The sequence below is a fragment of the Pristiophorus japonicus genome, chromosome 13 (genome assembly GCF_044704955.1).
Source record: "Pristiophorus japonicus isolate sPriJap1 chromosome 13, sPriJap1.hap1, whole genome shotgun sequence".
Classification (NCBI taxonomy): Eukaryota; Metazoa; Chordata; class Chondrichthyes; family Pristiophoridae; genus Pristiophorus; species Pristiophorus japonicus.
This window is the reverse complement of record NC_091989.1, coordinates 173,662,506-173,943,961: the sequence shown is the minus strand read 5'-3', so window position 1 is coordinate 173,943,961 and position 281,456 is coordinate 173,662,506. Positions and strand designations below refer to the sequence as shown.

General features: G+C 45.6%; 5 protein-coding genes across 10 annotated transcripts; 3 read left to right on the top strand and 2 right to left on the bottom strand.

The window, feature by feature from the left end:
* Window positions 1-1,377: 1,377 nt before the first annotated feature.
* Window positions 1,378-15,854, bottom strand: c13h16orf46 (chromosome 13 C16orf46 homolog). 6 transcript variants are annotated; one of them, XM_070898270.1, is made up of 4 exons: window positions 15,560-15,854; window positions 15,272-15,355; window positions 9,618-9,875; window positions 1,378-2,706 (listed from the first exon to the last, which is right to left on the bottom strand). In XM_070898270.1, exons 2-4 carry the CDS (start codon window positions 15,308-15,310, stop codon window positions 1,789-1,791), a joined length of 1,215 nt encoding a protein of 404 aa, XP_070754371.1. In that variant the 5' UTR covers window positions 15,311-15,355; window positions 15,560-15,854; the 3' UTR covers window positions 1,378-1,788. The 6 variants fall into 6 exon arrangements, with proteins under 6 accessions (XP_070754371.1, XP_070754373.1, XP_070754375.1 ...); XM_070898272.1 differs by lacking the exon at window positions 15,560-15,854 and adding an exon at window positions 10,251-13,884 and having other exon boundaries at window positions 15,272-15,357; XM_070898274.1 differs by lacking the exon at window positions 15,560-15,854 and adding an exon at window positions 10,251-10,333 and having other exon boundaries at window positions 15,272-15,357.
* Window positions 15,855-15,961: 107 nt separating this feature from the next.
* On the top strand, window positions 15,962-19,993 carry mplkip (M-phase specific PLK1 interacting protein). The gene has a single exon (XM_070897028.1). The coding sequence runs from the start codon at window positions 16,171-16,173 to the stop codon at window positions 16,768-16,770; it is 600 nt and encodes a 199-aa protein (XP_070753129.1). The 5' UTR covers window positions 15,962-16,170; the 3' UTR covers window positions 16,771-19,993.
* Window positions 19,994-60,526: 40,533 nt separating this feature from the next.
* Window positions 60,527-69,841, top strand: LOC139278975 (protein phosphatase 1 regulatory subunit 3E). Its single transcript, XM_070898268.1, has 2 exons — window positions 60,527-61,561; window positions 64,923-69,841. Exons 1-2 carry the CDS (start codon window positions 60,683-60,685, stop codon window positions 65,007-65,009), a joined length of 966 nt encoding a protein of 321 aa, XP_070754369.1. The 5' UTR covers window positions 60,527-60,682; the 3' UTR covers window positions 65,010-69,841.
* A 14,284-nt stretch (window positions 69,842-84,125) lies between these two features.
* LOC139278356 (meckelin-like) lies at window positions 84,126-214,822 on the top strand. Its single transcript, XM_070897027.1, has 28 exons — window positions 84,126-84,304; window positions 104,355-104,437; window positions 106,502-106,580; window positions 107,131-107,206; window positions 107,983-108,049; window positions 109,707-109,742; window positions 111,559-111,630; window positions 114,709-114,824; window positions 118,522-118,621; window positions 122,679-122,756; window positions 125,037-125,102; window positions 127,212-127,356; window positions 127,526-127,634; window positions 133,591-133,684; window positions 135,194-135,250; window positions 159,019-159,117; window positions 161,239-161,337; window positions 166,209-166,304; window positions 175,523-175,622; window positions 177,409-177,539; window positions 183,632-183,772; window positions 189,166-189,246; window positions 189,338-189,454; window positions 191,294-191,410; window positions 195,097-195,201; window positions 206,418-206,520; window positions 209,487-209,629; window positions 213,335-214,822. Exons 1-28 carry the CDS (start codon window positions 84,133-84,135, stop codon window positions 213,413-213,415), a joined length of 2,763 nt encoding a protein of 920 aa, XP_070753128.1. The 5' UTR covers window positions 84,126-84,132; the 3' UTR covers window positions 213,416-214,822.
* A 6,605-nt stretch (window positions 214,823-221,427) lies between these two features.
* On the bottom strand, window positions 221,428-280,619 carry LOC139278355 (CBY1-interacting BAR domain-containing protein 2-like). The gene is made up of 9 exons (XM_070897025.1): window positions 280,496-280,619; window positions 268,560-268,794; window positions 261,226-261,294; window positions 259,131-259,232; window positions 253,452-253,457; window positions 237,065-237,169; window positions 232,008-232,121; window positions 223,871-223,969; window positions 221,428-221,989 (listed from the first exon to the last, which is right to left on the bottom strand). Exons 1-9 carry the CDS (start codon window positions 280,513-280,515, stop codon window positions 221,837-221,839), a joined length of 903 nt encoding a protein of 300 aa, XP_070753126.1. The 5' UTR covers window positions 280,516-280,619; the 3' UTR covers window positions 221,428-221,836.
* Window positions 280,620-281,456: the final 837 nt, after the last annotated feature.

The following is a 281,456-nucleotide window of genomic DNA, read 5'->3' as shown; positions in this document are numbered from 1 at the left end:
CGGTCATTCAACTGACGGTCTCGAGCAGTTTATGTTGAGCAATATTGGATTGTTGCCGTAAAAATGTCCTTTTTAAAAGTGTATCCTTTCCCAGTAACGCTGCAGATAAAATTCCAAGAATTTTGCAGTGATGGTATAATTTCTTTGTGAGGATACTTGCGCATGTTAACTTAAGGAAACGACTAATTGCAATAAAATAGACCAGTGACTGAGCTCAGTGAAATACCATCCAGAATTACTGCTCCTGATTGCTATCCAGTGAATTTGGAAACCGTGCATCTGGTGAGGAAAGGGTTATGCACAACTGTGATGGACACTCGCTATCTAGATTTGCACATGAACAGTGGCTGATTGGGTGAGGTACTGGGGTGCAACAATGCTTATGAAACTCTTCTGGCATGATTCTGCACCATCATAAGAACATAAGAAATAGGAGCAGGAGTAGTCCACTTGGCCCTTCGAGCCTGCTCTGCCATTCAATAATATCATGGCTGATCTCATCATGGCCTCAACTCCACTTCCCTACCCACTCCCCATAACCCTTGACTCCCTCATCACTCAAAAATCTGTCTATCTCCACCTTAAATATATTCAACGACCCAGCCTCCACAGCTCTCTGGGGGTAGAGAATTCCAAAGATTCATGACCCTCAGATAAGAACTTCCTCCTCATCTCCATTTTAAATGGGCAACCCCTAATTCTGAAACTATGCCCCTAGTTCTAGATTCCCCCACGAGGGGAAACATCCTCTCTGCATCTACCTTGTCAAGCCCCCTCAGAATCTTATACGTTTCAATAAGATCACCTCTCATTCTTCTAAACGCCAATGAGTATAGGCCCAATCTGCTTAACCTTTCTTCACAAGACAACCCCTTCATCTCAGGAATGAACTTTGTGAACCTTCTCTGAACTGCCTCTAATGCAAGTGTATATCCCTCCTTTAAATGAGACCAAAACTGTACAAAGTACTCCAGGTGCGGTCTCACCAACGCCCTGTACAGTTGTAGCAGGACTTCCCTACTTCTATACTCCACCCCCCCTTGCAATAAAGGCCAACATTCCATTTGCTTTCCTAATCATGGGGAGGGTAGCTTCATCTCTGGGTTCACATGAAATTTCCTGCCTTATCTCAGCAGAAACCTGGGAAAATCGGTGTAACTTGGCCATTCTGCATGGTTTCTGCCAATGTTGCAGTGCCGTGGAAATTCTACCCCAAATTGCCTGATTTTTTTTTCATGGAAGAGCAATAATTTGTTGTCGTTAATCTTGTATCTGGTTTATACTATGTGAAGTCGTGAATTTTCTGTTAATTTTTGTTTTTATTTTTGCTGCTCCCATCCGAGTTGAAATTAAATCATTGTGACATGAGACAAAATGTATAATCGATATCATGATTTAAGACGTGGAGGTGCATTGAAGTATAACATCACTTAGATCCTGCAATAAATATTATTAGATTCATTTCAATAAATTACAGGAACAGTGTGTGTGTGTGTGTGTGTGTGTGTGCGCGCGCGCGCGTATAGTTAACCCAAATACATCCTTGCTGTTCTCCAATAAACATCATACAATAGATTATTGTGCATCGTTATTTCTAGATTGCTAATTGCCCCCCCCCCCCCCCGAGTGACTCCACAATAAACCTTAGACTATCGGTGGCTCTTGCTGAGTTAGCTGCTCTCAGCCAGGGTGGCACAAGGGGCACCACAATGAGCCTTGGCAACCGTTGGGCCTGGGAGGGAGGGAGGGAGGGAGAGGGGAGGGCAAAGAGGAGAAAACTTGTCAAGACTATAGTGGCATATGTGGCAATATGGAGATTGCTATCCTGGCCCCTGATGCTGGTGGTGGGCCTGGCTGTGGGATCACTGGGAGAACATCTCTCCCCGTGACATTCTTTGGTCTTGCTCTATTGGAATATTTATCACCTGGGCCACTGTGACTGAAAGCATATTTACTGAAGTTGTCTTGCTTCAAGTTCTTTGTGGGGTGTTTTATTCTCAAGGGCTGTTGCCCTACGCTGTGGCACTCCATGAGTTTAGAAGCTGGGGCGCCAACGACAGCCATGTTGTGGCTGCCTTGCATAAAGGAATATTTCCAGCACCAATGATTCGTGGTGTGCAGGAGGGGAATCCTTGTAATTCCAACAGGATCAGAAGTCACAGTCTTTTGCATCCTGCTGACCTGTAACATGGCCATATTACAAGCATGGGCCCTAATGCACATGGTGGCAATGCCGTTATTGCTCTCCGACACTTCACTCACTCTTTTCAGAACTTGGTTGCCATTTTGTGTGCCCAAATAAAACATTCTCCCCGGTTTGAAACCTGAGGCAAACTTTTCGTCGCCATTGGCCATTTTTACAGGTGGCAGCACCGAAAAGTGTTTTTTTACTGGGGCCTGCTGATCAGGGCTGTGGGTCATTTCACACTCGGTTTCGTGAGACAGATTAACTTCGGTCTCTGCCTTTTCTTGGGTGTGGACTTCTTGAGCCACTTCTCTTGTGAAGTGATGCACCGCTCTGCTGTTGGACGATTTGGACGAAGGGTGGGATTGGTCAGCTTCTCTGATGGCTTTCTTTTCTGAGACGGGCAGCATTTCTGTGCAGAGCACGCAGTGGCTAGCATTCCTCTCCTCTTTACTTACTTTCTTTGGCTTCTTCAGCGTATGATTGGAGGAATAGGGGTTACCACTTCTCCAGCTGTGCACCTATTATAAGAAGAAAACCTTTTAGGATTGTGTTAGCTGGTTGAAAAGGCAGGCAGTGACTGCAGCCTAATGTGCTACAACAGAGAAGGAATGTTATTTCTTTGCTGCTTTTCTCAGATGAGTAGACAAGTAATCAAAAAGCTCAGACCTGGAGAGCATTGAAGTTCCACCAGCTCTGTATTCACCAGTGTCTAGTCCTGTGTAACCATTGCTCCAAGCTGGAATTTATTAAGTCAAATTACCAACTTCTTCCATCTAGAACTAATTTCTGTTAAGTAAGGGTATTCTATTCTTTCCATTTTAACAGCACCACACTGCAAGTCTTTAATAGCTTTGTCAATTATTTGGACAACATTAGTTGAATCACTGCAAAACTCATGCACACTGGCCAGGAGACTCGCTTGGCCTGAGTCAATCTCGTATGCGGCATTTTAGTGAGTTTCCCCAATGACTCGGCAGGTTAGTTTAATGAATAACTGAGATTTGTGGCCTGGGGAGATCCCACGTTGGATCTGCTGATTAACTAATCTCAAGGAATATACTAGAAGAGCAAGGAGGTTATGCTTAAACTGTATGAAACACTAGTTAGGCTACAGCTAGAGTACTGCCTACAGTTCTGGTGGTCACAGATGTGATTACACTAGAGAGGGTACAAAGGAGATTTATGAGGATGTTGCCAGTACTGGAGAATTTTAACTGAGGAAAGATTGGATAGGTTGTTTCTTTGGAACAGAGGAAGCTGAGGGGAGACTTAATTGAGGTTTATAAAATTATTAAGGGCCTAGATAAGAGTGGATAGGAAGGACCTGTTTCCATTAGTAGAGGGGTCAACAACCAGGGAGCATAGATTTAAAGTAGTTGGTAGAAGGATTAGAGGGGAGTTGAGAACTTTTTTCACCCAGAGGGTGGTGGGGGTCTGGAACTCGCTGCCTGAGAGGGTGGTAGAGGCAGAAACCCTCATTGTTTTTAAAAAGTACTTGGATATGCTCTTGAAGTGCTGTAACCTACAAGGCTACAGTCTAAGAGCTGAAAAGTGGACTCAGGCTGGATAGCTCTTTTTCAGCCAGCACACACTGGTCCAAATGGCGGCCTCCTGTGCCGTAAATTTCTATGATTCTATTCGGATGGCGAGAGGTGAACTAGAATTGGACTCCAGCAGGATTCTCACTCCTGATCACTATCCATTGGTTCTTGTTGGACGTGTGATACCTCCTCACAACTAAAGAGTCGACCAGCAGTCTCTGTTAAAGTTTCAAGATGAATAACGGCCACTTGGAAGAGGTGAGGTTCAAGGCTAGTTGTTTTTGGGAAGCTTTTACATTGCAATGCAGGTATTGGAACAGTGGTATTGTACTGGCTTCCTGGCCTCGTTCTTCCCTGGGCCCAATTTACATTTTCTTCCAGTACAGTTCTCTGTCTCCAGGCAGAAGTGGAGTCGGTGAATCGAGAGGCAGCTGACGACACCCATGAACAAGTAAGACGCGGCTGTAGCTGCAGTAAGGTAAGTTGGACCATTTTATATTTTTAACTGAAGCCAACAGTGGGGGAACCATGCGTTTATCAATGGTTGTGGGTTTTTAATGTGGAAGTTGAGTTTTTTTTTTAAAAGCTCTGATTTTTCAGCTTCATTCCCAGATGACCACAAACTTTCTCTGTGTTGGTTGCCATACAGAGGAAGACCAATTAGTCCCACTCCCCTGCTCTTTCCTCATTCCCCTTTGAAAGTTTACTATTGAATCTGCTTCCACCACCCTTTGTGGCAGATCATAACTCCGGTGAAAAAACTCTCCTCATCGCCCCTTTAGTTTTTTTGCCAATTACCTTACATGCAGAAGCAAAACGCAAGTTTTGGTGGAATAGGCGGTATAAAGCTTCAATTTAAAAAGTCCATTTGGAAAAATAGCCCCAACATTAAATGATTACATTCTTACTCAAACAGTTACTGACACCTCCCTATAAAAATAGGCACTTTTTAAAATTAATCCTAACTCAGCATGAAATGCATATATCTAAGCTCTTAATTTTCCTATAATTATTGGCTCTTAACTCCCCTGTAATAGTGAAAAATAATTTATCATACCCTTCTATTATATGAATATTATTCAACAATAACTATGCTATCACAGCCAAATATGTCAATGCACTCAAAATAAGTAACATATTGTGTAAAATAGAGATGTTTTGACATGATAGAAAGACTTGCATTTATATAGCGTCTTTCACGACCATCGGATGTCTCAAATCGCTTTACAGCCAATGAAGTACTTTTTGAAGTGTAGTCACTGTGGTAATGTGGGAAATGCGGCAGCCAATTTGCACATAGCCAGATCCCACAAACAGCAATGTGATAATGACTAAATAATCTGTTTTTAGATGTTGAATGAGGGATAAATATTGGCTAGAACACCAGGGATAACTTCTTTGCGCTTCTTCAAAATAGTGCCATGGGATCTTCTATGTCCACCTGAGTGAGCAGGTTTAACGTCTCATCCGAAAGACTGCACCCCCAACAGGGCAGCACTCATGTATTCTACATGGCTACTGTTGGTACTATCTCAAGGTGTGCCACCAGAGGGCACAGCAGTGGGAGACTCATAGGCTACCTGTACAGGTGTGCCTGGCCTAGTATAAAAGGCAGGCCACCAGGTGTGATCCGCACTCTGGAGTTAACTAATAAAGGACTAAGGTCACTTCAACTACAACACACTGCCTCGTGGAGTCATTGTTAGAGCATCTAAGGACACAACACACTCCCTCAGTACTGCCCCTAATATTGTTGATTCTATTTGTTATATTATCTAACATAAAACATTTCACAGAAAAATGTCAGTCATGTAGTTGATAGATTTTTGCTAGTCAAGGGTATAAGGATATGGAGTTAACATACAGATCAGCCATGATCCCATTGAATAGTGGAATAGGCTCGAGGGGCTAACTGGCCTGCTCCTGTTCCTATCTTCCTCTTTACTACCAGTTAAGAGACAACCAATTTGAGAAAATGAGTCACTGCATTACGATTTGAGATTTACGCTTCTCATCAGAGACTCTTAAGTGCTACAGTATCTTTTGTTTCCATTGCTGCAAACATAAAAGCAAAGGAGGAGTATATTTCAAGCAGGAGTTCTTAGCAGCCAAATAGCTGAAATTATGATTGTTCCTCAAAATCAGCACCAGTTTTAAAAATACATACCATATTCCCATATAGGCCACTCATAAACTTGAGCCCCTCCCCCGAAAATACCTAAGTGTTAAAATCAATGGCCCGGAATTTGCGAAGCAAAGTCGTTCAGTGGCAGCCCCGAAGAAAGCTTCCCACAGTGTGGCGAGAAGTTCGGCTTTTCCGACCTTCCAATGAGATCAGTGCATTGTAGTGGAAAATCGCACTGCAATTCTGTAATAACATGCTGAGTGAGCAGCCAATCACAATGCAGAATTCTCACAGACCGGGAACCAGGAAGTGAAGGAGCTGCTTTCATTTTGACTTTTTAAAAAAAAGTTATAAAGAGCAAAACAAAGATTGGGGCTCTCGCATGGGGAAACGGTAAACCCGAAATAAATATGAACAAATGATTGTAATTTTTTATTAAAATAGATAAATTTGATACCTCACAAAATTAAAATTAGTTTTTCAGGGCCTTAACGTTTGCTGAGCAGTCAATACACTGTTAAAACCCCAGTTACACCTAATCCAACAAGGTCTAACTTTTTAAATGGGGTATTTAACAACGATATTACACAGAAAAGCCGAAGTTTTTGTCAGTTTCGCTGCCAGCCTGTGTCGGAGCACTGAATGACTGACCACTACTTCAGGAATTCCACATTAGGAAGCACATGCACTACATCCTGAAGTTGCAGTCAGTTTCAAACAGCAAATACTCTTCCTTTGCTGTTATTACCCACTACAAATTGTGGGCCAATTACACTTGTGACAGGCCAGACCATTTTAAAATGCTTTGTTTCATTTGCTGCAGGTTGGAACTGACCAACATATTTGAATCTCCAAAGTTTTCTGAGCAAACAACTCTGAGTGACAAGAAAATCTGTTTACCTAAAATTCAATTTTGTAGTCTTAAAATGGCCTTGCCCTCCCTATCGCTGTAACCTCCTTCAGCCTCACAACCGCCCCACCCCCCTCGCTCCTCAAATTCTGCCCTCTTGAGCATCCCTGATAATCACTCCACCATTGGTGACTGTGCCTTCTGTTGCCTAGGCTCTAAGCTCTCTAACTCCCTCCCTAAACCCCTCTGCCTCTCTTTCCTCCTTTAAAACGCTCCTTAAAACCTACGCTCTTTGGCCAAGCTTTTGATCATCTGTCATAATTTCTTATGTGGCTTGATGACAAATTTATTTGTTTTGTTTTAAAACACTCCTGTGAAGCGCCTTGGGACATTTTACTACACTATATAAATACAGGTTGTAGTCGTTGTTGTTAGCAGCAAAATAATACATTCAGCATTAACACAGTATAATGCTCACCTCGCCTATCATAAGAACATAAGAAATAGGAACAGAAGTAGGCCATATGGCCCCTCGAGCCTGCTCCGCCATTCAATAAGATTATGGCTGATCTGATCATGGACTCAGCTCCACTTCCCCGTGCACTCCCCATAACCCCTAATCATCTTATCATCTGACTTACTGTGAGCAACACCACGGGAGATCTGCTAGTTATACACGAAAAATGGTATGTCTGTGTGTGCGTACAGACATCACTCTTTGTTACGAATGCAAAGTAAACTTAAAATGCTGTGTGTCCCTAAGCTGCATTTTGAGACCGATGACCCCATTCCAGTCTCCACAATTTCCTGATCAAACAACAATTTATCTCTGAGTGACCTCAGCCTCAGTTTACTTCAGCTATTACACTTTGTAACCTGTAACATTTGAAACTACCGACCCATCTCTTTCCCTTAATCTCTCTCAACCTGGCGTGGCAGCCATCCATTCTGGATTTGGGCATCCATGTTCACAGATCACCCAGAGAGCTCGTGCACATGTACAAAAAGGCTCACAGGGGTTGGACTGTAAAAGGGAGCAAGTTCTGCTGCAGTTATACAGGGCCTTGGTCAAAGCTGTTCAGTATTGGTCACAGAACCTCAAAGATATATTGGCCTTGGAAGAGGTGCAAAGCACAGCTTCACCAGAACGATGCCAGGGCTTAAAGAGTTAAATTATGAGGACAGGTTGCATAAACGTGGTTTATATTCCCTTGAGTTTAGAAGATTAAGGGGTGATTTAATTGAGGTGTTTAAATTGATCGGTTTTGATAGGATAAATACAGAGAAAGTGTTCCCGCTGGTGGGGGAATTGAGAACAGGGGACATAATAAAATTAGAGGTATGTCATTTAGGAGCAAAATCAGGAAGCATTTTTTCAAAGGGTAGTGGAAATGTGAAACTCTCTCTCCCCAAAAGGCTGTGGATGCTAGGTCAAAATAAATTTTAAAGGCTGAGATCAATAGTATTTTGTTAGGTAAGGGTATTAAGGGATATGGAGCAATGGGGAGTAAACAGAGTTGAGGTGCAGATCAGCCATGATCTAATCAAATGGCAGAACAGGATTGAGGAGCTGATTGGCCTACCCCTGCTCCTCTGTTACTTGATGGGTTTAGGGAGCTGGGTCACTTTACCCCAGAAAACTGTGGAAATCTGATTGAGGTATTTAAAACAATGCAGGGACTAGACTGTTCCCGTGTGAATAGACTATTTGATTCAGATAGTTTAGGGAGAATCCAGAGGCATGCGTGCAAGTTACATAAGCGAAGAATTAAGTTAGAAGTCATGAAGTTCTACTTTTTGCAAAGGGTCATCGGCCTTTGGAACAAGATTGCGAATTCGTTGCAAGTATTTAAAAGGGAGCTGGATGAGCTCCAGGTGATGGCTGATTATCACTGTGTAAAAACAGGATATTGTGTGATATGCTTCTTAGTCACTCTAGTCTCCTGGAACTCATTTTGATTGCCAGATAGGAATTGCAGATTTTTTTTTTACCATGAATTGACCTTGTTTATGTCTCTGCCTGGAGCTGATATGGCTGCTTGATGCATGGAGGAGCACTGTCTAGTTGCAATACAGGTGAATGGGACAGACTACATGGACCACCTGGTGTTTTCGTATGTTTTTATCTGAGTCCGTACAGATTGAGAAGTTCAGTCCTACTACAGTTTACTGCCACAGGCATCATGCCGCTCAGTGTAACATGATTGCATGGAATCAGGCTTGATGGACCAGCTTGTCTGGCATTCTCGTATGTTAGTAAGTATACTTGTATGTATGAAGGAGGTACCAAAGGCTGCCAGTGCCTGTGGAACTGCAGCCCAACACACATTTAAAAATATAAGAAATAGGAGCAGGAGTGGGCCACACGGCCCCTTGAGCCTGCTCCGCCATTCAATAAGATAATGGCTGATCTTCTACTTCAATTTCACTTTCCCACCCTATCCCTTGATTCCCTTAGTGCCCAAAATTCTATCCATCTCTGTCTTGAATATATTCATCAACCTGAGCATCCACAGTCCTTTGGAGTAGAGAATTCCAAAGATTCACAACCCTCTGAGTGAAGAAACTTCTCCTCATTTCGGTCCTAAATGGCCAATCCCTTATCCTGAGACTAAGGCCACTAGTTCTAGACTCCGCCAGGGGAAAACAGCCTTTCAACATCTACCCTCCCAAGCCTTCTAAGAATTTTATACATTTCAATAAGATCACCTCTCATTCAACTAAATCCCAGAAAATATAGGCCCATTCTACTCAATCTCTTAGCTCCATTTAAAGAATCCCGTAAACAAATTATAAGTAAGCCATATAAAGGAAGTCAGGAGGCATGTTAATATTTTCTTCACGATTAAAAATTTGTCTCATCAGATTACATTGCAACAGAAAATTCTAAAGTGAGCAGGTTAAACCACTTACTGCATCATCCCATCCACTGCAAACAATGAACTGATCCATCTGCCTTTGGTCTTCATAGGTGTCCTCACTAAGACTGATGAGAACATCTATGAGTTTTCTTTCAGATTCCCATGAATGTAGAAAATGGGTGGGACTGATCACCACATCGTCACCTCGGGGAGTATTGGAAAATGTTATTTTCTCACTGTCGAATGCTTCTTCCTCCTGGAAGTCCATTTTCCAACTAAGGTTTTCATCAAGCAAGTTCAAGTTATTTATCTGTCGAATGAAGTGAAGCATGCTGTTCACGCCTTTACTAAATTCAAGTTAAACACATCATTAAATATTAAATAACACATCCTATTTAATAGTTAATGACGTTGCCTCATGTACAGTTACTATTATTTGCTCCATGTTTGAAGGGGGATGCCTTCTCAAAAAGTGGCAAACTTTTTTGTTTTCAATCATACAAAATAGGATTACAAAGATGCATCATTGATGTATGTCACTTTTGTCCTTCCCTGAGCAAATAAAAAAGGTTCAAATGCTTTCAAAACCAAATATATACAGATACACTATCTTTGCCAAATAATACATTATGCATTACATAGTATATCATGCTGTCTGTATAAAACAATGTAACGTCTGACTTACCATTCACAATGCCACTGGATATCCACTAATTTATATGTATAGGAATTGCTAGACAAAAAAAGACCAAGGTCCATCGAGTTTGGCTTCCATATACACACAGACAGAGAGGAGAGAGATAGAAATTATAAATGTTTTTGGATCTTGTGACCAGTATCTACAAAAAGCCGTGAGACCCAAATTTCCCAGGAACCAATCAAGAATTAGGGTGAGTGGTTAGTTTTAGTCTTGGTGGAACCAGTGGTAGGGGTTCAGAGTTTGTGGTGGAGCCAAAGACGAAAGCTTTTCTTTTCTCAATGTTTAATTGGAGGAACTTTATGCTTGTTCAAGAATGATTATTGGACAAGACGTCCAACAACAGAGGTAGTAGAGGGGTTGAGAGAGGTGGAGAGGTGGAGCTGGCTGTCGGCATACATGTAACCCCAAGTCTTCGGACTTGTTGCCAAGGGGCAGCGTGTAAATGAGGAAGGGGCCATGGATTGATCCTTGGGGGACGCTGGAGGTAATGTGAATGCACAAAGAGAAGCCATTGCTGGAGATGCTCTGGCTACAATTGGGTAGCTAAGAGTGGAACTAAGAGGTAGTCCCACTGAGTTGTAAAATGGAGGAGAGGTATTGGAGGGGCTGGACCATGTCAAAGACAACAGAGAGAACCAACAGGACAAGGAAGGATGGTGCACCATGGGCAGAGACACAGTCGACATCATTTGTGAAATTGATTAGAGGTGGGGCAGAACTCTGATTGGAAAGATCAAATAGGGAGTTGCTGGAAAGATGCGCACAGAAGTGGGAGGCAACAATATATTCAAGGACTTTGGAGATGACAAAGGGCTTGGAGATGTGGGAGTAGTTTGCAAGGACAGAGAGGTTTGAGGGCAAGTTTATATGAGGCACAATGACTACTGATACCACAGCTGGTCCAGTATTGTATTATTGGCTCCGCACTATTTAGGGGTTAGTGTGAGTGGTTAGGGTTGGTGTTGGAGGTTGGGATTAGGGTTACAGTCAGTGGTTCGGATTTAGGTTAATGGTTAGAGATTAGGCGTTAGTGATTAGCATTAGGGTTACGGGTTGGTGCTAGGGTTAGAGACCGCTACTGATAATGCTGGTGACACTAAATGCATCCTATTGGGAATGGGATCAAGGGAGCAAGAGGTGGATCTCGTGGACAAATGAGCATCGGGAGCGCATGAAGGGAGATAGGCGAGAAATTATAGAAAGATGTAGATCCACTGTTAGGGCAGGGAGAGCTGGGGGGTAGGAGGGGAGAGAGTTTGGCATGATGGGCCAGGAGAAGGAGGGTGCAGCAGAATCGATGGTTTCAGTCTTGGTGACAAAGAAGTCCACAAGCTCATCGCACCGATTGTAGTAAATTTCTTCTGCACCCTCTCCAAGGCCTTGACATCCTTAAACTGTGGTGTCCAGCATTGGACCCAATACTCCAGCTGGGGCCTAACCAGTGTTTTATAAAGGTTTACCATAACTTCCTTATGCTGCTAGTGTCAGCTGTGGCTCATTGGGTAGCACTCTTGTCTCTGAGTCAGAAGGTTGTGGGTTTAAATCCCACTCCAGAGACTCGAGCACATAAATCTAGGCTGACACTCCAGTGTGGTACTGAGGGAGCGCTGAACTGTTGGAGGTACTGTATTTCGGATGAGACATTAAACCGAGGCCCCGTCTACTTTCTCAAGTGGACGTAAAAGATCCATCCCATGGCGCTATTTCTTAGAAGAGCTAGGGGAATTCTCCCCGGTGTCCTGGCCAATATTTATCCCTCAACCGACATTACTAAAAACAGATTATCTGGTCCTTTATCACATTGCTGTTTGTGGAAGCTTGCTGTGCGCAAATTACCTGCCACCTTTCCTACATTACAACAGTGATTACACTTCAGAAGTACTTCCCTGGGCTGTAATGTGCTTTTAGACGTCCGGTGGTCATGAAAGGTGCGACAAAAATGCAGTCTTTCCTGTGACCTAACTAGTGTTTTTTACAGTTCAAGCATAATCTCCCTGCTTTTACATTCTATGCCTCGGCTAATAAAGGAAAGTATCCCATTTCCCTTCCTGACCACCTTATCTACCTGAACTTCTACCTTCAGGGATCTGTGGACATGCACTCCAATATCCCTCTGTACCTCTACACATCTCGGTATCCTACCATGTATTGTTAAAGCCAAGCCAGAATGAAGTTCAAGAGAAGATTCTCCTTCTGATGTTCAGATCAGCTGTTATTTCAGATTTCCAATAATTGCAGTTTTTTATTGGAGTATCACAGAAATTTACGGCACAGACGGCGGCCTGATTCGGCTCATCGTGTCCGTGCCAGCCAAAAAAGAGCTATCCAGCCTAATCCCACTTTCTTGCTCTTGGTCCATAACCTTGTAGGTTACAGCACTTCAAGTGCATATCCAAGTACTTTTTAAATGCGATGATGGTTTCTGCCTCTACCCTCTCAGGCAGTGAGTTCCAGACTCCCACTATCCTCTGGCTGAAAAAGGTTCTCGTCAACTGCCCTCTAATCCTTCTACCAATTGTTTTAAATCTATGCCCACTGGTTACTGGAAACAGGTCCTTCCTATCCACTCTATCTAGGCCCCTCAGAATTTTATACACCTCAATAAGTCTCCCCTCAACCTCCTCTGTTCCAAAGAAAACAATGCCTGCCTATCCAATCTTTCCTCATATCTAAAATCATCAGTCCTGGAAACAGCCTCATAAATCTCCTCTGTACCTTCTCTACCCTCATATCTTTCCTGTAATGTGGTGACCAGAACTGTACGCAGTACTCCAGCTGTGGCCTAACTAGTGTTTTTTACAGTTCAAGCATAATCTCCCTGCTTTTATATTCTATGCCTCGTCTAATAAAGGAAAGTATCCCATTTGCCTTTTTAACCACCTTAACCAACTACCTGAACTTCTACCTCCAGGGATCTGTGGACACGCACTCCAATATCCCTCTGTACCTCTACACATCTCAGTATCCTACCATTTATTGTGTATTCCCTTGCGTTATTATACCTCTCCAAAGGCATAACCTCACACTTCTCTGGATTGAATTTTATTTGCCACTTTTATGGCCACCTGACCCGCAGTCCATTGATATCTTCCTGCAATCTACAGCTTTCTTCCTATCAACCACACCGCCAATTTTTGTATCATCTGCAAACATCTTAATCATGCCCCCTACATTGAAGTCTAAATCATTGAAATATACCACAAAAAGTAAGGGACCGAGTACTGAGCTCTGTGGAACCCCACTGGAAACAGCCTTCCAGTTACAAGACCATTGCTTCTCCTGCCACGGAGCCAATTTTGGATCCTACTTACCACTTTCCCTTGGAATCCATGGGCTTTTACTTTTCTGACCAGTCTGCCATGTGAGACCTTGTCAAACTCCTCGCTAAAATCCATGTAGACTACATCAGACACAATACCCTTGTTGTGGCCTCTTCAAAAAATTCAATCAAGTTCGTCGAGAATGACCTTACCTTATCAAATCCATGCTGACTGTCCTTGATTAATCCATGCCTCTCTATAAGACGATTAATACTGTCCCTCAGAATTTCTTCCAATAATTTGCCCACCAGCAAGTTTAGGCTGGCTGGCTTGTAATTACTTGGTCTGTCCCTTTCTCCCTTTTTAAACAATGGTACAATGTTAGCAATCCTCCAGCACCACATCTGTAACCAGAGTTTATTGGAAAATGATAGTCAGAACGTCTACTATTTCCTCCCTTGTTCTCGTAACAGCCTGGGATACATTTCATCCGGGCTTGGCGATTTATCTACTTTCAAAGATGTTAAATCCCTCTCTCACTATGTTTATCTCGTCTAATATTTCATACTTCTCAACTACAATGTCTGCATCATCCCTGTGTTTTGTGAATACAGATGCATCCACTAAGAACCATACCCATGTCTTCTGCCTCCACACACAAGCTCTAATAGGTCCTACTCTTTCTTTAGTTATCCTCTTGCTTTTCATGTATTTATAAAACTTATTTGGGTTTTCCTTGATTTTACTTGCCAATATTTTTTCATGCCCTCTCTTTGCTTTCCTTATTTCCTTTTAAATGTCTATACTCCTTTAGGCTTTCTACAGTATTTAGCTCTCGGTATCTGACATAAGCTTCCCTTTGTTATCTTATTCTACCCCGTATGCCCCATGACATTCAGGGGGTCTAGATTTGGGAGTCCCACCCTTTTTCTTTGTGGCAACATATTTGCTCTGACCCCTCACTATCTCCTCCTTGAATGCCTCCCACTGCTCTGACACTGATTTACCTTCAAGTAGCTGTCTCCGATCAACTTTTGCTAAATCACATTTCAACTTAGTAAAATTGGCCTTTTCCCCAATCGAACTTTTACTCTTGGTCTATCTTTGTCCTTTTCCATAACTACGCTAAATCTAACTGATTTAATTGCTCTCCCACTGATATCCCTTTCACCTGCCCCATTCCCTAAAACTAAGTCCAGAACTGCCCCATCTCTTGTTGGACTTGCTATGTACTGGCTAAAAAAGTTCTCGAGTGTATTTTAAGAATTATGTGCCCTCTATACCTTTTACACTGATTCTATCCCAGTTAGTGTTTGGGCAGTTGAAATCCCCTACTGTTGCTGCCCTATTGATTTTGCACTTCTCAGAAATTTGCTCTTCTGTCTCCCTCTGACTAATTTGGGGTCTATAGTACAGTCCCAGCAGTGTAGTTGCCTCTTTTTTGTTCTTCAGTTCAATCCATATTGTCTCATTTGATGATCCTTCTAACATATCATTCCTTCTCACAGCTGTAATTATTTCTTTAGCCAAAACTGTGATGCCCCCTCCTTTTTTATTCCCCTCTTTATCTCGTCATTTATCAGTCTTAAATTACCGCTGTTGTTTACCAATTACTGAAAATCCCACTGATAGTAAGTACGAATGTTAACAATTCACAGGTTTTGACTGGTATATATCACCTAACAGTAATTGCGATTATTTATAAATGATTTGCAGTTTCATTCACGTTTGTTTATAAATACCAACATTTGGTGGTGGAAAAACATCCAGGTCTAAAGAAATCATATTTCAGCGTGGCACGTGTTGTATATCCTCATTTACTTTTATGACCTTTAAAAAAAAACACATTTAAAAAGATTATACTCAAGATGTATAAAGCACGAATAGAAATGCAGGAGGCATTCCCATACAGAGTAACAATAAACCTTACGAAGGATCATCGACCTGAAACTCTGTCAACTTAGTTTCTCGCTCCACAGATGTTGCCTGACCTGCTGGGTAGTGCCATAATATTTGATATAAGCCATTACTTGCCTGTTCATTCATACACCTGTTTACACACGCACGCACACCAATGCCTCAATTGTGAATGATTATTCCTTCTGAACCTTGGGCATGGTGGTGAGGCAGAGCTGAGCTCATAGTATTTTAACCCCCATTTCACAACAACAGCAGCAGCAGCAGCAGCCCAGGGGTGGGAGGGGAGGTTGGCCCCCAAGCAGGAAAAGAGGACAACCTGAGCTGGAACCCCCGCCTTGGAAACCAATCAAAACGGTTGCCATGGAAACAACTGTGCCTGCCTGGCGTTGTGCGTAGGCGCGGGCCTGAGGACTTGGAGGGAGGGGGGGGAGAAGAGGGCAATTACCATGGAAACGGCAGTGTGCGCGCCACTGGAGCGGAAATGACGACGGGGGCGAGGAGCCGGAAACGGGGGAAGGATTAGCAGGTGGCGCACGATTCGAGAAGCTTCCAGGTGGATCATCCGTGTCGTCGTAGGCCGCGGATAGTTTTCTCTCTCTAAATATTAAGGACGATGATCTCCCGTCTGGCTCAGATTATTAAGTGAATAATCGGAAATTATTTCAAAACCCAGCAGGAGGAAACGCGGTGGCGGATTTGTTTTAAAGCGAGTTTAGAAGTGGGAAATGTTCCGGCCGAATTTCCGTCCGTCGCCGTTGGGCGGAGCGGGCCCGAGGCCGGGGTTCCGGAGCCCGCCGCCCGGCTCGGGCCCGTTCCCCGGCGCGGGTCCGGCCGGAGGCGGAGGCGGAGGCGGCTATCCGTGGGGTTCGCCCACCCCGCCTTACGGAGGCCGGCCGCGGGCTTACGCCAAGTCTCCGCAGCAGCTTCCGCCGCCCGGGCCGTTCCTCCATCAGCAGCACCGCTACAAGAGCCCGAGTCCCAGCCAGCAGCAACAGCAGAGCTTCACCCCCCGCCAGCACCACCGCCGCTACTCCTCCCCGCCTTACCAGCCGCTCTCCCCCGGCGTCGGGGCTGCTGGTGGCGGCGGCGGCGGCGGCTCGCCCAGCCCGGCTCACCACCGCAAATACTCGCCCAGGACCTCCACGCCCTTCGGCATAGGCAGCATGGAGAAGCGATCGCCGGCCCCCGTGGAGCACTACTACAAGCCGTCCATGCTGGTGGACCCGTGGGCCAACCTGGTGCCCGTCTGCGCCTCGGACATTGACCGGCAGTACAGCAGCCCGCAGACCGCCAGCACCGGCCAAAGAGGGAGGTATTTCACCTAACACCTTCTGCAAAAAAAAAACTCACACAGAAAGAGCAGAACTAACACTTGTCTTTCTACCCCGCAAAGGAAAAAAAAAAGAGATTTAACATCGTCCTTCTAACTGCAAGCATAAAATAAGAGAATTAACATCGTCCTTCCACCCTGCAAACCTAAAATAAGAAAATTCACATTGTCTTTCTACCTGCCAACACACAAGAGCGGAGCTCACATGGTCCTTCTATCTGCAAACCGAAAATAAAGAGAATTCACATTGTCTTTCTACCCGCAAACATAAAATAAGAGCAGAATTTTCTTTCTATCTGCGAACAGGTAGAACTGATTTTTTTTTTTGCATTTTATTCTCTCACACACACAACTGGTGAACATTTATCAAGAACTTATTGTGGTTCCTACGATAGAATTGCTTTCCAGAGACAAAGTTTTTTTTTTAACTACTTTTTTGCAGGATCGACTTTTTTAAAACGAGACCTATTTTTTTACCCACGCCACTTTTTTTGCAACACACGTTGGCTTGTTGGATAACACCCAGGAGAGTGCTAACTGCTTCAGAACTGGGAAGTGCCTGCTCAGAAGAACTGTTTAAAATGTTCTTTCAAATCACCAGCCAGTGAACAGAGACTGATTATTTTACAGGCGTCCACCACTCCTATGCATTAATGGACAGGTTTAGACGACATGCCATCTACTTTTTACTGTAAACCATTGAAATGGTCATTTTTTAAATTTTTTGTCAACTTTTTTAGATTCAAGATGATAAAAAAAACCTGCAATGTTTAATTTTGTATACCCATGTTTCTAGTCGTGCGTGTGTGTGTGTGTGTATAAATGAAGATATAAAGTGATTCATGTATGATTTAATGGTGAGATGGTATTTCTTGGGCTTGTGCAGTAAAGATATGAGGTGTGCTTCCTGTTTTCAGTATTATCGTTTTCAAATAACTTTTTTTGGAAAATATAGATAAGAACAATTTGAGCAAATCTGAATTCAATTTGAAAACTATTTGCGATCTGGGCGTGGCGGTGGGGAGTGTAATAATTTGTCCTGGTACTGTAATTACTGCACAAAGTGGCATTTGGTGGCATGAAAACCTACCAGTGTGTATGGAGGAAAATTTTATTATAGTCTAAGAGGAGAAATATTTCTCTTGGTGACAAATAGCTCTAATTGTCTCTTACTTTGGTATTTATCATCAATAAAGTTTGCTTGATTTGTTTTGTATCTCGGAGTATGGAGAAAGGCTGTCCTTTGTTTCCTTCAACTCTCAACTATGGATGGATGTGCAAACTTAATTCTGCTTGCAAACAGTCAGGGTTTATTCAGTTACCTTCATGGGTCAGGGAGAAATAGAGGGGGAAGTTACTATTGTCACTGTCACCATCCATGGTTGATGGTGTTTTTGTGACTGGAAGGCTGTATCCAGTGGGGTTCCACAGGGCTCAGAGCTGGGTCCCTTGCTTTTTGTGGTACAGTACATATCAATAACTTGGACTTAAATGTTGGAGGTATAATTAAGAAGTTTGCAGATGACACTAAAATAGGCTGTGTGGTTGATAATGGAAGAAAGCTGCGGACTGCAGGAAGATATCAATGCACTGGTCAGGTGGGCAGAACAGTGGCAAATGGAATTCAATCCGATTAAGTGTGAGGTGATGCATTTGGGGAGGTCTAACAAGGCAAGGGAATACACGTTAAATGGTATGACACTGAAAAGTGTAGAGGAACAAGGTTCCTGAAGGTAGCAGACCAGGTAGATAAGGTGGTTAAGAACACATATGGAATACTTTATTAGTCGAGGCATGGAATACAAGAGCAAGGTCATTATGCTTGAACTGTATAAAACACTGGTTAGGTCACAGCTAGAGTACTGTGTGCAGATCTGGTCACCACATTACAAGAAAGATGTGATTACACTGGAAAGGGTGCAGATGAGATTTACAAGAATGTTGCCTGGACTGAAGAATTTTGGCTATGAGGAAAGATTGGAGATGTAGATTTAAAGTAATTGGGGGGAGGTTTAGAGGAGATACGAGGGGAAATGTCTTCACCCAGAGGGGGTGGGGGTCTGGAACTCACTGCCTGAAAGGCTGGTAGAGGCAGGAACCCTCAACACTTTAAAAAAAAAAACTTGGATGTGCACTTGAAGTGCCGTAACCTACAGGGCTATGGACCAAGAGCTGGATAGGGTGGATAACTCTTGGTCGGCCGGTGTGGACATGATGGTCCGAAATGGCCTCCTTCCATGCTACAAATTTCTATGATTCTAGGTGCTAATGTTTGCTGTGCTTCCCCTTGCTGTGATACCATTTCATGGTTGCTCAAAGCCTTCTGTCACCTAGTCCAGGTAGTTATTCTTGTGTAAGCCCAGATGGCGAGTTTTGACAGACTTTTAGGTGATCCCTTCGCCTAACGTGTACATATACACTTTCTGACAGGGGCCATTGGCTGGTGACAGTGACAATAGTAAGTCCCTAAGTCCCACCAACCCCGACCCTCTCTGGACCGGGGGCAATTAGGTAGCAGCACAACTATTGCCCCATCTGAAATTACGTGAATGACCACTGACTTTAGATTGTGTGGGCTTCATGGCTCAGCACCACACCAAGCAGTACATACTCAGTTTATCATTGTAAATACTAGTCTGTAGATTTCCATCTCTTGAGGGTTTTAGTAAGCTTGAAAAATGCTGTTGTGATAATGCATATTATATGTGAACTGTTAGGAGAGACGATGAAATCGATATCTTTTAATAATGTGTTTATAAACATTAGAATAAGTGGACTTTTTGTCTTATCACACTTCAGATGTCGTACACTGTCTAAAGAATATTTGTCATGTTTTGGGAGAGGGGAGGAAATACAAAGAAATAAAAGTATATTTGGATAATGCTGGCACATTCTCCAGCAACAGAACATACGAGAGCCGCAGTGTCTGCAGCATTTTAATTGACATATGTATGAACTATGTTTCTTAACATTGTTTAGACCATAGCCATATAAGAACGAAAATTTATACATTAGCACTTTCTAAACTGTATAACATAATATTCATATCTTTATCAAACAAAACATCCTCTGATTTATTACTAGAGAATTCCTGTGGCAAATATTATATAAGCAATATTTTCATTGCATGGGGTTCCTGTTTTATCACACTCCTATGAAGGAACTCTCCAAAAACAACCTACCTTGAATGTTTGCAGTTCTTAATTGGTCTTTGAACATGCCCTGTTTGTAGTTTTGAGATTACTTATCTACACTTTAGCAGAATAATAATGTTTTAAATGGTATAACGTTCTTGTCCTAATTTTTTTTTTAAATGTCCTTTGGCATGCCTTAAGCGGTGCGGTGAGAGATTTGATTGTACTTAAGCAGAATGGTATGTGTAGTTTGCATTTCCTGTCACGCTTCTCCAGTTCCTCTCCATTGCTCTTCAAATGAAACAGGCTGCCACTTGGAATGTACGTGGCGGCCCCGACCTGCGAGAGATCACAGCGGCTGGTCAGGGCCATAAAAGGAGCTGGAGCCATGGGCAGCGTGGCGGTGTACCACTGCAAGGTACAGCGTGAGCTAGTGCAGGAGGGCAATGGCAGCGAAGAGGGACGTCATCAAGTTCCAGGTTGGTGATTGGAGCGTGGGCAGGTACAGTTGAAGAAGCAGCAAGAGATTGTGGAGGGACGTGATCGGGGCCCAGGAGAGGTACGAGTTTGGGGCCAGAAGAGGCATGGGTCCAAGGGCAGCCCAAACTGCGATATGTGTGCGTACTAGGCCCGTGTAGCAGAGCAGGTCTCCAGTCGTCTTGGTTAATGGGCTAAGGTTTGGCAGATGGAATACAATGTCGGAAAGTGTGAGGTCATCCACCTTGGGGGGGAAAAAATATATAAAAGGGAATATTATTTGAATGGGGAGAAATTACAACATGCTGCGGTGCAGAGGGACCTGGGGGTCCTTGTGCATGAACCCCAAAAAGTTAGTTTGCAGATGCAGCAGGTAATCAGGAAGGCGAATGGAATGTTGGCCTTCATTGTGAGAGGGATGGAGTACAAAAGCAGGGAGGCCCTGCTGCAACTGTATAGGGTATTGGTGAGGCCGCACCTGGAGTACTGCATGCAGTTTTGGTCACCTTACTTAAGGAAGGACATACTAGCTTTGGAGGGGGTACAGAGACGATTCACTAGGCTGATTCCGGAGATGAGGGGGTTACCTTATAATGATAGATTGAGTAGGCTGGGTCTTTACTCGGAGTTCAGAAGGATGAGGGGGGATCTTATAGAAACATTTAAAATAATGAAAGGGATAGACAAGATAGAGGCAGAGAGGTTGTTTCCACTGGTCGGGGAGACTAGAACTAGGGGCACAGCCTCAAAATACCGGGGAGCCAATTTAAAACCGAGTTGAGAAGGAATTTTTTCTCCCAGAGGGTTGTGAATCTGTGGAATTCTCTGCCCAAGAAAGCAGTTGAGGCTAGCTCATTGAATGTATTCAAATCACAGATAGATAAATTTTTAACCAATAAGGGAATTAAGGGTTATGAGGAGCGGAGCGGCTGAGTCCACGGCCAGATCAGCCATGATCTTGTTGAATGGCGGAGCAGGCTCGAGGGACTAGATAGCCTACTCCTGTTCCTAATTCTTATGTCCTTAATCCTTGCCACTGGACCAAGACCTAGCTCTGTCAAGCCCATGTGGTGGCTGGTGTGCAATGGCCACCACATGTTTAAAAAAAAATCCACGCACAGCACATACACAGACCTTTCGGCCTAACTGGTCTATCCTGGTGTTTATGCTCCACACGAGCTTCATCTATGTCATCGTATCTTTACTTTTATAAGCGCACACACTTTTCCGAGACTGTACATTCACATAGAGTTTGTTAAGGACGTGTTAACAGGGCACTTGGAAAACCACTGATTAGGTAGAGTCAACATGGCATTTTATGAAAGGGAAATTGTGTTTGACAAATTTATTGGAGTCTTTTGAGGGTGTAACTACCAGGTTAGATAAGGGGAAACCAGTGGATGTAGTATATTTTGGATTTCAGAAGGCATTCGATGAGGTGTCACACAATAGATTGTTACATAAGATTAGAACTGTTACATAGATTGGGAAAGATATATTGGCATAGATCGGTTAACTGACAGGAAATAGAGTAGGAATAAATGGTCATTTTCAGGATGGCAGTGTAAAACCAGTAAAGAGTGCTGCAAGCATCAGTATGTAGGCCTCAGTTATTTACAATCTATATCGATGTCTTAGATGAGTGTAATATATCCAAGTTTGCTGACAATACAAGGCTAGGTGGAAAAGTAAGCTGTGACGCGGACGTAAAGAGCTGCAAAGGGATAGAGACCAGTTAAGTGATTGGGCAAGAAGGTGACAGATGGCATATGATGTGGGGAAAATGGAAAAATAGAGGTAAGAGACAAGTAAATGTTGAGATTCAGAGTGATTTGGGTGCCCTTGTACGCATCGCAGAAAGTTAACATTCAAATACAGCAAGCAATTAGGAAGGAAAATGGCATGTTAGCCTTTATTGCAAGGGGGTTGCAGTGTAAGAGTACGGATGTCTTGCTGCAATTATATTGGGCTTTGGTGAGACCTCATCTGTAGTACTGTGTACAGTTTTGGTCTCCTTACCTAAGGAAGAATATACTTGCCCTTAGACAAGGTGCAACGAAGGTTCATTAGATTGATTCCTGGGATGAGAGGGTTGTCCAATGAGAACAGATTGCATAGAATGGGCCTATATTCTCTGGAGTTTAGAAGGCTAAGAGGTGATCTCACTGAAACGTATGACATTTTTAAGAAGGTTTGATAGGGTAGATGCTGAGAGGCTGTTTTCCCATTGCTTGGGAGTCCAGAACCAAGGGTCATAGTCTCAGGATAAGGGGTCAGCCATTTAGGACTGGGATGAGGAGAAATATCTTCACTTAAGAGGTTTGTGAATCTTTGGAATTCTTTACCACAGAGGCCTGTGGATGCTCAGTCATTGTCAGATCGATAGATGTTTGGGCACTAAGGGAATCCGGGGGTATGGGGAATGTGGAGTTTATGTAAAAGTTCAGCCATGATCTTGTTTGGCAGAGCAGGCTCAAGGGCCTGTATGGTTTACTGTTACTCCCAATTTCTTATGTTCTGAAGTCACAGCACATCATGATTGCATGGTGCCTGCGGGGGGAAATGCAACCTACGTTGGGGCTGCTTTACCTAAGAGAAATGTGGGACAGAGAGCCAAGGGTGCTGGACTTCGAGGTTAGTTCAGTTTGAGGACAATTTGGAGGGGTGTGGAATAGTGATTATGTTGGTTGAGATTAGTGGTTCTCTGTCGCAGGATGGGAGGGTGGAGAGCGCCAGTTCAGGCTGTCACAGGGCGGGAGAGTGGAGAGCACCAGTTCAAACTGTCACAGGAGCATCCAGTCGTGCCCTGGTAACTGCCCCCAAAGGAAGTGGAGTGGGAAATTGCACTCCACTTCCATTGAGGGGTGGTAAGGTCAATTCTGCGGCAGGAGCAGGATTTCCACGGTGGGGGCTAAAATTCCCGGCCCCAGAAGGTTACCGCCCCCAAGATGGGAGCCTGTGCGGGGAGGCAGATGGAAGTTGAGGGGAGGCAGGTGGGGGGGTGCGCGGAGAAACCCAGGGCGGGGGACAGGAGGGGCCACATTGCAGCGGAGGTCTGGGGGGGGGCGAAGTGTGTTGGAGGGGTGGGCCTGGGGGCTCTGTGCCTCGGTGTGGGGAGTGTTCAGAGTGGGGTGGACGGGTTGACTGCGCAGATGGCGGTTGGTGGATGTGGTGTGGTTGGCGTCGCGGGGGGCGTGGCTCCGGGGCTGGGGGCTCGACATCCGGGGGTGTTCGGCATTTGGGAAGGATTCTGATGGAGCGGGTTGCGTGCGGGGAGAGTGTTCCCGGTGTTGGGTGGGTCCGGAGCCGGGGTGGGGGGGGCTGTTTGGGGCTGGGATTGGGAGAGACTTCTTCACTCGGGGAGTTGTTGGCCTGTGGGGTTCCCTGCCGCCGAGAGTTGTTGATGCCAATTCATTGGATGTGTTCAGGAGGGAGTTGGATGTGGTCCTTGCGGCTGGCGTGGGGGGAAGGGCGGGGGAGGTGCTGGGGTGAGTGATCAGCCATGATCTTGTTGAATGGCGGTGCAGTCTCAAAGGGCCGAATGGCCTACTCCTGCACCTATTTTCTATGTTCTCGTATCCAATGGGTGAATTGCTCCAGAATGTAGAGTTGTCAACTCTGGATGTATTCCTGGAAGTTTCAGCGCATGACCCCTCTCCTCCAACTGCTCTAGGCAGTCAAACAGCCTTTTAACTACTAAACAGCAATGTTCCAAGAAAATGAAAAAGACACACTATTTTTCTTAATGGCCCTACAATTTTACTGGAGTTGTTCGCAGCAGTGTCGAGATTAATTTAAAATACCTGGAAACTGGAAACAATTCTGGGAGACCCACTCAGAAGCATAGAATAGTACAACATAGAAGGAAGTCATTCAGCCCATCGAGTCTCTGCCAGTTAGTCCCACTCGTTCCCCATATCCCTGAAATTTTTTTCTCCAAATATTCAATTCCCTTTTGAAAGTCACTATTAAATCTGTGTCGACCAACCTATCGGGTAGTGCATTCCAAATCGTGTGTAAAAGCATTTCCTCATGTCGCCTCTGGTTCTTTTGCCATACCTTAAATCTGTGCCCTCTTGTTATCGACCCTTTAACCATTGGAAAAAATTATTTTTATTTACTCTTATCTAAATCCTTCATGATTTTAGACACTGCTATCAAATCTCCTCTTAGCCTTCTCTGCTCCAAAGAGAACAACCCCAGCTTGCCTAGTCTATCCATGTTTATTCCTTGAACCATTCTAGCAAATCTCTTCTGTACCTTCTCCAAAGTCTTTGCATCCTTCCTAAAGTGTGGTGCCCAGAATTGGACACCATACTCCAGCTTGGGGCTGAACTAGTGTTTTTATATAGGACCGGTGGACTGCTTGGTATTTCCCAAATTCTAGGCGGAGGTCAAATATCATTCAATTGGCAGATGTCCAGCTATGTGTGTGTTGTGCATGGGATACATCACCTTGCACCTAATGGCAATTCTTTACTAAGAGAGTGGTGAGAACTTGGAACTCGCTACCACAGGGATTAGTTGAAGCAAATAGTATAGATGCATTTAAGGGGAAGCTTGATAAGCATATAAAACCATCCCAGGCAACATTCAGGTTTATGCCCTGTTTTTGGTCATGGAGATATGAATAGCACATAGAAAATAGGTGCAGTAGTAGGTCATTCGGCCCTTCGAGCCTACACCACCATTCAATAAGATCATGGCTGATCATTCACCTGGTCTTTGACTCCCATTTGTGACCTGTGAGAAATAATTCATTTGTGAGAAGCTGCAGTTTGAGATTGCGTAGTTTACGATATTTTTTCATACGTTTTTTTATTCATTGGATGTGGATGTCGCCGGCCATTTATTGCCCATCTCTAAATGCCCTTGTGAAGGTGGTGGTGAGCAGCTGCCTTGAATACAACGTAGTGGCTTGCTAGGCCATTTCAGAGGGCCGTTAGGAGTTAACCACATTGCTGTGGGTCTGGAATCACAGATAGGCCAGACTGGGTAAGGACGGCAGATTTTCTTCCCTGAACCAGACGGGTTTTTATCACAATCCAGTAGTTTCATGGTCACCATTACTGATACTCGCTTTTTATTCCAGATTTATTTCAATTGAATTTAATTCCCCAGCTGCCATGGTAGGATTTTAACTCTTGTCTCCGGATCATTAGTCCAGCCCACTGGATTGCTAGTCCAGTAACATAACCACTATGCTACCGTACCCATGCTCTATGCAATTTAATGTGATTTCCCCTTTGTTTTATCTTCATTTGCCTGACCCTACCTGCACAAGAAGGCTGCTTTCATTCATTAAATGAAGATCATGCTTGATGAGTTTGATGCATTGCCTATTTATTACATTAAGATATTGCCGGAGGCGACGAGATTCCCTACCCCCCGCCCAATTATTCAGTTTCCGAAGGCTGCTTTAATGAATTGCTTTGTCAGAAACCTGAATTCATATTGAATCGTGCGTCCAATTTCAATTGGGTTTAACCAAGAATTTAACAGATTCTCTCTCAAAGGCACATTTGCCAGAAGCCAGTGTATATACAGTACTTGTTTATTGCCATACTAGCCCTATCCTATTCTTGTCCTACGGCTGCTTTTATTTTAATTCAATTCCCAGGATTCTGACTTCATTTAATTGCTGACCGTATCCCTACTTCATGCTGCTTCATTATCTCTTTGTTTCTATATATTGACTAATTACTGCTGACAGAGGAATTGAATGTGTTTTTACAACTTAATGAATGTGTAGTTATTTCTTGCACATTCTTTTTAACCTAGTACTTCATGCACCCCTTATTAGGAAGCCAAGTGCCAGCATCAAGCACTCTTGGGTACAGCATAACCATGTTAAGTTCCCTCTCCGCAAAATCCAACGAATCCCCTGGGAGGACAGACGCACCAACATTAGTGTGCTCGTCCAGGCCAACATCCCCAGCATTGAAGCACTGACCACACTTGATCAGTTCCGCTGGGAAGGCCACATTGTCCGCATGCCTGACATGAGACTCCCAAAGCAAGCGCTCTACTCTGAATTCCTTCACGGCAAACGAGCCAAAGGTGGACAGAAGAAACGTTACAAGGAGACCCTCAAAGCCTCCCTGATAAAGTGCAATATCCCCACTGACACCTGGGAATCCCTGGCCAAACGCTGCCCTAAATGGAGGAAGTGCATCCGGGAGGGCGCTGAGCCCCTCGAGTCTCATCGCTGAGTGCAGGCAGCGGAAAGAACATGTGGCAAACCTGTCTTACCCTCAATGACTGCCGGTCCCACCTGTGGCACTCGTATTGGACTGTTCAGCCACCTAAGGACTCCTTCTAAGAGTGGAAGCAAGTCTTCCTTGAATCCAAGGGACTGCCTATGATGATGATAAGTTCTCTCTATTCTGCTCTATCGCCTCCCTCTGAAGACTTACTGGATCTGAGTATTAGTTTCTGTTATGCCTCAAACTGGTGTAGGCTGGGTGTCACAGAGCATTGAATTGGGCAGAGATTGGTCCCAGCTGAGCTCAGCCCATTTTGTCAGTTGGTGAGAGGGGAGCGACCGATCAAAAGCCCAGCGGGAGATCGAGAGCCAGCGGCAGTTGGTGAGAGGGGAGCGACCTATAAAAAGCCCAGCGGGAGATCGAGAGCCAGCGGCAGTTGGTGAGAGGGGAGCGACCTATAAAAAGCCCAGCGGGAGATCGAGAGCCAGCGGCAGTTGGTGAGAGGGGAGCGACCTATAAAAGGCCCAGTGGGAGATCGAGAGCCAGCGGCAGTTGGTGAGACGGGAGCGACCTATCAAAAGCCCAGCGGGAGATCGAGAGCCAGCGGCAGTTGGTGAGAGGGGAGCGGCCTATAAAAGGCCCAGCGGGAGATCGAGAGCCAGCGGCAGTTGGTGAGAGGGGAGCGACCTATCAAAAGCCCAGCGGGAGATCGAGAGCCAGCGTACCGGTGCAGCTACAGCGGGAGAGAAAGCAAAATAGAAGTAGAAAGTAATCAAAAAGTGACGTCACAGCCAATGGGGTAAGTGATTGGCTGGTGATTGGTGAGTAGCTTTTCTTTTCTTTTTTATATCAGTAAGTGAACTGTAACATTGTTATTACCAATTTAAGGGTATCTAAGGTTAAGACATGGCAGAAGAGCTCGGTCACGTGATATGCTCCTCCTGTACCATGTGGGAACTCGGGAACACTTCCGGTGTCCCTGGGCGCTACGTGTGTGGGAAGTGTATCCGCCTCGAGCTCTTGACGGTCCGCGTTGCGGAATTGGAGCTGAGGGTGGATTCACTCTGGAGCATCCACGATGCTGAGAATGACGTGAGTATCACGTGTAGTGAGTTGGTCTTACCGCAGGAGATGGGTCCACAGCCAGATAGGGAATGGAAGACCAGCAGGAAGAGCAGTGCAAGAAAGATAGTGCAGGGGTCCCCTGTGGTCATCCCCCTGCAAAACAGATACACTGCTTTGAGTACTGTTGGGGAGGATGACTCATCAGGGGAGGGCAGCAGCAGCCAAGTTCATGGCACCGTAGGTGGCTCTGCTGCAAAGGAGGGCAGGAAAAAGATTGGGAGCGCGATAGTGATAGGGGATTCGATGGTGAGGGGAATAGATAGGCGTTTCTGCGGACGCAACCGAGACTCCAGGATGGTATGTTGCCTCCCTGGTGCAAGGGTCAAGGATGTCTCGGAGCGGGTGCAGAACATTCTGAAATGGGAGGGAGAACAGCCAGTTGTCGTGGTGCACATTGGTACCAACGACATAGGTAAAAAAAGGGATGAGGTCCTACGAAAAGAATTTAAGGAGCTAGGAGCTAAATTAAAAAGTATGACCTCAAAAGTAGTAATCTCGGGATTGCTACCAGTGCCACGTGCTAGTCAGAGTAGGAATCGCAGGATAGCGCAGATGAATACATGGCTTGAGCAGTGGTGCAGCAGGGAGGGATTCAAATTCTTGGGGCATTGGAACCGGTTCTGGGGGAGGTGGGACCAGTACAAACCGGACGGTCTGCACCTGGGCAGGACCGGAACCAATGTCCTAGGGGGAGTGTTTGCTAGTGCTGTTGGGGAGGAGTTAAACTAATATTGCAGGGGGATGGGAACCTATGCAGGGAGACAGAGGGAGACAAAAATGAGGCAAAAGCAAAAGACAGAAAGGAGATGAGGAAAAGTGGAGGGCAGAGAAACCCAAGGCAAAGAACAAAAAGGGCCACTGTACAGCAAAATTCTAAAAGGACAAAGGGTGTTAAAAAAGCAAGCCTGAAGGCTTTGTGTCTTAATGCAAGGAGTATCCGCAATAAGGTGGATGAATTAACTGTGCAAATAGATGTTAACAAATATGATGTGATTGGGATTACGGAGACGTGGCTCCAGGATGATCAGGGCTGGGAACTCAACATCCAGGGGTATTCAACATTCAGGAAGGATAGAATAAAAGGAAAAGGAGGTGGGGTAGCATTGCTGGTTAAAGAGGAGATTAATGCAATAGTTAGGAAAGACATTAGCTTGGATGATGTGGAATCTATATGGGTAGAGCTGCAGAACACTAAAGGGCAAAAATCGTTAGTGGGAGTTGTGTACAGACCTCCAAACAGTAGTAGTGATGTTGGGGAGGGCATCAAACAGGAAATTAGGAGTGCATGCAATAAAGGTGCAGCAGTTATAATGGGTGACTTTAATATGCACATAGATTGGGCTAGCCAAACTGGAAGCAATACGGTGGAGGAGGATTTCCTGGAGTGCATAAGGGATGGTTTTCTCGACCAATATGTCGAGGAACCAACTAGGGGGGAGGCCATCTTAGACTGGGTGTTGTGTAATGAGAGAGGATTAATTAGCAATCTCGTTGTGCGAGGCCCCTTGGGGAAGAGTGACCATAATATGGTGGAATTCTGCATTAGGATGGAGAATGAAACAGTTAATTCAGAGACCATGGTCCAGAACTTAAAGAAGGGTAAATTTGAAGGTATGAGGCATGAATTGGCTAATGATACTTAAGGGGTTGACTGTGGATGGGCAATGGCAGACATTTAGAGACCGCATGGATGAATTACAACAATTGTACATTCCTGTCTGGCGTAAAAATAAAAAAGGGAAGGTGGCTCAACCGTGGCTATCTAGGGAAATCAGGGATAGTATTAAAGCCAAGGAAATGGCATACAAATTGGCCAGAAATAGCAGCGAACCTGGGGACTGGGAGAACTCAGTAGAGGAGGACAAAGGGTTTGATTAGGGCAGGGAAAATGGAGTACGAGAAGAAGCTTGCAGGGAACATTAAGGCGGATTGCAAAAGTTTCTACAGGTATGTAAAGAGAAAAAGGTTAGTAAAGACAAACGTAGGTCCCCTGCAGTCAGAATCAGGGGAAGTCATAACGGGGAACAAAGAAATGGCAGACCAATTGAACAAGTACTTTGGTTCGGTATTCACTAAGGAGGACACAAACAACCTTCCGGATATAAAAGGGGTCGGAGGGTCTAGTAAGGAGGAGGAACTGAGGGAAATCTTTATTAGTCGGGAAATTGTGTTGGGGAAATTGATGGGATTGAAGGCCGATAAATCCCCAGGGCCTGATGGACTGCATCCCAGAGTACTTAAGGAGGTGGCCTTGGAAATAGCGGATGCATTGACAGTCATTTTCCAACATTCCATTGACTCTGGATCAGTTCCTATCGAGTGGAGGGTAGCCAATGTAACCCCACTTTTTAAAAAAGGAGGGAGAGAGAAAGCAGGGAATTATAGACCGGTCAGCCTGACCTCAGTAGTGGGTAAAATGATGGAATCAATTATTAAGGATGTCATAGCAGCGCATTTGGAAAATGGTGACATGATAGGTCCAAGTCAGCATGGATTTGTGAAAGGGAGATCATGCTTGACAAATCTTCTGGAATTTTTTGAGGATGTTTCCAATAAAGTGGACAAAGGAGTACCAGTTGATGTGGTATATTTGGACTTTCAGAAGGCTTTCGACAAGGTCCCACACAGGAGATTAATGTGCAAAGTTAAAGCACATGGGATTGGGGGTAGTGTGCTGACGGGATTGAGAACTGGTTGTCAGACAGGAAGCAAAGAGTAGGAGTAAATGGGTACTTTTCGGAATGGCAGGCAGTGACTAGTGGGGTACCGCAGGGTTCTGTGCTGGGGCCCCAGTTGTTTACATTGTACATTAATGATTTAGACGAGGGGATTAAATGTAGTATCTCCAAATTTGCGGATGACACTAAGTTGGGTGGCAGTGTGAGCTGCGAGGAGGATGCTATGAGGCTGCAGAGTGACTTGGATAGGTTAGGTGAGTGGGCAAATGCATGGCAGATGAAGTATAATGTGGATAAATATGAGGTTATCCACTTTGGTGGTAAAAACAGAGAGACAGACTATTATCTGAATGGTGACAGATTAGGAAAAGGGAAGGTGCAACGAGACCTGGGTGTCATGGTACATCAGTCATTGAAGGTTGGCATGCAGGTACAGCAAGTGGTTAAGAAAGCAAATGGCATGTTGGCCTTCATAGCGAGGGGATTTGAATACAGGGGCAGGGAGGTGTTGCTACAGTTGTACAGGGCCTTGGTGAGGCCACACCTGGAGTATTGTGTACAGTTTTGGTCTCCTAACTTGAGGAAGGACATTCTTGCTATTGAGGGAGTGCAGCGAAGATTCACCAGACTGATTCCCAGGATGGTGGGACTGACCTATCAAGAAAGACTGGATCAACTGGGCTTGTATTCACTGGAGTTCAGAAGAGTGAGAGGGGACCTCATAGAAACGTTTAAAATTCTGACGGGTTTGGACAGGTTGGATGCAGGAAGAATGTTCCCAATGTTGGGGAAGTCCAGAACCAGGGGTCACAGTCTAAGGATAAGGGGTAAGCCATTTAGGACCGAGATAAGGAGAAACTTCTTCACCCAGAGAGTGGTGAACCTGTGGAATTCTCTACCACAGAAATTAGTTGAGGCCAATTCACTAAATATATTCAAAAGGGAGTTAGATGAAGTCCTTACTACTCGGGGGATCAAGGGGTATGGCGTGAAAGCAGGAATGGGGTACTGAAGTTGAATGTTCAGCCATGAACTCATTGAATGGCGGTGCAGGCTCCTGCACCTATTTTCTATGTTTCTATGTTTCTATGTCAGCTATTGAAGCGGGGTTGGAGTGGGCAACGGTTGTTCCTATCCCGAATAAGCAGGATCTTCATTTAAATATGGAAATCGATGTGGAGATATCAGAAAAGTATGCGCATGATATCCTGTATGAACTGAGCAGTTCATTTAAAGATCACAGTAATACGAAGAGAAGTGTTTTTAGACTATTTGGAATTTCTTTACATAAGAGCAGAAGAAATAGGAGCAGGAGTAGGCCACACGGCCCCTCGAGCCTGCTCCGCTATTTAATACGATCATGGCTGATCTGATCATGCACTCAGATGCACTTCCCTGCCCGCTCCCCATAACCCCTTATCATTTAAGAAACTGTCTATCTCTGTCTTAAATGTATTCAATGACCCAGCTTCCACAGCTCTCTGAGGCAGCGAATTTCACAGATTTACAACCCTCAAAAGAAATTCCTCCTCATCTCAGTTTTAAATGGGTGGCCCCTTATTCTATTATGCCCCCTAGTTCGAGTCTCCCCCATTAGTGGGAACATTCTCTCTGCATCCACCTTGTCAAGCCCCCTCATAATCTTATATGTTTCGATAAGATCACCTCTTGTTGATTTCTGGATTCTTTTCCTTCAATCTGGTTCAGTGAAATCACTGAGTCGAATACCGATTGTGCTTTAAACAAAGCAAGCTTTTATTTAAAAAGCAAATCCCGATCGGGGACCTTATCAGACAGAAGGAATGCAACTCTGATAGATCGCACTCACTTCCTACGGACAAAGTGATGTTACATTGTAAAGGGACGATGGTTATACATTTTTGGTAAAAGATAACAAGATAGGGCTAGAGTGACATCCTAGTTCAGCCTATCCCTTTTGATCCCTCTTTCCCTTTGTCCACCCATAAGCCGACCTAAGTATGGTCTGATTTTAAACAAAGACCTTCTGTTAATGTTTCAGGTTAATAACATGATTTAATAAGACCTTGAGGTTTTTCTGCAAGCTGTGGATTTTGTTTCAATATGTGTTAGTGTTGTAACATTTTGCAGTCTCGAGTCTGAGATGTCATGGCTATTCCTCCATGAATTCTTTGTTAGCTTATACTGTCCATATATAATTCCCACGTTCTCAACTTCTCGACTTTAATGTCTGTATACATTTAATATCCATGTTCAGTATGCATTCTCACTCTCATTCTTCTGAATTCCAATGAGTAGAGGCCCAAACTGATCAACTTTTCCTCATAAGTCAACACTCTCATAAGTCAACCCACTGGCTCTTGGGTTGTCATGAGCCAATTGTTCTAATAAAAAACTGTTACTGTTACTGACACCAATGCCTTTCCCAATGAGAAAATGGGCCTATACTCTCTGGAGCTTTGAAGAATGGGAGGTGATTTCATTGAAACATATAAATTTCTGAGTGGGATTGACAGGGTAGATGCTGAGAGGTTGTTTCCCCTGGCTGGAGAGTCTCTGACTAGGGGGCATAATCTCGGGATAAGAGCTTGGCCTTTTTAGACTGAGATGAGGGGGAATTTGGCAAATGGCATGTTGGCCTTCATAGCGAGTGAATTTGAGTAAAGGAGCAGGGAGGTCTTGCTGCATTTGGACAGGGCCTTGGTGAGTATTGTGTGCAGTTTTAGTCTCCTAATCTGAGGAAGGACATTCTTGCTATTAAGGGAGTGCAGTGATGGTTCACCAGACTGATTCCCGGGATGACAGGACTGACATATGAAAAAAGACTGGGTCGACTAGACTTATATTCACTGGAATTTAGAAGAATGAAAGGGGATCTCATAGAAGCATATAAAATTCTGACGGGATTGGACAGGTTAGATGCAGGAAGAATGTTCCCGATGTTGGGGAAGTCCAGAATCAGGGGGTCACAGTCTAAGGATAAGGGGTAAGCCATCTAGGACTGAGATGAGAAGAAACTTTTTCACCCAGAGAATTGTGAACCTATGGAATTTTCTACTACAGAAAGTTGTTGAGTCCAGTTCATTGGATATATTCAAAGGGCAGTTAGATGTGGCCCCTACGGCTAAAGGGATCAGGGGGTATGGAGAGAAGGCAGGAGTGGGGTACTGAAGTTGCATGATCAGCCATGATCATATTGAATGGTGGTGCAGGCTCGAAGGCCAAATGGCCTACTCCTGCACCTATTTTCTATGTTTCCTCACTCAGAGGATTGTGAATCTTTGGAATTCTCTACCCTAAAGGGCTGTGAATGCTGAGTATATTCAAGGCTGAGATAGTTAGATTTTTGGACTCTATGGGAATCAAAGTATACGGAGATCAAGCAGGAAACTGGAGTTGAGGTCAATGATCAGCCATGATCTTATTGAATGGCAAAGCAGGCTCAAGGGCTGCATGGCTCCACCTCCTCGCAGGCTAGCTGCGATATTAACTTATGGAGATGGTGTCATAAAGGGGTAGAAAGAATCACTAACTCCTTATAATCGTCTCATGTACTACCACCTTCATTTCAGTAGCCATGAAATGGGGTAGGATGCTGGGCTGCTCTGTCACTTGCCCAAAGACTCCTGCTGCACCTGTGGTTTCCTCTTCCTTCATGTTTTCCTGCTACTTCTTTGTCCCTTTAGCCTTGGCAAAGTCTGTTAATGGGCTGAAATGCCTTTCCAAAAAGTTTTAAATATTTTTGTCACTTTACTGTGAGATTCCCCAAGTCTGTACCTTGTGCTGTAATGTGCAACAGCCACTACACGTTAAAAAAATCCGTACACAGGCAACTTCCAGTCTTCAACATGTGGTTCGGGACCTGGAATATTAGGTCCTTTATTGTAACACCTGCGAACTTAGCCCTTTTTGGCGTGGAAGCAAGTCATCCTCGAAACGAGAGACCGCCTATGATGATGATGAAATAATTATGAGAATGAATTTACTTGGGAGAATGGAGTGCTATTAGCACGTTGTCATTCTGGTGAAATTTTCACAATTTCAACCATTTCGAGCTGACTGGCGCCAATACATCGAATTTGGCCCCTCTTACCTCACTTTCCCACAGGAGCCATATACGTGTGCTCTTTCCAAGTGAGAACAAAACAATTGGAACATTTGGTACTGTGAGCCCATGTCACCAGAAACTGGGTTGGAATTTGAAAAGTTGCTTCAACCAGCCAAGAGAGAAGACCTCCATTCTGTTCATCTGGGCAGGATTCAAACTCAAGCCCCAAAGATGTAAAGGGATGCTGCGGTAACTCACGGCACTTAGTTTATCTCCCTGCCTATGAAGTTTTGTGTTTATTAAGGTGAAGGATGTCGGTGCTAGAGGATGGAATACTTTTGCTTCAGCCATCCAGTGCCAATTTACGGACCAACTATAGTAGAGGTTGGATACAGAGCAAGACTCCAGCTGCTCTCTACTTTGCAGGAACATACGAGCAATGAAAGACAGAAAATGACTCTCTGGTCCAGCCAGCCTATCTCATACAACTGTGATGCTTTGTGCATTTCTACACTTTGCTGTGTCCCCCTGTGCGGTCATTTTCCCCACAGTGCCATGGATGTGCTCTATACTGTACTCTCCCAAGGTGTATCATCACCCTCACTGGCTCACTATTCAGCGCTGAAAACCGGTTTGAGAGTATCACACTCCTGGAGGATTCCTGCACTGCCTGCTCCTTCCTACCCTACCAGGTGCCCACCTACTTACTATTCTCCTGCGATATGTGCGTGCTCTCGGTCCGTGCAGCAGAGCTGGTCTCCAGTCGTCTTGGTTAATCCTTGCCACTGGAACAAGACCTAGCTCTGTCAAGCCCGAGTGGTGGCTGGTGTGCATCGGCCACCACACGTTAAAAAAATCCACGCACAGGCATCTTCCACCCTTCAATAAGTAGTTCGCGATCTGGAATATCAGGTCCTCATCGAAACACCTGTGAACTCCTCCCTTTTTGGGAAAGCAAGTCATCCTCGATACGATGGACCGCCAAAGAAGAAGATATGCACTCCACACAACGCCGAAAGCCATGTGATCTGCTGGGAGAGGCGAAAAAACAGATAAAAATCTAGGCCAATTTGGGTGGAAAAATCTGGGTATTTCTTCTCTGACTCCATTAGGCAATCAAAACTAGTCCAGGGGATCACACTGGCCTGCTAATTTCATGCATTACCTGCCTTTTGTACGAGGTGATCTCTGCTCCAATCAGATATGATTCCGGCTCTATTCTCTACTTTGCCAACCATTCCTATAGTTGAGAAGGATTAGCAGTGAATTGTGAGTGGTTTGTGCAGTGGACATAATGCCCTTTAGGAGCAGGGTTTAATTGGCTCAAAATCGATGAAGTAACACCCTTACAGTTAACTAAGGAGATACTTTTGTCACTCAGCTGATTTTGAAAAAGACCCTTGCGATGAAAGGACAGTGAAATGACAGTGAAACTTTATTGCACATATTTTACAAGTACATTAAAAGCCATATGGAAGTATGTACATTGTGAGGGAAAGCATTTTGTGGTAAATTATCACCCCAATCAAATTATGTATAGAATGGAAATGCATTGACATCACAGTTAATGTTCGAATGACCACCTAAACCATGTGAACAAAGCTATTCTTGTTACTTTTGAAAATCAAAATTTGGGACAGACTTTTAATATCTGGACATCTGTTGTACATAGTCCTACCAAATGTAGCATTTAAAAACCGGGTGCAATTCAGAATGACATTGACGGGAAAGATTTAATACTTGGTTTATTCCTAGTTTCTAATGCAGATTTTTTGCTATACATTACTTTGTCTCTGGAAAGTTGCTGTCTTAATATGGATGCAATCTCCGATATCATTTTTAGTGAGTCAGAGATGCATTTTTTCCCCCCAATTTTCTCCACTCCTCTGAAGGAGCTGACTCGTGCTGGAATAGTTTGTTTCCCCATCACTGATCATCTTCTGGTACCTCACACCGGCCTACACGGCCCTAGAAAGAGTTGTCAAAGTATTCAACCAGAGGGAATACCCTACGCTTATCCAGTGTCCAGCATTGTGCACTTACCAGCAGGAGTCACTGGACAGCAATCGGAACTGGGAATCGGTTTTCTCCCTCCCTCCCCACCCACCCGTCATCTCCCAAGCCAGGGGTACAGAATCCAACAGCATCACTCATAATGCTACCCTGGATCAGAATGGCTAACTCAGCACAATATGGGAATCAGAACTTTTTTGGTGCGTATTGTTCAGCAACACAGTGACACTATCAATTAAGCCATCAGGAAAACGTTGCTCTTTTTAATGAGTAAAAGACTAAATTGCATCACAGAATTATAACATGCAGCATTTGACATGTATAACTGTCCTAAGTATCTTTGAAATTGAATGTACAAAACTCAAGCAATGATGTAGTGCTCTTTTACTGTACGTTGTTGGCAATAAAGTTTTGCTTTTATATAGATGTCTCATTATTGAAATTATGTTTTCTTTGTTCATGGGATGTGGGTGTCGCTGGCAAGTCCAGCATTTATTGCCGCCTTCATGAACCACTGCTGTCCGTAAGGTGTAGGTACTCCCACACTCTATATTTCTCTGTAGCAGTTTGATAAAACAAACCATTGGTACAAATGGCTAGACCATTTCAGAGGGCAGTTAAAAGTCAACCACGTTGCTGTGGGTCTGGAGTCACATATAGGCCAGACCGGGTAAGGACGACGGATATTCTTCAAAGAACATTCGTGAACCAGATGGGTTTTTATGACAATCTGGTAGTTTCATGGTCACCATTACTGATTTATTTAATGAACTGAATTTAAATTCCGCAGCTGGAATTTGGACTTGTGTCTTTGGATCATTACTGCAGACCTCTGGATTACTAGTTCAGTAACAGAACCAGTATGTTACCGTACCCCGTAATCAACACATGACGAAGCTGTGACAGACTACCAAACCAGATTTGGCAATCACACCTCAGCTGCAAATTAGGAAGAAAAATTGGTATTTATTAACAAATGAATTGAATGTAGTCTCGAACTTTAAAAATGTTCATAAAATTGCAAAAGCGGCCAAGCTAATAGTTATTATTGTGCCATTAGTTTTTTTGATTCTTTTTCCACTTTCTCCCCATCTCTCCTGCCGAGACTCGAATATTCCAGAGCTCTTTCCCCATAGCCCTGTAATTTTTTCCCTTCAAGTATTTATCCAATTCTCTTTTGAAAGTTACTATTGAATCAGCTTCCACCACCAATACATTCCAGATCACAACAACTCGCTGTGTAAAAAAAAATATATATTTCCTCATGTCGCCTCTGGTTCTCTTGCAATCACCCTAAATCTGTGTTCTCTGGTTACCGACTCTTCTGCTTCTATATAAATGTTTTCTTTCTGAGTGCTGTGGCAACATCTTGGTGATTAACATACTCTGCCACAGTCTGTGCGCTGTGCACTATACTGTCTTTTTTCTTTGCTGAATTCCATTCTACCTATTTGATTGAAAACAACGAATAAAATTATTTAAATCTTGTTCATGGTATTGAAGATAAGATTGTTACACGATGACCAGTGCTCCTTTATAAAAGCCTTAAATACTGAGATCCATCGACTTTAGATTAGCAAATGCTGTACATTATATGCTGGCAGATGCTCTCCTGAGGGGGCTGCTTGACCGGTAGCAACACTGCCACATTAGTAACAGAAACCTTTGGCTTCTTGCCTTGTGCCTTTTGAGATGGTTTTCTTCAAGCATTCTGTGCGGCTTGAGAAATGCATGTTATACTGCAGTCTGTCTAACTTTAGATTGAAGTTTTACTTTCCAAATTCTTGGAGCAGAGACTCCATGGTATCATTTTATTTTTGAAGTAAGATAGTCCCAGTGCTGTCTGCCTTCATGCTATAACTGGGTACGATGCAGTCACTACTGTCGCGGAGATGCGACGAATGATTGTGGCGGAGGAGCGGGGAGAGATCGGGGCCCAGAAGAGGCGAGGGCCCAGGAGAAGCACGGGCCAACCCACACTGCGATCTATGGACAGTAGGAGTATGTGTGCACACTAGGTCCGTGCAGCAGAGCTTGGTCTCCAGTGGTCTTGGTTAACCCTTGCCACTGGATCAAGACCTAGCTCTGTCCGTGTGGTGGCTGGTGTACAATGGCCACCCCACATTAAAAGAATCCACGCACAGGCGTCTTCCACCCTTCAACATGTAGTTCGGGACCTGGAATATCTATCTGGTCCCTCATTGAAACAACTGTGAACTCATCCCTTTTTGGTGTGGAAGCTGGGTCATTGAATAAATTTAAGATAGACAGTTTCTTAACCGATAAAGGAATAAGGGGTTATGGGAAGCGGGCAGGGAAGTGGACCTGAGTCCATGATCGGATCAGCTATGATCATATTAAATGGCGGAGCAGGCTCGAGGGGCCGAATGTCCTACTCCTGCTTCTATTTCTTATGTTATGTTCTTATCCTTGATTCGGGGAACCGCCTAATACTAACACTATACTCCAGTTGTTGTAAGTGGGTTTAACTCCACCCTGGGTCTAACTTCTTAAAAACTAATAAAATACCATGTAGAAATGGTGTAATGAGTGTCATCAGTGAGATAAAATGGCCCTGAAATACTAACTTTGAATATTCTCTCTGTAATCTAATCACTTCAGGATAACCAGGGGTTCGGGTAGAATGTTGCTTTTACGGTAATAGAAAATTGGATGAATAGTTCATTCAAAGTTCAGTTACTCAAAATTTGCTTTCAATGTTGCAATGCTGGTGGTCGCTCGTACAGTAGGCACCTCAAAGCACTAAAGAAGTACCACCAACGCTGCCTCCGCAAAATCCTGAAAATTCATTGGCAGGATAGGCACCAACTTCAACATTCTTTCTCAGGCCAACATCCCCAGCATCGAGGCATTGACAACGCTTGATCAGCTTCGATGGAAGGGCCACATCGTCCACATGCCCGATACTAGACTCCTGAAATAGGCACTCTACTCTGACCTACATCACAGCAGGCGAGCCCCAGGAGGGCAAAGAAAATGCTTCAAGGACACCCTCAAAGCCGTCTTGAAAAAATGTAACATCCCCACCGACTCCTGGGAATCCTTGGCCCAAGACCACTCAAAGTGGAGGAGAAGCATCCGAGAAGGCATCAAACACGCCGAGTCTCTTCGCCGGGAGCACGCGGAAGCCAAGTACAAACAGCGGAAGGAGTGTACGACAAATCAAGCACCCCACCCACCCGTCCCTCCAACCACCATCTGCCCCACCTGTGACAGAGACTGTAGGTCCCGCATTGGGCTCATCAGCCACATTCAAACTCATTTTAGTGTGGAAGCAAGTCATCCTCGACTCCGGGGAATTACCTAAGAAGAAGAAGAAAATGGCCCTGAAATATGAACTTTGAATATTCTCTCTCTAATCTAATCACTTCAGGATAACCAGGGGGTTATTAGAAAATTGGATGAATGGTTCATTCGAAGTTCAATTACTCAAATTTGCTTTGAATGTTGCAATGTTGGTGATCGCTCGTGCCAAACTGTGCATTTTTAATTCCACTTTTAACACATTATGCCCTTGTGTTCCACTCAAGCACATGATGTCTAAATTTAGGTAATTAAATAAACAGATGCTTGTGCTATTTCTCACTAATTGGGAATATGTTGCGCGCTGTAACTTTAATATTAAAGAAGCAGCGAACTGAAGTAACTTGGCAAAATGCCACTCCTCTCTCGCCAGGCCAGTCAGTCCCTGCAGAGGCCTACTGCAGCCCAATTTAACGAGTTGAGGGGGGAAGGGAAATATGGGGGCCAAGTTTCGGCCTGAGTTGCTCCTGTTGTTTTGGAGCAACTGGTTTAGAATGGAGTATCTTAGAAATTTGAATTCTCGGCATTTAGTTTGCTCCAGTTCTAGTCAGTTAGAACAGTTTCACTTTAGAACAGAATTTTTTTTTCAAAAGGGGGCATGTCCGGCCACTTACGCCTGTTTTCAAAGTTTAGGCAGTGAAAACTTACTCCAAACTAACTTAGAATGGAGTAAGTGAAGATTTTTGTACGTTCGAAAAAACCTTGTCCACACTTTAGAAAATCAGGCGTAGGTTACAAATCAGGCGTATGGAATGGGGGGGGGGGGGTTTAAAGGGAAGTTTACAAACATTAAACACTTCAGTTTTACAAATAAAGAGCCATCATCAATAATAAATGATAAATACATCAATAAATCAACCAATAAATCAATCAAAAAAAATTAATAAAAAAGGGGGGTGAGAAGGGGGGGAGAAGGGGTGAGGAGGGGGGAGAAGGGGAGGGGGAGAGGGGGAGGGGAGGGAAGGGGGTGGAGAGGGGGAGGGGGAGAAGGGGGGAGGGAGGGAGAGAGGAGGGAAGGAGAGAGGAGAGAAGGAAGGAGAGAGGAGGGAGGGAGGGGAGGAGGGAGGGAAGGAGAGAGGAGGGAAGGAGAGAGGAGGGAGGGAGAGAGGAGGGAGGGAAGGAGAGAGGAGGCAGGGTGGGAAGGAGAGAGGAGGGAGGGAGGGAGGAGGGAGGGGAGGAGGGAGGGAAAGGAGAGAGGAGGGAGGGAAAGGAGAGAGTGGTGGGAGGGTAGGGAGAGAAGGAGGTTGAACAGCCAGGCCCAAGACCTCGGGCTGGATTTACAGGTAGGTGGCATCGGGTCTCGGGGGGTGGGGGGGGGTGAGAATCGCGGAGGTTCGGGTGGGGGGGGGGCAGAGGTCGGGTCGCTGGCGGGGGGTGGAGCGGGGGTCGGGTCGGGTGGAAGGAGCCTTATTCCTGCACTGCAAGTGAACCCTAGGTCGGCAGAGGAAACGTTTCAAGGACAGCTTCAAAGCCTCCCTGATAAAGAGCAACATCCCCATCGACACCTGGGAGTCCCTGGCCAAAGACCGCCTGAAGTGGAGGAAGAACATCCGGGAGGGTGCTGAGCACCTCGAATCTCGTCACCGGGGACATGCAGAAACCAAGCACAGGCAGCGGAAGGAGCGTGCGGCAAACCAGACTCCCCACCCACCCTTTCCTTCAATGACTGTCTGTTCCACAGTGACAGAGACTGTAATTCCCACATTGGACTGTTCAGTCACCTGAGAACTCACTTTTACAGTGGAAGCAAGTCTTCCTCGATTTCGAGGGACTGCCTATGATGCTGATATTTGATCTGTCCATTCACCATCCCTCTTCTGAGCTTTATTCCATGCCCCTTTGTTGTGGTTGTCCGGAGTAAATCATAGAATCATAGATTAGTGCAGCACAGAAGGAGACCATTCAGCCCCTCGAGTCTGCGCCGGATAGGTGAGGAAAACCAATTGGAAAATGGTCATGGACTTTTGGCTATTAGTACAACTCGGAATCTTGCTCCCAACTTAATGTGTGAAAGGAAATTATTGGGGGAGAAAAAATCTGCTTGTTGGACTTTTCTTATTAATGAAGAGGAAATGATGCATCATTGCGTGGAATAGTTCCTAAACTCACAAATCAAGTGACTTTAGGAACTAAAACTACCGGGATTGTGGTTCACTAATGGAAATCTGCTGTCCTTACCTGGTCTGGCCTATATGTGACTCCAGAGCCACAGCAATGTGCTCAGACTTGTAACTGCCCTCTGAAATGGCACAGCAAGTCACTCAATTGTCAAGCAGGCGACTCACCGCCACCTTCTCGATGGGCAATTGGGGATGGACAGTAAATGCTGGCTTTATCAGCAATGCCCACGTCATTTTTTTTTTTAGTTCCTGATAAGTGGGCGTAGCTGGCAAGACCAGCATTTATTGCCCATCCCTAATTGCCCTTGAGAAGGTGGTGGTAAGCCACAATCTTGAACCGCTGCAGTCTGTGTGGTGAAGGTGTTCCCACAGTGCTGTTAGGGAGGGAGTTCCAGGATTTTGACCCAGCAAAGATGAAGGAATGGTGATATATTTCCAAATCAGGATGGTGTGTAACTTGGAGGGGAACTTGCAGGTGATGGAGTTCCCGTGCACCTGCTGCCCTTGTCCTTTTAGATGGTAATGTGAATGAATAGAAAATAAAATGTGTTATATATGTGGACTTGTATTTACTCTGTACAGCCACGAGAGGGCTCATTCCGCGGAGTCCCAAGGGATCCCATAATCCCTTGGGAGCACAGGTATTTAAGAAGGCTTCACAGGTTGGAGAGGCACTCTGGAGACCTGCAATAAAAGACTACGGTCACACTTTACTTTGAGCTCACAGTGTTCAGTCTGATTCTTTCTCCATACACAACAACTGGCGACGAGATACAGATAGCAAACCCAAAGATGCAGAGACCAGTGGGCATCCTGGAGAAATTTTCGGAGGGAGATGATTGGGAAACTTTTGTGGAGTGACTCGACCAATACTTCGTGGCCAACGAGCTAGATGGGGAAGAGAGTGCTGCCAAATGTTCCTCATCGTCTGTGGGGCACCAACATATGGCCTCATGAAGAACCTGCTCACTCCAGCGAAACCCATGGAGAAATCATATGACGATTTGTGCACACTGGTCCGAGAGCATTTGAACCCGAAGGAAAGCATTCTGATGGCTAGGTACCGGTTCTACACCGACAAAAGGTCTAAAGGCCAGGAAGTGGTGAGTTATGTCGCCGAGCTGAGACGCCTTGCTGGACATTGCGAATTTGAAGGACATTTGGAGAACATGCTCAAAAGACTTTTTCATACTTGGCATTGGCCACGAAACCATACTTTGCAAGCTTTTGACTGTAGAGATCCCAACCTTGAGTAAGGCCATAGCGATAGCCCAGGCGTTCATTGTCACCAGTGACAATACGAAGCAAATCTCTCAGCACACAACTGCTGCTACAAGCACTGTGAACAAAGTGATGTTGTTTTCGAATCGTAACGTACAGGGCAGGTCACACATACCTGCAGCTACACGTCCGCAGATGTCTCAGAGGCCACCATCAAGGGTGATGAATGCAAGGCCATTAACACCTTGTTGGTGCTGTGGGAGTGATCATCGTTTCCATTCATGCCGATTCAAAGGATATGTTTGCAAGGACTGTGGAACAATGGGACACCTCCAACCAGTGTGCAGGCGAACTGCTAAGCCTGTTAAACCTGCAAACCACCATGTTGCAGAGGAGGACAGATCCACGGAGGATCACTACGAACCAGAGCCTCAGATAGAGAAGGGGTGCACACATTCACCACGAATTGTCCCCCGATAATGCTGAATGTTGAACTAAATGGACTCCCGGTGTCAATGAAGCTGGACACAGGCACGAGCCAGTCCATCATGGGCAAAAAGACTTTCGAAAGGTTGTGGTGCAACAAGGCCTCAAGGCCAGTCTTAACTCCATTTCGCACGAGACTAAGAACTTACACTAAAGAACTGATTCCTGTAATCGGCAGTGCTACCATAAAGGTCTCCTACGATGGAGCGGTGCACAAGCTACCACTCTGGGTGGTACTGGCCGCTGGTCCCACGCTGCTCGGCAGGAGCTGGCTGGGAAAGATACGCTGGAACTGGGATGACGTCCGAGCGCTATCGCCCACTGACGACCCAGTTCTTAAACAAATTTCTTTCGCTGTTTCAACCAGGCATTGGGAAATTCCAAGGAGTAAAAGTGCAGATCCACCTAATTCCAGGGGCGCGACCCATCCCATCACAAGGCGACAGCAGTACCGTACATGATGAGAGAAAGGGTAGAGATCGAGCTAGACCGGCTGCGATGAGAGGGCATCATTTTCCCGATCGAGTTCAGCGAGTGGGCCAGTCCTATTGTCCTAGTCCTGAAGGGAGACGGCACCATCAGAATCTGTGGCAATTACAAAGTAACTATCAATCGTTTCTCCCTGCCGGACCAATACCCACGACCAAAAGCCAACGACCTCTTTGCAACGCTGGCGGGAGGAAAGACGTTCACGAAGCTGGATCTGACTTCTGCCTACATGACGCAGGAACTGGCCGACCCCTTATTCTGAGACTGTGACTCCCAGTTCTAGACTCCCTGGCCAGGGGAAACAACCTCTCAGCATCTACCCTGTCAAGGCCCTTAAGAATTCAATCAGATCACCTCTCATTCCTCTAAACTCTAGGGAATTTAGGTCTCGTCTCCTCAATCGCTCCTCATAGGATAATTACCCCCCACCCCATAAACCCAGGAATGGTGTTGGGATGAAATAATGACGATGAGATGTAAAGTGAAATTGTTAGGGTGAATGGTTTAAATATGTAATGTTTTAAACTAAAATTGCACAGAATCTAATAGGAATAGGTGTGACTGTACTTGATATCACTACTTTTTGAATAAAAGTTGAAGTTGCTGTAACTTTATTTAGCCCACTGACCTTGACCAGTTTATGCACTTCTTAAAAAAAAAGTCAAATTGACCTCTCTTCATTTTTATCAACATCCATTGTTTTAATTCTACAAATTGGTAGTTTTTTATTAAATGTGTTGTATTGTGACCCGCACCAATGCGTTTGTACTTTTCAAGCTCCTAACTTTGGTCTATAAAGAGATATTTGGTTTATGTTCGCTCAGGTGGACGTAAAAGATCCCAGTGCACTATTTTGAAGAAGAGCAGGTGAATGATCCTCGGTGTCCTGGCCAATATTTATCCCTAAATCAACATCACAAAAACAGATTATGTGGTCATTTACCTCATTGCTGTTTGTGGGACCTTACTATGCACAAATTGGCTGCCATGTGTCTGCGTATCTTACAATAGTGACTACACTTCAAAAGCACTTCATTGAATGCGAAGCGCTTTGGGACGTCCTGAGGTTATGAAAGGCGGTATATAAATGCAAGTCTTTCTTTCGTTCATTCTATTTGGACATGCTCAAATAAATACCTGTATAATTTCTGCACAAATGTGTTCATTGTGATGGTTGGTAGAACATATTGAATTTCCAATGGCAAATAGCTTGCACACAATTTAAATATAAATCAACAGGCTCTAAGAGCAGTTCTTATCCATCCAGATCATGTCCAGATTGTGATTTAAATGCCAGAAGGGCTTGCATGCCAGGAGTAGAGTACAAGCATCATAAAGTACTTGAGCTGTTCCATTGTTTCTCCTACTGGGGGAAAGTCTTGGTGATGTCCTGTGTTAAAGGGCGTCGTCCCTTCACTCTGGTTTCTCAACATGGCCAGCTGACTCTCATTTGAAAAGAAGATGTCAAACTGAGTCCTTGCTATATGTAGTTAACTGCACTGCAGCAGCAAATGGCTTCAAGAATCAAAACTTGGTAGTGAACAATATGAACAGCAGATTTTAAGAACATAAGAAATAGGAGCAGGACTAGACCATTCGGCCCCTCGAGCCCGCTCCGCCATTTAATAAGATCATGGCTGATCCGATCATGGACTCAGCTCCACTTCCCTGCCCGCTCCCCATAACCCCTTATCCCCTTATTGTTTAAGAAACTGTCTATTTCTGTCTTAAATTTATTCAATGTCCCAGCTTCCACAGCTCTCTGAGGCAGAAAATTCTACAGATTTACAACCTTCTGAGAGAAGAAATTTCTCCTCATCTCAGTTTTAAATGGGTGGCCCCTTATTCTAAGATCATGCTCTCTAGTTCTAATCTCCCCCCATCAGTGAAAACATCCTCTCTGCATCCACCTTGTCAAGCCCCCTCATAATCTTATACGTTTCGATAAGATCACCTCTCATTCTTCTGAATTCCAATGAGTAGAAGCCCAACCTACTCAATATTTCCTCAGAAGTCAACCCCCTCATTCCCCGGAATCAACCTAATGAACCTTCTCTGAACTGCCTCCAAAGCAAGTATATCCTTTCGTAAATATGGAAACCAAAACTGCATGCAGTATTCCAGGTGTGGCCTCACCAATACCTTGTATAGCTGCAGCAAGACTTCCCTGCTTTTATACTCCATCCCCTTTGCAATAAAGGCCAAGATACCATTGGCCTTCCTGATACTTGCTGTACTTGCATACTATCCTTTTGCGTTTCATGCACAAGTACCATTTTGATGGTGGTGAAGATAACATGAACACTTGTGACAGGATGTCGGTGAAGATAACTTGCGTAAGCTACGTGAGCTCTGCTGTTGCAATTTACGACTTTATTTGAAGCCCTTAGTACCGTCAGTGCTTTAGAATCATAGAGTAGTGCAACACAGAAGGAGGCCGTTCGGCCCATTGAGTCTGCGCTGCTCTTTCGAAGACCAATCCAGTTGGATCCACTCCCACTCTTTCCTCATATCCTTGCAATTCTTTTTCCTTCACGTATTTCTTGTTATTCTACATTTATTTCTATGTATAGCCTTCCTAATCTAGACCTTGGTACGTCACTAACTTGCATATTAATCAGACAAGTAACAGTTCTGAATAATTGAATAAAAGAGATGCAAAGAATATATGATGGAAATTAGTGCCTTGCTGAAAATAAGGGAGAGATTTGAGGTTTGTGACAGCACAACTATTTTTCTTCTTGCCCATTTCTGATACCTAATTTATACTATATTTTATTCTGTGTGTGTTTAAAAGTATCATACAGTTTGTCAGTTTGAATTTATTTGCATATTATACTTATGCTCCTCTTTTGGAGTTCACATGACAGGAACTTCAAACTCAAAACATTTGAGGAAATAAGTTACCACAAGTTTGACTTCAACACTGGTCGCAAGATTAGGAACATTGCAATGTACAGGGCCTGAGAAAACCATTGTGTTCCATTGGGCTCTTTCAGGTCTCTTAGGGAACTATCAGATATCTAGAAACCTGTCATTTCACTCTCACATTTTCCCCCAGGTACTTGTAACATAGCCGAGAAGCACCTCTGACAGATACACAGTTTGATGTATTTTCTCCCAGAATCTCTGCAGTTATTTTCCAGCAGTGTTTTAGTGACAATACTAACTGGAAATGCCAGGACAGTGGGACTCTGAGAGCGAGATCAAGGTGAAAAGTGAAGCAGTAAAGAGCAAATGGCCAGCAAGGGGGAAAATAAAAACAAGAAACATTGCATTAGACAGAGACTCACAGAAAACAGTGGCGAGACAGAAACAGTGTTATAAATATGTATTACATGTAGTGTGCATGGATCAGGTGAAATACATTACAATGGTGATTACACTTCAAAGGTACTTCATTGGCTGTAAAGCACTATCGGATGTCCTAAGGTTGTGAAAGGTGCTATATAAATGCAAATCTTTCTTTTACTTTTTATGCCAGGACAGATGTGAATATGATTTCATCATTCATTGCTTTGCATAGAAATTTCAAAGGAAGAAAGACTTATATATAGTGCCTTTCACGATCACCGGATGTCTCAAAGCATTTTACAGCCAATGAAGTACTTTTGGAGTGTAGTCACTGTTGTAATGTAGGCACTGTTGTAATGTAGGAAATGCAGCTATCAATTTGCGCACCACAAGCTCCCACAAACAGCAATGTGAAAGTGACCAGATAATCTGTTTTGGTTATGTTAATTGAGGGATAAATATTGGCCCGAACATCAGGGATTACTGCCCTGCTCTTCGAAATAGTGGATGGGATCTTTTACATCACCTGAGAGAGCAGACGGGGACTTGGTTTAACGTCCCATCCGAAAGACGGCACCTCCAACAGTGCAGCGCTCCCTCAGCACTGCACTGGAGTGTCAGCCTAGATTTATGTGCTCAAGTCCCTGGAGTGGGGCTTGAACCCACAACCATCAATTTGAATGCCATTTTCCCCATAAGATTTTTTTTTCCTGTGCGTATTTATAGATGGACATGTAGGGAAACTTACTAGAAAATCACCCAGCAATTACATGGCAAATTGTCCAATTGCAAAAGGGAATACGGGTTACATCCTGTAATAGGTTAACAGCCAGGGTAGGGCACTGCTATTGGTGGTGGCTGGTGTACAACGGCCACCACACTTTAAAAAAATCCACGCACAGTATCTTCCACCCTTCAGCATGAAGTTCCTGGAATATCAGGTCCCTCATTGAAACACCTGTGAAATCATCCCTTTTTGGTGTGGAAGCGGATCATCCTCGATACGAGGGACTGCCTAAGAAGAAGAAGAAGGTGATGTATCTGAAAAATAAACCACATGAGCCACAAATTGCTTAACTGGCTTGCATTCATCTTGTGATGGTCTGAAAAGGTTAGTTATAATTTTGTTTTGAATATAAGAACACTACAATAGGAGCAGGAGTAGACCATACGGCCCCTCAAGCCTGCTCCGCCATTCAATAAAATCATGGCCGATCCAACTTCCCGCCAGATCCCCAAATCCCTTGATTCCCCTAGAGTCCAAAAATCTATCTATCTCAGCCTTGAATATACTCAACGACTCAACATCCACAGCTCTCTGGGGTAGAGCTTCCAAAGTTCACAACCCTCAGAGAAGAAATTCTTCCTCATCCCAGTCTTAAATGGCCATTTGCGGTCTGTGCCTCTTAATTATTTATAGCACGCCAATTAAAACATGTCATAGGCCACCCATTTAAAATACACAACAATTATGGACGTAATACAAAACTGAATATAGCTTTTCAATTGCAGTGATTGACAGCTGACAGTAATATGACAAAATGCATCAAAATGTATTTCAAATTTCAGGAGGCATAAATATTGGTTAAAAGATGCCGTGTGAACAAGGTTTGATCCATTCAGTGTGATGGTGTCTTTCGCAGATAGACAACATTGAGTACCTCTATACCACAAAATAGTTTGTAATAGCTGTTATTTTTCTCACCTCCAGACTTCACTGCCTCCATTGCAGTCTATCATGCCTGCGAGTGCTTGTGGTATACACGGTATATCTTCGTTAAATCATACCTACCTTTCAATGCTAGGAGCACTAGCACTGCTCATAATTCATTCCCAAGGGACTCCCTGACTTTGGTGCTTACACAAGACCATCCCTTGAACCATCCACTCTTCCCCCAGACCAAGAATGGCCATGTTCTCTCGAGTCCCAAGAATCTCTCTCGCCCCTCAGCCTTAGTCTGGCTCCGTTACAACCTCAGACCTGTACCGAGTTAGTTCGTGCTACCCGAACTGTCTGCTTACTCACACTAAATGAGTGATGCTACAAGCTCTTCCTCCTCCCAACACCATGACTGTGTTGAAATCAACCGATGACATCATTCGCACAATCTTTCACAAAACCTTAGAAAAAGCAGAACTGCTTACTTCCCTTCCCCTCTCCTTTCTCCCACAGGTCACAGGCTGTTAAACCTCACCATGAGTTCACGTAGACTGTCTTCTGTTCCTCACTCCCACTATATAAATGCAAATGTCTTTACAAAGAGCAACACGCTTGCGGTTGCACTCAGACACAAATGCTGACATTATTTCCATAATGCTGTCCAGTGCTTCTAAATTTGCAAACAGGAACTGAAATCCCGCATGAGGGGGAGGGGCGGGGAGGGCTAGGTTCCGAGAGGTGGGAAAAAAGGAGAGTGTGTGTTTGTATTTTTCTCAACTTGATTAATGACCTTCTACCGACATTGCAATTTCAACACTTTGGGACATTAGAACCGTTTCTGGGGGAGGCGGGACCAGTACAAACCAAACGGTCTGCACCTGGGCAGGACCGGAACCAATGTCCTAGGGGGAGTGTTTGCTAGTGCTGTTGGGGAGGGGTTAAACTAATATGGCAGGGGGATGGGAACCTATGCAGGTAGATAGAGGGAAGTAGAATGGGGGCAGAAGCAAAAGATAGAAAGAAGAAAAGTAAAATTGGAGAGTAGAGTAACTGTAGTGTATGTAGGCACATAAGAACATAAGAATTAGGGGCTCTAGCCCCTCGAGCCTGCTCCTCCATTCAACAAGATCATGGCTGATCTGGCCGTGGACTCAGCTCCACTTACCCGCCCGCTCCCCGTAACCCTTAATTCCCTTATTGGTTAAAAATCTATCTATCTGTGATTTGAATACATTCAATGAGCTAGCCTCAACTGCTTCCTTGGGCAGAGAATTCCACAGATTCACAACCCTCTGGGAGAAGAAATTCCTTCTCAACTCGGTTTTAAATTGGCTCCCCCGTATTTTGAGGCTGTGCCCCCTAGTTCTAGTCTCCCCGACCAGTGGAAACAACCTCTCTGCCTCTATCTTGTCGATCCCTTTCATTATTTTAAATGTTTCTATAAGATCACCCCTCATCCTTCTGAACTCCAACAAGTAAAGACCCAGTCTACTCAATCTATCATCATAAGGTAACCCCCTCATCTCCGGAATCAGCCTAGTGAATCATCTCTGTACCCCCTCCAAAGCTAGTATATCCTTCCTTAAGTAAGGTGACCAAAACTGCACGCAGTACTCCAGGTGCGGCCTCACCAATACCCTGTACAGTTGCAGCAAGACCTCCCTGCTTTTGTACTCCATCCCTCTCGCAATGAAGGCCAACATTCCATTCGCCTTCCTGATTACCTGCTGCACCTGCAAACTAACTTTTTGGGATTCATGCACAAGTACCCCCAGGTTCCTCTGCACTGCAGCATGTTGTAATTTCTCCCCATTCAAATAATATTCCCTTTTACTGTTTTTTTTCCAAGGTGGATGACCACACATTTTCCGACATTGTATTCCATCTGCCAAACCTTAGCCCATTCGCTTAACCTATCTAAATCTCTTTGCAGCCTCTCCGTGTCCTCTACACAACCCGCTTTCCCACTAATCTTTGTGTCATCTGAAAATGTTGTTACACTACACCCTGTCCTCTCTTCCAGGTCATCTATGTATATTGTAAACAGTTGTGGCCCCAGCACCGATCCCTGTGGCACACCACTAACCACCGATTTCCAACCCGAAAAGGACCCATTTATCCCGACTCTCTGCTTTCTGTTAGCCAGCCAATTCTCGATCCATGCTAATACATTTCCTCCGACTCCGCGTACCTTTATCTTCTGCAGTAACCTTTTGTGTGGCACCTTATCGAATGACTTTTGGAAATCTAAATACACCACATCCATCGGTACACCTCTATCCACCATGCTCGTTATATCCTCAAAGAATTCCAGTAAATTAGTTAAACATGATTTCCCCTTCATGAATCCATGTTGCGTCTGCTTGATTGCACTATACCTATCTAGATGTCCCGCTATTTCTTCCTTAATGATAGCTTCAAGCATTTTCCCCACTACAGATGTTAAACTAACTGGCCTATAGTTACCTGCCTTTTGTCTGTCCCCTTTTTTAAACAGAGGCGTTACATTAGCTGCTTTCCAATCCACTGGTACCTCCCCAGAGTCCATAGAATTTTGGTAGATTATAACGAATACATCTGCTATAACTTCCGCCATCTCTTTTAATACCCTGGGATGCATTTCATCAGGACCAGGGGACTTGTCTACCTTGAGTCCCATTAGCCTGTCCATCACTACCCACCTAGTGATAGTGATTATCTCAAGGTCCTCCTTTCCCACATTCCCGTGACCAGCAATTTTTGGCATGGTTTTTGTGTCTTCCACTGTGAAGACCGAAGCAAAATAATTGTTTACGGTCACAGCCATTTTCAGATTTCCCATTATTAAATCCCCCTTCTCATCTTCTAAGGGACCAATGTTTACTTTAGTCACTCTTTTCCGTTTTATATATCGGTAAAAGCTTTTACTATCCGTTTTTATGTTTTGCGCAAGTTTACTTTCGTAATCTATCTTTCCTTTCTTTATTGCTTTCTTAGTCATTCTTTGCTGTCGTTTAAAATTTTCCCAATCTTCTAGTTTCCCACTAACCTTGGCCACCTTATACGCATTGGTTTTTAATTTGATACTCTCCTTTATTTCCTTGGTTATCCACGGCTGGTTATCCCTTCTCTTACCGCCCTTCTTTTTCATTGGAATATATTTTTGTTGAGCACTATGAAAGAGCTCCTTAAAAGTCTTCCACTGTTCCTCAATTGTGCCACCGTTTAGTCTGTGTTTCTAGTCTACTTTAGCCAACTCTGCCCTCATCCCACTGTAGTCCCCTTTGTTTAAGCATAGTACGCTTGTTTGAGACACTACTTCCTCACCCTCAATCTGTATTACAAATTCAACCATACTGTGATCACTCATTCCGAGAGGACCTTTTACTAGGAGATCGTTTATTATTCCTGTCTCATTACACAGAACCACATCTAAGATAGCTTGCTCCCTTGTAGGTTCTGTAACATACCGTTCTAAGAAACAATCCCGTATGCATTCTATGAATTCCTCCTCCAGGCTACCCCGTGCGATTTGATTTGACCAATCGATATGTAGGTTAAAATCCCCCATGATTACTGCCGTTCCTTTTTCACATGCCTCCATTATTCTGTTGATTATTGTCCGCCCCACCGTGAAGTTATTATTTGGGGGCCTATAAACTACGCCCACTAGTGACTTTTTCCCCTTACTATCTCTAATCTCCACCCACAATGATTCAACATTTTGTTCATTAGAGCCAATATCACCTCTCACAACTGCCCTGATATCATCCTTTATTAACAGAGCTACCCCACCTCCTTTCCCTTCTTGTCTATCTTTCCGAATTGTCAGATACCCCTGTATGTTTAATTCCCAGTCTTGGCCACCCTGCAACCACGTTTCTGTAAAGGCCACCAAATCATACCCATTTGTAATGATTTGTGCCGTCAACTTATTTACTTTATTTCGAATGCTGCGTGCATTTTGGTAGAGTGTTTTAATACTAGTTTTTAAACCATAATTTAGTAATGGCACCTTTAGTAATGACTCCACGAGGCAGGGTATGATACTTAAACTATCGAGACCTGTAGTCCGTTATTTGCAGCTCCTGAGTGCTGACAACAAGCTGTGAGTTCCCTTTTATACTGGGTTACCTACGGTGTGCAGGCAACCCCTAGGTCTCCAGCAGTAGCACCCTCTGGTGTACTGGTAAGGTGTGTGCAGTATAAGGGTACATTCAATGTGGCATAACAGTGTTACAGACATCACACAGTAAACAGGCATGCATACACAACAAAACCCAAGGCAAAAAGCAAAAAGGGCCACATTACAGCAAAATCCTAAAGAGGCAAAGGGTGTTAAAAAGACAAGCGTGAAGGCTCTGTGCCTCAATGCGAGGCGTATTCGGAATAAGGTGGACGAATTAACTGCGCAGATAGCAGCTAACAGATATGATGTAAGTGGCACCACGGAGACATGGCTCCGGGGTGACCAAGGCTGGGAACTCAACATCCAGGGGTATCCAACATTTAGGAAGGATAGACAGAAAGGAAAAGAAGGTGGGATGGTGTTGCTGGTTAAAGAGGAAATTAATGCAATAGTAAGGAAGGACATTAGCTTGGATGATGTGGAATCTGTATGGGTGGAGCTGCGGAATACCAAAGCGCAGAAAACACTAGTGGGAGTTGTGTACAGACCACCAAACAGTAGTAAATTAAATAAGAAATTAGGGATGCATGCAATAAAGGTACAGCAGTTATCATGGGTGACTTTAATCTACATGTTGACTGGGCTAACCAAACTGGTAGCAATGCAGTGGAGGAGGATTTCCTGGAGTGTATTAGGGATGGTTTTCAAGACCAATATATCAAGGAACCAACTAGAGGGCTGGCCATCCTAGACTGGGTGATGTGTAATGAGAAAGGACTAATTAACAATCTTGTTGTGCGAGGCCCCTTGGGGAAGAGTGACTATAAAATGGTAGAATTCTTTATTAAGATGAAGAGTGACATAGTTAATTCAGAGACTAGGGTCCTGAACTTGGGGAAAGGTAACTTCGATGGTATGAGACGTGAATTGGCTAGAATAGACTGGCGAGTGATACTCAAAGGGTTGATGGTGGATAGGCAATGGCAAACATTTAAAGATCACATGGATGAACTTGAACAAATGTACAGCCTTGGCTGGAGTAAAAATAAAATGGGGAAAGTGGCTCAACCGTGGCTATCAAGGGAAATTAAGGATAGTGTTAAATCCAAGGAAGAGGCATATAAATTGGCCAGAAAAAGAGGAAAGGGAGAATTTTGTAATGCAGCAGAGGAGGACAAAGGATTTAATTCGGAGGGGGAAAATAGAGTATGAGAGGAAGCTTGCTGGGAACATAAAAACTGACTGCAAAAGCTTCTATAGATATGTGAAGAGAAAAAGATTAGTGAAAACAAACATAGGTCCCTTGCAGTCAGATTCAGGTGAATTTATAATGGGGAACAAAGAAATGGTGGACCAGTTAAACAAATACTTTGGTTCTGTTTTCACGAAGAAAAACACAAATAACCTTCCGGAAATACTAGGGGACCGAGGGCCTAGTGAGAAGGAGGAACTGAAGGTTATCCTTATAAAGTGTGAAATTGTGTTCGGGAAATTGATGGGATTGAAGGCCGATAAATCCCCGGGGCCCGATAGTCTGCATCTAAGCGTACTTAAAGAAGTGGCCATAGAAATAGTGGATGCATTGGTGATCATTTTCCAACAGTCTATCAACTCTGGATTAGTTTCTATGGACTGGAGGGTAGCTAATGTAACACCATTGTTTAAAAAAGGGGTCGGAGAGAAAACGGGTAATTATAGACTGGCTAGCCTGACATCTGTAGTGGGGATAAATGTTTGAATCAATTATTAAAGATGAAATAGCAGCGCATTTGAAAAGCAGTGACAGGATCGTTCCAAGTCAGCATGGATTTATGAAAGGGAAATCATGCTTGACAAATCTTCTGGAATTTTTTAAGGATGTAACTAGTAGAGTGGACAAGGGAGAACCAGTAGATGTGGTGTACTTGGACTTTCAAAAGGCTTTTGACAAGGTCCCCACACAAGAGATTTGTGTGCAAAATCAAAGCAGATGGTATTGGGGGTAATGTACTGACGTGGATAGAGAACTGGTTGGCAGATAGGAAGCAGAGAGTCGGGATAAACGGGTCCTTTTCAGAATGGCAGGCAGTGACTAGTGGAGTGCCGCAGGGCTCAGTGCTGGGACCCCAGCTCTTTACAATATACATTAATGATTTAGAAACATAGACATAGAAACATAGAAAATAGGTGCAGGAGTAGGCTATTTGGCCCTTCTAGCTTGCACCGCCATTCAATGAGTTCATGGCTGAACATGCAACTTCAGTACCCCATTCCTGCTTTCTCGCCATACCCCTTGATCCCCCTAGTAGTAAGGACTTCATCTAACTCCCTTTTGAATATATTTAGTGAATTGGCCTCAACTACTTTCTGTGGTAGAGAATTCCACAGGTTCACCACTCTCTGGGTGAAGAAGTTTCTCCTCATCTCGGTCCTAAATGGCTTACCCCTTATCCTTAGACTGTGACCCCTGGTTCTGGACTTCCCCAACATTGGGAACATTCTTCCTGCATCTAACCGGTCTAAACCCGTCAGAATTTTAAACGTTTCTATAAGGTCCCCTCTCATTCTTCTGAACTCCAGTGAATACAAGCCCAGTTGATCCAGTCTTTCTTGATAGGTCAGTCCCACCATCCCGGGAATCAGTCTGGTGAATCTTCACTGCGCTCCCTCAATAGCAAGAATGTCCTTCCTCAAGTTAGGAGACCAAAACTGTACACAATACTCCAGGTGTGGCCTCACCAAGTCCCTGTACAACTGTAGCAACACCTCCCTGCCCCTGTACTCAAATCCCCTCGCTATGAAGACCAACATGCCATTTGCTTTCTTAACTGCCTGCTGTACCTGCATGCCAACCTTCAATGACTGATGTACCATGACACCCAGGTCTCGTTGCACCTCCCCTTTTCCTAATCTGTCACCATTCAGATAATAGTCTGTCTCTCTGTTTTTACCACCAAAGTGGATAACCTCACATTTATCCACATTATACTTCATCTGCCATGCATTTGCCCACTCACCTAACCTATCCAAGTCACTCTGCAGCCTCATAGCATCCTCCTCGCAGCTCACACTGCCACTCAACTTAGTGTCATCAGCAAATTTGGAGATACTACATTTAATCCCCTCGTCTAAATCATTAATGTACAATGTAAACAGCTGGGGCCCCAGCACAGAACCTTGCGGTACCCCACTAGTCACTGCCTGCCATTCTGAAAAGTCCCCATTTACTCCTACTCTTTGCTTCCTGTCTGACAACCAGTTCTCAATCCACGTTAGCACACTACCCCCAATCCCATGTGCTTTAACTTTGCACATTAGATGAAGGAATTGAGTGTAATATCTCCAAGTTTGCAGATGACACTAAACTCGGTGGAGGTGTGAGCTGTGAGGAGGACGCTTAAAGGCTGCAGGGTGATTTGGACATGTTAGGTGAGTGGGCAAATGCATGGCAGATGCAGTATAATGTGGATAAATATGAGGTTATCCACTTTGGGGGCAAAACACGAAAGCAGAATATTACCTGAATGGCGGCAGATTAGGAAAGGGGAAGGTGCAACGAGACCTGGGTGTCATGGTTCATCAGTCATTGAAAGTTGGCATGCAGTATAGCAGGCAGTGAAGAAGGCAAATGGTATGTTGGCCATCACAGCTAGGGGTTGGAGTATAGGAGCAGGGAGGTATTTATGCAGTTGTACAGGGCCTTGGTGAGGTCTCACCTGGAATATTGTGTTCAGTTTTGGTCTCCTAATTTGAGGAAGGACCTTCTTGCTATTGTGGGTGTGCAGCGAAGGTTCACCGGACTGATTGTCGGGATGGCATATGAGGAGTGAATGGATCAACTGGGCCTTTATACACTGGAGTTTCGAAGGATGAGATGTGATCTCATAGAAACTTATAAGATTCTGACGGGAGTGGACAGGTTAGATGCAAGAAGAATGTTCCCGATGATGGGGAAGTCCAGAACCAGGGGACACAGTCTTCGGATAAGGGGTAGGCTATTTAGGACTGAGATGAGGAGAAACTTCTTCACTCAGAGAGTTGTTAACCTGTGGAATTCCCTACCGTGGAGAGTTGTTGATGCCAGTTCATTGGATATATTCAAGAGGGAGTTAGATATGGCCTTTACGGCTAAAGGGATCAAGGGATATGGAGAGAAAGGAAGAAAGGGGTACTGAGGGAATGATAGCCATGATCTTACTGAATGATGGTGCAGGCTCGAAGGGCCGAATGGCCTACTCCTGCACCTATTTTCTATGTTTCTATGTTTCTATGTAACACTCTGCAACCCACCATTAATTATTGAGAAAAATAGTACAGTTTATTTTGTAATAAAAACAGGCAATGCTGGAAATCTCAGCAGGTCAGGCAGCATCTGTGGAGAGGAAGCAGAGTTAACGTTTCAGGTCGATGACCCTTCGTCAGAACTGAAGAGTGTTCTGAAAGAACAGATTCTTAACAAGCACTGAAAGGGGGAGGGGAAGAAAGAACAAAGGAGTATTTGGGGCCCTGGATAATGGGAAGGGAGGAGGTAAAAGCGCAGGTGTTTCTGAACACTCTCCAGTTCTGACGAAGGGCCTTCCACCCGAAACATTAACTCTGCTTCCTCGCCACAGATGCTGCCTGACCTGCTGAGATTTCCAGCATTTTCTGTTTTTCTAACACCTGTCCTTTTACCTCCTCCCTTCCCACTATCCAGGGCCCCAAATACTCCTTCCAGGTGAAACAGCGATTTACTTGTACTTCTTTCAATTTAGTATGCTGTATTCGCTGCTCATGATGTGGTCTCCTCTACATTGGGGAGACCAAGCGTAGATTGGGTGACCGCTTTGCGGAGCACCTCCATTCAGTCTGCATGTGTGACCCTGCGCTTCCTGTCGCCTGTCACTTTAATTCTCCACTCCACCACCACTCTGAACTCTCCATCCTCAGTATCCTACACTGTTCCAATAAAGTTCAATGCAAGCTCGAGGAACAGCACCTCATCTTTCATTTAGGCACTTTACAGCCTTCTGGACTCAACATCAAGTTCAAAAATTTCAGAGCGTAACCGCTGCCAATCTTTGGCTCCCTCCCCCCCCCCCCCCCCCCCCCCCGCCTTGGAGTCTGTTTCTTTTTTCTCCTTGTCTCTAATGGCAGTTGGTCATAATCCCACCATTCATAACCTACGGTCCTAGTAATACCCGCCCTCCTGTATGGCTCAGAGACATGGACCATGTACAGTAGACACCTCAAGACCCTGGAGAAATACCACCAGTGATGTCTCTGCAAGATCCTGCAAATCCCCTGGAAGGACAGACACACAAACATCAGTGTCCTCATCTAGGCCAACATCCCCAGCATTGAAGCACTGACCACACTTGATCAGCTCCGCTGGGGAGGTGACATTGTCCGCTTGCCAGACACAAGACTCCCAAAGCAAGCGCTCTACTCCGAACTCCTCCACAGCAAATGAGCCAAAGGCGGGCAGCGGAAACGTTACAAGGACACCCTCAAAGCCTCCTGATAAAGTACGACATCCCCACTAACACCTGGGAATCCCTGGCCATAGACCGCCCTAAGTGGTGGAAGTGCATTTGGGAGGGCGCTGAGCTCCTTGAGTATCGTCGCTGAGAGCATGCAGAAATCAAGCGCAGGTAGTGGAAAGAGCCTGCGGCAAACCAGTCCCACCCACCCCTTCCCTCAACCACTATCTGTCTCACCTGTGACAGAGACTATGGCTCTCGTATTGGACTGTACAGCCACCTAAGAACTCATGTTAAGAGTGGAAGCAAGTCTTCCTCGATTCTGAGGGACTGCCTATGATGATGATTCACACCCTATCTTGACGAATGTTTTTCTAACTCCTGGCATTCCCATTTGAATTTGGACCTTCATCCCTTTTGTCTCTCTAATCTCTCCTGACTTCCAACCTATCACAGACCTGCCCGTTTGTTCTTCCTTCTCCTCCCCCTTTCAGTGCTTGTTAAGAATCTGTTCTTTTCGAACATTCTCCAGTTCTGAGGAAGGGTCATCGACCCGAAAGGTTAACTCTGCTTCCTCTCCACAGATGCTGCCTGACCCGCTGAGATTTCCAACATTTTCTGTTCTTACTATTGTATTCGGGGTTTTTTTTGTATCTGCTTGTGTAACTGACATGAAAATTGCTAGGCGTTTTATACCGTACTCTTAGTTTGTACACAAACCCAGCTTCTCCGCCGCCCCCGGGCTGGATGAAATGTCAAGGGAGCCGCACGTACAAGTCCTGAACTAGCCCGCAGTCTCACGCTCATTGGCTCCTCTTTGAAACGGACTACGCGATGAAACGTGTGCTGAGTGAGGTGAGCAAAGATTGAGACATCTACATGTATGTTGTGTGTATGGCTGTCTGTAGAGGTCGCTTCTCCTCTGTTGCCAACAGCGGAGTGCGAACGTGACTCGCCACACGATCCCATCGCTGGGCGCAATTCCAATGGGGTTAACACAGAAATTAAAAGTTGCCCAAGCGATTCAACGGATACATCCCAAAGCCCACGTTTTGAGAGCCAGTCCAAGGAGAGCAGATATTACATAAAAGCCACCGCCGCTGCTGCAAATGTGAAATAAACACAGAACATTAGTAGAAATGCACAGCAGTTCAGTAACTGAAAGAAAAAAAACGATGGTTAAACGTTTCTTCGGGACTTCCCACTCTGGGGAAATTATCTGAATTGTGTCCAAATTAGATGGTCAAATCTCAATTTTAAACTGTGCTGCTATAGATGCCCCAGTACTCGTGGATTATTTATTATTGTAAGTCCTACATTTTGGTTGGTGTGGAGCAGGCAAACCGAATGGCCTGTTTCTGTGCTGTAAATTCCATGTTTTATGGACACCCCCCCCCCCCCTTCTCTGGAATTTGATGTGCAATTTGTCTTCATCAAAAGGGGGGTTGATGAGATGAAGAGCAAAGATATGGGGTTTTGTGACGTGGGGTTATTAGCACACTGGCTTTGCAATGTTGATGTGACTGCATTAACCCGCATTACCCTGTGATCCTGCAATAATGAGCTGCCTCATGCACTTCGAACCTTTGAAGGCTGCTGCTGCTGATCTCGCTGATTCTCTCTACCCAAATCCAGCAAGGATTCATCCCACCATTCCCACATTGAAGTGTCATGTGTGGGTTCAAACATTTTTTTAGCTTTTAGCAATTCAGTATGCTGAAACCAATCTGGGGGGACCCTGTCTGTCACCTGGTCCTTTTTATAAATGTTGCTGACAATTTGTGGTTTGGGGGAGGGGTCAACCGGTTGTGTCTGATTTTTTCTGGTGCTTTGCTGGGCGCCCTGAGTTTGAGAGATAAACCCGCCCTCTTTTTCTCTCTCTCTCTTGCCAGAAGTCTGGGAGTCACCTTCCTGTGGGGTGATACGAAGGCTTGACTGTGAACGCGTCACTGGCACTTTGAGCCCAGTCCCTGAGATATTTGCCATTAAATATATATATATATATATATCAAGGTCCGCAGTGTTGCTGCGTGCTCTGTCAGAATGCGGTGTTAGCCTCCTCATCCGGCATTTAAGTCCAGGGCGACCTCACCGTCCCTTTCTCATGGAGGAAACAGCGGTGCATTCGAGTTTGTGCATCCCGCGGAACTTCAGCTGCATGGCCGCGCTGTACGGAAGCTTGGCGGACGATTGCTCCTTGGCCGAGGAGGCTGGTGGAGCAGCAGAAGGAGGAGGAGGAGGGGGGCTTGAGATCCAGGGCAGCGAAGGCTCTCAGCCCAAGAACCCACCGTCAGAGAGGCAGCGCAGCCGAAATGCCACCACCAGCACCAACAGCAGCAGCAACAGCCCGAGTCCCGGACAACGCCGGAGAGCCAAGTCTTTGCCAGCTCCCGGGCACCGCGACACCTCGGCTCTGGAACGTGTGGCCGCTTGCCCGGCCAGGAGGAAGAATGTCCGCTTCGCTGACTCCTTGGGGCTGGAGCTGACCACCATCCGGCACTTCTGCGACGCCGACATGCCCCAGATCCCGCACCGGGTGATGGCCAGGCTGCGAGAGGAGCGACCCGAGCGCTTGGTGAGCAGGGACATGTTGGACATGTTCCTGGGCCACCCCGCTCACGCATTGGAGCCTCAGTTCGTCAACCCCGGCAGCCGGCCAGATTTCCTGGAGCAGGTCAGGCTGGCACGAGTGTGCCTGGAGGGCATCTCCACCGACCAGTTTAGCATCCTGGGGACCGTCAGGGTCAGCAACCTGGCCTACGAGAAGCAGGTGGTGGTCAGGTACACCCTCAACCAGTGGACCTCCTCGGTGGACATCGCCGCCTCCTACACCGCCCAAGCCCCCGACGGCCAGACTGACTTCTTCTCCTTCAAGCTGGTCACTCCCGTCTTCCTGGACGTTGGCGGCACTCTCCAGTTCGCCATCCGCTACACGGTGGCAGGGCAGGAGTACTGGGACAATAACGGGGGCTCCAACTACCAGGTAAGAAGCCACAAGTTCAAGGTGTCCCCGCCCAAGGACTGGGAAAACGGCTGGATCCATTTCATTTGAACTAGGGAAAAAGGGTGGCAAAAAAAAATGCTACTATGTGCAAGAAAATTGGCGTTTGTGTGTGTGTGTATCACAGAGCCCTTCCTGTCTACATTACAACCTAACACAAAATGTGAGGTTTGCTTCTGTTTTGAAGCGATTAAACGGTGGTATCACTTTTAAAACCTTCTCGTTAATTGCTTCAATTCAGTTTTTTTTAAAAATCTATGTTTAGGTTAGGCAAAGTTGGTCACAGTTATATTAAATAAGAAATGCACTTGAATTTTAGTTTTGTGACGGGATGGTTAATATTTGTTCCTGTGACCAGGTTTGCATCAATACCAGTAAATTAAGGGAAACCTATGCAAGGAGATAAGGAGTAACATGAGAGCACATCGATACTCAGCCATAGAGAGAGACAGGGGTAGATTCTGTTTCAGGAGCCATCTTAGACTTGAGTAAATTTTTTAGTCTTTTTTAATGCACTTTGCGGTTCCAAAATGGCACTTTTCTATTGCATTATGCAGAGACCAACATTGCTCATTCCTAAGGCCGGATATAAGAGTCGTGCCATCTTTAGAAAAAATGTGTCTTAGCAAAGCTTTTCTTCATCTCTGCAAACACGCTGTAAATCACGTCAAAGTATGCCATGGTGCCACTTGTTCCTAATGTCATTGAAACACATAATGCAGACTTACTTTTACCCCCGCCCCCCCTTTCCAAACAAGATTACATTGCCTGGCAGTACTCAGAGGAGATGACCTGAATAACCTTTCAGAATTGAGAAGGTTGCTGACCATGGGCAAGTTGCTTATTATGGTCTTTAGGAAGTTATGAGAACAGAAAGCAGAGAGACACACTATTTTACACAAAACGTAAGCGACCAGGGGGGGCAGTTGAAGCGAAAAGTATAAACGGGTTGAAGCATCAACCTGAACTGTTTCTGGACAGAGAACTGCTTGAAATCTGGCAAGAGGGAAGTTGGGTGTTCCGATAAATCAAAAAGCTCTGGGCTTTTTTTTCTATTTCTAAAAAATTATATTGTAAAGGATAGAACAGACTATATTAAATGTTTCAGAACTAAAATAAACTAGAGTGAAGCTTTAGACTTATGTATTAGAGAGGAGAGAAACACTACACTGTGTACATTTTCGGACTGAAAGATAAATACTTTATAACTACATTTCATTCATTCTCTGTTATAATGCGTAAGCCTTCCTTGTGTGCCCTTAATTCATAAAGTAAGGGCAGACTTTTAAAGAGGGGGGGGGGGGGTTATCGTTGTTAGTTTAGCTCCAGAATGAACCTCTGCTCGTATTGCAGCAGACGCATAATCTGTTACAAGTTTGGTTTTGATACGGTTGTCCTGACTTTTAAAATTGTCTTTACATTGCAACTTGCACCTGACGCGAGGCCACTGTTACCCAGTACATGAACAGAAGGCACGCCAATTTTATTGCCTTGTGTTTGATGAATCTCAATGGAAAATGTCACACACATTTTATTTTCAATCCCTGTTTTGTGCTGGAATGTACTCAGTATTGTTGATACGTTTTCCACAACTTGATTCAGAAGATTGTGTGAGGGAGTGACATCACAGCAGAAATGACCGTTAAATAATACACAGGATTACTTAGGATATACGGCACAGAAACAGTCCATGCCGGCATTCATGCTCCACTCGAGCCTCCTCCCGTCTTTCCTCATCTAAATCTATCAGCATAACCCTCTATTCCTTTCTCCCTCATATGCTTTTCTATCCTCCCCTTAAATGCATCTATACTATTCACTTCAAATATTTCCTGTAGCGTGTTCCATATTCTCACCACTCTTTGGGTAAAGAAATGTCTTCTGAATTCTCTATTGGATTTCTTGGTAACTATCTTATATTAATGGCCTCACAAGTGAAAACATTCTCTCTCTACCAACTCTATCAAAACCTTTCATAATTTTAAAGACCTCTATGAGGTCACCCCTGAGCCTTACTTTTTAAAGAGAAAATAGACCCAGACTGTTCATCCTTTCCTGATATAAGTATATATATAAATGTGTGTAATTTAAAAAATAAATCTGCAGTAAGGCTGTCTGAATTTGGTCCACCTTGCTGAATAATCTCTGACCTGCCATATTCCAATGGTGAATATGGTGATTAACAAGATGAAAGTGTGATGACACAACCCCTTAAAATGCCCTCTATTTCTGTTGTAAATGCAATATACCTTTAAAAAGAAGCAGTATCCACGTGGTTGGGAGGCAAGGCCAAGTACGCTTTTTCCGTCAGTGCTGTTCTTAATTGGCTGCTAGGACTCGAGGCAAAGATACACAATGTAGACACCAAGTTGACTTGTCTTACCCCTATTCCCCCCCCCCGCCCTCCCCATCTCCTTACCCACATGGCAAAAGTTCCACTCGGTGCTTCTCGTTTGGCTACTTTAAGTTGAGCAACATGCAAATCACAAGGATTTAAATGTAAAATGTCAGGCTCATAACCCTGTTTATCATGGTGGTGCAAGCATTACCTGACTGAGAAAATGATTTTTAAAGCTGTAGTTATTTCTTTTAAAAGAAAATGAAATCAGTCAGTCCTCACTCCACACACAATTCCTTTTTATTAGATTGAACAATATTGCATTAGTTCTGATATTAATGCAACCAGGGAAGAGAGTCTTCAGTGATGTGGAGAGACTAGAGAAGCTGGGATTGTTCTCCTTAAAGCAGAGAAGATTGAGCAAAGAGACTTAACAGAAGTGTTCAAAATTATGAGGGGGTTTGATAGAATAAAATAGGAAGAGAGTGTTGGTAACCAGAGAACACAAATTTAAGGTATTTGGCAAAAGAACCAGAAAGCAGATGAGAATATTTTTACGCAGGGAGTTGTTATGATCTGGAATGCATTGCCTGAAAGGGTGGTGAAAGCAGCTTGAATAGTAACTTTCAAAAGGGAATTGGATAAATACTTGAAGGGGAAAAGTTTCATGGCTATGTGGAAAGAATATGGGAGTGGAACTAATTGGATAGCTCTTTCAAAGAGCCTGCACAGGCACGATGGGCCGAATGGCCTCTTTCTGTGCTGTATGATTCTATATTATAAATTCCTGTTTTTACAGTAACTGATTTCAAGAATGTGACACTCTTCAACAGAGTTGCTTCACTTAATCTGATTTCACAAAAAAATACTGGTTTTATTTTTTTTTCATCCTTTATTTCACGCAAAGATTTGCTCCCAACAAAAAAATGCAATTTGGTCTGGAAAATATTTGGTTAGACTAGAATACCCCTAACGCTGTGCCTGTACTCCCCTTTCTCTACACAGCTCCTGTTGCTGGCTTGTGAAGGTGGTCTGCAGATTAGTGTTAACTTGACTTTTGTACTTGGCTCGATTTGTGCTGTGAAAATGTAATTTCCTCAGATTGCTCGTCTGAAGACTGAACGTTTGAAGGTTGGACAAGACAATCAAACTTAGTTTACTGCCGTGCCACTTTATGCTATTTTGCTGCTGAGCAATGTTACCAGAAATGATTTTGAAACCAGCCAGAGTTTTGGGAACCCAGCTCATCTGTTTCACACTTTGCTGTTGAGTGAGGAAATGTACGAATGAATTGACAAACATGCAGACCGCACCTCAAACTCCAGCCCTCCTTTATCTTCCATTTCCAACTTCTCTAACCCACCCCCACTCCAACACCCGCAGAAACAAATCTCTATTATCGACAATGTCCAAACTTAAACTTTTTTTTTATTTGTTTAAATAGTGGCCTTTGTGCATGTTGATATAGTGCTGTTGGATGTCCTGTACTGTAGCAATCACTGACCTTTTAAAGCTTTGCATAGAAAAATAACCTTTCAAAAGCTCAGTAGCAATTGTTACTTTCTGCCCACTGTTTCAATCATAGAAATTTACAGCACAGAAGGAGGCCATTCGGCCCATTGAGTTTGTGCCAATCGAAAAAGAGCTATCCCACCTAATCCTACTTTCCAGCTCTTGATCCGCATTGCGGCCTTTCAAGTGCATATCCAAGTGCTTTTTAAATACTATTCGGGTTTCTGCCTCTACCACCCTTTCAGGCAGTGAGTTCCAGGCCCCCACCACCCTCTGGGTAAAAAATGTTCTCCTCAACTCCCATCTAATCCTTCTATCAATTACTTTAAATCGATTCCCTCTGGCTATTGACCTCTCTGCTAAGGCAAATAGGTCATTCCTATCAAGCCTACCTAGCCCCCTCATAAGAAGGGAGAGAAGGAGGCGAGACCGTAGTCCCTGCAGTATCTGGTACGTACTATATTCAAATAGACACAAAAAATGATCCACACAGGATTTTTAAATTTAACTTGACTTTAGCTACAGAACAGTGTAACAGTGATGGGATGGAAATCTTGGCCATTTCTGAAGCTGCTGTATTGCCCCATATCTTCAGTCGGTCTGGTTTCTTCCTGGATTAAAGGCAACTGTGGTACAAAATTCTTAACTGTCAAATTCCATTACCTTGCTCACCCCTTGTTGTTCTCCCCCCTTGACAACAGACTGTAGATGGATATCAATTTGCACAATGGAGAAATCTAGGTTGACCATCATAGTCTCTATGTAAGTAGAGTTAGTAGTTGGGACCGACCTACAAGGGGAGATGACACACTGTAGCTCCAAATTTTGAATCTATAAAAACTTGTATTTATATAGCGCCTTTCATGTGGGCATTGGGGGAGGCTATCAAAAAAAAAAGACTTGCATTTATACAGTCCCTTTCACAACCACTGGATGCCCCAAAGCGTTTTACACCCAATGAATTACTTTTTTAAGTGTAGTCACCGTGGTAATGTAGGAAGTTTGCGCACAGCAAGCTACCACAAACAGCAATGTGATAATGACCAGATGATCTATTTTTAGTGATGTTAACTGAGGGATTAATATTGGCCAGGACACCGGAGATAACTCCCCTGCTCTTTTTCGAAATAGTGCCATGGGATCATTTACAGCCACCTGAGACAGCAGACAGGGCTTCGGTTTAACGTCTCATCCGAAAGACAGCACCTCCCACAATGCAGCACTCCCTCGGTACTGCACTGGAGTGTCAGCCTAGATTTTTGTGTTCAATTCCCTGACTCGGAGGCGAGAGTGCTACCAACTTAGCCACAGCTGACACTGTATGTGATGCACTTTGTAATGTTTCTGTGAGATATGCTCAGGCGTTGTATAAATTCAAGTTCCTTATTCACAATTAAAACATTGTTGTGGTCTGGTTAGCTGAGAAACTCTTTCAATGGACAACTGATGCAGCATTCCATTACAAAAAAGTAAACTAGCAACCAGTGTAATAACCGTTTTAAGATCTTCCATTTCCTTTAGAGCTAACTGGGATTCCTTTGCTGTTGTGCCATTGAAGCCTATAACGCCGCTTCATTGCAATGCCCAGAAGTATTAGAGGCATCCCAATTGGGCTCTGCTCTGCTGGGTTAAGGAGCAAAGTAAAAAAAAAGTCAGGCTTTTCATTCCTGATCACCATTCACTTCTGATGTAAAGTATGCTTTTGCGGTACACAGTATGAGTTAGCACTTAGAATCATTGCAGCACAGAAGGAGGCCATTCGGCTACCTCAGCTAGTCCAACACCCTCTCCCTTTCCCTGTAGCCCTGCAAAAAAATGTTCTTCAGGTACTTATCCAATTCCCTTTTGAAAGCCACGATTGAGTCTGCCTCCACCACCCTTTCAGGCAATGCATTCCAGATCCTAACCACTCGCTGTGTAAAAAGATTTTTCCTCATGTCGCCTTTGGTTCTTTTGCCAGTCACCTTAAATCTGTGTCCTCTGGTTCTCAACCCTTCCGCTAATGGGAACAGTTTTTCTCTACTCTGTCCAGACCCCTCAGTGGTCCAGACCTTCAGGGGAGCTTGTAATATATTACCGTCTGTACTGATGTTCTTTATCGCATGCTGTTTCAGTACCTTGCTTGTTTGTGATAAGGAACTTATTATTAGTTTGACTAGTTTCCTCAGGAGGGTCATACTCAATAGGATTTCTACCCCACCACCTCCTCTCTCACATTTTAAAATTACATATTGCAGTGTGTTCACTTTTTGGTGCACTAGTGGTATAAAATAGAAATATACACACAAAAATAATGTGAAAAGAGAACACAGGTTGTATATAGTTATTATGTAGTGCTATTCACACTCTCATCATGCCCATTGATGATGCCACTGGAGAAAACCTTTCCCCAATGTCACCTCAAGGTTAGTTCCAGACAGGATGTCAGCTTCACGGTTCTTCTGAAGCAGAAAACGAGATAACTAAGAGACACCAGTAAATCTAGCGGTAGCTTCATTTTTGTAAGATTTCTTTTGGGGCCAGTGCAGTGCACTATACTTAAGGACCATACAGCTTCCTAAAATCTTGACACATTGCTCAGTTGTTGAGTAAATTGAAGACAGAGATCACTAGATTTTTGGACACTAAGGGAATCGAGGGATATGGGGATAGTGCGGGAAAGTGGAGTTGAGGTAGAAGATCAGCCATGATCTTACTGAATGGTGGAGCAGGTTTGGAGGGCTGAATGGCCTACTCCTGCTCCTATTTTTTATATTCTTAGATTGAGAGACAGCATGACTGTCCAAAGTAAAGGGAGACTGCAGATAAAGCAGCAGATGAAAGTTCAATTAGAAAATGTACATGATCTTGTCCACCCATTTATGAAATGTACTTCTCTCTTTGCTTTTAGGAATTTAAAATGTGACTTGTGTCGTAGTGTTTTACTGTAATAGATGTCTGTATTTTTACATGTATGTAAAGAATCACATCTATTTTTATAAATGAAATATCAGCATGTGCTTTTTGAAATGTAGCTGTATGTGCTGTATTGAATACAGAATATCTTTCTGCCTTGCCTTTTGACTTTCATTATTATGTCTGTTTCTTGCAATCCATTTTTTTCTGTCTGCATACTGTTTTAATTTCTGAATTGACTGTTTATCTGACTGCAGTCTTCAGTTTCCTCCTAATTTTGTCACCAGAATTGGCACTTGTGACTGACTAAAGAAAGTGTCTGATTTTTATTATTATTATTGATTGAAGTGAGGTGTCTTGCTGCAGTAGTAGAGCACTCTGTGTAACTCGTAATCCTTATCTAGACTTTTTGTCTGACAGGATGTCTATAATTAAGGTGGGGTATGGTGCTTGGTGAAATAATACTGGTGAATTATAAATGCCAAGGAAATAAAAGTGAGTCATCGGCATGGACTCGATTCTGTTTGACAGCAAGTGCTGGATCCTCAGGGAGAGTTATCAGATGACCAACCTCTATGACAGTTCCCAAGAAAGGACTCGGCCTGCACAGTTTATTTTTTCTTGACCCGTTTTCATAATTTATTTTAATTTAAATGTAACAAAATTACAAATGTTCGCCTTAGATGCTGCTTGTGAAATTTTACTCTCTCCAATTTGGTGAATTGAAGATCATTTTCCTGGAAGTTGTTCCCTGCGATCTGGCCTTCAGCTAGAAGATGATTTTAAAGAATTCTCAATTTTTGAGCTTCCAACTTGACCTTTACCTGTGCATAGTACATCTGTGAACTATGCAATATTCAATACTAATAGCTATCAGTTCAACCCGATCTGCCAAAACATTTTAAAGGAATATATAAAGCTGCTACAGTTTCCATAAAATCTCTTTTTAAGCTTCACGTAGCACGTGTTTGACCCGCGTCTCATCGAATCAGAAATTTACAGCACAAAAGGAAGCCATTCAGCCCATCGTGTCTGACCCAGGTGACAGTCATTTGTGTGTCCGTATGTTTCCATGTTATTCCATTTTATGGAATGAAAACTTACGACCTAAACGTACTTTAAAATGCTACAAAATAATTGTTTGTTAGCTTGCATCACTTTCAAGAGAATGGTTTCTATAATTGCAGTTTTTTTTTAAGTTTGTGCTACATTGTACTGCTGGGAACATTTCTAATCATGGAAATGTTACAATGTTAAAACAGTTTGTGGTCAAATGTTTGGTACTTTATGCAGTAAATCTTGGCTAACAATTAAATCTTATGTAATGGTTCAATGGGTTCGAGCGTTTTATTAGAAAAGGAGAGGGGAGATTGCAGGAGCCAAACTTGTCCAGTGACCAATCCAGGCCAAGTTGACTGTATACAGAATGGTACTAATGTATTTTCTATTTGTTAACCTTTCATTGTGAAAATATTGCTTTATATTTTTGTATTTTGTGATGTCAAATAAAATGTACTACCCTGCAATTCCAGCTGTGAGCATTTTCTTCAATAATGCATGTTACCTTTCAGAAATACTGATGAAGCAATCCTCTAACTTCATCATCATAGGCAGTCCCTCGAAACTAGGATGACTTTCTTCCACGCCAAAAAAAGATGAGTTCACAGGTGTTTCAATGAAGGACCTAATATTCCAGGTCCTGAATTACATAGTGTAGGGTGGAAGATGCTTGTGCGTGGATTTTTTTAACGTGTGGTGGCCATTGCACAACAGCCACCACATGGGCTTGACAGAGCTAGGTCTTGGTCCAGTGGCAAGGATTAACCAAGACGACTGGAGACCTGCTCTGCTGCACGGGCCTAGTGCGCACACATATAGCAGTGTGGGCTGACCCGTGCTGCCCCGGGCCCACGCCTCTTCTGGCCCTGAACTCACGTCTCTCCTGAGCCCGATCCCGTCCCTCTACAATCTCTCGCCGCTCCTTCCCCCCAACCTCGCCGCTCCTGCAGTACCTGCCCATGCTCCAATCACCGACCTGGACCTTAAGGAACTGCTGACTAACTACTATTGGCTTGAGGCCCTTGGAACTCATTCACTTCTCTTCCAGTTGATACACATCCAAAAAAAATGTAATCCCTCTTCTTGGAAGGCTTGAGAAATCCCTGGTCTGTGCCGAGTTAACGGATCTCAGCCAAGGTGACAGTGAGGGCAATACGATGGAAGGGAGCCATGAGCCAGAGTTCCTGTTGGCAGCAACTCCCGATGATGTGTTTGAATATCTTCGCAGAATAGGTCAATCTTTGCTTTGATGCAACCCCCACCCCCTCACCTCCACCCCTTCCGTGTCATGGCCCATTAACCTGTTGACACTCACTATCTGGTCTTCCCTATGGAGAATGGCCATTTGAGTGACTTACTGGTGGGCTCCTGGTGACCATAGATCTGGACCCCCAACAAGACTCCTCACATTCAGGACAGGAAGGGGGAAAATTAGGCTGGGAGAAATAAGATTGTTGCATTAGTTTAATGGGGAATTGTAATGTATTTGCTTCATGGGTTCTTTGCTTAAGAATTCATAGCAACACATTGCTAGAAAAAACTAGTTGGTTTATTAGCAAAAGGTTTAACAATCACACTACACATTACCAGTTCATCCACCAGGCTCACAACCATCTACATCATCGTAGATCCCCTGAACCCAATTGGCTGGGGTTTAATTGAGGCTTGGCTAAGCCACTCCCAACTCAACAGATCTACAAATCTGTGAGTATACGCTCAGGTGCATATATAACAAAAGTGTTGGGTGTTTATGAAATGTATCTTTCTATTCAGTACATTATATGAATCGTAGAGCAGATGAACATTAAGTCTCACATAATATGTAAGAAATATTGTATTAGAAATTTTAATATGTGATCTATATTAACTAGAGTATTCAACAAATTTCCCTCCCCCATCCTGCATTGGAACACATCATTCATCTGTAAGATATATAATGCTTCAAATGCTTTGGACTGTTCCACATAATCCAATCTGAAATATACTGATTACTGACCTAACCAGATCAGACAGGAGCAGGATCACAGTACAACACTAAGGGAAGTTCAACTTAATTATTTCCTGCATCAAAGATCGAAGTGGACTCGGAGATGTATTCTGAACACAATTCTATTTAACGATAGTTGCAATGTTACGGTCAATGCCGACAAAAGGGTGAATCTTGGTGATTACGGAAAAGGTAAGGTAACCTAACCATCCACAGAATCTAAATCACGAGCATAACCGTAATGTATTTATAAGTTTCACAATATTTCCACATGAGTTGGGTTTCACTTAGCATAACAGAGTTATGTTTGAGAGCCAAGCCTGTACCACAGTCTTTAGTGTGTTTAAGTGCTAAGTCTATATTCAGTGCATCATCGGCAGGCCTCCAGTAATCAGGCTGTCCCTTGATATCATGAGTATAAAAATCAAACAAGCTCTCTTTGAGTCCCAGCTGCCTGTGGTGATGGACAGTGCTCTTCCCTTTGATTCTGTCCAGTGTTTTATGGTGAGTCATCATTGTCTGGCTTCATCTTTCTTTCATCATTTATTCCGCTTGGCACGCACTGAAAATGTATCAACTATTGTGCTGTTTTTAGTCATTTCTGCGATTGACTTTCAAAGACACTTCAGCCTCCTTCAAAAAACCTGTTCCAAAGCTTCTGTTTTGGTGAACTGGGTCTGAATTTAAATACCTTAAACTACCATAAAGCTCACCTCAAGTGATCTAACCAATCAAAGGACAATTTGGATGCAGATATCCTTGTCTAAAGATATCATTTAAATGCAAAGACATATCTTAAAAAGCTGTAACTGTTAGCTTGTAGAAAATTCCACATGATAGCACACCGCACTGATAAGAGTTGAGATGTATGACACAATGCCCTCAGTCAAAGGACCCCCTGGTTCCTAGTTCTTCGAGGCTGTTTGACCTAAAGAAGATGAATTCTTCCATGTTTGGTTAATAGCTCCTGCTTCTATATGTAGTGAATTACCATTTCGCCTGGACATCGAAATCATGTAAGGGAATTAATTCCTTGGGCTGGGCTGCAACTCTCACAGTATATATATGTACCTTTGTATCATACCAGTGTATCTTGATCTTGGGTATGTTCCCTCAGGCCACAGTGTAGTGCTGCAGAGCACCATTCAGATTTCATATCTCCTCTCCTGTAGCATTTGATTTTTTTTTGGTAAATTATTTTTAAGATAATTTTGTTTCCACTTCTGTTAGTGGAGGAAGAGGGCATGGCTGAGGTATTAACTGAATACTTTGCATCTGTCTTTAACAAGGAAGAAGATGCTGCCAAAATCAAAGTGAAAGAGCAGGTAGTTGAGACACTGAATGGGATAAAAATTGATGATGAGGAGGAGATTGATAAGAAAGGCTGGCTGTATTTAAAGTAGATGAGTCACCAGGACCAGATGGGATGCAGCCTAGGATGCTGAGGGAAGTAACGGTGGAAATTGCGGAATTACTGGCCATAATCTTCCAATCCTCCTTGGATAAAGGGATGGTGCCAGAGGACTGGAGAATTGCAAATGTTACAGTCTTGTTCAAAAAAGAGTGGAAGGATAAACCCAGCAACTACAGGCCAGTCAGTTTATCCTCGGTAGTGGGAAAGCTTTTAGAAATGATAATCCAGGACAAAATTGAACAAGTATGGATTAATTAAGGAAAGCCAGCATGGATTTGTTAAAGGCAAATCGTGTTTAACTAACTTGATTGAGTTTTTTAATGAGATAACAGAGAGAGTTGATGAGGGCAATGTGGTTGATGTGGTGTACATGAACTTCCAAAAGGCATTTGTTAAATGCCATATAACAGACTTGGCAGAACAGTTGAAGCCCATGGAATAAAAGGGATAGGGGCAGCATGGATACAAAATTGGCTAATAGCAAACAGAGAGTAGTGATGAATGATTGTTTTGGACTGGAGGTAGGTGATGTTCATCCAAAGGGGCCAGTACTCGGACCACTGCTTTTCTTGATGTATATTCATGAGCTAGACTTGGGTGTGCTGGGCACAATTTCAAAATTTTCAGATGATGCGAAACTTGAAAATATAGTGAACAGTGAGCGGATAAGCCCAGGGTTGGGGGTAATATATTTGCATGGATAGAGGATTGGCTAACTAACAGAGAACAGAGAGTCAGGATAAATGGTTCATTCTCTGGTTGGCAACCAGTCACCAGTAGGGTGCCACAGGGATCGGTACTGGGACCCCATCTATTTCCAATCTATATTAACGCCTTGGAACAAGGGACTGAGTGTAACGTAGCCAGGTCTGCTGACGATACAAAGATGGGAGGAAAAGCAATGTGTGAGGAGGACACAAAACATCTGCAAAAGGATATAGACAGGTTAAGTGAGTGGGCAAAAATTTGGCAGATGGAGTATAATGTCGGAAACTGTGAGGTCATGCACTTTGGCAGAAAAAAATCAAAGAACAATTATTATTTAAATGGAGAAAGATTGCAAAGTGCCGCAGTACACCGGGACGTGGGGGTACTTGTGCATGAAACACAAAAGGATAGTATGCAGGTACAGCAAGTGATCAGGAAGGCCAAGGGTATCTTGGCCTTTATTGCAAAGGAGATGGAGTATAAAAGCAGGGAAGCCTTGTTATAGCTATATAAGGTATTGGTGAGGCAGTTTTAGTTTCCATATTTACGAAAGGATATACTTGCTTTGGAGGCAGTTCAGAGAAGGTTCACTAGGTTGATTCCGGGGATGAGGGGGTTGATTGATGAGGAAAGGTTGAGTAGGTTGAGCCTCTACTCATTGAAATTCAGAAGAAGGAGAGGTGATCTTATTGAAACGTTTAAAATTATGAGGGGGCTTGACAAGGTGGATGCAGAGAGGATGTTTCCACTGATGGGGGAGACTAGAACTAGAGGGCATAATCTTAGAATAAGGGGCCGCCCATTTAAAACCGAGATGAAGAGAAATTTCTTCTCTCGGAGGGTTGTTAATCTGTGGAATTTGCTGCCTCAGAGAGCTATGGAAGTTGGGATATTGAATACATTTAAGACAGAAATAGACAGCTTCTTAAACGATAAGGGGATATGGGGAGCGGGCGGAGAAGTGGAGCTGAGTCCATGATCAGATCAGCCATGATCTTCTTGAATGGCGGAGCAGGCTCGAGGGGCCATATGGTCCACTCCTGTTCCTATTTCTTATGTTCTTAAAGGATAGTGATAGATTTCAAGAAGATATAGATAGGCTGGTGGAATGGGCAAACGTGTGGCAGGTGAAATGTAATGCAGAAAAGTGCGAAGTGATATTTTTGGTGGGAAGAATGAGGAGAGGCAATATAAACTAAAGGATACAATTCTAAAAGGAGTGCAGGAACAGAGAGACCTGGGGGTATATGTGCACAAATCATTGAAGGTGGCAGGGCAGGTTGAGAAAGCGGTTAAAAAGCCGACAGCATCCTGAGCTTCATAAATAGAGCCATTGGGGCCGAAATTGATCAACTCACCGCCCACTGCCGCCGACATTCCTCTGCAAGATCCGCCCAGTGCCACTTTCGACGTGGCCTGGAACGGGCAGGAGCAGGGGACCTCCCTGCCGCCCGCCGAGCTCCCAGATCCATGTGGGCGGGAGTCGGCGCTAGAACGGGGATAGACCGCTGGCTGGGGGCTGGTCTGTCCCCCCCCAACGCTAAGTCTGAAGATCCTGAAAAAAAGGTTAGTGAACATTTTTTTTTTCCCACAGCGACTTACCTGGATGGGGTCCCCTGAAGATCTTTCGATAGTTTTTTTATTCTTTCCTGATGATTTTTATTTTCAGCTGTTTGACCCACCATGGGCCCGACTCCATCCTCGGCAGCACTTGGCCAAATTCGGCCCCTACGAGTACATAGAAACATAGAAACATAGAAAATAGGTGCAGGAGTAGGCCATTCGGCCCTTCGAGCCTGCACCGCCATTCAACAAGATCATGGCTGATCACCCACCCCAGCACCTCCCCCCCACGCCCCCTCCACACCCCCCGACCCCCCCCCAGCCACAAGGACCACATCCAACTCCCTCCCGAACACATCCAATGAACTTGGCATCAACAACTCACCGCGGCAGGGAACCCCACAGGCCAACAACTCCCCGAGTGAAGAAGTCTCTCCCAAACCCAGCCCCAAACAGCCCATCCCCCCATCCCAAAAGCGTGTGTGTGTGTCCCCCCCCCCACCCCGGCTCCGGACCCACCCAACACCGGGAACACTCCCCCCGCACCCAACCCGCCCCGTCCCATCAGAATCCTTCCCAAATGCCGAACACCCCCGGATGTCGAGCCCCCAGCCCCGGCCACCCCGGGGCCACGCCCCCGCGACGCCAACCACACCACATCCACCAACCGCCATCTGCGCAGTCAACCCGTCCACCCCACTCTGAATACTCCCCGCACTGAGGCACAGAGCCCCCAGGCCCGCACCTCCAACACACTTCACCCCCCCCCCCAGACCTTCGCTGCAATGTGGCCCCTCCTGTCCCCCGCCCTGGGTTTCTCCGCCCCCACCTCCACCATTCTCCCCTCCATCCCCCGCCCCCGTCTCCCCCCAACTTCCCTCTGTACGCAATCAATAAGGAAGGCAAATGGTATGTTGTCCTTTATTGCAAGGGGTTGGAGTACAAGAGTAAGGAAGTCCTGCTACAACTGTATAGGGCCCTGCTGAGACCACACCCGGAGAGCCCTGGAAGGAAACACTTGCCTCGGAGACGGTGCAACAAAGGTTCACAAGATTGATTCCTGGGATGAAGGGTGTCTTATGATGAGATAGCGTGTACAATGGGCCTATACGCTCCCGAGTCCAGAATAATGAGGTGTGATCTCACTGAAACATACAAGGTTCTGAAGGGGACCGCAGGTTAGATGCTGAGAGGCTGCCTCCCCTGGCGGGAGTGTTTAGAACCAGGGGGCACCGTCTCAAGATCAGGAGTCAGCCATCTAAGACAGAGATGAGGAGGAACCTCTTCACTCAGAGGGCTGCGAATCCCTAGAATTCTCCGCCCCAGAGGTCTGCGGATGCTCAGGTCTATTCAAGGCTGAGACAGACAGATTTTTGGACTCCAGGTGAACCAAGGTGAACAAAAGCAAGGAAGCTATGATGAACCTTTATAAAACACTGGTTCCCGACCTCAACTGGAGTATTGTGTCCAATTCTGGGCACCGCACTTTAGGAAGGATGTGAAGGCCTTGGAAAGGTGCAGAAAAGATTTACAAAATGATTCCAGGGATGAGGGACTTCAGTTACGTGGATAGACCGGAGAAGCTGGGGTTGGTCTCCTTAGAGCAGAGAAGGTTGAGAGGAGATTTGATAGAGGTGTTCAAAATCATGAGGGGTCTGGATAGAGTCGATAGAGAGAAACTGTTCCGATTAGCAGAAGAGTCAAGAACCAGAGGATACAGATTTAAGCTGATTGGCAGAAGAACCAAAGGCGACATGAGGAAAGATTTTTTTATGTAGTGAGTGGTTAGGGTCTGGAATTCACTGCCTGAAAGGGTGATGGAGGCAGATTCAATTGTGGCTTTCAAAAGAGAATTGGTTAAGTACCTGAAGGAAAAAACTGCAGGGCTATGAGGAAAGGGCGGGGGAGTGGGACTAGCTGAAGTGCTCTTGCAGAGAGCCGGCACGGCCTCAACGGGCTGAATGGTCTCCTTCTGTGCTGCAACCATTCTGTGATTCTAGTACTCTTAGGTTCACCGCATAATTTAAATATTGTTAATCATTATAAAGTGACCAAATATTGAATGGGGAAATGGTGGTAAAAGATGTTGCAGTTCAGATTTAAGGAAGGACTTTCTGGATGATTATTACATGGAATATACAGCACAGAAACAGGCCATTCAGTCCAATTGATCTGTGCCGGTGTTTATGCTCCACTCGAGCCTCCCCCCACCCCACTTCATCTCACACAGCATAACCTTCTATTCCTTTCTCTCTTGTGTGTTTATCCAGCTTCCCCCCTTAAATGCATCTTTGCTATTCGCCTCAACTACTCTCTGTGGTAGTGAGTTCCACATTCTAAACATTTTCTGATAAAGATGTTTCTCCTGAATTCCCCTATTGGATTTATTGATGACTATCTTATATTTATGGCCCCTATAATCTAATGGTATGATACCAATATGATTTTTAAATGGACACTGTAGAACGATACGACCTCTCCAGTTTGGTAAAGTAGAGATATGTGCATGCACAGAGCTTTGCTTACCAGCCTTCAAGTGTGGGTGAAATGTTCTGTTATCTTGTCAGCTCTTCCCTACCCTTCAAGCAAATTTTAGGAATGTGCCAAACAATCCTTATCTCCTTTTGTGGCTTGAGGTAAAAGTTTTGTTTGATAATGCTGCTGTGAGGAGGCCTGAGATGCTATATAAAAGCAAGTAATTTTGTTGTTGAGTTCAGTGTCGCCACTCTAAACTGGCCTCACAACCCCTATGAACCAGATTGTGCCATGACCTACCCAATATTTAGATGAATGCAGCAAGATCCAAGGTTTAAATACCTCTGTCAAGGAACTTCAACTTACTAGACGATATCGTGATCATCTCGTCTTTGGTAGGTGGAAGAACATACACTCAGAACATGGCTGTCGATCATTAACCATGTTTATTGAAGATAAACAGGTAAAAAAATGGTCTTCAGTACAATCTGCATATTTACAATAATTGCGAACTTTACTCATCCGCCTTTCGGATGAGACGTTAAACTGAGGCCCCGTCTGCTCTCTCAGGTGGACATAAAGTGGACTATTTCGAAGAAGAAAAGGGGAGTTACCCCCGGTGTCGTGGCCAATATTTATTGCTCAATCAACATAACAGAAACAGACTATCTGGTCATTATCACTTTGCTGTTTGTGGGAGCTTGCTGTGTGCAAATTGGCTGCCGCATTTCCTACATTATAACAGTGAATACACTTCAAAACTACTTAATTGGCTGTAAATCGCTTTGAGATGTCCGGTGGTCATGAAAGGCACTATATAAATGCAAGTCTTTTCTTTCTCCTGGGAAACCGGTCGATGAGTGCCAGGCACGTCAAACATAAACAGAATATGTTGGAAGCCCTCAGCAGGCCAGTCAGCATCTGTGGAAAGAACTGGCGAGTTAACATTTCAGATACAACCCTTCATCAGAACTGGAAAAACTAACAGAGGAATGGATTTTAAGAAGGAACAGAACAAAGGGAGTGACAGGGAAGGAAACCACACACACACACACAACACACACACAGCGAGAGAGGTTAGAACAACCTGTGAAGTGATTAAATGGAGAACACTGAATGGCTGAAGTGATATTTACATAGGGCAATAGAAGAAGCATAATAAAAGAAACTGAAGACAGAACATGTGAGTAGCTGAGATGGTGGAGGAGGGTTGGTGCTGGGGGTGTGGGGGGTGTGGTAGGGGGAGGGGTTGGTGGTGTGGGAGGGGGGGGTTGGTGGTGTGGGATGTTGGGGGGGGTCAGGGTTGATGGGGTGTTTGGTGGTGGATGGTCTTTGTGGTGTGGGAGTTTGTGGTGGGGTGTTTGGTGTGGGGGGTGTGGCCGGGGGCTATGGTGGTGGGGGGATTTGATGGGATGGTGGTGATTGGGGGGGGTGGTGATGGGAGTTGCCGGTGTGGAGGGTTTGTGGTGGGGTGTTTGGTGTGGGGTTTGGTGGAGAGGGTTGGTTGATGGGAGGGTGGTGAGGGGTAGGTGGCGAGGGTGCCTCATGTCGCCTCTGCTTCTTTTGTCAATCACCTTAAATCTATGCCCTCTGGTTATCGACCTTTCAGTCATTGGAAACTGTTTCTCTTTATTTACTATATGTAAAGCCTTCATGATTTTGAACACCTCTATCAAATCTCCTCTTGGCCTTCTCTTCTCTAAGGAGAACAATACCACCCTCTCCAGTCTAACTGTAATTCCCTCATCCCTGGAACCATTCTAGTAAATCTCTTCTATAGCCTTCACGTCCTAAAGTGTGGAGCACAGAATTGGACACAGTACTCCAGCTGGGACCGGACTAGTGTTTTATATTGATTGCATTGTGCATCTATGACTTTACGCGTAAGTGCCTCACAACAATTAAAAGCTTTTATTTAAGTTTTCAAATGGTAAATATATGTAAAAAATCTGATTCTATATATTAAATTAATATCGAGGAACAGCGGGTTGTACAAAATAAACATATTGTTTTTTTTTAACGTCTCATCTGAAAGACAGCACCTCCGACAGTGCAGCGCTCCTTCAGCACTGCACTGGAGTCAGCCTAAATATATGTGCTCAAGTTCCATGGAGTGGGACTTGAACCCACAACCTTCTGACTCAGAAGCGAGAATGCTACCCACTGAGCCACAGCTGACACATAAGTCACAATTCATTTGGGAATCAATGAATAGGTTGAAGATCTTGCGATGGGAATTGGAGAATTCAGTTGTTAAGTTAAAGAGCAGGACCTCAAAAGTAGTTATCTGAGGATTACTGGTGCCCCGTGCAAGGCCGATTAGAGGGGAGCAGATGAGTCAGATTGGTCAGTAAGTCCCTCAGATCGCCTCCTGCTCCACCACTGTAACTGCGCTGGAAGTGCTGCGGGGACCATCGTTTACGTGAGTAAATGGGCTTTCCACCGCACCTCTCGTGAAGTTACGGTGGTGGAAAGAGAGCAGCTTCAAGGAAATTCCAGGCCATTGTGAAATGGCATCAAAAGGAGGGTTTTGGAAGTTAGAACATTAGAGTGAGTTCTGGGGGAGGGGGCACAAAATAGGCTTCACCTAAACCAAACCAGTGTCAGTGTCCCCACAGAGATGGTAAAATGGAGCAGTGAGGGAGGATTTCAATTAGTAAGACATTCTATTGGGTATTGTGTGCTCTTTATGTAAACTTGATTAGCGTTAGTGTAATGTATTTGCTTCATGGGTTCTTTGCTTAAGAATTCATAGCTATTAAGAACTAGTTGGTTTATTAGCAAAGGTTTAACAATCACACGACACATTACCAGTTCATCCACTAGGCTCACAACCACCTGCCTCATCGTGGACCCCCTGAACCCAACTGGATGGGGTTTTATTGAGTCTTGTGAACATCACGTGACTGGCTAAGCCACTCCCAACTCAACAGCTCAACCAACCTGTGAGCATACTCACAGGAGCATACATTACAGTCATTGTGTACACATCTTGCATTAAATAGTTTTTCTGGTAATTATATTTTATATACTCTAAATTGTATGTTGTAGCCTTAAATTGATAAGATTCACAGCACTTTGCTTCCTTGGGAAATCTTGGTTACTGCACAACACAACTGCCCCCACGTTGGTTTGTCAGGATGATTTGCAAAAAGGCTGCTCAACACAAAGGGATTGTTTCTTCCCAGCATTCGCAGCGTTCGTTATTATTTTTCTCTCTCTCTCACCCACACACCATTCATTTCCTGTCAGCCATTATGTGACCAAGAAGATTTGTTCATCCATTCCGTCAGCTTCATTTAAGGGAATTGGTTTTAAAAATAAAAAACACAGCGTGGTTGTTTTATTCCCTGCAGTCAGTCAGCGAAGCAGAATACCAATGTTTTCTAAACTGATAAAAACAAACCAGACATTGAATATGATTCAGACATGGAACAGATGGAACGGGCTGATAGTCATTAAGGGCTGAGAGCACACTCGTCCTGATTGAACTTGTAGTATTGAACAGTGATCAGCACCAACTGAACGGTAAGGATGGGGATAATACTATCAGCATCTACATTACTATCGGGTGGATGTAAAAGATCCCATGGTACAATTCGAAGAGCAGGGGAGTTCTCCCCGGTGTCCTGGCCAATATTTCTCCCTCAACCAACAACACTAAAACAGATTACCTAATAATTTGTCTCATTCCTGTTTGTCATTTCCCTACTTTGCAACAGTGACTTTAGGACTCCTTCAGGACATGAAAGCTGCTGTTGTAAGGGATATAGAGTTGTAGCAGGCAAAGAGCAGACACAAGGTAGTCACAACACAATGCTGAAGGTAGTGAACTAATCAGTATTAGGAGGGTCTGAGGAATCGGTGATGGTATGGATTATAATTACCTATATTATGTAACACTTGCTTATGTAGATATAGCACACTTATAACGAATTAAAACGGTATGGTTAATTCATCCTTAACCTTAGTAACACATAACAAAACAGCAGAAGTCAGCAGTTACAATTTTGATTAGAAGTCTCTGAGGAAGAGATAAGAAAGACAGTATTTTGGAACAGTTACTTCAGGCGTCAGATAGACTATGGCAAAGTGCAAATCATAGAATAAACACAATTAACGTAGGATGGGAGATGGACAATTGCATGTACCACTCGGAGCCAGTCTGATAAGAGACGACAAACCAATGTAACTCCACTGATAGCAATAGACCTATTGGTGATTTTGTAGGAGGGTAGCTCCTCTCCAAAACCTGAAATAAATTATACTTGAAACCTCTTGTATTTTGAAGGTTCCACGATTGAACGTTCCCTTGCATTTGCTCGAATAAGGGAATTAAGGGTTACGGGGAGCGGGCAGGTAAGTGGAACTGAGACCACGGCCAGATCAGCCATGATCTTTTTGAATGGCGGAGCAAGCTCGAGGGGCTAGATGGCCTACTCCTGTTCCTAATTCTTATGTTCTTATGTTCTTATGAAATAAAGCTGGTTGAACCTAAGGTTTCATTTGTTTGATTCCATGGTCATTATACGGAGGGCGAGGTGTCGACTTCCTATATCAGTGAGTCTGCCTCGAGGGAGAGAAGTTTTCCTTTTACCCCAACACTGTCTATAAATGCAAATTATGTCTACACTGCAATAAAATAGGCAGCATCAAAAAGTAATCCGACATGATCTCTCTTTGCTGCTTTCACGTCTCTATTTCTTGAGATGAATTAACATAGGATCCCTGACCAGTGAGGAGGGGGAGTGGGGGCGGTTCAGTCCCTGACCACAGGCGGGGGGGGGGCGTGTTCAGTCCATTACCATGGGCGGGGGTGGATGCAGGGTTGGAAACCCGGCCGGCCGCAGAAAAACCTGTAAATCAAATTAAATGTGAGGCGTCCAGCCTCGTTAGCATATTTAAAATGACAACCCATCTCCTGGGAGTGGATTGGCTGCCTACCCATTGTCCCGTCTTGGTAAATCCAGAATTACAAATGAACATAAGAAATAGGAGCTGGAGTAGGCCATTTGCCCCCTTCAAGCCTGCTCCGCCATTCAACAAGATCATGGCTGATCTTCTAACCCAACTCCACCATCCTGCACTATCCCCATATCCCTTAATTCCCTTAGTTCCCAAAAATCTATCGATCTCTGTCTTGAATATACTCATCGACTCAGCATCCACAGCCCTCTGAGTTAGATAATTCCAAAGATTTACCACCCTCTGAGTGAAGAAATTTCTCCTCATCTCAGTCCTAAATGGCCGACCCCTTATTCTGAGACTGAGACCACATCTTCTAGATTCCCCAGCCAAGGGAAACATCTTCTCAGCATTAACCCTGTCAAGGATAATAGGTAAGCCATTTAGGACCGAGATGAGGAGAAACTTCTTCACCCAGAGAGTGGTGAACCTGTGGAATTCTCTACCACAGAGAGTTGTTGAGGCCAATTCACTAAATATATTCAAAAAGGAGTTAGATGTAGTCCTTACTACTCGGGGGATCAGGGGTATGGTGAGAAAGCAGGAATGGGGTTGCATGTTCAGCCATGAACTCATTGAATGGTGGTACAGGCTCGAAGGGCCGAATGGCCTACTCCTACACCTATTTTCTATGTTTCTATGTTTCAAGCCCCTTAAGATTTTAATATGTTTCAATGAGATCACCTCTCATTCTTCTAAACTCTAGGAAATATAGGCCTGGTCCCCTCATTCTCTCCTCAGAGGACAATCGCTGTGTCCCAGGAACCAGTCGAGTGAATTCGATGTGTTGGATCCGGCTTTGCCGGATTTTTTTTGTCAATTTAACTCCCCACCCGCATGCACTCTCACCCGCTGATCCATGATAAAATTCCCCCCAATGTGTCAGCGGTGGTTCAGTGGATAGCACTCTCACCCCAAGTCAGATTGTGGGTTCACGACCCACTCTAGAGACTGGAGCACAAAAATCTAAGTTGACACTCCAGTGCAGTGCTGCACTGTTGGAGGTGCCGTCTTTCAGATAAGACTTTAAACCGAGGCCTTGACTGCTCTCTCAGGTGGACATAAAATATCCCATGGCACTATTTTGAAGAAGATCGGGGGAGTTATCCCTGGTGTCCTGGCCAAACTTTAACCCTCAATCAATATAACAAAAACAGATTATCTGGTCATTGCTGTTTGTGGGAGCTTGCTGTGCGCAAATTGGCTGCCGCTCTTCCGACATTACAATAGTGACTGCACCCCAAAAGTAAAGCGCTTTGGGATGGCCTGAGGTCGTGAAAGGTGCTATATTAAGGCAAGTTCTTTCTACGCGTTACACAATTTCTATTAAAAAGTAGAATAGAGATTTTGTTTTAAATAGCACAACAGTTTTTACTCAATGAAGATATTACAAACTAATGTGAAAGGTGCAGGAGGAAAGGAGTGAGCTTGGGGAAACAAGACAGACGAGTGTGTGTGTGTGGATGGAGGAGACCGGTTCCCACAAGCCAATCGCAGTGGCTGGGGAAAGGGATTATTTTGAAAGAGTAATGTGACACCGACTCTGGAAACCATAGTCACGGCTTATACACACAGAACTCCGCCTCACTTGGCAGGGCGGGTTTTTTTTTGCTGTTTGGAGCCGGCTTTGTCGCAGCATGCTGGGTGCAGTGATCGTATCCCTGACCCTGGCCGAACTGTGCCTGGCTCAGGGCAGCGGCACCTCCCTGCCCTTTGTCCAGCCCCAGTCCTGCTCCAGCTCCCACTTCTACGATGTCTCCCGTCTGCAGTGCGCTCCGTGCGGCGCGGGTCTCAGGCGAGGCGCTGATGGTAAGACCCAGACTTTGTGCTCCTCTCTCTCTCTCTCTCTCTCCCCCCTGCACTGTTAGAGCCAGACTGGCTGCAAAACCCTTATGTGCTTTGTGTCTGGCTGCTCCATCGGGGCCGAGGCCAGTGATTTGGTTCCCTGTGATTCTCTATATCTGTGCAAGCCGTGATTTGTAGCCCCAGAAGAAGTGAAATGACTTTCCTCATCAAGGATAAATATATTCAGTTTAAAAGAGTTAAATTATGAGGACAGTTTTTTAAAAATAAACCAGACTTGCATCCCCTTAAGTATAGAAGATTGAGGGAATTGAAGCATTTAAGATGACTGCAGGATTTGATAGAGTGAATAGAGGGAAACCATTTCCTCAGGTGGGGGAGTCCAGGACAAAGGAGTACAACTATTTTTGTTGTAAGCTAATAATCGAGTGCCCCCTGATTAAAGGGGGACACTCCAAAAACTTTAAGTGCCCCCTTTTTTTTTGAGGGCAGTAAAAACACAAATTATACAAATGCCCCCTGGCTAAAAGCAGGGTGGGGGCACTAAAACCAGCAAAATAAACAAATTCAACTTCAGACAAACATCAAATTAAAATTTGGTTGCCGGGGGTGATGATGCACTCCAGTCCACCTCTCGTGGAAGGCCGCGAGCGTACCGGTGGACACCGTGTGCTCCATCTCCAGGGACACCCTGGCTCGGATGTAACCGCGGAAGAGAGGCAGGCAGTCAGGCTGAACGACCTCATAAAAGGGTACAACCTTAAAGTTAGAGCTAGGTCGTTTAGGGAAGCATTCCTTCACACAAAGGGTTGTGGAAATCTGGAACTCTCTCACTCAGTAAGAAGCTATAAGAACGTAAGAATTAGGAACAGGAGTAGGCCATCTAGCCCCTCGAGCCTGCTCTGCCATTCAACAAGATCATGGCTGATCTGGCCGTGGACTCAGCTCCACTTACCCGCCCGCTCCCTGTAACCCTTAATTCCCTTATTGGTTAAGATTGAGGCTGGGGCTCAATTTTTAAAAAATGACAAAACTGCGATTGATAGATTTTTGTTAGGCAAGGGCAATAAGGGTTATGGAACCAAGGCGGGTAGCTAGAGTTAATATACAGAGCAGCCACGATCTAATTGAATGGCGCAACGGGCTCGAGGGGCTGAATGGCCTACTCCTTTTCATATTGTACCATCCTGGGTTTAAATCACTAAAATAGAAGGCGAGGCAGTGGAATAGCAATGTCTTGGCCCCAGTATAACTGGAAACAGCATTACAGCACTCAGAAACCAAACCGTCCCCATCATAGTCAGCATCATGAAAGACCTCTCTGTACTAAATGACGTGAGCCCAAGCTCCCCTCACAGTGGGTCACATGTCACCTGCAAAAATACAAGTGAATGAATTCAGGCATAAAAGACTTGCATTTATATAGCACCTTTCACGACCGCCGTACATCCCAAAACGCTTTACAGCCAATGAAGTACTTTCAAAATGTAGTCATTGTTGTAATGTAGGAATCGCAGCAGCCAGTTTGCACCCAGCAAGCTCCCACAAAGAGCAATGCGATAATGAGCAGATAATCTGTTTTTAGTGATATTGATTGAGGGATAAATATTGGCTGGGACACCGGGGAAAACTCTCCTGCTCTTCTTCAAAATAGTGCCCTGGGGATCTTGTACATCCACCTGAAAGAGCAGACAGGGCCTCGGTTTAATGTCTCATTCAAAAGACGGCACCTCCGACAGTGTGGTACTCCCTCAGCATTGCACTGGAGCGTCAACCTGGATTTTTATGTTCAAGTCTCTGGAGTGGGGCTTGAACCCACAACCTTCTGACTCTGAGGTGAAGGTGGTACCCTCTGAGCCACAGCTGACATGGGTCTGAATTATTATTTTATGTTTTCAGAAGACGACAGACCTGCTGTGTATTTCCAACATTTCTTTGGTATTACCTTAGACTCCTGTTGTTAAGCAGACTGAATATGTCTTGTTGGGGGGCATGTACCGGACAGTCCATATCCCCCTGAAACTTGGAGCAATGATGTGCATGTACACACTATGTGCAACACATGACATACTTTGACCAGACTTTTGGTCACCGGTCCTAATATATCTTTAAGCGGTTCGGTGTTAAATTCTGTTTGCTAACCTCCTGTGAAGAACCTTGGCACGTCTTTACTACGTTCAAGGTGCTGTAAAAATGCAAATTGTTGCTATTGTTGTGCATGCACAATTAACACTTCTTATTCAAGAAGGAACTAGGCTGCCTCCATTTATAGTAGCAAAGCATCTGATGTTTCTAACCCAGTTCCTTTAGTCTCCTTTGAGAGAAACACAGTACGATGAACAGGTTTAGGCCTTTAGGATTTGGAAACTGTTTCTGTGAGGAAGCTTTTGTCAGTTGCACCGTGTAACTGAGAATAGATTTCTGAGAGAAACAATTGTAGGGCTGAAAAGACCTAGCTGGTCCTTTCACTTAATGTTTCTTGACTATTTAACTATTCTACTTTGATCTCGCCCCCTCCCATTCCTAGGAGTGGAAACCCTTAAATAAAACACTGGTACTTGGTAAAAGATGGATAAATTGTTCAACAGCACTGATGTACCAAGAAATGCTTGCACAGAGAGAGATAAGAGCATGAAGGCACTTCCCCACAGTGCTGTCACAAGCAGGTGCTGGGGTGGTGAGACTTGTGTAACCGTGACACGTGTTTGTACACAAAAAGAAAACTGACTGTCAAAACACTTTTTAATGAACACAGTGTCTCGTTCCAAGATGATCAATACTAAACCGCCTTATAAAAGTGTAAAAGGGATAGTGTACATGCTTGGTTTACATTGCAACTCAGCAAAGAGGCGATGGTTATCATTCTGTCTTAGGAGAAAGAGTTAAGTCTGCAGCTATTGTAACTCCACTGTGTTACAGTCATTGGCCTTCAAAGCGAGGGGATTTGAGTATAGGAGCAGGGAGGTCTTACTGCAGTTGTACAGGGCCTTGGTGAGACCACACCTTGAGTATTGTGTGCAGTTTTGGTCTCCTAATCTGAGGAATGACGTGCTTGCTATTGAGGGAGTGCAGCGAAGGTTTACCAGACTGATTCCTGGGATGACAGGACTGACATATGAGGAAAGACTGGATTGGCTAGGCTTATACTCACTGGAATTTAGAAGAATGAGAGGAGAAAGAAGTGGAAATTGAAGTGAAAGTCTCGGGTTAACATTGTAAAATGTCCCAAGTATTATAAGACTTCAAATTTGACACCCAGCCACATAAGGAAAAATTAGGGCAGGTGACCAAAAGCTTGGTCAAAGAGGTAGATTTTAAGGAGCATTTTTAAACGCGGAGAGATTTCGGGAGAGCTTAGGGCCCAGGCAACAGAATGCACGGCCACCAATGGTTGAGTGATTATAATCAGGAAAGCTCAAGTGGGGAGAATTAGAGGAGCGCAGACATCTCGGGGGGGTGGGGGGGTGGGGGGGGTGCTCTGGGGCTGGAAGAGATTGCAGAGATAGGGAAGGGCGAGGCCATGGAGGGATTTGAAAACAAGGATGAGAATTTTGAAATCGGATGATCGCACAATTGATGATCACCTGATAAATTACAATCATGACAGTTTTCTATATGATCCCTAACCATGTGACAATTTATTTAGATATTGGGAAAATGAAGCCACAATTTGAGGGGTTGCTTACAGCAGTGATCCAATAACCAGAACCTGAGAAAATTATGTAATGTTTAAAACCCCCCAAATTTAACAAGCATTAGGTTTTGTTGTAAAATTGGTTATGATATAATAGAAATGTAGCCCTCTAGTTAAGATATACCTTCTGTAACAAAACCATGAATTAAATACCAATGATTAAGGAGGCCTTTTTCCATTTTGAGGATGTGAGTGTTTGAAAACAGGAAAATCCATCAGATATTCTATAATTTGATAAAGTGCCTCACAGCTTGAAAGCTCGAGCAATTACGGGGAAAGTAGAATTAGATGATTCGGTGGTCTGGGCACAACAAGCTGGGCTCGGGGCTCCAGGGATAGGTAAAGACAATATCAGCTAGGATTCCCACTCCTGCCGGCAAGTGGGTATGTACAGATATTGGGTGAAAACCAGATTGAGCACTTGTGTTACTTCCCATAACAACAACACAAGACTGTTGTATAAATGAGATTGTTTGTGGGAGCTTGAGTATAAGAGTAAAGATGTCTTACTGCAATTATATAGGGCCCTGGTGAGACTGTACCTGGAATATTGCGTACAGTTTTGGTCTCCTTACCTCAGGAAGGATATACTTGCCATAGACAGAGTGCAACAAAGGTTCACCAGAATGATTCCTGGGATGGAGGGATTGTCCTATGAGGAGAGATTGAGTAGATCAGGCCTATATTCTCTAGAGTTTAGAAGAATGAGAGGTGATCTCATTGAAACATACAAAATTCTTACAGGGCTTGACAGCGTAGATGCAGGGAAGATGTTTCCTCTGGCTGGGGAGTCTAGAACCAGGGGTCACAGTCTCAGAATAAGGGGTTGGCCATTTAGGACTGAGATGAGGCAAAACTTTTTCACTCAGAGGGTGGTGAATCTTTGGAATTCTCTACCATAGAGGGCTGTGGAGGCTCAGTCTTTGAGTATATTCAAGACAGAGATCGATAGATTTTTGGATATTAAGGGATATGGGAATAGTGCAGGAAAGTGGAGTTAAGTAGGAAATCAGCCAGGATCTCATTGCATGGCGGAGCAGGCTCGAGGGGCCGAATGGTCTGCTCCAGCTCCTAAAGTGTTATATTATGAGCTTGCAGTGCACAAATTGCTGCATTTCCTGCATTTCAACAGTGACTCAAAAAGTACTTAATTAGCTGTAAAGTGCTTTGGGAGATCGTGAAAGGCGCTATATAAATACAAGTTCTCCCTTCATTGTGGTATCGATGCGATTGTTGTGTACCATTTTACAGGGCTGTTAATTGAGCTGGTGCATTATGGGGTGATCTGGATGTAGCATGGGAAGTTTAAATCCCACAGATTTAGGGAACAGGAGGAGGCCAGTCAGTTCCTCGAGTCTGTTCTGCCATTCAGTGAGATCGTGGCTGATCTGCGACCTAACCCCATATACTGGCCTTTTCCCCATAACCCTTAATACCTTTGGTTAACAAAAATTTGTCAGTCTGCAATTTAAAATTAACTATTGATCTAACATCAATTGCCGTTTGCATTTACGGGCTGCACCTCGGCAGGACCGGAACCAATGTCCTAGGGGGAGTGTTTGCTAGTGCTGTTGGGGAGGAGTTAAACTAATATGGCAGGGGGATGGGAACCAATGCAGGGAGACAGAGGGAAACAAAAAGGAGACAAAAGCAAAAGACAGAGAGGAGATGAGTAAAAGTGGAGGGCAGAGAAACCCAAGGCAAAAAACAAAAAGGGCCACTGTACAGCAAAATTCTAAAGGGTCAAAGTGTAACAAAAAGGCAAGCCTGAAAGCTCGGTGCCTCAATGCAAGGAGTGTTCGGAACACAGGAGAGGGCTCTGAGCTAGTTAGAATGGGTGAGAGCTCAGATGAACAGGATCCCAAGAAAGAATGCAAAAGGCAGGAGGCAACAGAGCAGAGTAGCACTGGGGTAAGTGTAAACCACAAGGTGATAGGAAGGGACAATATGTATGAATATAAAGGGGCTGCAGGAGGGGTCAAAACTAAAAATCATGGTTTAAAAACTAGTATTAAAACACTCTACCTAAATGCATGCAGCATTCGTAATAAAGTAAATGAGTTGACGGCACAAATCATTACAAATGGGTATGATTTGGTGGCTATTACAGAAACGTGGTTGCAGGGTGGCCAAGACTGGGAATTAAACATACAGGGGTATCTGACAATTTGGAAAGATAGACAAGAAGGGAAAGGTTGTGGGGTAGCTCTATTAATAAAGGATGATATCAGGGCAGTTGTGAGAGACGATATTGACTCTAATGAACAAAATGTTGAATCATTGTGGGTGGGGATTAGAGATAGTAAGGGGAAAAAGTCACTGGTGGGCGTAGTTTATAGGTCCCCAAATAATAACTTCACGGTGGGGCGGGAAATAATCAAGGGAATAATGGAGGTATGTGAAAAAGGAACGGCAGTAATCATGGGGGATTTTAACCTACATATCGATTTGGTCAAATCAAATCGCACGGGGTAGACTGGAGGAGGAATTCAAAGAATGCATACAGGATTGTTTCTTAGAACAGTATGTTACAGAACCTACAAGGGAGCAAGCTATCTTAGATGTGGTTCTGTGTAATGAGACAGTAATAATAAACGATCTCCTAGTAAAAGATCCTCTCGGAATGAGTGATCACAGTATGGTTGAATTTGTAGTACAGATTGAGGGTGAGGAAGTAGTGTCTCAAACGAGCATACTATGCTTAAACAAAGGGGACTACAGTGGGATGAGGGCAGAGTTGGCTAATGTAGACTAGAAACACAGACTATACAGTGGCACAATTGAGGAACAGTGGAGGACTTTTAAGGAGCTCTTTCATAGTGCTCAACAAAAATATATTCCAGTGAAAAAGAAGGACGGTAAGAGAAGGGATAACCAGCTGTAGATAACCAAGGAAATAAAGGAGAGTATCAAATTAAAAACCAATGCGTATAAGGTGGCCAAGGTTAGTGGGAAACTAGAAGATTGGGAGAATTTTAAACGACAGCAAAGAATGACTAAGAAAGGAAAGATAGATTACGAAAGTAAACTTGCGCAAAACATAAAAACAGATAGTAAAAGCTTTTACAGATATATAAAATGGAAAAGAGTGACTAAAGTAAATGTTGGTCCTTTAGAAGATGAGAAGGGAGATTTAATAATGGGAAATGTGGAAATGGCCGAGACCTTAAACAATTATTTTGCTTCGGTCTTCACAGTGGAAGACACAAAAACCATGCCAAAAATTGCTGGTCACGGGAATGTGGGAAGGGAGGACCTTGAGACAATCACTATCACTAGGGGGGTAGTGCTGGACAGGCTAATGGGACTCAAGGTAGACAAGTCCCCTGGTCCTGATGAAATGCATCCCAGGGTATTAAAAGAGATGGCGGAAGTTATAGTAGATGCATTCGTTATAATCTACCAAAATTCTCTGGACTATGGGGAGATACCAGCGGATTGGAAAGCAGCTAATGTAACGCCTCTGTTTAAAAAAGGGGACAGACAAAAGGCAGGTAACTATAGGCCGGTTAGTTTAACATCTGTAGTGGGGAAAATGCTTGAAACTATCATTAAGGAAGAAATAGCGGGACATCTAGATAGGAATAGTGCAATCAAGCAGACGCAACATGGATTCATGAAGGGGAAATCATGTTTAACTAATTTACTGGAATTCTTTGAGGATATAACGAGCATGGTGGATAGAGGTGTACCGATGGATGTGGTGTATTTAGATTTCCAAAAGGCATTCGATAAGGTGCCACACAAAAGGTTACTGCAGATGATAAAGGTATGCGGAGTCAGAGGAAATGTATTAGCATGGATAGAGAATTGGCTGGCTAACAGAAAGCAGAGAGTCTGGACAAATGGGTCCTTTTCGGGTTGGAAATCGGTGGTTAGTGGTGTGCCACAGGGATCAGTGCTAGGACCACAACTGTTTACAATATACATAGATGGCCTGGAAGAGGGGACAGAGTGTAGTGTAACAAAATTTGCAGATGACACAAAGATTAGTGGGAAAGCGGGTTGTGTAGAGGACACAGAGAGGCTGCAAAGAGATTTGGATAGGCTAAGCGAATGGGCTAAGGTTTGGCAGATGGAATACAATGTCGGAAGGTGTGAGGTCATCCACCTTGGGAGAAAAAAAACAGTAAAAGGGAATATTATTTGAATGGGGAGAAATTACAACATGCTGCGGTGCAGAGGGACCTGGGGGTCCTTGTGCATGAAACTCTTTTTGGAGTTCACCTGCAAAACATAAAACATTAAACGGTGCCACCCGACCTGGGTGACACTCCAGACATTTACAAGGCCCTTTTTTTTTTCCCCCCCTTTTTTTTTTGTGTTTTTTTTTTTTTTTTTGGGCACTAAAATCACAATTTTTCCCCAGTGCCCCCTATAAAAGGGAAGGGGACACTAAAAGCACCGGCAATTAAAACAAATTAACTTTAAAACGTAAAATCAAATTAAAATTTGGTTGCCGGGCGTGATTCCTTGTGCATGAATCCCAAAACGTTAGTTTGCAGGTGCAGCAGGTAATCAGGAAGGCGAATGGAATGTTGGCCTTCATTGCTAGAGGGATGGAGTACAAAAGCAGGGATGTCCTGCTGCAACTGTATAGGGTATTGGTGAGGCCGCACCTGGAGTACTGCATGCAGTTTTGGTCACCTTACTTAAGGAAGGATATACTAGCTTTGGAGGGGGTACAGAGACGATTCACTCGGCTGATTCCGGAGATGAGGAGGTTACCTTATGATGATAGATTGAGTAGACTGGGTCTTTACTCGTTGGAGTTCAGAAGGATGAGGGGGGATCTTATAGAAACATTTAAAATAATGAAAGCGATAGACAGGATAGAAACATAGAAACATAGAAAATAGGTGCAGGAGCAGGCCATTCAGCCCTTCTAGCCTGCACCGCCATTCAATGAGTTCATGGCTGATTGTTTCCACTGGTTGGGGAGACTAGAACTAGGGGGCACAGCCTCAAAATACGGGGGAGCCAATTTAAAACCGAGTTGAGAAGGAATTTCTTCTCCCAGAGGGTTGTGAATCTGTGGAATTCTCTGCCCTGGGAAGCAGTTGAGGCTAGCTCATTGAATGTATTCAAATCACAGATCGATAGATTTTTAACCAATAAGGGAATTAAGGGTTACGGGGAGCGGGCGGGTAAGTGGAGCTGAGTCCACGGCCAGATCAGCCATGATTTTGTTGAATGACGGAGCAGGCTCAAGGGGCTAGATGGCCTACTCCTGTTCCTAATTCTTATGAAGAGAGTTTCAAACTTCTACCACCCTTTGTGTATAGAAATGTTTCCTAATTTCACACCTGAAATGTCTGGCTCTAATTTTTAGACTACGCCCCCTAGTCCGAGAATCCCCAACCATCGGAAATAGTTTTTCTATCTACCCTATCTGTTCTCTTTAATATCTTGAAAACTTTGATCAAATCGCTCCTTACCCATCTAAATTCCAGGGAATACAACCCTGGTTTGTGTAATCTCGCCTCGTAATTTAACCCCTGGAGTCCGGGTATCATTCTGGTTAGCCTACGCTGCACAGCCTCCAAGGCCAATATATCCTTCCTACGGTGTGGTGCCTAGAATAGCTCACGTACTCCAGGTGTGGTCTAACCAGGGCTTTGTATAGCTGTAGCTTCTTCTGGCCCCGAACTCACGCCTCTCCTGAGCCCCGATCACGTCCCTCTACAATCTCTCGCCACTCCTTCGCCCCGACCTCGCGGCTCCTGCTGGACCTGCCCACGCTCCAATCACCGACCTGGACCTTGATGACGTCACTCTTCGCTGCCATCGCCCTCCTGCACCAGCTCGCGCTGTATCTTGCAGTGGTACGCTGCCCATGGTCGCCGCTCCTTTTATGGCCCCGACCTGCCGCTGATGGTCTTTCGCAGGTCGGGGCGATATGTGTGCGCACTAGGCCCGTACAGCAGAGCAGGTCTCAAGTCGTCTTGGTTAATCCTTGCCACTGGACCAAGACTTACCTCTGTCAAGCCCGTGTGGTGGCTGGTGTGCAGCGGCCACCACATGTTAAAAAATCCACGCACAGGCATCTTCCACCCTTCAAGATTTAGTTCAGGACCTGGAATATTAGGTCCTTCATTGAAACACCTGTGAACTCATCCTTTTTTGGCGTGGAAGCAAGTCATCCTCGTTTCGAGGGACCGCTTATGATGATGATGATGATAGCTATTAGCATACCTTCTATCCCCTTGTACTCTAGTCATCTAGATATAAAGGCCAGCATTCCATTAGCCTTTTTGATTATTTTTTGGTGAACAGTACGTCTGCAACTCACACTTTTAAAAATGTGTTCTTGGGATGTGGGCAGCACTGGAAGGGTAACACTTAATGCCCATCCCTTCACTGCCATGCGGATATCAGGAGTCAACCAGATAATGTGGGACTGGAGTCACATGTAGGCCGAACCAGCTAGGGGTGTCCGATCCCCTTCCTTGAAGGACGTTGGTGAACCAGTTGGGTTTTGATGACAATCCGGCAGCTTTCATTGGCCATTTTTCTGGTGAGAGCCCACAAATGATCAGACTCATTGATTTAAATTTCCCAACTTGTCACAGTCTCTGGTCCAGCACCATAACCACTCGGCTACCACATTATTCATACAAAACGTGTATGGTTGGTATATGTGTATTTGGAAGTGTGTTACCTTGTTAATACCTCCTTGGAATATAAAGAAATAATTTTGCCTTTCATGATCTCAGGATATCCCAAAGCTCTTTACGACCAATGAAATACTTTTGAAGTGTAGTCAGTGTTGAAAGTCCCACCTTTGAATTGATGCAGAAGTTAGAGCTGGGTGTCATTATATACATGTGGAAACTGGCCCCATACTTGTAGATTATATTGACAAGGACTAGCCTGAAAATGAAAAATGTTTGATTTCTTACTCAAGAAAGAAAGACTTGCATTTATTTCATGACCATCGGACTATACAGCTGATTAAATACTTTTTGAAGTGTAGCCACTGTTGTAATGTAGGAAATGCGGCAGCCAATTTGTGCACAAGCAAGCTCGCACAAACAGCAATGTGATAATGACCAGATAATCTGTTTTTTGTTTTGTTGATTGAGGGATAAATATTGGCCAGGACACTGGGGATAACTCCCCTGCTCTTTAAAATAGTGCCCTGGGATCTTTTACATCCACATGAGAGGGCAGATGGGGCCTCGGTTAACGTGTTGTTCGAAAGGCACTCCGACAGTGCAGCACTCCCTCAGCACTGCACTGGAGTGTCAGCCTAGATTATATGCTCAGTTATGGCAATGGGAGTTCTTGATAGAATTGGCCTCCTTATTAGAATGATCATTGATCCTCGGTGTAAAGTGCTTGTGTGCGAATGTCAGGCGAGAAAAGAATAGCGCCCAGCTGTGAAGGGCAAATAGGCCGCTGACAATTCTCAGAAAGACTGGAATCCAAAGAGTACTGGTGAGAGCAATTTAAATGTTTTGTGGGTCTAGATCACTGGGTCGTGAAGGGAGGCTGAGAGCTCTCTTAATCAAAATGAAGGGACAGAGGAAATGCAATTCAAGCTTTTAAATTGCTGATTGCAAGCTCGTAAATTCTTTGACTGGAATTGGGAAAGCGAGAAAGTGAGCAGAGAAAAAACTGCATTTGCAAAATGTTAGCTTTTGCTGCTTTCTGCCCTTCATTTTGCTTTGGTATTGAACCATTTACTACCTACCATGCAATATTACCTCGGTGAACCCAGGCTGCATCATAACAAAGCAATTTGGGTTAAAAGATAGAGTTTGGGGGAAAATTGCACTTGTTGTGAAAGGACATAAGAACATAAGAAATAGGAGCAGGGATAGGCCATTTGGCCCCTCGAGCCTGCTCCGCCATTCAAAAAGATCATGGCTGATCTGATCCCGGCCTCAACTCCACTTCCCTGCCCCCTCCTCATAACCCTTGACTGCCTTATCGTTCAAAAGTCTGTCTATCTCCACCTTAAATATATTCAAAGACACAGCCTCCACAGCTCTCTGGGGTAGAGAATTCCAAAGATTCACAACCCTCGGAGAAGAAATTCCTCCTCATTTCTGTTTTAAATGGGCGACCCCTTATTCTGAAACTGTGCCCCCTAGTTCTAGATTCCCCCACGAGGGGAAACATCCTCTTTGAATCTACCCTGTCAGGCCCTATCAGAATCTTGTATTCTTCTCAACTCCACTGAATATAGGCCCAACCTGCTCAACCTCTCTTCATATGACAAGCTCTTCATCTCCGGAATTAATTGGACATTTTTTCATTGTGGTTGTTAATCCGATTGTTTGTAAAAGGGAGTCGGTTTGTGATCAAGATGACAGAATCGTTCTGTAAAACTGCACAGTTGAGTAGTTTAGCTTATGGCAGATGGAGTATAATGTTGGAAAGTGTGAGGTCATGCACTTTGGCAGAAAAATCATAGAGCAAGTTATTATTTAAATGGAGAAAGATTGCAAAGTGCTGCAGTACAGCGGGACCTGGGGGTACTTGTGCATGAAACACAAAAGGTTAGTATACATTGAGTAAGTGATCAGGAAGGCCAATAGAATCTTGGCCTTTATTGCAAAGGGGATGGAGTGTAAAAGCAGGGAAGTCTTGCTACAGTTATACAGGGTATTGGTGAGGCCACACTTGGAATACTGCGTGCAGTTTTGGCTTCCATATTTACAAAAGGATATACTTGCTTTGGAGGCAGTTCAGTGAAGGTTCACAAAGTTGATTCCAGAGATGAGGGGATTGACTTATGAGGAAAGGTTGAGTAGGTTGGGCCTCTACTCATTGGAATTCAGAAGAATGAGAGGTGATCTTATCGAAACGTATAAGATTATGAGGGGGCTTGACAAGGTGGATGCAGAGAGGATGTTTCCGCTAATGGGGGAGACTAGAACTAGAGGGCATAATCTTAGAATAAGGGGCTGCCCATTTAAAATGAGATGAGGAGAAATTTCTTCTCTCAGGGTTGTGGATCTGTGGAATTCGCTGCCTCAGAGAGCTGTGGAAGCTGGGACATTGAATAAATTTAAGACACAAATAGACAGTTTCTTAAACAATAAAGGAATAAGGGGTTATGGGGAGCGGGCAGGGAAGTGGAGCTGAGTCCATGATCAGATCAGCCATGATTTTATTAAATGGCGGATCAGGCTCGAGGGGCTGTATGGCCTACTCCTGCTCCTATTTCTTATGTTTTTAAACCTGTTCCTGTCTGCATCCAACCTCCTCACGCACACGCTTCCAGCAGTGATTAAGAGCAGGAATGACAATTGATTTATTTTTTTCCCTCCCGATTTCAATTGTAGTGTCACCACAGGCCCTCTCCTCCCAGCTGAGGTCAATGGACTCAGCAAAGCACCAACCCTTTTATATTAAGTAAATTTAAGATTACAGGATGACCACAACAGGCCCATGGGGTTTAATCCACTCCATGCACTAAAGTCAGAAGGTTATGGGTTCAAGTCCCACTCCAGGGACTTGAGCCCATAAATCTAGGCTGACACTTTAGTGGAGTGCTGCACTGTCAGAGGTGCCGTCTTTTGGATGAGTCTGCCCTCTCAGGTGGATGTAAAAGATCCCGTGGCACTATTTTGAAGAAGTTATCCCCGGTGTCCTGGCCAATATTTATCCCTCAATCAACAGAACAACAACAGATTATCTGGTCATTATCACATTGCTGTTTGTGGGAGCTTGCTGTGCGCAAATTGGCTGCTGCATTTCCCACATTACAACAGTGACTACACTCCAAAAGTACCTCATTGGCTGTAAGGTGCTTTGTGACGTCTGGTGGTTGTGAAAGGCGCTATATAAATGCAAGTCTTTTTTTTCTTTCTTTCCTTTTTCTTTCTTTCCTTTTTCTTTCTTTCCTTTTTCTTTCTTTCCTTTCTCTTTCTTTCCTTTCTCTTTCTTTCCTTTCTCTTTCTTTCCTTTCTCTTTCTTTCCTTTCTCTTTCTTTCCTTTCTCTTTCTTTCCTTTCTCTTTCTTTCCTTTCTCTTTCTTTCCTTTCTCTTTCTTTCCTTTCTCTTTCTTTCCTTTCTCTTTCTTTCCTTTCTCTTTCTTTCCTTTCTCTTTCTTTCCTTTCTCTTTCTTTCCTTTCTCTTTCTTTCCTTTCTCTTTCTTTCCTTTCTCTTTCTTTCCTTTCTCTTTCTTTCCTTTCTCTTTCTTTCCTTTCTCTTTCTTTCCTTTCTCTTTCTTTCCTTTCTCTTTCTTTCCTTTCTCTTTCTTTCCTTTCTCTTTCTTTCCTTTCTCTTTCTTTCCTTTCTCTTTCTTTCCTTTCTCTTCTTTTTCTTTTTTCTTTTCTTCTTTTTCTTTCTCTCCTTTTTCTTTCTCTCCTTTTTCTTTCTCTCCTTTTTCTTTCTCTCCTTTTTCTTTCTCTCCTTTTTCTTTCTCTCCTTTTTCTTTCTCTCCTTTTTCTTTCTCTTCTTTTTCTTTCTCTTCTTTTTCTTTCCCTCACTCGAGGCGCTCATTCCCTGACGTGTGTGTCAAGCTCCTCAATTACTGTCACCATGCACAGAAGTAAAAAGTAAACTGCAACAATAACTTGCATTTATATAGCGACTTTGACGTGGTAAAATGTCCCAAGGTGCTTCACAGGAATGCAATCAGACAGCAATTGACATCGAGTCAAAGAAGGAGATATTGCGATGGGTGACAAAGCTTGGTCAAAGAGGTAGGTTTTAAGGAGCGCCTTAAAGGAGGAGAGAGCGGTAGAGAGGCGGCAAGATTTACGGGGGGAATTCTAGAGGTTAGTGCCTAGATGACAGAAAGCATGGCCACCAGTGGTGTGCCGAAGGGAGCGAGAGATGCAGAAGAGGGCAGAGCTCTTGGAGGAACGCAGAGTTATTGGAGGGTTGGAGAGATTACAAAGATGGGGAGGGGTGAGATCATGGAGGAATGTGAACACGAGGATGACAATTGAGGTGTTGGTGGACCAGCAGCAGTGTAGGTCAGTGAGCACTGGGGTGAACAGGGCTTCGTGTGGGTTTGGAAACGGGTCGCAAATGATCTCCCGTCTGGTGAGAGGTGGGAGGTCGGCCAGGAAACCATTGGAATAGATGGTTCTCGACTGGGAGGTAACTAAAACATGGATGAGAGTTTCAGCAGGTTAACAACTCCAGCATCATACTGCAGGGAGCGATGGGATGTGCCCTAGTAATTCCCCCATGTAGTGAGTTCCCAGTCTTAATGGGATTGGTGCGGGGAGGGCACTGGGTTATTCAGCAAAGGAGAATATTGCGTGGGGCAGTCATTGCTGTCATACCACATCAGATCACTGATCCTGAGGTATTGAGTTTACTTACAGAGTTGTCTACCTGTACTATGGCTTGGGAAAGGTGCACAGCTTGTGCGCAATTACTCACAAGTCTATGCTGACAGCATCTCGGCAGTGGTGGGAAAATGATTTGGGTTCCCTGGGCGAGATAGAAACATAGAAAATAGGTGCAGGAGCAGGCCATTCAGCCCTTCTAGCCTGCACCGTCATTCAATGAGTTCATGGCTGAACATGAAACTTCAGTACCCGCTTCCTGCTTTCACGCCATAGGAGGGGGCACGAGCCAGGGTTCTGGCTATTGATTGATATTGTTCTGGCAACAACGCAGTTTTAAAATTCTTAGTCATGTATCCAATCCCTCCATGGCCTCACCCCTCCCTATCTCTCTCATCTCCTCCAGCCCCACAACCCATCGAGATCACTGAGCTCCTCGTTGCTCTGATTCTAATCGCTCCACCATTGCTGGCTGTTCCTTCAGCTGCCTGGCCCCAAGCTCTGGAACTCCCTCCCTAAACCTCTCCTCCTCTCTTTCCTCCTTTTGGGACCTACCTTTTTGACCCAGCTTTTGGTCACCTGTCCTAATATCTCCTTATGTGGCTCGGTGACACATTTTTCTGATAACGCTCCTTTGAAGCACTTTTGGGATAGTTTACTACATTAAAGGCGCTATATAAATGCAAGTTGCTGTTGTTGTTATCAAGTAGCACCCATCTTATAAATACTCATCTGTGGATGTTGGGTGAGGACCAGATTGTGCTCGGCTCTAATGCCCAGCACAGTTGAATATTATGCCGGCACGCAGCACCCATCACCCCTGTACTCGCTGACCTACATTGGCTCCCGGTTAAGCAACACCTCGATTTCAAAATTCTCATTCTTGTTTTCGAATCCCTCTGTGGCCTCATCCCTCCCTATCTCTGTAATCTCCTCCCCACAATCTCCCGAGATATCTGCGCTACTCTAATTCTTCCCTCTTGAGCATCCCTGATTTATAATCGCTCAACCATTGGTGGTCGTGCCTTCTGTTGGCGAAGCCCCAAGCTCTGAACTCCCTACCTAAACCTCTCCGCATATTTCCTCTTTCCTCCTTTTAAGACGCTCGTTAAAAGCTACCTCTTTGACCAAGCTTTTGGCCACCTGCCCTAATTTCTCCTTGTCTGGCACTGTGTCAAATGTTTTGTCTTATAATACTCCTGTGATGCGCCTTGGGACGTTTTACTACATTAAAGGCGCTATATAAATACAAGTTGCTGTTCTTCATTCTCGAACACGAAGAACAGGTGAGGTCCATTTAAAACTGAGATGAGGAAGAATTTCTTCTCAGATGGTTGTAAATCTGTGGAATTCGCTGCCTTAGAGAGCTGTGGAAGCTGAGACATTGAATAAATTTAAGACATAGATAGACAGTTTCTTAACCGATAAGGGATTATGGGGAGCGGGCAGGGAAGTGGAGCTGAGTCCATGATCAGATCAGCCATGATCGTATTAAATGGCGGAGCAGGCTTGAGGGGCCGTATGGCCTACTCCTGCTATTTCTTTTGTTCTTATGTCTTTGGATACTGCTGGTTCCTGTGAATTCAACAATGGTGCCTGGAGAGGTTAGAAGATAATTAGAGGGGAAGAAAAGAGCTGTCTATTTCTGACATTCATTTTAACGTTCTCTCATTGGGTCTTCTTACTGCTCTGAAGGATACTAAGAATGGGCAGTGTTCATCTCATAGTGAAATCTAGCTTCATTGAACCATCAGCATTATAAAGGCCTGCAAAGCCATTATTGGTAGTGTGTTCGGTGGTGCCTGCAGATAGAAATAATGTTATTAAACTAAAACTGTGTGTGACTGACAGTGGCTCAAATAAATGGGCCTTGAGAGATCATCAATATGGGAGATGATGAGCAAATATAATGAGACTGTAAATAACCGCAGTTATTGCAGTTGATATACTCGAGTCGCTATTGTAAACAGGGGCCATTGGTTAAAAAAGGATAAAGTTAAATACTGAAAATATGAATTTAAAAATAGATCTGAGAAAGTAAGATAGGTTAACTATTCCTGCTGACAATGACTGTGGTATAAAAGTAGTTTGTTAAATTTGTTGAATGTTTTTATTTCTGTTTGATAGGGCAGAAGTGTTATGCATTAATTTTAATAGTCCAGTTTGTAGTGCTCTCTCCATTTTAATAACCTCGCCTGTTCGATCAGACCATCAGAGTAGAGGCAGGTTATTAGTCACCCTTCATTCTGATGGCCTTGTCTGCCCATCTGCCTCTATTTTGATTAGCGGGGAAGACTCGAGAATATATTTACCATTATAATATATGAAAGAATAATCTTACAAATTTATATGAAAGAAAGACTTGCATTTATAAAACGCCTTTCACGGCCTCATGACGTCTCAAAGCGCTTTTCAGCCAATTAAGTACTTTTGAAGAGTACTGTTGTAACGTAGGAAATGCAGAAGCCAATTTGTGCACAGTAAGCTCCCACAAACAGCGATGTGATAATGACCAGATAATCTGTTTCAGTGATGTTAGTTGAAGGATAAGTATTGGCCAGGTCACTAGAGAGAACTCTCCTGCTCTTCTTCAAAATAGTGTCACAGAATTTTTTACGTCCACCTGAGAGGTTTAACGTCTCAGCCAAATGATGACACCTCCGACAGTGCAGCACTCCCTCCATACCGGCACTGGAGTGTCAGCTTAGATTTTTGTCTCTGGAGTGGGACTTGAACCTGCAGCCTTCTGACTAAAGGCAAGAGTGCCACCCGCTGAGCCACAGCTGATATTTAAGTGCTGCACTGAGGGAGTGCTGCACTGTCTTGAGAATAATGTAAGCAGCACAAAAGGAAGCCATTGTATATGTGGAAGGAAAGAAAGCTTGCAATTGTACAGCACCCTTCATGACCTCTGATCGTCTCAAAGCGCTTTACAGCCAATGAAGTACTTGTTGAAGTAAAAACAGAAAATGCTGGAAATCTCAGCGGGTCCGGCAGCATCTGTGGAGAGAGAAACCGAGTTAACGTTTCAGGTCGATGACCCTTCGTCAGAACTGGCGAATGTTCGCAATTAACAGATTCTTAAGGAGCACTGAAAGGGGGAGGGGAGGAAGGAACAAAAGGGAAGGTCTGTGATAGGGTGGAAGGCAGGAGAGATTAGAGAGACAAAAGGGATGATGGGCCAAATTGAGATGGTAATGGCAGAAGTTAGAAAAAGATGAGTCTGGATAGGGTGTGAATGGTGGGATAATTACCAGCTGTCATGGCAAACAGAGAAAAAATACATAAGATCGGTAGGGGGAGGGGGTTGGAGAAAAGGGAGCAAAATATAGGCAGAGGTTATGGTCTGAAATTGTTGAACTCGATGTAGAGTCCAGAAAGCTGTAAAGTGCCTAATCGAAAGATGAGGTGCTGTTCCCCGAGCTTACGTTGAGCTTCGTTGAAACAGTGTGGGAGACAGAGGATGGAGAGGTCAGAGTGGGAATGGAGCGGGGAATTAAAGTGACAGACGACTGGAAGCTCGGTGTCATGCTTACGGACTGTATGGAGGTGTTCCGCAAAGTGATCACCCAATCTACATTTGGTCTCCCCAATGCAGAGGAGACCACATCATGAGCTGCGAATATAAATTGAAAGAAGTACAAGTAAATCGCTGTTTCACCTGGAAGGAGTATTTGAAGTGTAGTCACTGTTGTAGTGTGGGAAACAACACAGCTAATTTGCGCACAGCAAGCTCCCACAAACAGCAATGTGCCTGCTCTTTGCTAAAGCAGTTGAAAATGAATCCCACTGCCCTCTCCCCACAGCCTTGTATTTCCTGCTACATGTATTAAAGTCAGTCGGGTCAAATATCTGCAGCCCGCCCTTTGCACCCTGTCTGAACTCCAGGGGGAGTCTGGCAGAAGGCTCAGAAATTGGGCCGAGGCCTGGCTACACCGGGGCCCGTCTTCCTGGGCAATTTGCATGGGGCCTTGTTGGAAGTGAAACCTTTGCCTGCCCAAAACACGGCCAGTGGTAGAGGATGGGCTCGGGACTCACAGGCTGGGAGTGTTTACAGCCACAGACTGGCGGGACATCGGTGGGCAGCTACGCTGAGTGAAAGCAGACATTCTGGCTAGCCGTCCGGGGCCCGTCTGCGAGTCCAGGCCTGGGCCGTGGCTCGTACTCCTCAAATCAGGAAGGATAAGAGGAAAAATTTTCAACCTCCCCCACGCGCCCATCCCCCTAACTCCACCAAGTCCCATTCACCCATCTCTCCCCGCCCTCCCCCCCCCCCCCCGCACTGGCAATCCCCTGTGCTCGCTGACCTACACAGGCTTCCAGTTGGCTCAATTTCAAAATTCTCATCCTTATTTTCAAATCCCTCCATGGCCTTGCCCCTCCCTATCTCTGTAATTGCCTCCAGCCCCACAACCCCGTCCCCCCCACCCCCGTCCCCGTCCCCCCAGATGTCTGCGCTCCTCTAATTCTGCCCTCTTGAACATTCCTGATTATAATCGCTCAACCATTGGTGGCGGTGCCTTCTGTTGCGTAGGCCCCAAGCTCTGGAACTCCCTGCCTAAACCTCTCCGCCTCTCTACCTCTCTCTCCTCCTTCAAGATGGTCCTTAAAACCTACCTCTTTGACCAAGCTTTTGGTCACCTGCCCGAATTTCTACCTATGCGACTTGGTGTCAAACTTTTATCGCTTATTACTCCGGTGAAGCGCCTTGGGACATTTCACTACTTTAAAGGTGCTATATAAATACAATTTGTTGTTGTTATAAAGGGGGCTGTTGGGGCTTCGCGGTCCTCTTTTTTTCAGGGGGACCCCCACAATGCACCCTGAGTGTGCTAATAAGATGACCCTGACCCCACGAACTTTGGCGTGGTCAGCACAAGGGTTCACCGACGGGTGCGTCCCAGCTCCCGGGATGGAGGCCCTGTGGGTTTTTGGGCCTGGATTTACTCACTGGGGGAGAATTGGCACAAGAATTGCTGAAAACGAAAATAATCTGTGAATTCAACAACCACTGCTGGATCAGACCGCTTCCAATGAACGCGTGATCACACCTGGCTCAGCGATTGATTTAACTCATTGATACTGTGTTTGCTTTTCACTCCTAGGCCTCCGTTGTATCTGTAATGATACTTCTAGAATGGTTGATGCTGGATCCCCCATAGCACGGTGCACTTTGTGCAACCCAGATGTAAGTGACCAAAGCAAAATTGGTACATGAAAACTCTCCGCTCGTTGATTGAGGTTTAATGAATAGATTGACTGTTTAAAAAGATCAGCACGACATATTCCACACTGTAAACATTTATTGAAAGGGGCTAAGCGCCACCACTCCAGATTAAATACACGCACAAGTACAGGTCTGAGCCCAGCCAAGGTATTATGCCGTACTTCCAACCCCTGGGTAATGTGACATGTACCAAAATGGTTGTTTTCCCTGGCTGGAAAGTCTAGAACTAAAGGGCATAGTCTCAGGATAAGGGGTTGGCCATTTAAGACTGAGATGTGGAGGAATTTCTTCACTCAGAGGGTTGTGAATCTTTGGATTCCCACACTGATTTACCATCCCACACTGCGATACGTGCGCGCACTAGGTCCGTGCAACAAAGTTGGTCTTCCTTGCCACTGGACCAAGACCTAGCTCTGTCAAGCCCGTGTGGTGGCTGGTGTGCAATGGCAACCATACGTTTAAAAAAAAAAATCCACGCACAGGCATCTTTCACCCTTCGAGATGTAGTTCAGGTCCTGTGAACTCATCCTCTTTTTGGCGTTGAAACAAGTCATTCTCATTTCGAGGGACCGCCTATGACGATGATGTGAATTTTTGGAATTCTCTGCCCCAAAGGGCTGTGGATACTGAATCGTTGAGTATATTCAAGGCTGAGACAGATAGACTTTTGGACTCTAAAGGAATCAAGGGGTATGGAGATCGGGCGGGAAAATGGAGTTGAGGTCGAAGATCAGCCATGATATCGAATGGCGGAGCAGGATTGAAGGGCTGTATGGCCTACTCCTGCTCCTACTTGGTCCTTGTGTTCTCAGTGCAACAAAGGTTCACCTAGATTGATTCCTGGGATGAGAGGGTTGTCCTCTGAGGAGAGATTGAGTAGACTGGGCCTCTGGAGTTTGGAAGAATGAAATATTTGCCTGTTTTCTGGTTTTAGTCGCCTACTGCTGTTTTACCTTCTCCATGCCAGGCTCTTCAACCAGGAAGGTAGGGAGGTCTAGGGGCCTCCATGAACAGCATCCTCACCACTCCGTGGGCCGCTGACAGCAACTATGTTTCCGCGGAGCAGGACAAATCCTGCCAAATATATTTTCTGCCCAGTGAAGTGGTGCACTTGTAGTGTTCAACCCATTGTCGCTACTGTCAATCTTACCCAGTGAGGGAAGAGTTGAGCCACATCCAAGGCTTGAATTCAATAGTAAATAGTAAAGATAATGGGGGGTATTTTAACTTTAAAAAAAATGGCTGAGTTTGGAGTGTGGGGGTTAATTAAATTGTTAAAAATCGGATTCCCGACCTGAACCTACCTCCAACCCGCCCACGTCCGGTTTTAATGGAGGCAGGACTAGGGAGGTTGGGGGCAGGCAGCCAACCAGCTGCCAGGAGGCAGGACATCAATTTAAATATTATAATAAGGCTGGAGCCTCTTTTTTAACCTCCACTTTGTAACTCTTATCTGGTCGGGGTTTACACACATTTACAGCAAAGCGAGGACTGCTGTATCCAGGAGGTAAGTGCCTTTACATCTCCCTCCTGGATCCAGGGTCCCTGCCTAGCCCACCACCCCCGCGATCGGAGACCCCCTCATGAGGCCTCCGATCCTTGATCAGCATGAGACCGGCCACGATCCTCTTGTGGCCGTCCACGATCTCCCCTCCTGTCCCCGGTCCCTCGACTTCCTCTGTCTTCCTTCTCCCCACTTTCCCCACCCTCCGGTTCCTTTACGGCCCCGAACTCCCTTCTCCCGATCCCCCCCGCCCCCATCCACCAGTCCCTCCCTCCCTCCTTTGTGCAACCTCCATCTGACTGTCTGCGGTTGGGGAAACAAAGGCCTCAGATGCAAATCAGGCCCGCACACATCGGAGCTCCCACCCCCCCCCCCCCCCCCCCCCCCAACCCTTCCCCCTCCCCAGCTCCCAACCCACCTTCCCCATGAAAATCCAGCCCACTGGTTCAATAGGAAAGACACCTGACAATTACTGCATGATGTGCAAATAATTAACATTGTTTATTTTACTGACTGTTTAGAATGAAGTCGTGTCTGCGAACGGGAGGCTCTGCTTGGAGTGTACAAACTGCAAGCAATGTGGAGACAACCAAGTCCGAGGTATGTTGTCGTTGTCCTTGGAATTGTAACCTGTAGCGCCACGGACCAATAGCTGGAATATGGGATTAGGGTAGCTCTTTTTCAGCCGGCACAGCCACGATGGGCTGAATGGCCTCCTTCAGTGCCGTTGATTTCTTTGATGCTATGACTGGCTTTACGCTAGAGTATGTGGTGCACGCAATTTCTAACAAGCGGCAGCGATCAAGATTGGCGGTCGATTTTTCAAATCCCGAGCTGTAGCGTTTGAACTGATGCACGAGCTGAAATCAGCTCGCTCAGCACAGACCGAGAATGGAACCTGGGGCGTATAGCTCTTACCGGCTCCATTCTACACTGGGCAGAGGAATTACTAACTGTGCCACTGAGGGAGCCCATTCATCTACTTTTATGGGTAGCAGTATAATTGGAACTGGGCAAGTGAAAAACATCGATAAATTCAATTTACATTTGAGACTCTCATTCTGAAGGGGGGAAAGAAAACCCACTTTAAATCAGGAATTTCTGTAACATTTGGGATTCAGAGAGAATTCACAGACTTTTCTTTTTACAGACGAGGATTTGGCCCTGAGGACGGCAAGCTGTCAAAACTGTTCCGACAAAACCGTGCCAAACGCTTTGGGTAACATGTAAGTGTCTCACCTTCCATGAATAATATCTAGTTGTTCACATCTAATCTTGTGCCGAAACATGACCAAGCCGTTGAAAAAGTCCTTGTGGTTTTTAAAAAAGTTTATTCTCCTGTCATTTTTCTCCCCCCACCCCCACGCCGTAACCCAAAGCAGTGTGTACGAATGTTTTTTGATCATTGGGAGCGCTTTACTTCTTTGGTTACTGAATGGTGGTCGATATTTGTTAGGTCAGTGTACATAAATGAAATCTATTCCTGTATTTTGAGTTTATGCAAGGGGTTTTCTACTAAAATATTAGCGCATGAGCCCAAAACGGTGTCACCATAGCTACACCAGTGGTTAGTCAGCAATTTCTATTGAACAACACTGGTATAGTTGCCAGTTGAACCACTGGTGCAGTCAACTTAATGGAATTTGGTTATCCTAGGGAGTTTTCAGACAAGCAAACATGTTGGAACCACTGGGAAATAAATTTAGGAACATAGAATTTTTTTGGGAATAGAATAAGGCCATCCCTGTTGAGAGACACCTAAACTACCCCAAGCCTCCTTTATTGGGAGCAAATTGCGGTGTTGGGAAATTAAGGTATGGAAGTTTTTCCATCGCTGTAGCAACAGCACCGCACAATTATATTGCTGCTGTGAAAAGTCTTGTCACTTTGTATGTATTGAGACCATTGTATGCCTGTTTTGTTTATTTTGCTAATTGACATTTAATTGAAGTAAACTCTGGATCAGTTCCAGTTTTATGCTCATTATTTGTTTGTCTGCTAGATGTGTACCCTGCCAGGAAACTTTCATTTTGACTACCAACAGTTGCACGTGTCCTCCTAACAATTTGGTAAGTGACACAAGATGAATGTGAAGTTTGCCCAACTATAAGTTTGGACTTTACACTGCCGGTTCTGTCTGGTATGAGGAAATATAAAGACTTGAAAAATTGGATTATTTTTCCTTGAGAACACAGATTACGCAGCAACATCATAAGTGATTAAAATTATGAAAGGCTGGTACAGGGTAGATAGAAGCAGATGTTCTTGGGTCAAGAATGAGGGGCTAAAGATACAAGATTAAATGATTTAGAACAAAGAGGAAACTTTTTTAAAAAGAGTGTTATGGGGATGTGGAATTCACTTCCAGGGTTAGTGGCTGAGGTAGAAATTATGCTAATATTCAGGATTAGATAAAAGACTTGCAGTTATACAACACCACAGGACGTCCCAAAGCACTTTACAGTAAATGAAGTACTTTTGAAGTGTAGTCACTATTGTAATGTAGGAAGCGTGGCAGCCAATTTGCGCACAGCAAGCTCCCACAAACAGCAATGTGATAATGACCAGATAATCTGTTTTTTAGTGATGTTGATTGAGGGATAAATATTGGCCAGGACACGGGGGATGACTCCCCTGCTCTTTTTTGAAATAGTGCCATGGGATCTTTTATGTCCACCTGAGGGAGCAGAAAGGGTCTCGGTTTAACGTCACATCCAAAAGACGACCCCTCCGACAGTGCAGCACTCCCTCCTGGAATGTCAGCTTAGATTTTTATGCTCAAGTGTGCTACCTACTGAGAAGCCATGGCTGACACCTAGATTGGACAGGTGGATGATGGGTTATGGGAACAGGCTGGGTAAATGTGATTAGGCCTGTTTACTTGCATGCTGGGTAAATGCCGACGGACTGATTGGGCTGACTGGCCTGTTTCTGTGTCGTATATCCTATGTAATCTCCCATGCTCGTCCTTGAATAGTGCCGTAGGTTCTTTTACATCCACCTGAGAGAGCAATTGGTTTAACATCTCGTCCAAAAGATGGAATCTCCAACAGTGCAGCACTCCTTCAATACTTTTAGCCTAGCTTATGTGTCTGGAGTAGGGCTTGAACCCACAACCTTATGACTCTGAGGCGAGAGTGCTACCTACTGAGCCAAGGCTGGCACTCGCAATGCAATGGCCCCTCCATAGCATGGTCTATGGTCAGGCCTCTCACTGAGGCACTCAGCCAGATTCTAGCTGGACCATAAGTGAGATTTAGGTTGACAGCCCCTCTGATGTTTCTTCACTAATTCCTTGGGGTATATATCTTGCCTGCATTTAATAGATTTCTTTGGTGGTGTGGGGTGAGGTGTGGGGTGAGTTGTGGGGGGGGCGCGGGGGGAGGCTCGTGGAGGGGGGGTGATGGGAAAATTGGGGTATAATCTCTATTTCTGCACTCCATGGTAGGTGTTCCTATGATCTCACGCACTGATTGGTCAGGACTGCCTTTTATGAGGACTGTGGAGGCTCAGTCATTGAGCATATTCAGGACAGAGATCGATAGATTTTTGAATATTAAGGGAATCAAGGGATATGGGGAAGGTGGAGTTGAGGTCAAAGGTCAGCCATGATCTTATTGAATGGCGGAGCAGACTCGAGGGGCCAAGTGGGCTACTGCTGCTCCTAATTCTTATGCTCTTCTTATTTGGTGGTATTCTGTAATTAGGTTGTGATTCTCATTTCAGAAAGGAGGACTTTGTTTTGGAAACACTAAATTGCCGGTAAGTATTTATTTATCTTGATTATTTTTAAGCTTTAATTATAGAATCGTTTGGGCCAAAACAGCACTCAAATATTAGAGTTCAAATCTCTGTTTTAGAATACTTTTAGAAGTGAAATCTACCATAATATATGGCTGTGGATGCTCAGTCGTTGAGTATATTCAGGACTGAGATCAATAGATTTTTGGACACTAAAGGAATCAAGGGATACGGGAATAGGGCGGGAAAGTGGAGTTGAGGTTGAAGATAGGCCTTGATGCTGTTGAATGGCAGAGCAGGCTCGAAGAGCCATGTGGCCTACTCCTATTTCCTATGTTGTTATGTACGATTCGGCTGACACTTTGAGTGTCCTGCACTTCTATTATTTGAGGGCTGGTCACCCTCAGTCTGTGCCCTTCGTTCTGTGACTCCTCGGTTGTCACCATGACCGTATCGGCCTCCACTGTTAGCATAGGGAGATTGCCAGGGTGGTGTCACCCCAGCGGAGGTCACTATCCCAGCTCTCCAAATGAGAACAGGTGACCTCACCAACAAGGTTCAGTTTTAAAAGCTAGACTTGTGGCCTGGCCCGTCCCAAAGGCTTAGCTTGTAAATGCTCAGTGTGAAACTGAGCCAGGCAGATGAGGGGCTGGTCTCGGGTGTGGACTCCAGTCTGTGTTGAACTAACTGAACTCCGATAGGAGGGTGGTTATGGATAAAGCACGGAAGGCAGCAATTCGGCCCGTCGAGCCCGTGCCGACTCTCAGCTAGACCCTCTCTCCCACCCCTTCCCCGTCGCCCTACAATTTGTTTTCCTTCAGGTCCTTATCCAACTCTTGAAAGATAAAATTGAGTCTGCCTCCACCACCCTTTCAGATCTTAACCACTCGCTGTGTAAAAAAAGTTTTTCCTTAAGTCGCCTTTGGTTCTTCTGCCAATCACCTTAAATCTGTGTCCTCTGGTTCTTGACCCTTCTGCCAATGGGAAAAGTTTCTCTCTACTCTGTCCAGACCGCTCATGATTTTGAATACCTCTATCAAATCTTCTCTGCTGTAAGGAGAACAACCCCAGTTTGTCCAGTCTATCCACGTAACTGAAGTCCCTCATCCCTGGAACCATTCTTGTAGATCTTTTCTGCACCCTCTCTAAGGCCTTCACATCGTTCCTAAAGTGTGGTGCCCAGAATTGGACACCATTCTCCAGTTGGGGCCGAACCAGTGTTTTATACAGGTTCATCATTATTTCCACACTTTTGTACTCTATACCTCTATTTGTGAAGCCTAGGAGTAAGCCTTGTTAACTGCTTTCTCAACCTGCCCTGCCACCTTCCAAAGCTTCAGTGTCCCTGGGCTAGGTAAGGAAAGGGGGTAAAATTCAACTTTGGTGCAGGAGAGGGGGCAGCGCGGACGTCAGCAGATCAGCCGCCTGTTAGACATCCCGCCTGACTTTTCTTTCCATTGACTTGAAGGAAATCAGGCGGGGTGGATGACAGGCACCCACTCCACTACCCCCTGTGGTGCTCCCTGGTGAGGCTGAATCTCACCCCCAATGCCTGATCACTCTGCAGCGAGCCTTACTAGAAACAGCGAACGTATGGGCAGCAGGTGGGAATGGGAATCGGGTTTGTTGGGGAGACTCCCCCCTCCATGGTCGCATAGCCCCTAACGCACATGCTCTCTCTGGGCTCACACACAATGGACACTTAGGTGAGGTGTGCCACAGCAGGTGTGGAGCCAGAACACCAGCAGAGTTACAGGGAAACTGGGAAGAATGAAAACATAATACATCGTCTATTATTTATGATGTAAGATTGACTTTCAGTCATATTTTGTTTCAGTCCAGATCGGCACGGTTACCAGATTCCATTTGGTATGAAATGCATCTTCAAGCAAGTTACCTGGCGTGCTCAGTAAGTTCCAGCTTTCAAACCACAAATATTGAACAGCCCGGTGAGGATGGGTCTCGAGTGTAACTCGGTTCTAATTGGGTTTGTGCTACTTTAAGACCCATCTGAATCTCAAGTGCGGAAAGTACTCAATTGTCCATTCTGACCACATTTGCGTAATTATTCAAAACTACAGGTGCAGACTCAATGGTCTAGGGATGATACCAATATTAGGAGAGGAAACGTGTGTGTAAGTCACAATTAAAGGGATGGAGACAATTGAAGGGGACAAAAATGCGGAAAGCTTCTAGAGAGCGTTAAAGACATCTGAACCTGTCAACAAACTTTGCCAAGGCTGAAGGAACATGGGATTGTGATGTGGCAGTGCCAGGGTGAAGGGAAAGGGACAATTAGATCCAGGCATGAGTTGGCAAACAAGTCCCGCCCGCACTTCGAACTCCCAACTGCCTAGTTGGCTTTCCATTTACCATGATGCCTCTGCAGCCATTGATTTGCTCATCCACATCCTCATCTCCACTGGTGCACTTGACCCAAGGAAAACCTTCACTGTCTCCCATCCGGGACGTTTCCCCCAGTATGGTTGACATCTTAGCTCCCTCAGGTCCAGAAGGCATAGACGTGATGGCATCTGGCACACAACTGGGTTAGCCATCCGTCAGCAAATCTAGCTGGATGCATCAAACTCCATTGGGCCTCTCTGTCCTCTGCCAGAAATCCAACCACTGCTCTAGGATCACTCTGGAAAGTAAGGATAAGCCCAGGGTTCTTTTCTCCACCACCAACTGTGTCTCCTTCAGTCCTCCCTTCACCTCTAACAAAAAGTTCAAGGAGCTCATGGACTTCTTTGTGACCAAAATAGAGGCCATTCCTTCAGCTGAACCTCCCTCCTTTTCCTTGGCCATCAATCTACCCCCCCCCCCACCCCCCCGTCCCATCCCGTCCCCTTCCAACCCCCACCCCGGTCGACCTGCCCTCACCTGGAACGGTCCTCTCTTTAGTTTCTCTCCCATCACCCCACATGCTCTCTCTGAACGTGTCTCGGCCATGAGATCCTCCTCATGCTCCCTTGACCCCGTTCCCACTAAACTGCTGACCACCCAGCTCTCCTTCCTGGCCCTCATGTTGGCTCAAAGCAAATGGATCCTTCTCCTTGGGGACTATCCCATTATATAAGCTTCCTCAAAAGCCCCACCGTCGACCCTTTGCTCTTGCTCCTTTGACTCTAGTTTCTTGTGTACCACCCAGGTGTCAGTTATGACTCAACACTCTTGCCTCTTGAGTCAGAAGATTGTGGGCTCAAGTCCCACTCCAGAGACTTGAGCTAGGCTGACATTTCAGTGCAGTGCTGAGGGAGTGCTGCACTGTCAGAGGTGCCGTCTTTTGGATGAGCCGTTAAACCGAAACTTTGTCTCTCGGGTGGACCTAAAAGATTCCGTGGGATTATTTTGAAGAAGAACCGGGTCGTTATCCTCGGTGTCCTGGCCAATATTTATATCTCAATCAACATCACTAGAAACCGATTGTCTGGTCATTATCACATTGCTGTTTGTGGGATATTCTTGCGCACAATTTGGCTGCCTACATCACAACAGTGACTACAATTCAAAAGCGCTTTGGGATGTCCTGAGGTCGTGAAAGGCGCTGTATAAATGCAAGTTCTTTATTGGTATCCGTGCCTTCAGCCAGCTCTGCTCCAAGTTCTGGAATTCCCTCCCTAAACCCCTCTGTCTCTCTACCTCTCTCCTCCTTTAAGATCCTCTAAAACCCACCTCTTTCACCCCTTCTAACATCATCATGCACTTGTCCTGACTTCAGCTGTAACTATGCTCAATATTTCATCATATGGGGCAAAAGACTGAAATACACAAGAGTGTAATTCTTAGTGATGGATTTAGAAATTTTCAAAGGGAGAAATGATGATATAAAATGTATTTCTTGGGGGTATGTATGGTGATGTCTAGGGACATATATAACTAATATGTTTTAATTATAAATAAATAATTTCAACCGTTTTCCCCGAGTTCAATCAATATGATCCAGGCTCTGTAGACATCTGAAACAAATGGTAATGAAGAGAGGATAAGTTTACCACAGATCAATAAATGACTTAAGAGCTGAACACACGGCACATCTCTTGAATGATTAATGTTTATTCATGCTGTAACATTGAGCAACAGATGCGTTTGGATTGACTCGCAAAGGTCTGTTCAAAATATTTTTTTGAATCCCAAGTATTTCTCTTGGAAACAGTGACGTCTGATTAATACAAGATAACTTGAGCCATTCGCGGTTCTGTGTGTTCCTGAGATCTGCGCAGATATCCAATATTTCTTTTTCCAGCTCTGGTGTTGATCCTGGCATTCAAACTTGGCTCGAAAGGTCAATACCAGCTTGGGGCTCAGTTTGGTTTGAGTGGCCTCCTCAGTGCCCAAGATGGGCTGAGTGGCCTCCTTCTACACTGTAAGATTCTATGATGCAAAGTCTTTCTAACATAAGAACATAAGAATTAGGAGCAGCAGTAGGCCATACGGCCCCTCGAGCCTGCTCCGCCATTCAATAATTCCATGGCTGACCTTTGACCTCAACTCCACTTTCCTCGCCCTATCCCCATAATTCCTTGATTCCTCTAGAGTCCAACAATCAATCTATCTCTCAGCCTTGAATATACTCAACAACTGAGCATCCACAGCCCTCTGGGGTAGAGAATTCCAAATATTCACAAGCCTCTGAGTGAAGAAATTCCTCCTTCTCTCAATCTTAAAAGGCCAACCCCTTATCCTGAGACTATGTACCCGAATCCTAGACTCACCAGTCATGGGGAAACAGCCTCCGGGCATCCACCCTGTCAATCCCCCTCAGTATCTTGTATGTTTCAATGAGATCACCTCTCATTCTTCTATACTTCAGAGAGTATAGACCCAGTCTACTCAATCTTTGTAGGACAGCACTCTCATTCCAGGGATCAATAAACCTTCATTGCACCGCCTGCAAGGCAAGCATGTCCTTCCTCAGATTAGGAGAGCAAAACTCTGCGCAGTGCTCCAAGTATGGAAGCAACCTAACGAGAGTTTTATTTTTCAGAACCTGACCTACAGTAATCAGACAGCGTGCCAGCTCCTCACTAACCTGGTGGTGCTAGACGTGAACTCCTTGGTCAACGGCGAAGCCTACATTCTGTACAGCTCGATAACGCCCACGTGAGTGTAACATCCTTTGCCACGCTCCGCCAGCACAACAACAACTTGCATTTCTATAGTGCCTTTAACGTAGTAAAACGTCCCAAGGCATTTCATGGGAGCCTTATCAAACAAAATGTGACACCGAACCACATAAGGAGATATTAGGCTAGATGACCAAAAGCTTGGTCAAAGAGGTAGGTTATAATGGACTTCTTAAAGGAGGGAAGAGAGGTAGAGAGTTTTGGGGAGGGAATTCTAGAGCTTAGAACTTTGGCGGCGATTAAATTTGAGGTTGCTCAATTGACGATATCTGGTGGGGGGGGGTGGCGTTTGGGTGGTGTGCACGGTTGGGGGGGGGGGGCGGCAGGATGGGTGGGGGGTGGGGATGCGGGATGGGGGGCTGGTAGTACTGGAGGAGGTTACAGAGATAGGAAGGGATGAGGCCATTCAGGCCACACCACTTCTATGTTAGAAATCTGTCATTTTTTTTAAAGTTTGTGTCTCTGTGACACAAGAGATGATACCAATACTGTTGAATATTATTTCAGTACTTGACCCCTTCATTTCCAGAACACTTCTGCTCCTGGTATTTGGGAAGGAACATAGGAACAGAATTGTGCCATTCAGCCCCTCGAGTCCGCTCTGCCATTCAGTTAGATCATGGCTGATCAGTACCTCAACTCCAACTACCCGCCTTGGTTCTGTAACCCTTAATACCCTTGCCTAACAAAAATCTGTCAGTTTCAGTTTTGAAATTTTCAACTGACCCTCCGCCTCAACAGCTTTTTGGGGGGAGAGAGTTCCAGATTCCCATTGCACTTTGTGTGAAGAAGTGCTTCCTAACATCACCCCCACACAGCCTAGCTCTAAACACCTGGATTAGATCACCCCCTAATCCTCTACCCTCAAGGGTATACAAGCCTAGTCCATGTAACTTGTTCTCATAATTTAACCCTTTTAGCCCCGATATCATCTGGTGAATTTGTATAATTTTTATAAAGCCAGGGGTTGTATTGCCCAGAACTGAACTTGTCGTTTGCCCTGAAGTGTTCTCCTTCCAATTCTAATTGTTTCTTTTGCCAGCTTCCCGCTATCTTTCAGCACCAGCCACTGTTCCCCAGCCTCTGATGGTAGCCATCTTGAGCCAACCTGTTGTAGAGAGTTAATGGGGGATCAAATGAGGGTAATTTTAAATGTTAAATTGAGTTGCATGATAGCAGTAAATTACTGTGGTGTGTTTTGCTTATGGCTATGGTCTGCCAATCCGTCAGGACCAAAAGCCCCTTATTATTACTGTCATTTGGCCTGAGTCTTGCCCAACCCTGACTCTCCTCCCTTTTAAGAACATAAGAAATTGGAGCAGGAGCAAGCCGCTCGACCCTTCGCGCCTGCTCCACTGCACCTTCCCATACTATCCCCATATCCCTTGGTCCCCCTTGTATTGAAAAATTTATCGACCTCTCTCCTGAATATATTCAATGCCTGAGCATCCACAGCCCTCTGGGGTCGAGAATTACAAAGATTCACAATCCCTTGAGTGAAGAAATTTCTTCTCATCTCTGTCTTAAATGGCCGACCCCTTATTCTGAGACTGTGACCCCCTGGTTCTAGATTCCCCTGCCAGGGGAAACATCCTCCCAGCATCTACCATGTCAAGCCCCTTGAGAATTCTGTGTTTCAATGAGATCAGCTCGCATTTTTCTCAACTCTAGGGAATTATATGCCGAGTCAACTCATTCTCTCCTCATAGGACAATCCCCCCATCCCAGGGATCAGTCTGGGGTTAATGGGTTTTATGGGTGAAATACAGGAAACAAGCTATTGAATTGATTGTGTCTAGCCCAAAGATGATTACATCTGGCCAGCTGCTTCAGATGTAAATATTTAACTGATGACAATAATGCTGATGAGTAAATGATATGTCGGTGAAGGATGCCAATGTGGAACAATCATATAATCCCACAGCTCGGCACAGTGACGCATCCAGGAATGGTATCCTGTGAACCAGATCGCCTTGCAGATGAAGTGCTGAACCTGCTCTGTCGCACTATCCGAGTGCCTCAGCCTCTCACAAGGGCAAGGCAACTGGGAATGGTTTCTGCCGTTAAAAAAAAACGCACGTACATGAGGTAATGTTGACTTTCGCCGAGCGTAAAACAGGCGATGTCTGATCAACCGCCCGTTATACGTCTCTGCCGATTGCGGGCAGTGTGTAACAGGCGGGTGATCCTATGCCTGTTTTACACCATCACCCAACGTCAAAGTTACCCACGTTGTTGGTACTTCTAAACCAGTGGCTAACGAAAATTTACTGGCGAGAGAGCTTGCCACCAACAAATGTGTGCAGCCCCTAAAATAAAATGCTGCTTTCTTTTAATTATAGTGTGGAATGACTTTAGAAAAGGCAGGTATGCATGTTCTTGAGGAATGTATCTAAGCTGGTTAGACAATACAGTTTTTCATTTCCTTCCTTTTAAAGTGTGGGAATGATGATCTAGGCTGCAAAATCAGTGGCCCCATTGTAATACTTGGCAAGGCATTGTGCCACTGTGCTGCCAGACTCTTCATTTCATTTTACAGGGAGTGGCATGACAAAACCCTAAAGCTTGTACGGGTCACAGGATAGTGATCAGGAGCAGGAACCATGTCTGGTTTTTTTCCTTCGCCCTCGCCCCAAGCACTTCCACTGTTGCACCAGATAAGATCAGCTGACTCAACACTGGCTGAGATTCAAAACTGGGAGCTACTTGGTCTGTGCACGTGGTATTTACTAAAGCGCACTTCGCAACCGAGCCAGTGGGGGAGCCAATTTCATAATTGCTGAGAGCACAGAAAGATGGTGTTGTGGCAGCAATGGAAAATGGCAGATTTGTGCAGCGCCACAATCTGTGGCACACAGCATCTAGCTAATTGGGAATGGAGGGAGATATTGTAAACATGTCCTGCCTGCCCACCATCGCAAGGAATCTTCCTCTGTTTTCATGGAATGTGGACGCAGTGCTGCTCCTGAAGACTTTCGAAGGTATGATTTAATATTCTCACCCTCGCGTTCAAATCCCTCCGTGGCTTCGTCCCTCCCTATCTCTGTAACCTCCTCCAGCCCCACAATCCTCTGAGATCTCTGCATTCCTCCGACTATGGCCGCTTGCACATCCCCCACTCCCATGCCCCACAATTGGTGGCCGTACCTTCAGCTGCCTCGGCCCTCGGCTCGAGAATTCCTAAAACTCTCCGCCCCTCTCTCCTCCTTTAAGACTTCTTCAAACCTACCTCTTCAACCAAGCTTTCGGTCACCCGAACCAATATCTCTTTCTTTGACCTGGTCTCAAATCTTGTCCGATAATGTTTCTGTGATGAGCCTTGGGACGTTTTATTACGTTAAAGGCACAATATAAATGCAAGTTGTTGTTGTTGTTGTACTCATTTAAGAATGTGGAGTTCACGCATAGGTCCATTGCAATACAACAACCACCCTTGTGTAGAGTAAAGAGAATACCTGTTCCAGTCGTAGGTTATGAGGTACATCGGACAACTGATGGAATACTTTTCTAAATAATTGTTGGTGCCAGGACATTCGCAGATGGCTTAAGTTTGACAAATGTTTTCTGTGCTTGTGACACTTACCTGCTTTGCTTGACAAACAGTAGAATGGCCGCTTAACCTTGCTTCCTTTTTGAGGATGGTTAATCTGGTTTTTTTCCCCATTTTGCTGCAGCACCAGCTACCTCCCAAAACTCTTTTACGTGGACACGAATATCGCAGCATCACTAGGACAAACCGCCCCCAAGGGACTCTCTTTCCAAAAGGATTCACAGGCGAGTGCGTGCTGATGTGTGCGCGGTGACTGGACGGAAACAGCCCATTTTGATCCACAGGTTAATCTAGCCGACAAGTGGATGGCTTCTGGCCGGCGGCACTTTGTAACCGGATGACAGTAAGCGTATGATGTGCACAGCTTCTTGCCATCAAGGATTGTGTAATGAGCCAGGTAGTTACATGGTCGACATTTTGGCAGCTGCATTTTCCAACATATGCACGGTGATCCATGATAATCTTACACCTTTCTGTTTCAGTACTCCCATTCTGTTTAACTACTCCTCCTATTCCTTTTGCTAAAAATATGGTTTGAACTTTGCAAACAGCATTATTGGTCAGTGAGGAGAGTGATGTATACTTATTTTGTTAAGATACCTGGCACACAAGCTGTGCCATAAAAGACATTATTGGTAATAAACATATGATTCCTTCTCTTTAACATATTTTTTGTGCATTTCCCCAAAGACAGACCACTAGAGAGATGGTGCAGTACTTAAATCTCACTTGTAGAGATGTGGGAATTCTCATTTAAAGAATTCCAGATGCTCCCTGGCAAATCTGAGACATTTGGACATGAAAGGCAGTGCAGCCTTTGCTGTACCTTAGTATGTGTCGGCTGTGGCTCTAAGGTAGCACTCTTGCCTGGGAATCAAAAGGTTGTGAGTTCAAGTCCCTATCCAGAGACTTGAGCACATAATCCAGGCTGACACTTCAGTGCAGTACTGAGGGATGACGTTTTAAACTGCTCTCTCAGGTGGACATAATAGATCCCACGGCACTATTTCGAAGAAGAGCAGGAGTTTTCCCTGGTGTCCTGGCCAATATTTATCCCTCAACCAATGCCTAAAACATAGAATCTGGTCATTTATTTCATTGTCGTTTGTGGGAGCTTGCTGTGCACAAATTGCCTGCCGCGTTTCCCCACATTACAACAGTAACTACATTTCAAAAGTACTTCATTGGCTGGAAAGCGCTTTGGGACGTCCTGAGGTCGTGAAAGGCGCTATATAAATGCAAGTTCTTAATGATCATCAAAAGGAAGTCAAACGACTGGCTGGGATATGAGAGCAGAAATAACTCCCTGATCAGATTTACTGACTGTCCAATTCTCCAGTAGTTAGCTGCAACTTATTTTACAATAGTCCTGCAGTAACAATGTCACAGGTATTAGTCTTTCTGTTTGAATCAATGCCAGGAGGTCATGCTGACACTCCGTTTCTGTACCAACAGCTGCCATCAGCCTAAAAACAGATACCTAATTAGATTAAGCTATAAAATTAACTTGTGTAAAACAGCAGATGTCCTGGAGTGATTTCGAAAGTGTAATGTAACCACAGGATTTAGATAAACATTATGAAGCTCTCTCTTGCTCTTCAGTCTCATGGGTTGCGATGTTACCTGTCTTCTGAGGTTCGATTACTGCTTTGTAATCACCCGGTTGCCCAATCCATTTAACAGCTCACCGAGCCATACATCTGTGAAACGTATCGGCCTCCAGCTCCCTGGCGTTGGTCATAATGCGGTAGATGTTGACTTTGTGCCTCTGTGTGAAGCGGGTAATGGTGAATCAGCAGCCTGTTTTACATCTCTGCCCATTTTTATTGCTGTTGAAGTCGATGAAAGTAAAAATGGGGAGAAAGGTAAAACGGGTTGCCGACTCATTCACCAGACTGGTGAACGGGTTCACCAGATTGATTCCCGGGATGGCAGGACTGACATATGAAGAAAGACTGGATCGACTAGGCTTAAATTCACTGGAATTTAGAAGAATGACAGGGGATCTCATAGAAGCATGTAAAATTCTGACGGGATTGGACAGGTTAGATGCAGGAAGAATGTTCCCGATGTTGGGGACGTCCAGAACCAGGGGTCACAGTCTAAGGATAAGGAGGGTAAGCCATCTAGGACCGAGATGAGGAGAAACTTTTTCACCCAGCGAATTGTGAACCTGTGGAATTCTCTACCACAGAAAGTTGTTGAGTCCAGTTCGTTGGATATATTCAAAAGGGAGTTAGATGTGGCCCTTACTGCTAAAGGGATCAAGGGGTATGGAGAGAAGGCAGGAGTGGGGTACTGAAGTTGCTTAATCAGCCATGATCATGTTGAATGGTGGTGCAGGCTCGAAGGGCCGAATGGCGTACTCCTGCACCTACTTTCTATGTTTCTATGACTCTCTATCACCCGTTTCACACTGTCACACAAAATCAACATCTACCCCAATCAGTGTTCCCGTTAAGCTGCGCGGCTGCATAGCGCTCTGGAGGTCCCGGGCAGACTGCTCACCGGCTTTTAAATGGAAAAGCCGCACATGCACGGAATTTTGTATGGGCTGTGCACCCCCCACCCCCCAAAAAATGAGAAGGAACGTCAACCCCAATGCATCTAACATTTTCATGTCTTCTGCTTGCTCCAATCATTCAGAGTCATCGCTCCTGCAGCGTTGTTCACGAATTGTTTTTTTTTTATTGAGGGCCACAATCCCAGGGCGCATCCTGCTCAAGAATCACTCCGATGAATGTGTTGGGTTGTGCCTACAGCTCCTGGTTTATGCATGGCACTCTAGGCAGTTGCCGAGCAGAGTCCAGACAGGCACTTCACCATAGAAACGTCTCTCTCTTGCCCTGTGCTGGCCTGGATAGCTCCAACTCCTCAAAGCATGGCTTTCCGTCACTGGAGAGGGGAGAGTGCTGAATGCCTGCTTTGGCAGTGTTGCAAGCCATGAGTGAAGTCCCTATTGACTAGATTGATTCCTGGGATGAGAGGGCTGCCCTATGAGGAGCCATTGAGTAGATTGAGCCTATAGTCTCTGGAGTTTAGAAGAATGAGAGGCGATCACATTGAAACATAAGATTCGGAGACGGCTTGACAGGGTCAATGCTGAGAGGTTGGTACCCCTGGCTGGAGAGTGTAGAACTAGGGGTATAGTCTCAGGATAAGGGGTTGACCATTTGGGACAGAGATGAGGAGAAAGTTTTTCACTCAGAGGGTTGTGAATCTTTGGAATTCTCTACCCCAGAGGGCTGTGTAGGATCAGTCGTTGAGTATATTCAAGGCTGAGATCGATAGATTTTTGGACTTTAGGGGAATCAAGGGATAGGGAGATCAGCGGAAAATGGAGTTGTAATTGAAGAACAACCGTGATCTTACTGAATGGCGGAGCAGGTTCGAGGGGCTGTGTGGTCTACTCCTGCTCCTAATTCTTATGTTCTTACACATGAAGATATAGCTCAAGCCACAGCCGGGAGTCTGGTGAGCTGAAAATGGGCTGTTGACCATTTCATGCAAGGGTGCTCAGCACATAGTATCATAGACATTAACAGCATGGAAGGAGGTCATTTCAGCCCATCATGCCCATGCAGGCCAACAAAGAACTATTCAGCCTAATCCCACTTTCGAGCTCTTGGTCTATAGCCCTGTAGGTTACGGCACTTCCAAGTGCACAGCCAAGTACCTTTAAAATCTGGTGAGGGTGTCTGCCTCTACCACCTTTTCAGGCCATGAGTTCCAGACGCCCCCTCCACCCAACCTCCCCTAACCCTCTGGGTGAAGAAATTTCCCAAATCCTCTCTAAACCTCCGACTAATTACTTTGCTAATGCCACATGCTAACTCTTATGTATGTAACTATGTAATACTTGCGTCCAGAGGGCGTGACTGTTGGAGACCTAATGGTCACCTGCACACATGTGCAGGGCCAGTATAAAAGATTGGCTGCCATGCTGTTTAGGCACTCTGGAGTTGTAATGAAAAGACTACGGTCACACTAAGTTTAGCTCACAGTACTCAGCCTCGTGGAGTTCTTCTATACACAACACTAACACCTTTTTGGGGGTGATCTTAACCTGGCAAATTGAAGGATTGTCGTATTATTGAGCTGCTGTGCAAAGTTCACCTGCACCTTTTCACCCCTGGATTCACTGGACATGAACTCCGATGGGTCAGAATGGAAATTCTCAATGTGTCTGGGATTGAAAAGCCGATACAGCAACTTTGCTGAATTGCTTGTGCCACACTATTCATGCCCCGCCCCAACACTGTCCCTTTTGTTTGCCTACAGATCTCCTTAAAAATCGTGAAATATGACGCTGGTGGGAATTTTCTGGGCTGGGAAGATGTAAGCGGAGGTACTTTACAGGTGAGGCAATGCATGATGTCACTCTCTCGTTCTTCTGTTACGTAAACAGTTTAAAAGCGGTTAAAGCTGGAATACTGCAGGGTGTCAAAGGCCCCAGTGTGCCGATGATAGGGTGTGGGTTGCTCCGGGCGAACCTCCTAACTCAGCTCCTGATCCCAACTCTGCCATGTAGGGCACATAACGAGAGAAGGTGGGAGAAAATGAAAGGACAAGCCACTACGGAGAGGGGTGATGGGAATGACTTGAGGTGGGGTGGGTGCATCACCTGCAATGTCTTCACATGGCTCCGGTTGGGATGAAGTGTAGATGTTTTTAGTATAAGGGGTGTTGCAGTGGTGTGAGGCAGACTGGTTGGGCTGGGTGCTCTTTACCTTTCCACCATTGTTCATGGGTTTGTAACCTTTAGGGCTGCTGACAAAGGGCCATGTGGCTCTTTGTCGGCCGACGCAGAGACGATGGGCCGACATGGCCTCCTTCCGCGCTGTAAATTTCTATGTTTCCTGATCTTTTGACAGTGGCTGAGGGATGAAGGCAGCACTGCCCAGAGTTGGCTCGCCTTATTTCAGGAAGCGAGTGTAAATTCATAGGGCTGGATTTTCGGTTTGTCGATGCCTCTGTTGCGCCCCGGAGGGGCGGGAATGGCGACGGAACTCATTTCGGGGCAGGCGGCCAGCTCCCAGAGTCCCGCCAGGACATTCGGTGCCGGTTTTGCGGGGGCGCGGAGCAGTACCGCCTGGGAGAGGCGAGCCGGTGTGCAACATCGTTTCAGTCCGTAGCGCCCCCTAGTGGGACCGCCTGGGAAAGCGGGCGGTCCGAACTGTAGCGGCCGCAGTGAGGGAAGGAATGTCGACCTGAGGTAAGTATGACTTTATTTTTGATTTTTGTGATTTATGTTGATGAGGCATCAGTAAGGTATTGGGAATGTTTTTGGTGGTTTTTTTTTTTGCAGATTTTTTTTTCTCACGGATACCTCTGTTAGGATCTCCGAGCCTGGCTGTTTAGCTTGGGATTTTCAGTTGCTCAGCCGGCCTAGCGCCCTAAAAGAGGTTCGGAATGCCTCCCTTAGCGCCCAGTTGATGAATTTTGCAGCTGGAGACGCAAAACATTTCCCGGCGCAAAATTTACCGCTCCGCCCGGATTAACGCCGCAACAGAGGCATGACCAAATTTCCACCCCATAGTGTCCCCTCACACATCGAATGCTGGTTACAGCACGGAAAATGGCTACAAGTAGGTTTCTGGTGTCAGGAAAAGGGGAAGAGCAAAGATTAACCTTTGAACAGTTGGAACCTCCGCCCCAATTTCTCCAATCTTTCTGCAGTCCCCTCACCAATAGCTGATCTTTGAAACAGCTGACCTTGCAGCAGTTATCTGTGGCTGTACCGCGCTGTCGGGCCGAGCAAAAATCCCTCCTTCAATGGGAATCGCATATGTAAGATTGTGATCTACTGACCTGAAGGCATGTACTGGCTGATAATGGAGGACCCCATTTCCCATAATGCAAAGGGACAGAAGAAAGTGTCTCTAATATGCCAACCTGCCCAGTGAAGACTCATTGAAAACCAGAGCAACAGCTGCAACTTACATTTATATCATAGAAATTTACGGCACAGAATGAGGCCATTCGGCCCATCATGGCCATGCCGGCCAAAAGCTCTCCGGCCTAATCCCACTTTCCAGCTCTTGGTCCATAGTCTTGTAGGTTACGACGCTTCAAGTCTCCCTTTAAGACGCTCCTTAAGATCTACCTCTTTGACCAAGCTTTTGGTCCTAATATCTCCTTATGTGGCTCGGTATCAAATGTTGTATGATTTACACTCCTGTGAAGAGCCTTGGTGCATTTTACTATGCTATAGGCGCTATATAAATGCAAGTTGCTGTTGTTCATGTCCCATTGAAGCCAAGTGTTACTGTTCATTTCATTATTGATCCTGTGTAAAGAAATGACTCGAGACATTCCAAGGGGTTAATCTGGATAAACTGCTTTTGTTGAGAAATGATAAAATACAAAGATTTTCAATCAGCGCTGTAATTACTTCAACATACAGAGAATGCTGGAAATCTCAGCGGGTCAGGCAGCATCTGTCGAGAGAGAAACAGAGTTAATGTTTTGGGTTGACGACGACTCTTCAGAACGTTTCGTCGACCCGATGCCTGACCCGCTGAGATTTCCAGCATTCTCTGTTTTTATTTCACATTCCGGCATCCGCAGTATTTTGCTTTTGTATAAGTCTGCAATTACTTCAATCTATCTAATACATGTATTTGCATCATTTAACAGCTATGCCTCGACACCCAAACATTGCTGGATGCAGCGTACAGATTTGGCTCCTCCTATGACCAATCCGTGAGTATTGCTAAAGAGCAATGGGGGCTGACTTCCTTGGCCAACTGTTTGTACCAAATCTAAAAGCATTGGGGAAAATGTCCTCCCTTTAATGTTCGTGGTGAAATCATGACTGCAATATATAAAGAGCGGATTTTGCGGTTGAATGTTTCCCGCGAGCGGATGCCTCCGACCAGCAAAAAAATCTATGAGCTTAGCTGATGGTCCAGGAGGTTCGGACACATGCGCTCCTGGGTCTCTCTGTGTAGGCCTGCGTAGAGGCTCACGTATTCCCGAGGCGCAGGCCGTTCCCTGGGATCACATGGGCCGGCCCAACCAATGAAAGACGAGAGATCCCCATTCATACATATGGGATTCCGTATGCACAGACTCCCCATAAGTATGAATGGGAATATCCCCAAAATACATGTACACGTCAAATAAATTTTTAAAAAAACATCGAAAATAAATCAAAATGGCATTTAATTAAATATTTAAAACAAAAATGCAATTTTTTGAAAAATAAATTTACATATTTTAAAGGGGCTAAAATAAACATACCTTATTTTACAGGTTTTTCAATGTATAAATTATGGAAACAAATTATTTTTCTGTTCTTTAAAAGTCTTACGCTGGTAAAAGCAGGCTTCACGCTATGCGGAAGTTGGACAAATAGCCCAACTCTCTGCTCGCGGAGGCCCTTTTCCCGGGGATTCGGAGGATTGCTTGACCGATCGCAAGTTTCGTGTTTCAGCGCATGCGCTTCGCCTAAACCTGGAATTTGCGCGGACCCTACGGGCGTGTGCGCATCCTTGGGGGGGCCGCAAATTACGGCCTAACATGTTTACAATATCCCCTCACATGGTAAAGAAAGGGAACCGCCCAATATCTGAGCAGGCCAGCAACCACGCTCAGTGAATCAGAGATACAGCCGTTGGCTAGAATAGTAATTGGATGGAGGAAACACATTGGCTATATTTATTCAATGGATGTAACCGACCGAACAGCACACAAACCGGGGTAGGATTTCCTGGACCTGGGTAGATTGGATTGCCATGAGCGCTGTGAATGCATGGAAATAGGGAGGAGTCCCATGCGGGCGTGCCTCTGTCTTGTCTGAATTTCCCGTATTCGCTGCGCCCAGGGATTCAATGCATGGATACATTAATTTATGTCTTATCTGGTTGGAAAAATCTCAATCGGGGGCTTCTGCCTTAATGTGTCAGAGGCCAGGCACTAAAACATGATGGTGCTTTGCTTAGTTTGGGCTCCCTGCACTCCTCCTTCCTCCAACCGACAGTGGTGAACTCCAAGGGGTTGCTGGGAGCCAAAGGTAAGCGAAGGCAGATCAACCTCAGAAAGGCAGCGAGATCCTCCGACCAACTGGGAGGCCTGCCTTCACGTGGGGCATTGGTGCATTTCTTTTCTTCACAAGTTTAATCTATAAGCTATTTAAAATAAACAAATAACTACAGTTTCTTAACCAATAAGGGGTTATGGGGAGCGGGCATGGAAGTGGACCATGATCGGATCAGCCATGATCGTATTAAATGGCGGAGCAGGCTCGAGGGGCCGTATGGCCTACTCCTGCTCCTATTTCTTACGTTTTTATGTACGAGGCAGATTTCCTACGATGAGCGCCCTCCCCCCCCGGTACACCTTTACTGTGATCTGTCCTGGTGCCTGTTTCGGGAGGGAATTCCAGAGCTTGGGGCCTAAACAGCGGCAGGCACGACCGTCAATTTACATTCCAGTTCATGCACATGACATGGCCAATCTCAGAATATATCAGCAAATGCAGTATCAAACTTTTAGGCCTTTGAAATGATATTGATCTATTTTGGAGTTGAATTCACAAGTGTGTCTGAACTTTGAATGTCCCTCCGTGTGATCAAACCATCAGTCGTTGGTGCCAAGCCAAGCTTGGATAATTAAATATTTATTTGTTAGCGATCTGGCTGCATAGTGTTTGCAGCTGTTTAATCTAAGTGAATAAACAGCGGGAAAATGCCAGTTATTTTAGGACGAACTTAGCCTAACCGACAATCCGCTGAAACGATTTCTCGCACAATCGGAGCCGAATTTGGAGACTGCGCCCAGAGGCGAGTGAAACTTGTTGTTTTGTTTCAGTGCACGATGCGGATCTCGGACCTTCTCGGCCGGTTCCCAGAGCCTGTCCTCTACGAGCTCTTTCTCCAGTACGACGATGGTCAGGGTCAGGCCATGGTTTGGCCCATCCCCGTACGCAACCTAAACCTCGACAGGAATGGCTTGGGTAAGACGCTGCATTCAATAACTGTGTGCGAAGGTTGCTACCGCACGTGGGCTAAACTGGCTGACTGGTGTGGTGGTACCACGGAGGTCCCGGGTACAATCCCCGCTTGGTCCCGAGGTCGTGAAAGGCGCTGTGTGAACGCAACTCCTTCATTTCTGTTTGTTCGCAGGAGCTGGAGCATTACGCAGATTCTTTTTGGTTGACGGGTTGACAGGAAGGAGGGGAAGTCTCAGTAACCCACCAAGCTCCGTCACGTATGCTAAAGACCTCGTGCTACGGTGAGAAAATGGCTGCTAAAGATTCTAATGCAGGATTCCTCAGATATTACAGTGCATGCTTTACTTTTAACTCCGTGTATCTTATTGTGTCTGAGGCTTTAGTTTGTCCCAAAATGATGTTTTTTGCCAGGTGCTTTATATTTCACATAATTCGGGAATCAGTTCTCTGAATCCGCACCGTACTACCTGCCTCGGTCCAATCTCTGGACGTGTTGGTGTGACGAGCTGTGATCAGTGAACCGGTCCATGCCTATTGGTGCACACACTGTGCCTGGGAGATGAAGACCATGCACCAGCTGCTGCAGTGTGCTCAGCCGGGTCCCACGGAAACCGTTTTTGAGGTAGTGAAAGAGTACCGTCTTTTGGATGCAACCGTAAACCCAGGATCTGTCTGCTCTCGGGTGGACGCAAAAGATCCTGTGACACGATTTCAAAGAAGAGCAGGGGAGTTATCCTCGGTGTCCTGCCCAATATTAGCTCCTCAACCAACTCCCGACTCAGATGATCTGGTCATTTATTTAATTGCTGTTTAGGGGAGCTTGCTGTGCGCCAATTGGTTGCCATGTTTCCTACATTACAATGGTGACTGCACTTCAAAATTATTTCATTGGCTGTAAAGCGCTTTACGACATCCTGAGGTCGTGAAAAACTGCTATATAAATGTAAGTCTTTGTTTCTTTTTTCTTTTCTATTCTATTGGATCGAAAAGATATATCTAATTTTTAATTTGTTAAGAATATAGGAACAGGAGTAAGCCATTTAGCCTCTCGAACCTGTTCCGCCATTCAGTGAAATCGTGGCTGATCTGTGATCTACCTCCATGTACCCACCTTTGGACCATACCTTTGGTTAACAGAAAACTTTCCATCTACAAATTAAAATTAACAATTGACCCGGCATCAATTGTCGTTTGTGGAAGAGAGTTTCAAACTTCTACCACCCTTTGCGTGTAGAAGCCTTTCCTAACTTCAGTCCTGAAAGGGCAGGCTCTGATTTTTAGGCGATGTGCTCTAGCCATAGAACCCCCTACCAGGGGAATTAGTTTATCTCTGTCTACCTTATCAGTTCCCCATATATCTTTAAAACTTTGATCAAATCACCCCTTAACCGTCTAAATTCCAGGGAATACAACCCTAGTTTGTGTAATCTCTCCTCATTATTTAACCCTTGAAGCCCAGGTATCATTCTGGTAAATCTACACTCTACTCCCTCCAAGGCCAGTATATCCTTCCTAAGGTGTGGTGCCCGGAACTGCTCACAGTGCTCCAGGTGTGGTCTAACCAGGGTTTTGTATAACTACAGCCTAACTTCTACCCCCTTGTATTCTAGTCTTCTAGATATAAAGGCCAGCATTTCATTAGTCTTTAAAAATATATATTTTCTGTACCTTTGTGTGTAAAATGGTTCGGTGCAAGGGGTGTCGCAGTTGTTTGGGGCGGACTGGTTGGGCTGGGTGCTCTTTACCTTTCCTCCATTGTTCATTGTTCATAGGTTTATATGTAACCTTCATGGCTGCTGACCGAGGGCCGTGTGGCTCTTTGTTGGCCGGTGTGGACACGATGGGCCGAAATGGCCGCCTTGTGCGCTGTAAATTTCTATGTTTCTATGCCATTTTAATGATCTATGTACATGAACCTCCAAGTCTCTTTGGACCTCCACTGTTTGTAGCTTTTCATCATTTAGACATGTTCTATCCTTTTTAGGTCCAAAGTGGATGACAGGTGGCAGTAGAAATTGGCGGGAGAAATAGTGATATTTTGGGCTGTAAGGGATTTGCACCGGTGACTCCCCACAGGGTCCGTTCTTTGATCTCGATTGTGCTGGTATGGAGCAGCAATGAATGGAATAGCGTAGATTCCCTACAGGGAGAGAGGCAAAATCTAACCGATTGGACTCAGTAAATCTGACCATAAACTGTCACTCTGTGTGTTCACTCGACGTGAAGTAAAGAAGCTAAATGACTTGTATCAAGTCTTGCCTCACGAAGTGTTAACTCGGGTCCTTGGAGAGATTAAAGAAGTACACATGAGAAAGACATATGCAATGTATTTGCTTCATGGGTTCTTTGCTTAAGAATTCATAGCAACACATCGCTATTAAGAACTAGTTGGTTTATTAGCAAAAAGGTTTAACAATCACACTACACATTACCAATTTATCCACCAGGTTCACAACCACCTGCCTCATCGTGGCTCCCCTGAACCCAACTGGCTGGGGTTTTATTGAGTCTTGTGAACATCACATGACTGGCTAAGCCACTCACAACTCAACAGCTCTACAACTATTTTGTAAAACCTGTAAATCAAATGCAAATCAAATACCCCCTTATAAAGGGGAGGGAGGGGGGCACTAAAACCGACAAATAAACAAATTAAACTTTAGTCACTAACAGATAAAATTAAAATTTGGTTACCGGGGGTGATGATGCACTCCAGTCCCTCCGACGCCCACCTCTCGCGGAAGGCCGTGAGCGTACCGGTGGACACCACGTGCTCCATCTCCAAGGACACCCTGGCGCGGATGTAAGCGCGGAAGAGAGGCAGGCAGTCGGGCTGAACGGCCCCCTCGACCGCCCGCTGCCTGGACCGGCTGATGGCACCCTTGGCCGTGCCCAGGAGCAGTCCTAGGAGGAGGCCCTTGGACCTACCCACTCCCCTCCGCACAGGGTGCCCAAAGATCAGGAGTGTGGGACTGAAGTGCAGCCAGAAATTGAGGAGCAGCCCCTTTAAATAGTGGAAGAGGGGCTGCAACAGCTCTGCAAACCTGTGAGCATACTCACAGGTGCATACATTACAACATACATATCTAATGCAGAACATAAGCGACTGCTATTACTAAATCCCTGGATTATGCTATCCCACTGCCCTCTGTATACTTGTGCAACTCCCAACAAAGTAAACATTTTTACTTTTTATGCAATAGCGTACTACTAAAAGTTACAAGAAGTCAGCTCCACATATGATCAGGGTTCCACTGGAAATACATTTCCAGTGGAAACACAGTAGGTCCATTTGTTCCTTGGCCACTACTATTCAGCTCTGAACCACTGCTGAGACCAAGGGAATCATTTCCTGACACCTCACTGTGATATCTTCAAGAGCACACTTAACACACAGCCTGTACGATGGCTGCAGGTCCGGAACTTCCTGTGGAAGCCTCCTTCCTGTCAGGTGACCTGACTGTTTCTTAAACAGCACTAACTGTAGTAACACAGTACGTTCACAGTATGGAGCTACATACATTACACTCACGCCACTGACAGAACCCGGTAGCCCGTGATTTATCGGAAAATAATAGCTAGATATGAGCAGGAGTAGGCCATTCAGCCCCTCGGGCCTGCTCCGCCATTCAGTTAGATCATGGCTAACTTTCTATCTCAACTCCATTTACCTGCCCTTATCCCTCCATATCCCTTGGTACCCTGACCCAATAAAAATCCATCGATCTCAGTTTTGAAGGCCCCAATTGTCCCAGCATTCACAGCCTTTCGGGGAGAGAATTCTAGATTTCCTCTACTCTTTTTGTGTGGAAAAAGTGCTTCCTGATTTTCCTCCTAAATGGGCGAGCTCTAATAAGATTATGTCCCCTTGTTCTTGATTCCCCCACCAGAGGAAATAGTTTATCCGAATCTACCCTATCGAATGCTTTTAAACTCGGTGAGTAATGTACCCACAATTTTTCAAATAGCTGCCCTCTATGCGCGAGGGCATGCTGTGTGTGAGGGCCTTCTGTGGGAGTAAGGGAGGGCATGCTGTATGGAGGAGGGCCACACCGTCCACATGCACGACTGCTGAACAAAGAGGAAAGACTTGCATTTATATAGCGCCTTTCATGACCACCGGACGTCCTCAAAGCACTTTACCACCAATGAAGTACTTTTTGAAGTGTTGTAATGTAGGCAACGCGGCAGTGAATTTGCGCACAGCAAGCTTCCACAAACAGCAATGTGGTAATGATGTTGGTTGATGAATAACGCCCCCCCCCGCTCTTCTTCGAAATAGTGCCATGGGATCTTTTACGTCCACCCGAGAGAGCAGACGGGGCCTCGGTTTAACGCCTCATCCGAAAGACGGCACCTCCAACAGTGCAGCGCTCCCTCAGTACTGCACTGGAGGGTCCGTCTAGTTAGAGGCGAGTGTGCTACCCATTGAGCCACGGCTGAAGGTGCAGTAGAACGGCGCAGTTGGGAAGTCTGCCTGCTATAGCATCAGTTGGCACCGGATCGATTTGGAGGCACTCTCATGACACCATCAAAGACTCGCGTAATCTGGTCGCTGATGTGATGATGTATTTCCGGAGCATGTCATAGTACTCGGTAAATCAAAATAATACATCGACACAAGGATATTTAATGTAGCAAATCGCCAAGGGTTCTTCAATAGCACCTCCTAAACCCGCGACCTCTACCACCTAGAAGGACGAGGGCAGCAGACGCATGGGAGTAACATCATCTCCAAGTTCCCCTCCAAGTCACACACCATCCTGACTTGGAAATATATCGGCGTTCCTTCATCACCGCTGGGTCAAAATCCTGGAACTCCCTCCCTAACAGCACTGTGGGAGTACCTTCACCACACGGACTGCAGCGGTTCAAGGCGACGGCTCACCACCACCTTCTCAAGGGCAATTAGGGATGGGCAATAAATGCCAGCCTTGCCAGCGATCCCCATATCCCAAGAATGCATTAGAAAATTAAAATATATGTATAACGTTGACATTTGCTGCCTTTTCCTACAGGGGGCTCTGCCTGTCAGCTTTATTTATAATTCTGTAAATGACTGAAATAGGGGAAAGTCTTATCTGAAAACCTTAGTCTGTATCAACAAAAACGCAGTGCAAACCACTTAAAACAAAATAGCTTGCAACAGAAACCTTTCTGTATACTAACCTTTTTTCTGTTGTTTTAGCAGCACCAAACTTAAAAAAACAAAATTTGCTGCGCTGAAAGATTGCCAAAGACCAGCTGACATGATCCTTGGGCAATTTCACGTGCTGAGATAAAATCTAACCCGTTATCTTAATCAGTTGGACTGACCCGCACTTGAACGCATTAACGTATGAGAGCGTTTGCTAACTTTTGGGAAAAAAATGTTCCCATTTCTAAAGAGAGATAGCTTTGCTAGAAGTTGAACTTTATACATCTGATTACATAGGATATACGGCACAGAAACAGACCATTTGGCCCAACCAGTCCATTCTGGCGTTTATGCTCCACTTGAGCCTCCTCCCGTCTTTCCTCATCCAACTCTATCAGCGTAACCCTCTATTCTACCTTCTCCCTCATATGCTTGTCGAGCCTCCCCTTAAACATCTATACTATTCGCTTTAACCACTCCCTGCAGTAGCGAGTTCCACATTCTCACCACTCTGTGTAAAGAAGTTTTTTCTCCATTCCCTTTTGGATTTACATAAGAACATAAGAAATAGGGGCAGGAGTAGGCCATTCGGCCCCTCGAGCCTGCTCCGCCATTCAATGAGATCAAGGCTGATCTTCTTCTTCAACTCCACTTTCTTGGTGACTATCTTATATTGATGGCTTCTAGTTACGCCCTTCCCCACAAGTGGAAACACTCCCTGTGTCGACTCTGTCAAAACCTGTCATCATTTTAAAGACATCTATTAGGTCACCACTGGGCTTTCTCTTTTATGGAGCAAAGAGACCCAGCCTATCCATCCTTTCCTGATAGGTATAACCTTGCATTTCTGCTATCCTTGTAGATTATTTTTGCACCCTCTCCAGTGCTTCTATATCCTTTTTATAATATGGTGACCAGAACTTTGAAGGCAGGCAGGTTAATCTTTACTATTTTAGTCAGTGGTAAATGGTTGAGCGCTTTGTCGATGCACCTGTGGATGTTTCAGTTATCTTGTTGTGGTCGGAATCGTATTTTGACAAATCATGAGGCCCTGTGTGGTTCTGTCTGCTGCCTTTAATCCTTGATCTGTCTTTGCACAGGACCTACCTGCCAACCAGCAACCCAATCAGTGAGCCGCCTTTTCTACTGACTGTACAATATGCACAGGCAGAAGATCTCCGTGCACAAACACAGGTACATCCAGGTTTCGCTGTTCAATGGGAAGGTCATTACAATGCAGAGTGCCTCCAGCTTCAGCCCCATAATTAGTCCAACAGAATGGTCAAACACTAAATGTCTGACATTGCTCTGATTTGCCGTTTTAGCTGAAGCTTGGGTTTTATAAAGGCTGAGGAGTGTAAGAGGAAGGAAAGACTGAGGGATGGTGGTGGGGAGGAGATGAGGAGTTCCATGGTTCTGAGGTCTTGGGAAATATTGAGTTGGAGTAGTGGTCAGCGTGACCAGTCTTCTCGAGTGTCAGTGCTGAGGGAGTGCTGCACTGCTGGAGGGGCCATCTTTCAGATGAGGCGTCAAACCGAGGCCCCGTCTACTCTCTTGGGTAAAAGATGCCATTTTAAAGAAGAGCAAGGGACATTCTCTCTGGTGTCCTGGCCAATATTTATCCTTCAACCAACATCACTAAACCTGATTATCTGGTCATTATCACATTTTCTGTTTGTGGGAGCTTGCTGTGCACAAATTGGCTGCCGTGTTTCCTACATTCCTACAGTGACTACACTCCAAAATTACTTCATTGGCTGTAAAGTGCTTTGGGACACCTGAGGTTGTGAAAGACACTATATAAATACAAACCTTCCCTTCCAGCTCGTTCATAGAGCAATCTAGTTCGTCCCGCTTTTTCCCCACATCCCTGTAATTTTATTCTCCTTTAAGAATTTATCCAATTCCATTTTGAAGGCTTCTGTTGGTGCTATCCCTGCCCTGTCGGGTAGTGCATTCCAAAGGAAGGACATTTAAAAAATAAACTATAGCCACTTTCATTGTATCTCATTCTGTGAAAAAAAGTTAATTATGGTTCGCAATCTGGTTCAGTCATGTTGATCCTAAATTACGAAGTTCATATCTTCAATGTTCCTGGGAGAGATAAAGAACAACTGCTGAGAAACATGGACAGAAGCAGGGACTTTTACATCGAATTATATAGAATGTACAGCACAGAAACAGGCCATTCGGCCCATCTGATCCATGCCGGTGTTTATGCTCCACACAAGGCTCCTCCCATCCCTCTTTATCTCGCCCCATCAGCATATCCTTCTATTCCTTTCTCCCGCATGTGTTTATCTAGCTTCCCCTTAAATGCATCTATACTATTCGCCTCAACTACACCTTGTGGTAGCGAGTTCCACATTCTCACCACTCTCTGTGCACAGAATTTTGCCAAGAGAAATGGGAAGAGAGTTGAGCTGTATTTACGGTGGGAATCTGATTTGGCTCTGATCGCATCTTCGCCTCTTGGTCATAATAAACTGATGTGAAAAGGGCTGAATAAGCTTTTAATAAATCAGAAATGCTCGTGGAAAACACTCGAGGTAAAATATCTCTTCAGCTTGTTCTTGAGAATTGGCATTGAGAGAGAATTGCTTCTGTAATGTGCGTTGCCTTGGTTACCCAGTGTGCCTGTCGGAGCTGACCAGCACCCTGTGAAAGAGTCACTCACCGGTTATTTATCGCTTTCCCCTCTAGGTGACATTTGCTGTGCGCTATGAAATGAAGCACTCCGCACACAAGAGAGACACCGATGTAAGTAGTGAGGAAAAACCCACTCCGCAGCACATTTTTACTTAATCCATCCATTAACCTTATTGAAGAACGATTAGAACATGAAAGCTTTAGCACCTCTCGGCCTATATAATCATTTACTTTCCATTCCGTGGTATTATTTCTTCCTGTAACTTGTGTAAAACATTTGCTGGATATGTAATAACTTTTTCAGCTGAGAGTTGTAATTGGTTTCCAGTTTTTTTTCTTCAAACCAGCAGAACTCGGGTGACGTTGCTCATGGGGAGTTGGGGATTTAATAAGAACCAACATAGTGTTGTCAGGGACATTGATCTATCAGGACTGCGGATCGGAGAGCCCGAGGAAGGGGGGAACCTGGGGGTCTGATAGTACTGGGGTGCGGTCTCCGGGTCTAGATGTATTTTGAGGGATACCCAGGGTCTGGGAGCACTGCAGAAAGGGAATCAGTGAACAACAGGGCAGGTCCTGGGATCTGGGAGCGATGGACAGGGAGGTTTTGGGGTCTGGGATTTGAATCGCTCCACCATTGATGGCCGTGCTTTAAACTGCCTGGGCTCTAAACTTTGGAACTCCGCCTCTCTACCTCTCTTTCTTCCTTTACGACACTCTTTAAAGCCTCCCTCTTTGACCAAGCTTTTGGTCATCTGTCCTAATATCTCCTTATGTGGCTCGGTGTCAAATGTTGTTTGATAATCGCTCCTGTGATGCACCTCGGGACATTTTACTACGTTCAAGGCACTATAGAAATGCAGGTTCTTGTTGTTTGGGAGGATGGGTGCAGCCTGGACTCTGAGATTGCTGGGAGAGGGGAGTCTGGGGCCTGGGAGCATAGGGAGTGCAGTAATACCAACCCCACTGTCTCATAAATCATGCGACAAGTTCTTAATAATCATGAGATTTGGTAAGAAATCATGAATTGCTCTTTTTGTCAAACATAAATCACAAGCGATTAACAGTTTGTTTATAAACCTCATCTATTTAATCTCGAACAGGTCACAGCTCTTTACAAAAACTATATTGCTGCTTCTGAAAATGGTTTACAAAAAATATTTTAAAACCCCTTGTTAGATCTCTTAATTTCCAAAGAAATACGAACTCCGATGGTAGTTTTAACTTTTTAATCTTGGCAGAGAGTAACAAGCTGCTGGCTGATTGCCAGTTTCTCTGTCGCAGCTGTGCACAAACAGCTTGCAATTGATCCTTTGTACTGGTCAGTTCTTGATCATGTTGGGAACGCATTATAATTTCATTCTGGTTTCGAATCTGGCCCATAACCGCTAGGGACCATCTAGTTCGCTCTTTATTTTTCATACGGGTCGTTTTTCCCCAGACCCTTTTAATCTCGTCCAAGGACCATTGTCCTTTGGAGGTTCCGTACTTTTGTTCGATCTTAATACAGGTTTTAGATAAGTTGAATTGTTGCTTTATGTATTCTTTCAACTGTTCGAGAATTAAATCTAGCGAAACTTCAGGTGGTGCCTGCCCACCTTTAACAGTTGTAGGCAATTCTTTGTTCTTGTCTCCTGCTGCCATTTCTTTACTGGGGTCTCGAGTCGTAGGCCTGCTAGCCGATCAATAGGTCGGTGATTAATTAACTAACACACCGCCGAAGTTTAGACGTCTATGGGACCTCGAGCCGACTACCAACCGGAGGGTTCGCAAACCGGAGGCTTTCGGAATCGCGTAGAAGGAGAGGCGAATTTAGACTTTTGACCGAGGACTTTTTTTTAAAAAGAGGAGTCCTTACCTCAATATGTAGGTCCGATGTCCAAAATTCAGTTTCTTTCCTCAGCGACCCTGCTCGTAGCGCCAAAATTGTTAGATCTCTTAATTTCCAATGAAATACAAACTCCGATGGTAGTTTTAACTTTTTAATCTTGGCAGAGTAACAAGCTGCTGGCTAATTGCCAGTTTCTTTGTCTTACTGAGACACATGGTCAAAATGGCTGTATTTTATACCGGGTTCAATTTACAGAAAAGAACTCACCTTCTTTGACCTTATTGGCTCAATCAATATTCTTTTAACGTTTTAATTGGCTCGCTACCCAAGGTCCGAAAATGTCAAGTTGATTGATGAGTTAATGCAACATGCCGAACTGCATGTAGCAGCCTTGACTTGGGGGTCTGTGAATTTTCACAGTCTGTCTAAATGAGCCTGTTTGAATACTCTATCAATCCTACCTGTTGTTACTGCGCTGCCATTCACCTCAGTTTAAGGTTACGATGACTAGTATAAATTAGTTCTACAATGAAGCTTATATATTTATGGCTTGGTCCACCTGCCAGCAGGAAGAGGTGAGCATTCCGCTAACTGCCCATCTGTTTGACGCCTGATGTTAAAATCAAGCTTCAACTCTCCAGTGAACCAAAACCCAGGCTATTATACCTGCTGTGTCTGAGATAGTCCAGAAGTAACAGTGGGCCGTAAATTGCGGCCTCTCTGGGGGCGTACAATGGGTGCACGTGCCCGAAGAGGCCCCGCAAATTCTGGGTTTAGACGCGCAAAGCGCATGTGCCTAAACCCGGCTCTTGTGATCATTAAAATTTCTTTGGACAGATCGCACGCATCCCCGGGAGAAGGGTATTCGCAGGCAGAGATTTGGGCTATTTGCTCAACTCCTGCCCAGCGAATGGCCTTCAAATTCTTACGTCTGGTAAAAGAGTTTTAAAAGATAGAAAAATTAAATGTTATCACTAATTTTTATATCAAATACCTTGTTTATTTTTAACCTTATTAAAACACACTAAAAAAATGTCATTTTTTTTTTAATCATTTAATTCAATTAATTTTAAATGAGATTTTAAAAATTTGTATGTTGTGTTTTTGAGGGTATTCTCATTGATCGTAGTGGGAGCTCCATACAAACGGAACTCACCATTATTATCACGGAGAATACTCCATGGCCCCACTATCCAGGGCCCCAAATATTCCTTCCAGGTGAAACAGTGATTTACTTGTACTTCTTTCAATTTAGTATACAGCATTCACTGCTCACGTTGTGGTCTTCTCGACATTGGGGAGACCAAGCGTAGATTGGGTGACTGCTTTGCGGAGCACCTCCGTTCAGTCCACAAGTGTGACCCTGAGCTTCCGGTCGCCTGTCACTTTAATTCTCCACTCCACTCCCACTCTGACCTCTCTGTCCTCAGTATCCTACACTGTTCGAATGAAGCTCAATGCAAGCTCGAGGAACAGCATCTCATCTTTCATTTAGGCACTTTACAGCCTTCTGGACTCAACATCAAGTTCAAAAATTTCAGAGCCTAACCGCTGCCAATCTTTGGCTCCCTTCACCCCCCTCCCTCCCTTACCCCGCCCCTCTCAGCCTGTTTCTTTCTTTTTTTCTCCTTGTCTCGAATGGTTGGTCATTATCCCACCATTCACACCCTATCTTGACTAATGTTTTTCTAACTCCTGGCATTCCCTTTTGAATGTGGCCCCTCATCCCTTTTTGTCTCTCTAATCCCTCCTGTCTTCCAACCTATCACAGACCTTCCCTTTTGATCTTTCTTCCCCTCCCCCTTTCAGTGCCTGTTAAGAATCTGTTCTTTTCAAACACTCTCCAGTTTTAACGAAAGGCCATCGACCTGAAACGTTAACTTTGTTTCTCTCTCCACAGATGCTGCCTGACCTGCCGAGATTTCCAGCATTTTTTGTTTTTATTTCAAATTCCAGCATCCGCAGTATTTTTACTTTTGTACTCCATGTTCATTGGTGGTCCAGGCCCACGTGATCCCAGGATGTGCTTACGTTCTTGGGATGCGTGGACCTCTGCGCTGGGCTGCGCATCTAGGCCTCGGAGCGCAAGTGTTCGTTCCTCCGGAACCACCAGGTACTTTCGTAAAATAAATTCCGGCCGGAGGCACTCGCCCGCGGAAAACCTCCGACCGCAATTTCTGGCCCATTGCGTATTATCGTTGTTCTTGGCCACTACCATGAACTTTGCTCTGGGTCACATGACTCCATCCTGTTCCTCCCCAGCCACTCGTTCATTCTGAACCAGACAATGCGAGATCTTGACCTCTGTCTGACCCGGAGCTGAGCTCCAAACACCACATCCTACTCATCACCTCAACTTCTTGTTTCCATCTCCACAGCACTGCCTGTTCCTGTTCCTGTTCCTACCACAACTCCAATGGGCCAGAAATTGCGGTCGGAGGTTTTCCGCGGGCGAGTGCCTCCGGCCGTAATTTATTTTACGAAAGTACCTGGTGGTTCCGGAGGAACGAACACTTGCGCTCCGAGGCCTAGATGCGCAGTCCAGCGCAGAGGTCCACGCATCCCAAGAACGTAAGCACATCCTGGGATCACGTGGGCCTGGACCCTTTATCCATGCTTTTGTCACCAACAGAATATTTTTTTTCCCATGCCCTCTTTCTGGCTCTTGATTCTCAAACCTGCATAATTTCTGACTTGTCCAAAACTTAGTCACTCTTTTTTTTTTTCTTTTCGGCACTCTGACCTGTTCACCCATTATCTCCATTTTCACAAACTAACTTTGGCTGTGTGTCCTCCAACACTTTGAATCTTTGTTGGTGTCTTCAAATTCCTTCACGACTTCTGTCATGTATTTAACTGTCATTGTAACCCGTGTATAAACTGACCTAAGTTGTACACTGAGAACATTGACCACTAGGTGGTGAACTTGTGGGAGACACTCCTAACCGGGACTTTCAGGTATAAAAGGGGAAGCTCCACCCACCTTCATCACTTCAGTGCTGGCTAATAAAGGTAACTTGTCACAGAGTGACCTTCTCTCAAGTATGGGCCTCGTGTGCATTTATAGTAAGGAAATATTAACTTCAACTCAACTTTCTGCAACCTCCTCCAGTTTTAAACCCCCGCCTGCATCCTTTAGCCTTTGGGCTCTGGGCTTTAGTGCGTTCCCAGTCCCTTTGCCTCACTATTGGTGGCAGAACCTTTTAGCTGCCTTGTTTCTTTCTCTGGAACTGCCTCGCTAAACCTCTCCACCTCTTGTTTCTCTCCCCACCTTGACAAAACAGCTCGATACACTCTGTGCAATTTTAGCCAAAATAAAGACAATTTAAGAATAATAATCCAAAAGCAAGATACTGCGGATGCTGGAAATCTGAAATAAAGACAGAAAATGCTGCAAATACTCAGCAGGTCAGGCAGCATCTGTGGAGAGAAAACAGAGTTAACGATTCGGGTCGATGACTCTTCGTCAGAACTGGAAAAGTTCGAGATGTGACAGGTTTTAAGCAAGGGCAGAGGCAGAGAAAGGGGGAGGGGAGGAAAGAACAAAGGGGAAGGTCTGTGACAGGGCGGAAGGCAGGAGAGATTAAATGACAAAAGGGCCGATGGTGCGAGGCAAAAGGAGATGGAAATGGGACAAGTTAAGAAACAAAAGATGGGTCTAGATAGGGTGTAAATGGAGATGGCAGAATCATCAACAGTTGCCATGTGAAAGAATAGGGGCAGAGGTTATGGTCTGAAATTGTTGAACTCGATGTTGAGATCGGAAGTCTGTAAAGTGCCTAATTGAAAGATGAGGTGCTGTTTCTTGAGTTTACGTTGAGCTTCGTTGGAACAGTGTGAGAGGTCAGAGTGGGAGTGTAGTCTGATGCCTTTGAACTGAGAGATTCCACGTTAGTTTTCTGTACGATATTCCTTGTATTCTGTGGCCTTCATGCAGGATTTAGTGTTCATATTTCCCACAGCTACCTTCATTTCCCCTTTTTGCTACAAGTCCCCTCACAGCTCAGTTTCTGGATTTCACCCATGGATTAAAGGAAGCCTTCTGTTGCACACATCGTAGTTTTGAACCATGAAGGACTGTTTTGACTCCCATCTTGTATGTCACATACTTAACCCACATTGAAAATTTGCTATCACCTGAGAGAGATCAAAACTCCTTTTGCCCCCTTTTCAGTGCAGTCCCTGAATATCTCAATCTAAGCTAAAATCGGTATCCACCAGGTCCCACAAGTGCGGACCTTAATAAACAATTTACAGAGACGCCCCTTCTAGCTTTTTTGTTCCAAACTAACAAGATCCCCTGTTGAACTATGAAAAGCTACAAAACTGCACTTGTGGTCATTCATTCCCAAATCCCACAGGTTCGTTCATTGTTCATAACATAAGAATTAGGAGCAGGAGTAGGCCATACGGCCCCTTGAGCCTGCTCCGACATCAATAAGATCAGGGCTGATCATCAACCTCAGTTTTGCTTTCCCTCCCAATCTCCATATCCCTTGATTCCCCTAGACTCCAAAAATCTATCTATCTTGACCTTGAATATACTCAATGACTGAGCATCCACAGCCCTCTGGGGTAGAGAATTCCAAAGATTTATAACCCTCTGAGTTGAAGAAGTTCCTACTCATAAGAACATAAGAAATAGGAACAGTAGTAGGCTTATGGCCCCTTGAGCCTGCTCCGCCATTCAATATCATGGCTGATCTGATCATGGACTCAGCTCCACTTCCCCGTCCCCTCCCCATAACCCCTTATCTCCTTATCGTTTAAAAAACTGTCTATCTCTGTCTTAAATTTATTCAATGTCCCAGCTTCCACAGCTCTCTGAGGCAGCGAATTCCACAGATTGACAACCCTCAGAGAAGAAATTTCTCCTCATCTGTTTTAAATGGGCGGCCCCTTATTCTAAGATCATGCCCTCTAGTTCTAGTCTCCCCCCATCAGTAGAAACATCCTCTCTGCATCCACCTTGTCAAGCCCCTTCATAATCTTATATGTTTCGATAAGATCACCTCTCATTCTTCTGAATTCCAGTCTTAACTGGCCTACCCATTATCCTGAGATTATGCCCCCTAGTTTTAGACTCTCCAGCCAGTGGTAACAACATCTACCCTGACAATCCCCCTCATAATTTTATAAGTTTCAATGAAATCATTCTTCTAAACTCCAGAGAGTATAGGCCCAATCTACTATTTTCTCCTCCGGACAATTCTTTCATCCTAGGGATCAATCTGATGAACCTAAAGCATGTATGTCCTTTCTCAGATAACGATACCAAAAGTGTGCTCAGTACTCCAGATGTGGTCTTGCCAAAGCCCTGTACAATTGTAGTAAAACTTCCTTACTCTTGTACTCCAACCCCCTTGCAATAAAGGCCAACATACACTTTGCCTTCCTAATTTCTTGCGGTATCTGCATGCTAACTCTCTGTGTTTCTGGTACAAGGACACCTAAATCTCTCTGGACATCAATGTTTAATGGTTTCTCAACTTCTAAAAAAAATATTGTGTTTTTCTATTCTTCCTACCAATGTGAATAACCTCACATTTCCCCACATTATGCTCCATCTGCCACTTTATTGCCCACTCACTTAACTTCTCTTTATCCCTTTGCAGGCTCTTTGTGCCCTCCTTACAGCTTATTTTCCACCTAGCTTTGTATTATCAGCACTCGGTCCCTTCATCTAGGTCATTAATGTAGATTGTAATAGCTGAGGCTCAAGCACTAATCCTTGCGGCACCCCACTAGTTACAACCTGCCAACCAGAAAATGACCTGTTTATCCCGACCCTCTGTTTTCTGTCCATTAACCAATCCTCTATCCATGCTAATATATTACCCCCAACCCCATGAGCCCTTATCTTGCATAGCACCCTTTTATGTGGCACTTTATCGAATGCCTTTTGGAAATCCAAATATACTACATCCAGTGGTTCCCCTTTATTTACCCTGCTAGTTACATCCTCAAAAAACTGTACTAAATTTGTTGAACACGATTTCCCTTTCATAAAACCATGTTGACTCTGTCTAATCATATTTAAGTGTCCCGTTACCACTTCCTTAGTAATGGATTCCAGCATTTTCCTGACGATTGATATCAGGCTAACTGGCCTTTGGTTCCTGGTTTTCTATCTCCCTCCTTTCTTGAATAGCCGGGTTACATTTGCTGCCTTCCAATTCGCTGGGACCACTCTAGAATCTATGGAATTTTGGAAGATCACAACCAATGCATCCACTTTCTCTGCAGCCACCTCTTTCAAAACCCAAGGATGTAGGATTAGGTCCAGGGGATTTGTCAGCTTTTAGTCTCATTAGTTTCTCAAGTACTTTTTCTCTACTGATATTAATTACTTCAAGTTCCTAACTCTTATTAGCCCCTTGGTTCCCCACTATTTTTGGTCTGCTTTTTGTGTCTTCCACTGTGAAGACGGGTACAAAATATTGTTTACAGTCTCTGCCATTTCCTTATTCCCCATTATAATTTCACTTGTCTCAGCCTCGAAGGGACCAATACTTACTTTTGCTACTCTCTTCCTTTTTACATACTTGTAGGAGCTCTTACAATCTGCTTTTATATTTCTTGCTAGTTTATTCTCGGATTCTATTTTCTCCCTTTTTATCAATTTTTGGTCATCCTTTGCTGGTTTCTAAAACTCTCCCAATCCTCAGGCTTACTACTATTCTTTGCAGCATTATGTGTTCAAGTTGTGCATTTGGAACTTTAAAAAAGTAGGCAGCAAACAGATCTCGCTGGTGAGAGATAACTTTCATAACTCGCAGGTCATGTCATTACTCTCACTCCTGGCATAATTATAGCTCCCTGTGGTGTGTTCCGTGCATCTCTCCAGAGATACGTGTGTGTAAACTATGTTTCGTTGTTGATGCCTGCAGGCAAAGGCACGCTGGTGGCTCACAATTATCTGTGTAGTATCAGTGCAGATAATTATCAGTCTGTCAGCGAAATCCATCCTCCTGAGGCAGGGCAGGTATGGTCCTGTCCATCAATGAGTACAGTCCTATCAATCAACCTGCGGACAAGCAGTTAGCCCCACCGCCACCACCCCCCGGATCAGTCACTGCTTAGATAGAAAGGCCCCTACCCCGTCTCGCCTCTTGCTGACTGACTGACCCCGCAGAAATCTGTTGTGCGTTACTGGCACGGCCACGCCTCCTTTTGCTGTGTGAAGCTTCTATCGAAACATACCTGTCAATCAATCAATCAGTCAGTGTCCAAGTAATGAGAGCCTGTCCTCTTTGGGAACTGGAACATTATATATAGAGACATGGGGCCTGTAGAAATGTTGTGGTTTGGTATTAAATCAACCCGCCCAATGAACCACGCTGCAATGATGTTGTGCGTGTCCAGCATGAGTGCGCGTGCACAGTATCTGCACTATTCCAATGGGAGCAGGGAGGGGAGAAAAACCCATGGGAGACAGTGTAGTATTGGACAGACCAATTCATGGACACACACACCCCCCCCCCCCCCCCCCCCCCCCCCAAGTCGAAAACCCCTGCCCAGGTGTGCCCAGCAGCCAATCATGACGAAGTTTAATACTGAAATTTTAAAAATCATGAGTTTTCTGAGGTGAATCGTGAGTTGGAATCATAGCCAGGTTATGGCACAGAAGGAGGCCATTCAGCCTGTCGAGCCAGTACCGGCTCAAGAACACTTCAGCTAGTCCCACACCCTCCGCCCTTTCCCCATAGCCTTGCAAATTTTTTTGCTCAGGTACTTATCCAATTCCCTTTTGAAAGCCACGATTGAATCTGCCTCCACCACCCTTTCAGGCCGTGCATTCTAAATCCTAACCACTCGCTGCGTTAAAAAAAAGTTTCTCCTCATGTTGCTTTTGGTTCTTTTGCCAATCACCTTAAATCTGTGGCCTCTGGTTCTCGACCCTTCTGCCAATGGGAACAGTTTCTCTCTATCTGCTCTGTGTAGACCTCTCATGATTTTGAACACCTCTATCAGATCTCTTCTCAACCTTCTCTGCCCCAAGGAGAACAACCCCAGTTTCTCCACGTAACTGAAGTCCGTCATCCTTGGAATCATTCTCGCGAATCTTTTCTGCACCCTCTCTAAGGAAAAACAACCGTTCACCACTACTCTCTGTTTCCTGTCACTCAGCCAATTTTGTATCCAGGCTGTCACTGTCCCTTTTATTCCACGGGCTTCAACTTTGCTGGCAAGCCTATTATGTGGCACTTCATCAAACATCTTTTGGAAGTATATGTATTCCACATCAACCTCATTGCCCTCCTCAACCCTCTCTGTTACCTCATCACAAAACTGGGAGAAGGGCGATTTTATTAACAATCGCGTGTCATGTGATTACATCGCGAGAGTTGGCATTACTGCAGGGGTTTGGGAGCACTGGGAGTTTATCCTGAGTGATTCATAAGAACATAAGAATTAGGAACAGGAGTAGGCCATCTAGCCCCTCGAGCCTGCTCTGCCATTCAACAAGATCATGGCTGATCTGGCCGTGGATTCAGCTCCACTTACCCGCCCGCTCCCCATAACCCTTAATTCCCTTATTGGTTAAAAATCTATCTATCTGTGATTTGAATACATTCAATGAGCTAGCCTCAACTGCTTCCCTGGGCAGAGAATTCCACAGATTCACAACCCTCTGGGAGAAGAAATTCCTTCTGAACTCGGTGTTAAATTGGTTCCCCCGTATTTTGAGGCTGTGCCCCCTAGTTCTAGTCTCCCCGACCAGTGGAAACAACCTCTCTGCCTCTATCTTGTCTATCCCTTTCATTATTTTAAATGTTTCTATAAGATCCCCCCTCATCCTTCTGAACTCCAACGAGTAAAGACCCAGTCTACTCAATCTATCATCATAAGGTAACCCCCTCATCTCCAGAATCAGCCAAGTGAATCGTCTCTGTATCCCCTCCAAAGCCAGTATATCCTTCCTTAAGTGCTCAAAACAATTATTTTTAATTATTTAATTGGTTCACCTTTCTTTTTAAAAAAAAGAATCATTTATAATTGGTTGTTTCTTTTGATTGATGTTCCAGGAGCAGTTATTTTCATAAGTCCTTATTCATTTTTCACTGGCAGTTCTGCTCACTTTTGATCTGTTCACTACTGAATTGCTGTTGTTTTACTTTGAACCAACTGGAAAAATGTGATGATGAAATGTTACTGGTAAAAATGTTGACGGCGACATAAAAAAGGACTGAAAAATCATATGACAGCAAGAAATAAGGTGAATCTGAACAGTAAATGTGTATAATGCACAAGACCTTTAATCTGTTGATCAGGATGGTAAATTCTGCTTCTACGGCAGAGACAGAGAAACATAGAAAGTAGGTGCAGGAGTAGGCCATTCGGCCCTTCTAGCCTGCACCGCCATTCAATGAGTTCATGGCTGAACATGCAACCTCAGTACCCCATTCCTGCTTTCTCACCATACCCCTTGATCCCCCTAGTAGTAAGGACTTCATCTAACTCCTTTTTGAATATACTTAGTGAATTGGCCTCAACAACTTTCTGTGATAGAGAATTCCACAGGTTCACCACTCTCTGGGTGAAGAAATTGCTCCTCATCTCGGTCCTAAATGGCTTACCCCTTATCCTTAGACTGTGTCCCCTGGTTCTGGACTTTCCCAACATTGGGAACATTCTTCCTGCATCTAACCTGTCTAACCCCGTCAGAATTTTAAACGTTTCTATGAGGTCCCCTCTCATTCTTCTGAACTCCAGTGAATACAAGCCCAGTTGATCCAGTCTTTCTTGATAGGTCAGTCCCGCCATCCCGGGAATCAGTCTGGTGAACCTTCGCTGCACTCCCTCAATAGCAAGAATGTCCTTCCTCAGGTTAGGAGACCAAAACTGTACACAATACTCCAGGTGTGGCCTCACCAAGGCCCTGTACAACTGTAGCAACACCTCCCTGCCCCTGTACTCAAATCCCCTCGCTATGAAGGCCAACATGCCATTTGCTTTCTTAACCGCCTGCTGTACCTGCATGCCAACCTTCAATGACTGATGTACCATGACACCCAGGTCTCTTTGCACCTCCCCTTTTCCGAATCTGTCACCATTCAGATAATAGCCTGTCTCTCTGTTTTTATCACCAAAGTGGATAACCTCACATTTATCCACATTATACTTCATCTGCCATGCATTTGCCCACTCACCTAACCTATCCAAATCGCTCTGCAGCCTCATAGCATCCTCCTCGCAGCTCACACTGCCACCCAACTTAGTGTCATCCGCAAATTTGGAGATACTACATTTAATCCCCTCGTGTAAATCATTAATGTACAGTGTAAACAGCTGGGGCCCCAGCACAGAACCTTGCGGTACCCCACGAGTCACTGCCTGCCATTCTGAAAAGTCCCCATTTACTCCTACTCTTTGCTTCCTGTCTGACAACCAGTTAGTTCTCAATCCATGTCAGCACACTACCCCCAATCCCATGTGCTTTAACTTTGCACATTAATCTCTTGTGTGGGACCTTGTCGAAAGCCTTCTGAAAGTCCAAATATACCACATCAACTGGTTCTCCCTTGTCCACTCTACTGGAAACATCCTCAAAAAATTCCAGAAGATTTGTCAAGCATGATTTCCCTTTCACAAATCCATGCTGACTTGGACCTATCATGTCACCTCTTTCCAAATGCACTGCTATGACATCCTTAATAATTGATTCCATCATTTTACCCACTACCGATGTCAGGCTGATCGGTCTATAATTTCCTGTTATCTCTCTCCCTCCTTTTTTAAAAAGTGGGGTTACATTGGCTACCCTCCACTCCATAGGAACTGATCCAGAGTTAATGGAATGTTGGAAAATGACTGTCAATGCATCCACTATTTCCAAGGCCACCTCCTTAAGTACTCTGGGATGCAGTCCATCAGGCCCTGGGGATTTATCGGCCTTCAATCCCATCAATTTCCCCAACACAATTTCCCGATTAATAAGGATTTCCCTCATTTCCTCCTCCTTACTAGACCCTCTGACCCCTTTTATATCCGGAAGGTTGTTTGTGTCCTCCTTAGTGAATACCGAACCAAAGTACTTGTTCAATTGGTCCGCCATTTCTTTGTTCCCCGTTATGACTTCCCCTGATTCTGACTGCAGGGGACCTACGTTTGTCTTCACTAACCTTTTTCTCTTTACATATCTATAGAAAGTTTTGCAATCCGTCTTAATGTTCCCTGCAAGCTTCTTCTCGTACTCCATTTTCCCTGCCCTAATCAAACCCTTTGTCCTCCTCTGCTGAGTTCTAAATTTCTCCCAGTCCCCGGGTTCGCCGCTATTTCTGGCCAATTTGTATGCCACTTCCTTGGCTTTAATACTATCCCTGATTTCCCTTGATAGCCACGGTTGAGCCACCTTCCCTTTTTTATTTTTACGCCAGACAGGAATGTACAATTGTTGTAATTCATCCATGCGGTCTCTAAATGTCTGCCATTGCCCATCCACAATCAACCCCTTAAGTATCATTCGCCAATCTATCCTAGCCAATTCACGCCACATACCTTCAAAGTTAGCCTTCTTTAAGTTCTGGACCATGGTCTCTGAATTAACTGTTTCATTCTCCATCCTAATGCAGAATTCCACCATATTATGGTCACTCTTCCCCAAGGGGCCTCGCACAACGAGATTGCTAATTAATCCTCTCTCATTACACAACACCTAGTCTAAGATGGCCTCCCCCCTAGTTGGTTCCTCGACATATTGGTCTAAAAAACCATCCCTTATGCACTCCAGGAAATCCTCCTCCACCGTATTGCTTCCAGTTTGGTTAACCCAATCTATGTGCATATTAAAGTCACCCATTATAACTGCTGCACCTTTATTGCATGCACTCCTAATTTCATGTTTGATGCCCTCCCCAACATCACTACTACTGTTTGGAGGTCTGTACACAACTCCCACTAACGTTTTTTGCCCTTTGGTGTTCTGCAGCTCTACCCATATAGATTCCACATCATCCAAGCTAATGTCCTTCCGAACTATTGCCTTAATTTTCTCCTTAACCAGCAATGCTACCCCACCTCCTTTTCCTTTTATTCTATCTTTCCTGAATGTTGAATACCCCTGGATGTTGAGTTCCCAGCCCTGATCATCCTGGAGCCACGTCTCCGTAATCCCAATCACATCATATTTGTTAACATCTATTTGCACAGTTAATTCATCCACCTTATTGCGGATACTCCTTGCATTAAGACACAAAGCCTTCAGGCTTGTTTTTTTTAACACCCTTTGCCCTTTTAGAATTTTGCTATACAATGGCCCTTTTTGTTCTTTGCCTTAGGTTTCTCTGCCCTCCACTTTTCCTCATCTCCTTTCTGTCTTTTGCTTTTGCCTCCTTTTTGTTTCCCTCTGTCTCCCTGCATTGGTTCCCATCCCCCTGCCATATTAGTTTAACTCCTCCCCAACAGCACTAGCAAACACTCCCCCTAGGACATTGGTTCCAGTCCTGCCCAGGTGCAGACCATCCGGTTTGTACTGGTCCCACCTCCTCCAGAACCGGTTCCAATGCCCCAGGAATTTGAATCCCTCCCTGCTGCACCACTGCTCAAGCCACGTATTCATCTGCGCTATCCTGCGATTCCTACTCTGACTAGCACGTGGCACTGGTAGCAATCCCGAGATTACTACTTTTGAGGTCCTATTTTTTTAAATTTAGCTCCTAGCTCCTAGCTCCTTAAATTCGTTTCGTAGGACCTCATCCCTTTTTTTACCTATGTCGTTGGTACCAATGTGCACCACGACAACTGGCTGATCTCCTTCCCTTTTTAGAATGTGCTGCACCCGCTCTGAGACATCCTTGACCCTTGCACCAGGGAGGCAACATACCATCCTGGAGTCTCGGTTGCGGCCGCAGAAACGCCTATTTATTCCCCTTACAATTGAATCCCCTATCACTATTGCTCTCCCACTCTTTTTCCTGCCCTCCTGTGCAACAGAGCCAGCCACGGTGCCATGAACTTGGCTGCTGCTGCCCTCCCCTGATGAGTCATCCTCCTCAACAGTACCCAAAGCAGACACCCTTGATGGACAGGAATGTGGATCACAGAACCGACCCTGTGGTGTGACAGGGCTGTCTCTGACTTGCAGCCCTGGATAATGACGCACTGCTCTTGGCTCTTTACCTCACTGCATTTACCCAACTGTTCTGACCTTCCGTGCCCGCCTCTGGAATCCGAGTGTAACCTCAGGCAAAGAGCAGCATTTAGCAGCTTGGCCTGCTGTTCGCAACAGTCGTGGACGAACGCCTTAGTTCTGAACACTGTTTTAATGGAGGAGTTAACCTAGCCGGATAGGTCTGCATACAGCGACACCACAATTCCCGGCCGGAATGGAGATGATTGGGTAATTTTAAGGGAATTGCAGCATTATGGTTATGTTTCTGGACTAGTAATCCAGAGGCATGGACTAACAATCCGGAGACGTGAGTTCAAATCCCACCACGGCAGCTGGCGAACTTAAATTCAGTTAATTAAATTTTAAAATAGCTAGTATCAGTAATGGTGACCATGAAACTACTGAATTGTCATAAAACCCCGTCTGGTTCATTAATGTCCTTTTGAAGGAAATCTGCCGTCCTTACCCGGTCTGGCCTATATGTGACTCCAGACCCGAAGCAATGTGGTTGACCCTTAACTGCCTCTGAAATGGCCAAGCAAGCCACTCGGTTGTACCAAACCGCTACAAAGAAGTACACTAAGCCCTAACAGCACTGTGGGAGTACCTTCACCACACAGACTGCAGCGGTTCAAGGCGGCGGCTCACCACCACCTTCTCGAGGGCAATTAGGGATGGGCAATAAATGCCAGCCTTGCCAGCGACGCCCAAATCCCATTAACAAATTAAAATTAAAAAAAATTCCAGGGCTCCGACTCCCAGAAACTGCATTACTGTAAGTGGCTGGGATTGAGTTTACGCACATATATTGTGTAACTATCCTCTGCTCACTGCATTTTGCTGGAGAAATAATCTTCCTTTTATCGAGAGACCTTGCTGTAGTTTCATGAGTTCCATTTGCTGTAGTTCATTGAGACTCTTTTTTTAAATAGACTCTGTAGACCGTTTGCTGTCGCGTGCTGTTTAAATAGACTCTGTAGACCGTTTGCTGTCCTGTGCTGTTTAAATAGACTCTGCTGAGTAAGTAGACTCTGCTTGCTGTAAAATAGACTGTTTGTTTTACGTCTCTTCCTGCCTCAAACTCATTGGCTGACGCAGTGGTGTCAATAGAAACCCTGGCCAGATAGAGGAATGTCATAACTGCGTTAAGTGCAATATCACTAATGTATAAACACTGCTCTGGCATCTCAATGCCTTCTTTAACATGATCACCGTCTACATTGAACAGCATGAATCAAGTGATGGTCTCAGAAACCAGCAATTCTACTGATTCCAGGGCTTGTTATATATGTAAGAACATTATGGTACTTGGCTACAAATGTGTTGACGAGGACTGATTTTGTACATTTTGTAAAGAAAAGGTCACACATGCCATGTGTGGTCGCGGGCGAATAGCGAGTGAGTCCAGTGGACATATAATCTGTTCCTAGGTGCTACAGTTGTGTTCCAGTACACAATGTTCAATCTTATCTCTCTGATTTTGTGTACTTTGGTAAATTATTTAGTGGATTTTTTTCTGTGATTGTCTGCCCTGAAAACACCCCTTGTTAACATGTAACCCGTCCAAGGTCTGTCCTCCTTTACATAAAGCCCTTGGACACCAGGGGGAAGATTTCAACAACAACAACAGCTTTTATTTATATAGCGCCTTTAACGTAGTAAAACATCCCAAGGCGCTTCACAGGAATGTTATAAGACAAATCAAATAAATTTGACGCCGAGTCAGATAAGAAGAAATTACGGCAGAAGCTTGGTCAAAGAGGAGTGTCTTAAAGAAGGAAAGAGAGGTAGAGAAGCGGAGAGGTTTAGCTTGGGGCCTCGGCAACAGAAGGCACGGCCACCAATGTTTGAGCAGTTCTAATCAGGGATTCTCAAGAGGGCAGAATTTGAGGAATGTAGATAGTGGGGGGGGGGGGGTTGTGGGGTTGGAGGAGGTTACAGAGATAGGGAGGGGTGAGGCCATGGAGGGATTTGTAAACAAGGATGAGAATTTTGAAATTGAGGCGTTGCTTAACCGGGAGCCAATGTAGGTCAGTGAGCACAGGGAGCGTAACATGGTGTGAGCTAGCAGGACTTTGGATGACCTCAATGCAAAGATCTCATCAGAAAGAATGGATTAAAAACGATAATGTGCATGAGGAACTGATCGAGGTTGAAGATTAACCCGGAGAGCACGCAAGGTCTGAAAGTGTTACAAAGGCAGCCAGGGGTTTAGGTAATGTCAGTAAACAGACATATAAACAGGCAGATTATCTTCTGACCTTGAACAGGTGCCCAATGTCTGTTCAGAGTTATCTGTTTCAGAATCTGTCACTACTTTTGTAAACAAGCATCATTGTAACTCCAGTTTTATTCCTCTGATGCTCTACGCCAGATGACAGGAAGAAGGTGTTTTCATTCTGGGGTTGATCTTAACCCTATCCGCCCGGGCGGGGGGGGGGGGAATTTAGGTAGTTCAAAACGAGCAGGTCCTATCCTACACCATTTCCGATATTAACGTGCAGGGATTTCCAGGCAAAAATAGCCTAGAAATCCCAGTCGCAGGCTTCCCGTGGGCGATCGATAGAGAATGTTTAAAAAGATGCGCACCTACCTGTTCCTGCTGCGGCCACCAGTGATCCCAGTCCTGAGGCCTCCACTCCCTGCACGTCGGAGCGCGTGCATGTCTGGACATCCGTAAGCTGAAGCTGCAGTCACATGGCACTCGGAAGCCAATCCAGGTACAGTATTTTCTCATTCATCATAATGGGCACTCCGTAAGTTGGAGTTCTCATTATTTTGATTGAGAAACACCCCCAAAACACCCAAAACACTGAAAAAATACACCACATATTTAAGATTAATTTAAATTAAAGGTATTAATGTCTTGTATTTTAAAAAATTATATATTTTTCTGATATTTTACAAAGTTTTTTTAATTATGGTTTAAAATAAACTTAACTTAGTGGGCAGGGTTTTTGACATTAAAATGAGTTTTAAAAATGTGATTTTACTATGTTTTTGTATGTTTTAAAATTCTTACACCTGTAAAAGTAGGCTATGCGCTTGCATTGACCAGGCGCAAGAGTTTTCAGGACATCCGCTGGGCAAGAGATGGGTAAATACCGCAATCTTGCCCATGCAAATGTCCTGGCTGTGGGGATATGTATGATCTGTCAAGCCAGATCGGCAAAGCCGGTTTTCAGCGCATGCGTATTGTGCACTGAAAACCGGCTTTTGCCATGCCTTCCCGGGTCCGTACACACTCCGTACAGACCTGGGGAGGCCGGGATTTCTGGGCCAATCTCCATCAATCAGTAGACTACCCACCCAGACATGAAATATATATTCATCAAATATGCGAAAAACATTTACCTCAAATGTAGACGATATTCAGTGTGTCGATATCGGACTAAATGAGGATTATTTGCTAAATCCCCATAGGTGACAGAAAGACTTCATGTTCCTTTAGCTGGCTGCGGCAGGTAGAGCTAGATCAGGTGAGGTTGTTTGGCACATCAGGGGATCTGAGGATGTCCCAAAGCACTTCACAGCCAATGAATTACCCTTGACGTGTAGTTGCTGCGATTATATTGTCAAATGCAGCAGCCAATTTGCTCACTGCAAGGGCTCACGGACACCAGTGAGATAAATGACCAGTTAATCTGTATCTGGTGGTGTTGGTCAAGGGATAAGTGTTGGCCAGGACTTCTGATTCCTCTTCAGAGGAGTACCATGGGATCTTCGACATCCACCTGAGCCAACAGGTGGGACCTCCGTTAAATATCTCATCCGAAAGATGGCACCTCCTACAATGCAGCACTCCCTCCGTACTGCACTGAAGGCTGCTGCTTTTGGTCGTACAACAGCACCTACACTTCAAAAGTAATTAATTGGCTGCAAAATGCTTTGGGGCATCCTAAGATGTGACCATCTCAACTGATCTGCTCCAGCCCCCGCAGCCAGGTAAACAAAATGGCTGTGTTCTGGGAGTAGAGGAAAGACTTGAGCAATGTTCCCGCTAAGCTGCACGGCCTCACAGAGGTCTGGACGTCCCGCGCAGGCCGCTCACCAGCTTTTCAACGGGAATAACCACGCATGCGAGAAAACTTGAATAGGCCGTCCAGCCAGTTAAAGGGACCATGCGCAAAAAACAGGCAATATTGGACTTGCATAGAAACATAGAAAATAGGAGCAGTAATAGACTATTCGGCCCTTCGAGTCTGCACCGCCATTCAATATGATCATGGCTGATCCTCTATCTCAACACCATATTCCCACTTTCTCCCTATACCCCTTAATGTCTTTTGTTTCTAGAAATCTATCTATCTCCCTCTTAAATATATTCAGTGACTTGGCCTCCACAGCCTTTGGTGGTAGAGAATTCCACAGGTTCACCACCCTCTGAGTGAAAAAAGTTCTCCTCACCTCGGTCCTAAATTTCCTAACCTGTATCCTGAGACTGTGACCCCTTGATCTAGACTTCCCAGCCAGGGGAAACATCCTCCCCACATCCAGTCTATCCAACCCAGTCAGAATTTTATACGTTTCAATGAGATCCCCTCTCATTCTTCTAAACTCTAGTGAATACAGGCCTAGTCGACCCAATCTCTCCTCATACGACAGTCCTGCCATCCCAGGAATCAGTCTGGTGAACCTTCGCTGCATTCCCTCTATGACTTGAGACAGACTTCTGAGGGGAAAGGGGGCCCCCGTTCCTTTAAAGTCCACTCGACTAACCAGCCTTGCAGCCATGAGCTGCTGATTCTGACGATAAATGCGGCAGTCTGCTGCTCAGTTCATCGAGCCTTCTGAGTCCATTGAGACGAGAGGTTGGAAACGCTGTGTTGGCAGAAAAGATATCACGTACAGGTCACAGGCATTGGTCCAGGTTTTGTGTCCATGAGAGAATTAGCACCGTGTTCTATCTATTTTTTATTAGTATTGTACCCAGTGAGTCTGTAAACATCTGTATTGATTTTCTGCCACTGCGTACGTTTGGTAAGCGTCATTGCTAAATTACAGAATATGGTGTTCCCCGAATGTCACCGCTGGTCGTTACAGCGGGTTAGTGCTCAACAGTGCCCTCCATCCTGGGTCAGTGGGAGGTCACTTCTGTTGTATGAGGTAAATAGGAACAAATGCTTCATGGGTTCTTTGCTTAAGCATTCATGGCAACACATTGCTATTAAGAACTAGTTGGATTATTAACAAAGGTTTAACAATCACACTACACATTACCAGTTCATCCCTTTGTGGATCCAGGCCTCTTTCCTGAACAGGACCCCACTGGTGAGTCCCACATGCACTCTCTTGGAGGCCAGTACGCCCCGGTTTACGGAGCACACTGGCCGCTGCTAACATGTCGGGTCCTTGCTGTTGATCAGGAATGGGAACTCCAGGCTTAGAGACTCCACACCCCTGGCGTCTCCACCCCAGCCGGCCCACCACTCAACTGGTTATGTGCGGACACAAGTTCCACCCTTTACAAGGTGTAATGTATTTGCTTCATGGATTCTTTGCTTAAGCAGTCATAGCAACACATTGCTATTAAGAACTAGTTGGATTATTAACAAAGGTTTAATAATCACACTACACATTACCAGTTCATCCACTCAGCTCACAACTGCATACCTCATCGTGGATCCCCCGAACCCAACTGGCTGGGGTTTTATTGAGTCTTGGGAACATCATGTGACTGGCTAAGCCACTCACAGCTCTACAAACCTGTGAGCATACTCACAGGAGCATACATTACACAAGGCAACTTGGAAATTTCCGGAAACGGCAGAGTACTGGATTTCGGCTGTTTCCCTAAGGTTTCCACTGGTCTCCCACTGGGCCTATAGTTGGAGACCAGTGGGAACTCCTGAGGGATGTCAGGGATATTTATTAGGGCTATTTTAACCTAAATCACTGGGTGGGAAACACAGGATTGAGTGGAACGCCGGTTTTATCCCCCGTCCAATACTGACGCCACTGGAGAGTAAGTTTGGGCGGGGTGTAAAACTCAGCGGTGCACTCGATCCCATCGGTTTCCCGATAGGCGGGTTAGGTAAAATTGCCCCCAACACCAAGCATTTATTCTTCTAGATGAATACTGGGACAAAAGGGTTCATGGCCCAAGTCAGGAGTGTGATGGAATACTCTCCACTTGCCTGGGTGAGTGCAGCTCCAACAACACTCAAGAAGCTCGACACCATCCAAGACAAAGCAGCCCGCTTGATTGGCCCCCCCATCCACCACCTTCAACCTTCACTCCCTCCACCACCGGCGCACCGTGGCCGCAGTGTGTACCATCTACAAGATGCACCGCAGCAACTCCCAAACCCGCGACCTCTGCCACCTAGAAGGGCAAGGGCCGCAGGCGCATGGGGAGCACCACCACCTGCAATTTCCTCTCCAAGTCACACACCATCCTGACTTGGAAATATATTGGGGCCGAAATTCAGTGCAGCCAGAAAGCTGGTGGTGTTGAGGCCTTTTTCCCCGATTAGCGCCGCAAAGTTTGCGGTGGCCATTGGATCCAACTTCAGCTTTTCGACCACAAAAAAGTGTTCCAGTCTTATTAGCCCTTCAAACCTGAAAGTTTGCAGTCTTAATTGGGGCGTTATTCCCACGGGAAATTCACCCGAAGGGTGATGTGGCAGCTGCCATAGCAGCACAGGTACGAGGGAACTGCTTTGGAGATGATGGCCGCAGCTTTGCAAGAGTCGACGGAGCGTCTTAAGTGCGGTCATATGTGGTGGCTTTCAGACTGTGGCTGCCCTCATGCAGTCTCAGCTGGATGCCCCCGAGACCTCTGTTGCTTTCGGGGCTGGGTCCACCACAGGCCACGGGGGAACTTCCGGTGTGGGGCCACAGCACCGACCTGAGCTCCCTCGGATTGCTGGTGGTGGTATTGCGCCACCCCCGGTGAGTTACTCCGGCTCCTCGGGCCAGGATACGGATGATGCGCTCCCTCCGGCTCGCAGCATTCCTGGCCCCAGACCTGTCACTCCGCCAGTGCCTCCACGCATGGTCTCGCCCGAGCCAAGTCAGACTGAACCGTCCCTGGAGGGTGTTGACCAGTCTCCAGCCGGCCCTTCCAGGCCCAAAGCTGCTCGAGGGCGTCCCAGAAGGACATCTGCAGCTTCCACACAGGGAACACAGCAGCCTTCCCAGACCCATGAGGCAGCCACAGGGGAGACACTGAAACGAAGTCGCAGGTTAAGGGAACTTAAAACAATCCTTTTAAAAAGTACTCTGTAAAATAAGGGGACTAAAAGTGGACAAGTCACCTGGACCTGATGGCTTACATCCTAGGGTCTTAAAAGAAATGGCTGCAGCGATAGATGATGCATTGGTTGAATTCTACCAAAATTCCCTGAAGTCTGGAGAAGTCCCCAGCATATTGGAAAACTGCAAATTTAACGCCCCTATTTAAAAAAAAAAAGGAGGCAGACAGAAAGCAGGAAACTATAGACCAGTTAGCCTAACATCTGTCGTTGGGAACATGCTGGAGTCCATTTTTAAGGAAGCAGTAGCAGGACATTTGGAAAATCATAATGCAGACAAGCAGAGTCAGCATGGTTTTATGAAAGGGAAATCATGTTTGACAAATTTGCTGGAGTTCTTTGAGAATGTAAAGAGGCAGGGTGGATAAGGGGGAACCAGTGGAAGTGGTGTATTTGGATTTCCAGAAGGCATTCGATAAGGTACCACACAAAAGTTTACTGCACAAGATAAGAGCTCACAGGGTTGGGGGTAATATATTAGCATGGATAGAGAATTGGCTAACTAACAGAAAACAGAGAGTCGGGATAAATGGATCATTTTCTGGCTGGTAAACAGTAAATAATGGGGTGCCGCAGGGATCGGTGCTGGGGCCTCAACTATTTACAATCTATATTAATGACTTGGATGAACGGACCGAGTGTAATGTAACCAAGTTTGCTGATGATATAAAGATGGGTGGGAAAGCAAGTTGTGAGGAGGACACAAAGAATCTGCAAAACGATATAGACAGTCTGAGTAGTCAAACATTTGGCAGATGGAGTATAATGTGGAAAAGTGTGAGGTTATCCACTGTGGTAGGAAACATTAAAAAAAGCAAATTATTATTTAACTGGAGAGAGACTACAAAATGCTGCAGTACAGAGAGACTGGGGGTACTTGTGCATGAAACACAAAGTTAGTATGCAGGTGCATCAAGTAATGCTGTTCTTTATTGCAAGGGGGATGGAGTATAAAAACAGGGAAGTCCTGCTACAACTGTACAGGGTATTGGTGAGACCACACCTAGAGTACTGCGTACAGTTTTAGTCTCCTTATTTAGGGAGGGATATACTTGCATTGGAGGCAATTCAAAGAAGGTTCTCTCGGTTGATTCCTGAGATGAAGAGGTTGACTTATGAAGAAAGATTGAGTAGGTTGGGCCTATACTCATTGGAATTCAGAAGACTGAGAGGTGATCTTATTGAAACATATAAGATAGTGAGGGAACTCGACAAGGTAGATGCTGAGAGGATGTTTCCACTCATGGGGGGAATCTAGAGCTAGGGGGCATAGTTTAAGAATAATGGGTCATCCATTTAAAAGTGAGATGAGGAGGAATTTCTTCTCGGAGCGTCATGAATCTTTGGAATTCTCTACCCCAGAGAACTGTGGAGGCTGGGTCATTGAATATATTTAAGATGGAGATGAGCAAGTATATCCTTCATTAGATATGGAGACCAAAATGGTGCACAGTACTCCAGGTGTGGTCTCATCATATTATAGCAAGACTTCCTTACTCTTGTACTCCAACCCCCTTGCAATAAAGGACAATATGATGATATGAATTGTATTATGCAAGCTATGTGCAAGTTTACGATCAATGATATTCTATAAAACTCCTTGAGAAGCTGTTAGTCTGCGCTCTTTGAGCCCGCCCCTTGTCCCCTCTGACCAGCTGACTGTGATCTCACTGTGCAGATAGCCCTGGGTGTTCTGGGATCTTTGGCCGTGTTCATTGCCATGCTGGAAACGAGCAGCTGGAGGCGGAGGAGTGGACTGGAATTTATCGACGTGGTGGTAAGTACGGGCCAGTGACTGGGTGTTGGATAAAGAAGGGTGGAATGTGATAAAAGACAAAATTAAGAACTTCCACTTGTATTGCAACCTTCAACGACCTTGGCACGTCCCAAAGCGCTTTACACCCAATGAAGTAAAGTTTTGAAGTATAGTCACTGTTGTAATGTAACGCGGCAGCCAATTAACGCACAGCAAGCTCCCACACATGGCCTGTAGATGCCCTGTGCCCTGTATAGACACCGTTACCTGTAGATGCCACGTAACCCATATAAACACCCTGTACCCAATAGACACTGTGTCATCTCATAGGCGGTCCCTCAAACGAGGATGACTTGCTTCCACAAGAGTTCACAGATGTTTCAATGAAGGACCCCGATATTCCAGTCCTGAACTCCAATTGAGGCGGGGTGGGAGATGCCTGTGCGTGGATTTTTTTTTAAACGTGTGGTGACCATTGCACATCAGCCACCACACGGGCTCGACAGAGCTAGGTCTTGGTCCAGCGGCAAGGGTTGAACCAGGACGACTAGAGACCTGCTCTGCTGTATGGACCATGTGCACACACATCGCAGTGTGGACTGGCCCGTGCTGCCCTTGGGCCCTCGGCTCTTCTGGGCCCTGGTACCCTCATTTGCCACACCGTCGCTCACAATATTCCAGGGCCCGGCGCTCCAGCTCTATTTATAGCCCCGACCTGCGGTGGTGTTCTCACACAGGTCAGGGCCTGGAGCTCCAGCTCTATATGCTGTGTACATAAATGCTGATTACCATGGCTCATGGGGTTGGGGTGGGGGAAATCCCCAGCCTTGCAGACTCTGACTTTTTTTTAAACCATTAATTTAAATGAACAGAAAATCAGGAGGTGTGGGCCCAAGGATTTGCAACCAGTGCCCCCTGTGAGTGCTGCCCTCTGGTGCAGTCTGTGTGCACTGTACATCTTCTGTTCAATGAGTAGTTGATCATTCCTGGCCACACATCTATCCTTCAATCCCACTCGTAACTATTTTTAAAGAGGCTAATTGTCATAGCATTGACTATCTTATCACAGAATCGTACAAGCACAGAAAGAGGCCGTTCGGCCCATTGAGCCCAGGCTTGCATTTTCGAAGAGCAGTCCAGTTAGTCCCACTCTCGCGCTCTTTCCTCATATCCCTGCAAATTGTTTCTCCTTCAAGTATTTACGATGGAGTCAGAACTACGAGTGGGAAATGTATTCGCTGCCTTTCGGGCAAGGGAGTGGCAGACAGCGTGGGGATTGAACTGACGACCTTGGTATTATTGGCACCACGCTCGAGTCATCTGAGCTAACCGCCTCCTAAATCAATCATCATCATAAATGGTTGTGCTGTCAGTCCCACATCATTGCTAAATGTCTGCTGCTTGCATCCACGTGGAAAAAAATGATCTTTTAAACTGGCTTATAAATGTCAATCCTGTGCTGCCCTTTAGTCCTTTACTCAGGCTCCAAGTTAAACCGCTTGCTTACATCTCCAAGCATGGGTTTTTCTCTTTCTTGGGCCACTCCCTGGCATAGAATGGCACTAAAGTTCAGCACTAACTTGACAATCTGACTCAACCAGAGAGATCGGAAATGTCATCAGCATAGGCAGCCCCTCGAAACGAGGATGACTTGCTTCCACGCCAAAAAGGGATGAGTTTGCAGGTGTTTCAATGAAGGACCCAATATTCCAGGTCCCGAACTGGTGGAAGATGCCTGTGCGTGGTTGCCGTTGCACACCAGCCATCACACGGGCTTGACCGAGCTAGGTCTTGGTCCAGTCCAGTGGCAAGAATTAACCAGGACGACTTGTTAGTTGGGGGATTGTAGGGGAACGCGTGGAGAGGGAGAGAGATCATCACAGCACCTCACTGAACAGGTATCTTCTCGGGTCAGAGTTCAAGAACTTGGTGTTCTTGCTAAACTGCTCCATACTAACCCGGGCAGTGCCCAGTTACAATCCTTGCCATTGTGCGCCACCTTTTAACCTTTATACCGCTTTACAGACGCAGGCAAATTGATCCATTTTTGAAGCAGTTCTTCAGCCAGTCTATCCACTTCCCTGACAGCTGGTTTTGATGTAGCCTGTGTTTTGTTCCTCACTCACTCCTTTTATGTTACAGACAATTGTGAAATATTTCGCTTACTTTGCCGGCGCTCTGTCGAACACCTTTTTCCTCGTTACGTTTGGCACAGGTGTTTACTGGCTCATTGTGTACAAGGTAAGGGATGCTGCTTTGTTACGGCCCAGTCCCTAAACTCCCTCAAAGGGAGTACGTATTGATGAAAGACGTGCATTTATATAGTGCCTTTCACGGCCTCGGGACACCCCAAAGTGCTTTACAGCCAAAGAAATACTTTTGAAATGTGGTCGCTGTTGTGATGTAGGAAACCCCAGAGTCAATTTACGCACTGCAAGCTCCCACAAGCAGCAATCTGATCATTCTGTTTATCAGTGATGTTGGATGAGGGAAAAATATTGGCCAGGACACCGGCGATAACTCCCCTGCTCTTCTTCAAAATAGTGCCGCGGGATCGTTTGTGTCCAGCTGAGAGAACAGACGGGGCCTCGGTTTATCGTCTCATCCGAAAGATGGCACCTCCGACAGTGCAGCACTCCCTCAGCACTGCACTGGAGTGTCAGCCTGGAATTTGTGCTCGAGTCCCTGGAGTGAAACTGAACGCACAACCTTCTGACTCGGAGATGAGGGTGCTACCCACTGAGCCACAGCTGGCACAGAGTTGTGCATTGTCCTGGCCAAGATTCTGTAATCCATTAAAATGAATGGACGGAAGGTCTGAGAGTGCACAGTTTTGTAATATGTGTGGCAGAACCTTTACCAGTCCTTGGTAGCTGCAAGTGTACCTTCTCACGTGCTCTTTTTTCTCACACGATGTGATTGTGTGTTTTTCTCAAGACTCAAACACACAATCACATCGTCTACTACCAGTGAGATTGATGACAACTTGCATTTATAGAGTGCCTTTAAGAACCTAAGAAATAGGAGCAGGAGTAGGCCATTTGGCCCTTCAAGCCTGTAAAATGTGTCCAGGTGTTTCCCAGGAGTGTTATCCAACAAATTCTGACACCGAGCCTCATGAGGAGGTATTAAGACAGTTGGCCAAAAGCTTGGTTAAAGAGGTAGATTTTAAGGAGTGTCTTAAAGGAGGAAAGATGCAGAGGTTTCGGAAGGGAGTTCCAGAGCTTAGGGCCTCGGCAATGTAAGGCACGGCCAATGGTGGATCGATGAAAATCGGGGAAGTGCAAGAGGCTGGACTAGGAGGAACGCAGAGAATTCGGAGGGTAGTAGGGCAGGAGGAGGAGGTTAGCTATATCCAATTGCTGTTACACTCCCAAAGCAAGCGCTCTACTCGGAACTCCAACACAGCAAGCAAGCCCCAGGTGGGCAGAGGAAACTTTTCAAGGATACCCTCAAAGCTTCCTTGATAAAATGCAACATCTCCACCGACACCTGGGAATCCCTGGCCAAAGACCGCCCTAAGTGGAGGAAGAGCATCCAGGAGGGCTCTGAGCACTTCGAGTCTCGTCGCCGAGAGCGTGCAGAAATCAAGCGCAGGCAGCGGAAGCAGTGTGTGGGAAACCAGACTCCCCACCCACCCTTTCCCTCAACGACTGTCTATCCCACCTGTGACAGAGACTGCAATTCCCGTGTTGCACCGTTCAGTCACCTGGGAACTCCCTTTTAGAGTGGAAGCAAGTCTTCCTCGATTTCGAGGGACTGCCTATGACATAATTCTGTTCCTACAGAATTTCCAAAAAGAGCAGGGGAGACGTGGTTGCAAGGTGACCAGGACTGGGAATTAAATATTCACGGGTACTTGACAATCCGGAAGGACAGACAGAAAGGAAAAGGAGGTGGGGTAGCTCTATTGATAAAGGATGGAATTACTGCAATAGTGAGAAACAATATTGGTTCAAATGATAGGGTGTTGAAACCGTTTGGGTGGAGATAAGGAACAATAAGGGGAAAAAGTCACTGGTGGGTGTAGTCTATAGGCCCCCTAACAGTAGCAACTCTGTTGGTCGGAGCATAAACCAGGAAATAGTGGGGGCTTGTAAAAAGGGAACAGCAATAATCATGGGTGATTTTAACCTCCATATTGATTGGACAAATTAAATTGGTCAGGGTCGCCTTGAGGAGGAGTTCATAGAGTGCATAAGGGACGGGTTCCTTGAGCAGTATGTAACGGAACCAACCAGGGGGCAGGCTATCTTAGAACTGGTCCTGTGGAATGAGACAGGATTAATAAACAATCTCCTAGTAAAGGATCCCCTCGGAATGAGTGATCATAGCATGATTGAATTTCAAATTCAGATGGAGGGTGAGAAAGTTGGAACTCTAACCAGCGTACTAAGCTTAAGTAAAGCATGAAGGTATGAGGGCAGAGTTGGGTAAAGTGGACTGGGAAAATAGATTAAAGTGTCGGACGGTTGATGAACAGTGGTGTACATTTAAGGAGATATTTCAGAACTCTCAGGAAAAATATATTCCAGTGAGGAGGAAAGGGCGTAAGAGAAAAGAGAGCCATCCGTGGCTAACTAAAGAAATAAAGGATGGTATCCAATTAAAAACAAGGGCATACAAAGTGGTCAAAACTAGTGGGAGGACAGAAAACTGGGAAGCTTTTAAAAGCCAGCAAAGAACGACTAAAAAAATGATTAAGAAAGGGAAGATAGACTATGAAAATAAACTATTGCAAAATATAAAAACAGATAGCTAGAGTTTCTATAGCTATATAAAAAGGAAAAGGGTGGCTAAAGTAAATGTTGGTCCCTTAGAGGACGAGACCGGGGAATTAGTAATGGGGAACATGGAGATGGCAGAAACACTGAACAAATATTTTGGATCAGTCTTTACGGTAGAGGACACAAACAATATTCCAACAGTGGATAGTCTAGGGGTTGTAGAGGGGGGAGGAACTTAACACAATCACAATCACTAAGGAGCTGATACTCAGTAAGATAATGGGACTAAAGACAGATAAATCCCATGGACCTGATGGTTTGCATCCTAGGGTCTTAAGAGAAGTAGAGAAGTGGATGCATTGGTTGTAATTTACCAAAATTCCCTAGATTCTGGGGAGGTCCCAGCAGATTGGAAAACTGCAAATGTAACTTCCTTATTTAAAAAAAGGTGGCAGAAAAAAAGCAGGAAACTATAGACCAGTTAGCCTGACATCTGTGGTTGGGAAAATGTTGGAGTCCATTATTAAAGAAGCAGCAGCAGGACATTTGGAAAAGCAAAATTCGGTCAGGCAGAGTCAGCATGGATTTATGAAGGGGAAGTCATGTTTGACAAATATGCTGGAGTTCTTTGGGGATGTAATGAACAGGGTGGTTAAGGGGAACCAGTGGATGTGGTGTATTTGGACTTCCAGAAGGCATTTGACAAGGTGCCACATAAAAGGTTACTGCACAAGATAAAAGTTCACGGGGTTGGGGGTAATATATTAGCATGGATAGAGGATTGGCTAACTAACAGAAAACAGAGAGTTGGGATAAATGGTTCATTCTCTGGTTGGCAACCAATAACTAGTGGGGTGCCGCAGGGATCAGTGCTGGGACCCCAACTATTTACAATCTATATTAACGCCTTGGAAGAAGGGACTGAGTGTAATGTAGCCAAGTTTGCTGACAATACAAAGATGGGAGGAAAAGCAATGTGTGAGGAGGACATAAAAAATCTGCACAAGGACATAGATAGGCTAAGTGAGTGGGCAAAAGTTTGGCAGATGGAGTATAATGTTGGAAAGTATGAGGTCATACACTTTGGTAGAAAAAAATCAAAGAGCAAGTTATTGTTTAAATGAAGAAAGATTGCAAAGTGCCGCAGTACAGCGGGACCTGGTGATACTTGTGCATGAAACACAAACGGATAGTATGCAGGTACAGTAAGTGATCAAGAAGGACAATGGTATCTTGGCCTTTATTGCAAAGGGGATGGAGTATAAAAGCAGAGAAGTCTTGCTACAGTTATACAGAGTATTGGTGAGGCCACACCTGGAATACTGCGTGTAGTTTTGGTTTCCATATTTACGAAAGGATATACTTTGCTTTGGACGCAGTTCAGAGAAGATTCACTAGGTTGATTCCGGGAATGAGGGGGTTGACTTATGGATTGAGTAGGTTGGGCCTCTACTCATTGGAATTCAGAAGAATGAGAGGTGATCGTATCGAAACGTATACGATTATGAGGGGGCTTGACAAGGTAGATGTTTCCACTGATGGCGGCAACTAGAACTAGAGGGCACGATCTTAGAATAAGGGGCCACCCATTTAAAACAGAGATGAGGAGAAACTTCTTCTCTTCAGAGGGTTGTAAATCTTTGGAATTCACTGCCTTAGAGAGCTGTGGAAGCTGGGACATTGAATAAATTTAAGATAGAAATAGATAATTTCTTAAACAATAAGGGGTTATGGGGAGCGGGCGGGGAAGTGGAGCTGAGCCCATGATCTTATTGAATGGTGGAGCTGGCTCGATGGGCCGTATGGACTACACCTGTTCCAATTTCTTAGGTTCTTATCCCTGGTGTCCTGGCCAATATTGATCCTTCAATCAACATCATAAAAACAGATGATCTCATTATCACATTACTGTTTATGGGAATTTGCTGTGCGCAAGCTGGCTACCACGTTTCGCACATTACATCAGTGACTACACTCCAAAAGTACTTAATTGGTTTTAAAGCGCTTTGAAACTTCCAGTGGTCGTGAAAGGCGCTATATAAATCCAAGTCTTTCGTCTTTCATAATATTGGGTTCAATAAATTTAAGCAACTTTCCCGATTATGTCACAAATCCTCAAGCTTTGAATAAAAATAAATGTAATAAATTGATGGATGCTAATGGACAAGGATGTGGGATTGAATCAAACTGCTTGATGCTTAATAGGGCAATGGCTTTGTTAACATTATCTTTCTTTGGCCAACCTTATGGAATAGATCACACCTACCCTGCACAAGATTGTCAGGAAGGCTTAAACATTGTTCAAGACTCAGTTGTGCAGAGAATTGTGTGGGAACGTTGCATTTGGTGCAGATGCATTAATGTCTTTTGCATTTGTTTCCACAGGGTCAGCATTCCACAGTTGAGGTAATGCTGCCCCCTGCTGGCGGGGAGATTGAAACTGGCTTCATCATCTACGTGTCTTGTGCATTCGGACTGAAGGTAGTGTTCATGTGTTTTATCCTGTAGTGTAATTGCTGGCCCTATGTCCATGAGGAAGGAGTGAGAGTCTTTCAGTTAACCCTTTACTCTCTGTCTGTCTATCCCCAACGCCCTGGTTCAAGTGGCAGACTTATAATAATTGAAAACTACTTCTAATACTAGTCAGTGCCTCATATCCCTGCATCATCATCATCATTATCATAGGTAGTCCCTCGGACTCGAAGAAGACTTGCTTCCACTCTTAAAATAAGTCCTGAGGTGGCTGAACAGTCCAATACAAGAACCATAGTCCCTGTCACAGGTGGGACACACAGTCGTTGAGGGAAGGGGTGGGTGGGACAGGTTTGCCGCACGCTCTTTCCGCTGCCTGCGCTTGATTTCTGCACTCTCTCAGCGATGAGACTCGAGGTGCTCAGAGCCCTCCCGGATGCACTTCCTCCACTTAGGGTGGTCTATGGCCAGGGACTCCCAGGTGTTGGTGGGGATGTTGCACTTTCTATCAGAGGCTTTGAGGGTGTCCTTGTAACGTTTCCTCTGCCCACCTTTGGCTCGTTTGCCATGAAGGAGTTCCGAGTAGAGCGCTTGCTTTGGGAGTCTCGTGTCTGGCATGCGAACAATGTGGCCCACCCAGCGGAGCTGATCAAGTGTGGTCAGTGCTTCAATGCTGGAGATGTTGGCCTGGTCGAAGATGCTAATGTTGGTGCGTCTGTCCTCCCAGGGGATTTGTAGGATCTTGTGGAGGCATCGTTGGTGGTATTTCTCCAGCGACTTGAGATGTCTACTGTACATGGTCCGTGTCTCTGAGCCATCCAGGAGGGCGGGTATTACTACAGCCCTGTAGACCATGAGCTTGGTGGCAGTTTTGAGGGCCTGGTCTTCAAACACTTTTCCTCAGGCGGCCGAAGGCTGCATTGGAGGCAGTGTTGAGTCTTGTCGTCAATGTGTTGATGAGAGGCTCCCGAGGTATGGGAAATGGTCCACATTGTCCAGGGCCACGTGTGGATTTTGATGACTGGGGGGCAGTGCTGTGCGGCGAGGACAGGCTGGTGGAGGACCTTTGTCTTACGGATGTTTACCGTAAAGCCCATGCTTTCGTACGCCTCAGTAAATACGTCGACTATATCCTGGAGTTCAGCCTCTATATGTGCGCAGACGTAGGCGTTGTCTGCATACTGTAGCTCGACGACAGAGGTTGGGGTAGTCTTGGACCTTGCCTGAAGACGGCGAAGGTTGAACAGGTTCCAACCGAGAACCTGCACACTGTGTTTTGAGGGCTAGTGTCATCTTCAGGTGAACCTGGGTTAGAGGCGGGGAAATTGGACCAGGAAATCATCAGTCCCCATTTTAAAGTCAGACATTCTGGCCTTATTTTCATCTTTCCGTAATAAATTCTGATGTCCACATTTATAATGGGAGCTGTCTATGTCAACTTGACTTGTCTGCTCGAGCTTTCTTGTGGATGCGGCCTAGCATGTAGCTGCCACCAAACGCCGTGTAAGATTTAGTGGCCCCCCCCCCCCCCGGGCTCCACAGCACTGACCAACGACCAGCCCATCCCATCCCCCTCCCACTGTCCTTCCTTTTCCCCCACCCCTCCCCACCTTCACACCATCCCACCGACAGGGATCTACCTGAGGACTGCGGCCGTCGAGGGAGTCTGGCCCACTCGGAAGTGACCGAGAGGCCTTTGGAGGTCTGACAGGCGCCAACAGCTGACTCAAAGTATTCAAATAGGACGAGCCGCTGGCCTCGCTGTCTGTGCGCCGTTTCTCCTAAGGAGGAAATTCTTCCTAAAATGGAGATAAGGAGGAATTTCTTCTCTGAGGGTCGTGAATCTTTGGAATTCTCTACCCCCGAGAGCTGTGGAGGCTGAGTCATTGTATATATTTACGGTGGAGCTCGACAGATTTTTGAATGATAAGCGAGTCAAAGATTATGGGGAGCGGGCGGGGAAGTGGAGCTGAGGCCAAGATCAGATCAGCCATGATCTTATTAAATGGCGGAGCAGGCTCGAGGGGCCGAATAGCCTACTCCTGCTCCTATTTCTTATATTCTTATGTTTCTAATGCGCTTGAAAATGGGCCATAACCAATTGCTACCCCTCCGTGCCTTGATTGTACCAATGTCTCCTTTAACCCAGGGTTATTTGCTTGATGTGACTAAAGGAAGTAACAATTGTGTTCTGTTTCTTTGTAAGACATAATGAAGGAGAATAGTCTTCATTGTTAATGCATATGAAAATACATTTTGTAATGTCGTCTTTCAACTTTCATTTAAATGACCTGTAACGACGGGACATCAATATAGCTTAGATGGAGTAAATTCTGTCCCAACACTCCTTTGGGATTGACGTCATAGGGTGGTTATCTCCCAATACAGGTTCAGGTCAGGTTAATTGACAATTGGTTCTCTGTGTAGCTTGTCACTCAATATACAGGTGGTCTTTGAGACACGGTTTCACTGGGCAGTGTGGGGGGGAGGCGGGGGTGGTGCAGTTTGTTTGAACGCTGATGGTTATATAGAAATAAACCATCAAAACTCGTCATTCACTTGCAAGTCCGGTGATTTGCGGAAGTCTTACAAGAACTGTAATATCCTTACACAATACCACAAATCCACACTCTATGGACAAGGTCACTCCATGACCTGAACCTTTATTGACAGGACCAAGAAGTGATGACCCTGCGTGGGACCTCCCTTTATATAACTGGGTAACCAGGTGAGGAGTGTCTCCCACAAGTTCACCCCTTGTGGTCAAGGTGTGCATTTCTTACATATATACAGTATTGCAGTGTTGTTACGTAAACGTTACATACATGACATCACCTCCCCCTCAACACCTTATTGGGATCAAAGGTTAAATCTCTCGGGTGGTCTGCGCTCTCTCGTGGAGCGCCGCAGTTGAGGCTCTGGTTGTTGAGCCTTGGTATGCGTGTCTGTCACCTGTGGTGATTCCGGCCTGTTTGGGCTGACCGCAGGGACTGTGCATGCTGCTGAATGTTCTTGTTGCTCGTTCACTGGCGGTGGTGTGAATACCATCTCATGATCTTCCTCAGGTTCCTCAGTGTCCATGCTGAACCTTTTTTTTTTTTTGCTTGGTCCAGATGCTTGCGGCATATCTGCCCATTGTTAAGTTTAACCACTATGACCCTATTCCCCTCTTTGTCTATTACAGTACCCTCAAGCCATTTGGGCCCCAAAGCGTGATTGAGAACAAATACGGGGTCATCAATTTCTATACATCTCCCACTTGAATTTCGGTCATGGTACTCGTTTTGGGACTGGCGCTTGTCCTCAACAATGTCGGACAGGACTGGATGAATGAGGGACAGCCGAGTTTTGAGTGTTCGTTTCATGAGTAGCTCTGCGGGTGGGACCCCCGTGAGCGAGTGCGGTTGGGACCTATAGGCCAGCAGGAGGCGCGATAGGCGGCATTGAAGGTAGGGTCCTTGAATCCGGAGCATGCCTTGCTTTATGATTTGGACCGCATGTTCCGCCTGGCCATTGGAGGCTGGCTTGAACGGTGCTGTCCTGACATGGTTAATGCCATTACCCAACATGAACTCCCAGAATTCGTAGCTTGTGAAACATGGGCCATTATCGCTAACCATGTCCGGCAAGCCATGGGTCGCAAAGACCACGCGCAGACTCTCCACGGTGGTGGATGTCGTGCACGGATTCAAAATGAATGCACTCCATCCATTTCGAGTACGCATCAACCACAATGAGAAACATTTTTCCCATGAACGGGCCCGCGTAGTCTACGTGAATACGTGACCATGGCCTGGTGGGCCAGGGCCACGGGCTGAGCGGGGCCTCCCTGGGGGCATTACCTAGCTGGGCACATGTCGTGCACCTGCGAACGCTGTGTCCCAGGTATGAATCAATTCCTGGCCACCACACATGTGACTGGGCAATGGCCTTCATCAGCACGATGCCTGGGTGCTCGCTGTGGAGTTCCCTAATGAATGCTTCCCTGCCCCTCTGGGGCTTGACTATCCTGCTGCCCCATAGTAGGCAGTCGGCTTGGATGGAGAGCTCATCCATCCATCTGCGAAACGGTCTGATCTCCTCAGGGCATGCTCCGTGTGCGGGCGCCCAATCCCCAGTCAGGACACATTTCTTAATCAAGGATAGGAGGGGATCTCTGTTGGTCCAGATTTTGATCTGACGAGCTGTGATTGGGGAGCCTGCGCTGTCAAAGGCATCGACAGCCATCACCATCTCAGCGCTTTGCTCTGCTGCCCCCTCGGTGGTGGCCAGTGGAAGCCTGCTGAGCACGTCAGCGCAATTTTTGGTGCCGGGCCGGTGCCGGATGGTGTAGTCATGAGCAGCGAGCGTGAGAGCCCATCGCTGTTTGCGAGCTGACGCATTGGCATTGACGGCCTTGCTGTCTGACGGCAGGGATGTTAACGGCTTGTGGTCTGTTTCTAATTCGAACCTCTTGCCAAAAAGGTATTGATGCATCTTTTTCACCCCATAGACACATGCGAGTGATTCCTTCTCAACCATCCAATAACCCCGTTCAGCTTGAGAGAGCGACCTGGAGGCATAAGCCACAGGTTGTAGTTTGCCCTCAGTGTTAGTCAGAACCAATTTCTTACGGGGGTCAACAACTTATTTGAACAAAGTAGGTTCCGCGCCCGATTGAAAGCCCGTTCCTGACAGTCCCCCCAAAACCAATCACAACCGTTACGCAGGAGCACGAGTAGCGGCTCCAACAATGTGCTTAAGTTCAGCAGAAAGTTCCCGAAATAGTTCAAGAGTCCCAGAAATGAAAGCAACTCCGATGTGTTGCAGAGCCTGGGCGCTCGTTGAATCGCCTCTGTTTTGGATTCGGTAGGCCGAATCCCGTCTACAGCAACCCTCCTGCCCAGAAACTCAACCTCGTGAGCCAAAAACACACACTTACACTTCTTGAGTCGCAGGCCTACCCGGTCCAGTCGGCGTGGCACCTCCTCCAGGTTGTGGCGGTGTTCCTCGGTGTCACGACCGGTGATGAGGATGTCGTCCTGAAATACGATTGTTCCAGGAATGGATTTGAGCAAGCTTTCCATGTTTCTTTGAAAAATCGCGGCTGCTGATCGAATGCCAAATGGATACCTGTTGTAAACGAACAGTCCCTTGTGCGTGGTGATGGTGGTCAGTAGTTTAGATTCGTCGGACAGTTCTTGGGTCATGTAGGCTGAAGTGAGGTCCAACTTGGTGAACAGCTTGCCGCCTGCCAGCGTGGCAAAAAGGTCCTCTGCTCTCGGGAGCGGGTATTGGTCTTTTAGGGACACCCGGTTGATAGTGGCCTTGTAGTCGCCACAGATCCTGACCGAGCCATCCGCTTTTAAGAAGGGAACGATGGGGCTTGCCCAGTCACTGAATTCAATGGGCGAGATGATGCCCTCTCTCAGCAACCGGTCCAACTCGCTCTCAATTTTTTCCCGCATCACATACGGCACAGCTCTGGCTTTGTGGTGCACTGGTCTGGCGTCCGGGGTGATGCGTATCACTACTTTGGTACCTTTGAATGTCCCGACGCCAGGTTGAAATAGTGACTCAAATTGCTGTAGGACCTGTGAGCATGAACTTCGCTGCACAGATGACATGGCGTGCACATCCCCCCATTTCCAGTTCATCTCAGCTAACCAGCTCCTCCCCAACAGTGCGGGACTATTGCCCGGGACAATCCAGAGCAGCAGCCGGTTCACTGATCCATTGTGTGTGACCGCCATTGCACTGCCTAGCACTGGAATGATTTCTTTGGTGTACGTCCGTAATTGCGTCTCGATGCGTTCTAGTTTGGGTCTGCTGGTTTTGAGTGGCCACAGCTTTTCGAATTGTTGAACGCTCATGAGTGACTGGCTGGCCCCTGTGTCTAGCTCCATGCGTACAGGGATGCCGTTTAATAGGACCTTCATCATCATAGGTGGCGTTTTGGTATATGAGCTATGAATGTTTGCCACATGAACCCGCTGAACTTCAGCGTCCATTGATTTGCCCCAAGCGTCATCCTGCCTCGCAGACCCCTCATCTGGTTCATCCGCCTCATATATTAGCCTGGTTACAGGCTTCCTGCACATTCTGGCTAAATGGCCACTGAGGTTACAATTTCTGCAGACGAACTGTTGAAACCTACAAGTCCTGGCAACATGTCTGTCTGCCCCCACACCCCCAGCCTGAACTAAGATTCCCATTGTTGTGAACAAAAGAGCTGTTGCAAGGCATTCCTCGCTGACTGTCCCTTTGACTGCCCTTGATTACCCTGTTAGTGGGTGTCAATGGCCCCATCCCAGGCTGCATTGTCAACTGGGGGGGCATAAATGTCCGTTCAACCTGCCATTGTCTCTGTTGGAGACTTACTCTGGGGTCTATTGCTGCCTGGGGTATCTCGAACTGCCCTTGCCTGCCTGCGGGGCTCTGTGCCGCGTTTATGATACTGACTCCCTGATCCATCGCCATGTTGGAGGCAGAATTGCGCTGGTATATTATCTTGGTTTCCTCCTACCCCGCCATAAAAGTCTGAGCCATCAACGCCGCCGCTTCCATGTCAAGTCCTTGGTCTCAATTAGCTTTCTGAAAATCCCAGCATGACCAATGCCCTCAATAAAGAAATCCCTTAGCATTTCCCCCCTGCAGGCGTCTGTGAACTTAGAGGCTGGCCAAGCGCCGGAGGTCCACAACGAAATCCGGTATGCTCTGTCCTTCCCGACGTCAGTGGGTATAGAATCTGTGCCGGGCCATGTGTCGGTCTGCTCGCCGGTTTGAGATGCTCACCAATTAGTTTGCTGAGCTCTTCGAAGGTTTTGTTCGCCGGCTTCTCGGGTGCTAGCAGGTCTTTTATGAGCGCGTAAGTCTTGGGTCCACAGCTGGTCAGCAGATGGGCCCTTCGCTTGTCGGCCGCTGCATCTCCCAGCCAGTCCTTTGTGACAACTCTGCTGGAGCCTCTCAATGAAAACATCCCAGTCCTCACCAACACAGTACCGTTCATCTGTGCTGCCGGTGGCCATTCTCGTGGGTCGTTGATTCCCGTTTCTCGTCGCCAATGTAAAGTCCTTACACAATACCGCAAATCCACACGAGGCACATTCTATGGACAAGGTCACTCCATGACCTGCACCTTTATTCACAGGACCAAGAAGTGATGACCCTGCGTGGGACCTCCCTTTATATACCTGGGTAACCAGGTGAGGAGTGTCTCCCACAAGTTCACCCCCTGTGGTCAAGGTGTGCATTTCTTGCGTATATGCAGTATTGCAGTGTTGTTACATAAAGGTTACATACATGACAAGAACAATTCACGGAGGAACTTTAAATATGTTGGAAGTTGTTTTTATTTTACCCATGTGACCTCCGAGCATCTAACAAAAATCTTCTTCTGCAAGTGTTGGCAAATGCCGGAAGCTATATGTTCATGAAGAAGTGTTAGTTCTTGTTTGGGCAAGGACCGGTGTCCCAGAGCACTGCTGCGCAAGTGGTATGCTGGGGTTAGATGTGATTTACATCACTGTTGTTTATTTGTATGATGATGAAAGGTGTGCCAACATTTTTGTGAACTTGGTTCCCCATTAATTAACGACACGTCTTTTCCTTTAATATTTTATCTGTCTACACAGACTTTACAGGTTTGTGTATTAAAACACGAGGGGAGAAATTAGGGAGCGACCCATTTGGGGTGCAAGCTATTGAAAGCTGCAGAAATTAGTGGCAGGCGCTAATGATTCTCAACTTTCTGTAAATTCATTGTTCTCTCTCCAGGAAAGAAATGGAGCAGTAAATCAAGCATTCCACTTCCTTCCTGGAGCGCTAAAGGACGCAGGCGGGGCGGTTTTGGCGCAGGGGTGCACACTGGGCCGTGCAGCGCTGCCGGGATCCGAGGCTCCTCCCCTCGCCCAAAGCTCCCCGCCTCACGAACAACGCCTCCTGCAGCTGTTGGTATTGTCGCCGGGCGATGCTACAGGGGGCGGAACCGAAGTTCAGGTCCGAGGCGATGCGCAGGACAATGACGTCACGATCTCCGGGTGCCAGTGATCATGGCGCAACGTGTTGCCGCCGCCGCAAACCTCTCAGCCAATTTAGCGGGAGCCGTTCATCTCGCCACGCTGGGTCGTTAGGTCATTAGCGCCCCGTTATCGGCCCCTAGTGGCGGTAACGGGAGATACGAAGGAGGTCTGGGTCAGAATGTCGGGGGTATTGCAGGTGGGTCTTTGTCTTTGGTTCTGGGAGGGTCAGAGTAGATACTGATGGAGAGATTTTTGGATTCTACAGGAATCAAGGGATATAGAATTGGGGCGGGAAAGTGGAGTTGAAGTCAAAGATCAGCCAGGATCGTATTGAATGGCGGAGCAGGCTCGAGGGGTTGTATGGCTACTCCTGCTCCTAATTCTTATGTTCATATCTAAAGTCATTAGGTTTTTGATCCAAATGTTAGTTCTGAAGACACAAGCCAATTGAACAAACCCAAAGTTCAGCCGCGAAAGGCCTGAGTCTCAATCAAGGTAAAGATGAGATCTAAAAACTCGTCCTATAACATGGAACCACCATTTAATTTGTTTATGGAGCTAGCAATGTTTATCACTGGGCATTCTCTGACCACAGTGCCAGGACAGGGAGGTCTTTGGGGTAAATATTAGAGACAAAAGCAGCCCAGAGTACTGCGTACAGTTCTGGTCACCACCTTACAGGAAAGATGTGATTGCACTCGAGAGGATACGGAGGAAATTTACGAGGATGTTGCCTGGACTGGAGAATTGTAGCTGAGAGGAAAGATTGGCTAGGCTGGGTATGTTTTCTTTGGAACAGAGGAGGCTGAGGGGAGATTTAATTGAGGTGTATAAAATTCTGAGGGGCCCAGATAGAGTGGATAGGAAGGACCTATTTCCCTTCTCAGAGGGGTCAATAACCAGGGGACATAGATTTAAAGTAATTGGTAGAAGGATTAGAGGGGAGTTGAGGAGAAATAATTTCACCCTGGAACTCACTGCCTGAAAGGGTGGTAGAGGCAGAAACCCTCACCACGTTTAAAAAGTACTTGGATGTGCACTTGAAGTGCCGTAACCTACAGAGCCACGGACCTAGTGCTGGAAAGTGGGATTATGCTGGATAGCTCTTTTTCGGCCAACATGGACACGATGGGCCGAATGGCCTCCTGTGCTGTAAATTTCTATGATCGATAATATCACTATTGGCACTCACTCTCCCCTAACGTCTGGACATTCGGTTTCTTTCAGGCTCTGGAGCTAATTCACATCCTCATTGTCCAGATGACGGTATCAATCTTCCTGATAGACTGGGAAAAGCCAAAGGGAAGATCATTGCCGAAACCAGAAGGTAGGCGACTTCATCCGAAAACACGGCGTCCGTTTCCACATGTAGACTGCTGACACCCAGCTCTACCTCACCACCACCTCTCGCGACCCCTCCACGGTCTCTAAATTGTCAGACTCTTTGTCCGACATCCAGTACTGGCTTAGCAGAATATTCCACCACAAACTTCATTCCCAAGCCACCAACTCCATCCCTCTCCCTGACCACTGTCTGAGGCTGTACCTGACCCCGTCGTACTTGACCCCGAGACAAGCTGCCGACCACATATCCGCAGCATCACTAAGATCGCCTATTTCCACCTCCGTAACCTCGCCCGTCTCCACCTGTGCCACAGCTGATCCACTGCTGAAACCCTCATCCATGCCTTTGTTACCTCTCGACTTGACTATTCCAATGCACTCTTAGCTGACCTCCCACATTGTACCCTATGTAAACTAGAGATCATGCAAAACTCAGCTGCCTGTGTCCTAACTCGCACCAAGTCCTACTCGCCCATCACCCCTGTGCTCGCTGACCTACTCTGACTTCCATTTAAGCAACTTCTCGATTTCAAAATTCTCCAAAGCCTCGCCCCCTTCCTATATCTGTAATCTCTTCCAGTCCCACAACCCCCGAGATGTCTGCGCTCCTCCAATTCTGCCCTCCTGAGCAGCCCTTATTATAATCGCTCAACCATTGGTGGCCGTGCCTTCTGTTACCTAGGCCCCAAAGCTCTGGAACTCCCTGCCTAAACCTCTCCGCCTCTTTACCTCTCTTTCCTCCTTCAAGACGCTCCTTAAAACCTACCTCTTTGGCCAAGCTTTTGGTCACCTGCCCTAATTTCTACTTATGTGGTTCGGTGTCAAATTTTTATCTCGTGACACTCCTGTGAAGCGCCTTGGGACGTTTCACTACGTTAAAGGCGCTATATAAATACAAGTTGTGCTGTTGCACTCATCCCACCGGTCACTGGTACAATTATTGGGGCAATTGTAACCCAACCTGTGCATTGCGAGTCTGACAGGATCCAATGCAATGCAGGTTCAAACCTGGCCGATTATTCTCTCCGTGGGGAGTAACATCGGGTGGGCTGTAAAACCGGCGTTCCAACTGATCCCGTGGGTCTCCCGACGGGCGGGTTAGGATAACAATACCCCAAATCAGTCAGCTGCAATACTAAAGTAAAAACTGAAAACGCTGGAAATACTCAGTGTCTGTGAAGAGAGAAAAACAGAGTTAACGTTTCAGGTCGATGACCTTTCGTCAGAACTGGAAAAAGTTAGAGATGTAACAGGCTTTAAGCAAGTGCAGAGGCAGGGAAAGGGGGAGGGGAGGTAAGAACAAAAGGGAAGGTCTGTGATAGGATTGAAGGCAGGAGAGATTACATGTCGAAAGGGATGTTGGTGCGAGGCAAAAGGAGATGGTAATGGGACAGGTTAAGAAACAAAAGATGTGTCTGGAAGAGGAATATCAGAACCATCATCAGCTACTGTCTGGATAAAATGGGAGCGATGGTTATGATCTGAAATTGTTGAACTCGATGTTGAGTCTGGAAGGCTGTAAAGTGCCTAATCGAAAGATGAGGTGCTGTTCCTCGAGCGTGCTTTGAGCTTCATTGGAGGCTGAGGACAGAGAGTTGCAATGCTATAATGTCTCCATTTCACTGATTGAAGTTTGAAGGGGTGCTTTGCATTGGAACGCGTGCCCCCACTTTACCTTCTCCTTTGCTGCAATGTAACGTGGGCCTGTTTGCTGCGGCTTATCTTGCTGAGTGCAGCAGCCCATCGTACTGATGTTACCTTTCCCACAGCAAACAAGGCCAGTCCCTCGTCCGTCAGTATCTGGAGAACCTACTTCATCGCCAATGAGTGGAATGAGATTCAGACAAAGCGAAAGATAAATCCAATCCTGCAACTCTTTGTTGTTCTCTTGCTGCTGGAGGTAAGTGGCTTTTTCACATTTGACCTCCCAGTAAACATTACATGCAAAGTTCAGCTTTTGCCTTCTACTCTGCACAATATCAGTGGAGGACTTTCCCGTGCTCCAAGTCCCGCTCACTCATCACCCCTGTCCTCATTAGCTCCCAGTTAAGCAACTCCTCGATTTTAAAATTCTCATCCTTATTTTCAAATCCCTCCATGGCCTAGCCTCTCCCTATCTCTGTAATCTCCTCCAACCCTCCCTCCGAGATGTCTGCGCTCGTCCAATTCTGGCCTTGAGCGTCCTCGATGTTAATCGCTCGACCATTGGGGGCCGTGCCTTCAGCTGCCTGAGCTCGAAGCTCTGGAATTCCCTCTCCAAACCTCTCCGCCTCTCTACATCTCTTTCCTCCTTTAAGATGCTCCTTAAAACCTACATCTTTGACCAAGCTTTTGGTCATCTGCCCAAATATCTCCTCCTGTGGCTTGGTATCAAATTCTGTTTGAGATCGCTCCTGTGAAGCGCCTTGGGACATTTTATTATGTTAAAGGCGCTATATAAATGCACGGTTTTGTTGATTGAATCAGTAGTTTAACTATATATATCTATGTGTGTGGCACAACTAAAGAGCCAAAATTTAGACAAAAAAAAATTATCTTCCAAATCCTGGATTCCTGCTGGCTGGACTCATGAATGTTGTGCTCAGATCCTGTGGGGCTTTGTGATGGTTCTGTTGAAGGAGCAATGGAATTCCCCAGTGGCTTCATTGTGGGTTCCTGGTGGTTACAATGGTAGAGTGTTGGGGTCCTGGGGGGGCGGGGGGAGGGGAGGTGGGGAGGTGAGGGGGAGGGGAGAGGGGGTGGGTGGGTTGGTGAAGGGAGGGAGGGGGGAGGTGAGGGGGAGGGGGATGGGGAGGTGAGTGGGTGGAGGGGAGATGTGGGTGAGAGGGGGGAGGGGAGGTGGCCAGAGGAATTTAGCATGTGCAAGGTCAGTAATCCCTCTAACTACAAGTAGGAGGGGGAGGGGAAGTGTGGGTGTGGGGGTGAGGGGGGAGGTATGGGTGGGAGGCGAGGTATGGGTGGGAGGGCGAGTGGAAGTGGGGTGGAGGGGAGGGGGGAGGTGTAGGTGGGGGGGGGGGGTGTGAGGAGGGAGGTGGGGTGTGAAGGGAGGTATGGGTGGAGGGGCAGTGGGGTAGGAGGGGGGTGTGAGACGGGGGGGAAGTGTGGAGGGGAAGATGGGGGGAGGTGTGGAGAGGAAGATGGGGGGAACTGTGGGTGGGAGGGAGAGCGGAAGGGAAGTGGGGTGGGAGGGGGTTGTGAGGAGGGGGGTGTGGGATGGGAGGGGGGTGTGGAGGGGAAGGTGGGGGGGAGGGGAGGCGGGTGATGGGGGTGGGGAGATTGGAGATGGAGAAAGAACACAGGGCTATATCTGGTTCTGATAGTGTCCTCAGGGCTGCTTTTATTCAGGGAAAGAATCCCGCCATTCCCTCGGGCTGGTCAGAAATTAGTTTGCGGTCTGGCGTGGGTGGGATTCAAATACGAGAACACAAGATTCCCTCGAGTTAGCATTGTTAGGGGCATTAGTGACTTTGCACATGCTAAATTCCTCTGGCCACTTTTCAAAGAACAAAAACAAATTCCTTTGCATGTAGCCGAGCTGGAGGCTCTGTCTTCTATCAAGTGAGCAGGAAGGAACGCGTTATTTGTTCCAGATATCGAGTCGCCAGGACAGTGTACCAGAAAGTTCTGAGCAGCTTCCGAGACTCCCCATATTTCTTTCTTTTGTTTAAACGTTAATAGCTGTTGCTGCTGATTTTCACAACGTTCTGGGCATTTTAAAAGAAGCAGGAAGGTCCTGCTGCAACTGTACAGGGTATTGGTGAGGCCGCACCTGGAGTACTGCGTGCAGTTTTGGTCACCTTACTTAAGGAAGGATATACTAGCTTTGGAGCGGGTACAGAGACGATTCACTAGGCTGATTCCGGAGATGAGGGGGTTACCTTATGATGATAGATTGAGTAGACTGGGTCTTTACTCGTTGAAGTTCAGAAGGATGAGGGGTGATCTTATAGAAACATTTAAAATAATGAAAGGGATAGACAAGATAGAGACAGAGAGGTTGTTTCCACTGGTCGGGGAGACTAGAACTAGGGGGCACAGCCTCAAAATATGGGGGAGCCAATTTAAAACTGAGTTGAGAAGGAATTTCTTCTCCCAGAGGGTTGTGAATCTGTGGAATTCTCTGCCCAAGGAAGCAGTTGAGGCTAGCTCATTGAATGTATTCAAATCACAGATAGATAGATTTTTAACCAATAAGAGAATTAAGGGTTATGGGGAGCGGGCGGGTAAGTGGAGCTGAGTCCACGGCCAGATCAGCCATGATCTTGTTGAATGGCGAAGCAGGCTCGAGGGGCTAGATGGCCTACTCCTGTTCCTAATTCTTATGTTCTTATGTAGTGTACCTTAAAGACAAGCGCCCTGTCTTGAAACGGTGGGATATGTCTGTTCCCCTCATTATTCCACTGCGCACTTTGTTTAACAAATATAAAGTTTTTTTTGCCCTAACTTTTTTTGAAAAAATATCTGTGATTTTTGTAAGGAATGTCAGTTCTGGGTAATGGAAAAGAAAGTAAAGAAAGACTTGCATTTATATAGCGCCTTTCATGACCACCAGACATCTCAAAGCGCTTTACAACCAATGCAGTACTTTTTGAAGTGTAGTCACTGTTGTAATGTGGGAAATGTGGCAGTCAATTTGCGCACAGCAAGCTCCCACAAACAGCAATGTGCTGATGACCAGATAATCTGTTTTTTTTTGTTATGTTGATTGAGGGATAAATATTGGCCAGGACACCGGGGATAACTCCCCTGCTCTTCTTCGAAATAGTGCCATGGGATCTTTTACGTCCACTTGAGCGGGCAGACGGGGCCTCGGTTTAACACTTCATCCGAAAGATGGCACCTCCGACAGTGCAGTGCTCCCTCAGCACTGCACTGGAGTGTCAGCCTAGATTTTTTTTTTGTGCTCAAGTCCCTGGAGTGGGATTTGAACCCACAACCTTTTGATTCCGAGGCAAGAGAGTACTACCTACTGAGCCACAGCTGGCACTTTATCAAGCACTCTGAGGTCAGGAATAGGGTGTTCGATGCAAAGTAAAGCTCGTCCTATTCTGCCCCAACAATGTGGCTCAGCCCCAACTTCAGAAGGGCGGTCCTGGCTGAACGAGTGTGGCCTTTCTCACACCAGCCTCCTGACTGAGAGTGGCAGTCTAGTTCCAAATGCTGTGTGGATGGCCTGTGTCCATTAGGAGCTGGTCTGAGATTACCTGGACTTTTTAATATTGAGTCTGGCTGCATGGCAACCCAGCAATTCTTGGCCTCCACCCTCAGTTCACCTTGAACTGGGTCCATTGCATCCGCCGCTGCTTGTGAAGTAGGGTCAGACTGCAATCTGTGGCAATGCACATGACATCTGCTCAGTTTGCTCATGCACTATGTTAAATGGTGAACCTGACAGTGTAGCAACAGTATTTTTCAAGTAAAATTCACCCCCTTCTCTCCACACTCCCGAAGGCATTGACTACTGATTGCGGCATAGCTACACTCCCTTATCCATTGGCCGTTATTCATAGAATCATAGACATTTACAGCACGGAAGGAGGCCATTTTGGCGCATCATGTCCGCGCTGGCTGACAAAGAGCTATCCAGCCTAATCCCACTTTCCAGCTCTTGGTCCGTAGCCCTGTAGGTTACGGCTCTTCAAGCGCATATTCGATTCCTTTTTAAATGTGAGGGTTTCTGTCACCCTCATGCGTGAGCAATGTTGCCTTTGAATTTTTGGTGCGTGCAGCCCCTTTAAGGGGTGGAGTGGCCCATTCAAAATCCCGTGCACGTGCATTTTGTCCAATTTAAAAGCCGGTGAGACCACTGCGCAGGAGCTGCAGAGCGCCGCGCGGCTTAAAGGGAGCCTTGTGAGCCATGACAGCCGGATTGCTCGTGGAAATTGTAATTAGGGAAGCTATGAGTGCAACTTTTAATGTTTTTGGAGAGAGCCTGGTTTGTATCTCGGACATTGGGATGAATGCGTGTATGTATAATAATATATGTGGTTCTTTGAAACTTCTTCTCATAATCAACTTGTTTGCTGTAATGCCATTTATTCCAGTATGATTTATGATTGGAAAGTTGGAATGGATTCATCGCCCTCCAGAGGATCAGCCCGATTTGGTTCAACTTTTCAGTTTTACTGTGTCCATTTATTCAAAGCTGCCATTTCCGTTGATGTAGTGAACTCCCCACTTCACCTTACTAACTCTGGCTTCAGGCATTCCCACCAGGAGAGAATCACATCTGTGCTTAACTGTTCGAATAGATACTGTCTGGATAATGTAGATTACAGATGTTTAAGATAATTGGCAAGAGTCAAGAGGGGGAGGAGGAGAATTTTTTATTTTAACATAAGAAATAGTAGCAGGAGTAGGCCATTCGGCCCCTCGAGCCTGCTCCGCCATTCAATAAATCATGGCTGATCGTCTACATCAACTCCGCTTTCCTGCACTGTCTCCATATCCTTTGATTCCTTTAATATCCAAAAATCTGTCTTGAATATGCTCAACGGCTGAGCATTCACAGCCCTCTGGGGTAGAGAATTCCAAAGATTCACAACCCTGTGAGTGAAGACATTTCTCCTCATCTCGGTCCTAAATGGCCGACCCCTTATTCTGAGACTGTGACCCCTGGTTCTTGACTCCCCAGCTCGGGGAAACATTCTCCCTGCATCTACCCTGTCAAGCCCTGTAAGAATTTTGTGTTTCAATGAGATCACCTCTCATGGGACAATCCCCTCATCCCAGACAGAAAACAGAGACTAGGAATAAACGGGTCATTTTGAGATTGGCAGGATGTAACTAATGGGTTGCTGCAAGGATCGGTGCTTGAGCCTCAGCTATTTACAATCTATATCAATGATTTGGATGAGGAGACCAAATGTAATATATCCAAGTTTGCTGATGATACAAAGCTAGGTGGGAATGTAAGTTGTGAGGAGGATGCAAAGAGACTTCAGGGGGATACAGACAGGCTAAGTGAGTGGCCAAGAACATGGCAAATGGAATATAATGTGGAGAAATGTGAAGCTATCCACTTTGGTAGGAAAAATAGAAAAGCAGAGTATTTTCTAAATGGGGAAATGTTGGTGTTCGGAGGGACTTGGGTGTCCTTGTACACAAATCACTGAAAGTTAACATGCAGGTACAGCAAGAAATTAAGAAAGCAAATGGTACGTTGGCCTTTATTACAAGAGGATTTGAGTATAAGAGCAAAGACGTCTTACTGTAATTTATAGGGCCCTGGTGAGGCCATACCTGGAGTATTGCATACAGTTTTGGTCTCCTTACCTAAGGAAGGATATATTTTGCCATAGAGTGCAACGAAGGTTCACCAGACTGATTCCTGGGATGGGGGGGATTGTCCTATGAGGAGCGATTGAGTAGACTAGGTTATATTCTCTCTAGTTTAGTTTAGAAGAATGAGAGGCGATTTCATTGGAATGTATAACATTCCTACAGGGCTTGATAGAGTAGATGCTGGGGAGTCTAGAACCAGGGGTCACTGTCTCAGAATAAAGGGTCGGCCATTTAGGACTGAGATGGGGATAAATTTCTTCACTCAGAGGTTGGTGAATCTTTGGAATTCTCTACCCCAGAGAGTTGTGGACTATATTCTTTGAGTATATTCAAGACAGAGATCGATATATTTTTGGATATTAAGGGAATCAAGGGATATGGGGACAGTGCAGGAAAGTGGAGTTGAGGTAGAAGATCAGCCATGATCTTATTGAATGGCGGAGCAGCTCAAGGGGCTGAATGGCCTACTCCTGCTCCTAATTCTTATGTTCTTATTAGCCCTGTATCTTCCTCGCCTTCAAATATTTATCACCCTTTCCCTTAATCAGAGCAGCATCTCTCTCTCAGCCCCTCCCTGTGGCGAAACATTCCAGGCTCCAACAGCCATCTGTGTGAAGAAGTTTCCCTTAATCTTTCTCCTGGCTCTCTTGGTAGAAGACACAAACTTGGCAGACGTAATGAACCTGTCTTGTATATTTTTACTTTCAGGTTATTGGCTTAAAGAACATCGCTAGAAGAGATCTGAATTTGAATTTACATCCAGGATATGAAGTCAACCTGGCTCCCTGGAGCCCGATTCTCCGATTTGGAATTTCAGTATCCATGTGGTTGGCAGTCGGCTTAGTTCAAGTAAGACAGCGGCAGTTTCTGTAATTGACTTATCGGAGCCCTGACACCGATAAATGGGAAGCACAGCCCTAAGATTCAGGAGATAAAACTAGCAATGGACTTGGTTCCCTGTCCGACCACAAGCACATTCCCCCTTCTTAGGAGTGTCATGCTGCTGGAAGCTAAAGAGGAGCTTTCCATTCAAAGATGATTTGTATTAAGTATAAATTTATTTAGAAATTTGAACTGTGGAACACATGATGGAGGACATCTATTAAGTCGAAAGAAAGAAAAACAGAAAGAAAGAAAAATAATGCCGTGCATTTATATAGTGCCTTTCATCATCTCCAAATATCCCAAAGCACTTTACAGTCAATGAAGTCCTTTTGAAGTCTAGTCACTGTTGTAATGTAGGGAAGACAGCCAATTTGTGGCAGCTTCCACAAACAGCAATGTGACCATGATCAGATAATCTGTTTTTGTTATGTTGATTGAGGGATAAATATTGGCCAGGACACTGGGGACAACTCCCCTGCTGTTCTTCGAAATAGTGCCATGGGATCTTTTACCTCTACCTGAGAGGGCAGACAGGGCCTTGGTTTAACGTCTCATCTAAAACACTGCATCTGCGACAGTGCAGCACTCCCTCAGCACTGCCCGGAGTGTCAGCTTAGATTATGTGTTTAAGTCTCTGGAGTGGGACTTGAACCCATGAAGTTCAGACTCAGAGGCGAGAGTGCTACCCACTGAATCCAAAGTAACACGAGTTACTCACTGTGCTCCTGAACAGTAAACTTCTCATTTTAGAAGACAATCTGCACCATTCTTGCAATTCAGTTCCTACTCTAGTTATTGATTGTGTAATCTGGCAAAATATTTTTCTAATTGTCAACTGCAAAGAATTTCTCTGATAAACTGAGGAAAGCTGTCACACATTTAGGCACATCACACATACCCTAAAGTGACTTCAAATCTCAGGTTTCATTTGTCAATTATAAACCACTCAATACTGTTTATGATAATTATTGTCTTACTAGTGGGAGGGCAGAAGATTGGGAGGCGTTTAAAAGCCAGCAAAGAATGACTAAAAAAATGATTCAGAAAGGGAAGATAGACTATGAAAGTAAACTAGCACGAAATATAAAAACAGATGGCAAGAGTTTCTATAGGATTATAAAAAAGAAAAGAGTGGCTAAAGTAAATATTGGTCCCTTAGAGGACGAGACCGGGGTATAGTAATGGGGAACATGGAGATGGCAGAAACTCTGAACAAATATTTTGTATCAGTCTTTATGGTAGAGGAAACTAACAATATTCCAACGGTGGATAGTCAAGGGGCTATAGCGGGGGAGGAACTTAAAACAATCATAATCACTAAGGAGGTGGTATTCAGTAAAATAATGGGACTAAAGGCAAATAAATCCCCTGGACCTGATGGCTTGCATCCTAGGGTCTTAAGGGAAGTAGCGGCAGGGATTGTGGATGCATTGGTTGTAATTTACCAAAATTCCCTGGATTCTGGAGAGGTCCGAGCAGATTGGAAAACTGCAAATGTAATGCCCCTATTTAAAAATGGAGGCAGACAAAAAGCAGGAAACTATAGACCAGTTAGCCTAACATCTGTGGTTGGAAAAATGTTGGAGTCCATTATTAAAGAAGCAGTAGCAGGACATTTGGAAAAGCAAAATTCGGTCAGGCAGAATCAGCATGGATTTATGAAGGGGAAGTCATGTTTGACAAGTTTGCTGGAATTCTTTCGGGATATAACGAGCAGGGTGGATAAAGGGGAACCAATGGATGTAGCGTATTTGGACTTGCAGAAGGCATTTGACAAGGTACCACATAAAATGTTACTGCAAGATCAAAGTTCACGAGGTTGGAGGTAATATATTAGCATGGATAGAGGATTGGCTAACTAACAGAGTACAGAGAGTCGGGATAAATGGTTCATTCTCGGGTTGGCAATCAGTAACTAGTGGTGTGCCGCAAGGATCAGTGCTGGGACCCCAACTATTTACAATCTATATTAACGACTTGGAAGAAGGGACCGAGTGTAATGTAGCCAAGTGTGCTGACAATACAAAGATGGGAGGAAAAGCAATATGTGAGGAGGATACAAAAGATCTGCAAAAAGACATAGACAGGCTAAGTGAGTGGGCAAAAATTTGGCAAATGTTGGAAAGTGTGAGGTCATGCACTTTGGCAGAAAAAAATGAGTTAAATGGAGAGAGATTGCGAAATGCGACCTGGGGGTACTTGTGCAAGAAACACAAAAGGTTAGTATGCAGGTGCAGCAAGTGATCAGGAAGGCCAATGGAATCTTGGCCTTTATCACAAAGGGGATGGAGTATAAAAGCAGGGAAGTTTTGCTACAGTTGTACAGGGTATTGGTGAGGCCACACCTGGAATACTGTGTGCAGTTTTGGTTTCCATATTTACGAAAAGATATATTTGCTTTGGAGGCAGTTCAAAGAAGGTGCACTAGGTTGATTCCGGAGTTGAGGGGATTGACTTATGAGGAAAGGTTGAGTAGGTTGGGCCTCTACTCATTGGAATTCAGAAGAATGAGAGATGATCTTATTGAAACGTATAAGATTATGAGAGAGCTTGACAAGATGGATGCAGAGAGGATGTTTCCACTGATAGGGAAGACTAGAATAAGGGGCCGCCTATTTAAAACTGAGATGAGGAGAAATTTCTTCTGAGGGTTGTGGATCTGTGGAACTCACTGCCTCAGAGAGCTGTGGAAGCTGGGACATTGAATAATTTTAAGACAGAAATAGACAGTTTCTTAAACGATAAGGGGTTATGGAGAGTGGGCAGGGAAGTGGACCTGAGTTCATGATTGGATCAGCCATGATCGTATTAAATGGCGGAGCAGGCTCGAGGGGCTGTATGGCCTACTCCTGATCCTTTTTCTTATGATCTTATAATCACTCCTAAATATCAGTAAGAAAGAAAAATGTACTTACATAAGAATGTAACATAAGAACATAAGGTCCACTTCCCTGCCTGCTCCCCATAACCCTTATTCTCTTAAGAAACTGTCTATCTCTGTCTTAAATTTATTCAATGTCCCAGCTTCCGCAGCTCTCTGAGGCAGCAAATTCCAAAGATTTACAACTCTCTGAGAATAAATTCCCCCTCATCTCAGTTTTAAATGGGCGGCCCCTTATTCTAAGATTATGCCCCCTAGTTCTAGTCTCCCCCATCAGTGGACACATCCTCTCTGCATCCACCTTGTGAAGCCCTCTCATAATCTTATACGTTTCGATAAGATCACCTCTCATTCTTCTGAATTCCAATGAGTAGAGGCCCAACCTGCTCAACCTTTCCTCATATGTCAATCCCCTCATCTCCGGAATCAACCTAGTGAACCTTCACTGAACTGCCTCCAAAGCAAGTATATCCTTTCTTAAATATATATAGTACCTTATCGCATCATGCAAACTCCTTGAAGTACTTTGCATATTTTTGGGGGAATGTGATAATATATGTCTATTATCCTCTATACACTAACAATCTGAAACACTTGACTAGATCATGGCCTTTTCATCACTCCTGGGTATCTATTATTCCATATATCTGAACCACATTCCTGTATATTATTTACTTGTAATCACTCCCAAATATCCTTTACTCTAATCTAATGGAAAGAGTCATAAATTTAGTCTAGAGCTCACACGAGATATCCATTATTCTCGAGTGAAGGCAGAACTGTTCAGGTTTGTTCCAGCTGGTCTGATCCTATGTCGTAATAAATTGATACCGAACTTTAGGTAGGCACGTGGCTACCAAAACAAACTACTTAGTGTACCACCCATCATATCCAACCTCTGGTTATTGATATTGATTATGGGGCAATTTTAATCCTACTCATTCAGCAGAAACCTGGCAGGTGGGCGGTTAAATTCGCCCTTGCTCTTACCTGTCCAAAAGCCGCCATGATCGCAGCATCTGCAATTTTAACCTGCTCTCCTGAGCAGGCAGCAAGGACAGACGTCCGGAGCCAACAGGGTCCTTCTTTACATTTGCATGTTGCGGCCCAATAACATCATTGAGACCCGACTGTAATTTTAACTCGGGCCTGAGCGAGGATCCACTTGATATGGCAGCATAGTGGCTATGTTACTGGACTGAGGCTTGGGCTAACCATCCAGAGACACGAGTTTAAACCCCACCACTGCAGCTGGGGAATTTAAATTCAGTTAATTAAATAAATGTGGAATAAAAATAGCTAGTATTGGTAATGGTGACCATGAAACTACCGCATTGTCGTCAAAACCCATCTGGCTCACTAATGTCCTTTAGGGAAGAAATCTGCTGTCCTTACCTGGTCTGGACAGATTCCAGCCCCAGAGCAATGTGGTTGACTCTTAAATGCGCTCTGAAATGGCCAAGCAAGCCTCTCAGTTGGCAAAGTAGCAATAAATACTGGCCTTGCCAGCGATGTACACATCACGTGAATTAATTTTTTTTTAAATCGGGGCCAATGTTTCACTCTGGACAATTTGGGCTACTTTATAAATAACTGGCTCTTTCTAGACCAGTTGTGTCAGCTGTGGCTCAGTGGGTAGCACTCGCGCCTCTGAGTCGGAGGTGGTGGGTTCAAATCCGTTCACTGGATTCCTTTCGACTGTGCTGTATAATTGAAAGGCTGTCATAAAATTTCCTTTATTTTGTCAGGAAGATTCAATCAATTGGAATTAACCAGTAAATATGATCTGTGTCTGTTATATAATTTAAAAACCCATACACCGTTGGCATTATTTTAAATGCAACAATGGCATTTGCATAATATGCATATTGTAGTATTTTCCAGAAGGTTTTGGAAGTGACAAATGTTTTAAAGTCCAGAGCTAAAGACCGAGCTTTGTTGCACACTTGAAGTCACTTTTGTATCCTAGGGGAGCAATGTTTTCTGTAAATTGCACTTACTATTACTTCAAGTAGACACTTCACCAGTTCGAATACTCTTTCGCATCTGCCTTACAGTGACAAGTAACGAGTAATCTTGATTTTCCTGTTTATTGGTATTCATTCCTGAAAACAGTTGCCTGGTGACGTCACTTGCTAAAGACTGTCGCTGCAGACACCAGTTATTTATTTCACCCATACCGTGCACCATTCCACCCGCTCTCGGGCAATGCAGGTGCAACAGTACACCTAGTCAGTGGAAGGTTCCGGAGAGCAATCGCTGGTAACCTTCCTTTTCATTTCTCCCTCTGTCCCAGAGGAGTAGAGCATTGCATCTCCCTGTTGACCCTCTATGTGAGGAGGTGCAGATGGGGTGACCATGCATGGAGCGTGAACACACTGTGCCAGTTTACTTGATGGAAAATGACCGCGTGTTGCTATTTGGAACTGAGCGAGCTTTATTCGGCGGTAACCAGAGCTGTCCCAATCATTTACAGGTACTCTTCTTCATTGGATTCTGTGAACGATTCATCGAAGACAAGATACAACAGTTTGTAGACTTGTGCTCCGTGAGCAATGTGAGTATCCAGTGTCTCGCTTTCAACACCAGTTTCTTTTATGTCTGTCTCTGAAGTACGAATAATATTTTTCTTATACAATTCCATACAGGTATCAGTCTTAGTCTTGCTGCACAGGTGCTATGGCTACTACATCCATGGACGCTCGGTACATGGACAAGCTGATATTGGTATGGAGTCGATGTATCTCAACCTCAAGAAAGAAGAGGTAATCAGATGATGCATTTTGTCATGCTGGGGGAGATTAATCTTAAAATTGTGCAATTTGCACTCAAATAAGAACATAAGAAATAGGAGCAGGAGTAGGCCATTCAATAAGATCATGACTGATCTGATCTTGGCCGCTGTACTATAGCTCCACCTAGTAGACTATTGTGGTAATGCAACTGCTGCTTTTAGTACAATAAAAGTCACAAGATGTACTGGAGCCATCTTGTAGAGTCTGTGCGGCCGAAATTCAGGCCTGCCAGAAAGCTGGCGCTTACGATTTTTAAAATGTTTATACCGCCGTCTCGGAAGAGGTCGACTCTTGATCGATATTCAGCTCTTTGTCTTTTTTTTCCCGAGCGGACCGGAAGTCGGTCATAATGGGGGTGGAAGTGCGGCGGTAAGTGCTGGCAAGGGGCGGAAGTGGAGGTGGGACGGATTCTCCGCCGCTGTCACTCAGCAGCGGAGCGGTGGTGATGTCATCACGCGTCTGCGTCACCACGTATCTCGCCTCCGTCAAAGGGGAGAGAATCGACCATCAGTCGCGATCGGACACTGGGCCACCAGGGAGGGTTTCGGCCGGGCCAGCGGCCTGGCACCCAAGAGGCCGAACCCAGGGGCACAATAGTCCGGCCAACATGGAAGTTGGCCGGCAAAAAAAATAAAATGGGGCCGTGGCATTGAGCCCTTGCCTTTAATGGCCGCCACGCAGCCAGGGCTGACGGAGGGAATCAAAGGTGCACTGAGAGTAAAAGCTGTCGGGGGCACCGCTCGGCAGCAATAAGTTTTTTATGGCTAAATTTCGTGGGAGGCAGCGGGGGTGTCGACGGAGCGAGCACTGATGACGCGTGGCTGCCGCAAACAGGTGGTAACGGGCCTTATTCACGAGCTGCATTTCAACCCCTGTGTGTTTGTGATGTAAAGAAGATATCACAGCCGCAACTCCACTTTCCTGCCTGTTCCCCATAACCCTTGACTCCCCTATAGTTCAAGAACCTCTCTATCTCAGCCTTGAATATATTCAATGACCCAGCCTCCACAGTTCTCTGGGGTAGAGAATTCCAAATATTCACGACCCTCTGAGAAAAGAAATTCCTTCTCATCTCCGTTTAAATGGGTGACCCCTTATTCTAGATTCCCCCACGAGGGGAAACATCCTCTCTGCATCTACCCTGTCAAGCCCCCTCAGAATCTTATATGTTTCAATAAGATCACCTCTTATTCTTCTAGACTCCAGGGAGTACCGGCCCAACCTGCTCAACCTTTCCTCATAAGACAACCCCTATACGAATATATTCATCGACTGAAAATTCACAGCCCTCTGGGGGGTAAAAAAAAATTCCAAAGTATCACAATTCTCTGAGTGAAGAAATTTCTCCTTGTCTCGGTCCTAAATGGCCGACCCCTTCTGCTGAGACTACGCCCCCAGTTCTGGACTCTCCCTTGATGAGATGGGGCTGATTTTCCTTGCTCCTGCCTCTGGGGCTATTGGAATTCCTGGGTACAGTTCAGGCAGGAAAATCAGATCGGTAAGAACAAAGACTCGAACTTCCCTTTGAAAGTAACGAACAATTTGGACGGGCTTCCTTCTGGGCATCTGCTCTTTCCAGCCAGAATTTCCTTATTCGCTACACTCGGGAGAACCAACAGCCCCCGGCTCTGGAACAGGAAAATCTTCACCAGTCGGAGCTGGCGATGGGTACACCTTTGGAGAAAAATGATGAAGTCGATGAGATTAGGGAGGGAAGATGGGTGGGGGGGGAAAGAGAGGTTAGTGTTGGGGGAAGGGGCAGAAACAATTTGACTGCAGCGTTTTCTAATATTTCACATTTCACAACAGGATAATCTTTGTGCGATGAGAGGCCTAGAGCCCAACATGGACGTCCAGACCTTTGAAGTCTTAATTTCTAACAAGGTCAGACAACAATATGACAGGATACTATCACCGTTGAATGAGGTACTTTACGTTTTTTTAGTGACCTATTATTGGACTTTACTATTTGACAGGAATGATGCACTTTCTTTTTTGTCCGTACCCCTGTTGAGGAAGTTGTTTTTATTTTGTTAATGTTTGAGGCTGAATGTTGTTTCTTCTGCGCATTGGTAGCCATGTCTTCAGCAGTCTCAGCCCCAAGCTCCGGAATTCTCTCCGTCATCCCCTGCACCTTCCCATCTTCCTCTCCTCCATTAGGGCACTCCTTCATAAGAACATAGGAACAGGAATAGGCCATCGAGCCCCTCGAGCCTGCTCCGCCATTTAACAAGATCATGGCTGATCTGGCCGTGGACTCAGCTCCACTTACCCGCCCGCTCCCCGTAACCCTTAATTCCCTTATTGGTTAAAAATCTATCTATCTGTGACTTGAATACATTCAATGAGCTAGCCTCAACTGCTTCCTTGGGCAGAGAATCCAGCTCAAGCCTTCAGACACGCTTCCTACTATCTGCTTCTTTGGCTCGGCCTCTGTAATGTATGCATCCGAGAGTATGCTCACAGGTTTGCACAACTAACAGAGTTAACATAGAAACATAGAAAATAGGTGCAGGAGTAGGCCATTCGGCCCTTCGAGCTTGCACCGCCATTCAATGAGTTCATGGCTGAACATGCAACCTCAGTACCCCATTCCTGCTTTCTCGCCATACCCCTTGATCCCCCTAGTAGTAAGGACAACATCTAACTCCTTTTTGAATATATTTAGTGAATTGGCCTCAACAACTTTCTGTGGTAGAGAATTCCACAGGTTCACCACTCTCTGGGTGAAGAAGTTTCTCCTCATCTCGGTCCTAAATGGCTTACTCCTTATCCTTAGACTGTGACCCCTGGTTCTGGACTTCCCTAACATTGGGAACATTCTTCCTGCATCTAACCTGTCCAAACCCGTCAGAATTTTAAATGTTTCTATGAGATCCCCACTCATTCTTCTGAACTCCAGTGAATACAAGCCCAGTTGATCCAGTCTTTCTTGATATGTCAGTCCCACCATCCCGGGAATCAGTCTGGTGAACCTTCGCTGCACTCCCTCAATAGCAAGAATGTCCTTCCTCAAGTTAGGAGACCAAAACTGTACACAATACTCCAGGTGTGGCCTCACCAAGGCCCTGTACAACTGTAGCAACACCTCCCTGCCCCTGTACTCAAATCCCCTCGCTATGAAGGCCAACATGCCATTTACTTTCTTAACCACCTGCTGTACCTGCATGCCAACCTTCAGTGACTGATGTACCATGACACCCAGGTCTCGTTGCACCTCACCTTTTCCTAATCTATCACCATTCAGATAATAGTCTGTCTCTGTTTTTACCACCAAAGTGGATAATCTCACATTTATCCACATTATACTTCATCTGCCATGCATTTACTCACTATCCAAGTCACTCTGCAGCCTCATAGCATCCTCCTCGCAGCTCGCACTGCCACCCAACTTAGTGCCATCCGCAAATTTGGAGATACTACATTTAATCCCCTCGTCTAAATCATTAATGTACAATGTAAACAGCTGGGGCCCCAGCACAGAACCTTGCAGTACCCCACTAGTCACTGCCTGCCATTCTGAAAAGTACCCATTTACTCCTACTCTTTGCTTCCTGTCTGACAACCAGTTCTCAATCCATGTCAGCACACTACCCCCAATCCCATGTGCTTTAACTTTGCACATTAATCTCTTGTGTGGGACCTTGTCGAAAGCCTTCTGAAAGTCCAAATATTCCACATCAACTGGTTCTCCCTTGTCCACTCTACTGGAAACATCCTCAAAAAATTGCAGAAGATTTGTCAAGCATGATTTCCCTTTCACAAATCCATGCTGACTTGGACCTATCATATCACCTCTTTCCAAATGCGCTGCTATGACATCCTTAATAATTGATTCCATCATTTTACCCACTACTGATGTCAGGCTGACCGGTCTATAATTCCCTGTTTTCTCTCTCCCTCCTTTTTTAAAAAGTGGGGTTACATTGGCTACCCTCCCTCGATAGGAACTGATCCAGAGTCTATGGAATGTTGGAAAATGACTGTCAATGCATCCGCTATTTCCAAGGCGACCTCCTTAAGTACTCTGGGATGCAGTCCATCAGGCCCTGGGGATTTATTGGCCTTCAATCCCATCAATTTCCCCAACACAATTTCCCGACTAATAAGGATTTCCCTCAGTTCCTCCTTCTTACTAGACCCTCTGACCCCTTTTATATCCGGAAGGCTGTTTGTGTCCTCCTTAGTGAATACCGAACCAAAGTACTTGTTCAATTGGTCTGCCATTTCTTTGTTCCCCATTATGACTTCCCCTGATTCTGACTGTAGAGCTGTTGCATTGTGAGTGGCTTAGCCAGTCACGTGATGTTCACAAGACTGAATAAAACCCCAGTCAGTTGGGTCTTGGTCATCCACGATGAGGTATGCAGTTGTGAGCCTAGTGGATGACCTAGTGTGATTGCTAAACCTTTGTTAATAAACCAACTAGTTCTTAATAGCAATGTGTTGCTATGAATTCTTAAGCAAAGAAACCATGAAGCAAATACATTGCAATGACCATTTTTGTCTGATTACATTCCTGTGAAGCGCCTTGGAACATTTTTCCATGTCAAAGTTGCGATATAAATGCAAGTTGTTGTTGCTGCTTGTGTACTTCTCAAGAGATGAAGTGCTGCTCATGTTCCAGTGACAGCAACAGCGTGAATTTATGTAGTGTTGGATGATGGTTCAGAGGACTTTGCAATAAGGATTAAAGGGATACAGTAGACACCAGGCATGGGGTGAGGGGAGAGGAATTGAAAGGCATGGTGGAAGAAGAGGGTTTTTGAAAGCCGGGGAAGAGATGGAGAGAAATTCAAGCTATGCAAGGGTAATTGAATTTGAATACTGGTGACGGCTGAGATTTGAACTTTGACCCTGTCTCCATTTTATAAAAAGGACATAGAGGGTGCCAAAAGGATTTACCAGAACTGAGCGGTTATACCCCTCAGGAGAGATTGAACCGTCTGGGGCTCCTTTCTGCAGAAAAGAGAAGACTGAGGGGTAACCTGATAGAGGTCTTTAAGTTTATGAAAGGATTTGATAGGACGGATGTAGAGATGATGTTTACACTTGCGGACAAGACCACAACTAGGGGCCATAACTATAAGATAGTCACTGGTAAATCCAATGGGGAATTCAGGAGAAACTTCTTTAACTAGAGAGTGGTTAGAATGTGGAACTCCCTACCACAGAGAGTAGTTGAGATAAATAGTATAGATGCATTTAAGGGGAAGCTCGATAAGCACATGATGGACAAAGGAATAGAAGGATATGCTGATAGGGTGAGATGAGGTAGGGTGGGAGGGGCTCGTGTGGAGCATAAACACCGACATGGAGCAGTTGGGCCGAATGGTCTGTTTCTGTGCTGGAAATACTTTGTATACCTTATGGGTTGGTCGGCAAGTAATCGCTGACATAACTGAGCGTGGAATTCTGTATTATCTTGTGTTTAATGACCGTGCAGCAACCACGATTTATTTTTAAGCTTAGGCAATTTGTGTATTCAAAGATGATTTTGACACCATTTGGCAGCTAGCATCTTTAACAATGACCCCACATCTAATGCAGAATGTGACCTTGAAATTCAACCCTCAGGTTATTATTTTCATTCATTTTATTTATCCTTAAAGGCGGCAAGAGGAAATCGAACTGGCCGCGAGGATTCAGCCACTCTGCAGCAAAACCTGAAGGCCTACTTCACAATGAATAAGTTCCTTTCATCCTTTCTTGAACATGTGAGTGGGTGCCTTTCATTTTGTTTCTTGGTTGAGTGCGTGTGGGATATTGTCAATTAGTGTGCGGCATGTTGTGCTCAAACGGATGGAAGTGAATCGATATTTCTGACTTGTTTGGTGTAAAACCCAAGGAGAATACTCATCTTCTGGGCAGCATATGAGATGTAGTGAGTTAGCACCCCGACCTTTCACCTGTGGATCCAGGGTTACATAAGAACATAAGAAATAGGAAGAGGAGTAGGCCATACGGCCCCTCGAGCCTGCTCCGCCATTCAATAAGGTCATGGCTGATCCGATCATGGACTCAGCTCCACTTCCCCGCCCGCTCCCCATAACCCCTTATCCCCTTATCGTTTAAGAAACTATCTATTTCTGTCTTAAATTTATTCAATGCCCCAACTTCCACAACTCTCTGAGGCAGCAAATTCCACAGATTTACAACCCTCAGAGAAGAAATTTCTCCTCATCTCTGTTTTAAATGGGCGGCCCCTTATTCTACAATCATGCCTCTAGTTCTAGTCTCCCCTGTCAGTTGAAACCTCCTCTCTGCATCCACCTTGTCAAGCCCCCTCATAATCTTATACATTTCAATAAGATCACCTCTCATTCTTCTGAATTTCAATGAGTAGAGGCCCAACCTACTCAACCTTTCCTCATAAGTCAACCCCCTCATCTCTGGAATCAACCTAGTTGAACCTTCTCTGAACTGCCTCTAAAGCAAGTATATCCTTTCGTAAATAGGGAAACCAAAACTGCACGCAGTATTCCAGGTGTGGCCTCACCAATATTTTATATAGCTGTAGCAGGACTTCCCTGCTTTTAAACTCCATCCCCTTTGCAATAAAGGCCAAGATACCATTAACCTTCCTGATCACTTGCTGTACCTGCATACTATCCTTTTGTGTTTCATGCGCAGGTACCCCCAGGCCTTTTATTGCACAGATGGGAATATTGGAATGATTTAAAATTCAACTATTTAGGAGTTCTTTGCAGTTGCATTAATTGCTAATAAGCTAAATTATTAAGGTTCCATGCCATTCAATAATAACAATAACTTTTATTTATTAAACGCCTTTAACGTAGTAAAATGTCCCAAGGCGCTGAACAACAGTGTTGCAGACAAACAGATAAATTTGACACTGAACCACAGAAGAAATTAAGGCAGATGATCAAAAGCTTGTTTAAAGAGGTAGGTTTTAACGAATGTCTTAAAGGAGGAAAGAGAGGTAGAGACACATAGAGGTTCAGGGAGGGAGTTCCAGAGTTTAGGGCCCAGGCAGCTGAAGGCATGGCCACTGATGGTTGAGCGATTACAATGAGGGATGTTCAAGAGGCCAGAATTTGAGGAGCGCAGGCGTCTCGTGGGGTTGTGAGGCTGAAAAAGATTGCAGACATAGGGAGGGGCAAGTGATTTGTAAACAAGGATGAGAATTTTGAAATTCAACACTCGACACTGTTCGAAGGCCTCATTTCCTTTTGGGTGCTTCCACTTAATCATTATGCTCAGAGGCAATCGTATTATAATTTAGCTCATTAGCAATTAATGCAACTGCAAAGAACTCCTAAATAGCTGAATTTTAAATCATTCCAATATTCCCAGCTGTGCTTGGGGTAGAAATTCAGGTCCTCCCAAATCGGGTCGCTGCTGATGTGTTTTCACCGCTACGTGGCATGAGGTGGCTTCTTGCGCGAAATTCAGCTCTTTGTCATTTTTTATCCAAGCGGTCCGGAAGTCGGTCATAATGGGGGCAGTAATGCGGCGGTGAGCACTCGAGGGCAGAAGCCTCCGCCACTGTCAGTCACCACCACGTCTCTCCCCTCCACTTAAAGGGGAGAGCCGCTCCGAGCTCTATGATTATTTCAGTGAAGTCCATTGGGCCACCAGGGAGGGTTTCGGCCGGGCCAAGAGCCTGGCACCCAAGAGGGGGTTGGTGGCCCGGCAGAATCCGAGGTCATAATTGTCAGGGCAACCTGGCAGTTGTCTGACCAAAAAAAAAAATGGCGGCCACGGCAGTGCGCCCTCCCCTTGAATGGCCGTCGCACCGCCATGTCGCGCACACTGCTCGGTGACCTGAAGATTTTTGTAGCTGAATTGGGATTGAGGTGTGGGAGATCGGTGGTGCGCGCTTTGATGACACACTTAGGAGGGGTCGGCAGCAGCGGGGAGAAAGTGGGGACCGCCTGAAAAATCAACGAGGAGAATTTCGCGAGCGGCGGCCATTAGGCTCCCATTGCATGGCCGCCGCTTTCCAGCGTTAAGAGGCATTTTCGGGAGGCTGAATTTTGGCCCCCTTGGGCCTAACCAGACCAATCCCATAGTTTAACCAACAAGGCCAGCAGTTAATATAATACTTTTACTGATATACTTTCACTGCTGAAGTGCCTTATTGCATTTGTCTCTCAAAGTGCAATGAGTTACTTTTGGAGTGCGGGAAGACAATCTGTTTAGAAAAGCAAAATACCGCGGATGCTGGAATCTGGAATAAAAACAGAAAATGCTGGATATCTCAGCAGGTCAGGCAACATCTGTGGAGAGAGAGCATTTCGGGTCAACGACCCTTCGTCAGGACTGGAGAATGTTCGGAAATACAGCAACCAGTCTATACCAGAAATGTCCCACAACCAGTGAAATTGAATAACTGATCAACCTGCATTTGGTGGCATTGGTTGAGGGAGGATTGTTGGCCAAGGCACCAGGCACGCACTTTTCTTCCAGTACTGCCATGGGACCTTTTCATGCCCAGAGCGGGACCTTAGTTTAACATCTCATTAGAAGGATGGCACACCCTTTGAAGTAAGCACTGAAGGATCAGCCCAGATTATAAACTCAAACCCTGATACAAGGCTTGAACCCACAATCTTTTGACCAATGGTTCAGCAGGTTTAGCTAAGCCTTGCGTCCCAGGTTCAATCCCCTGTGGCGCTTGGAAGGGGCTCTAGAATTGGGGGCCGAAATTCAGGGCCGCCAGAAAGCTGACGTACCTACCTTTCTTTTTGAAGTTTTTTCCACCGGGAGGGTTGAGGCGGCCTTTCCATCGATTTTCGGGACTTTGTACTAAACTGGGTGGCGGTGTGAGCTGTGAGGAGGACGCTAAGAGGCTGCAGGGTGACTTGGACAGGTTAGGTGAGTGGGCAAACGCATGGCAGATGCAGTATAATGTGGATAAATGTGAGGTTATCCACTTTGGGGGCAAAAACACGAAAGCAGAATATTATCTGAATGGCGGCAGATTAGGAAAAGGGGAGGTGCAACGAGACCTGGGTGTCATGGTTCATCAGTCACTGAAAGTGGGCATGCAGGTATAGCAGGCGGTGAAGAAGATAAATAGTATGTTGGCCTTCATAGCTATGGGATTTGAGTATAGGAGCAGGAAGGTCTTACTGCAGTTGTACAGGGCCTTAGTGAGGCCTCATCTGGAATATTTGTGTTCAGTTTTGGCCTCCTAATCTGAGGAAGGACGTTCTTGCTATCGAGGGAGTGCAGCGAAGGGTCACCAGACTGATTACAGGGATGGCTGGACTGTCATGAGGAGAGACTGGATCAACTGGGCCTTTATTCACTGGCGTTTAGAAGGATGAGAGGGGATCTCATAGAAAAGCGTATAAGATTCTGATGGGACCGGACAGGTTAGATGCGGGAAGAATGTTCCCAATGTTGGGGAAGTCCAGAACCAGAGGACATAGTCTAAGGATAAGGGGTAGGTCATTTAGGACTGAGATGAAGAGAAACTTCTTCACTCAGAGAGTTGTTAACCTGTGGAATTCCCTGCCACAGAGATTTGTTGATGCCAGTTCATTGGATATATTCAAGAGGGAGTTAGATATGGCCCTTACGGCTAAAGGGATCAAGGGATATGGAGAGAAAGCAGGAAAGGGCTACTGAGGGAATAATCAGCCATGATCTTTTTTAATGGCGATGCAGGCTCGAAGGGCCAAATGGCCTACTCCTGCACCTATTTTCTATGTTTCTATGTACTTTTTTTGCCGTTGGACCAGAAGTCGGTCATAGTGGGGGGGCGGAGGTATGACGGCAAGGAATGCTGAGGGGCGGAAGTTGGGGCGGGATCGAGTCTACGCCGCTGTCACTCAGCGGCAGAGCGGTGGTGATGTCACAGCGTGAATGCGTCACTACGCTCTCTCCCCTCCGTTAAAGGGGAGAGATTCGGGCATTTTTTTTTTTACTTTGGCCACTGGGCCACCAGGGAGGGTTTCGGCCAGGCCAGCGACCTGGCATCCAAGAGGGGTTGTCAGGCTGCCTGTTGGCGGCCCGGCCGAACCCGGGGCACAATAGTCCAGCCGACATGGAAGTCAGCCGGCGAAAAGAAAAAATGCCGGCCGCGGCATTCGGCCATCGCTTTTAATGTCTGCCGCAACACCAGGGCAGAGGGAGAGGAGACAAGGTGTACTGACTGAAAAGGCTGTTGGGAGCACCGTCTAGCGGCTCATGGATTTTTTTAGCTGAATTTCGGTCGGAATAAAAATGGAGGTGAGGGGTAGCAGCGGCGTGCGCTTTTAGGAGGGGTCGACAACAGCAGGGCGGAAGTGGGGACTGGCCAAAAAGTCCCCGACCTGAATTTGGGTCGGGGCGGCCAGTTGACCGCAAAGGGGCGGCCCCGGGATTCTGCCACAAATGGGCGTTAACGGGTCTTACCGAGACCCTGAATTTCGGTCCCTTGGTTTCGGCACCCTTCACATAAATGGAGGGAAAATCAGCTTGAGTCTTGTTTATTTTTATTCCTTCCTGGGATGTGGGTGTCGCTGGGAAGGCCAGCATTTATTGCCCTTGAGAAGGTAGTGGTGAGCCGTCGCCTTGAACCGCTGCATTCCGTGTGGTGAAGGTGCTCCCACAGTGATGTTAGGGAAGGAGTTCCAGGATTCTCACCCAGCGACGATGAAGGAACGGCGATATATTTCCAAGTCAGGATGGTGTGTGATTGGGATCTAGTCTTGCCTGTAATGTAGAGGTATGATAGTGTAGTGTTTAAGTAACTGTGGACTAAGAATCCAGTGAATGTGAGTTCAGATCCTACCGTGGCAGTCTGAGAATTTGAATCCCGTTTTCTTTTTAAAAAGCTGGTATCAGTAAAAGTGACCGCGAAACTGTCAGATTGTCATAAAAACACAACTGGTTCACTAATTTTCTTCAGGGACGGAAACTTGCCGTCTTTACCCTGTCTGGCTTGTCATCAGCATCATCATAGGCAGTCCCTCGGAATCAAGGAAGACTTGCTTCCAATCTTAGCATGAGTTCTTAGGTGGCTGTACAGTCCAATACGAGAACCATAGTCTGTCACAGGTGGGACAGACAGTGGTTGAAGGGAAGGGTGAGCATGGAGTCTGGTTTGCCGCACGCTCCTTCCGCTGCCTGCGCTTGATTTCTGCATGCTCTCAGTGATGATACTCAAGGAGCTCAGCGCCCTCCCGGATGTACTTCCTCCACTTGGGGCGGTCCTTGGCAAGGGACTCCCAGGTGTCAGTGGGGATGTCGCACTTTATCAGGGAAGTTTTGAGGGTGTCCTTGTAACGTTTCCACTGCCCGCCTTTGGTCCGTTTACCGTGGACGAGTTCTAAGTCGAGTGCTTGCTTTGGGAGTCTCGTGTCTGGCATGCGAACTATGTGGCCTGCCCAGCGGATCTGATCAAGTGTGGTCAGTGCTTCAATGCTGGGGATGTTGGCCTGGACGAGGACGCTAATGTTGGTGCGTCTGTCCTCCCAGGGGATTTGTAGGATCTTGCGGAGACATCGTTGGTGGTATTTCTCCAGCGACTTGAGGGGTCTACTGTACATGGTCCACGTCTCTGAGCCATACAGGAGGGCAGGTATAATGACGGCCCTGTAGACCATGAGCTTGGTGACAGTTTTGAGGGTCTGGTCTTCAAACACTCTTTTCCTCAGGCGGCCGAAGGCTGCACTGGCGCACTGGAGGCGGTGTTGGATCTCGTCGTCCATGCTGATAGGAGGCTTCCAAGATAAGGGAAGTGGTCCACATTGTCCAGGGCTGTGCCGTGAATCTTGATGTCTGGGGGGCAGTGCTGTGTGGCGAGGACAGGCTGGTGGAGGACCTTTGTCTTACTGATGTTTCGTGTAAGGCCCATGCTTTCGTACGTCTCGGTAAATGTGTCGACTATGTCCTGGAGTGCAGCCTCTCTGTGTGCACAGACGCAGGCGTCGTCCGCGTACTGTAGCTCGACGACAGAGGTTGGGGTGGTCTTGGACCTGGCCTGGAGACGGCGATGGTTGAACATCTTCCCACTGGTTCTGTAGTTTAGTTCCACTCCAGCAGGGAGCTTATCAACTGTGAGTTGGAGCATGGCAGCGAGGAAGATTGAGAAGAGGGTTGGGGCGATGACGCAGCCCTGCTTGACCCCGGTCCGGACATGGATTGGGTCTGTGATGGATCTGTTGGTCAGGATCACGGCCTGCATGTCGTCGTGGAGCAGGCGGAGGATGGTGACGTACTTTTGAGGGCATCCGAAACGGAGGAGGACGCTCCATAGACCCTCGCGGTTGACAGTATCAAAGGCTTTTGTAAGGTCGAAGAAGGCCATGTATAAGGGCTGGCACGGTTCCCTGCAGTTTTCCTGTAGCTGTGCGCTGCAAAAATCATGTCCGTTGTGCCCCGGAGGGGATGAAATCCGCAATGCAGGAGGAGCTCCTTGGCCACGGGAAGAAGTCGGTTGAGGAGGACTCTAGCGATGACTTTCCCAGCTGCTGATAGCAGGGAGATTCCTCTGTAGTTGCCGCAGTCGGACTTGTCTCCTTTTTTCAAGATGGTCACGATCACTGCATCTCTGAGATCTCCCGGCATGCTCTCCTCCCTCCAGATGAGAGAGATGAGGTTGTGTATTCGCACCAGCAATGCCTCTCCATCATACTTCAGTGCCTCAGCAGGGATTCCATCCACTCCTGTGCCTTGTTTTTTTAGCTGTCTTATGGCTTTTCTACCTCGTGCAGTGTTGGGGTTTCACTGAGGTGGTGGCAGGTCGCATGCTGCGGGATGGAGTCGAGAACACTCGAGTCAAAGGCAGAGTCTCGATTGAGGAAATCTTCAAAGTGCTCCTTCCAGCAGGCCCTGACTGCCTCGGTGTCCTAGATGAGTGTTTCCCCGTTCTTGGCCAGCAGTGGGGTGGGGCCTTGGGTGTTTGGCCCGTAGGTGGCCTTGACTGCGATGAAGACTCCTCGCACATCATGGCTGTCGGCCAGCTGCTGTATCTCCTGTGCTTTCTCCATCCACCACCTGTTCTTTAGGTCCCGGGTTTTTTGTTGGACCTTGGCCTCTTAGCCGTCTGTAATGCTGCTTTGCTGCTCCCGAGTTGGGTTGTTGTTTGAGGCTCAGAAATGCCCTGCGCTTGCAATCTATTAGCTCTTGAATCTCCTGACTTGTATGTGACTCCAGACCCACACTGACATGGTTCTCTTAACTGCCCTCTGAAGTGGCCGAACAAGTCACTCGGCTGTGTGAAGGCCTTCTCAGGGCAACAAAGGCTGGGCAATATATGCACGGTCTTCCCTACATGTGTTGCCAGTGATGGCCACATCCCAAGAATTAAATTTTTTTTTAAATGTCCCTTGACGGAATAATCTGTCAACACTCACAGGCGAGCTCGCATCGACCTCCGAGGCATTCACCTGGAAGATGCGGTTCCAGGAGAGAAGGGGGGAGGTCGGGAATCAATTTACGAGAGAAAGTACAGACAACCGTTTGAGCCTTTATGCTTGCCAAGCAAAAACTCAAAAAGTCAGAAGGTTTGTTTGTGAAGAAGAAAATCATACCGTAAGGGCCAAAAATGTTTTGGCCCCCAAAAAAAACCGACATGTTTTAGTAAATCTGTGCAAAATGAATGCAAACATTTTATCACACATTGCTCCCTCCCGTCCAAAACGGCAAGAGTGCATTCACAAAGCTTCATACAGACCAGTCAATCCAGTGTTCACAACAGCAGTGAGACCCCTGCTCTTTGCAGTGGGAGAGAGACACTTCTGAAGGGGAGTAACCACAGGTCAGGCAAAGGGCTTGATAAAAAATGTGTTTTCAATATTTTACATGACAGCAGCCGTGACCCTGGGTGGGGTTTGCTGTTGAACCCTGTCAGCAAAAATAGAAGTTTGTTTTCAAAACAGCAAAATATGTCCAAGTAGAATCGTGGGATTTGTCTCTTAAAGGAGCAGGTCAGGTCTGAACCCGTTTAGCCACCCTTTTTACATACCGTTTTGTAACATAATGGCCTGGCTTTCCCGGGGGCTGATGACCACATACGTGCGGTAAGTGCCCCGCGAGTTCAGGCTTTCCACGTGCGCTGCGCACGCACGAAAACCCGGAACTTGCGATCTGTCAAGTTTCAGCTTGAACGGTCATCTGCATTCCCGGGAAATGGACATTTGCTGGCGGAGAGTTGGGCTATTTACCCAAATACTGCCAACGAATGCCCATGAAACTCGTAGCAATGTAATTTTTAAAAAAAAATTATTTAAACATAAAAAAACTTTAAAATTAGTTATAGGTCATTTTTAGCCCTTCTACAATGTTTAAATTTATGTTTCAAAAAATTACATCGTTGTTTTAAATGTTTAATTGAATTGTATTTTAATTAATTTTGAACATGTAACAATTTTACTTATTTAACTGGTCGGTAATTGTATTTTTTAGGGGCTTGCTATTTATGCTTATGGGAATTCCGTACGTAAATGGAATCCTCGTATGCATAATGGGGATCCCCTTTCTGATTGGTTGGCCTGACCCACGTGATTCCAGGGGCGCTTACAAACCGCGTGCGCCCCTGTGATACGTGGGCCTCAACGCAAAGAGGCCCAGGAGCAATGAGTCTCCGAGCCTCCGACCGCAAATTCAGGCCCTATATTTCTGTTCTCCTCCGCTGACACTTAAGTTATTTCTTTCTTCTAACTCTTCGGGCTCACTATTTCCCAGTGTTGCTTGAAACCATTGCTGAGAGTTATGTGAGAGCAGTGTTCTCTAATCTTCCCCTTCCTCGCAAAGGAATGCATCTTATCTGTCTGTTGTGACCTCCCCTCCCCATCCATTGAGAGGAGGAAGCTCTCGGGAAGGTGAAGATGTGGTGTTCAAAGTTGGGCGACGAGGAGTAACAATATAAGGTGCTGAATTCTGAGCCACACCTAGCAATGACGTGGGGGGGTGGGGGGGCGCAGGGGGACCTGTGATTTCCTGACCATTCATTTTGAATGGTTGGCCAAATTCCCAACATGTACTCTGGATGGTGCCGCTCTCCATCAGCCATGCTGTCAGAAAACGACCCCTAAACTCTCAAATTATTTATGGAACTCTTTGTGTAGCCGTCCCAAATGGATTTGTGCTGTTGACTTTACACAGTGCTGCACTGATCCACTTTCCTGTTCGGTCACCTATGTGACGTGCGGAGCAGAGAGCTATTTATCGTCGAAATAAAGCGAATGATATACAATATCTGGAAACAGATGGGGCTTTCAACATGTGGACGAAGGCTTGTGACTGGCTGGCTCACTGAGCTCAAAGCCATGATTTGTTAAGTGTCAGCTTGGCTTAGCTGGTAATGCTCTCACCCCTTTAGTCAGCAGTTTCTGGGTTCAAACCTCTCTCCCGGACATTGAGCGCATAATCTTATTAATCTAGGCCAATACTCCAGTGCCGTAGTGAGGGAGCGCTGTATTGTTGGGTGAGATGTTGAATTGACTCTTTGTCTGCCGAAGTGGATGTAAAAGATCCCTTTTCTCTATTTGAAGAGTTTTCCCGATGTTCTGGTCGACATTCTTCCCTCTACTACCAAAAACCGATTAACTGGTCATTTATCTCATCGCTGTTTGTGGGATCTTGCTATACGCATATTTCGCTGCTGTGTTTGCCTACAGAACAACATGATGAGGTATAATATAAAAAAGAAAGACTTGCATTTCTATAGCGCTTTTCATGACCTTTACAGCCAATGAAGGAAGGACTTTTGAGGTGTAGTCACTGTTGTATTATGGGAAACGCAGCCGAACATTTGCACACAGCAAGCTCCCACAAACAGCAATGGTCGGAATGTTGTTCGGGGAGACGAGCAGGGGGGGGGTCGGGGTCTGAGGTGGGCGGGAAACCCGGGAGGCCGGGATTCCCGCAGGTCCTGCTGACTTTAGCCGCACGGCCTAATTTGCATGTGAGGCCTCGGATTCCTGCCGCAGACAGGCAACTCGAGAGGCTGGCTAGCTGCGGGCGGGTAGGCCTCGGTTGTGAGGGGTTGGTCCAATGGATGGATTGGCGAGGGGGGTCGGGATTGGCCGGGCCGGGTGCGGGGGCGGGGGCGGAGATGGTTGTTGGGATTGGTAGGAGTGGGGTTTGGTGATCGGGAGCGGGGAAAGAGGATTGGTGGGGCAGTGGTGGGGGGGGGGGGGTAGGGGGGGGGAGAGAGAAAAGATTGGGCGGGAAGTTGCAGAATCGGCAGGCGATGGGTGGGTGGTTGGAGATCATGGAGATCGCGGTTTGGCAGGCAAGTGGAGATCATGGAGTGGCGGGATTGGGGATCGCGGGGAACGGGGGAATGGGAGGATCGGCAGGGGGGACGAAGGATCGTGACGAGCCTCAGCATTGTTGGGGTGGGGGAGACCTGGTTGGGGGTGGAGGCCGAGGTGGCTGATTGGAGGCCTCCTAGGGGATCTCAGATCATGGGGAATGGGTTAGGTAGGGACTGTGGATCCAACAGGTCGGTATAAGGACACTTACCTTCAGGATTCAGCAGTCCCCGCTTCTGATAAACTGCTGGGTTTCACGAATTATGTGAAACCTGTCCACAAGCAGTTAAATTCAAAATGGAGGTGGAAAAAGAGGCTTCTAGCCTCATTACAGTATTTAAATTAAGGTAACAGATAATCTATGTTGATTGAGGGATAAATATTGTCCACGACAACGGGGGGGGGGGGAGCTCCCCTGCCCTTCTTCGAAATAGTGCCATGGGATCTTTTACGTCCACCTGAGAGAGCAGACGGGGGCCTCAGTTTTAACGTCTCATCGGAAAACCGGCACCTCCGACAGTGCAGCACTCCCTCAGTACTACACTGGAGTTTTGTGCTCAAGTCCCTGGAGTGGGACTTGAGCCCACAACCTTCTGACTCAGAGGCTAATGTGCTACCCACTGAGCCACGACTGACACTAAACGCGAGCGCCTACAATCAATTGTATGTATGCAGACCATCCTCCTGTGTAACATTACCAAGTGTTCTCCGTGCAGGCGTACAAAGACATGGACTACGTGGTGAGGGAAAAACTCTTCCTGGAGAGAATCCTGGACTTTGAGTTTCAGCGATCGGAAGACCGAAGTTTCTTCTACAATGGTAAGAGCTGCCAGTATTTCAACGGCTGATGCTATGCAGTGTGGCCACAGCTTTCCATCATTCGCATTTAACACATAACTGGAAGCGCGCAACATTACTATATTATTGTTGGCCATTTTTGAGTTTGGCCAAGGAGTTTCCCTGAAGCAGTCAGACAAGTTTAATGTGACCGGGAGGCTGTCGAATATAATCACGACACTGGCTACCCTGTCAAAATCTAAATGCAGTTCACTGCCTGAACTAACCCAGCTGTAATGAGCTGTGTGACATATTAATGGCTCTTTTGGTGAAATCTGTGCAGAGTTTTATGTCTATTATCTCATGTTTCATAACAAAACGGCCTGTTTCCATGTTGTAACTTTTATAGACCTATGTTAGAACTTTGTAGAACGTTCCGATGGGAAGAAAATGGAAATTTGAGCGTAAAATTGAGAAGATTCCAGTTGATTGCTGGAGCCGAGTTCCACTATTTCAGGTTTCAGTGTAGTTGTTCCACGTGATACAAGACGTTCGATACCAGTAACCTCTCTTTTGGAGCTCCGGAACAATGTTCCCCCTAAATTTTCTTTTTCCGTGTACGGTCCCTTTAGCTGGCTGCGTGGCCCATTCACATTTTCGCGCATGCGCGGTTTCTTCAGTGTGAATGCGGTGAGCGGCCTGGGCGGGACCTCCAGACCGCCCCGCGGCCAGGCAGCTTAGCGGGAACGTCGCTCCCGAGCCTCAAGTTATAACAAGCAAAATGTTCTTTTCCCTACGTCCCCAATCCTCATTGTACCCTTTTCCTGGTTTTATTGTTTGTCAGGAGTTCAATGAAACTCCTTTTCTTGAACAACTTTTTAAAAACCAGGCTTGGTGTCCCCTCGCTGTTGCTTCCGGATTCGCCTCGTCTGCTCTCCGACCTTTTTCAACCTTTGTGACGTCCTCCATCATCTGACCTTCCCAGTTGTGACTAAAAGGTTAGCCGTATGAACATCCAAAACTGATGGACAGGAAAAGACTAGCTGGTCTGTCAAGCCTGCCCCACACCATCATGGGGGGTCCATCATGACTAAACACTTCCTCCTCCCCCCACCTCCCCAGGAGAGGCCAATTTCCTACGAGAGGCCAAACAGCAGAAAAGAAAAAACAAGACCGATAAGGGGGAAAAAATACTCTGGAAAATTCTTCTCCGACCCCCTCAGGTGATCAAAACCAGTCCAGGAGATCTCACCAAGTGTTATCTAGAAAGGCACTTGCCTTCTATATACAGGTTGACCCTCCCTTATCCGAAACCCTCGGGACCTGACCTGTTCCGGATAAGGAATTTTTCCAGACGAAGGGAGGTCACGTTAAATTGGATGGTACAGGTACTGAGCAAGGGGATATCGGGTCTGGCTGGGAGTGCAGCAGAGAGATCATGGGGCGGGGGTGGGGGGGTGGATCGCGGGGTCAGGCCAGCGATTGCGGGAGTCGGCAGCGAGGAAGGACTTCAATTTGTTCATGTCGGAATTCTGCGCATGCGCCACCCGGTGGCTGGGAATGGTTCTGGATGAGGGGTGGTTCCGGATAAGGGAGGTTCAACCTGTAATGTGATCTCTGCCCCAGTTGGGAACGGGTCCAGCTCCCTCTTGAAGGCAATACAGGAAGTCAGCACCCAGCACACTAGCCGGCAATGTATTTCAGAGGCTTACTACTCTCTGGGGAAAATGAGCCGTGTGATTCGAATGCAATTGGATCACGTGATGTGGGATTTTCCCTACCGATCGACAAATTGACAAGGATATGGGGCAGGTGGCTGAAAGCTGGGGAGTTCCATCTCCGAACTGATATGAAGCCTCACCTCCTTTAATGCCCTTGCATCCTGCGGGCCGGTCACTCTCATGGCGTCTTTATGATGTCGAGAATTTTTATTTTCATTTTCCAAGATCCATGTATGTGTTCCATCAGATTATTTTCTAAAATATTATTTTGCAAGAAAAATATGAATTCAGTTGTGCAATGCACATGAACCAAATGTGTTTTACATTTAGAGAAAAATGGAAGTATTACTGTATCTTGGAACATCGGGGAGGGAGGGGGGTGTGGGGGTGCGAGCATGACCAGGGGGCAGAGAGAGGCCATGATCGAAGGCTTGCTTTAAGGGTTGGGGGGGGGCGCGCGGGGCGCACTGCTGCTCCTTCTGGCCCACCAGGGGGTGCAGGACAAGGCACTTATCATGTGGAGCCAACCGCTCCAGCCCCCCTTTCACTGCCAGGTTTCCCAAGCCCTGGGAAACTCACGCGGCAACTGTCCAATTGGAACCAGGCTCCCAATTGCATTATGTTAATGAAGTGTCCCGCCTCTCGACGGCAGGACTCTCCGGACCCGTTTTTACATTTTTTAATTCCCCCCCCCCCAGCCCATTGTGGGCTGATACAGAACTGGAAGACCACACAGTCCCAAAATTTAAAAAAACATCATACTTAACTTTATTTTGTATTCCCTTCAATTTCCCTCCCTAAACATCTCCGCCTCTCTCTCCTCCTTTAAGATGCTCCTTAAAACCTACCTCATCTGTCTTAATATCTCCTTATGTGGCTTGGTGTCAAATTTTTTCTGATAGCGCTCCTGTGAAGCGCCTTGGGGGACGTCTTACTGTGTTGAAGGCGCTATGTAAATGTTGTTGTTTCCCTGCCCAATATCTATCCAGCTTCCCCCAGTGATATGTGCTGATGCTATCTGCCTCAAGTGCCTCCTCAGGCACTCTGTTGCAGGGACCCACCGCCCTATCTGTGAAGTAGTTAAGCTGAAGCTGTTCACCTCGCCCCACTCTTGAGCTGGAGTGCGTGCCTTGTGCAGCTCGCGATCATGTCAGTCTATTTATGCAGCTTTTGGGTTCTGTTTGCTCAGCTGTGAGGGTCGCAGGGGCAGCCAACAAAACGCTCAATGTGAAAAGTTTTCCACTCGCTGCGTCGGGTTGAATTATTTTTCACTCTCGATGTTTTCAGATGACCGGACCCTCTTCAGCAACGCTCTTTACTACGGGCACGAGTTGGTCCTGCTGCTCTTTGACACTCTCCTGTTCTCCGTCGTGGATCTGGGCACGCAGGACTTTGTCCTGGCAGCAATCATCACCTACCTGGTGCAAAAGGTCAGTGGCAGCCGGCATACGTCCGCCACATTTATTTCAGGATCGTGGGTTTCTGCTGGCAATTACCAACGCACGAGCAATGGCGGACAGGGAAAGACCTTATGGTCCACTCAGCCTGTCCCACACCTTATACAATATATACACTCCCCCGCCCCACCCAAGACTCTGTGATCTTCTGGGAAACCAGATTTTAAAAACCCAGGCCAATTTGAGGAAGAAAATTTGTGAAAGTCCTCTCGGATCCCCCCCACTCCCCCCCACCTTAGGTGCTCAAAACTAGTCCAGGAGACGACTCTGGCCCTGATAACTCTAAGCAGCCACCTACCTTTTGTACAAGGTGATCTCCGCCCCAGCCAGAAACAAGTCCAGCTCTCGCTTCAAGGAAGTATGTTGGAGAAATAGGAAGTTAGAAACAGGAGTAGGCCCTTCGGCCCCTCGGGCCTGCCCCGCCATTCAATTAGATCATGGCTGATCTGCACCTCATCTCCATTTGCCCGCCTTTGCTCCCTTGATACCCTTGCCCAGCAAAAATCTATCTCCGTCTTAAAGCTCCAATTGTCCCAGCATCCACAGCATTTTTGGGGAGAAAGTTCCAAATTTTTCCCCACCCCTTTGTACTTCCTGATTTCCCTCCTAAATGGCTGAGCTCTAAATTTATAATTATGTCCACCAGCGGAGATTATTTCTCCATATCTACCCTATCGAATCCTTTAAACATTTTAAACACCTCAATCAGATTACACCTCAATCTTCTATATTCTAGGGACTAAATTTATGCAACCTGTCCTAATTTAACCCTCTAAGCCCTGGTATCATTCCGGTGAATCTGTGCTGCTTCCACTCCAAGGCCATTATATCTTTCCTGAGGTGTGCGCACAAAGCTGAACACAGTACTCCAGGGTGGGGTCTGACCGAGGCTCGGTACAATTGAAGCCTCACTTCCTCCCTTTTCCATTCCACCCTCCTTGAGATAAAGGCCAACATTCCATTAGCCTTTTTGTTTTCTTTTTGTACCTGCTAGCTTATGATGATTTATGTACTTGGACTCCCAGTTACAAATAGTGCTGGGATTGCAGTCAGCAGACTTGAACCAGAGGCCAGACTGATGACAAGCCGAGGACCGCAATCATCCTCTGCCGTTCACCGCAGTGCATTACTTCTCCTTGACCCCTCCGCAGCACTTGACAAGGTTGTCCATGCCTGCCTCCTCCAGGGCCTCTCCTCTGTCGACCAGACTCCCCTTGCATGATTCCATTACTGTCTATCCAGAGGTAGCGACCAGCGCCCTTGCAACAGTGGCTTGCCGTCCCTGCCCCAGACGGTTGCCAGCAGAGTCCTCCAAGGATCTAATCTTCGTTCTCTTCCTCATCTACACGTTGCCCCTCCGCAACATCATCCACAGGCGTGGGGGTCAATGTCCGCATGTAAACCGAGATGATGCCCAGCTTTACCTCTCCAGTCCCTTCTCTCACACCCAACTGCCTCTGAGCTGCCAGACTGCCTGGCCAACATGTGAGTCATATCGGCCTCCAACTCAACGCTGGGCAGACTGAAGCCATTGTCTTCACCTCTCGCCACAAACTCTGATGCCTTGTTACCGATGCTATCCCCATCGCGGGAGTTATCTCAGGATGAACCATTATGATCACAACCTTTGTGACCTGCTTGATCCTGAGCTAAGTTGCAAACTCCATATCATCTCCATCACAAAGGCAACTTACTTCCACCACCTTAACATCACCAGCCTCCACCCCCCACCTCAGCCCCTCAATGCCTTCACCACCTCCACACTCCACTATGCCAATGCTCTCTCTGCTGGCCTTCCATCCGTCAACCTCTATAAGTTGTCCAAAACTCTGCAGCACCTTCTTCGACAGCACTTCTCAAACCTGCGACCTCTACCACCGAGAAGGACAAAGGCAGCAGGCGCATGGGAACACCACCACCTCCAAGTCACATACCATCCCGACTTGGAAATATATCATTGTTCCTTCAGTGTCACTGGGTCAAAATCCAGGAACTCCCTCCCTAACAGCACTGTGGGAGTACCTTCACCACTGTAGCAATTCAAGAAGGGGGCTCACCGCCACCTTCCCAAGGGCAATAAATGCCAGCCTTGCCAGCGCTGCCCACAGCCCAGGAATAAATGTTTAAAATAGTCTGTATCCTGCTCCACACGATTTCCCACTGCTCATCTCCTGTCCTCGCTGAACTACATTGGTCCCCGGGCGCCCCCATGCATTAAATTTACAATTCTCATCGTTAAATCCCACCATGACCTCGCAACACTGCAACTTCCTCCAACTCTAAATCCCTTCTCCCCACGGGAACTCCGTTACCTGACATGGTTTTTCCGCCCCCCCCCCCCCCCACCACCCTCCTTTCACCCCTCCCATGCATGGCAGAGCCTTCAAACATTTGGGACCCACCCCCTGGAATTTGGTCCCTGAACCCCTCCACCTCTCTCTCTCTCTCTCTCTCTCTCTCATTTAAGATCCTTCTCATACTCATCTCTTCGACCAAGCGCTCCTAATGGCTTCCTTTCTGTCTTGTCTTACACCTATCTGTCAAGCACCTTGGAATTTATTAAAGGCGCTATATAAATGCAAGTTATTGTTGTTAGCAGACAAGTAAGTCTCTGACTCACACCCCATTCCTTGGCAATGGGTGAAGTCAGGAAATCTGTAGTTGGGTTGGTGCCAACACTGCTCTTGAACCAGCCACCAGAGGGTGTGCCCGAGCAGATTGGCTGTGCCATTGTTCCCACCCATGCCTCGCCTTGACATGGATCTCCCTCAAATGACAATGGCAAAGACTGGCTCGCGCTGTACATGGAATCATTGAGGTAAGCCCACATCCAAGCTTTCACGGAGAAGTTTCAGATCTCTCGTGTCTGTTCAAGAATCCACATTCTTCTACTGCACACACTTGCTGTCACTAATACTCAAGAATGTGGTCTGACACCTACTTGCAGTCCAGCTGCCCTCTCACCTGCAGCCTCCACATACCTGCTTCTCTGTGTTATTGTGGGCTTGGGCTCGGGCTTCAGTTCAGAGTGGATCAGTTCGCTGGTCCAGCAGAGCGATTTAAAAAAAAAAATAAGAACTTTATAGCAAGAATCTTTCCAACTACAAACAAGCTCCAATTACAAGGTGTCAGCCTTGGCTCAGTGGGTAGCACTCTCACCTCTGAGTCAGAAGGTTGTGGGGTCAAGTCCCACTCCAGGGACTTGGAGCACAAAATCTTCAACCGAGCGCTCCTAATGGCTCCCTTACTGGCTCGCTCTTTGCGAGGTACTGAGAGAGTGCTGCATTGTTGGAGGTGCTATCTTTTGGGTGAGATGTTAAACTCAACCTGCTCTCTCAGGTGGACCTAAAAGATCCCGCTGCACTATTTTGAAGAAGAGCAGGGGAGTTATCCCTGGTGTCCTGGGCCAATATTTATCCCTCAACTAAAATCACTAAAACAGATTATCTGGTCATTATCACATTGCTGTTTGTAAATTGGTTGCCGCGTTTCCTATATTACAACAGTGACTACATTTCAAAAAGTACTTCATTGGCTGTAAAGCGCTTTGGGATGTCCTGAGGTCGGGCAAGGTGCTATATAAATGCAAGACTTTTACTTGTTCCATTAGGAGATTGAGAACAAGATTACAAATCTTTTTTTTTTAACCCATAAATGTGCTTTTTCCCCTATAATCAGATTCTGGAATTAGTAAGAGAGGCGATTTCAAGGAGGAACCTGGCCACGAAGACACTGGTAGATGAAAGATTCCTTATCTAGAATTTATTTTCTGTCGAGGACTGGAACATGTTAATCCTGACCACGCTCACGCAAGTGTGACTTTTATTTGAGGACAATGAGCTGATGTATCTGGCGCATTACCAAAGGGACAATTGAACAAGAAGGTATAAGGCCACAGACGGTAAATGAAACACCGCTGGCACAGTTGAATAGAGTGGCTGAAAGAAAACTCAGTAATGCAGCCAGAAAGATGATGATGAAAGCGGGCAGTTTGCTGTCTGAACTGGTGAATCGAGCATCCCAATATCTTCTGACTGGACTGTCTTGCTCTGAAGACAGTATTTGCAATAGGATTGCTTAGAACAACGCGCTAGGGGACATAGTCTTAGAATAAGGGGCCGCCCATTTAAAACTGAGATGAGGAGAAATTTCTTCTCGCAGAAGGTTGTAAATCTATGGAATTCTCTGCCCCAGAGGGCTGTGGAGGCTGGGTCATTGAATATATTTAAGGTGGAGATAGACAGATTTTTGAGCGATAAGGGAGTGAAGGGTTATGGGGAGCGGGCAGGGAAGTGGAGCTGAGTCCATGATCAGATCAGCCATGATCTTATTAAATGGCGAAGTAGGCTCGAGGGGCCAAATGGCCTACTCCTGCTCCTATTTCTTATGTTCTTCGGTGGCGCGTCAGAAGATACTGAAAATGATTGATCCCTTTGTGAAGGTCTCTCGTCACGTCAACGAGTCTGAATGCTCTCCCGACCCGTCTGACAACGCAGACTGATGCTGGGCTGCATGGGTTGCCATCAGCTTCACCACACAGCCAGTGTTCAAGGCATCCAGTCGCAGGGATAAAATTGAGAGGAAACAGGCTGGGTGGGGGTGGGGGGGGGGGTAGGGTCGCCAACTCTGGTTGGGTGTATTCCTGGAGGTTTCATCACATGACCTCCCACCTCGGTCCGCCCCGCCCCCCCCTCAGCTCCCGTCATTGGTTCCTCCTCCAGGCGCCACTGCCTTCCCACAGCCAATTGCAAAGGGGATCAGACTCTTTGTTACCCAGTTTGGATTAATCTTGACTTGTTAGTCAAACAGCCTTTTTCTCTCCCTTCGCCAATATTTTTAGAACGAATAAATGAAAGTGTTCCAAGAAAATGAAAAAAATAAACACCATTTTGTTTAATACCCCTATATTTTTCTCCCAGGTTACTTGTAGCAGTGTGCCAGAGACTAATCTTCAATTCTTGGAGACTCCAGGACAATCCTGGAGGGTTGGCAACCAATGCACCCCCTAATTTTTTGGGGGGGTCATGGCCCCTTTAACAGGCTGCGCGGCCCATTAAAATTTCCGTGCATATACGGTTTTTCCATTCAAAAGCCGTTGACCGGCCTGCGAGGGACCTCCAGAACGCTGTGTGGACGCTCAATTTAACATTAATATTGTTAGCAACCCTAGGGGGGAGGAGTAATGAGGGGTGGGGGGGAAGGTGCGGGGGGGGGTAACGGAGAGAAAGATTTTGCTATGGTGACTCGTGAGATGCGAATACTGGTCGGAGGTAGAAGAAAAAAAGACTTGCATTTATATAGCGCCTTTCATGATCACCAGACGTCTCAAAGTGCTTTTGGAGTGTAGTCACTGTTGTAATGTGGGAAATGCAACAGTCAAATTAACCACAGCAAGCTCCCACAAACAGCAATGTGATAATGACCAGGTAATCTGTTTTTGTTATGTTGATTGAGGGATAATTATTGGCCAGGACACTGGGGATAACTCCCCTGCTCTTTATCGAAATAGTGCCCTGGGATCTTTTACGTCCACCTGAGAGCAGGCAGGGCCTTGGTTTAACGTCTCATCTGAAAGACGGCATCTCCGACAGTGCAGAGCTCCCGCAGCACTGCACTGGAGTGTCAGCTTAGATAAATGTGCCCGAGTCCCTGGAGTGGGATGGTAAAGCTGCAGCTGCCCAGCCGCTCCAAACAGCTCGGGGGGAAAGTGGCGTTGAGGCCTATATTACAAATAAATCATTTTCTCACCAAGATTGTCTCTGTGGCATGACAGAAAACTCCTTCCAGTTCAGGCTGAATTGGGAGGGAGCTATGAGGGATATATAACTCGCTAAACCTTCCTTGTGTTGATAATTGTGGTGGTTTTTCCTGATTATATTTTAATGAAAACAATGAACGTAAAATGAGAGTTGTCCAGTGCCAATGGACCTTGGGCCTGTCGGTGACCTTATTGTATTACAGAAAACATATGGCAAAGTTGTTGATGCTTTTAGTCAGAGTCTCCACTCTTGGATTCATGTGTTATTGAGTATGCTACAATCGTGCCCACCGCTTTAATCAGTTACTAGATATGAACCAAAGTATTTTACTAGTGATATATTTTGAGATATTGTTTTTAAATTTTGTTTATGTATTTTTGCTGTACATTTTACAATTTTTTAATTTATTGTTGAATAAACGTCTTTTTGTAACTTGCCTTCAATGGTGTCTCGATCTTGCTGCTGATTGGCGCAGTGCCCTTGTACTTGGGTTTCAGACCAGTGTGAGGAAATGTGTTCCGATAGCCTGAAGATGCTTTTAGATTTGAGACCTGCAACCTCTTGGTGACAGAGTGTTCGCGATATAATCTCGTCGACTTCCCAGATAGCAGTGGAGTGTGAATCTTACGAGGTGCCTCTGGATATTTCAGCCCCGCTTCTGCCTGACATCTAAGATTCAACAGTCCCCAATAAAAGTTAAGTGTGGCTTAGTGGGTAGCACTTCTGGCCTCTGAATCAGACGTCTGTGGGTTCATAGTCCCTCTTTAGAGACTTGAGCACAAAATCTAGGCTGAACACTCCAGTGTCAGTACTGAGGGAGTGTCGCACTGTTTTTCGGATGGGACGTTAAACCGAGGTCCCCTCTGTCCTCTCGGGTGGATATAAATGATCCCATGGCACTATTTTGAAGAGAAAATGTTCTCGCTCCAGTGTCCTGGCCAACATCTATCCCTCAACCAACATCACAAACAGATTATCTGGTCATTATCATATTGCTGTTTGTGGGAACTTGCTATGCACAAATTGACTGCCGCATTTGACTACATTACAACAGTGTCTACACTTCAAAAGTACTTTAGGCGTAAAGTGCTTTGGGATGTACTGAGGTTGTGAAAGACACTCAATAAATGCAAATTCTTTTTCTCTAGTGATGTAATGTGTCATTGTGCAATAAGAGCAGAATCAGATTGGATTCCACACAATTAGAAATCATCTATCTCATTGGTACTCAACAGAAAATTACTAATTATCACAGAAAGACACAGGTCATTGTTGTTTTATTCAGAGACTGATTGATGGTTCTTGAATAGGGCACAAATTGATGTCAATGCACCACACAAAACACTGTAAAACCCGCACATGATCTGGATTTGTACATGTAAAGACCGAGAATAATGCCTGTTACTAATTTTGCCAACATATGTCAGTGATTAGGTTGAAACAAATCGCACATTTCTCATTAAATAGTTTTCAAATGATATCACGGTCCCTTTTTTGTGTGTACTGAGAAAGTTGCTCTCGAGAAAGGTTCTGTGTGAGATTAACTCACTCTGGTTCAATTTGACGACATTTGGGTAGATGCTGAGAGGTTGTTTCCCCTGGCTGGGCAGTCTCGAACTAAGGGGGCACAGTCTCAGGATAAGGGGTCGGCCAATTAAGACGGAGATGAGGAGGAATTTCTTCACTCGGAATCTTTGGAATTCTCTACCCCAGAGGGCTGTGGATGCTCAGTCGTTGAGTATATTCAAGACAGAGATCGATAGACTTTTGGACTCTCGGGGAATCAAAGGAAAGGGGGATCGGGCGGGAAAGTGAAGTTGAGGTCGAAGATCAGCCATGATCTTATTGAATGGCGGAGCAGGCTCGAGGGGCCGAATGACCTACTCCTGCTCCTATTTCTTATGTTCTTATAATAACATTTGCTGAGCAGCTCTGCTTCCTCGAGATTAGAAATAGTGTCTGCGTTCAAATTCATGAACCATACAAGATCGCATCTGAAACTCTTCTCATTGAATGAAAAGTTTCCAATCGTATAACTGCACTAATACGCACTGTACTTTTTTTCGATTAGATCTTCCCAAGTTGAGTATAATCTTTCTGTTTCTCTGCCTGGATTATTTTGAGGAGCCTGGAGAGAGATTGCTGGCGAGGTGAGCAGTTAACACTTGCTGAGGCTTCTGTCAGAGAGCAGCTCCTGTCAGCAGATATTGGGATCCATTTCCTCCCAGCAGGCCGCTCCGGAGCCATCGGTCAATTTAAATTTCAATATTGGCCAAGTACTGCTGTGTACTGGGTAACATTTCCTTCAACAGAAACAGACTATACTGCTGCTGACTCTGATCCCCTTTTATCGGGTCTTGGTTGTATAGTTACATACCTCTAATATCTTTAACTGGAATAGACTGTAGTGCTGCAGAAGGTGCAGTGTTCCCTCTCTCAGGAATGTCTGCTGTTGTACTCTCACGCACTGAGTGATGCTCCACTGAACAGCTGCTCCCTTTGCACTAAATGACTGCGCTGCTGTCAGTAAAGCGCAACAGCTATACAAAGCACTCGTAGGCAGTCCCTCGAAATCGAGGAAGACTTGCTTCCACTCTAAAAGTGAGTTCTCAGGTGATTGCACAGTCCAATACAGGGAATTACAGTCTCTGTCACAGGTGGATCAGACAGTGGTTGGAGGAAAGGGTGGGCGGGGAGTCTGGTTTGCCGCACGCTCCTTCCGCTGCCTGCGCTTGTTTTCTGCATGCTCTCGGCAACAAGACTCGAGGTGCTCAGCGCCCTCCCGGATGCTCTTCCTCCACTTAGGCCAGGGACTCCCAGGTGTCGGTGGGTACGTTGCACTTTATCAAGGAGGCTTTGAGGGTGTCCTTGAAACGTTTCCTCTGCCCACCTGGGGATCGCCTGCTGTGTAGGAGTTCCGAGTAGAGCGCTTGCTTTGGGAGTCTTGTGTCGGGCATGCGGACAATGTGGCCCGCCCAACGGAGGATGAGCGAGGGTACAGAGGAGATTTACCAGGATGTTGTCTGGACTGGAGAATTTTAGCTATGAGGAAAGATTGGATAGGCTGTGGTTGTTTTCTTTGGAACAGAGGAGGCTGAGGGGAGACCTGACTGAGGTGTATAAAATTGAGGGGCCGAGATAGAGTGGATAGGAAGGACCTATTTCCCTTAGCAGAGGGATTAACAACCAATGGGCATCGATATAAACTAATTGGTAGGTGGTTTAAAGGGGATTTGAGAGGAAATTTTTTCAGCTGGAGCGTGGTGGGGGTCTGGAACTCACTGCCTGAAAAGGTGGTAGAGGCAGAAACTCTCAATGCTTTTAACAGGAACTTGGATGTCCACTTGAAGTGCTGTAACCTACAGGGCTACGGACCAAGAGCTGGAAAGTGGGATTAGGCTGGATAGCTCTTGATTGCCCGGCATGGACACGATGGACCGAATGGTCTCCTCCCGAGCTGTAAGTTTCTCTGATTCTATGATTCTAACGGTAGTCCAGAATCAACATGGTCACACCTGATTTGTTCAAATCTTATCTTCATAAAACAGCAACATAAAATCACAATCGTTTATATAGATATAAAAATTTTAAAAAGTAATTTCCTAGTGGCTTTTCTGATCTTGACTACTTGGCCTCTCCCCGAGAGCAGGAGCCACGGATTTACGAGCAGCCGCCAATCTATGGAGCAAAAGGCAACAAGCTTTTAATTGACTTCAGATGTGCCTATTTCGAGCACTTCCTCACAGGGCTTGCTCATTGTGTCTTTAAAGGGACAGGCTACATTAAATGCAGCTCCATCTGAGCAACGACACATCACAGACCATGCTCCAAACCCTAGGTTACACTACAGGAAATCAGCTAGTTTGTAAAAATGAGTCAAGCCCTATTTGAATCGAAACATTCATTTGCAATATCTAGTGAAGGAATTGTTCATTTTAATGTATTGCCCCTAGACCTACCTTCCCATTTTAATCAAAAAGAACACACAGTGACGTTTAGCACTGGAACACCATCGAGCATCTGCTGGGCTTCCGGGTGACCTTTTGAAGCGACTTTTATTCCTCTCTACTGCAGCAAACCAGCCTGCCTGAAGGTCCCCCAAAGCCCCTCTAAAGTGATACCGCCTCACGAAAAATATTTGGTAAACTTTTTTATTTTTAACTCCATTAATTTTTTTTACAAGTAGACAATACAATGTTGTTGAACCACATGACTGTGCATGACATTATTTGGGCAGAAATGAGGCCGGGGCGCACCTGACTTTTTCCTTGCTCAAACAATCCAAGAAAAAACTAAGGCCCTGAATTTCCGCAGGGTTCTCTCAAACCTGTCATAAATCATTGGGGAAATCGCCAGAACCGCCAGAAAGGTTGTGAATCTTTGGAATTCTCTGCCCTAGAGGGCTGTGGATGTAGAGTCTCTGAATATATTCAAGGCTGAGATCAATAGACTTTTGGCGCCTAGGGGAATCAAGACGTATGGAGATCGGGCGGGAAAGTGGAGTTGAGGTCGATGATCAGCCATGATCTTATTGAACGGTGGAGCTGGCCCGAGGGACCGAATGGCCTACTCGCTCCTATTTCTTATGTTCTTGTGTAACCCCTGGAGAAATGGTGTGAACGGGCCCAACGCCATCTCTCTTTGGCTCTGAGCATCTCTGGTCTGAGAATCCTGCGAGAATTCCAGGTGTAAATGTTTGCCAGCAAGCATTGTCGCTCTGTTGTGGCTGCTGAATGAGTTGACGCTCGCTTCTCCAACTCCCCCCTTCGCTCTTAGTGTAAACGTGGATGTCAGGCTCTTTGTATCCAGTTGGGAGGGTCTCTGAGGAGGGTCACAGGAGCAGCCTGCAGGGTCCGTGCAGTTAACCACCAGCAACTCCCCTCTTGTGCGTCCGAGGAAAGGCCGTTCCAGGGTGGACGTGGCCCGTGAGGGTGGTTGCTCTGGCTGCCTGCCTCTCTCCCGTGGTTTTGTCCGCCACTGGGTAGCCCTGGAGAAGGAGCACGCGGTGCCCGCCGGAACGCTCAAGGCTTTCTGCAACCAGTGGGCACCATGGGGACAGAAGGGCATAGTCGACACAGGTGGCAACATCATTATTGAACTTGTTAAGTTTCCTTTGTTTTTTTTTTACGATTTGGGTTTCTGTTAGTTGTGGCCCTCTAAAATGAGGCACTTTGGTTAGGTAGTTTTGGTCTGATGACACTGGGGCACACACCGGGGTCAACCCAATGTCTCCTTGTCGTTTAATTAAAAGAGGCATCTGATGAAGGGTGAGGGAGCGTTCCATCAGGAGGGAAGGAGCATACGGACAAATGCCAAGAGACCTGCAACGATTGCAGAGCAGGTGCTAGATCTTATTCTGTTTCAGGGACTGCACTATCATCATCATAGGCAGTCCCTCGGAATCGAGGAAGACTTGCTTCCACTCTTAAAATGAGTCCTTAGGTGGCTGAACAGTCCAATATGAGAACCACAGTCCCTGTCACAGGAGGGACAGACAGTCGTTGAAGGTTAGGGTGGGTGGGACAGGTTTGCTGCACGCTCTTTCCGCTGCCTGCACTTGTTTTCTGCATGCTCTCAGCGATGAGACTCGAGGTGCTCAGCGCCCTCCCAGATGCACTTCCTCCACTTAGGGCGGTCTTTGGCCAGGGACTCCCAGGTGTCAGTGGGGATGTTGCACTTTATCAGGGCGGCTTTGAGGGTGCCCTTGTAGCGTTTCTTCCGCCCACCTTTGGCTCGCCTGCCTGTAACACCGGGTTTAGTAATGGACGGGTGAATGAACCAATATTTGGACCAACCTAAACCATCATTAAACATGATTCAGCTTCCCAGAGGAGGGAAAGTAACCCTTTTTTTTTAATGATTGCTTTAGCGATTTGGCTGCTGTGTATATTATCCCCCCCCCCCCCACCCCCCACTGAGGAGAAGAACATGTTTCGCCTTAGTGAGTAATTTTTAAATACTGCAAATTTGTATTTCCCCTTTGTATCCTCCCCCCTTCCTCAATCAGTCTTCTGTGCCCAAGGTGCTCGGCTCATTGTGTTTGGCAGGACTGTTGAACTCACAGATCTGTCTGTCGGTGATTCCCGCACTCCTAGCTGAACGCAGGTCAGTGTCAGGAAGGTTTGCCCAATTCTCTGTTTGATCAAGTTTATTTCCTTTCTGTCCCAGGTCACTCAGAACAGCAAACCTGGTCCTTTAACCCGACGAAACATGAATGTTACGGACGACATTTGATTTTAAAACTCAGTTCTCTGATGGCCATCCCCTTTGAGAGATTCCAACCAATTGTTGTCGGTCAGACAGTTTTCCAGAGCTGCAAGTGGGTATCAGTTACATTTACAAATGGTTTGGTTTGGCCTCGATACTAATTCACTCACCTCATTTCCAGAAGCAGTCATTTGGAAAATTTCATAATGATAACTCATTTTCTAATTTTTGCATATTGATCGTACTCATTATCACGGACATCCTGTAACTCTTCAACTTCATCTTCCTCTTCCTCTTCTTCCTCTTCCTCTTCCTCTGACTCTTCTTCCTGAAAACGGGAATGAAGAACCTTTGGTGGAGTCCGGAGCTGCAATGACATTGAGTTTAATTATGGAAGTGAATCGCAGAGAGAATCACAATGAAGAAATGCAGATTAGGAGTGTGCAGTTTAAGCACAAAGACCTTAAAATTTCATTGCACAAATGTCGATGCACAACATCTGAAAACGTTGCTTTAAAATGACATCATTTGGTATTTTAAACATTTTATATGAACGCTTTGAGCTTTTGTATTCTAATAGCCTCACAGCGTAATTTCAAGGCCAACGATTCTCAACCTGATCCTTTATACCACTGAGGTATTGGCATCACACGCAATGAGGTCAGTATAGAGGAAGGTGTATCTAAATGGGCTTGTAATGATGCTGCCTTGTTTCTGCATTATCAAAGCCTTTTGTATTCTATTTGAAATCTTAGTGTCAGCTGTGGCTCATCTGAGTCAGAAGGTTGTGGGTTCAAGTCCCACCCCAGAGACTAGAGCACGTAAATCTAGGCTGACTGCTCCAGTGCAATGCTGAAGGAGCGCTGCACTGTCGGACATGCCGTCTTTCAGTTGAGATGTTAAACCGAGGTCCCGTCTGCCCCCTCAAGTGGATGTAAAAGATCCCATGGCACTATTGCGAAGAAGAACAAGTGAGTTATCCACTGTGTCCTGGCCAATATCCTCAAACAGATGATCTGGTCATTATCACATTGCTGTTTGTGGGAGCTTGCTGTGCACAAACTGGCTGCCGTGTTTCCCATATTACAACAGTGAAGACACTCCAAAGCGCTTTGAGACGTTTGGTGGTTGTGAAAGGCGTTATATGAATGCAGTGTTTCTTTCTTTGAATCGCCAATCAAACTGCATTCATTTGAAACAAGATAAAAGTTCACGGGGTTGGGGGGTAATATATTAGCATGGATAGAGGATTGGCTAATGAACAGAAATAAGAGAGTCAGGATAAATGGTTCATTCTCGGGCTGGCTATCAGTAATCAATGGGGTGCCGCAGGGATCAGTGCTGGGACCCCAACTATTTACAATTTATATTAACGACTTGGAGGAAGGGACCGAGTGTAACGTAACCAAGTTTGCTGACGATACAATAAGGGGTTATGGGGAACGGGCAGGGTAGTGGACCTGAGTCCATGATCGGATCAGCCATGATCGTATTAAATGGCAGAGCAGGCTCGAGGGGCTGTATGGGTTACTCCTGCTCCTATTTCTTATGTTCTTATGTTCTTATGTATCTGAGAAACAAATGCTGAGATGTTGTGCAGAAAATGCTGATAGATCGGGTATATGTATATTCAAAGGGACCCCCGACCTGCCAGTTCTCCCTCATTTAGAGTGGGGAATCACTCACTGTGGCTTTAATACCTGAGCTGTTTTGAAACATCTTGCTCTTAAAAGTAAATGCAGCTCCTTTGGAGTAGAGTTTTAATGTGAAATTTTAGGCGTAGCAACATTGTGAACTAGTCCTTTAGTCAGAAGGTTGTGGGTTCAAGTCCCACAGAGCTGGCACACATTCGATGGGTCAAATGGCCTCCTTCTGTGCTGTACTGTACTATGATTCCATGATTAGCATTTGGTCCATGAGATCTCCTCGATTGGTTTCAATCCCCTGAAGAGGGACAGAGAGTAATTTTCCAGAGTACTTTTTCCCTTGTTGGCCCTGGGATTTTTCTCTGTTTTTATTTGCCTCTCCCAGGAGATTACATGGCTGTGCTGGGGAGAAAGGGGAGGAATTGTTTAGTCTTGATGCTCCGGCCATCACAGTGTGGGGCAGGCTTGATGGTCTTTTCCTGTATGTTCCTATGGTTTTCCTTAATCTCATGCTGCACTAACTCACATGCCTGACTCATGATATTCCGCTGCCAGTTGATTAACTAGGAAGCAAAGGTTGAAATATTCCAACGACATGTTACCTGACTGCCTAGGGAATGCTGTAAGGTTGAGATGCCGTGGGCCTGAGATGGACGTGCGTCATTCTCAAATTCACTGATGCAGACCTTTGACCGAAATGCCTGCGAAAAAATAATTCACATACAACAGGTTAAAAAAATTGAAAGTGACCAACTTAGAGGGGCGTTGAAGAAGACTGTAGAACAGGTTCGAGGGGCTGAATGGCCAACTTGCTCCTGTTTTGACTGGTGGGCCGCTCGCCTATTTACTCTCAGCTGCAGGACACAAGTGTCTTTGGAAATGCAGAGGGGAAGAAAAACTTTACTTACCCGACCCACATAATGGGTACAAAATGGGTCATCGGCCTGAAACGTTAACTCTGCTTCCTCTCCACAGATGCCACATAATGGATACTTCCCCTTGGGCAACTAGAGGGCAGCTGACCATACTTACAGGAAGGTTGAATGGAATCGCCGAAAGAAGACATGCAGAGGTGAATGTTGGGATGGGGGAAGAGGAAACGAGAGGGTGGAGATTTCCCAACTGCAAGTGTGCATTCCTGGGGTTCGAAGGGCTGGATTTTCCGGTCCTATGCGCCCCGGGTTTTGGCCCAGAGCGGCTTGAAAGGTGGCTTTCAGGTCTCCTGTGCCCCGCGCGATCCTTCGGTCCGGTTTTGCGGCGGCGCTGAGCAGCACAGCTGGGAAGAGCTGCGCCCAGTGTGCAACGCCTTTCGATTCGACACCGGCAGGAGTTAGGCCTTTTCCCCAATCCGTCCGCCCGGAAGTCATCATCATCATAGGCAGTCCCTCGGAATTGAGGAAGACTTGCTTCCACTCCTAAAGTGAGTCCTTTGGTGGCTGAACAGTCCAATGCGAGAGCCTCAGATTCTTTCACAGGTGGGACAGACATTCGTCGGGGGAAGAGTGGGTGGGGCTGGTTTACTGCACGCTCCTTCCGCTACCTGCGCCTGACCTCTTCATGCTCGTGGCGTTGAGATTTGAAGAGCTCAACGCCCTCCTGGATGCACTTTCTCCACCTCGGGCGGTCTTCGGCCAGGGACTCTTAGGTGTCCGTGGTGATGTCGCACTTTACCAGGGAGGTTTTGAGGGTGTTCTTTTGTAACGTTTCCACTGCCCACCTTTAGCTCGTTTGCTGTGAAGGAGCTCCGTATAGAGCAATTGTTTAGGGAGCCTCGTGTCTGGCATGCAAACTATGTGGCCTGCCCAGCAAAACTGATCGAGTATGGTCAGTGCTTCAATGTTGGAGATGTTAGCCTGGGCAAGGTCAGTGATGTTGGTGCTCCTGTCCTCCCAGGGGATTTGCAGGATCTTGCGGAGACGTCGTTGGTGATATATCTCCAGTGACTTGAGGTGTCTTCTGTACATCGTCCATGCCTCTGATCCATACAGGAGGGCAGGTATTACTACAGCCCTGTAGACCATGAGCTTGGTGGTAGGTTTGAGGGCCTGGTCTTCGAACACTCTTTTCCTCAAGCGGCCAAAGGCTGCACTGGCGCACTGGAGGCGATGTTGAATCTCCGCATCAATGTTTGTCTTTGTTGATAAAAGACTCCCGAGGTATGAGAAATGGTCCACGTTGTCGAGGGCCGCGCCGTGAATCTTGATGACTGGGGGTCAGTGCTGTGCGGCGAGGACAGGCTGGTGGAAGACCTTTGTCTTATGGATGTTAAGCCCATGCTTTCATATGCCTCGGTGAATACATCGACTATATCCTGGAGTTCAGCCTCAGAATGTGTGCAGACGCAGGCGTCGTCCGCGTACTGTAGCTCAACGACAGAGGTTGGGTTGATCTTGGACCTGGCCTGGAGATGGCGTAGGTTAAACAGCTTCCCACTGGTTCTGTAGTTCAGTTCCACTTCAGTGGGGAGCTTGTTGACTATGAGGTGGAGCATGGCAGCGAGGAAGATTGGGAAGAGGGTTGGAGTGATGACGCAGCCCTGTTTGACCCCGGTCCGGACGTGGATTGGGTCTGTAATGGAACCGCTGGTAAGGATCATGGAGCAGGCAAAGGATGTAGACAAACTTTTGGGGGCATCAAAAATGGAGGAAGACGCTCAATAAGCCCTCACAGTTGACAGCGTCAAAGGCCTATTTAAGATCGAAAAAGGCCATGTATAAGGCTGGTGCTGCTCCCTGCATTTTTCCTGTAGCTGTCGCACTGCAAAGATCATGTCCATTGTGTCCCGTAGGGGTAAAATCCGCATTGTGATTCCGGGAAGAGCTCTTCGGCCACAGGGAGATGACGGTTGAGGAGAACTCTAGCGATAACCTTCCCAGTGGCTGATAGCAGGGAGATTCCCCTGTAGTTGCCACAATCGGACTTGTCCCCCTTTTTAAAGATGGCCACGATCACTGCATCTCTGAGATCTCCCGGCATGCTCTCCTCCCTCCAAATGAGAGAGATGAGGTCATGTATCCGTGCCAACAACGCCTCTCCGCCATTCTTTAGCGCCTCAGCAGGAATTCCATCCGCACCCGTAGCCTTGTTATTCTTGAGCTGGTTTATGGCTTTGCCTACCTCATGCAGCGTTGGGGTTTCACTGAGGTGGTAGCGGGTCACATGCTGCAGGATGGAGTTGTGAACACTCGAGTCAAAGGCAGAGTCTCGATTGAGGAGATCTTCAAAGTGCTTCGTCCAGCGGGCCCTGACAGCCTCAGTGTCCTTGGTAAGTGTTTCCCTGTTCTTGGCCAGGAGTGGGGTGGGGCCTTGGGAGTTTGGACCGTAGGTGGCCTTGACTGCAGTGAAGAATACTCGCATATCGTGGCTGTCAGCCAGTTGTTGTATCTCCTATGCTTTCTCCAACACCTGTTCTTTGGGTCCCAGGTTTTTTGTTGGACCTCAGCCTTGAGCCGTCTGTAACGTTGCTTTGCGGCTCCAGAGTTGGGTTGTTGCTTGAGGCTTAAAAATGCTCTGCGCTTACGATCTATTAGTTCTTGGATCTCCTGATCATTTTCATCAAACCAGTCCTGGTCTTTTCTGGTTGAGTAACCAAGTGTCTCTTCACAAACACTGGCTATGGAGGCCTGGAGGGCAGACCAAGTGCTGTGGGCATTGAGCATCTCAGAGTCATCAAGGCACGCCAGATTGGCTGTGAGGCGCTGGCTGTATAGGGCTCTCTTAGCTGGGTCTTTAAGTGCCCCGGCATTAACTTTTTTGCGGATCTGCTTCTGCTGTCCCCTCTGCTTTGGGGCTATGTTTATATTGATAATGGATCAGATTAAGCGATGATCCGTCCAGCAGTTGTTAGCTCCTGTCATGGCGCGGGTGATGCGCACATCCTTGCGATCCCTGGCTCGAACGATGACCTAGTCGAGCAGGTGCTAGTGTTTGGAGCGAGGGTGTTGCCATGGTGCCTTGTATTTGTCCCTCTGGCAGAACAGGGCGTTGGTGATGAGGAATTCGTGTTCTAGAGATTTTGTCAGGAGTAGGATACCGCTGGAGTTGGCTTTCCCTACCCCCTCTCTGCCAATCACGCCTCCCCAGAGGGCTGTGTCTTTGTCGACTCTGGCATTAAAGTCACCCACGAGGATCAATTTGTCGTCCATGGGGACGCGGGACAGGGATGTCTCGAGGTTGGAATAAAAACCCTCTTTAGCCTCATCCATTGCATCGAGTGTTGGGGCGTACGCACTGATGACTGTGGCGCATTGGTTCCGGGATAAGGTAATACGAACAATCATGAGGCATTCGTTAACCCCGCAGGGGGGAGTCTTTGAGGCGGTCGACCAGTTCATTTTTGACGGCGAAGCCGACTCCATGAAGGTGGCATTCTTCCTCTGGTTTTCCTTTCCAGAGAAAGGTGCAACCGCCACCATGTTCCTTGAGCTGGCCTTCCCCTTTCCGCCGGGTCTCGCTTAGGGCGGCGATGTAAATGTCAAAGGTCAGCTGTCTGCTGGGGTTCCGAGGGCTGTTTTGGAAAGTTTCTCCCAAGGTTAAAAATTTCATCAAAGGTTTCCAAGTTGTTTTAAAAGTTTAAGAGTTTAAAAGTATTTCCAAATTCTTTTTAAAAAAGTTACACAGGTTGATTGAAGGTTTAATAAATAGATTAAGAGTTGATTAAAAGTTAGAGAAAAAAAGTTCTCCAAGTTGATTAAAAATTTGAAAGTTTTCCCAAATTGTTTAGGAGTTTAAAAGTTGATTAAAGTTTGAAAATTGAGTCCCTTCGGCCGGTTCAGCGCAGGCCCCGGAGTCCGTTCGGCAGCCCTGGGCAGAATGTTTCACAGTACTGCTGGAACACTCCACCCGAGCGTCTTCTTTGTGGCCGGCGGGCCAGCAGTTCCCAGAAGAGCCGCTGGACCCTAGAATAGCCAGCAGGCCCCAGGGTCCTTTCGGCCTGGGATAGAAGTGGGCCGGTGCGGGGGTCCCTTTGGCCCGGGATAGAAGCGTGCCGGTGCGGGGGTCCATTTGGCCCGGGATAGAAGTGGGCCGGTGCGGGGGTCCCTTCGGCCCGGGATAGAAGCGTGCCGGTGCGGGGGTCCCTTCGGCCCGGGATAGAAGCGGGCCGGTGTGGGGTCGAACAGCTCTGCTGCCTGTGGTCACGTGCCCGCAATGACCCCGGGAAATCAGTCCGGTCCAGTGTAGCCAGCGGCGCAGAGGAAGATAAAGTACTCCAAAGGTAAGTACGAGTGTTTGTTCTTTCAATTTTTTCAGCGACTTGTGTTGTGGTGGCGTGGGCAATGTTTTGGGAATGTTTTTGTGGCTTTTTCCCCCATCCCAGTCCTCTCTCGGAGTGCACATGTCCCGGCACTTTAGTTCGCGAGTTTCCCATTCTTGTGCCTTGAAAAGTGTACAACGCCTCCCTTCGCGCTGTGCCCCCTCGACGCAGGGCCCAGATGCCAAAACTTCCTTACCAAAGCGCAGATTATTCCCGGCCGGTAACTTTCCCGCCCCGCCTCCGTTTCCGCCCCAAAAACAGAAAAGCCTAAAATCCAGCCCCAAGGCTCTTAAGTCGCCTGAAATCCTTTCCTCTGATGTTTACTATGGAGCTGCTCCAGGGACCACTGTCATCAGTGATGTTACCAGAGTGACCTAGCAGGGAGAGAGGTATTATTAATGATCTAGATCTAGGTGTAGGGGTCATGATCTGCAAATTTGCAGATGATACCAAGGTCTGTATGAGCGTTCGGACTGTAGGCGATGCTAGACGGCTTCAGGCGGATCTCGATGTATTGGGGGATTGGACTCAGGATTGGCAAATGGTGTTTAACTTGAAAAAGTGCAGTGTAATGCACATGGGCAGGGCGAATATTCAACATTTTGGGAAAAGTTTTAAAAAAGGTGAAGAAAAATTGAGATCTAGGTGTTCTAGCGCATAGATCGCTAAAGGTTCATGAGCAATGGCGTGAAGCGATAGCTCGAGCAATTAGGGTAATGGGGTACATTCATAAGAAAATTGATTATAAGACGAGACTATTTTGTCCTTGTACAAGACCTTGGTCAGGCCTCACTGAGAATACTGCGACCAGTTTTGGTCTCCTCACATGGTGGGTGATGTTGAGGCTTTGGAAAGGGTGCAGAGGAGGACCACTAGATTAATTCCAAGTATAAAGCATCTTAGTTATCAAGATAGGCTAAAAGAGTTGAGACTCGACACTTCAGAAAATCGTAGGGGTGATCTGATCGAGGTTTATAAGAGGATGAAGGGAATAGATTGTGTTCCAGTTGACAGTTTGTTCCAAATAAATAGGTTAGGGAGGACTAAGTTCACAATTTTAAGTTGTATAAGGCCAGATCTAGGTTAGATATCAGGAGGTGGTTCTATACCCAGAGAATAGTGGACCTCTGGAACAGGCTGCGGCCTTGTGAGGTGGACGCTGATTTGCTGAATTCCGGCAAACGAGAGCTGAACCTGTTTCTGGCTGGGGTGGAGATCACTTCATACTAAAGGAAGGTAGTGCAAGGAATTCAGGACTGGAGTGATCTTCTCTACGAGTTGTGATCGCCTAGGGGGTCCAAGAGGTATTTCGCAGATTATTTTCCCAAATTTGGCATGGGTTTTTATCTGTTTTTTTTGGTCTTTGGATGGAGTGTATTTATTGCAATACACAAGGTATCACAATGGTGTGGGACAGGTTGGGTGGACTACAGAGGCATTTCCTGTCCATCATTGCTCGTATGTCCGTATGAGACCCAACTTGCAGGTCCCTATGCTGTTTCATTCAATGTTTTTATAAATATGTCAAATTTCTGCAGAAATTGTCTCTCTTAAAGTGGGAAAAAACTTTGAATGAGAAACATCCCTGCCTAGATGTTTCTTCCTGTTAAACCCTATGCAATGTGGCGTTTCAAGCTTCGCAAGCATAGCCTAGTGGTAGGACACCAATTCACACACACACGTGAAAGTGCCTGTCGTCACCAAGCCTCGAGGACAGGTGAAGAGCTTGCGGTGGGAGAACATAAGAACATAGGAAATAGGACATTTGGCCCCTCGAACCTGCTCCGCCATTCAATAAGATCATGGCTGATCTGATCCTGACCTCAACTCCACTTCCCCACCCGCTCCCCATAACCCTTGACTCTCATCATTCAAAAATGTGTCTACCTCCACCTTAAATACATTCAATGACCCAGCCGCCACAGCTCCCTGGGTTAGAGAATGACAAAGATTCACGACCCTCTGAGAGAAGAAATTCCTCCTCATTTCTATCTTAAATGGGCAACCCCTTATTCTGGAACTATGCCCCCAAGTTCTAGATTCCCTCATGAGGGGAAACATCCTCTCTGCATCTATCTTGTCAAGACCTCTCAGAATCTTACATGTTTCAATAAGATCACCTCTCATTCTTCTAAACTCCAATGAGTATAGGCCCAACCTATTCAACCTTTCTTCATATGACAACCCCTTCATCTCAGGAATCAACCTCGTGAACCTTCTCTGAACAGCCTCCAATGCAAGTATATCCTTCCTCAAATAAGGAGACCAAAACTGGATGCAGTACTCCAGGTGCGGTCTCACCAATGCCCTGTATGGTTGGAGCAGGACTTCCCTGCTTTTATACTCTATCCCCCTTGCAATAAAGGCCATAATTCCGTTTGCCTTCCTGACTACTTGCTGTATCTGCATGCTTACTTTTTGTGTTTCATGTACAAGAACCCTCAGATCCCTCTGTACTACAGCATTTTGCAATTTCTCCCCTTTTAAATAATAATTTGCTTTTTTATTTTTCCTACCAAAGGGGATAACCTCACATTTTCCCACATTATACTCCATCTGACAAATATTTGCCCAATCACTGAACCTATCTATATCTCTTTGTAGATTCTTTGCGTCCTCCTCACAATTTGCTTTCCCACCTATCTTTGTATCATCAGCAAAGTTGGCTACATTACAGTTGGTCCCTTCATCCAAGTCATTAATATAAATTGTAAATAGTGGAGGCCCCAGCACTGATCCCTGTGACACCCCACTAGTTACAGTTTGCCAAGCTGAAAATGACCCATTTATCCTGACTCTCTATTTTCTGTTAGTTAGCCAATCCTCTATCCACGCCAATATATTAACCCCAACCCCTTGAGATCCTATCTTGTGCAGTAATCTTATTGAATGCTTTCCGAAAATCCAAATACATGACATCTACCGGTTCCCTTTTATCCACCCTGATCGTTACATCCTCAAAGAACTCCAGCAAATTTGTCAAACATGATTTCCTTTTCATAAAACCATGTTGACTCTGCTTGACTGCAGTATGATTTTCTAAATGTCCTGCTACTATTTCCTTAATGATAGACTCCAACATTTTCCCAATGACAGATGTTAGGCTAACTGGTCTATAGTTTTCTGCTTTCTGTCTCCCTCCTTTCTTAAATGGGGGCGTTACACTGGCGGTTTTCCAGTCTGCTCGGACCTCTCCAGAGGGAATTTTGGTAGATTTCGGTAAATTTGGTGAGAAAGTAAGACAAGGTGGTGAGCTGTGCCACAATTTTCTTGGTAGATTCTTAGCCGCAGGGCCACCTAACCACTCCTTGTCTCGTTTTTGTCTCCTGCTCGTTTCAGCCTTGGCCATGCCGTTTTCTAAGAGCTTTGGTCTTTCGTCTAGATGGTTAATTTCTTATAAAAAGGCATTTTTTTATCCCACTCTAGACTTCTTGTAAGTCTGGCCACTGCATATTTTTTTTTTACGAGGGCTGAACTCAAGTTACCTCCAGGTCTTTCTCTTCGTCAAAGTTGTCCAGGTGTTGGAAGGCATTCGTGTACACCTCAAGGGCTTTGGCATGGAATATCATCTCGACTGTCACAAAATTTGAGAAAATAGCCTGTGAATAAAATGAAACAAAACGACTTGAGTTTTTGCGAAGGGATTCCCTTTGCAGTGACCAAGCCATAGACTTGGATAATTTCTTCAGCTGTGCTCTGGTGCAATCTCTAGACCCCTGTTTTGACAATGCATTGAAAGATAGAAAGACTTAGAAACATAGAAACATAGAAAATAGGTGCAGGAGTAGGCCATTCGGCCCTTCTAGCTTGCACCGCCATTCAATGAGTTCATGGCTGAACATGCAACTTCAGTACCCCATTCCTGCTTTCTCACCATACCGCTTGATTCCCCTAGTAGTGAGGACTTCATCTAACTCCTTTTTGAATATATTTAGTGAATTAGCCTCAACAACTTTCTGTGGTAGAGAATTCCACAGGTTCACCACTCTCTGGGTGAAGAAATTCCTCCTCATCTCGGTCCTAAATGGCTTCCCCCTTATCCTTAGACTGTGTCCCCTGGTTCTGGACTTCCCCAACATTGGGAACATTCTTCCTGCATCTAACCTGTCTAACCCCGTCAGAATTTTAAACGTTTCTATGAGGTCCCCTCTCATTCTTCTGAATTTATGTAGCGTCTTTCACAACCACCAGATGCCCCAAAGCGTTTTACAGCCAATTAAGTCTTTTTTGAAGTGTAATCACTGTTGTAATGTAGGAAACGCGGCAGCCAATTTGCGCACAGCAAGCTCTCACAAACAGCAATGTGATAATGACCAAAGAATCTTTTTTAGTGATGTTGATTGAGGGATACCAGGGATAACTCCCCTGCTTTTCTTCGAAATTGTGCCATAGGATCTTATACGTCTACCTGAGAGGGCAGACGGGGCCTAGGTTTAATGTCTCATCCGAAAGACAGTGCAGTTTTGCCTCAGCACTGCACTGGACTGTCAGCCTAGATTTGGTGCTTAAGTCTCAGGACTCCCTTTGAAAATTGCTACTGTTGACAATGTTGTTACAGAGAAACCTACATGCAGAGTCAAGGCCAATAAGACACGACAGCACGAAGATTAAACAGAAGAGTGTGAGCTGTGAGGAGGATGCTAAGAGGCTGCAGCGTGGGTTGAACAGGTTAGGTGAGTGGGCAAATGCATGGCAGATGCAGTATAATGTAGATAAATGTGAGGTTATCCACTATGGTGGCAAAAACAAGAAGGCAGAATATTATCTGAATGGTGACAGATTAGGAAAAGGGGATGTGCAATGAGACCTGGGTGTCATGGTACATCAGTCATTGAAAGTTGGCATGCAGGTACAGCAGGCGGTGAAGAAGGCAAATGGCATGTTGGCCTTCATAGCGAGAAGATTTGAGTATAGGAGCAGGGAGGTCTTACTGCAGTTGTACAGGGCCTTGGTGAGGCCATACCTTGAATATTCTGTTCAGTTTTGGTCTCCTAATCTGAGGAAGAACATTCTTGCTATTGAGGGAGTGCAGCGAAGGTTCACCAGACTGATTCCTGGGATGGCAGGACTGACATATGAAGAAAGACTGGAGAGACTAGGCTTATTTTCACTGGAATTTAGAAGAATGAGAGGGGATCTCATAGAAACATAAAATTCTGATGGGATTGGACATGTTAGATGGAGGAAAAATGTTCCCGATGTTGGGCAAGTCCAGAACCAGGGGTCACAGTCTAAGGATAAGGGGTAAGCCATTTAGGACCGATATGAGAAGAAACTTCTTCACTCAGAGAATTGTGAACCTGTGGAATTTTCTACCACAGAAAGTTGTTGAGGCCAGTTCATTAGATATATTCAAAAGGGAGTTAGATGTGGCCCTTACTGCTAAAGGGATCAAGGGGTATGGAGAGAAAGCAGGAGTGGGGTACTGAAGTTGCATGATCAGCCATGATCATATTGAATGGTGATGCAGGTTCGAAGGGCTGAATGGTCTACTCCTGCATCTATTTTCTATGTTTCTATGTCTATGAGAGGAGGTAATTTAGGAAGTGGTGCTCTGGTACATCTGTAGTGGGTAAAATGCTTGAAACTATCATTAAGGAAGAAATAGCGGGACATCTAGATAGGAATAGTGCAATCAAGCAGACGCAACATGGATTCATGAAGGGGAAATCATGTTTAACTAATTTACTGGAATTCTTTGAGGATATAACAAGCATGGTGGATAGAGATGTACCGATGGATGTGGTGTATTTAGATTTCCAAAAGGCATTTGATAAGGTGCCACACAAAAGGTTACTGCAGAAGATAAAGGTACGCAGAGTCAGAGGAAATGTATTAGCATGGATCGAGAATTGGCTGGCTAGCAGAAAGCAGAGAGTCGGGATAAATGGGTCCTTTTCGGGTTGGAAATCGGTGGTTAGTGGTGTGCCACAGGGATCGGTGCTGGGACCACAACTGTTTACAATATACATAGATGACCTGGAAGAGGGGACAGAGTGTAGTGTAACAAAATTTGCAGATGACACAAAGATTAGTGGGAAAGCGGGTTGTGTAGAGGACACAGAGAGGCTGCAAAGAGATTTAGATAGGTTAAGCGAATGGGCTAAGGTTTGGCAGATGGAATACAATGTCGGAAAATGTGAGGTCATCCACCTTGGGGGGAAAAAAACAGTAAAAGGGAATATTATCTGAATGGGGAGAAATTACAACATGCTGCAGTGCAGAGGGACCTGGGGGTCCTTGTGCATGAATCCCAAAAAGTTAGTTTGCAGGTGCAGCAGGTAATCAGGAAGGCGAATGGAATGTTGGCCTTCATTGCGAGAGGGATGGAGTACAAAAGCAGGGAGGTCCTGCTGCAACTGTACAGGGTATTGGTGAGGCCGCACCTGGAGTACTGCGTGCAGTTTTGGTCACCTTACTTAAGGAAGGATATACTAGCCTTGGAGGGGGTACAGAGACGATTCACTAGGCTGATTCCGGAGATGAGGGGGTTACCTTATGATGATAGATTGAGTAGACTGGGTCTTTACTCGTTGAAGGATGAGGGGTGATCTTATAGAAACATTTAAAATAATGAAAGGGATAGACAAGATGGAGGCAGAGAGGTTGTTTCCACTGGTCGGGGAGACTAGAACTAGGGGACACAGCCACAAAATACGGGGGAGCCAATTTAAAACCGAATTGAGAAGGAATTTCTTTTCCCAGAGGGTTGTGAATCTGTGGAATTCTCTGCCCAAGGAAGCAGTTGAGGCTAGCTCATTGAATGTATTCAAATCACAGATAGATAGATTTCTAACCAATAAGGGAATTGAGGGTTATGGGGAGCGGGCGGGTAAGTGGAGCTGAGTCCACGGCCAGATCAGCCATGATCTTGTTGAATGGCGGAGCAGGCTCGAGGGGCTAGATGGCCTACTCCTGTTCCTAATTCTTAGGTTCTTATATGTTCTATGCTACTGAGCTTTAGCTATAAATATCATAGAAGGAAGGGAGGCTGAGGGAGACAAGTTTTTCAGTTTAAGGTCCTCAGAAAGATTGAGTTCAAGCAGCAACCTGAACACGCCTTTGAACCTGAGAATAGAGTGAGGTAAGAAATGGCCTGATAGAAAGGTAGAAAATTGAGACACAGTGGGTGAAATTTGGTGTCGCCCTGTTTGAAAGTGGTAACTTTCGGGAGGCATGAAACTTAGCGGCAGTTGCAGAAGTACCGCTTCTCTCTCTCTCTCTCTCTCTCTCTCTCTCTCGAGTTACCGCCCCCAGAAGGAAGTCGGGCGCAAAATCAAGCTTCCTTCCAGGGGCGTTATCGGGACGGATGACCCAGCAGCGCTACACACTGGGCCATACAACGCTGCCGCGTTCGAGGGGCTTGTCCCTCACTGCAAAAGGAAACGGCACCTACCTGGAGCACCAGGGAGCGGGAGGGTGCTGTGCGATCAGCTCAGTATTCCCGCAGAGTGTTGGGCTGAACGATCGCAGCCATGATCCCGCAAAGAAACCGCATCAGGAGCGGCAATGAAAAGGTGAGGGTTTTTTTTTCCTGCACTAGGCCACCTCCCCTTTAATTTCCGCCTCGGTAGCGCCCGGCCACCCGCTACGCGTCCCCTGAAACCGTCGTTGTTATCGCTGCTTCAGGGGATGAAAGCAAATTGCGGGGCCGGGGCGATGCATACGGCGATGACATCACGATCTCCGGACGCAGGAGTTTGAGGTGCAACACCATGGCGGGAGTCGTTGCCAATGTCGCGCTCGAGCGGTAAGGCATTTGCTCCTGTTAGTGGCCTCCGTGGCACTAACAGAAGGCGCAAATGCCCCAAATTTCTAGCCCATAATTTATGAACAAATCATCCGTAACATCAGCCGACTCCGCCCCTGCCTTAGCTCATCTGCTGCTGAAGCCCTCATCCATGCCTTTGTTACCTCTAGACTTGACTATTTCAATTCACTCCTGGCTAATATCCCACATTCTATCCTGCTGGGATCATCCAAACTATGCTGCCCTGTCCTAACTCACACCAAGTCCCGTTCACCCATCACCTCTGTACTCGCTGACCTACATTAGCTCCTGGGCAATTAACGGCTCTATTTTAAAAATTCTCATCCCTGCTTTTAAATCCCTTCATGGTCTCGCCCTTCCCTATCTCTGTCATATCCTCCAGCCACACAAACCTTCCTCCCCGCCCCGAGGTATCTGCGCACCTTTAATTCTGCCCTCTTGAGCATCCCTTATTTTAATCGCTCAACCATTGGCGGCTGTGCCTTCAGCACTGGAAATCCCTCCCGAAATATCCCTGTCTCTCCATTTCTCTTTCCTCTTTTAAAACCTACCTCTTTGACCAAGCTTTTGGTCACCTGCCCTAACATCTCCTTATGCGGCTTGGTGTCAAATTTTGTTTGATTTTTTTTTTTATAACACTCCTGTGAAGCACCTTGGGATGGTTTACTATGTTAAAGGCGCTATATAAATGCAAGTTGTTGTTATTGAAAGAATGATAGGAAATTGAGACATCATTTATGAAAAAAAAAAAATCATTTCAAATCGTCATACCTTAATGTCCTTCAGTTTTTGTTGCTGAAATTTGAAAATGATCTCCTCCAGTTGATGTGTGGTGTGATTAACATCGACTGAAGCCTTCTGCACATTAGATTCAGCCTAGGGAGGGAAACCAATGCTCACTTCTTTCAGACATCATAATATGGAGGCAACAAATAACCTTTGTACAGATCCATTTTTGTATGAAAGGCACACTGCAAACGAAGGCAGATGAAGATGCAAAAATAATCATACATTTCACTGGGTTAGCCTTGAAATGTCTAAAAAGCACACAAAACATGCATTCTTGTTGCATTTGTACAAAAGGTAAATCAGGTTTTTGGAGTACAGTAACAGTATCTCTTTTCCATTTGAGTATGGTTTAAACTGGATCATGTACAGTTTTTGAAACTATTTCCAACAAAAAGCAGCATGAAACAGAAAGGTATCTGCCTGAGGACAATGTTACTCACTCCTTGTTGATGGTTGCAAGCACGACCTATATCAGCAGTGACTCAGTGGGTAGCACACTCGCCTCAGAGTCAGAAGGTTGTGGGTTCAGGTCCTACTCCATGGATTGGAGCACATAAATCTAGGCTGACACTCCAGTGCAGTGCTGAGGGAACGTTGCACTTTCGGAGGTGTCTTCTTTTGAAAGAGATGCTAAACCGAGGCCCTGTCTGCTCTCTCAGGTGGACGTAAACGATTCCATTGCAGTATTTCGAAGAAGAGCAGGGGAGTTATCCCCGGTGTCCTGGCCAATATTTATCTCTCAATCAACATTCAGAAAAACAGATTTATCGGGTCATTATCACGTTGCTGTTTGTGGGAGCTTGCTGTGCGCAAATTGGCTGCCGTGTTTCCCACATTACAACAGTGACTACACTCCAAAAGTACTTCACTGGCTGTAAAGTGTTTTTTTTCTTGTTCAAGAGTGATAGGACAAAGCAGGAACGCTCTTACTTTCCAACACACTGAGTTCCTGATTTCAAGCGTATCATTGTGTCAGATCAGCCATGATCTAATTGAATGGTGGAACAGGCATGAGGGGCTGAATGGCCTCCTCCTGTTCCTATGTACCTAAATCATTATAATGCCAGTCTTGTGTTGTGCCTGCTGAAAGATCTGTCACAATGCATGCAACATGCTGTGCTTGAATAGAGTGTTGAAGAAAAGGAAATACCAAATAAGGTAAGAGAGAGGCAGCTGGAGCATTGCGTTAAACACTAGACATCAGACCTGTATCTGAATCCAACTGGGACGAATGAAAAAAGAAACACTTTCACTTATATAGCGCCTTTCACAACCTCAGGACATCCCAAAGTGCTTTACACCCAATGATGTACTTTTTGAAGTGTAGTCACTGTTGTAAAGTAGGAAACGCAGCAGCAAGCTCCCACAGACAGCAATGTCGTTATGTTGATTGAAGGATAAATATTGGCCAGTACACTGGTGAGAACTCCTCCTGCTATTCTTCAAAACAGTACCATAGGATCTTTTACGTCCACCTGAGAGAGCAGGCGGGGCCTTGGTTTAACCTCTCATCCGAAAGACGGCACCTCCGACAGAGCTGCACTCCTACAGCACTGCACTGGAGTGTCAGCATAGATTTTTGTGCTCAAGTCTCTGGAGTGGGGCTTGAATCCACGACCTTCGATGAGATGAACTTTCCCCTGTTTATTGGCTGCAAGACACCACTGGGTCAAAATGCTGGCACTCGCTGCCTAACAGCACTGTGGGAGTACCTTCACCATACGGAGTGCAGCGGTTCAAGAAGGCGACTCACCACTGCCTTCTCAAGGGCAACGAGGGATAGCCAATAACTGCCGGCCTAGCTAGTGACGCCCATTGCCCCAGAATATATTTTTTAAAGAGCCCCATGGGCTTAATCAATTTCTGTCCAGTTCTGAGTGAGCACAGGGCCACAACACAAAACTGTTCCCAATTCAGTATTAACTGCCATTAGTCTAAGCACTAATCCATCCTATTTAGAGAAGCTCGCAGGATGGCTGTTGTGAGGAATGGATAAACTGTATGTTACTGATGCACACGCCCAGACTGTATAATCCAAATTCAGCTCACAGAGTCACAGCTCTCCGCTGAAATATAGAGTCAATCCAGTGGATAAATGTAATCAAGATATTATGTAATGGGCTGGATTTTCGGTTTTGTCATTTTCGGGGCGAAAACAGAGGCGGAGCGGGAAAATTACCGCCCGGGTAACATCTGGGCCGTGTGGAGAATTTATTGCCAGGGGCACAGCACAAAGGGAGGTGTTGTACAACTTTCGGGGCACAAAAAATGAGAACCTTGACAACTAAAGTGTGGGGCCAAGAGCGCTCCGAGAGAGTCTTTGGGAGCAGGGGAAAACCCTCCCACCCAAAAAAAATCACAAAAAATTCCAAAAACATTGCCCACACCACCACATTACAAAAAAAAAAGAAAAGAATAAACATTGGAACTTACCTTTTTTTGTAGTTTACCTACCTTACTGCCGCTGGCAGGGCTGGACCGCTGTGTTTTCCCTGGGGGTCATCGCGGGGCGTGCTTCGGGGCGTACGGCTCGGGTGCGAGTCCAAACTACTGCCAGTGTCGCAAAATGAGGGGTTGCACACCCGGTGCAGCTCGCCCCTGCACCGCTGCAAAACCCGACTGGAGGATCGCGACAGGACGCAGAACTTGTCACCCCATTTCTAGCCGCTCCGGGGCGAAACCTGGAGCGCAAAGATGCCGTAAATCCTGCCCAATATTAATATGTTAAATTTTGAGTCTTTGGAGTTTGGACATTAAGAAAGTTGGTTTAAGTGATTTGCGGGAACCCGATGGCCAGATTGTGCAGTCACAGGATGATATACTCCCACTATAAAATAACAGCTACTGTGTATTATACAGAATGACACTTTCAACGCTGAAAAAGCCTGTCACTGCACCACTTACAGAAACAACAGGTATTTGTAATGGACTTTGGATGAAATGCACGCCCCACGATCAAAGTTTAATATACATATAGTGTTCTGGCCAATACTTATCCCTCAACCGACACCTAAAAACAGATTATTTGGTCATTATCTCGTTGCTGTATGTGGGAGCTTGCTGTGCACAAATTAGCTGTTACATTTCCTACCATCATCATCATAGGCAGTCCCTCGAAATGAGGATAACTTGCTTCCACACCAAAAAAGGATGAATTCACAGGTATTTCAATGAAGGACCTAATATTCCAGGTCCTGAACTACATCCTGAAAGGTGGAAGATGCCTGTGCGTGGATTTTTTTTAGCATGTGGTGGCCGTTGCACACCAGCCACCACATGGGCTTGACAGAGCCCGGCCTTTATCCAGTGGCAAGGATTAACTAAGACGACTGGAGCCCTACTCTGCTGCACGGGCCTAGTGCACACACATATTGCAGTGTGGGCTGGCCCATGCTGCCCCTGGGCCCTCGGCTCTTCTGGGCCACGATCTCACGCCTCTCCGAGGTCCCAATCATGCCCCTCTACAATCTCTCGCTGCTCCTTCGCCCCGACCTCGCCACTCCTGCTGTACCTGCCCACGCTCCAATCAGCGGCCTGGACCTTGATGACGTCACTCTTCGGTGCCGTCGCCCTCCTGCACCAGCTCGCGCTGTACCTTGAAGTGGTAGGCCTATGGTCGCCGCTCGCCGCTCCTTTTATGGCCCCGACCTGTCGACTTGCGAGAGACCATACATTTACATAAGAACATAAGAATTAGGAACAGGAGTAGGCCATCTAGCCCCTCGAGCCTGCTCCGCCATTCAACAAGATCATGGCTGATCTGGTCGTGGACTCAGCTCCACTTACCCGCCCACTCCCCGTAACCCTTAATTCCCTTATTGGTTAAAAATCTATCTATCTGTGATTTGAATACATTCAATGAGCTAGCCTCAACTGCTTCCCAGGGCAGAGAATTCCACAGATTCACAACCCTCTGGGAGAAGAAATTCCTTCTCAACTCGGTTTTAAATTGGCTCCCCCATATTTTGAGGCTGTGCCCCCTAGTTCTAGTCTCCCCGACCAGTGGAAACAACCTCTCTGCCTCCATCTTGTCTATCCCTTTCATTATTTTAAATGTTTCTATAAGATCACCCCTCATCCTTCTGAACTCCAATGAGTAAAGACCCAGTCTACTCAATCTATCATCATAAGGTAACCTCCTCATCTCCGGTATCAGCCTCGTGAATCGTCTCTGTACCCCCTCCAAAGCTAGTATATCCTTCCTTAAGTAAGGTGACCAAAACTGCACGCAGTACTCCAGGTGCGGCCTCACCATACCCTATACAGTTGCAGCAGGACCTCCCTACTTTTGTACTCCATCCCTCTCGCAATGAAGGCCAACATTCCATTCACCTTCCTGATTACCTGCTGCACCTGCAAACTAACTTTTTGGGATTCATGCACAAGGACCTCCAGGTCCCTCTGCACCGCAGCATGTTGTAATTTCTCCCCATTCAATTAATATTCCCTTTTACTGTTTTTTTTTCCCAAGGTGCATGACCTCACATTTTCCGACATTGTATTCAAAACCTTAGCCCATTCGCTTAACCTATCTAAATCTCTTTGCAGCCTCTCTGTGTCCTCTACACAACCCGCTTTCCCACTAATCTTTGTGTCATCTGCAAATTTTGTTACACTACACTCTGTCCCCTCTTCCAGGTCATCTATGTTTTGTAAACAGTTGTGGTCCCAGCACCGATCCCTGTGGCACACCACTAACCACTGATTTCCAACCCGAAAAGGACCCATTTATCCCGACTCTCTGCTTTTTGTTAGCCAGCCAATTCTCGATCCATGCTAATACATTTCCTCTGACTCCGCGTACCTTTATCTTCTGCAGTAACCTTTTGTGTGGCACCTTATCGAATGCCTTTTGGAAATCTAAATACACCACATCCATCGGTACATCTCTATCCATCATGCTCGTTATATCCTCAAAGAATTCCAGTAAATTAGTTAAACATGATTTCCCCTTCATGAATCGTTGTTGTGTCTGCTTGATTGCACTATTCCTATCTAGATGTCCCGCTATTTCTTCCTTAATGATAGCTTCAAGCATTTTCCCCACTACAGATGTTAAACTGACCGGCCTATAGTTACCTGCCTTTTGTCTGCCCCCTTTTTTAAACAGAGGCATTACATTAGCTGCTTTCCAATCCGCTGGTACCTCCCCAGAGTCCAGAGAATTTTGGTAGATTATAACGAATGCATCTACTATAATTTCCGCCATCTCTTTTAATACCCTGGGATGCATTTCATCAGGACCAGGGGACTTGTCTACCTTGAGTCCCATTAGCCTGTCCAGCACTACCCCCCCTAGTGATAGTGATTTTCTCAAGGTCCTCCCTTCCCACATTCCCGTGACCAGCAGTTTTTGGCATGGTTTTTGTGTCTTCCACTGCGAAGACCGAAGCAAAATAATTGTTTAAGGTCTCAGCCATTTCCACATTTCCCATTATTAAATCCCCCTTCTCATCTTCTAAGGGACCAACATTTACTTTAGTCACTCTTTTCCGTTTTATATATCGGTTAAAGCTTTTACTATCCGTTTTTATGTTTTGCGCAAGTTTACTTTTGTAATCTATCTTTCCTTTCTTTATTGCTTTTTTAGTCATTCTTTGCTGTCGTTTAAAATTTTCCCAATCTTCTAGTTTCCCACTAACCTTGGCCACCTTATACGCATTGGTTTTTAATTTGATACTCTCCTTTATTTCCTTGGTTATCCACGGCTGGTTATCCCTTCTCTTACCGCCCTTCTTTTTCACTGGAATATATTTTTGTTGAGCACTATGAAAGAGCTCCTTAAAAGTCCTCCACTGTTCCTCAATTGTGCCACTGTTTAGTCTGTGTTCCCAGTCTACTTTAGCCAACTCTGCCCTCATCCCACTGTAGTCCCCTTTGTTTAAGCATAGTACGCTCATTTGAGACACTACTTCCTCACCCTCAATCTGTATTAAAAATTCAACCATACTGTGATCACTCCGACACTATAACAGTGACTACTGTTCAAAAGTACTTGGTCGTAAAGCACTTTGAGACGTGAAAGGCGTTGTATAAATGCAAGTCTTTCTTTTTCAGCTGTGGCTCAGTGGGTAGCACACTTGCCTCTGAGTCAGAAGGTTGTGAGTTCAAGTCCAATCCAGGGACTTGGGCACAATAATCAAGGCTGATGTGCACACTGCAGTGCTGAGGGAGCACTGCACTGTCGGAGGTGCCATCTTTTGGATGAGAAGTTAAAACCGAGGCCCCATCTGCCCTCTCAGGTGGATGTAAAAGATCCCATGGCACTATTTCGAAGAAGAGCAGGGGAGTTATCCCCGGTGTCCTGGCTAATATTTATTCCTCAATCAACATCACAAAAAAACAGATTATCTGGTCGTTATCACATTGCTCTTTGCGGGAGGTTGCTGTAGGTCAATTGGCTGCCGCGTTTCCCACATTACAACAGTGACTGCACTCAAAAAGTACTTCATTGTCTGTAAAGTTATGTTTTATGTTATTTTCTATGTTTCTATGTAAAGTGCTTTGAGACGTCTGGTGGTTGTGAATGGCGCTATATAAAAAATGCATATCTTTCATTTTTTCTTCATGTATATTATCTAAAATGTCTTGCATGTAGGGCAAACGTCCTATAACTATTGCACTTACGTCTTGGAACTCGCTCCCTAAACCTCTCCGCCTCTCTACCTGTCTTTCCTCTTTAAGACACTCCTTAAAACCTACCTCTTTGACCAAGTCTGCCATAATTTCTTCTTATGTGGCTCGGTGTCAAATATATTTCTCTTATAACATTCCTGTGAAGCGCCTTGGGATGTTTTACTACGTTAAAAGTGCTATATAAATACAAGTTGTTGTTGTTGTAACACTTGCCCCATACAATTGCATAAAGAGCAAGAGGATAACAAAATAAAGAGTAGGGCCTATTAGGGAGCAAAATGGTAATCTATTTATGGAGGTGGAGGATGTGGGTAAGGTACTAAATGAATACTTTGCGGCTGTCTTCACAAAAGAGAGGGACGATGCCAACGTTGAAGTTCAGGAGGAAGAGAGTGAAATATTGGATGGGATAAACATAGTAAGAGAGGAAATTTTAAGGGGTTTAGGGGAAAGTAGATCAATCACCAGGACCGGATGAAATATATCTGAGGTTACTAAAAGGAGCAAGGGAGGAAATTGCGGAGGCTCTGACCATCATTTTTCAATCGTCCCTGGCTACAGGAGTTGTGCCAGAGCATTGGAGAACTGCTAACGTTGTATCATTGTTTACTGAGGGAATGATCAGCCATGATCTTATTGAATGGTGGTGCAGGCTCGCGAAGGACCGAATGGCCTACTCCTGCACCTATTTTCTAGGTTTCTATGTTTAAAAAGGGAGGAAGGGATAACCCGAGCAATTACAGGCCAGTTAGTTTAACCTCGGTGGTGGGCAAATTACTGGAATCAATTCTGAGCGACAGTATAAACCTTCATTTAGAAAGACACGGATTAATCAAGGACAGTCAGCATGGATTTGGTAAGGGACAGTCGTGACTGACTAACTTGATTGAGTTCTTTGAGGAGGTAACAAGGAGGGTCGATGAGAGCAGTGTGTTTGATGTAATTTACATGGATTTTAGCTAGGCTTTTTGACAAGGTCACACATGGCAGGCTGATCAAAAAAGTAAAAGCCCATGGGATCCAAGGGAGAGTGGCAAATTGGATCTAAAATTGGCTCAGTGGCAGGAAGTAAAGGGTAATGGTTGAGGGGAGCTTTATGATTGGAAGGCTGTTTCCAGTGGGGTTCCACAGGGCTCAGTATTCGGTCCCTTGCTTTTTGTAGAATATAATAATGATTTAGACTTAAATGTAAAGGACACGATAAAGAAGTTTGAAGATGATACACAAATTGGCCGTGTGATTGACAGTGAGGGGGAAAGCTCTAGACTGCAGAAGGATATCGATGAACTGCTCAGTTGGGCAGATAAGTGGCAAATGGAAATCAATCCGGAAAAAGGTGAGGTGATGCATTTGGGGAAGGGCAACAAGGCAAGGGAATTCACAATAAATCGGAGGTGTGGAGGAACAGAGGGACCTTGGAGTATATGTAGCAGGACCGGTCGATAAGGCATACGGAATGCTTTCCTTTATTGGTCGAGGCATAGAATAGAAGAGCAAGGAAGTTATGCTATCTGAAGAAGGACTTTCTTGCTACTGAGGGAGAGACTGACATATGAGGAGAGACTGGATCAACTGGGCCTTTATACATTGGAGTTTAGAAGGATGAGAGGGGATCTCATAGAAACGTATAAGATTCTGACGGGACGGGACAGGTTAGATGCGGGAAGAATGTTCCCGATGTTGGGGAAGTCCAGAACCAGGGGACACAGTCTGAGGATAAGGGGTAAGCCATTTAGGACTGAGATGAGGAGAAACTTCTTCACTCAGAGAGTTGTTAACCTGTGGAATTCCCTACCGCAGAGAGTTATTGATGCCAGTTCATTGGATATATTCAAGAGGGAGTTAGATATGGCCCTTACAGCTAAAGGGATCAAGGGGTATGGAGAGAAAGCGGGAAAGGGGTACTGAGGTGAATGATCAGCCATGATCGTATTGAATGGTGGTGCAGGCTTTAAGGGCCAAATGGCCTATTCCTGCACCTATTTTCTATGTTTCTATGTTTCTATGCTGGAACTGTATACAACATTACTGCATGCAATTCTGGTCACCACATTACAGGAAGGCTATGATTGCACGAGAGAGGGTGCAGATGAGATTTATGAGGATGTTGCCAGGACTGGAACACTTTAGCTATGAGGAAAGATTGGATAGACTGGGGTTGTTTTCCTTGGAACACAGGAGGCTGAGGGAAGATTTATTTGAGGTGTATAACATTATGAGGGGCCTATATAGAGTGGATAGGAAGGACCTATTTCCCTTAACTGAGGGGTCAATAACCAGGGGTCATAGATTTAAAGTAGTTGATGGAAGGATTAGAGGGGAGATAAGGAAACATTCCTTCACCCCGAGGGTGGTGGAGGTCTGGAACTCACTGCCTGAAAGGGTGGTAGAGACAGAAACCCTCATCGCATTTAAAAGGTACTTGGATGTGCACTTGAAGTGCCATAATCTGCAGGGCTATGGACCTAGTGCTGGAAGGTGGGATTAGGCTAGGTAGCTCTTTCTCGACTGGCACAGACACGATAGGCCGAATGGCCTCCTTCTGTGTCATAATTTTCTATGATTCTATTTCTATGATTCTAACTCTTATTGACCACAAGCAACACCGTGGGAGATCTGCGAGTGTGCGAATATATAAATGACAATGAGCAGCAACATCACAAAGTTGATGAAGGTGATACGTTTGACAGTTACTTACCTCTGCCAAGGCAGACTACAGCAATTAGTCAGAAAATTCATGTATTATTTACTGATCTTTCAATTTGTAAAAAGAAAACTCAGGAAAACACCCATACTGCCTTTTCAGAAATTAATGCCCGTCAAGGTGAGAAATGTTAAGTGCTGGGGAAATGGAACATTTTCCCAATTCTGTTATGAAGGGAATTGTAGTGCTGGTTGATATGTGGGTAATCCAATCAGATTTATTGTTAATGGACCTGGAGTATTCCTGAAACAGTTTCATATTACCATAAAGCTCACTATTTGCATTACAGTTAAATGTGTACATACAGTTCCCATAATCACCACCTGTAGCCTGGCTTCAGCTGATTTTTCTGGACCAGCAGGATTGTATTACAGGTTAGGTAGTGTGCTGACTAATCAGTTGCTTTTGGTAACCTAGTGATCATTCTTCAGGTGTGAGCCAAGGCAGTCAAAATAGGCAGGATATTCGAGTCCAACACTCCAACACCTGGCCCAGATCATATCAGCTAACTCAACACAGACCAGGGGTCAAACTTGGGACATAAGTGTCAGCCGTGGCTCAGTAGGTAGCACTCTCGCCTCTGCGTCAGAAGGTTGTGTGTTCAAATCCCACTTCACAGACTTGAACACACTGCAGTGCAATGCTGTGGAAATGCTGCACTGTCGGAGGTGCTGTTTTTCGGATGAGATGTTAAACCAAGGCCTCCATGGCACTATTTCAAAGAAGAGCAGGGGAGTTATACCCAGTATCCTGGCCAATATTTATCCCTCAATCACTAAAAACAAATTATTTGGTCATTATTACATTGCTGTTTGTGGGAGCTGTGCGCAAATTGGCTGCAGCGTTTCCTACATTACAACAGTGATTACACTTCAAAAATTGGCTGTAAAGTGCTTTCAGACATCCTGAGGTTGTGAAAGGCGCGATATAAATGCAAGTTTTTCTTTTTTTCCCCAGCCTGCTTACACCAATACTGCATTGGGCAGTACATTTGTGGACTAGGTAGTCAGGGGAATTAAGATAGGTGGTCTTTAATCATTATCACCCCTCTTATGTGCAGCCACCTACTCACATCCATTAAAGCAATCTGTTCAGGTTCTCAAACATGTCAAATTACATTATAAACAGCAAAAGTCAATCATTAAAACATTTCCACTTTCAAGCTGATTGGAAGTTCTTGATCTTGAGATACAGATTTAAAAGCCACATACCAGAGACTGGGAGTCAGTTAAGGAACAAAACAGGAGGCCTACTTCTAGTTTCACTTACACTCCTTACTTTCCAAAACTCTCATACGTACACAAATTGTTCCATGTGGGGGTTAACTGTAATTCATACCAACTTACTGTTCTTGTATAATGTGCGATCACAAAGAGATATCTTAAAAAAAACGTACTTTAAGAACCATGAAAGTGAAAGATGGTATCGGGCTCTGATCACATTTGAGATGACACAATTATCTAAGAAACACTTTGACATTACAGTTATAGTCGACAGGTCATTCATCCTTGGAGAGCATCACATTCCAGTTCAATCCAGATTTCACTCAACACACATTAAAAAAAAATACCTTTATCTTGCTCAATGGTCACTGAACAGTGATTAGGAGTGGGATTCCTGGCTGTTTCTTCCTCTCCCAAGCCCAGGGGTATTGCAGACCACTGCAGCTCCACAACATTTATCCCAGTCCATTTGCCTGGTCATTTTTAAGCCATTAGTTTTTTTTTTATTTGTTCACAGGATGTGGGCGTCATTGGCATTTATTGCCCAAACCCTAATTGCCCTTGAGAAGGTGGTAGTGGAGCCACCTTCTTGAACCGCTGCAGTCCGTGAGGTGAAGATATTCCCACAGTGCTGAATTTGTTGTAGCATTTTGGTACAACTGAGTGGCTCGCTAGGCCATTTCAGAGGGCAGTTAAGAGTCAACCACATTGCTGTGGATCTGGAGTCACATATAGGCCAGGCCGGGTAAGGACAGCAAATTTCCTTCTCTAAAGAATATTAATGAACCAATTGGATTTTTATAACAATCCAATAGTCTCATGCTCACTATTATTGATACTAGCTCTATAATTCCAGATTTATTTAATTAACTCAATTTTACTAGTCCAGTAATATAACCACTCTGCTACCGTACCCCTTCAGTATTATAGTAAGAAGGTTGGTGCTTTTATTTTCTTCACACTCATTTTTTTACCCAACAATTTTCTTCACTGCAGAAAGCAGTGATTCCACTGCCCCAGTGAGGGGCAGTTCCATGGTGGCCATTCACCCTCTGGTACCTTGTCCAACTGGCCATTGGCAGTGATTGCCCTCAGGCTATTCACAATGTGGGTGGTGGGAGGGCAACAGAAGCAAGCTTGCTACTGTCCTCACCCAACATAAGGCACACTTGCAACAGGGATCGCTTTTGCGGCAGATAGGCTATTTGTTACTCTCCCCAGACCCTGAGGTACTGAAGCCAAGTGTAGCACCCCTACAGTTACCCTGGTCGAGATCAGCTAACTCAGCATGGGCTGGAGACCCAATCTGGTCTAAATGGCTCAACTGCTCACCAGGGAACTTTAGTGAGCCTCTTTGTGTTTGGTTTCTAATGTGATGCTATGTATTTCAACTTCGGTGAACCCTAGCTGTTTTATTGGTGCAGACTTACATTACAATACATGGTTGAGAACTTAGTTACACCTTTGAGCCTCTTAAGAACATTGTCTTTGGGCAAATTCCAAGAGCAAGCTGTGGACTGGCCTGATCTTGTTCTATCAATTATTATGTTGAAGTTATGCTGAACTTGTATCGAACCTTGGTTAGACCACACTTGGAATGTAGTACAGCTCCGGTCGCCATATTATAACTAGGATATAGAGGCACTGGAGAGGGTGCAAAAAGGGTTTACGATACCAGAAATGCAAAGTTATACCTATCTTCTTAAGCAGTCCCTCGGAGTCGAGGATGACTTGCTTCCACACTAACATGACTTCTAAGGTGGCTGATGAGTCCAATGTGGGACCTAGAGTCTCTGTCACAGGTGGGGCAGGTGGTGGATGAAGGGACGGGTGGGTGGGGTGCTTGGTTTGTTGTACGGTCCTTCTGCTGTTTGTACTGGGCTACCGCGTGCTCCCGGCGAAGAGACTCGAAGTGTTCGCCGCCTTCTCGGATGATTCGCCTCCACTTTGAGCGGTCATCGGCCAGGGATTCCCAGCAGTCGGTGAGGATGTTACATTTTATCAGGGCATCTTTGAGGGTGTCCTTGAAGCATTTTCTCTGTCCTCCTGGGAATCACTTGCTGTGACGGAGCTCGGAGCAGAGCGCTTGTTTCGGGAGTCTAGTGTCGGGCATGCGGAGAATGTGGTCCATCCATCGGAGCTGATTGAGCGTGGTCAATGCCTCGATGCAGGGGGTGTTGGCCTGAGAGAGAACGCTGACCTTGGTATGCCTATCATGCCATGAAATATTATGCCTGTTATACCTATCAGGAAAGGATGAACAGGCTGCATCTCTTTGCTCTTGAAAAGAGAAGGCTGAGGGATGATCTAATAGTGGTTTTTAAAATTATGAAAGGTTTTGATAGAGTAGACCACAGAGTGTTTCCACTTGTGGGGAAGAATAAAACTAGAGGCCATCAATATAAGTTGTCACCAAGGAATCAAATAGGGAATTCAGAAGAAACGTCTTTATCCAGAGAGTGATGAGAATATTGAACTCGCTGCCACAGGGAGTGGTTGAAGTGAATAGTATAGATGCATTTAAGGGGAGGCTAGACAAGCATATGAGGGAGAAGGGAATAGAGGGTTATGTGGAAAGATTTAGATGAGGAAAGATGGGAGGAGGCTCGAGTGGAGAATAAACGCCTGCATGGACCTGTTTCTGTGCCATATATCCTATGTCATTCTATGTATCATTTCTCTGTGCGAATACTGTTTGTCAGCATTGTGAATGGAATAATGGTAGTATTAGTCTTACTTCAATTCCATGTAATGGATTAATGGATTAATTATCATGAGCAAACCTTGGGATTATCCGGTAGACAGCAATTTGACATGACATTAAATCCTGCCTGACTGATCTCCTTGATTTCTTTGTGGAAGTGATAACCGAAGTCATTTAGACTTCCAAAAGGCATTTGATAAAGTTCCACTTGTAAGATTAATAATTAATTTCAAAGCAGTAATGATTCAGGGAAAACTTGATATGGACAAGAAGGGTAGAAAACAATGGGTACTGATTATCAGGATAATGTCAAGATGTGGGGGGGAAGGACTGAATGAGGTACCCTAGGGTGCGCTGTGTTGGGGCCACTACTGTTCTAATTTATGGCTCAGTGGGTAACACACTCACCTCTGAGTCAGATAGTTATGGGTTCAAGTCCCATTCCAGGAACTTGAGCACATAAATCTAGACTGACACTCCAGTGCAGTGCTCAGGGAGTGCTGTACTTCCGGAAGTGCCGTCATAGAAACATAGAAAATAGGTGCAGGAGTAAGCCATTCAGCCCTTCCAACCTGCACCACCATTCAACAAGATAATGGCTGATCATTCACCTCAGTACCCTTTTCCTGCTTTCTCTCCATACCACTTGATCCCTTTAGCCGTAAGGGCCATATCCAACTCCCTCTTGAATATATCTAAAGAACTGGCATCAACAACTATCTGCGGAAGAGAATTCCACAGGTTAACAACACTCTGAGTGAAGAAGTTTCTCCTCATCTCGGTCCTAAATGGCTTACCCATTATCCTTAGACTATGACCCCTGGTTCTGAACTCCCTCAACATCAGGAACATTCTTCCTGCATCTAACCTGCCCAGTCCCGTCAGAATTTTATATGTTTCTATGAGATCCCCTCAGGGAGCTAGGAGTTAAATTAAAAAGTAGGACCTCAAAGGTAGTAATCTCAGGATTGCTACCAGTGCCACCTGCTAGTCAGAGTAGGAATCGCAGGATAGCTCAGATGAATACGTGGCTTGAGGAGTGGTGCAGCAGGGGGGGATTCAAATTCCTGGGACATTGGAACTGGTTCTGGGGGAGGTGGGACCAGTACAAACAGGACGGTCTGCACCTGGGCAGGACCGGAACCAATGTCCTAGGGGGAGTGTTTGCCAGTGCTGTTGGAGAGGGGTTAAACTAATATGGCCGTGGGATGGGAACCTATGCAGGGAGACAGAGGGCAGAAGCAAAAGATAGAAAGAAGAAAAGTAAAAGTGGAGGGCAGAGAAACACAAAGCAAAAAGCAAAAAGGGCCACATTATAGCAAAATTCTAAAGGGGCAAAGGGTGTTAAAAAGACAAGCCTGAAGGCTCTGTGCCTCAATGCGAGGAGTATTCGAAATAAGGTGGACGAATTAACTGCGCAGATAGCAGTTAACGGATATGGTATAATTGGCATCACGGAGACATGGCTCTAGGGTGACCAAGGCTGGGAACTCAACATCCAGGGGTATTCAACATTCAGGAAGGATAGACAGAAAGGAAAAGGAGGTGGGGTGGCGTTGCTGGTTAAAGAGGAAATGAATGCAATAGTAAGGAAGGACATTAGCTTGGATGATGTGGAACCTGTATGGGTGGAGCTACGGAATACCAAAGGGCAGAAAACGATAATGGGAGTTGTGTGCAGACCACGAAACAGTAGTAGTGAGGTTGGGGACAGCATCAAACAAGAAATTAGGGACGCGTGCAATAAAGGTACAGCAGTTATCATGGGTGACTTTAATCTATATATTGATTGGGCTAACCAAACTGGTAGCAATGCGGTGGAGGAAGATTTCCTGGAGTGTATTAGGGATGGTTTTCTGGACCAATATGTCGAGGAAGCAACTAGAGGGCAGACCATCCTGGACTGGGTGATGTGTAATGAGAAAGGACTAATTAGCAATCTTGTTGTGCGAGGCCCCTTGGTGACGAGTGACCATAATATGGTAGAATTCTTTATTAAGATGGAGAGTGACACAGTTAATTCAGAGACTAGGGTCCTGAACTTAGGGAAAGGTAAATTCGATGGTATGAGATGTGAATTGGCTAGAATAGACTGGCAAGTGATACTTAAAGAGTTGACGGTGGATAGGCAATGGCAAACATTTAAAGATCACATGGATGAACTTCAACATTTATACATCCCTGTCTGGAGTAAAAAATAAAACGGGGAAGGTGGCTCAACCGTGGCTAACAAGAGAAATTAAGGATAGTGTTAAATCCAAGGAAGAGGAATATAAATTGGCCAGAAAAAGCAGCAAACCTGAGGACTGGGAGAATTTTGTAATACAGCAGAGGAGGACAAAGGGTTTAATTAGGAGGGGGAAAATAGAATATGAGAGGAAGCTTGCGGGGAACATAAAAACTGACTGCAAAGGCTTCTATAGATATGTGAAGAGAAAAAGATTAGTGAAAACAAACGTAGGTCCCTTGCAGTCAGATTCAGGTGAATTTATAATGGGGAACAAAGAAATGGCGGAGCAGTTAAACAAATACTTTGGTTCTGTCTTCACGAAGGAAGACACAAATAACCTTCCGGAAATACTAGGGGACCGAGGGTCTAGTGAGAAGGAGGAGCTGAAGGAAATCCTTATTAGGCGGGAAATTGTATTAGGGAAATTGATGGGATGGAAGACCGATAAATCTCCGGGGCCTGATAGTCTGCATCCCAGAGTACTTAAGGAAATAGCCCTAGAAATAGTGGATGCATTGGTGATCATTTTCCAACAGTCTATCAACTCTGGATCAGTTCCTATGGACTGGAGGCTAGCTAATGTAACACCACTTTTTAAAAAAGGAGGGAGAGAGAAAACTGGTAATTATAGACCGGTTAGCCTGACATCAGTAATGGGAAAAATGTTGGAATCAATTATTAAAGATGAAATAGCAGCACATTTGGAAAGCAGTGACAGGATCTGTCCAAGTCAGCATGGATTTATGAAGGGGAAATCCTGCTTGAAAAATCTTCTAGAATTTTCTGAGGATGTAACTAGTAGAGTGGACAAGGGAGAACCAGTGGATGTGGTGTATTAGGACTTTCAAAAGGCTTTTGACAAGGTCCCACACAAGAGACTGGTGTGCAAAATCAAAGCACATGGTATTGGGGGTAATGTACTGACGTGGATAGAGAACTGGTTGGGAGACAGGAAGCAGAGAGTCGTAATAAATGGGTCCCTTTCAGAATGGCAGACAGTGACTAGTGGGGTGCCGCAGGGCTTAGTGCTGGGACCCCAGCTATTTACAATATATATTAATGATATGGATGAAGGAATTGAGTCTAATATCTCCAAGTTTGCAGATGACATTGAGCTGGGTGGCAGTGTGAGCTGTGAGGAGGACTCTAAAAGGCTGCAGGTTGACTTGGACAGGTTAGGTGAGTGGGCAAACGAGTGGAAGATGCAGCATAATGTGGATAATTGTGAGGTTATCCACTTTGGTGGCAAAAACATGAAGGCAGAATGGTGGAAGATTAGGAAAAGGGGAGATGCAATGAGACCTGGGTGTCATGGTACATCAGTCATTGAAAGTTGGCATGCAGGTATGGCAGGCAGTGAAGAAGGCAAATGGTATGTTGGCCTTCATAGCTAGGGGATTTGAGTATAGGAGCAGGGAGATCTTACTTGAGTTGTACAGGGCCTTAGTGAGGCCTCACCTGGAATATTGTGCTCAGTTTTGGTCTTCTCATCTGAGGAAGGACGTTCTTGCTATTGAGGGAGTGCAGCAAAGGTTCACCAGACTGATTCCCGGGATGGCAGGACTGAGATATGAGGAGAGACTGAATCGACTGGGCCTGTATTCACTGGAGTTTAGAAGGATGAGAGGGGATCTCATAGAAACATATAAAATTATGATGGGATTGGACAGGATAGATGCAGGAAGAATGTTCCCGATGTTGGGGAAGTCCAGAACCAGGGGACATAGTCTAAGGGTAAGGGGTAAGCCATTTAGGACTGAGATGAGGAGGAACTTCTTCACTCAGAGAGTTGTTAACCTGTGGAATTCCCTACAGCAGAGAGTTGTTGATGCCAGTTCATTGGATATATTCAAGAGGGAGTTAGATATGGCCCTTACGGCTAAAGGGATGAAGGGGTATGGAGAGAAAGCAGGAAAGGGGTACTGAGGGAATGATCAGCCATGATCTTATTGAATGGTGGTGCTGGCTCGAAGGCCCGAATGGCCTACTCTTGCACCTATTTTCTATGTTTCTATGTTTCTTCTAAACTCCAGTGAAAACTGGCCCAGTCTTTTGGATGAGATGTTAAATCGAGCCCATCTGCTCTCTCAGATGGACATAAAATATCCCATGGCACCATTTTGAAGAAGAACAGGGGAGTTATCCCCGGTCTCCTGACCAATATTTATCCCTCAATCAAAATCTCAATAAAAAAATCATCTGGTCATTATCACATTGCTGTTTGTGGGAGCTTGCTGTGCACAAGTTGGCTGCCACATTACAACAGTGACTACACTTCAAAAGTACTTCATTGATTGTAAAGCGCTTTGAGACATCAGGTGGTCGTGAAAGGTGCTACACAAATCCAAATCTTTCTTTTTTAACTGACACCAATTATGTGGATTTTGAAAAACAATGCGATTCGCTGAGATGTGCTTAATTTGGAATACTACTTTTAAATGGGTAGGAGTGGGACAAGTGGACACTAGTACAAGGTAGGTTTAGGACTGATACCAGAAAGTTTTACTTCACAAAGAGAGTGTTCAACACTTGCAATGGACTTCCAGGCAGAGTAGCAGAGGCAAAAACCCTGAAATCATTTAAGGGACAATTATTATACATAATTAAATGCAGCAACGGGGTCAGTGCAGGGGATATTGATGGATAAATCAAGTCAGGCCAAATTGTCTTTATCGCCCATAAGTATCTGGTGATGGATGATTGGAGTGGGTTGACTAGAAGAAAACAGTTCTAACTGATAACTAATGCCAACAGGAAGCTAGAAAAACTATTCGGGAGTAAATTATATAGGAGAGCGTGAGCAGACTGAAATACTCTTTTGCACAATCAGCTGCGGAGAGTTCTATGGGAATAACTGGTAGCAGTATTGGTCAACTGTGGGCTCCTTCTGCTTTTGTGAACGAAGTGACTCCTGCCAACGAACCGGAAACTTTACCCCACCCCATATTTAAACCTTTGGGGACTGTGGCCACATTTGAGAAGCAGGGCTGTGAATTATTCCAGCGGCCAGCAAAACTGAAACAATTTCCATTCTATCAAAATGATGGCTGACTACGAAATGCGGCAAGAGTAACCAAGAGACCACTGCGCGTGCGCAAAAACTTTGTCGTTGGCAGCAGTCGCGTCTTTTGTGAAATACCACACTGATCCCCTGAGGCACGTATAGTCTTCTGTGAACCTCTTGCTGAGAGGTCATAGAATCCTAGAGGTTTACGGCACAGAAAGAGGCCATTCAGCCCACCGTGTCTCTGCCAGGTCCTGACTCCATAAGAACTCATCGGGCATTGGGTGTCACAGCAGCTCTTTGACTGTCCACTCCTCTCGCACCATCTGATGGGAATGTTTTAATTGGCTCCCAAGCTCACATTACTGCAGGTAAAGCTTCTACTTCTGATTTAACATCAAGCTTATTTGAAAATGAATGCTATGAACATACAATAGGTACGGTGCTCCTGTGATACTCAGAAATTCAAATCCCTGTGATTGAGGCATTGGACATGGTTCCAAATGCCTCCTATTGGGGAATTTGCTGCTTAACTCGACCAATGTTTGGAAAGCAACTGCAAATATACAAAAATGCATGTTTCAAGCAGGTGGCCCCTTGAGCTGTGTGGGGATTATTACGGTAGTGTAGTGGTTATGTTGTGTGACTTGTAATCCAGCGTTCTTGGACTAATAATCTTGAGATTGTGAGTTCAAATCCTATCATGAATTCATTTGTTTAAAAAATAAAAACCTTTATCAGTAAAAGTGACCATGAAGCTGTTATTAAAAACCCAGTTAGTTCACTAATGTCCTATATGAGCCATTACGGCACAGAAAGAGCCATTCGACCCATCGAGTCCATGTTGGCTCTCTGTAGAGCACTCTATTCAGTCCCACTCCCCCGCTCTATCCTCGTTACCCTGTAACTTTATTTCCCTCAGGTGCCTATCCAATTTCCTTTTGAAATCATTGATCATCTCCGCTTCTACCACTCTCGTCGGCAGTGAGTTCCAGGTCATTACCACTCGCTGCGTAAAAAAGTTCTTTCTCACATCCTCCCCCCCCGTATCTCTTGCCCAAAATCTTAAATCTGTGTCCCCTAGTTGTACCATCAGCTAATGGTAACAGCTTTTCTTTGACTACCTTCTCTAAAACTGTCATAATCTTTGTACACCGCTATCAAATCTCCCCTCAACCTCCTTTTGCTCCAAGGAAAACAACCCCAGCTTCTCCAACCTAACCTTGTAGCTAAAATCCCTCATCCTTGGAGCCATTCTGTCAAATCTCCTCTGCACCCTCTCAAGGACCTTCACATCCTTCCTAAGGTGTGATGACCAGAACTGGACGCAATACTCCTGTTGTGGCCTTATCAGGGCTTTATAAAGGTTCAGCATAACTTCCCTGCTTTTGTACTCAATACCTCTATACTTATGAAGCCCAGAATCCCATATGCTTTGCTAACTACTCTCTCAATATGTTCTGCCATCTTCAAAAATATAAGCACATGAACCCCCAAGTCCCTCAGTCCCTGCACACTCTTTAGAACTGTGTCATTGGGCCCAAGTTTCCACACGATAAAAAACGGGTGCCCCTCTGAGCTGGGCGCCCGTTTTTCGCACCTAAAACGGCGCCGGAAAAAAAACGAGCGATTCTGGAGCGCTTTGCAGCTCCTTGTCTGCTTGGCGCGGCGCCCAGGGGGGCGGAGCCTACACTCGCGCAGATTTTGTAAGTGGGAGGGGGCGGGTATTATTTAAATTAGTTTTTTCCCTGCCGGCAACGCTGCGCGTGCGCGTTGGAGCGTTCGCGCATGCTCAGTGTGAAAAAAAACATTGGCACTCGGCCATTTTTGTAGTTCTTTGTAGCTGTTTAGTTTTTGAACATTTTTTAATAAAAGTACATTGCCATCAGCACTGAGGCTTCTTGTAGCAGTGAGAAGCCTCAGAAAGTTGAGGCAGCCATTTCCCGACGACCTCCCCCTTTTGCCATCGGGAAATGGCTCCTCAATTTCTGAGGCTTCCTGCAGCCTTCTCTCTTTCCCGCCAGCCGTCTGGAACGGCTCCCTTCCCTTCCCCCCCCCCCCCCCCCTCCGCGTTCGATAACGGCTGCCTCGTTTTGTGAGGCTTGCTGCAGAATTCTCCCTGGCTGAAGCACTTTCACACAGGTAGGAAGATGGTTTATTTAATCTTTTCTTTGCTTATAAATGTTTATTCAGGCTGGATTTATTTGTATAAGTATAAATAAGGATTTATTGTCGAATTTAATGAGTTCCCTTCCCCCCACCTCGTTCTGTAACCTGCGCCTGATTTTTTAATGTGTAGAACAGGTTTTTTCAGTTCTACAAAAATCTTCACTTGCTCCATTCTACTTTAGTTTGGAGTACGTTTTCACTGTGGAAACTTTCAAATCAGGCGTCAGTGGCCAGACACGCCCCCTTTTGAAGAAAAAATTCTGTTCTAAAGTAGAACTGTTCTACCTGACTAGAACTGCAGAAAAAAAAATGTGGAGAATTGTGATTTCTAAGAGAGTCCGTTCTCCACCAGTTGCTCCTAAAAATCAGGCGCAAATCATGTGGAAACTTGGGCCCATTATGTCTATCCTGTAGGAATGGAATCCTGATCATCTTACCGGCCTGGCCTATATGTGACTCCAGTCCATACCAATGTGGCTGATTCTTAACTGCCCCGTAAAGTGGCTTACTCAGTTGTATCAAACAATGAAAGGCCCAGCACCACCTTCTCAACTAGGTCTGGACTCCCCTCCCAGAACTGTTATGTTTACAAAAGATCATAATTGTTACAATTTAATTTTGTGAGTTAAATTACTCTTTGCAAAACACTCTTTTAATATTGTTTTGCTTGCTCCTGTCTTTAGGAGTTGTTTAAAACTGTCATCGGAACACCAAGACAAGAATATATTCTTGAAGTCACTGTTAATGTACATGCTGTAATCTTTGAAGACCCGTGCTCTTTTTTTTTTATAAAAGATGTCATGGCAGATGTCTCTGTTCTCTGTATACATTGTGACGATATCACTACTGAAGGATTATTAATGATGATGTAACCATTATATGGAATAATACTTATTTGACTGTAATATCCCAGCAATCATATATCTAGCTATATCTATCTCTCTCTCTCTCTCTCTCTCTCTGTCTCTCTCTCTCTCTCTCTCTCTCTCATAAGAAGCTTAGATGAAGGGCTCAAGCTGTAATGCAGATTCCATCAAAACTGGAAAAAGTAGATGTAGTAAATGGAGAAGTACTACTTTGGTGATCTCCAAGCTGGAAAGGTTTGAGAATGATTATAGGATGGGGGGGAGAAAAGGAGATATTGATAAAGAATCTGCCGTCCAAAGGGGACAGTGGAACATCGCTGTCGGACTTGGTTGGGACTGAGTGGTGATATCTCAGGCAATCCAGGCATATCGATCAACTCTTTCTGTATATAAAGCTCTGATGCTTGAAGCCGCAAATGTTTGTTTGTCATTGTTTTAAAAGTTGAATAAATGAAGATCAATGTTTTCTTTCAACTCGCCCCCCTTGAGGACAGCCCTTTGGGAAAGGATACAATGCCTTGCCTGTCTGAAGGGTTCCTCTGCTTCACTTTTTGCAGGTTTTCTAGTTCTTTCATTTCACGATTTCTGGCGCTGTTAAATTTTTTGATGTCTGCCTGATTTAGATAAAGAAAAAAAAGAACTGATTATAGTGCTTTTCCAGAAGAATGAAACTTATAATCTTTTATAAAGCAGTATTCTAAGAAACTAATGTTGTGACAGGAAATTATAGAATGGTTACAGCACAGATGGAGGCCATTCGGCCCGTCGAACCCGTGTCAGCTCTCAGCAGGAGCACTTCAGCCAGTCCCACTCCCCCGCCTTTTCCCCGTAGCCCTGCAATTTCTTTCCTACGGTACTTTTCCAATTTTCTTTTGAAAGCCACAACGGAATCTGCCTCCAACACCAATTCAAGCCGTACAATTCCGATCTAACCACTCACTGCGTAAAAATATTTTTCCTCATGTCGCCTTTGATTCTTCTGCCAATCACCTTAAATCTGTGTCCTCTGGTTCTCGTCCCTTCTGCCAAATGGCAACAGTTTCTCTCTGTCTACTCTGTCTAGACTCCTCATGAGAACACCTGTCAATTCTCCTCTCAACATTCTCTGCTCTAAGGAGAACAGTCCCAGTCTATCCGTGTAACTAATTCAGTTGTATAGAGTCAATCTTTTGGAACTGCTTAGTGAATAATGTGGGAATTCTATAGACATCTGTTGGAAGCCCACTAATTCCCCAAATTACCCAGATTATTTTATCACCTTTTATGTCCTGTAAAAACACTCTTCCCTTTGAGAGATATTTCTCCATCTTTGTTCTGCTCTGATGGCCCCACTTGCTACACCAGAGCTTCTGGAATGTGTTTTTTCTTCAGCGGAGATTTACCCTCAGCAGTGGCTGCTGGATCCTTGACTACGTTTGTCCAATTGCCTGTCCCTTTACCTCATTCCCCCTCCCCCCCACTCTTTCTTGGAACTCACAACAATGGTGGGGTCCTCCCCATTCACCCCACCAGCCTCTATATTCACCATCTTATCTGGTCATTTCTGCCACCTGCAACGTGATCCTGCCACCGAGCACATCTGTCCTTCCTCTCCTCCTCACTTTCTGGAGGGACCATTCCCTTGAGACCTTTCCACCACTCCTACTTCCAGATGCCCTTCCCTTGGCACCTTCCTATGCAAGCCCAGCAGACACAACACCCTTTCACTCACCACCTCCCTCACCAGGACCACAGATACTGCAGTGTGACATCGCAATTTACATATAATTCCACCAATCTAGTTTATTATATTCGGTGATCATGGTGCTCTCATCTCGACATCACGGAAGCCAAATGCAGATTAGATAACCACCTTTTTGTTCTGTCCCGAAATCTGACCCTGACTTCCCTGTGACCTGCCACTTGAATAACTCTCGCTGCCATTCCCACTCGGACATCTCCACCTTTGGCTTCTTGCACTGTTCCAACTAAATGCAAGCTTCTCCTGGACTCTCTGCAGCCCTGTGAAGCCCTCTGAACCTCAGCACTTTACACCTTAGATATATCGACACTTTTCTTTACAGCTGTTGCTGTGCGAAGGAAGGGAGGCAGGGAAACATTTTGGATATAAACCCTTTGTTAGAACATAGTCTTGTTTGGGAGGGAGGGGGAGGTGGGGCTGGAGGGTTTGCATCCAGAGCTAATGCAGCCCATTGCATATTTCTAAGATTTTCTATTCCCGCCACCAATTTTCTCCAATCTTGCTTTTTTTTTTACTTCCATGGGTCTTTTCCACACCTTTCCACAGCCTTGGCTATTTGCAGGTTCTTTTTAATATAATCATGTTATTGCCTCACTGAGATGATCGTTTGTATCATCTAACAGTTTTCAATGAAGCAGTTTTCAGGTTGTCCAACCTGTTGAGTTCCTCTCTCTGCCTGGACTTGAACCCACAACCTTCTGACCCATTTTACTACATCAAAGGCGCTTGATCAATGCAAGTTGTTATTTAAATGAAAATTTTGGTATCTAGATGGGAGGAGAATTTGACTTTTTTGTTTAATTGGAAGTATCACCTGCAGAAATGGACAATAACACAAATTAAATAGCGATGACGGAACTAAATACCCGTTTCGATTTTGTCAACGGACCGTATGCCTTTAGTGGCTCAATAACCTTGACATCCAGTCTTTCCACCTAAAGTGATTCAGGGAGGAAAGCAAAAAAAATTATAATAATGACCAATCATATAAAGAAATTGCTGTTACGTACCTAATTGTGAAGTTATGATACAAAAGTGTGACTTAGCAATACTATAAAAATCTCATTCCACTGTATAACTAATCCCCTCATGTGGTAATTATCTTCTGTTTTGTGGTAATTACCTCAGATTATCTGATATCCGCAGTGCCCCTGAGCACCTCATTTTTCACAGGAGTAGGAAGTCTTAACCAATGTTCCCTGTGAGCGGCGCTTTCTTCTGCGCGGTCTGTTTCTTTAATGCGCGGTCCCTTTTAAATGTCCGCGCGTGCGCGGTATTTTCAATGTAAAAGCCGGTGAGTGGCCTGCGCAGGTCCTTTTATGATTCCTGCATGGCCGCACAGCTCAGGGGGGACATTGGTCTCAACCCAGTGAAAGCTGATTACTGTTGATTTTTATTTTTGGACTGTTACCATTTGCTAAGGATCCCTTCTGAAAAAAAATCTAGATTTCACTTATTCATTCCCCCTCCTTAGGTCTTTCTTCAAAGGCAGTGTATGGTAGGGCAATGGTTATGGTACTGGATGAGCAACCCAGGGATCATGAGTTCAAATCCCACTATGGAGATCAGATGAATGGGGTGAAGTCTATAATGGCATAGATTGTGCATGTTCTTTGGAAGAAGCAGATTCTGTGGGTCAAATGTTTGTTTCATTTCAAGATTTACTTTTGAAGAGTAATGAGCCGGTTCAAGTGCCTGCTGGTTCTGGAACTCGGAATAGCATCTACAGATCTACAAATCAAGCAATTTCATTGCTACGTTGGGAATGGTAGCATAGTGGTTATGTTACCTGGACCAGTAATCCAGAGGCCTGGACTAATGATCTGGAGACACAAGTTCAAATTCCACCACGGCAACTGGGGAATTTAATTTCAGTTAATTAAATAAATGGTGACCATGATTGCTGTAAAAACCCATCTGGTTCACTAATATCTTTTTTAGGGAAGGAAGTCTGCTGTTCTTACCTGGTCTGGCCTATATGACTCCAGACCCACAGCGATGTGGTTAAACATAGAAACATAGAAAATAGGTGCAGGAGTAGGCCATTCGGCCCTTCGAGCCTGCATCACCATTCATTAAGATCATGGCTGAACATTCCCTCAGTACCCCTTTCCGGCTTTCTCTCCATACCCCTTGATCCCCTTCGCCGTAAGGGCCATATCTAACTCCCTCTTGAATATATCCAATGAACTGGCATCAACAACTCTCTGTGGTAGGGAATTCCACAGGTTAACATCTCTCTGAGTGAAGAAGTTTCTCATCATCTCAGTCCTAAATGGCCTACCCCTTATCCTAAGACCGTATCCCCTGGTTCTGGACTTCCCCATCATCGGGAACAATCTACTCGCATCTAACCTGTCCCGTCCTGTCAGAATCTTGTATGTTTCTATGAGATCCCCTCTCATCCTTCTAAACTCCAATGTATAAAGGTCCAGTTGATCCAGTCTCTCCTCATATGTCAATCCAGCCATTCCGGGAATCAGTCTGGTGAACCTTCGCTGCACTCCCTCAATAGCAAGAATGTTCTTCCTAGATTAGGAGACCAAAACTGAACACAATATTCCAGGTGAGGCCTCCCCAAAGCCCTGTACAACTGCAGTAAGACCTCCCTGCTCCTATACTCAAATCCCCAAGCTATGAAGGCCAACATACCATTTGCCTTCTTTACCACCTGCTGTACCTGTATGCCAACTTTCAATGACTGATGAACCATGACACCCAGGTCTCGTTGCACTCCCCTTTTCCTAATCTGCCACCATTCAGATAATATTCTGTCTTCGCGTTTTTGCCCCCAAAGTGGATAACCTCACATTTATCCACATTATACTGCATCTGCCATTCATTTGCACACTCATCTAACCTGTCCAAATCACCCTGCAGCCTCTTAGCGCCCCCCTCACAGCTCACCCCACCATCCAGTTTAGTGTCATCTGCAAACTTGGAGATATTACACTCAATTCCTTCATCCAAATCGTTGATGTATATTGTAAAGAGCTGGGGTCCCAGTACTGAGCCCTGCGGCACTTCACTAGTCACTGCCTGCCATTCTGAAAAGGACCCGTTTATCCCGACTCTTTGCTTCCTGTCTGCCAACCAGTTTTCTATCCACGTCAGTATATTACCCCCAATACCATGTGCTTTGATTTTTCACACCAGTCTCTTGTGTGGGGCCTTGTCAAAAGCCTTTTGAAAGTCCAAATACACCACATCCACTGGTTCTCCCTTGTCCACTCTACTAGTTACATCCTCAAAAAATCCCAGAAAATTTGTCAATCGTGATTTCCCCTTCATAAATCCATGCTGACTTGGACCAATCCTGTCACTGCTTTCCAAATGCGCTGCTATTTCATCCTTAATAATTGATTCCAACATTTTCCCCACTACTGATGTCAGACTAACCAGTCTATAATTCCCCGCTTTCTCTCTCCCTCCCTTTTTGAAAAGTGGTGTTACATTAGCTACCCTCCAGTCCATAGGAACTGATCCCGAGTCGATAGACTGTTGGAAAATGATCACCAATGCATCCACTATTTCTAGGGCCACTTCCTTAAGTACTCTGGGATGCACACTATCAGGCCCTGGGGATTTATCGGCCTTCCATCCCATCAATTTCCCTAACACAATTTCCTGCCTAATAAGAATTTCCTTCAGTTCCTCCTTCTCACTAGATCCTCGGTCCCCTAGTATTTCCGGAAGGTTATTTGTGTCTTCCTTTGTGAAGACAGAACCAAAGTATTTGTTTAATTAGTCTGCCATTTCTTTGTTCCCCATTATAAATTCACCTAAATCCGACTGCAAGGGACCTACATTTGTCTTCACTACTCTTTTTCTCTTCACATATCTATAGAAGCTTTTGCAGTCAGTTTTTATGTTCCCGGCAAGCTTCTTCTCGTACTCTATTTTCCCTCTCTTAATTAAACCCTTTGTCCTCTTCTGCTGAATTCAAAATTTCTCCCAGTCCTCAGATTTGCTGCTTTTTCCGGCCAATTTATATGCCTCTTCCTTGGATTTAACACTATCCTTAATTTCCCTTGTTAGCCACGGTTGAGCCACCTTCCCCGTTTTATTTTTACTCCAGACAGGGATGTACAATTGCTGAAGTTCATCCATGTGATCTTTAAATGTTTTCTATTGCCTATCCACCGTCAACCCTTTAAGTATTATTTGCCAGTCTATTCTAGCCAATTCACGCCTCAAACCATCGAAGTTACCTTTCCTTAAGTTCAGGACCCTAGTTTCTGAATTAACTGTATCACTCTCCATCCTAATAAAGAATTCTACCATGTTATGGTCACTCTTTCCCAAGGGGTCTCGCACAACAAGATTGCTAATTAGTCCTTTCTCATTACACATCACCCAGTCTAGGATGGCTAGCTCACTGGTTGATTCCTCGACATATTGGTCTAGAAAACCATCCCTAATACACTCCAGAAAATCATCCTCCACCGCATTGCTACCAGTTTGGTTAGCCCAATCAATATGTAGATTAAAGTCACCCATGATAACTGCTGAACCTTTATTGCATGCATCCCTAATTTCTTGTTTGATGCTGTCCCCAACCTTACTACTACTGTTTGGTGGTCTGTACACAACTCCCACTAGCGTTTTCTGCCCCTTGGTATTCTGAAGCTCCACCCATACCGATTCCACATCATCCAAGCTAATGTCCTTTCTTATTATTGCATTAATTTCCTCTTTAACCAACAATGCCACCCCGCCTCCTTTTCCTTTCTGTCTATCCTTCCTAAATGTTGAATACCCCTGGATGTTGAGTTCCCAGCCTTGGTCACCCTGGAGCCATGCCAATTACATCATACCTGTTAACTGCTATCTGCGCAGTTAATTCGTCCACTTTATTCCGAATACTCCTTGCATTGAGGCACAGAGCCTTCAGGCTTGTCTTTCTAACACACTTTGTCCCTTTAGAATTTTGCTATAAAGTAGTCCTTTTTGCTTTTTGCCTTGGGTTTCTCTGCCCTCCACTTTTACTTTTCTCCTTTCTATCTTTTGCTTCTGCCCCATTCTACTTCCCTCTGTCTCCCCGCATAGGTTCCCATCCCCCTGCCATATTAGTTTAACTCCTCCCCAACAGCACTAGCAAACACTCCCCTGAGGACATTGGTTCCAGTCCTGCCCAAATGCAGACCGTCTGGTTTATACTGGTCCCACCTCCCCCAGAACCAGTTCCAATGTCCCAGGAATTTGAATCCCTCCCTGCTGCACCACTCCTCAAGCCACGTATTCATTTGAGCTATCCTGCGATTCCTACTCTGACTAGCACGAGGCAGTGGTAGCAATCCTGAGATTACTACTTTTGAGGTCCTATTTTTTAATTTAGCTCCTAGCTCCCTAAATTCATCTTGTAGGACCTCATCCCTTTTTTTTTTTACCTGTAGCGTTGGTACCTATATGCACCACGACAACTGGCTGTTCACCCTCCCTTTTCAGAATGCCCTGCACCCGCTCCGAGACATCCTTGACCCTTGCACCAAGGAGGCAACATACCATCCTGGAGTCTCGGTTGCGACCGCAGAAACGTCTATCTATTCCCCTTACAATTGAATCTCCTATCACTATCGCTCTCCCACTCTTTTTCCTGCCCTCCTGTGCAGCAGAGCCACCCACGGTGCCATGAACTTGACTGCTGCTGCCCTCCCCTGATGAGTCATCCCCCTCAACAGTACCCAAAGCAGTATATCTGTTTTGCAAGGGGATGATCGCAGGAGACCCCTGCACTACCTTCCTTGCACTGCTCTTCCTGTTGGTCATCTGGCTGTGTACCCTTTACCTGCGGTAAGACCAACTCACTAAACGTACTATTCACATCATTCTCAGCATCATGCATGCTCCAGAGTGAATCCACCCGCAGCTCCAGTGTCACAATGCGATCCGTCAGGAGCTGCAGCTGGATACACTTCCCACACACGAGTCATCAGGGACACCGGAAGCGTCCCTGACTTCCCACAGGAGGAGCATAACACTGCCATGACTTAACCCCTGGATTAACTTAAATTGGCAACAAAATTGCTAAAAGGTTACTTACTGATAAAGAAAAGAAAGAGAAAAACTACTTACCAATCACTTACCCCATTGGCTGTGACGTCACCTTTCGATTTCTTTCTACTTTTTTGCCTTCTTTCCCTGCAGTTGACTCTTAACTGAGTTATTCAAGGGCAAATAGGGATGGGCAATAAATGTCAGCCTTGCCAGTGACACCCATAATCCCAAGAACGAAAAAATAAAAATGTTTTTAAGTGCTGAATATGTCAACATTAGTGGAGATCTGATGTAAGGGAACTGAGATGCAGTCTTCTGAAGTTGAAGACAAATGGACTTCAAGGCTTTGTATCAAAATACTGGAAATGCACAACACGTCAGTTAGTATCTGAAGGAGAAAGGACAGGTTGATGTTTTGGCTGGAGTCCTTCATCAGAACATCAGGTTCCATCTGAACCATTAACCTTTCTCTTTCAGATGTTGAATGGCCTATGGACATCTTTCAACACTTATTCTCAATTTCCAACATTGGGGCTTATTTTTCTCTCGTTATTTGAATGTTAGTGATGTGATGAATTAACAAAAATGACAAGATGAAGTTCTGTTAAGCAAAATGGAAGGTTGACTTGCTACTCTTGCACTCTCATGTTATTTCTCCAATATTATTTCAAATAAATTTATATTAATTCTTCATTCTGAAGGTATGGTATTGATTGCAGGTACTGAGCATCACCTAAAATGGGAACGGTACCAGTAATCCAGCGGCCTGCACTAATGATTGGGAGACACGAGTTCAAACCCTACAACGGCAGCTGGGGAATTTAAATCCAGTAAATTAACTAAATCTGGAATAAAAAATTAGTATCAGTAATGGTTGACCATGAAATTACCAGATTGTCGCAAAAACCCATCTGGTTCACTCATGTCCTTAAGGGAAGGAAACCTGCTGTCTTTGCCTGATCTGGGCCTATGTGACTCCAGAGACACAGCAATGATTCTTAACTGCCCTCTGAAATGGCCCAGCAAGCCACTCTGTTGTCAAAAAGGCCGCTCACCGCTGCCATGTTGAGGGTAATTAGGGATGGGCAATAAACGCTAGCTTTGCCAATGATACCAACATCCCGTGAATGAATAATAATTTTAAAAACTGACTTTGTTTCTAATCCTGAAACAATTTCCTGTAGATGAATTGGAATGAATGCTTTTAAACTTGTAGTAAAAATTGCTGAAACTCTGGCAAATAAATCCTATTTGTGTTTGTATCTTCCCTGGTTAGTGCGGTTCGAGTGTTATTGGTCTGGGAGTTTGGTACTTTTACTATCACTGTTGCCTCACTGGTGGAGGAGCCCTAAATTGGAACACTTACTCTGTTGGTATCAGCAACTTGAGATATATGTGTTATGTATGAATAAAGAGTCTGACTGGATACTGTGAGCTCAAAGTAAAGTGTGACAGTCTTTTATTGCAGGTCTCCAGAGTGCCTCTCCAGCCTGTAAGGCTTCCTTAAGTACCTGTGCTCCCAAGGGATTGTGGGATCCCTTGGAATCCAAAGGTTGAGCCCTCTAGTGGCTGTACAAGGTTTATACAAGTTTACATATATAACAAAATGCAAACTAATCGGAGCATGGATTTAAACTTTATATTGCCTCCAAGAATCTGTACACTCATAAAGACAAAAAAGCTTGGCCAACCCCTGCATTAGAGCTTGCATGTCCTCCACCATGGAGTGGGATGTCAACAGCTCCCCACACCATGAGTTCCTGATTTCAGCTGAGCTGTCCATGATAGTTAGGATGATGCTGAGTAAATGCCCAGTGCCTCCAATGCTGGCCCCTCCCCTCCTCAGAATGAAGGTAAAAAAATATATCTCAATAGGAGTTTCCTAAAGCACCTCTGGGTTAGTTCTCAGAAAGCAACAATTGCCTACATGTAGTCTGCCTCCCTGTTTGACCCGGGTAAGGTGCCGATTGAAGAAAACGTGATTACTTTAAAACTATGAATAACAGGCAATATTATAGCAAACTGTCAGACTAACATCGTTGTGTTTCCAGTACGTAATAATGTATGCAATAAGTAACAAACATTAACTTGTAATCCTTCACGCCCCTCCCGATGAGTGTTTTGCATACAACATGGTACAAAAAAAATCACAAACTATATTGACCACGTCCGTGAACATGGTCTTTTCAGTGAACGTTTCTACCTCTGCCTGTCGATAGTCCTGAATTTTGGACAACTCCTCTCCAAAGTCCTTGAGGCATCGTTGCATCTCTGGGTTCTCGGTGTTTGCAAAGTCCATGATCTGTTTGATCAGCAGGTCAACCTTGTCTCTCAGTCTGGCATTCTTCCGAGTGTAGGAAGCCAGCAAAGTGCAGAACTGGCCAAGGTACTTCTCTGCATTGCACACTGTACCTTCCATGATCTTGACCTGAGCATCCCTTTATAAAATAAAAATGAAAAGAGGAGAGCACTGCGTACGGAGAGCAGCAATTCCAGATAATATTGTGAGAAATCGAGAGGCAGGAAGGTATTAACTAGGAAACTCGAGAATAGAAACCCAGCCAGATCTGAATATTGGTCGTGGAATGATGCTGGGCGAGATCAGTTACCATCCCTCTTTGCTGATGGAAATTTCAGATTGAGCCAAGTCTTCAATTTCTTGTTTGTTTCCATTACTCATTTGTTAGCCTTTCAGCTGGCCTCTTGAAATCAATGGATGAAAGAAAGACTTGCATTTATATAGCGCCTTTCATGACCACCGGACATCCCAAAGTGCCAATGAAGTACTTTTTGAAATGTAGTCACTGTTGTAATATAGAAAACGCAACAGCTCCCACAAACAGCAATGTGACAATGACCAGATCACCTGAGTTTTTTTTTGGAGTGATGTTGATTTGAGAGATAAATACTGGCAAGGACACTTGAAAGAAGTGCCATAGGATCGTTTATGTCCACCTGAGAGAGGGCTTTGATTTAATGTTTCTTCTGAAAGACGGCACCTCTGTCTTAGCACTGCACTGGAGTGTCAGCCTAGATTTTTGTGCTCAAGGCTCTGGAGTCGGACTTGAACCCACAACCTTCTGATTCAGTGCTACCCACTGAGCCACAACTGTCACATTTTGAGATGGAACCCCAAGTCTCCATCTACCTCTGACTGATTCCCACATACCCCAGAACAAGCTCTTCATATAGCTCTATGCTCTGGCTATTATTCACTTTTGTTAACAAGCTCACTTTGTCCCACCACAAAACAGTTATGACTGTTTGGATATTAAGGAAATCAAGGGATATGGGGATAGTGCAGGCAAGTGGAGTTGAGGTAGAAGATCAGACATGATCTCACTGAATGGTGGAGCAGGCTCGAGTGGGCCAAATGACCTACCCCTGCTCCTAATTCTTATCTTATGTTCTTATGTTGATTTGTTGGTCTTCGGTGACTTTTAAAGAAGGACTCAAATACCTCAACCGACATAACAAAAAAAACAAATTATCTGCTCATTATCACGTTGCTGTTTGTGGGAGCTTGCTGTGCACAAATTGGAAGCTGCGTCTCCCACATTACAACAGTGGCTATACTCTAAAAGTACTTCATTGACGATAAAGCATTTTGAGATGCCCGGTGGTTGTGAAAGGCGCTATATAAATCCAAGTCTGTCTTTCTTTTCCCCACTCCCTCCCTCAAAATGAAGCACGACAGGATTTGCTACAAAGATACCTCTAAGCATCACCTCTGTTCTAAACTTAAATAACTTCATTTATATTCACGAGCACCTGACTAACTGGAACTTTATTCTAATCTCACGTGGATCACTGCTGAGGGGACATTGCTTGGCAAAGATTTGCCATTTTGGATGCCTGACCTGAGGTATACATGTAACCAAGAGGGTGAGGAGGGGAGAAAGTAACCTACAACCGAGAAAAAAGCTGACAAATAAAAGGAAATTCGCAGGAAAGTCTGAAAAGTGAAACAAAAATAATGGAAACGGATGGCTCGGCCAATAAACCTGGCCCCGTCCATTTACATCATTTACTTCCATTGTTTCACAAAATAGTTACAGGAACGTTAACTAATACTTTTTGCTAATATTGCATTTTAATGAAAAAAAACCCACAAGCTTAAAGTAATACAAGGTCAAAATTAATTCTTTTATTCTGGTCTCTTACACATCCCCGATTGTCATCGCTCCACCATTGGTGGCTGTGCCTTCAGCTGCCTGGGCCCCAAGCTCTGGAATTCCCTCCCTAAACCTCTCCGTCTCTCTACCTCTCTGCTCCTTTTAAGACGCTTCTTTTAAATCCTACCTCTTTGACCAAGCTTTGGATCATCTGCTCTAATCTCTGCTTGTGTGGCTCAGTGTCAAATTTTGTTTCATAACGCTCCTGTGAAGCGCCTTGGGACGTTTTACTACGTTAAAGGTGCTATACAAATACAAGTTGTTGTTGCTTCTTCTGAATGGACCAAAAGTGCTTTTTTCCAACCCATTTGACTGGAATAAACCTTACAGTCCACTAAGGAGGGCGTAGGTTTTTTTTTAAGGCAGATGAAAACAAGATGATATTTGGCATTATAAAGATTTTTCTAGAAATAGAAATAGGCTATACGGTCCCTCAAGCCTGCTCCGCTGTAAGAGCAAATTGGCATTAGGGGCATAAGCGAAATAAGGTTTAAAGTGCCGGCTTCTACATTGGTCCAGCAAAAGGGACAGAAGGTCTGTGACTGACCTCACATTCTAACATATTCCAGCACCAAGGACCCAGAGGCCTCTGATTCAACATTGATGTACCAAAACACTAGATAACATTAAGGTACGTCCAGTCCGACAAGATAAGACCACCATGGAAGACTCTAAACAGATACCGATAAGACTCTGTGAAAAGACTCTAAACAGGCTTTTAGGAGCTACATATGATCAGCAAATTCTAACCCAATGAGGTCATCCCAGTTAAGGTCTAAAGGTTGTCTTGAGATCTTGGTCTGTCAATCCAAAATATTACTAATAAGGTAACCCAATTAGAGATCGAGGGAGGTCGTACCGGGGGGCGAAGAGGTCTATAAATGATGTACAATTTTGCTATCCAGTGAACATCTCCACTCACAGGTGGCTGTGATGAGAAGTGTTCCCGGACATCTGTAATTAAAGATTGTTATACCTTGCCATCCGTCTTGTCTAATACTTCGAGGACCGCTACGCGGGTTGGGATGAGCGTCGACCCTTTATATCAAAGGGTCCGCTCGAGGGAAGAGAAGCCTTCCTATTTTCCCCTTCATCTGCCATTCAATATCATGACTAATCTTTTACCTCAACTTCAATTTCCTGCCTTATCTCCTTATCCCTCGATTCCGTTAGTGCCCAAGAAAATATCATTCGCTGTCTTGAATATACTGAACGACCCAGCCTCCACAGCCCTCTGGGGTAGAGAATTCCAAAGATTCAAAACCATCTGAGTGAAGAATTTTCTCCTCATTTCAGTCTTAAATGGTCGACCCCTTATCCTGAGACTATGACCCCCAGTTCTGGACTCTCCAGCCAGGGGAAACAGCCTCTCAGCCTCTACCCTGTCGAGCCCTCCAAGAATGATGTGGTGGGGGTGGGCTGTGGAGGTGGGGTGGGGAAGGGGGGGGGCGGCCAAGTACAGGGGTCAACAGAGGTTATTATAAAACGGGTAGCTAGAACATGCACCCTCGGACTGCATGATTTGGTTGTACCATTGTAGGGTTTTCTATGCTGTTTGATTGCATCTTGGCTCCTATTGCTACAAATTAAATTTACAAGAAGTAGCCCAAAAATGTCTTTCAGCATTCTCTTAAATAATTGATTGTGCTATTTTACAAGGGATGCATTAGTTCAAATACATAATTATTATAATGTACAATTTGATTAACATTCTCTATTTATTTACCTCGCTCTGGGTCCCCCTCGGCTCAGAGCCTGATGAGTTCTTAATTGCTTTTCCACTTGGCAGCCAGTCAGCTGAGCTCACTTGTGGCTGTTAAGTACCTGCAGTAATAGGGAGCTGCTACATTGATCCACCTACCCCCTGCACCATCTCGCTTGCTCGTGTCTGTGTAGGCTTGCTGGAAACAAAGGGGGCTTGGCTTCACTCAGCCAGGCCAGATGTTTTGCACTCTATACCCCTTTGCTGAATGGTTTGTTGTCTGATGCTACAATTAGACCTCCCACCCTTCCTCTCTCAACTTTATGTCCTCCTGAAGATGCTAACTCCTGCTGGGGTACAGACACCCCCCCCCCCCCCTGAAATCTCTCCCCACTGGCCACAGTTCACACGTGAGCCTAGGCTGTGAGTTTTTTTTTTATTCATTCACGGGATGTGGCTGTCACTGGCAAGGACAGAACTTATTGCCCATCCCTAATTGCCCCTTGAGAAGTTGGTGCTGAGCCGTCACCTTGAACCGCTGCAGTCCGTGTGGTGAAGGTGCTCCCACAGGGCTGTTAGGGAGGGGGTGCCAGGATTTTGACCCAGTGACTATGAAGGAACGGCGATATATTTCCAAGTCAGGATGGTGTGTGACTTGGAGGGGAACTTGGAGGTGGTGGTGATCCCATGCTCTTGTTGCCCTTGTTCTTCTAGGTGGTAGAGGTCACGGGTTTGGGAGGTGCCGTCGAAGAAGCCTAGGCAAGTTGCTGCAGTGCATCTTGTAGATGGTACACACTGCAGAGACGGTGCGCTGGTGGTGGAGGGAGTCAATGATGAAGGTGGTAGATGGGGTGCCAATCAACCGGGCTGCTTTGCCCTGGATGGTGTTGAGCTTCTTATGTTGGTGGAGTTGCACTCATCCAGGCAAGTGGAGAGTATTCCATCACCCCCTGACTTGTGCCTTGTAGATGCCACACACGCGTATACGCGCACACGCACACACACACACACACACACACACACACACACACACGTATACACACACCCTTATAATGGGTCTCTGTTCCAACAAGTGCTCACAAGCATAGAATAGAATCATAGAATAGTACAGAAGGAGACCTTTCAACCCATCGAGTCTGCGCCGGCTTTTTTGAGGAGCCATCCAGTTACTCCCACTCCCCCGCTCGTTCCCCCTATCCAGGCAATTTTTTTTTCTTCAAGCTTGTCACAATTGTTGCTGTTTTCATAATTCTACTGCATTTGAATGAAGTATCAGACTTGCATTTTTCCCTCTTGCAGTTTGCATCCTGCACTAGATATTGGGATTTTGCGGCTTTTAATCTTGAAGATATCTTCCCTTTTCCTTTTTGGGGTTTTCTTCAACTCCTGCCCTAAGCGCAGCCAGGCCAAGGGGCAGCTGCACCGAGGGGTCTGAAACCCACCGTTGTGAGATGTACAGAAGCAGCCAGGAAGTATTGCTCCATCCCACGCTACAGCAGCGTGGCCGAGATCAGGTGCATTGAGCTAGAGATTTGGAAAGGGCTGTTACTGAGCAGCCCCGATTTCAATCACTCCACCATTGGTGGCCGTACCTTCAGCCACTTGGGCCCTAAGCTCTGGAACTCCCTCCCTAAACCTCTCCGCCTCTCTGCTTCTCTCTTCCTTCAAGACGTTTCTTAATACCTACTTCTTTAACCAAGCTTATGGTCGTCTGCCCTAATGTCTCCTTACGTGACTCGGTGTCAAAGTTTGTTTTATGACTCTCCTGCGAAGCGACTTGGGACTATGTTAAAGGCACTATCTAAATACAAGTTGTTGTTGTTGCCGTTGCCTAATAGAGTCCTAAATAAGAAAACTTTGATCACTTTGCATCAACAGCTTTAGAAATATACAGCTTAATGAGAACATGGATTTAAGCATTAAGCATTAAGCCCCCAGGGTCCATGGTATGTAACCCACCTAGATAAAAGCTTGATAATACCGGTTTCGAATATTTAACTAGATATTGTATTCAAACCTGTCCTCCTGGTCACTTTCCTTGTTTGTGGTTACTTGAGACGTACTCAAATCTGAGTTGTTGCAATAGTGTTTATAACACATAATGCACAATCCAGCAGAGATTTACACACTCAATCCAAGGCTTCTGTATACCAGCTGGCATGAGCTGTGGCTCAGTGGGTAGCGCACTCACCTCAGAGTCAGAAGGTTGTGGGTTCAAGTCCCACTCCAGAGACTTGAGCACAAAAATCTAGGCTGACACTCCACTGAGGGAGCACGGCACTGTCGGAGGTGCCGTTTTTCAGATGAGATGTTAAACGGAGGCTCTCTCAGATGGATGTAAAAGATCCCATGGAACTATTTCAAAGAACAGTAAGGGAGTTATTCCTGGGTATCTTGGCCAATGTTTATCACTCAATCAACATCACAAAAACAGGTTATCTGGACATTATCACATTGCTGTTTGTGGGAGTTTGCTGTGTGCAAATTGGCTGCTGCGTTTCCTGCATTACACACTTCAAAAGGTAATTTATTGGCTGTAAAGGTAATTTTGGGACATCCGGAGGTCGTGAAAGACGCTATATAAATGCAAGTCACTTTTTTCTTTCAAACTGAGACTAAGCATCAGGGTTACAACCTATGGTTACCCCAGTTATGAAATCGCTTCTGTTGCGTGCAGGGCAGAGAGAAGAAAAATATTTCAAATCTGATTCCCAGCCCATCCACTCCCTTGCCCCACATGTGGCCAACTGGAATCTCTTCCTTGGCAGTGCATGATAACATCTATTGCTGGTCACATCTGTTAAATAGCCACCTGACCTAAACGGCAAATTACAGCGTTCCTTTCATAAGCAACAGTTTATATAAATAAAAATTCAATTAGGTAGGTTCTGGATAGAGTTTCCCCAATGGCCTTGTGGTTAAAAGCACCACCTGGTATAGCAATGATCCATTCAGTCTAGGCCAATCCCTGGCCAGTGCTGAGTTAGCTGATCTTATCGATGTAACAGTTGCTCCAATGGGCTCCAGTATTGCTGGGTGGGTGAGGAGATAAAATATATCAACCAGCTTTCTTGCTCTTGGTCACTGGCCAAGTAACTCCTGCTGGAAAATGCATGTGGGTGAGGATGAGAGTGAGGTCAACACTGGGTGCCCCGATTGATGCCATTCATGGCCAAGTAGGCTGCTACCTCTCACAGCTCAGGCGCCAGTGTGAAGAATGACCCTTTGGTGATGAGGTACCAAGGGCCCACGGCATCTGAGGAAATGTACTCCAGCGTGAATCAGCTGCTTTCATAGAATCATTGGGTCTTACAATGCCGAATGAGGCCTTTCAGCCCGTCGTGTCTGTTTTTAAAATTTATTCATTCACAGGATGCATACGTCGCTGGCAAGGCCAGCATTTATTGCCCATCCCGAATTGCCCTCGAGAAGCTGGTGGTGAGCTGCCACCTTGAACCGCTGCAGTCCGTGTGGTGAAGGTGCTCTCACAGTGCTGACTTTGTCGTAACGCTTTGGTAAAACCGAGTGGCTTGCTAGGCCAATTTCAGAGGGCAGTTAGGAGTCAACCACGTTGCTGCAGGTGTGGAGTCACATATAGGCCAGTCCGAGTTTCTTCCCTAAAAGGACATCAGTGAACCAGTTGGGGTTTTTCCAACAATCCGTTACTTATATGGTCACCATTGAAGAAAAACCATTTGCTGGGCTACAGGGAATGGGCAAGCTGAGAGTCAGCAAGGTTCGATGGGCCGAATGGCCTGCCATGCTGCAACTTTACAGGTGCTTGCTTTTTAATTCCAGATTTATTTAATTAACTGATTCTAAATTCCCCAGCTGCCATGGTGGGATTTGAACTCGCATCTCCAGATCATTTTTGTAGGCCTCTGGATTACTAGTTCAGTAACTTGACCACTATGCTATTGTCCCCTACTGTGCTAGCTCTTTGAAAGAGCTATCCAACTAGTCCTACTCGCCTGCATTTTTTTCCTTTTATCAAGCACATATCCCAAGTCCCTTTTGAAAGTGACTATTGAATCAGCTTCAGACGGTACATTCCAGATCATAACAACTCGCTGCGGGAAAAAAAGTCTCCTCATCTCCCCCGTGGTTCTCTTGTCCTTGTCTTAAATCTGTGTCCTCTGGTTATCGTCCCTCCTGGCAGTGGAAACTGTTTCTTCCCTGTCTACTCTTACCAAAAAGCCCTCATATCTTTAAACACATGAAATAATTTAGGATGATGAAAATGAGAAAGAAACAAAGACTTGCATTTATATAGCGCCTTTCACGATCACCGAATGCCCCAAAGCGCTTTATAGCCAATGAAGTACTTTTGGAGTGTAGTCACTGTTGTAATGTGGGAAATGTGGCCACAAACAGCAATGGTTTTTGTTATGTCTCTAATAAAGCAATGTGACTGAGTACTGTAGATGTGAGTACGTGTGACCTTAGTCTCTTCCTTCTAACTCCAGAGTGCTGGTACAGCATGGGGGGCCTGCTTATATACAGTGCTCCCAAGGGATGCTGGGATCCTTTGGGACTCCAACAGATGCGCCCTCTGGTGGCGGTAGAATGCTGATTACAAAGTGTTGCATACATAACAGTTTTTTTTTGTTATATTGATTGAGGGATAAATATTGGCCAGAACATCAGGGATAACTCCCCTGCTCTTCTTCGAAATAGTGCCATGGGATCTTTTAGATCCACTTGAGAGAGCAGGCAGGGCCTCGGTTTAACATCTCATCCGACAGATGGCACCTACCAACAGGGCAGCACTCCCTCATCACTGCACTGGAGTGTCAGTCTAGATTTTTGTGCTGAGGTCCCTGGAGTGGGACTTGAACCCACAACCTTCTGACTTAGAGGTGAGAGTGCTGCCCACTGAGCCATGGCTCACACAACTGAGATGGGAGGAAAGACTGCGATCTGGATCCAGCAACAACGCACCATGATGGTCAAACCCATGGCAGGTTGGTTCTGGTCTTCTCTGGGCAAAGTGGCGAGCAACTTTGTGGAAAGGTTTCGATCACACCCCATTCTCCCAGTCTGGTCCTTTCCACATTAGCACCGTCCAATGGGGGTGTCACTGAATAGCTAGCGAGTGAGAGCCTTGGGCCACATTTACCCCTGATTTATGTTGTAAGTGTTGGTGTGGCTGAATCTCTCTCCCCGATACATTAGAGAGAGAGGTAAAAACAGCAGGGAAAGGGTTAACTTGAAAGAGGGAAGATTTGGAGCGAGGCCACGGTCCTTTGACTAAGGAAGGAAGTTCCAGATAAGTCCCAAATTTAGCTATGGTATACAAGCAGGAGCTCTTTAATAACCATTTCTGTTACAGATTTGATGAAAAGGAAAGATGCCAGTCCATTCAATATTTTCTTATTATTCTGGTTCTCGTTAAACCCCAGCCTCGAGCCTGATGTCACGGTCTGCTTACTCAATAATTGTAGATAAGGTCTGCTAGACTGATGCTCTCTCAAAGGGACTGTAGCTGGTATTAATATTTTTCAGTTTGTATATTTTTAAAAAACAACTTGCGTTTATACATAGCCTTTAGCACATTAAAACGTGCCAAGGCATTTCAGAGGAGTGTATCACACAGAATCTGACACCGAGCCGCAGAAGGGGATATTAGGACAGATTAAAAAGAAAGATTTGAATTTATACAGCGCCTTTCACGACCACCAAACGTCCCAAAGCACTTTACAGCAAATGAAGTACTTTTTAAAGTGTAGTCTCTGTTGTAATGTGAGCTCATCCAAAACTGGGCTGCCCGTGTCCTAACTCGCACCAAATCCCTCTCACCCATCACCCCCTGTGCTCGCTGCCCCGTGTCCTAACTCGCACCAAATCCCGCTCACCCATCACCCCCTGTGCTCGCTGTCCCGTGTCCTAACTCGCACCAAATCCCTCTCACCCATCACTCCCTGTGCTCGCTGACCTACATTGGCTCCCGGTTAAGCAACGCCTCGATTTCAAAATTCTTGTCCTTGTTTTCAAATCCCTCCATGGTCTCGCCCCCTCCCTACCTCTGTAATCTCCTCCAGCCCCACAACCCCTCCCGAGATGTCTGCGCTCCTCCAATCCTGGCCTCTTGAGCATCCCTGATTATAACTGCTCAACCATTGTCGGACGTGCCTTTTGTTGCCTAGGCCCTAAGCTCTGAAACTCTCTGCCTAAACCTCTCTGCCCCTCTACCTCTCTTTCCTCCTTCAAGACAAAACCTACCTCTTTGACCAAGCTTTTGGTCACCTGCGCTAATTTCTTCTTGTGTGACTCGGTGTCTTTTTTTTTTGTCTTCTCGTACTCCTGTGAAGCGCCTTGGGACGTTTTACTACATTAAAGATGCTATAAGAACATAAGAAATAGGAGCAGGATTAGGCCATACGGTCCCTCGAGCCTGCTCCACCATTCAATAAGATCATGGCTGATCTGATCATGGACTCAGCTCCACTTCCCTACCCGCTCCCCATAACCTCTTATTCCCTTATCGGTTAAGAAACTGTCTATTTCTGTCTTAAATTTATGCAATGTCCCAGCTTCCACAGCTCTCTGAGGCAGCGAATTCCACAGATTTACAACCCTCTGAGAAGAAATTTCTCCTCATCTCAGTTTTAAATGGGCGGTCCCTTATTCTAAGATTATGCCCTCTAGTTCTAGTCTCCCCCATCAGTGGAAACATTCTCTCTGCATCCACCTTGTCAAGCCCCCTCATAATCTTATACGTTTCGATAAGATCACCTCTCATTCTTCTGAATTCAAATGAGTAGAGGCCCAACCTACTCAACCTTTCCTCATAAGTCAACCCCCTCATCTCTGGGATCAACCTAGTGAACCTTCTCTGAACTGCCTCCAAAGCAAGTATAACCTTTCGTAAATATGGAAACCAAAACTGCACGCATTATTCCAGGTGTGGCCTCACCAATACCCTGTATAACTGTACCAAGACTTCCCTGCTTTTATACTCCATCCCCTTTGCAATAAAGGCTAAGATTCCATTGACCTTCCTGATCACTTGCTGTCCCTGCATACTATCCTTTTGTGTTTCATGCACAAGTACCCCCAGGTCCCGCTGTACTGCAGCACTTTGCAATCTTTCTCCATTTAAATAATAACTTGCTCTTTGATTTTTTTTCTGCCAAAGTGCATGACCTCACACTTTCCAACAAATTTACTCCATCTGCCAAATTTTTGCCCATTCACTTAACCTGTCTATGTCTTTTTGCAGATTTTTTGTGTCCTCTTCACACACTGCTTTTCCTCCCACCTTTGTATCGTCAGCAAACTTGGTTACGTTACACTCAGTCCCTTCTTCCAAGTCGTTCATATAGATTGTAAATAGTTGGGGTCCCAGCACCCCACTAGTTACTGCTTGCCAACTCAAGATGAACCATTTATCCCGACTCTCTGTATCCCTGACTCCCTATATAAATATAAGTTGTTGTTGTTATTGATTTGATGGGTGCATTACCTGTATATGCCTTTGTTTTTGATAATAGCAGTGTGGCTGACTTGAAATCACGTGGCGATGGAGAAAGAGACCGCAGGTGAAGGAATGGTGATGAATAAATACAATACAGGATATCTAATTAGATTCGGCCAGATTGGTAGGGGGATGACAAACTGCCTTATGCCCCCCCCCTTCCCCCCCACTCCCCACATCCCTTGCCCATGACACAAAAGGCAGTGCCTTTTGAGAGGAGAAAAGAAAACAAACGGCAGCTAAATAAAAAGATTTAGTGATTTGTGATGTTATCGGTGATGTCATTGCCCACACGTCTGACAAATGTGGCAGTTTGCCCAAGAATGCTCTTCAAGTACGGAAATAAAATATCAAGGTTCCTTTTTGTTTTCTCTCTTTTGTCAGCCAAGTCTTTGGTAGATCTCTCTCTTACACATTCAGAAACATGAGGGGAGAATTTCTTGGGATTAGCCGTTGCACAGTAAATAATTAAAACCCTAGGGCGGACCCAGCCTTGGCAAGGTGACTCAAAATTGTTGTTGAGTTGATCCTGTTAATGACCAAACCTTTAAGAAGTCCTGACTGGCACTGCACTAAAATAGGTCTCCTGACAGGCAAGTATTGTAAAAATAAATGCTGCTTAAATTGCCCAGGTTCTGTGTCCACAGCTGCCTGGATACCAGGAGCTGTGTGGGTTGTTATGTTTATCAATGGCTGACAACAATCCCACTTTCTCGCCCTCACTCATTTCTGCTTTTCGCAATTCTAAGCCAACATTTATGAATGTAGATTTAGAGACATTTTACCTTGATAAAGAAGAATTCATTTTTTCTCGCAGAAGTGTTCTGAACGTGTCTTTTTTTTTCAGAAAATCAATTTGCTCCCTTATTTAGACAGCAGTCAATGCCAGCCTGTCCTCCGAAGGGGAAAGAGCTGGGATGGCAAACCTTGCCTGAGGATTGGTGGCCCTGGTTGTCATGGTGATGGTAAACACCACGCAATTACTCACCTCCTCCTTCATTGCACGTCAGGTCTCTCAAAGACCACTAGATGGCAGCAAAGAACTACTCTGCTTCTCCATCGTGATATTTTACACACTTTTTCAGTAAATGTCACGCATCCTGCACCTAAATGCAGCATTGGAAGGTTTCGACATCTTGCAGCTCAATTGTATTTTTTTTAAATGCTTTCGTGCAGCCTAAAGAACCTTAGTTAGACTGTACTTGGCGTACTGTGAGCAGTTCTGGCCTCCATATTATAAAAAGTATATTGAAGCACTATAAAATGATTACATAGGATATACGGCACAGAAACAGGCCATTCAGCCCAACCAGTCCGTACCAGCCCTTATGCTCCACTCGAGCTGCCTCCTATCTTTCCTCATCTAACTCTATCAGCGTAACCCTCTATTCCCTTCTCCCTCATATGCTTGTCTAGCCTCCCTTTAAATGCATCTATATTATTCACTTCAACCACTCCCTGTGGCAGCGAGTTCCACATTCTCATCATTCTCTGGTTAGAGAAGTTTCTTCTAAATTCCCTATTGGATTTCTTGGTGACTATCTTATATTGATGCCTCTAGTTATGCTCTTCTCCACAAGTGGGAACATTCTCTTTGCTGTGGTTCAGTGGGTAGCACACTCATCTGTGGGTCAGAAGGTTGTGGGTTCAGGTCCCACTGCAGCGACTTGAGCACATAAATCTAGATTGACACTGCAGTGCAGTGCTGAAGGAGTGCTGCATTGTCAGAGGTGCCGCCTTTTGGAT

Bases quoted from the DNA above. Each gene is read 5' to 3' on its own strand.
- LOC139278356 (XM_070897027.1), top strand. From the start codon at position 84,133: ATGCTGGGTGCAGTGATCGTATCCCTGACCCTGGCCGAACTGTGCCTG. The intron at 195,202-206,417 runs GTGAGTGGGTGC...TTCTCCGTGCAG, and splicing joins TTTCATCCTTTCTTGAACAT to GCGTACAAAGACATGGACTA. The intron at 206,521-209,486 runs GTAAGAGCTGCC...CGATGTTTTCAG, and splicing joins CCGAAGTTTCTTCTACAATG to ATGACCGGACCCTCTTCAGC.
- LOC139278975 (XM_070898268.1), top strand. From the start codon at position 60,683: ATGGAGGAAACAGCGGTGCATTCGAGTTTGTGCATCCCGCGGAACTTC. The intron at 61,562-64,922 runs GTAAGAAGCCAC...TTCTCTACACAG, and splicing joins ACGGGGGCTCCAACTACCAG to CTCCTGTTGCTGGCTTGTGA.
- mplkip (XM_070897028.1), top strand. From the start codon at position 16,171: ATGTTCCGGCCGAATTTCCGTCCGTCGCCGTTGGGCGGAGCGGGCCCG.
- LOC139278355 (XM_070897025.1), bottom strand. From the start codon at position 280,515: ATGAATTCTTCTTTATCAAG. The intron at 259,233-261,225 runs GTATTTAGTTCC...TATCTAAATCAG, and splicing joins CGTTGACAAAATCGAAACGG to GCAGACATCAAAAAATTTAA. The intron at 221,990-223,870 runs GTAACATGTCGT...ATGTCATTGCAG, and splicing joins AGCATTCCCTAGGCAGTCAG to CTCCGGACTCCACCAAAGGT.
- c13h16orf46 (XM_070898270.1), bottom strand. From the start codon at position 15,310: ATGATTTCTTTAGACCTGGATGTTTTTCCACCACCAAAT. The intron at 9,876-15,271 runs GTTGGTATTTAT...TTCATTCGACAG, and splicing joins ATGTTTTTCCACCACCAAAT to ATAAATAACTTGAACTTGCT. The intron at 2,707-9,617 runs GTAAGTGGTTTA...TTCTTATAATAG, and splicing joins GCAGTGGATGGGATGATGCA to GTGCACAGCTGGAGAAGTGG.